This window comes from Protopterus annectens, chromosome 3.part0, assembly GCF_019279795.1.
Source record: "Protopterus annectens isolate FY-2018-M chromosome 3.part0, PAN1.0, whole genome shotgun sequence".
NCBI classification, from domain to species: domain Eukaryota; kingdom Metazoa; phylum Chordata; order Ceratodontiformes; family Protopteridae; genus Protopterus; species Protopterus annectens.
In genome coordinates, this window is record NC_056731.1 from 1361802303 (window position 1) to 1362090660 (window position 288358).

Below are 288358 nucleotides of genomic sequence, written 5' to 3' on the forward strand. Positions count from 1 at the left end.
ATCCTTCAGCAAGTAAATTAAACATTATGCTGCGCAAAATATCTGGTTGGGCATTGTCACCATCTTAAAAAAAGAAAAAGAAAAAAAAAAGAGTAAAAGAAAACACTTACTTTGCTGACAATATAAAACGTCAGTCTCACTCCTTATACCATGCCCAGACCAAACACCCTTCACTTTACATTTGAGTATTGTGAGCTTTCTGCTCTGTCTCTCCCATGGAGCAGAAACCTGCAATGTTCATGTGTAATGTGACTTACGTGATATGATTTAACTGCAACTCTTCCCCTCTTAGTCATACCTCACAACTACAGAGATCAAAATTCTGGATAAAGGATCTTGAAAAGTAGGTACATCTGGAAAAAATCTAGGCAACATATCTAATAGTAAAACTCCTCCAACTAACTAAAAAGATTATGGGCAGCATCACTCAGAAGCACAACTGTAAAAATCAGGGTGACAAAATGATGCAGTAAACTGATAATGCATGGCTGACAAGTGTTCATACCTTGGCTTTGGACATGGCACCAATCAAAAAAAGTCTGAGTACTAATAAATAGAGCACTCCTACATCTTCACTGAAACACAGTGGAAATACAAGGAGCAATACCTGTAAAAACATTTGCATCCAGATACACCTGTGAGCCTGTGAGAGCCAGGCTACTTGAAATGCACAGCATTACCACTCTCCCATAAGTAGAATACAAGTTAGAGCCTTTCCCTGACAAAAAAAAAGAGGAAGAGAAAAATGAAAGCACAGAAAGAATATACGACTGCTGAAATGTATAAGTAGTCATTCAGCTCTGAACTTACCCCAGCAGAATTATTGCCACCAAAAGGCCTGACTAACTGTATCTGAACATCATTCAGGGAATATGTCTATACCCATCCTAAGGTAATGAAAACCACAGCTCTCAACCTGTTTATGCAAGAATCAAGAATAAAAATCCAAATTAGAGACACTAAACATTGGCTCTACTTATTTAGATACCTGACAAAATAAAGCAACATTTTTTAAACACTTTTTATTTATTCAGCACATTTTGTGAATAAGCAGAAGTACACAGCTGCTGTTATGGATAGCATTACTTGGTTTCTGCAGTCCTCACTGTTCTGAGACTCAGTCACACCTTTTATTAGCATCAGAAAAAAGTAAGACCAAATCAACCATGTCAGGGAAAATAGAGGTAGTGGAGAAACATCTTTTTACTATAATTAAATGTAGGATTGCACTTTACAAGTATGCAAGCATCATAACCCTGTGTGAAATGCTTTCTATCCACTACATTCAAATTCTAGCAAATAGCAGTCCAGTACCTTAACAGACACATTTTTCAGTCCATGTTCTGAGAGGTGACTACACATCAAACTCATTAGAGTGATGCTGATAATGCAACAGTTTGTGAGGATTTAGGTGCTTTAAATAGCCATTCTTTTTTGTTCAGTGTCTGACTTCTATACTCTGTTTAACATTCTTCTTGCAGTCATAGGAACATAGAAGTTACTAAGGCAAGCATGTCAAGAGACCATTTCTACCTTGCAGATACCAGCCTTCAAGATTTATACCTCCCACTTTCATGGGGGGCAGAACATGTCAATCTAGGGATGAATTTGTGGATACACATTTATTCATCCACCCGGTTCTTCTTGAAAGATGTAAGGGCATCAGTCTGCTAAGCATATAATGGCAATTTGTTCCAGAGAAGTGGTAGCCACTGGGTAACAAATCTTTCCATCCAATGTATTTTATTTATATGCTGGGGGAGATTTAAAACTTTTGTTTGAGTATTCGTGGAGCTGTTTGTCTTATGGAGGTATTAGAGATCCAGCAGAGCTTTGATGACAATGAATGCAAGTAATGATCTCTTTGTGGGAGCTTTTAAGAGATAGTATATGCATAGGGTTTCAAGCCTGTCTTTTTAGCTTACAGATTTTAACCTGATAATTTTTTTTAGCTGCAAATATGTCTGGTTAAGTACATGTCAAAAGAGGCATTATACTCTCTCTAACTGGTCAAATTAGGGCTAACTATAGAAGGGTAATGACATTTTTTGACTTGGATGAAATGGCCTTAAAAATCAGGTGGGCTAGACAGAAGGCTTAATTGAATACTGTTGCTATGTGTTGGTCAAAGTAGAGGGACTGGTCAACCCAGGTGTCAGGGTCCCTAAATATAATGTCCATTTTAAGTGGGACACTGGTTATATATAAGCTGCAGACATAAGCTTTATCTTTTAAACTTTCACTCGATACTTCTAACCACATTCTTTATTAGGGCACTCCAATTTCTCATGGGGCTACCACCATAAATACTCCCAATCAAGTAAACTGTAATGCACACATAGCTAATTACCTAATTACTAGCTATCTAAAGTGGAAAAAAAGACATTGGAAATGAATTATGAAGTCACAAAAATAGTTAGGAGCCCATCTACACTAATTTCATAACAAACCTTTAATGATAATAAGTGTGCAATAACAAATGCAGATGGGATTATCACTGCAATGAAAGGCACACATTTTATTCAGTAAATATGCCAAGGTGCAATAATAAATCACTTGTAAGCTGCTTTCAGAAAAAAAAAAGATCATTATCAAAGTAACCATATGCCATCATAATCATCAACCTTTAGACTTTAAAGAGGAAAAGGCCAAATTGGTCGAATATGGCCTCTCTCAAAATGCAATGGCTATCTTGCTAAATGGACTATTTTCACAACACTAGTACTATGCTCACTGAAGTAATTTATCACTTGAATATGAATAAAAAGTTTTGCAGTCATTACAACATTACACATATAATTAGTAAAGCGGTATGACTTGAGGCCAGCGGTCCCCTCCATACAGTTTTGCAAACAAAATGTGACATATAGTGCTAACACTTTAAAAAATATAAAGAAAAGTTATATGGTTTAATCTTCACAACATTAGTTCAGTTTACACTCCATAAAGATTTGTGTTGTAGCAACTAACAGTCATAGGGTGGGACAATGTCAGTCTAGGAAGATACATGGACATACTTGCAGAGAAATTTATTTGGGAAAATAAACTGAACTCATGCATTAAAAATACATAAATGTAAACAACTCTTAGTGAAAGATATATAACAAAAACTGCATATTGGAAAGCAGTAAGAATTAAAACACAAGTTATTCATTTTATTTATGGGAAATCACATTCAAATGTTGGTCTGCAGCTTCTCTGCAATGGTACATTTTCCTATTACACAGAAGCCCATTGTTCTCAATCATGTATCCGTGTGCAGCGAGCATAATTTAATGCAAGTGGTAGTTTTCCAACTCAGACTATAGTGCAATATATAACTACTCTGTTCATGATACCAAACATAGGTAACCTAAATTTGTTCAGCATTGTTACACATAAAATAACAATAAAAGAATGTTAGAAGCAACCTCTATGAAAAAATTGTATACTAATGTTATGGTAACCAAAGTACCTTACAAGGCTGTTATGCTTGTGACTACCTCTAATATTTAATGACAGCAAACCTATTTCCAAGTCTAAATAAAAAATAATAATAATAAAACGAGATGCACTTACACTGCATTTTAACTGTCCACTCTCTAAACTGATGCTTGATTTGTCACTTGCTAGCCAGATTATTGAGACTATTAAACGTTACTTTATTACCTCACTCATTCGTCTCTTAGTCTTCAGATGGTAAATGCTCATCTCCTGCACCATCAAAGCTTGTACTTCTTGCATTAGCTATGATTCCATTGTGAAGTACGACAGTTCTTGTTGAATGCTACAGAACTGAAGCTCTACAACCTACGCTTTTCACAAGCAGCACATCTTTTATGTGCAAACAGAATTTATCCGTGCAGCACTTCTTTCAAACCAAGCACTAGTCTCTTTGCATAGATGTGCAGATGCAGTTTTAGTGACATAATAATGTCAGTGAAAACTGCCCCTAAAAGAACGGCAACCTAGGCAGGCTGCCTAGTTGGCCTATCTGTAAGATCATCTCTACTTGCCTGTCTGTTTTTTTTTTTTTATTACAAACATCTAATAATGAATATAATACAGATGCAGAACTTGCTGTCATGTAACTTCCCTGCATTTTTTTCTCCAATATTCATGAAACTGAGCAGCATCAAAAGTTTTATTCATGCTATATTGTTTTAATACATTTATGCACAAAACATCATATACAACTCCTCACCTCTGAGTATGGAATTGCACTTATACAATGTGTCCCCAAAAAACTAATACATCTTTTTGATGCAGTTTAAAACAGTGGCACAGTACAGTTCATTTCAGTACAATAACACGTTTTAATGAAAGTCTTTCAAACCTTTAAGCTTCTCATGGCTTTTTATAGATGTCACAGGATCTGCTTCTGTTCTTTTGTGTTGTTGTTATCTTCTTCTAAAGCTATCTCTACAGAGAATGCATGGACTACTAGTTGGAGACTGTTTACCTTTCAATGAAGCCATGGTGAGTTCTTATTTAGAATGTTTAGTGTCTCAGCATTCTGCTAACAAACTGCAGCAAAGGCTACTGTGAGTCCATGGGAAAGTACAGTTGTGTAAGCAAATTTACCATGTCAGTAGATGCTCAAATGATCACTGCTTCAGTAACCTTAGTTATATGAGTTATACCCTACATAGGATATAACAGTTGTCCCACTTCCAAAGATTCAGGGCATCTTCCACTCGCCCAAACCTCAGTCAGCTTGAGCTGAGCTGACTAAAAAGACAGGTTTGGGTACCAAGCCCTTCAGAGCTTTCCTGCTAACAGAGAGAGGGAGAGTGGGCAATGAAAGGACAATGCCAGGAACAACAAAAAATAAATGTCCACACCCTGGCATAAACAACACACCAAAACAAGGGAGATGGAGGAAGGGAGCAGCTACTACAGCAGTGATCATCTTAACATCTACTGTTATGGTAAGTTTACTTACACAACTGTACTATGTTCATCATATTGATTACTTCTTCAGTAACCTTAACTATATGGGTAATTTACCCTACCTTACTACATTTGAGAGGAGGAAGGAGAAGAGTCCAGGAGGCCCTAGAGACTGGTCCTAGCAAAGCCTGATCTAAACCTAGAGAAGGAATCAAACTTACAGTGCTTTGTAAAAGTATGTACAAAGGAGCATCCTTTTTATATTTATGTGCTTGTATCTATCCTACAGTCCCACATATCATGCACTTTTATCTCTCCTGAAACTGTTCCCCAAGCAAAGTCTGAGGAGTCTTTGATGACTAACTGCCTTGGAACAGGGAGGGAGAAGGAGAGACCCAGATTTAAGGATATATGTTGTCTCCATCAAGTGATTCCTCTTCTGACAAACCCCAGCATTGAGATTTGAAAAGACAAATGGTATTTGTGCTGGGACCAAAGAGACTTCTTTCTCATGTTGAGTCTTGCCAGGGGTATCATGAGAATCATAGAATCCATGAGACTCAAATTCCTAGATATTCTCTCACAGTGACCAAAGTCTGAGTTGAAAGTCTTAGAAAGAGATCTAGATACATATCTATTTTTCCTGTGAAAGAAAAGCTCTTTGAACCCACGTGTCTAGGTGACATCCCAGGAACACAATCTTGTGTGATAGAGTCAAAAAAGACTTTTCAATGCCCTCATGAAATCCCAGATTGTGTAAGAGATCTCTCACTCAAATGAAAAATTACTGGCACTTTGAAAAAGACTCTACAAAAATAAGCAAGTCATCCAAATATGGAAAAAATGTGAAAACCCTGTACCCTACAATGAGCTATAACTGGAAAAGTGCTCAGACGTTCATCCATGCAGCTCTCATCCTCATACATTTCCACTTCAAAATCAGATCATCTTCATCTCCAAAAAAAGCATTTTCCATTATCACATTCTTTAACACACACCAGGTTTCTTGCTTTTCCCTTTCCTTCCATGTTCCCAATGTCTCAACTGATCTGTCTACAGATTCTTTGGGTGCTTTCCCTAGACATCAGTGAACATGATGTGTTTCTACTCACTTCTCTCACCTAATCTATCTTACTCCAAACGTACTGCCTTAAACCTGCCCATTTCTTTCGCCTGCTTCCATCTCTTTGCTGGAATGCCAAGCTGCTCCAAAGTGACTGGCTACCAATAACAGTCTACAGGTTCTGACATTCATCATGACCTTCTATTAAATAATGGGTAGAGTGGTAATGACAGATTAGGTAGGTGAACCAAGGAGGTTGAGTAATCATTTTAGGCAACATTAGTACTCATATCAAGTTGATATTATATAGTGCTTTACTCAATACAATTTACAAATATTATCTCATGAAACTTCCAAACAAACCAATAAAACAGCCGTAAAAAAGCAAAATAATAAAAAACGAATTGCTAAAAACACAAATTGACTTTATTACTCAAAAATCCAACTGGTAAGCACTTTCATTCCCTTCATGGAACAACTTTAGACCAAGTTGTATAATGAACACAATTATTTAAATACTTAATAACAATAATATGTGACCCAAAGCACTTAATGCCTTAACCCTTTCCTTCTAAGAACAATGTTAAAGTTTTCCCTGTCATTTAAACCAGAGTATGCACATGCATTCAGCCTGATTTGCCAGCAATATTCTTTCCAGTCCAGTTCATCTTCTGCATCAAACCTATGATCAAAACCATTAACTTCATCAATTATTACAAATTTGAAGCATGCCTTATTTTTTTCTAACAAATGTTTTTGCTTAACATGTTTTGCCAATGCATTGCTTATATCAGTCTTGTCTTCTGCTTTTATATGTTCATTCACTCGCATGTAGAATTATCTAATGGTTCTCCTTATATAGAATGCTGGACATAATTCACACAGAGCCCTGTATACCACATATTTGGACCTGCAATTATACAAATGATTTAACCTAATTTCTAAACTTCTTGCTGTCACTACAAAATTCTTAACTTCTTTCATATATTGACATAACTTACAACTGTTACATCTTTTCATCCCCACTTCCAACACATCAGGCATACTTGAGCATAAATTAATTTTCTTAAAAAAGTATTTTAGACTCCTTCCTCTTTTAAAGACAAAGACAGGGTCTCCCCCTATAACATTTTTAATTTCTTGAAAATTTATTAAGAAACTCCAATTATTCTTGATTTTATTTTCATCTACTGAATTGTCTAAAACACATGCTAGGGAAAAATCCTTTTCATCTTCTTTTGACTTGCTATTCACATTTGCTACCTTATGTTCCCTTACATTTTGTACTTCCATCCAAGAATTGTTAATAATGTCCTTGGGGTACCCTCTTTCTTAAAATTTCCTTTTAAGTTCTTTACATTCTTTTTCAAAAAATACTGCCTCTGTTAACCTGCTTATTCTAGTGAATTGCCCCTTCACTATGTTTTTTTTTTTTCAGGCTAAACTTATGCATACTATTGTAGTGAAGATAGCTGTTACTTTGCACTTTCTTTTTATAAATCTTAACTTTTAAGTATACATATTCAGGTCCAAAAAATTAATGTTGTCCTTCCTATAATTAAATGTCAACTGTGGATTCATTCACATGTTTAATAAAATCTATTTGTTCTTTTTCTGAACCCTCCCAAATAAAAAACAAATCATCAATAAAACGTCTGTATATGATGATATGTTTTGCAAAAACTGATTCTAAAATAACTTTTTTTCCAGTTCATCAGGAGTATATTTGCATAGCTGGGGGCCATAGCAGCCCCATTAGCGACATCATTTTCCTGGCTGTATGTATGGGAACATAAGGTAGCAAATGTAAATAGCAAGTCAAAAAAAGATGAAAAGGATTTTTTCCTAGCATGTGTTTTAGACAATTCAGTAGATAAAAGTAAAACCAAAGGAATAATCAAGAATAATTAGAGATTCTTAATGAATTTTCAAGAAATTAAAAATGTTATAGGGGGAGACCCTGTCTTTGTCGCTAAAAGACTTTTTTAAGAAATAGTTTAGTTTTTAGGTAACAGAAAGTTCACACCGGGGATCACACCAACAGCACTACTAGATAGGGGCCAAGGGTACTAGCTGCTAGTACAGGGGTCTAGGGAACTACCAAAGGGGCGGTGAATACCGCACAACATGGCTGGGCTAATATATGCCTTCGGGCAGATAGCCCAGTACCGACCTATGAACCTAAAAGGAATTTATGCTCAAGTATGCCTGATGTGTTGGAAGTGGGGATGAAAAGATGCAACAGTTGTAAGTTATGTCAATATATGAAAGAAGTTAAGAATTTTGGAGTGAGAGCAAGACATTTTGAAATTAGGTTGAATAATTTGTAGAATTGCAGGTCCAAATTTGGGGTATACATGCCTCTGTGTGAACTATGTTCAGCATTCTATATAGGAAGAACCATTAGAGAATTCTACATGTGAATGAATGAACATATAAGAGCAGTAGACAAGATTGATGTAGGCAAAACATGTTAAGCAAAAACATTTGTTGGAAAAAAATAGGGCATGTTTCAAATTTGTAATAATTGATGAAGTTAATGGTTTTGATCATAGGTTTGCTGCAGAAGATGAACTGGACTGGAGAGAATATTGCTGGCAAATCAGGCTGAATGCATGGGGTCTATATGACGCTATCAAATGGACTAAATAGCGAATGCTATTTAGTAGATCCGATACTGTTGAAATGGCAAAATAGCAAAGTCACGGAACACTGATTTTTTTTCCCAGGAAATAAAATTTGGTGGGCTGTCTTCAGGACTTTGCCATTTCCTCCACTATGGTGCGATCTCGGAGTTTGTATATTTAAGTAGGGGGGGTGTGGGGGCGAAGGCCCCCACTTAAATTTGTTTTTAAGTTTATTTATTTATTTTTTTTACGGAACAATGAATTTTTTTCCCTGGGGAAAAAAGTCACTGTTCCATTTGTTCGATATTTTGTTGTTTCAATATCAGTGCGATGAAATAGCATTCGCTATTTACATCATACAATAATATGATATAGACGCAAATGCATGTGTATACCCTGGTTTAAATGAGAGGGAAAACTTTTAAGTTGTTCTTAGAAGGAAATGGTTAAGGCATTAAGTGCTCTAGGTCACATGTTATTGTTATTAAGTATTTAAATGTGTGTTCATTATACAACTTGGTCTGAAGAAGTTCCACGAAGGGAATGAAAGTGCTTACTAGTTGGATTTTTGAGTAATAAAGTCAATTTAAGTGTTTAGCCATTCATTTTTTATTATCAATTTACAAATTTACAAATATGTAGGACCATTTTAAAAAAAAATCACCCTACAAAAAATGACAATAGTAAGGATAACTGAATAAAAATGGAATCTAGCTTTCCAAGAATAATATAACATTAAAGTCAATTTACAACCAACAAATCTATAAGTTTCATGTGAAAGCATTATAACTGGCTCAGTTTAAAATATAATAGAGCTAGAAATTAAAAGAATAAATAAATAGAAAGAAAAGAAAATTTAAAAAGTATTGATGAAGTTTGAAATCTAAAATCCATTAACTTAAACAAGATTTTCAGGCATAAATATTGCAGAAATCCAGTGTACTAACATCATTAAAACCTGATAATGTTTAAAATATAAACAAATGTGGGAAATATGTTTAAATGCATATGTTTAAATGAAAACTACTATCTTTTAAAAACCCAAACCCTAAAGTGAATTAACTGTCATTAAATGTCTCAGCTAAGGCAGAAGGCATACTCTGTCTAAAGAAATGACAGAAGCATCCTGCTTAAATCTAGGCCTATACAAACTTATAGGTTTTCCTCAGCTTCCCATCCTTTGACCAAATGAAAATTGCATGACATGTCAACTCATCAAGTACACTTCTCCAGTCTACAACTCCCCACTGTTATTCACATGAAACCACTGTTTTGGGGATCAGCAGTGGCTCAAATTATTTTCGGATTTCTATGTTTGCCCATGGTTGTTCAACAATGAAATTGATATATTTAAGTCAGGGTGAATCTCAGCCCTGAAAAAAAACAGTTTTTTAATCCAGTTAGGATTCCATCTGGTTTGCTTCATCTAGTTGTATATTTTACAAGTGTTAACTCAACATGTCATAGTATAACTTATTTATTTCCCTCTTTATACTACTTGTAGAATTGTAGAATTCTTGCAGTAAAAAATATCTGAATGAAAACTATCATGTCTTAATAAGAAACAAATACCCCTACATCCCTCAGACCAGATGTTGATATAGATATGGAAATGCACTAAATGCAGTCCAGAAACATGAACTGAAAGTACAAATTAATTTATTCTCAGAGTGTCCTGGATACAGACATAATGAGTGGATGCAAAACAGATGCATGGGGTACAAGTGTCTTTTGTTGTATAGAATGAGCTTGTAGCAAATTCCAAACCATCATTTCCATACAAAAGAAAGAAAGCATCTCTTAGTAATTTACATTAGTAAAAAATATACTCAGAAACAGTGTGTATTGTTTACAGACTCAAAATGATATGTAAATGTATATAAGGTAAGCAGGGCAAACAAATGTAAGTCATAAACATTCATCACCACTTTAAATGATAAAAAATATATAAAACATAAAACGCCTCTCACAGTCTTCTCAAGATAAAAACCTGCTTTAATGTAATACTATTAGAGTATGTCATCCAAGTACAAGAAATCACAGTTGCATTTTATTCAGCCCTTATCAGACCCATCACTGAGTATAATTTCCCAGGCATGACATATGCAACAGCTGGAATGCCCACAAAGGTCCTTTAAAAGGAGAATTCAAGGTATAAACACACTGTCCTATATGGATCACCTTAAAACCCTTTCTCTATACTCTGTCTCCTACAGGTTATTGAAAGGCTATCTATACCTGGCATATAAGGCATCCTAAGATCTATGTCTGATGGACTATTTGCATGTCCTCAAAATAAACAGCATCAGAACCAACAGGTCCAAGGATTTAAATTTTGCTAGTGGCATAAATAAGACATGTTGGTGAAACAGATATGTGTCTCAGAGGTCCCCCATGCTCTTGAACAGGCTCACCATCAATGCGAAGCAGAGTCCATCCCTTACTTTATTTAAGCATAACCTTGACCAATGGATGGGAAATCAGAAATTCACCCTGGGTTTGCTTCCACCCACCCCCATGTCTCTGATAGAGGCAGACAGTAATGCCAAAAATAAAATCCCCCCACATAACTTCTAGAAACTTTCCTAACTAGCATACCCCTCTCCTAATAAATACCCATGATACACAGGGACACAATTGGGATGGATTGTATGGCTCTTATAAAGGCCATGATGGCCATTAACCTAGTATATAACTATGAACCTATGAAGAGCTAAGTTATAGCATACAGCATTTAGTAAGAGATTATCAACATTACTTATTTGTATCAAATTATTTGTATTTTATATTTGTATTTATTCTGAGTATAGGGAATGTAATCTATGTAACAACGTTTGAACACTTAATACTTGATTATTATTTTTATTTTTAATTCTTGTATTTTTAACATTTGATTTTTATCTATTACTATTTATTACTCACATAATTTATTCGTGGTACCCCATTGTAATATATATTGCACACTAAACAGTGTTATAAGAATCAATCACTAAAAATGTGGTTTCATGGGACATTAACATATAACAATATTTATTTATTTATACACGAATGCTTTGTGATTTTCAAATGACATATCTTTTAAATAACATATTTTTCAACTACAACATATTTAACAAAAGGTATTTTATTTAGGATTTTATGTATTTCATACAACATCTTGCTCTTTAATTTTAAATTGGTCACCAATTAATTTTAATTGTAACTTGACTGGTTTTAATTTATGAAGCACATGATCTCATTAAGAGACTTACAAATAAGGTTGTTCTGCCCTGCATTTTCATCTTGATAAAGCTCAGTATTGCACTGAGCGATAGCGCTTGAGAGAAGGATTTGGAGAAATTTATGTCGTGTGTTTGAGAGAAGGACTTGGAGAAATTTATGTCATGTGTTTGAATAAACTTTTTGTGGAGATTACCTTTGGCTTCATCACTGTTTCATGCTGCTCTTCGCTGCCTTGGATTATACTTTTCACTTGGTCTTGGTTTCAAGCTTTTTGCTGTGTTCTCATTAACCTAGTATATAACTATGAACCTATGAGCTTAGTAAGGCCTTAGTATGTCTAGGCAATTCAAATTCTATATCCCATTTCAAAAGAAAAAATCCTTAATTACAATCATTTGCTCTCCCAACATTTCTCACAAAGTACTCTGATGGAAATTTTTTAAATCTGCCATTATTCACAAAAACATGCTCCCATTTACCTCTGACTCTATCTCCTTCCAATCAAACCTCCAGTATTTGCTGCCTTCCAGAGGAGAAGCTCCCCGAAGTCTACATGGGGTATAAAAATACCTATGTCACAATATGGGTTGCCAAATGGCTCACTGACAGAACCCACACAGTAAAAGTTGTAGACTCTAAATCTGACTTCAAACCAGTGACAAGTGGAGTACCACAGGGTTCAGTCCTGGGACCTCTCCTGTTTGGTATCTACTTCTCTGAAGTACAGGCTAACACAGAAGGTCTCTGGCTAATGAAGTTTGCAGATGACTGTAAACTAGGAGCCATAGCCGAGTCCCCAGATGATGTGGACATCCTACAGAAAGGCCTCACTGAGACAGATGCCTGGTGTAAGAGGCATGGTCTCGAGCTCAGTGCCAAGAAGTGCATTGTCATCCCCTTTTTTAAAAACTCTGTACCCATGAACTACCACATAAACGGCAGTCTACTTAACACCAAATGTGTGATTAGAGACGTTGGGACCCAGGTGGATAGTAGTCTCTCCTTTGATAATCACATTGCCACAGTAGTGAGGAAATCCTTCTATGTGGCACACCTCATCACAAAAGGGTTGTCATCCAGGAAAAAAGAGGTCACTCTTCCCCTCTACTCGGCACTCATTAGACCCATTATAGAGTACAATGCCCCTTTTGGAATGTACCTCACAAGACATCTGCAGCAGCTGGAAAGGCCACAGAAGTACCTCACAAAGAGAATTACTGGCCTCAAAAAATGCCCTACAGTGACCACCTCAAAAAACTCCAGCTTTACTCCGTAGCATATCGCCTACTCCGAGGTGATCTCTGCCTAACATATAAAGTTATGTCAAACCCAGAGCTGTTGGACATGCTACAACTAAAGAAATCCCAATCCCTCTGAGCTACACACTCTAGGGACCTAAAACTTGTCACCACAATAAACAGGACATGCTGGAGGGACAGATTCCTGTCCCAAAGACTTCCCATACTCTGGAACAGGCTACCCATCTATGTCAAGCAAAGTTCTTCATTAGCACTCTTCAAGAAAAATCTTGATGAGTGGATGGAAAATAGGAAATACACCCCAGGGATCACTTTTGTGGCTCTGGTCAACAGGGGCACAGGAAATTAACTTTCTTTGGTGGCGTAAGCCAGGGAACCTTGTTGGCTAGGCTTACTTAGGCCCTTGGACCAATAGCCTAGTACCTACCTATGAACCTATGAACCTATGTAAACACTTTTGGACTTTGCTGTGTATTTGGGAGGCACATAGCTGTCCTCCCATTTGTTCATTTGGATATTGCCTTTCCATTCTCTCTTCCCAAACTTTTCTAACCACCTCTGTTTGATTTATATAGTTATCATGCAATATATTACATGCCATACTAACTATCCCTTTTTAACAGCAGTTTTTGTTCTAGATTCAACTAAACACCACTAAAGTGATTATGATAGAATGCCTTACATGCTGCAGATAATTTACTCTTAGCCACCTCCGTGACATAAGAGTGTAAAGCCCTGACAATGGTCCAGATGACCCAAGTCCGACTAGCAGCTTGGGTGCTGGAGGAGCTGAACAGAGACATGAGAGGAGTAACAGGGCAGTGTCTACTCAAGTTTCTCAGTGGGAAGGTATGGGCTCATGATGAGACATGCATATAACATGTCATACTTCGGTGGAGACCAAGGATCATGTTCAAGAGTGGTGCAATCATAAGTGTAGTAGGGAAGTGTGGCACTGAGTAACCCAGCATTTTCTCTTGTAGGAATGTCCATTGCATGCCCACTCCATTTGACCTACCCACTATGCTGATGCAGGTTAGAGTGTAATACACACTGCCAGCCACCATCTTTTGTGAAGCAGCATCAGTAGTAAAAGTGTCCATCCCCTCAATGCATCCCTACCTTGCATACAAGCCCCACCCCCCAACTATTGCCAAATTAGCCGAGATGTCTGGCACTCTCATCATGTTTCTGCAGTTGACTACAAGTGCAGATACGTAGCTGCCGCAAATGATTGTTATTGCTTGCTGCATCTCTCATATAACATTATACTGTTTTGCTGACTCTGGAAAGCTACCATTTTAATGCATACTAGAAAACCTAAAATGTTATAATTACAATAACTTTTTAACTTGCAAGTGTATTTTTTTCATATTATTCTATCACACTGATATTATACAATGTGCACGCTGTTTACCTGTTACGCAGTCTACAAGTGTATATACTTTGTTTTAAAGTACTGCATTGCTTTTGCTCAGTGGCCATAATGTTGCTCTCCTATACCTCATTTTTTTCTTTGTCCAATAAGCATCTTAAATAAAGAAGTAACTAAAATATCGGCAACTATCTGCTGTATTACTTACTTTATTATTATTATTATTTTTTTTTTGCCTGGTTTAGTCCCACTAAACCTGTAGGGTGTTTTCAGGGGAACCTGGGATTATACGTATTTATATTTGTGTTTTCTGCTGCATGTTTTTGTAGCTACGGGTAATAGAGTTGTTACTTACATATATTTCTGAGTTTGTATTTCCAGATAACAAGTCTGGACTTCAGATCATAGAGGACACTAGATAGAATGTCTCATTTCTTCCATCACTTGGTAGACAGAAATTAGTTGACAAGACATTTGAAAACTAGGTTTTTGTGATGTCAGTGTGTGCAGTTATTGATTCTGTTGAAACATTGCTCTAATCTGTATGGATGTCAGTGGGGAAGACTTGAAAAAAATAAATAAATGAAGCAATGTGGTTACTCAGTGCAGAATCAACAAGCAATAAAGCTCTCTATAGACAGCGTCCGGCAGCTCTGTAGTGGCAGTTTCAGAGACTTCATTAGTATTACAAGGTTCTGATCAGACAACTTTACAGCAAGTGATCCTTAACCTAGATAAGATAGAGGGAAATTTGATTTGACAAATACTTAAAGAATACCTCAACAGAGTTTAAAGATATTGAAACCTCTTTCAGTCTATTCTAATGTAATTGTGGGTATCCAAAAGGACCAAAAAGAACTGAAACATATATGGTGAATATTCAAGTAAAAATCAATGAAGTGTAAGCATAGGGCAAAGTTAGCCAACCCAAAGGACAGACAGCCAAAGAAATGTGTGCTTGGTTGGGATTCCAGAGAGGGTGGGAAAATTATGTTAGTACATTTGTGAAGAATTTACCTGAACTGATGGGTAAGGGTGATGGAATCTAAGTGCAGAGGGTTTACAAACCAGGGCCACAAGAGACTGTGACACATGATTTTCTTGTTTGCAAACTTTGTACTGAGACAGAAGATTTTATTGTGAAAACTAGGTACCAGATTGTTGTATAACAACTGAAAAGTATTCATGGGAAGTTTGTTCACAAAATACAAATCTGCAGAGTTAAAATAAGTAATGTTTCTGCTGGTATGTCCTTCCTTTTTCAAGCATTTCTTCCCAGGAAGTACCAGTACCTTATCTGATTCTCAGGACGAGCTTGAGATGATTTTACAAATGGATGACATGAGAGAGAATGGATCAATTACAGTCTTCCAGAGATTACTTAGACAGAAAACAGACAAGAAGCATTTGAGAAAACACCCTTTCCATTACCAGGAGAAGGAGCTAATATGTTCTGTTGTTTGCTAGACATTTGGACTGATGTAAAAGGTGATGAGAAATTATCCTTTTCAAGGCTATAGTTCTCTGGATGACATGCACTTATGAAACATGTCAAGGGAACCACCATAAATATTGTTAATTGGTCTACAAAGTTTTGTATTATGTGTGCTGCAGGTATGTAGCCAATTACTTAACAGTGATGTCTGGTTGACAAGTTTTTTTACGGGTAATCAACTTAAAGGCCTTTGATGGATCATGGCAAGAAAGGATGCATAGAAAACGCCCAATAACATATTTATGTCTTGCTGATCTAGTATGCAGCCTTGACACAATATAATATTCAGCACACACACACACACACACATATATATATATATATATATATATATACATATATATATATATATATATATATATATATATATATATATATATACTGGTGTTAAAAGTACTGACTAGTTAATATCTGGCAAATCAGACAGGTTTCTGTGGGGCATAGTTACTATAATTGATCTAATAAATAGTATTTAAGTTATGCCTATTATGGGAACAGTCATTAACTGTTATGAATCAAGGATATCTTTGTCCTGTAGATATCCCATGAGACAATGGCTATCTAATGGAAAAGGTCTCTCCCATCTGTGTGATGAGGATGGGGGGATGAGGTGTCAGTAGGAAGGACCATGGTTTTTCAATACTTGTGAATTAAATGCATATTGGTTTTCATACATTTGGATAGAAATTTGATTTTTTTATGCTGAGACTGACTGAGAGGGACAATACTAATGGATACATGAGAGGCATGTGCCAGTTTATGTTTCCAGGAAGACTAAGAATCACATCTGCATTGAGGAGGTAAGGTGAGTACCTAACTGACAGCCCAAGATATTGCTAAAGCTCTGGCCATACCCACACTGGGCAACGTCACTGGAGTAATTATATTAGTATTCCAGAGTGCAAATGAGACAATATGGCAGGTGAGGTTTAATGCCACTGACAAATTGGGTATAAATTATTATTGTTCCATTATTGGTATCCTTAAAATTAGAGCAGTATCAGTTCAGGACATACTGTTTATTTAATATAGGTTTGATGTTGACATTTATTTATTTATATACACATTACACATTATTTATTTATTCAATTAAATATGTATTACAGATAGATTCATATAAATATACAACTTACTTATAAACATATACAACTTACATATAAACATATACATATGCATATATACAACCTTTAAATAAAATATATGGTTGCACATGGATTTTTTTATATATAGAGAAAGATTATGGGGAAATGTTGGCAGAGTGATGTTATTTATTTACAACATTTTTGCTTACATTTTTATTTGAATAATATTTTTGAATAATTGATGTTCAATGTATCTAGACCACACTCAGTTTGGTTTTGTGAAGGGCAGATGCTGTCTCCTGAGCCTGGCAAACTTCTTTGAAAATATTACAGAGGTTGTGGATATTGGTCTTTCAGTGATGCTTATCTTGACCTGACCAAGGCTTTGGACACTATGGCCCCATGTGGTATTGTTGAAAAGTTAGACAAATTTAATGCAAACCTCTAAGTTGCCTGCTTGATTGCAAACCAGCTATCCAACAGATCCTAAGTAATAAAACTTGCTAGTACTATCTCTGAATGTAAACTTGAAACTAGTGTGGTAAGACAGGGATCAGGTCTGAGTCCTCTCCTATCTGCCATTTATTTTGCAACCATCCAAGCCAATATCCTTAAAGTGTGGTTGACCAAGTTTGCTGATGACTGCAAGCTTGGCACTGTTATCTGCTGATACTAAACTGCTCCAACAAAGGCTGGAATATGCAAATTCCCAGTGTTCTGAAAACAGTCTCAAGCTAACTGTAAAAATGTGCTTAATACTAGTGTTCAGCAAAAAGCTGCTCCCACCACATACTTTATAGGTGGTACTTCTCAGATAATGCTGTCTTTCATTCGATCATCATATTTCCACCATAGTCAGGAAATACATGACCCACTTAATTGTCAATTACTTTGCAATGCAAGAAGCCTGAGTAACAAAATTGATGAACTTACTGGCCTAATAGCGTGAGACGGTTTTCAGATCTTTGCTATCACTGAATCATGGAACTCAACTTATTATCATTTGAAAGGCTTCATCAAATATGAATGCTTAAGGGTAAATTTTAATGGTGCAGGAGTGACTTTATGGGTCCACAAAAGTTTGCCTTCATGTCTTGTAAAAACTGTAATGTTTTATGAACAAGTGTTTTCAAAATACTGGCTCCTAATCACAATAATAGCATTTTCATAGTTTTAAGCTATAGTACTCTAAATATGTCTACTATGGAGATTTGGATTACTTGACAAATTTAGCAAACACCTTTGAGAATAAGAAAATATTTTACTTTTTGGTGATTGTAATTACCCTGACATAAAGTAGAATTCCATGTCAAATAACTGATGTTTTGAGAAAGAACTGCTTACTAGTAATATACAAGGTAACAATATTTTAAATCTAACTGTGACTAATATTCCAAATAAAATACAGGATTTAAGAGTGACATGTCCCCTAGGTTGTTCTGACTATAATTTAATTACATTTCAGATGGAACTAAATATATGGAAACCGTTTCATGGTAAAACTTATACTATACATCGGCCAGATTATTGTAAAAGTTTACTGAAATTTCTAACACAGGCTGAATTTATCCATTAAATCTCTTGGACTATCAATATGGGTATTCTGCCTTGGAGAAACTGCTGAGCAGCTGTGTTAATGAGTCCGTTCATTTGGGAAATGTTAATTAATTTCTGACATGGTGGAATAAGTCCATCATAAGGTTATATAGGAATAAAAAAGACACTACAAAATCCTAAAAAAACTTTCCTACTAATGTAAATAAGAACATTTTAACTCAACTTGTAAAAAAATAAAATCAGAAATAAAGTCAGCTAAGATTAACTATGAAATTATTATAACTGGTAAATCCACAAATAAAAACATTTTACAAATATATTAACTCAGATACAAGGTCATCATCTATCGAAGTTATTTTGACTAATGATGTAGTATTAACTGATGCTTGTACTAGAGCATTTCAGTTTAATAAATATTATTCTATTGTAAGTCAGGATCTTGGTTCTTCTGGTCACATTTACAGATCAGATAACTGTCTCAAGACCTCATCCTCTTTTTCAGATTCTATTATTAGGAATGCCTTCTCCAAACTTAAAAAAAATCATCTACAGGTCCAGATAAAATATGTAGTTTTTCTTCACTATGCCCATTTTATGATTTATTTTTAATAAGTTACTAAAAATGTCATTTCACTATATAATTGGAAGGTATCTTGCATTATCCATGTCCACAAAAAGGACAGTAAATATATCATTAGCAATTATAAGCCCATAAGTTTGACATCTCTGGTCAGTAAGTACTTTTAAAGATGTCTACTAAAACTAATACATAACTCAGGCTTCAGATTAACAGTTAAAGATATTGGCCAACACAGCTTCATAAAGCAAAGTTCTACCATGAGTCACTCAGTATGCTTTTGCTATCAAATAACAATGGCTTTGGATATGGGTTAGTCTCCAGATATGATCTTTTCGGACCTTGCCAAAGCATTTGACTGTCTGCCACTGTGTTCCATTCACAAACAACTTACTTGAGTCTAACATTAATTGTTATATTGTTAGATGGATCATGAACTGGTCAACTGACATCATTGTGTGAAGATAAGTAAAGTTCATTCAGATATTCTGCCTGTAACATCTGGGCCCAGTGCTGTTTAATCTTGTTTTTTTTTCCCATGTATTCCAAGGAACACCAAATTTTGGGTCCAAAAACATGCCAATTATTATAAAACTGGTTTTATAATACAAAATAAAGCTGATGCCAATGATCTTATTGTATATTTTTGTCCAATTTGTAAGTGCCCAAAAGATATTAGAATAAAATTTATCCTGGATAAGTACAAAATTGTGTATTTCTCAAATAAATTAAAAAATTCCCTTCTATTTGACAAGTTTATTACTAGAAGAGGCCAAGGAATATTAAGATATTGGCATTACTATTGCATCTGATTTAGCTTTTAACCATCATAACAGGGTTTATCATTACTATAGCAACTAAATATATGGGTTACTTATTTAGAAATCTTTCAACCAGAGATGAAAAATGTTTTTGTTATGGTATATATAACTTTCAGGAGACTCATTATTGAGAATAATAACATATTTTGCATGTACACTAAAACTATATTAAAAAATTAGAAGTTGTCCAGAGGAAATATACTAAGAGAATTCTATCATTAAGTCACTCAGATTGTGGGGCTAGATGTAAGTATGTAAAACTGTTTTCTTTCTGCTACATGCACATTTGGAGTAAACCGATACTGGCATATAATATTATTTAATGACCTGTTTTCCAGATAATGTACAACATAGTATTCTTTAACTGTACAAAGATGTTTAGACACTATAATATGGCATTTGTATCAAAAGTAGGATGATTTAGTGCTAGGAAGTCACGTGTTAAAGGCAAAATCAACAGTTTATAGAACAAGATTCCCTTCTGTATAAACAGGTCCAACAATCTAGAGAATTTAAATCAGCCTTAGACACCTAGGCCAGTGAAACAGCCTTTGAACCATTTCTTGAGGAATCAGTGTTTCTTGATTGTCTTTAGGCCTGAATGTGGTAGTTGAACTTATGAACTAAAGGAATATCTTCAAGATCCAAATAAGTCATCTTTCTACTGTACTCTTCCCTTATCTGACTCATCATTGAATATAATTCCTCCTTTGGGATGTACAAAGCCAAGCAAATCACTGAACTTGAAAGACCTCAGTGATTTTTAACCAAAAAATTAAAAGACTTAAATCCTTCAGCAATCCTGGTAAGGTAGACACAACTATCTTTATACTCAGTAGTCTCCAAGGTGATATGTGTCTTGCTTTTAGAGCCATGAAAGCCCCAATCCTATTTGACTGACTGTTTCTTCACAAAGCCGGTGACTCTAATAACATCTATATCAGGTATCTAAATTTACATCAACAAATAAAAAGACTTGCTAGAGGACAGGTTCCGAAATCAATGTATACCCAGTCTATGGGATAAGTCACCACTACAGGTTAAGCTATGTACCACCTTGTCTACCTTTAAGAATAGTCTTGATGATTGGATGGTAGACACAAAGTTTACCAGGGTCATCATGAACAGCTCCACTTGATTTGAGAGGTGAGCACTATTAAGTGTTCATAAAGTGAGGGAAGAAACTTTTAAGTGTGTCATTTTAAAGGTGTATATGGCTAGGTATCATATTGTCCCTGTGATTGTTTTCCTAGTATTGTTCCTATGTTCTTTTAATCCGTTTCTCATTTGTTTTCTTCACTTCTGTGGTGTACTTTACTACTCACAGCTGGCTACAGCTGGAATAGCTGACATGGTCTTCCTGATCTTACTTAATTTTCCTTTTGCTTTGACCCAACGTCTGCCTTAAGCTCTGTGGTGGTACACATATTGTATTCATGTGTAAGAATAAGACTTGGGTCTCTTTCATCACAGAATATTTGAACCTATTTCACACTGCACAAAGCCTGGAAGAAAATGACTGCTTAGACTCATGTAGTCTGTTTTGTAGGAAGTAAATCGTGTCATATAGGACACACACAACCTGACATTTTGGTTTTCACTCTCCCTTTGACCCATCCAACCCATGATTTACCTTTCATGTATACTCTAGACAGTAACAATTTGTAATACTGGGATTCAGAATGCCAATTTTTGCAACGTGAAGACCGAGTGGCCGAAAATACAGACCTATATATATTAAGTCTGCTATTGTCATTCCTCATAATATTCCATTTTCTCAACATTATGGCAATATTGGAGTTGCTATACAAACATTTGGAGAGTGTGGGGGTGGGGGCTTGCTTCCCTGAAACAAACAATTTTACAGGAGATGAGTGGTGATCAATATTCACTCTTCTCCTGAATATTCAGTCTTTTTTTTATCTTGTCAATACTTGCATTGTGAGTCTCTACATTTCAAAATGGAGGTCTTTAGACAGTCTACTAGTTTTATCATCTTAATAAAGAGATCATACCTGCATATCTCTCAACTGTCCCCATGTTTGTAAAATGCCCCTAATTTTGCCTCTTATTTTTGTCCTGTCACTAGTAAAAATTTTTCTGATTTTTTGGTAAATCACTGAGTATTAGATTTGATCAATAATGCAGGCATTTGAGTTTAATTTTTCTTATTGTTCAGAAATGCATGTTGATGCAAAAATGTTTGTTGTTTTAATGTAATAAGTAAATTGGGTTAAAATGTAAAATTTGTCCCTGTTTTGTGCCTTTGTCCCCCTCACATTATTTTTGGCTTTGTCTCTGATTTTTCATCAAAGAAATTGAGAGCTTTGCATGTCTGTTATCTTGACCGGCTTGGTCCTCCTTATTGAAGTCCTTACATTAATTCCAGATGTCATACTTAATCAGTTGAACATATCCGAATGCCTCATCTCAGCAAACTAATGCCAAGACTAGTCATTACACATAAGTGGAAATCTCCATCTAGAACTTCAAAACTGGATCAGAAGACAAAAAATATACTGTAGATTTCAACCAATGATCTCTCTCTTATACAACATGGAAACATTTAACCTTACTATGGGCCCATCATCACATCTGATACTTACTGACATTTTCTAATGCTCTGAAAAATATCACTTAAATATGATGAATATTAACAACATTCATATCTCGATACTTCAGTCCAAGCCATGAATAAATTCTCATTCAAATGTGACTGAAAAGATCCATTAATACAGAGTTCTTCCCACCTGGTTACTTATATCTTACTGCTGGCTTTACCTATAAGCATACTGGGGGAATACTGTCTGTCATTGCCATTCATCAAATAAATGACACCATACATATTAAATCATTACTAGTAAATAAAACCAAGTAAAGTCACTGTGGCAAAAATGTGGGTTGTTCTACCCTGGTCATGTATAAAACACATGAGGTTTCAGTTGGATGACTCTTCCACTTTCCGTTCTGCAGCCATTTGATCTATGTTTTGCATAGCAAATCACTGTCAACATGGTTTCTATTTCTACACTAACAACCATTTTCATTTTGTCATGGTTGGGCAACTACACAGTCCCCGGGATTCATGAAGCTCGGCACAAGGCCGGCATTAGGTTTGCGCCGGCCATGTGGTGTGAAGATGGTGCAGTAGCGCCAAATGCATATTAATGAAGGCGCGCTGCCGCCACAGCCACGTGCACAGGAAAGGAGCGCGAGTGCATAGGGCGTGTCAAAGTGCCGCACGGAGGTGTGGAAATGTCAGCTGTCAACGTGCAACCTAAAATGCTTGCATATAACAATTTGCAAGCAATAGTAATCACATCTGTCAGTGTCCGTGGATACTGAAACGTATGCAAAGCATGCAAGACAGTTCCTGCAAACACAAAATGAAGAAGCAAACACAAATGCATGGTAGGGAATAACGGGTCCCTATCCCGCGAACAAATGACATTGAAAACCATGTGCCCATAGTCCAATGCAGTGTAGATAGTTATACCAAGTGGAAGTGAAACGCATCATATGTTAGCGCGCCGCCAATAGGTACGTCCAGCCCAATGGTCAGGGTCACCAGCTGACCCATATTGTGAGGGAGGGTACACAGCTGGGCAGATGTGTCCATAACAAAAAACACGATAAATGTACATATCTAGCGACCGTATGACTGAATTATATCCCACAATGCATGTAATAGTCACATACAATAGGTATGTCCGTATTTCACATACCAAATGTGACAGGAAATAGAATAAGCATGTAAACGAAACAGAAGGAGCATATAAACTGCTACAACAATAAGGCAACATGTAGGCTGAAAGGAACAGTATTATCTGTACCGTTGACTGTGGGTATGTGTTGTCCAGTACATTCGGATATGTGTCCGGAATATATCCCATCCTGGACATAGGAAAAGGTGGCATCCTACCAATGATTAGAACAGTCGGCCAAAATCTGCACATCAGCGGTCCAAGCCGAACTTGTCAGGATGTGTCACAGTTGAACGGGTATTACCCGGGTATACCAACCATGTCATGAAAGTTAAGTATGGGCGTGTACCTATGTGCGTGAGGTATAGCATGTGGAAAGTCAAACATGGCAGGGTAGTCCACACAACCATACAGGTACCTGACATATGTAGGGTATGCAATGTGTTACCTTGACCATGTCATGAGCCATCAACCAAAGCAGTGATGATGGACTGTCAGGAATATGTGTGCGGGGGGGTGGTAATGGTATAATCCTCCAAGGCGACACTGTGTCGTATGCAGAATAGGTGAACTGGAGGTGTATGAGGGAGCACCGGGTGAAGCAGAAAGAAACACAAAAACATGTATACACATCTGCAATACAACCAGACAGGCCATACTGTAGAACACAATCCCACAAACATATGAATATTAAAATGTGCGATACAAATGTATAGACATGTCACCGGCACATACCCACAGATTGGTCCTGATGGAACTGGCCATATCAAATGCAACACACCTGGATGCATAATGGACTACCCAGCATCCCTACACAGCACACAACCCGCTCCCATACCTGAACGTCCACCAAATCCAGCCATACTTGGCCTACTGGTTTGGTGCAGCCACATCTACACATAGTGACCACTACGCATATGTAGTAGGTAGTGTCACCCTAGGCAGTTTCAGGATTGCAAACTATGTATCCCTTGCATGTAAAACCCCCAGCACATTTTCGTAACGCCAGAAGAATGTTTGGTATTTGTCTTGTTTTGGTCTTGTTCAATTTTTGGGATATCCCTCATGGGATAAGTAACCTGTGTAAACATTAGAATGGGTATGAAGACATGAAGTCCAGTCCTGTAGATATCTGGACACAAGTTGGAATGTGCAGTAGTGGTGCACGAGACTGTCCAGCCCTAGATGGTCATGCAGAACCTACTACCCAGGATCAAACACCTGCCCGTGACGCATGTGTCCCGACACGAATAAGTGAGAGAATATATTGCACACATTCGCATAGTGGCACATGGTATAAGGGTGATGAAGGCACTGACATAAACAGGATACCCCCTGATCCACTGTGTGAGGGACAATTAATGTGTGTGTAGGTGTGACCTGACCAACAATGATACAATGCCAAATGTCCTGTGATTGTAGGAAATAACTATGTACCATACTGCATGTAACAGTTGCCTAAAGCGGTCACATCAGGATAGAATAAACATAATTCATAGAAGAAACAGGCAAACAACAAAAGTGCCAAAGGTATAAGGCTCACAGCTAGGAAACAAATGAATGTTCTAAACCTGCACTGACCATGGCTATGTGTTGGCCCAAACAATCTGGTGTCCGCAGTAGGGTTACCATCTGTCCTGCTTTGCGAGGGACAGTCCCTCTTTGGACAGTTGTGTCCTGACAAAATACATTACAAATGGCAAATGTCCTGGGATTGTAGGACATAATTATGTCCCATATGTTATGTAATAGTTGCAGAAAATAATTATTTCAGTATCTAAAATACCTAAATGTTACAAGAAACAGAATAAGCAACTAAACCGCTACAACAATAGGCTTTTATGTAGGCAAATAAGTAAAGTTCTATCCTTTGTACTGACCGTGGGTATGTGTCGGCTTGTAAAATCTGATGTGTGTTCCGAAAATGTCCCATCTTGGCCATTTGAAAAGGTGGCAACCCTAGTCCCCAGAATACATCCCAACCTGTACATATGACAATGTCAATGCTACCAATGGTCAGAGCATTCACACAATAACTGGCCAGCCTCTTAACCACTCACAAAGCCAGTGACCTTTGGGGGAAAGGTGTTGAATGAGAATGACTACTTACAACAATGAAGAGTAATAGATGCATTTAACTGCAGAAAATTAGTAGTATTACGAATCTGTCAACACGTTCCAAGTTAATAGTACTAATATGGTAGAAGTGTCCGTGATTGTCCCTGAGTTGTCATAGCCTTGTCCCTGTCACTGTAGAAATGAGTCCCCGAGTATCACAGAGGTCCATACACATAAGTACACCAACCAACTGTCACATCTGTTGACAGGACTATTGCATACCTGTAGTGAATTTATAACAGATGTCCAGAATAATATTCATTGTATCTATAAATGAATGAAATAGTCAAATGGGAAGGGAAACACATGGAAACCACCCCCCAACCTGCATTATGTAGTGGAACCACTCCCCACCCTAAATTATGTAGCGCCGACCCAATAATGTGGTCAGAGGTGCCCAAACACCTGCGTCTGTAAACACAGGTAGAATGTTAAAATCTGGACTAACTCTGTCCATGTGCTATGTCTGATCTTTGAACAGTGCCAGGGCAGTTCTAGTCACCAGTCGGCCGAGCCTAAACCCAGACCAGCACATGAACACCCTGACAATCAAACATGCGTATGTGCGAGGACTATAAGCGTAGGAGTTCTGAATATCCTTGGAGTGAGTAGACTTGCAGCACGGGTCCAGAGCAGTAGGAAACAGGGAATGTCCTAATTGTAGTACTGTGGTTTTCCCAGCAGGAGAATGGATGCCTGCTGTGTAAGGGAAGCAGTGAGGCATATGTCAGAGTAGCTATGAACCATGGGTATACATATAAATGAGCCAGAACACCAATAGTGTAGTGGTTACAGCATCCGCCCAACGTAAAGGCATTCCCGGTTCAAGTACGACTATAGCACATATTAATTGTGTAATGAATGCCTCTGTGCTGTAAAGCCAACATTTATACATGTAAAGGTGACCGCGTTCGCATGGGTCCATTAACCGGATTCCATCAAAGTGGTACTTTCATAAGGAATAAGGCACATGTAATCCCAAAGAAGTGCCTGTAAACATATGTAACTCAGAATAAGTAGATGCAAGTGCGCCTGCGCTGGTGTACGCAGCTATTAGCATAGCAAATGTATGTTGTCTTGTACAGCTGTAACTTTTATATATATAGATAGATAGATGTGTGTATAGATAAATATCCACAGACATAACAGAAATATGCAATTATATATCTACATATTTATCTATATATACACATATATATATATATATATATATATATATATATATATATATATATATATATATATATATACATATATATATATATCTCTATATGTATATTTATATATATCTATATATATATATATATATATATATATATATATATATATATGTAAGGAATGCCGAAAGATGAAAGCAAACATAAGGGTTGTGAAGGGAATCCAGAGCAAGTAAGGAATTATGAAGTGCTCGCAGCATATGTCACATAAAGCTGCACAAGTGTGAGTAGAGCACCGCTCTTCACACCAGAGGCAGGGTTATACCAGTGGCCATAACATCGTTGAAGTGCTACGTCAACATTGTAAACAGATGGAATGTAGTACATGTTGCGACCACCTACACTTGTAACCCGCAAATCGTTCGTAATCCATAACACCAGGAAAGGCACGTATGTGCAAATATGAATGGATGGTGAGCCTGTGAATACATGAGGTGGTACAAAATGTGTGTAGGGCCCCAACGCTCATGAGAGGGCAATGTGTAAAGGTGTGTCATGGCTGCGATATCAGGTGTATAATGGCTGTTATGCATGGAAACTCAACACGGGTGTGCAGGAGAAACTATGGATATGCGATTATGGACACAGGAGTGCTAGGGTATGTTGCGCCGGGTGCAATGGAGCAGCCCGTGGAGGTCAGCTAGTACGTAGGTGCGATTCCCAGATAGAGCATCATTTGCGTGGAGACATGCGTGAATGGGCGTATCGTTGTCGGACGTTGTGCGTCAGGGCTGGCAGCCCGGCACGTAAAACCTATATGCCACCCATGAGCAGAATGGAGTTCTGCTGTGACAACCCCAAACCGGGAAAAGCAGAAAGACACAACTACATGAAGACAACAATATGTTGACGTACAGTCACAGTAACACAAACACACATCCTATCAACAGTAATAATATGAATGTGCACAGAAACAAACACAGTAGCAGGAATAATAGGCTGCGCATATGAGTAATAGGTCGAATGACACTGTATCACATCCCAGTTAGCAGCGGCACCCCAGACATGAAAAACGTGCGACATCTGTCCGCTGTATAACGTGCAATATACTGAGCACAAGTTCACCGGAGTGAAGTGTCGGTGTCATAATGACTAAGGCAATAGTATGCTGTTGAAGCAGAGATAAAACCCAATACGCATGTGTAAGTGTCCATGTCCGGGAAATGTATAGGTTAACGGACACACAGATGTATATATAGATAAAAATGTATATATACATATATCTATATTAATTTACATACACATATATATTCATACGGATATATATATATATATATATATATATATATATATATATATATACACACACACACAAGGATATACTACGGATATATATAGATAGATATATATATACACAAACAACAGGTAGTGATATATACACATACACACAAAACAAAATATATATGTCAGTGTAGATATACACATGTACATAAATAGGTTACTTCACAGCAATTAGGGGTAACATATTTACAGCCCGGGCATATGTGACTGGGAGGTCCAATAAATAAACGTTGTACCCCCCACATTGCCCAGCTAGGCCGGACAGACATACAGACAGGCAATACAGATCAATACACTGCCGCTGTCCAAAACACCGGTAGGAAAGTACCAGTGGGAGAGTTCTGCAAGGTCTACACTTTAAACATGGATAACGGTGTCCCTTGCGGGACCCCAAAAATTCAGGGTACGTGTGAATCTGCTGACATTAATATGAGCAGGATGTAGGTGTACATGGAACAGTAGGTTGTGCAAGTGTGATAATACATGGGTTGACAAAACGTATGACATGTGTCCCGAGATGGCAGCAGTGGGCAATGTGTAGGGGTGTGCTCATACCCCAGCTGCGCTTGCAGTAAGTATTTGTCATGACTGCTGTAGAGGGGTGCCAGGTAGGTGGACCATGGGTATGCATTAATGGGCTTAAGTGTGCAGGTGCTGGTTGGCAGAGATGTAGTAGGCCCACCCAGTGGAAGTCATTAATATTCCTATGTGGGCATAGCATATGCCTACACCTCCCAAACCTGAAGAGCACATCTACCGGATAGTCTGTAAACCATCGGGGGAATACATAGAGACCAAATCAGTGCCGTGTACCCGATTAGCATGGACGTCCATAGTTATGTATCAGAATGTAACAAAGTCCAACTAAACACTTCCAGAACTAGTGATATTAGGTGAACAGGTGGCGGAATACAGGTAATGACAGATGACAACATGTATGAGTCATAAACAGCATGTACCTCGACAAACGTGAATGAATACATATGCTCTGTGACTGTGAATGTGTCTGGTTAATAGAACCAATCATCTAAATGTGTCCCACAGGGTGTTATGCATTGTCCCTGATACAGTGTTCATTCACACCCATTGGTATGTGAGTTCTGCTACTGACGGAAAGTGCATAATTTGCTGACCACCTTAGGTAGATGATAGCATAATAGAAGAGGTTCAACATCCACATGCCTGTGAGGGACACACCCGTCTGGGCAGTTGTGTCCTGCAAAATGACAGTTATGGCACATGGCCTGTGAGTTCGGGAATGGAGGCTATATAGTGTGTGTAGTGGTGTCAGACATCAATTTGTTGTATCAGTAACAGCTACATGTAATAGGAAACAGTATTATCAATTATAATGCTACATGAATAACCTTAACGTATGCAAACCGTGGAAGTCGTCCGTTTACTACTGGCTGTGGGTATGTGTTGCCTTGACACATGTGATAGCTCTACATATAGGGTCTATAGGGCCGCCACCATTCTGAATGGCCAAAGTGGAACCTGCTCTGTAGAAATGTCAGATGTACCAGGGCAGAACATACCTACAGCCATGCATAGTACAGAAATATACATATCGGAACAAATCAAAGCGTAGTCTAGCAGCAGTAAAGTTGCTTATGCTACTACATATGACATATCGACGTGTCAGGTATACAAGACCTGTAACAAGCAACCAGTACAGACATGTACAACATGAGAATGTCCCCTAATCAGGACAGTTGCAATGGCTAGAGTATTGTCCATACCACTCAACTGTCCCTGAATGTCAGGTACGTCCCTGAGTTTGACTGAAAGTTTAACTCTGTCCCTCTTAATCCCTCCTAAAATTAGTGGCTGTTGAAGGAAAGGTGGTGAATTACACTTACTGACTAATGACAATAAGTAAGAGTTATAAACAACTGTTACTTCAGAATATGTGTATTAAGTCATATGCTCTGATTCTGTCAATGTTTCAAGTTAATAGCACTACTTTTGTAAAAGTGTCCCTGATTTTTCTTGACCTGTCCCTGATTCTGTAGAAATGTGTCCCCGATTGGTGGAGAGTTCTGGTATTGTCACATGAGATATGCATGATGAGGGACTGTCCCATGCAAAGTGGGAAAGGTGTCACTCCTACAGTCTCCTGTCGTGCAATCTGAAAGGTGGACAACGTGCAGTAGGTATGCGGTAGCATGACTCGGCGGACAGCTGCGTTAACAAACTCAAGTCACATGTCAGCATTGCAGAGTATCGGTTCCCATGTATCAGGCAGATGGGAGCAGATCATATGAGGAACATGCATATAATATGATTACGTCACTGGACAGGCCGCCGAGTCCGTACAGTCGAACGCCTGCCATCGCAAAATGGTTACACATACCCGATACTGTAGTCATGTAGTCCGATGTAATACGCATCACAAGGGATCGCACACACCCAGCGTGAGTGACAAATGTAAGCGGAAATGTCGGTGAGCGAGCGGCTGTAAGCGTGTTTGTCTACCAGTATGCCAGTAGTGCACTGTCAAAGAAATGTGGAGTCTAAACGTGTATAAGGTGCTGTGACCAGAGGTCAGCAGTGCTTAACACTGTGCAAACCCACGCACAACTGCTCCCACCTGCTGGAATGTGCCTTACCCAGTCTGTATCCAAAGGCGTCGGCCTGTCCGCAAACAAAGAACCGCCCTATACACGTGATGGTAGAAGTACCCTGCGCACATAGCTCATGTGAATTAACAATAGACCATGGCATATGTACAGACAATAGACCACACACACACCATACAGCGCAGACATCCAACAGTATAGCAATGTACTGGCAGATATGTCCGGACCACTGGTGTATGCATGCCTGGCCGTCCTGTGTTTCAGTGTGTGAGCATGCCCAGTATGACTGTTACGCATGTTGTCGACCGACATTACCATCATACCGTCATGTGTGTGAGCATGCCAAGTATGGTCAACTGTATTGCATGTGTCACATGTCCAGATAGTTAGTACTGTGTTGCTGACCCCTCCGTTCTACACAGACAGGTGTCATGCTGTGTCTGCAGGGTAGCTAATGGTCATGTGGCATTGACAGTTGCTACATGTCTGCATAGCGTGGGGGACATCCAACCACAACCACAGTCCTACACAGCACCGTGGGTGGTGCACATGACTCTCACATGTGTAGGTTTGATGGGGGGCACAGCCAACAGTTGTACACATCTGCCGCTACTGTACTGGTATGCCGGGTACTCCATGTCAGTGTGTGGACCTACCTAAATTGCTGGTTGGAGGGATACCAGGGTACGTCAGTTCCCAGCTTTAATTACCAGCACAGTGGTGTTGGACGTCCTAGCTTACACAACCTACATCAAACTGCCTGGCCTGCTGTCATCTGTGTGTGTCTTAGGGGGTTGGGGTCATTCATTGGGCATATCCATAGGCCATCGTATATCATTTGTCTGTATTGGTCCACATCTGTCCAGCTGCATGGAATGTGTGTGGGCTGTATGGACACACATGATGGTCAGCCCATAATCTGCAGTGGGTTAGGACACCCTGTGTACTACAGGCTACCATTGTGACCCCTGTATGTGCTACAGAGGTCATGGTGCCACTATGGATGTGTACTGTCTGCTGCCCTAACATTTGGCCACCACAGTCACTTGTATGCTCACATACATACCATAGCAATGGGTAACTACACATTCTAATACAACTGCCACTTGTTAGGTCAATAGACATACCCTGGGTGTGTTCCGGACTTGAGGACGGTGCTGGAGTGCTGCCTATGTCGGATGCACACAGTGCACCTCCTATACATGGCCGAGCACAGGTACTGTCATGTTTGGCATCCATTGTACTGTGTGCAGGTCAGAGGGGAAATCTGTGGGTACCTACTGTGTCAGTGCATATGCCTTGTGTTGCCTCTTTGCCAAGGGCAGGTCATACTGTGCACGGGCTTTATCCGACTGTGCTCTGCTCAGGTAGTTCCTTCACCAAGTCACACTGTGCCTGTACAGGCCTTGGCAGTGGTGTTGGGCTGTGTGGCCCTGCCCCATGCTGTTCCTGCTGCAACTGTTACTGCAGGATAAGATTGTGTAGCATAGCAAATACCATAACAACTTGTATGCATGTAGCTTGTGAATACTGCAGAGCTCCAACGGATGTGTCCGGATACCAGAACTGTGAACTGAGCATCCCAAACACATGCACAAGTATATGTCTTGCCTGTGCATCCGCCTCAGTATGGTGTGAGTGTTCAGGTGTGTGTGCATTGCTGATGGGTGTCATCAGCCATGACACCAGTGTTTACCCAGCATCCCCCACTAGGAGACTGTAGGGGATGTCCATATTGGCATTGGTGTGCTACAGCTGTGTCAGAAGCCATATATCGGACACATCATAGCTTCCAGGGCAGACAGCACACACATTCAATCTCATGCCCTGGCCATCGCATATGGCCTAGCTGTTGGAGGGTATGCCCCTGCAGTGACTGTAGGCCCTACCCGCTCACCAGGTGGTGCTACGATGTGTATGTGTGTGCAGGCTATAGCACCCAGTACCCCAGGGTAGTCATCCATGTGGTTGAACAGATGCATATTGCTGGTCTACTAATCACGTGTGTTGAGGACATGTACGTGCTCACTAGCATGTGTTGACATGGTGTCTGTGAACTGGTGCAATACTCTGGATGCAGATGCCTGTGAGATACCCATGATATCCCCAGTTGTGCTGTGTGAGGTACCTGTGGCTAGTACACCTAGGCCAACACATACCATGGTATCCACTGTGATGTGTTTCCCTCGGCCTGTTTGATGTGTCAGGTGTGGCAGGCACAGGTCAACAAGCTGCTGTAGGAGGTCTCTGTCCACCCCATAGTGCTCCAACATCCCCAGCCCATGTAGCCCCTGGTAAGTCACCCTCGGTCTATAAAGTCTTATGTCACCCCAGTAAGGGTTGTTCGGCAGCATACACATCCTCACTGCCCCAGCCTCCTGCACATGTTGGTATATGTTGCCTGCTGCAGCCCGTGTCATTTGGTTGGACTGTGTCGTGAAATGTCCCTGCAGGTATACACCGGTGGTGTAGAGTGCGGACGAAACCTGTGTGTATGCTGCTTGCTCACATTAACGTACTGTTCATGTGCGGGCTGGCCATGTCATCTGCTGATTGTGCTGATCAACACCTGTTTGTGCAGCCTGTACACCCTGACTACCCCACCACTGCTGTCATCCCTCCCAATGTCACCAGGCAGGTATAGACACACCCCTAGCTTAGGTGTGCTAAGGCAGGAGCACTCCCGAGGCACAGTTCTGCAATGTACATACAGTATGCCTGACCCCCCTCCCATGCTGTCAACTATATTCGAGACCTGCACCCGGCTGACTACACACATACACTCCAGGGACCAGCAGCACACCCTGGTGATAAATGTGATACACTATAGTCAACCTCATCTGCATAGTATAGTCTTCTAATGAATAGTTATATGACCCATACCGAACCTCCAAATTAATAACCACTGCTCAGTGTCACTCAGATCCATACACAACTGGCAACAGGTGCCTTACTATCACCATATTCGATGTCCCATGGTCTTCCCAGCAACAAAATAACCGGTGTCTACACGACTACAACCCATGGCCCTGCACACTACAGATGATGTGCATTACCACCACGCCATGGCAGATATACATAGATCCCAGGTTATCACGTACAGATCATCCGGCACAAACATTCAATAGTGCTGATGTCCCCAGACATATATGTTCACATCTATGTCCACCTCTACATCTACATATATCATATATATTATTTGTATACATATATACATGGACATATATATATATATATATATATATATATATATATATATATATATATATATATATATATATATATATATATATATATATATATATATATATATATACATATACATACACACATATACATGTACACACATATGTAGATATGGCATTTATATCACAACAGCGGACCACATGACAGCAATGCATTAGACAGGAATGAAAAGGAAACTACATGTGCCACCTGCATCATGTAGTGTTGTTACTATCAAGGCACGTGTGTTATGTTGCGTCACATGGGTCAGACCGTATCAAGGGTAAGAGTAGGGCTGCTGACAGTTACTCACCAGACCTATTGGTGAATGTATGTGTTGACAACCCAGTGTCTTGGCAGAATATGCGGGCTGTGGACACTATATAGGTCAGCAACAAAACACACTGAACACATCCCGCAGCTAGCCACCCACAGATACCAACACATACGGTATAACTGCCAAACACACACACCTGCCATGCCTTGGAATCGAGCACCTACCTGTCTAGTCTACCACACTACAGCATTATGCAGTAACAGAACGCGCTACCGAGTTCCAGCATCACCGCACTCCCACAGGCATACATCTAGGTGGATGACATCATCCGCAAAGGCAAAGACGCCGATAGGGAATGTATGTGGAGTGAGCCATCTAAAAGCATTACTCTGTCCCCAGGCAGCTGGAAACACACACACACACACACTTGGCAGGGCTGGGAGTCGAACATACACCTAACTACCTTATCACACTACAGCATTACGCAGTTACAGAATGCGCTATCGAGATTACTGGTACACAGCACTCCCAGAGGCATATTTCTAGGTGGATGACATCATCCGCAAAGGCAAAGATGCCGATAGGGAATGTATGTGGAGTGAGACATCTAAAAGCATTACTCTGTCCCCAGGCAGCTGGAAACACACACACACACACACACACACACACACACACACACACACACACACTTGGCAGGGCTGGGAGTCGAACATACACCTAACTACCTTATCACACTACAGCATTACGCAGTTACAGAACCTGCTATCGAGATTACTGGTACACAGCACTCCCAGAGGCATACTTCTAGGTGGATGACATCATCCGCAAAGGCAAAGACGCCGATAGGGAATGTATGTGGAGTGAGCCATCTAAAAGCATTACTCTGTCCCCAGGCAGCTGGAAACACACACACACACACACACTTGGCAGGGCTGGGAGTCGAACATACACCTAACTACCTTATCACACTACAGCATTACGCAGTTACAGAATGTGCTATCGAGATTACTGGTACACAGCACTCCCAGAGGCATACTTCTAGGTGGATGACATCATCCGCAAAGGCAAAGACGCCGATAGGGAATGTATGTGGAGTGAGCCATCTAAAAGCATTACTCTGTCCCCAGGCAGCTGGAAACACACACACACACACACACACACACACACACACACACACACACTTGGCAGGGCTGGGAGTCGAACATACACCTAACTACCTTATCACACTACAGCATTATGCAGTTACAGAATGCGCTATCGAGATTACTGGTACACAGCACTCCCAGAGGCATACTTCTAGGTGGATGACATCATCCGCAAAGGCAAAGACGCCGATAGGGAATGTATGTGGAGTGAGCCATCTAAAAGCATTACTCTGTCCCCAGGCAGCTGGAAACACACACACACACACACTTGGCAGGGCTGGGAGTCGAACATACACCTAACTACCTTATCACACTACAGCATTACGCAGTTACAGAATGCTACCGAGATTACTGGAACACAGCACTCCCAGAGGCATACTTCTAGGTGGATGACATCATCCGCAAAGGCAAAGACGCCGATAGGGAATGTATAGAGTGAGCAGTCTAAAAGCATATTACTGTCCCAAGGTAGACGTAGACAAACACACGGCAGTGGTGTGAGCGGGACAACTGCCTATCTACGGAGCACTATTACAACACTACATAGATACGAGATGCGCCACAGACAGTACACCCTTCAAGACAGTCAACCAGTGTGTTCAATGTAGGCATCCATCCTGACGTGGGGTATGGACATCTGTTGCCTGGATGACCACCATCGCTATACAGGATGTCAATGGCCATGCCCATACACAGAGGCACATCACCGACACAAGGTGTCACTGGGCATGCTCACACACTTAGTATCACACGTCCGTTTGGAATGTACTGTGTGTCCATCTACACAACGGCGTACTGGGCATGCTCACACACTTAGTAGAAGTGAAGGGCTATCTTGCATGCACACGGATTCTAAACATGGAAGGGCACAGTTTGGAATGTACTGTGTGTCCATCTACACAATGGCGTACTGGGCATGCTCACACACTTAGCAGTAGCAAAGGGCTGTCTTGCATGCACATGGATTCTAAACATGGAAGGGCACAGTATGGTGTTACTGTCCCCATGTACATGAAGGCCACTCACATGTACTGACCAGTACACACTCAAGAGCCATCACAGATGTCTCAGGTGCAGATCACAGAGGTAAATGCCGCATTCTACTATGTAGCCCTCAGACATCACCATGTCCTTGGACCAGCAACACACATCCATACATTACCACAACACTGTGTGACTCATGACCAGTGGACTGTACATAGGTCTACAGCAACTGTGCAGACTACACATGTACTGACAGGGTTCCATCATGTGTTATGCAATGCAATGATACCACTGTACATAACCAGGTCGGCTCTACACATAACAGGGGCCCTGGGTCTTACACAGCTGTGACAGATGACTGTCGCTGTACACCAAAGAACACACATGTTTGGATATGACATACATGTAATCGCAGTGGATATGTGCATGGACCACACACACACACACACACACACACACACACACACACACACACACACACACACACAACACATATGTACATAGCATAGCTTTTGCTGTCCTCCGTGCAGACAAGTGGCTACAGCAATCACACGCATGCACATGGAAGGTAGGTCCATGGCTGTTGAATGCTAACAGTACATGAGGTAGCAATGTTGACCGAGGAAACATTCCCTCTGTACTAGTTACCCATGACACCCATCATATCATACAACAGTCCATGTGTTATGTATGTCATCACACATGTCCACCAATTGCAATGCATACAAACATGGCTACATGACAGGCATGTAGGACCAACACACATGTACATGTAGTGGTGTGCATGCAGCTACCATGCATGTGCAGTAGCTGATGTATGTAATTCATCTGTGCCTAACTACAACATGCAGTTGCAATGCAGCCCCATCATTGACACCTGTATATGGTGAAATACTGACAGTACGGTAGGATGTACATCAGGTATGGATGGATGTGTGTACATAAAGTGGTGATCCACCTTTGCAGATGGATGTTTGCCGGGGACGGCTCACAGGTGTGTCACAAGCCATCCTACCATTACATGTGCAAACAGTATGCTATGTTACTGTTACTTGATGGTGAAGACATAAAACCTACACAGCGGTCGGGTGTTACTGACTGTAAGTCACTTGACACCTGTAACACTTACATCCTCCCATGTGCATATAGCAGCACAATTGCTGAAGGTAGCGTTGGTACACATAATGCGGCCAATACTGCTGCATGTCTGTCAGACGTATCATCATATAGCAGGTGTATCATTCACAGTACTGCCATGTGTGTTTGCTTGTGTGACCATATATGCCACATATGGTGGGGAATACATCCCAATTGTTACACACCCCTGTACACTGTTGTAGAGATCTGTACATACTGCAGTGTGGAAAGCATGACGTAGGCAGGGGTGGTGTGTGTATCACACACATGTCAGCTATCTGTATGTGAATGACATTTGTGGACTCCACAGTGTGTGTGTGTGTGTGTGTGTGTGTGTGTGTGTGTGTGTGTGTGTGTGTGTGTGTGTGTGTGTGTGTATGTATGGCTGTCTGGTGCATGGAGTGAGGGTGTATGCTACCATACAGAACAGACAGGATCCCTAACCCCTCATGGTGATGCAGTCTACTACCCTGTTGATGCCATCGGTCTCAGCCTTACTGGCTACCTGTACATGTTCATTCTCTGTGTTGCATCGTGTGGGTGCACAGTACTGTGAGGGTGATTACCACATAGGCAGGGGTCCTCACCTCAACACTATCGAGTGTGTGTTATAGTGTTGTTGACCCTGTGAGTGTGGGCATGTTACTGTGTGTTTCTGTGTATGTCTGTGTGTGTTCTCATCCTGTAATGTGACAGGGTATTACTGCTACACAGTGAGGCCTCATGCTATCAAGTGGCCTCTAACGTTATCATCGGCCAGACCGCTGTGTAAACCCCCGCACCATGTCAACATACCTGTGATGTGACCTGGTATGGATGTCACGTCTCTAGCCACTGTAGCCTATTAAACAGCCCACATGCTTCTGGATCAGTAGATGTGTGGACATCTGTGGTATGGTAGCCTTTCTAACAGTCAGGTTGAGGCTACGTATAGCATGCTGGTATTGCCATACATGCCTGTGAGTACTCCACATTTACACATGGGAAACTGCAAACACTGCTACTTGTTGGCACATGCAAGTAGACCATAAGGAGGGAACCAGGGCATCATTACCAACATGCTGTTACTGTTGTTACCAAGACACATACTGTGAACATATAACAATGCATTATAAACCTGTACTACATGGTATGTCTGGTGCGTGTCAACAGTACACAACTAATGTAATATACACTTCTCTCACTATTCTGTTCACCCTGTGCATCAGACCATTTGAGCATGTCCCTGCACCGATGGTGTGGATGACAGGGATGCGCCACAGGCATCATCATATGCACAGGGTGATAATGTTTGCCAGGGGCATAGGCTGCACCAGTGGATGACATCATGTGTGTGGGTAAGGGCCGGTGATCTGATTGGACATGTGTGGTCATTATGCATGTGGGTGTTGCGGTGCCCTACAGATGTTTTTGCTGTGTGCGTGTATGAGTGCACACAGTTCTGCCTTTTGCCAGGCCTACACAGGGGTATTATTGACAGCTCCAGATTGTACAGACCAGGATGTACAGCTCACTGTGTCCGGCCATGGCCACGTGACCTGTGCCTGCCAGGGATTGCACGGGCACTACCAGGTGGAGGTACAGATTGGCTACTGTCCGATGACACATGTCCACTGGAACCGTGTCCCCACTGGGAACATCCAGGGCCACGTCCATGTGGCCTGCTGTGTCCTGGTGTGGACAGCGCAGCACCAGCTGCACTGCTACTGCTACTGGCACTATGGGAGCGGGCATGTGAGGTGGCTCATTCACGTTGACCTGCACTAGGTGGTGTAGCTGGCCTACGTCCACGTGGCCTATGCCTCACTCCTACCAGATGTTCCAGCACAGACAGCTCACGCTCGTGGATTGCCATGCCATGGTCAAGGATTCTGACCATGTCACCCAATCGCCTGTCCAGAACATCAGCAATCTGCTGTTGAGCATTTGCCAATGCCTGGATGTTGTCATTTAGAGTACGGATAGCAGCCCTCTGAAGCCTCTGCCCTTCTCTGTTCTGCCATTCAGCACGTGCCTGTGCTGCCATTACAGTCTGGAACATGCGTCTGGTGACACCAGCTGCTGCGCTCTGTCCTGCAGGTGCATGTCTGCCAGAGGTCCTCCTACGAGCAGCACTGGCCACATGCCTGTGTGGCACATCTGCAGTCATTACACTGACACCATGGTGTGGAGACACACCTTCTGTAGCCACCACACATTCCTGTTCCAAGCTAACACACGCTGACTGTCCTTCCTCTATGGCCACTGGTGATGGGGTATGTGTTGGCATGAGAACTGTGTGCGGGGAAGAGGGGACATAGCTGGGATGGCAACCATTGGCACAGATTCAGCCCCTGACAACCCTGCCTGTACCTCATGCATATGTTCATCACTGCTAGTATCTGTGGGGACACTAACATCAGATGGACCGCAGGAGGGTAACGCACCTACATCACCTGTGAATGCAAAGAAAGACTCTACATTACAATAGACACACACACACACACACACACACACACACACACACACACACACACACACACACACACAGACACACACACAGACACACCATGCATGTGATTTGACAGACGGCATGCAGCATGCATGTGATACAGCAGACGGCATGCAGCTCAGACATTAATAGTGGTAGTTAGCATACCTCCCTGGGTTGCACACAACAGCAAGCAGGTGTCATATCAGTAGCCATGCAGTTCACACAATCATGGTAGTAAGCATGCATCCCTGTGATACACCATGTGGACCAGCACAGGTTAACAGTACACATGGCTGAAGTGACCTTGACATGTAATCTGCTGACGTGTGCATTGACATGCATACATGTCTGACACAATGGTGTCCTGACACATGTACAGCATTGTAATGGGTATCACATTGCAGTGTTGTCTGTATGCCCTACAGATAGAATGCACGTTTAGCAAATGTGCATGAGCATGGAAGGGTAGTGTGAGGCATCTACATTGCTATACAGTGTGAAGTACAGACACTGTGCCATTGCATGGCATCATGAGGCATCTATATTGCTATACAGTGTGTAATATGCACACATTGCATAGCCATAACTGCGTGCATACACATGACATAACTGTGGATTGTGACCCACGTTGCTGAGGTGTATACACACCAAACCATGCTGTGTCATGTGACAGGTCACTGGAAGACCTACGGATGACACCCCTGCACAACTACTACAGAGTCTTAGCTGCCTGGCAACCATGTCCACACATGGCAGACTTGTCAATACACCATGTCCCACATGACATTGATGTACCACACACACGAGGTGCACGGCTGACGGTGATGTCCTACAGCAGCAAGGGAAATGTACGGTATCTGTGGCCTGATGTGGTGTCAATGTCTGTGGAAGCTGTACAGGTGACTACTGTCATGCTATGACACAGTCGTGATGTTCAACACATCTTATATGGTCGACTTACGTGACACCTCCACTAGCTGTGCACAGGCTTTTAGGATGTCCAGTGTACCACATCAACTGTATAATCAGTCAACTAAGGCTATAGTTGGACCATGTGTGGACAATGTGCAACAGGGTGTATACACATCACATCTACTGTGTGGCTACATGTCTCTGGCCATCCTCCATGGCCATGTGTGAACATGTGTTGGCCAAATGTTTGTGATGGCCATCTATCTCACATGTCTGTGTAGTCCCATATGACATACACCCATAGATGTCAGATATGTCACCATCCACAGGGCTATGCAGACAACGGGTTGTATGTTTGGTATGTGGGGTATGTATTATGGGATAGTGTGACAATATTGCAGCCAGAACACTACATGTCTGGGACATGTCAGATGGCACATCACAATGTGTGCACCCATTGCAGGGGCATATAACACAATGGTGACTCCTGTGGGCTGCCCATATCCCAGCTCACTGTGTGGTACTGTTTGCATACCACACATGTGTTGTTCCAATGTATAGTACATATGCCTACATTGAACAACACCTCCACCATTGTATGCACAGCTGTCCACACATGTAGCAATGACAGATACTGTGGTTTCATGTCGGTGTTTCATTTCATTTGTATATATTGCACATGGGTAGCCAGTGTGAATGATGGGAGATGCGACCTGTATATCGTGACTGGACCATACATCATGTGTACATGTGTTAACTGGCCACATGGTGAATAGATATATGCATTAACATGCCTGATACTGATGACAGTCTCACCTGCAATGGACTGATGTCTGTGCGGCATGCCAGAGGTACCTGTATAGGGGTGACACAGCAGTTTGAACATTATCCATGACTGTATGACAGCCACAGGGTGCACTGTGCATGTTAACACATTTGCCTGTACAATAGCATATAGTATGCACATGTGTGCATACACAGGGTAGCATACTGTAGTATGCAGCATGTGTGTAAACATACCTTGCATATGATGTTACATTACATATTGTACAGTGACACATGCAACTAAATGGGATATAATAGTCATATGTGCAGTAGTGACTTACCAGGCAACTCCAGGCTCATTGGTTGGGAGACACCCACCTCCACGATGGCAGCTAGTGTTTGTGGATGCTGTTCTGAGGGTGTCCCCAGGCTGGCCAGTAGCTCCTCGGTGTGTGAGTGGGGGCTGGGTTGGTGGCCCACCACCTGTTCCACCTTGTTCCCTGGCGATTGCAGTGGCACGCTGTTTTGCATGTCATATCAAGTCCATGCAGTGTCTGCGCACCTGCTGGTAGGTGCGGTTATGGCCACCCACATCATTAACCCTCCTGCGAAGGTCCTGCCACAGGTCATCACGCTGCTGGGCATGCTGTGGCACATGGCTGAACAACACCTCATAGTTCTCATGGAGGTACGGGATGAGGACATCATCCTCCTGGTGGCTGTATGCTGGCAGGCATGAATGAGGCATTATCTGGAAGACATAATGATGGTGACAGGTCACAGTATCACAGAGATGTACAGAGATACAGCTGCACATACATTTGTATTAAATCTAGTACATCTGCACAGTTATCTTTGCAAATCATCATGACACTGACACGACTGACATGTTTGTGTCACACATGTAACACCCGTTATGCATTGGATATCATCACCATATATGTGTGTCACCTCATTACATTGTTCATACTCCATGTGAATGCTGTCTTGATGTGGGCATGTCTGTTTGCCTGTACTGGTGTTCTTACCTATCAGCACATGCCTGGATGTGTCCACAGTGATGCTGTTGACCTTGATGCTGTGTATATGTCACATATCAACACATACACTGCCTTAATGGACATGAGCAGTGACAATGCACACATATGCATGGAACCTTTACATGCATGTGTTTTGCCATATACATCTACACGGCACTGTACAGCAGTTCAACATCCTGCCACGGATCGCCTGTGTTGCACATGTGATAGACATGGGACAATGGCTAGCCGGACGTCATTCGCAGGGATGGTTATCAACTATAGCATGTACGGGCAAGGTTTCCTAGCTGTATCCGACAGCCATTTTGCCACCGCGAGGTGCATCAGTGCCACATTACTGATCCAGACAGTTAATAATACATCTACCATGCGGTCATCACACCATGTATGACAGAGATGACATGTGCAGCTTTGATGGACAGGGTTGCATGGTATGGCGGGAGTATGTAACATGTATGGCACAGGGATCTGTCCAGCATGTGGCGATCCTTGTAGTAGGATGGTGGCTGTCCATGACGTATGTCTTTCAGATCAGGATATGTATGTGTAGCATGTCCAACATCACAGTGTAGCACATGTCTTTATGCAAGGTAGCCAGCATGCTGCATAGTGGAGGTGAGGATTGTGAAGGCTGGTATCGCCCATCCACGCATGGCCAATACCCTTAAAGGTGATATGTGATCCGATATTGGTCACCCGAGTGCTGAGTATGCCTGTCCAATGATCTCCATGCTCATGGATGGCACCCTGTCATGACATGGGTGCCTCGTATGACTACCTAATAGGCCTGGAGACGTCACCAACTCAGGGAGGTGAACTGCACAGCACCATCCCTTACACAGTGTCCATAATGTTGACCGCTGCCTAGGTGGTAGTTAATGGGTACAGGGTTATTCACCTAGCGGTGACAATGCTATTATCAGCTGTCAGATTGTGCACATATGTCACACACCTCACCCACAAAGCCCATTCTGTATGTTGTCCACAACACTGAGACAGCTATTGCTCCTAGGTCATGGCCATTCACATCCTTACATACACAGATGCCTCCCATTTGTCTGTGTGGTATGGGCTACAATGAGGATGGAGTACAAAACATTAACCCTGTTTTACTGTAGCTGCCACTGGTGTGATATGCACATGTCACTCTGACACCTTTTGTAGTGTTGATTCTGTCAACAGGCCACTGGTAGAACACTCCTGTGACATACAAAGGTACATCTAGTATACTCAGTGTAGCTGGAACACGGTATGGGTGATGATGTCCTATGACCTGTCACAGGTATGCTATGCAGTGTGAAATCATCCGTACTGTCATCTACTTCTGTACTGCTAACATCTACGTTGATAAAGGTTCATAGACTTGCAGACCATACTCAGCAGGGTAATAGTGCAGTGCCTCCAATTATGACTGTCGTCTCCACTTGTGGGTTGCAGTGGGTTGATATTATCCAACACCCTATCTGTATTGCATATTCATGCTCAGCACTTGTTCAGAACTTGTGAGCACTTCATGAGCTACTAATTACTATAGCACCCATTCCAACTCATTTCTTACAAGTACACTGTCTGTCCTTACATTTCCAGCTTGCTTACAGTACAACAGCTGTTGTACACACGTAACTCACATATCTTGTGAGACATGGTTGAATATACAGGCATGTCCAACTGTCACATACCAGTGCTATTGCCTGTCTATATGATGAATATGGTGAACATGTGGCAATAGAGCAATTGTCTCATGTACACAGTCAATGCTCACCTCCCAACATACGACACTACAGCCTGTGGGAGATGCACATATGTAGCCATGCTGGGGTAATGCTCTCACCAACCCAGACTGAACCTGACATTCATGTGGGGACATGTAACATTTGCAACACACCCCACTCATCACATAGTCTCACAAGATCTCCACCACCACAGGCCACACATAGTATGAGTACGACATTTGCAGAACCTCTCCATACTCTGTGTAGGCACCAGAGGCAGCCCCCATCACCAAACACAACAACAATTACTTATAGCCCACAGACTCATGTGTGCCCATCAAATACAGCCAATAGGGTGTTATAACATACCCAACACACCAGTCATAGGTGACTCTGTAGGCGGTCACACTGATGTCCCACTCAGCAGGCTACACAAGGCGATAGTCGCTTACATCTAGCTGTCGGGTAACTGGTTCTGCAACATAACCTATGCACCCATGCCACACCTCACCAGGTACAATTTGACTGTCATTCTCCATGTTAGTGTGACTGCCCTGAGATGTAACTTCCCAGACTACATGTGCAGGGACATGCAATAGCTCTCTGGTCTTGTAGCCCAGAAGGTATCGGCCAAGCCCTGGGGAGCATTCTGCATTCATCCAGACTAGATACCACTGTACAACAACTGACTGTTTCACTTCAACAGTTGCCTATGCTTCTGCTGTCATTCCACAGGCATCCAGTATCTGTCCGCTTTGAATGACATGGTCAACAAAACACGATGCTTTGGCACAGATGACCTGCACCTGTCAGCCCTGGGAGTACAGATAACATGTAAGGCTCTTGCTGCTCCTATACTGCCTGTCTTGCACAGTTTCCAATAACATTCACCACCAGAATGGGAACAGGCAAGCAAAACATGGGGTCATGTGACTCAATGCTTGACATCATCTCTGACGCACGCAGGCAAGGCACTCCTTATAATGGACCACTTCAATATCTCTGCAGTGACTGGGACCTGCCTCTAGCCTACTCACAGCACACCTGCACTGACAGGTTATACGCAGACCACACCTTTCAGTCATGTAACCTGGACCGGAACACCCACGGCTGAGGTGTGTCCATATTTCACTATGTTGTACACACCTCCTGGCTGGTTACTTAGCACAATGCATCAGAGGTGATCCACGTGCAACTAACTGTGGCCAGAACTGCTATACACATTGTAACATGCTACGGATTCAACAACATACCCCATGGTTACCAGCCCTCATTTCTTGGTGTACTGGACAGTAGGGTTCAGACAGGTACTACTGATGTGCGACTGACACTACCCCACACTTAACTGGGATAGCTACTCATGTACCGACACATTAGGCCAATGCTGTCCAGGATTCATAACCTCCACTTGGCTGGATCAACCCATACACACCACCACCAAGACCAACAATATCCTAGACATGGACATTACCAACATGTCACTGGTGTTCCACACCTGTGGTTATCCCCTCGTTGGTAGTTTCCGAACATATGCTAATCACCCTTGTTATCCACATCCCAGCACCACACCCTTCATGGCATACACAGTACAAGATTAGTACAATGCCTACTACAGACGTCTTATGACAGCAGTAGTAAACGTCATGACACCCGTGCAGATGGACAATGCACATACAAATGCTGAAACATACCCCAGTGCACTTCATTAGCACTTACACGACTGCATGGATCATGCTATTCCAAACAGAGCCATGATGGTACCCACCAGATAATGGACGCCACTCTGGGGGTCCAGTTCCATGGACATAATGTACAACAAAAGGTGGAGGCTGTTGCAAAGTGGAGTACAATCCCATGGGTGGGGTAGCTCACTGGTCAGCCTCAGTAGGGCTCCGGGATCCCTTATCACATCCTCCAAACCTAGCTACATAAACATTACTGCGACACATTCCAGGGTGTACCACAAAGCATTATGGAGGTATGTCAGTAGTCAATGGCAATACCCACATCTGCTCTGACATACGACGGTTACTCAGGAACATTACAGAACTGAGTGATGTTGGCAACATCCTGGTGGATGGGTTCAATGCTAACTTTACACCCTCTCACTCCCTACAGGGCCATAATCCATGCAGGAACATTGCGGGGTCCCTGCGGTCACAACTACACAGTTCCAACCTGCACTCTCTAAGGCCTGGAACACAGACTCCATGTGACCATCCAACATCCCAGGCTGTGATTTACACAAACCTCAGAACGACATGTCTCCCCACTTGGCCACCAGATTCACTAATAGCCTTGTATCAGACATTGTGGCCCCTGAATGGTGCACAGCAACAGTTATCACACTCCACACAGGTGGCGCCACAATGAACCAGAGGGACTATTGCCCTATATGCCTGACTGGACTGTTCTGCAAGGCTATGGGGCACATCATCATGGAAGTCATTCACAGAGACATTGGTGGGCTCCAGACCTTTGATGCCACCCAGGTTGGACTTGTTAGGGCCAGACCATGGCTCCTACACCTGGTGGACTCCTTTGATACAGTTACCAGGGTAGTTGATGATGGTAAGGGGTCCACACAGCCTACATTGTCCTCTCATTGGCTTTCAGCACCGTTCTCCATTCTGGTATTGACAACATACACATCCACCTGCACATCGACCCCTACGTCTCAGGATGTTATGCAAAGTGGCTCATGGACAGGACCCACACAATGAGGGTAGCATACCGTAGTACCTACTGTATTTCAGTTACACTTGGCATACCACAGTCCTCAGTCATAGGGCCCCTCATGTTTGGTATATGCTTCCCTGAGGTACAGGCTAGCACAGAGGGACTTTCCCTGACTAGGTTTCCAGACAACTGCATACAAGGCACCATGATTGATCCACCAGCTGATACAGACTCCTTCCATAAGGGTGTCACTGTGACGGATACCTGATGTCGATAACATGGCCTCAAGCTGCATGACACATGGTGCATGAACATCCCCTTTGGATTACACCAATCACCCACTGACTATCACATAGGTGGTAGTCCCCTACATACATGTGACATTATACAGGATCTTAGTACACACGTATGTAGCACCCACTCCTTTGATAACCATATTGCCAATGTGGCGTGGATATCCTTCTACGTGGCCACCCTTATCTGTACTGGGTTTGTAGCTGGAACAAAGGCACCCATTGTACCTCTAAACTCCTGACGTATACACACATTCAAGGGTACAACACCCCATTTAGGGTGTACCTTACAGAACAGCAACGGCTTTACATACCACAACATTAACACACCATGAGGATTATTGAGCTCCGAAGGTTGACGTATGTGGCAGAACTACGGACACCACGACTGTACACATTTGCATACTGCATACTCAGGGGTGACCTCTGCTGAACATACAGGGCCCATGTCCACAACAATATTCATGGATATACTCCACATAAGCGACATAAGCAAAAGCCACTGAGAGCAACATGCTCATGGATATGTGCACAAACGCAATGATGAGTGGGATGTTCTTGAGGGTTACATTCCCAAACCAGACACTCACCATGCTTTGGAACATGATTCCTATGTACATCACGCAGGGACACTCAGTAGCACTGTTTATGAGATACCTCACTTGGTGGATGGGAGACACACATGTATGCCAGGGATCACTGCAGTGGCTGTACTGTGCAGAGGTGCAGGTAACACATGGCTCTGCTGTTCACAGACAGGACACTACCCTAGAGAGGTGCCGCCAGTGTAAACACTGTAGTTGGGCTTACACATAGACTTGCCAGACAGCATAGTACCTCACTATGAACCTGTGAAGCTATTACATGTCCTTTGTGCATGGTTAATTGAGTAGCTCTTCCATTTCGATTAGCTATCATGCTGTTACAGTGTCCCGTGACTACAAGCCATATGTATCCTGTTATTGTGTATTGTACATGCCAATAGACGATACCTTTTGTTTGCATGATATAACTGTTATGCTGTGTAGAATATCTGACATATCTACCTACAATACTGTACATTACACATATTTTACATATTATCCCATAATGCAAAGCATACTTGCACAGCAGGACCACCTTAGGCATGTTATTGTCATTATATGCCCATACACATGCCTACTGTGACAGTATATCAACATATACTATCCCCTGCTATGGCACATACTTGTTGGACATACCCTACCACTGACGGCGGGTGGTGTGGAATTGTTCTGTTTAAAGCCCTCATGTAGCATCCCTTGTGGTGTCTGTGATGTTTACCTTGTGGCCCACAGCAGGACACACAATTTCTACAAGTGTTACTATGCTCAGCAAGACATCACTACATAATACCTTTTCCCACTTTATGCATTGCAGACACTTTTAATTAATCCAAAACAGGCTATACATACACTAACATACTGAGTGTTCTACATACCTTGTTAGCGTTCCGAACTTTCGTAAATATCTCTCTTACACCTTTACTGTTTAAATGGTTCTATGGTATGAGCATACGGTTTGAATGTCTGGCAAGTCATCCTTATATACGTCGATACCTGTAACATGTGGTTTCCTGCCGCCAATTGGTATTCCTGAGTAAATTATTACATGCAAATCAGCTGTGCAGCTACTCCATTTGCCAATTACGCGGCAACAGTGTATAATTGAATTCTTCACTTGGGCGTTGCCTTTTTTCCCTACCTTCGGGGAGACAGCCTGTATGTGTTTTGTTGTGTGGAATTACAACTGCTGTTTGTAGAGACACGGATATTTTGGATTCATGTCCCCCGTGGATTGTGTGTGATGGCTAGAGTATGTGGTTCTACATGTGAGTGTACCTGTCATCTCAACCGTCTGATAAGGGACTATTGCAAACAAAACCTGTAACATCGCCGTCTGTTCCATTATACAACAGCTACGATTTCACATGGCGCCTTTACAAATGTGTCTCTCACAAGGTATGTTAATGCTTCTGCAGATGTAATTGAGTGAGTGGATGTTTGTGATGTTATTACAGTCTGTATTGCTATTGTTTCATGTGTGGGAGATGTAGGTGGGTGTACATAGCATATACAGGTTTGTGGGGACTGCATTTCTACTTATTCCATATATGTGTGTGGGCTCCTTCCCTAATTGAAGACCTATCAGTTAGTAGACTGAAACTATGGTTGTTACGGGCTTATACATTGGGCCGTTGTTAATTGGTTTCTATATAGTATGCAGGTGAGGTTGATACTTCCATACCTCCGGAAATACAGCGATATGTAAAGGAATGTTACTAAATGACAGCTGTCCCGTGTATTTCTGTCACAGATATTTGCACTCATTGCAGTTGTGTTGGTGACTGAACCTCTTTGGCATGGGTTGCCACCTTTTCAAATGGCCATAGTGGGACATTTGCAGGGCACACATCAGTGTTTACAGGCTGACACATACCCACGGTCAGTACACAGGATAGCACATGCTTTTATCCTGAATACATACTTATTTTTGTAGCACTTTAGCTACTTATCATGTTTCATGTAACATTTACATTTTTTAGATACAGGCATAACTATTTAATGCAACTATTACATAATATATAGGACATAATTATGTCCTACAATCTCAGACATTTGCCCTTTTCAATATTTTTTGTCAGGACACAACTGCCCAGGGAGGGGCTGTCCCTCTTAAAGTGGGACAGGTGGTAACCGTATGCCTACGGCCAGCTATAACCACACCTACCATAATGATCTACCTCTGAGTTAGCACTAACAGACACACGATGCAAACACACACACACATATTACAGTCCCACGGAAATGCACATGGCACCCTCAACACACACATACACAGAATACAGCAATCACAAACACAGTTGAACACAGTACCTACGTGGACCGCAACACCAGCAGCGATAACTAAATGTCCCTTAATATCGTGATAATATTACATGCGGTTCTAGTGTTCCGGTACTGTGTTCTTTCGGTCTTTCAGCCTCGTGATTATGCGTGTCGGTATGTGACACATTCCATAGTTGGCAGTATCCTATTTATTTGTACCTCCACGGTTGTGTACATGTCGTTGACCTATCTACATATTTGCAGATATAGGTGAATCCATATATATCAACATATATTTCTCTGTCCCCCTTTCTATCTCTATTATGTATATGTATATCTATATATATATATATATATATATATATATATATATATATATATATATATATATATATATAGATATATATATAAAAAAAACAGAGCGAGTGACAGGCAGAATACACCTTTCATTGTGTACATGTTGGTGTATACTGTTACCTGGACTCTGCACGTTTGTGTTTGAACCTGTCACATTACACACCTGCCACTGGTACATCTTGGGTAGCTTAGTGTTAGGTGATTGTGTACATGATTGCATGTTCTACTCCTGGCAGTGGTCATTTTACCCTTCAGAGCAGGCACTATTAGTACAAGGGTGAATAATGCTGGTTTCACCTGTTCTGGACATCACTGACCGTGATCTGCGCGATATTCAGAGAAGCTTAGCCCTGTTTCATGCATATCCGTATAGTCATATTTAAACTACGCTTACCAGCACTGGGCAACGCATATTCCCGCTAACATGTGCTAAACATGATCTGATGACCTGCATCCAACATGCATTATTCATGCCTTCAGGATTACATTACATCCCTTGCAGGACGTGGGACCGGGAACATGCACAACAGTCACTGCATTTACCACTTGGGCATCTGGGATTTGTACACATGTTATGGCATTTTGTATGTGGACTGTACTACGGCTGTTACTCCATGCTGTGATCAAATGGGTAACTCAGTTAGTTTACATATGGATGAGACCTATTAATGGTATGTCCAAGTGATGTGTAATGGATGTGCGCCAGCATTGGGTATGTATGTCACAGTGAGCCACACACTATAATGTGCTACACCTTCACACAACTGTAGGTGGAGCATGCTGGAGTGACAGATACCTGTCATGGGTACACTCCATGCTTCACCACTGCATCCATGATTACATTATATGGAGCCCCTCAGTAACATACCAGGGAATCCATGCAGAGTGTGTGGGGAACAGTGATTACACACATGGATCCCGCAATTGGCTCTGCTCCACTGAGCGACAGTTGGTTACTCGATGTGGTGGTGACAGCAGACACTGTTTGCCTTGATTGATGAATGGCCTCTGACAATCGGGCATGTACGTACTGATGTACCTATGAACCTATACACACAGTACCAACACATGCTGATAGGTGCGTGTACTGTTCAGGTGTTGACATTCCTTGTTCCAATAGCTGTTGTGTGTACAATGGTTGAGGGCTGCCTATGTAGGATTCACACAGTAGGCCACCTATACATTACAATTTACAGGTGGTCGTGTGTGTGTGCCATCCATTTTACTGTGTGTGCAGGTGGAAAGGTGTGTCAGTCCATAGGGGCCTACACTGTCAGAGTATGTGCTATACATTCCCTGTTTGCCAAGGCATAGGCATATTGGGCATGTCTCCATCTGCCTACTGGGGCTGGCACAGGGTGTTCGTGGTCTGAATCCCTCTGTGCCTGTGATGGCGTTGGCAATTGCGGTGGTCTGTGAGGGCCTTCACCATTTTGTCCCTGCTGCAGCTGTTTCCGCAGGATCATATTATGTAGCATGGCACATACTATGAGGATGTGGGCACACGTGGCTGGAGAGGACTGCAAGGCTCCACCAGATATGTCCAAGCAAAGGAACCTTGATTTCAGCATCCCGAACACACGCTCTATGATGATTCTGATTTGTGCGTGTGCCTCATTATGGCGTTCTTGCATGGGTGTGTGTGCATTTCTGATGGGAGTCATCATCCATGGCTCCAGTGCATAGCCAGCATCCCCCACAAGGTGGCCATGCGGGATGTCCCCCCTGATAAATACCTGATACAGCTGTGAGGCATGCCAGATGTGAGAGTCATGGCAGCTTCCACGGCTGCCAGCACACACATCCATGATAATGCCCTGGGCATTGCACATGACCTGGCAGTTGATGGAGTGGTATCCCTTGTGGTTTATGTAATGCCTACCATGCTCACCGGGTGGTGACTTGATATGTATGTGCATGCAGTCTATCACACCCAGTACCTCTGGGTAGTGTGCCACATGGTGGAAGAGATGCATATTGCTGGCCAACTCCTGCTGAGTTTAGGGGAAGTATATATGCTCATTGGCATGTGGTAACATGGCATCCAGGAGCTGGTGTAGTACCCTGGATGCTGATGCCTGTGAGATCCCCATTATATCTCCAGTTGGCCTTTGAAAGGTACCTGTGGCTAGTATTCGCAAGCTTACACATACGTTTGTGTCCACTGGGATGGGTTCTCCTCTGTTGTTTCTGGATCTCAGGCATGGCCGGCACAGCTCAACTATTTGCTGTAAGATGTACCTGTCTACCCTGTAACGCTCTACTATCTCCAGATTATGTAGCCCCTGGTAGGTTACCCTTGGTCTGAACACTCTTCTCCTCCTCTGGGGCCTGTGGTGGTTGTCAGCATCATCCTCCACAACACTGTCAGTCTCTAACACCTGGTGATGAATCACAGCTATGGCAACTCCCAACATGTACATTGTAAAAGTTCCCCGTATGTTTACACTTATGGTGCAGTGTTTGGGAATACACAGGTGTGTGTGGGGTGCTTTCACGCTTTACACTATTGTGCTGTGAACACCGATGATGTCATAGGGTGTTTATGTACGATTGTAGCTACAGGGTATCTTATGTGTTTTACGACAGGAACTACTGTTATGGTGCCTTTGGCATTGAATTACATTTGGCTGCTGTGGATTATCTCTTGCCCTTCCCTTTACATTTCTTCAAGTTTCACCTCCCATTTTCTGGCATGCATCCAGCAGCCTGCTTTCATTTGTACTTTCCTACACCTGGCTTATCTTGCGTAATGTGTTCTATGGCCAGTTTACTGCAGGTTTGCTTTGTTCTACTATGACAGTTCTCTTTTCTTTGCAATCCAACCTCCCCTTATCCTGTTTTGCAGGTTTCTGCGAGCAGACTTGTCAGCTGCCGTCGATTGCCCGCTGTGAGTTAATAGGTGTTAATTGCTCAGTTGTACTCCAATTACCCTACTGCAGCATTTTCTTATTTTCTTCCCCTGACCTTCCTGTTTGAGCTATGGTGCATGGCTCATGCGTCTGATTACTGGGTTTGGGGCACGTTTTCCTCCCCGTACACATGCGCTTTTGGGCACCATATGTGCTCTCAGCTAAACGATGCTATACCTGCCTCCCCACCCCTGTCCTGCGGCTTTGCTTAGCAATGGCCAGGCTGGTTTTGCATTGCTCCAATGTGCTTACAGCTACGGTGGCACACCCCACTGCTGATCATAGCCGGCCTTAGGCATAGGCCAACTAGGGGGCCGCCTAGGGTGCCGCTGTAGTAGGGGCACTTTTCCAGTATTTATTTGGTGTAGGCAGACTAGGATGGGGGTACTGGGTGGTGTGGTGAGGGGCACCGTGGAGCCCTTTTGCCTAATGCACCAGTTGACCTAAGGCCGCTCCTGCTGCTGATGTCATGTATACCTCTAAGCCACTCCTCAGTGTTGTAGTGTTGCACCGTATGGCGGGACATTTGCGATTCACTATTACCTGCCTCATTTGCATGGCATTGACTACTAATTCCTAGTTACCATGCCGAACATTGTCACAGACCCTTAGCAACCCTTGCAGCTTGGTTGTGGTGTACCATGCATACCATTGAGTATTATGGTGAAATCATGATTTGTATTACATTGTGATTTTATGACATTTGTATATATTTTCTTTGTGTTCCCGTTTGCGCACACATGCCCTGCAGTTGTACTTTCCGTTACTGTGGACATGACATTAAATGTTGTTTTTTAGGTGTTGTGCATCTTGTCTTATGCCATTGGCTGTATATATTTAGCCATTGGCATATACATGAGTCTGGTCCACTTTCATAGCTCCGATGTTCTGTTTGGAAAAATGTAAACTGTGTTTTTTTGGTTTACATTTCTGTGGGCTTATGCTACGTCTGCACCACTTCATGAATCACTATGTACCTTCATTTGCATGGTGCGGCACTGCGCATAGGGTGATTAGCATACCTAAGCTGAGGGCTGCGCAGATCTGGCGTACGCCGGTAGTGCATGTGGAATTGGATCGTACCTGAATCGCTCAGTGGCCATGTTTGGCATTATACCGCCTACACTACGCCTGCGCCTGGTGCAAGCTTCATGAATCCCGGGGAGTTAGTATCTATAAGCAAGTAAGCAAGTACTATGCCACCCAGGTGGAAGATGTAAGCAGGCTTACTTCCCTGCATATAAAAAAAAAACATGTTTGTGATGGCCCACCACTGCCAACCAGTATTCAAGGAGCCTCAATCCTCACCACTGGCAACAGTGGGGGATGTTCACTGGGATGATAACAGGTGCACGCACAGTATTTATAGATGCAGCTCTCTACATAAAGTGAAATTTCCCTTAAGAACACACAGAGACAACAGTCAGTCCAGGGCTGCTGGTTTCTCCTTCTTCCTCCAGATCCCAGTAAGACTTCCCACTGGCACAGCTATAGTGTGGAGATCTCAGCTAAGTGACCAATCCAAGACCTCCAGCACTGTCTCTGGCCAACCAGTGCTTCATGTCCCTGCCCAAGTAACTGACACACACACTCTTTGAGGTTTGATTTACACACATGGACACACACACACACCTGCGAAAGGCTGGCACAGGTTACCTAGCTATGCCCCCCTTCTGCCCATATTATAAGGTAGTTGCCACTGCCACCAGTCACTCCTTATCAGCTGCTTTAGGGCCCGTAACAAAGAGTGTCCAGTCTTACTGTGTAATACTAATTCTAATACAAATGGTAGTTTGACCAAGAACAAGGCTGCTAGGAGCGGCCCACACAGTGTCACCAAATAAATATGCAAGTATTTAACCTTCTTTATCCCTCTCAGAATTTAAATATCTCTACCTGGAACAGTCACAATGAAAAGTTTCAATATATTTAATAATAAATAACAAAAGAACAAGACAATACTAAATATATCTTCACAGTGACATCAGAGTTCCAAATCAAAGAAAATATTAAAACAACATTGAAGGACAGTCTCAAATAAATAAATAAAAATAATATCTAAATAAGCTTCACTATATTCCTGACTGCATCTAAGAGAATTACTATACCCTAAAAACTTACTAATAGAGCAAGGCAGATGTGATGAATGGTTCTTATTGTTGTTGTCAGGTCCAAGACATAATCCAGAATGCTCTGCCTCACTAGGAGACTTCTCAAAATAATACCTAAAACATTACTGCTGGGATAGCTTGCAGAATGACATCATTTCTGGTCATATAAATTCTAGGTCCCAGGCAAAACCCCCATTGTTGAAGATGACAGTATTTAGCACCTACCTGTAAAAATACTCATACAAGGGCTTTTGCTCAGATCTTTGGCAGATGCTGAAAGTCATAAAACAATTTCATTCCTTCATGCTTTCAGAGTAGTAATTAGTTCACCCCAGAGACAATACATAAAGCTTCCTAGTACAAACTTTGTGTCTCTTGCTGCATTGAAGCATCTTTATGGCCTAGCCTATAAAGTAATTTAATTTCAGATATTTTTCTAATGTTTGCTGAATTGAAGTTAACCCTACAGTTTCCTCTGTTAAAACAGATACATTTAAACAGTTACAATAATGCATGTACATTTTTGTTCTCTTCCAGTAGGCACACCATGGATACATTTTAAGCACAAGCACTGTACAAATACCTTTTCAACACAAACGTCTGTACAAAGCAGTGTGATATACACATGACATACAGTTCTAATACCTCTGTAACAATGTTTTTTTTTTTTTTACTTTTTACATAATTGTCAAGGTTTGCCCAGTTTGTTTTGTCCTGCTTAAACCACAGCTCATTAAGACTATGCTTCTAATTATTAAAAGACTGATATGGAAAACATTCCATTTTGACACAAGTGTAAAATCAGTGATGACACCACCATAATGAGACATATAAATACTTTATAGTAATCCGATATTTTGAGAAGCTGTCAAAGTAGTCACAACCTATGCTACTTAAACCAGGTAATATCCCTCTGTACCCAGACTAGCAAAAACACAGTACATGTTCATACCACAACTGGCTACTGACCAAATAATTAAAAACTTTTGTATCATTAGTTATAATGCTACATAGGATGCACATCTTTGCTGCATGTGACGTCATCTGCATGCTGATGTCCCCATGACAGCAGTGGAAAGATAAAACAAATCTTTTGACATGGCAAAATGTATAGAAGAGTTAGCTAACACTTATTCTTCTCAGTATTGAAGGGGTTATATATTATTTTAATATGACCTTTTAGAAATCACTATATCCCTTACCCCCAGAGCATGCACATATTTGGGAATGCACTTGAGCTCATGCGTGTTCATACGCACATTCACACATACTCACATACACAGATATACATGCATGAATTTCAGAATAACTAAAGCAAGAAATCAATGACTATAGTAAACTGCAAGCCACCTGCTTGACCACCAGATCATGACCTAAATGCATACTAGACCTTATGCAATTTTTTTCAGGAAGATCTTTAGAGATGCAAAATGAAGATGTATCATAAATGTAATGAATCACCCCACGCTCAACAAAATGAACATCTTGGCTCACCAAAATTAATATCTTGGCAGGTTATATTTTCTGATATTCTTGCTTCACCACAAGAAACAGCAACACTAACAAGGATAGATGACTGCTAATGAAATGAACTCAGTATTTTTTTGTCAGCCGTATATACCAAAGCAGCCAGTCACTGCAGCAATCCCATGGGAATCTTTGCCGGGCACTGATGATCAACATTTAACCTTCTTTATCCCTGCAACTGTTCCATGATGTACAAATTGCTGTTCAGAATAAAGCCCACAGCTTCACTCAGGTTAGATAATTTTCTGCCTAAGTACCAACAGTTAGTAACACTTATCATCTGTAAAGTTATTATCAAGAAAATCATCAGCAGCGTAACTAAAATGTCTGTACCACTGTTTTGAAAATCTGGCAACATACTACTTATGCATAAAGGTGGCAGATTAGTCTACCAAAAAACTGCAGACTTATAAGTTTTACAAATCATCTGGTAAAAGTAGTTCAAATTGCACATAAGCAGTTACCATTTTTACATGAAATGTTACACCATACTGTCTGCTACACAACGTGGCTTCCAACAGCACATAGTTGGGGTTCTGCCTTGAATTGCCTTAATCAGCAGAGACATAGATAAAGGACATGTCTCATGCACACTCTGTTTATACCTATACAAAGCGCTGAGTATTGTTGATCATAATCAAAAGTCCTGCAGCTTTAGGTGTCAATGCAACAGACAGAATGTCATTCCAAGAGTACTTATATAATTGCACCTATGTAGTAGAACAGACAAGGAGCTACTCAGAGTTAAACAAAAATTAAGAAGATTCCAAAATGGTTTGAGGTTGGGACTCTTCTATTCAGACTTTTCATGAGCTAAATGTGTAAGAATTGCTGTGCAACACAACTAATCTGGAAGTGCGTCATCTCATCTAATGCAAAGAAATCGAAGACAGTTCACCGAAACCACTTTCGGCAACAGTGGAAATTGCCTTTTTCTCCACTGTTGAGCAACCTTGGAGGTGGTATAAATGAATCTAAGGGAAGTACAGGGGGGCTTTCTCCCCCTGCAAAAACAAATTATTTTAATGTTTGCTGAAGGTGGTTTCAGCAAACTGCTTTTAAGTTTTCTGCATTTACTGAAACTGCCTTTAACGAATCAACATGAATCCAACTAATCTGTGCTTTCAACAGTACTCATGTAAGGACTGTGACATTCCAACTCCTTATGCATAGCTGCTATAGGACTTCACAGAGTTACATTCCTGGCTGTCTTAGTCTGGCATTATTGGAAAGCCATCCATAACCACAGCAATGCTATTTTTCCTCAGTAAGGAAATAGCTGATCAGAACAGTTTGCTCCTCACTACAAATGCATATGGTTCTAAACATGAAGTGATTGTGGGGAACCCTAGCTTTGTGATGAATATTAAATGTGAGAATCCAAGTTTTGAAATCAAGGTGTGTCAGTGCCTGCATGTTTGTGACTTATTTGTGTTAATGTTGCTCAAGTGTGAACATGTTTTAAACTGAGCTGTTTACAGTGACTCATTTAGTGTTAATGTAGTGCATGGAATCAATAAAGATGAATGTATCTGAGGAAGTTTTGTGACTGTGGATAGGGTGGTGTGATTTGGATGATGTTCTAACCTTTATCCTCACACTCCCTATTATCTAGCCTACTTCTAGTGATTGACTCTTGCCTTAACAGTATCTATGTCATACCAACTTATTACCCCTGATATCATGTATTGTCTCATAACTGTCTGTTAATCTCATATTGCACCTCTGTGCATCAATAAAAGTGCATAGGTTCATAGGAGGTTACTAGGCTAACGGCCATAGACCCCTTACAAGCCTAGCCATGTTAATCCCAAATTTCCCCAATTAGGTGACATTTGCGAGTATATGATCAGCACCAACTATTCCTGTCCATGAGGGACATGGGCCCCATGCCTGGGGTGAATTTCCAGTCATCCAGCCATTTGTCTAGGTTGCATTTGAATAGGGTCAGAAAGAATCCCTGTTTCACGTGAATTGGAAGTTTATTCCAGAGGAGTGGCAATCTCTGGGAAATATATCTGTCTCTCCAGCATGTTCTGTTTATGTCACAGGCTTGGTTAAGATTCCTAGATTGAGTGACTCTTATGCCATTTGACTTGCGGATATGCAGCATTTCCATTAGGCCAGGATTGGACACTGCCCTGTAGGGCAGGCAAAAGTCACCTCTCAGCAACATATAAGATACAGAGTACAGTGACAGGGCTTTCAGTCTATCCACATAGGACATGGTTTGGAGGCTGTATATTTTCTTGGTGAGAAACCTCTGGGGTCTCTCCAGTTACCACAGGTGTCTGGTGAGATACATGCAAAAGGGAGCATTGTACTCTTTTAAAGTTCTGATGAGAGTTGAGTACAGTGGAGTTATAACATCCTTAGACCTGGATCCAGTGTCCTTACACATGAGATGCACAACTTAGAAGGTTTTCCTCACCACTTAGTCAAAGTTCAGATTGCTATCAACCTGTGTTCCTGTATGCATTAAAGTTTAGGTTTGATGGTGTGCACCATAAGGTAACTCTTCCTCTGTCTGACATCTTTTAGATTCTTCACAGACCTCTTTCAGACTATATACTGAACTAACACCTCTTCTATGCTTGAATTCTCTGAATTCTATAATCAGGGTGGACACTTCTTTTGTTTGTAATTTAGGTCTGCTGGCAAGACATACAAAGACATATACCATACCATAATGTTCCATCTGAGTTGTCCATCTTCATTTATCCTTGACCTATGGATTCAGTTCTGAACATCGGAACCAACTCAGCTGTTACTACAGCCTGTTAGCACCAAAAACTCTCGACCTTAAGTCCTACCCAATTACCTCAGATCTAGTTTCTATATAGAAAAGACAGAAATTATCTTTCTAATAATGCCTTCATGGAGACCATATCTGGCAACATGGGTGAAAAACTGGTACCTAGGACCATAAATCATTCCACAAAGAGATCTGAAAGGAAGGAGGATGGAGGGTGGGGAGGCAAGGGTAAATGAAGATGAACAACACAGATGGAATATTATGGTAAGTACATAACTTATTTATGTGATGTTGTTAATCTTCATTTATTCCTTGACCTGTGGGACAGGGTTCCCAGCTACCTTAGATCTTGGGGGGATTTATGGAAAGATATTCCTGAGCACCATAGAACCAAATGATGCTCTTCCCCTAGAGACCAAATCCAACTTGTAATGAGTAATAAAGGCATGAGAGGTAGCTCTCTGCCACACAGATCTCATTCATGGAAGCGTTAGATTGGAACATTGCTGAAGTAGCAACTACTCTGGTAGAGAGCACCTTAACAGGCCCAGGTAGTTCAACTTTCATCTTGTTGTATACAAAGGAAATACAATCTTTTGGCCATCTAGATAAAGTGGCTTTGGTAACTGGCTTGCCCATTTTAGTACTTGCAAAGGAAACAAACAGCCAAGGTTGGCACAATGATTAAGATATCTGCCTTACAGACACAAAGTGCATGGTTTGATTCTTACATGGGTTAATTGGCTAGGCTTAAAATGTCCCATAAGGCAGTTAGCCTAGTACTAATCTATGAACCTATGATCAGGCTTCCTTATGCCTTTTGTTTTATGAAGATAGAATCTTAATTGTCTATGAACGTCTAGTAAATGCAAACATTAATTACGATCCTTTGTTTGAGTAATTGGGAAAAATTCTGGTAGATTGATTGTCTGATTGATATTCATTTCTGATACTGCCTTTGGCAAAAAGGAGGGGTAAGTTCTCAAAGAAACCCTGTCTTTGTGAAATATCAAGTAAGGTGGTTTACAAGATAAAGCTTGAATTTCAGAAATTCATCTGGCAGAAGTTATAGCTACCAAAAGTATAGTTTTCCAATACAAGAATTTCAAGTTGCAGTCAGCAGCAAGCTCAAAAGGGGAATGAAATATTGTTTGCAATTCTAAGCTTAAATCCCAGGATGTACAATGATCCTTAAATGGGGGTTTTAACATCAAGGTCCCTTTTAAAAATGCTTTGCAAAGGTTATGAGAAATTGAAAAACATTCTTTAAACCCATATGAAAATTTGACATAGCCTCTAGTTGAACCCTAATGGCTGAGGAAGAGGCTCCTTCTTCAAACAGTAAAGAATTCTAAGAATGTATCAATAGGAGCAGAGAAAGGATCAGTGTTATTTTCATGAGCCCAGAACAAAAATCTCTTCCATTTACTACTGTACAGTTTTCTGGTGGAAGGCTTGTGGGAGGGCAGAAGAATTCTACGAACTGGTGAAGAAAGTTTATTATGCCTGGCAATCAATGGAACTGGGGAAGCCAAGCCATAAGGTTGAGGTTTTGAAGGTTCGGGTGAACTAATCCCTCTGGATAAGATAGAAGATGCAGATCTGGGTCCAGAGTCCATGGTCACTAAATCAGATAAGGCCAGAAGAAGGGGAACCAAATCTGTCAAGGCCAGAAGGGAGCAATGAGGATTACTTTGCTCTTCAACCAGATCTCTTTCTTTAGAAACTGAGGAATTAATGGGAAGGTGGAAAGGCGTACAGGAGTCTAAAGGGGCCAATAGTGCAGGAGACTGTGTCCCAGGGACTCTGCCTGAAGGGGAACAAGGGCAAAGTAGCTGCTACACTTGGTGCTCATGGGCAATGTAAAAAGATTGCAGCAAGGCCGGCCCCTGCGATGAAAGATCTTTTTCGCCATTCTGGAATTGAGACACCATTCATGAGGCAGAAGAATGCATCTCTGCTCAGTTTGTCTATCACATTGGATCTCCCCGGGATATGCATTGCTATCAGAAAGCAGTTGGAAGAGATCGCCCACTGCCAAACTCTGAGTGCTTCTTGACAAAGTGGGTATGACTTGGTTCCTCTCTGTTTGTTGATGTACCAAGCTACTGACATGTTGTCTGTTTGAATAGCAATCATCCCTAGATTGGGAGTAGTTTGAAAGGCCTGCAACACTAAAAGCACTGCTCTCAGCTCTAGAACATTCATATGCAAATTGGCATCCATGGAAACCAAGTGCCTTGAGCTGTCTTGCCCAGATAATGCCCCCACCCCATCTGGGAGGCATCTGTAGTTACTATGGCTTGGGGCTGACATGGAACAAAGGGGTGGCCCAGGAGAATTTCCTTTGATTGGATCCACCAAGCCAGGTCTTCTTTACAATGGTTGGTAATTAAAATCTGGTGTGACTTTGGTTGATACTGAATGGACCACTGGGATGCTAAAAGCCATTTAGTTGGCATTAGATGTGGTTTCTCATAATTTACCATAATCCCCAGCTTGGCACAGGTCTAGAGAACATAGTCTCCTACTTGTTCTAGAAGATACCTGGTGAGAGCAGTAATGAGCCAGTCGTTTAAGTATGGAAACACTCAGAATCCCTGCAGTCTCAAGTAACCTGCTACTACCACCATGCACTTGGTGAACACCCTGGGGGCTGTGGTGAGACCAAAGTTCAGAGCTCTGAATTAGTAATGACTGGCTGCCAGCCAAAAGTGGAGGAATCTCCTGGAATGTTTGACCATTTTGATGTGGTAATACATGTCCTGCAGATCTATAGAGTGCATCCAATTGTCTTTTCCTAGAAATGGGAAGATAGCCTGAACCATGACCATCCGGAGTTTTGTTTGTCGAACCAATTTGTTCAAAACACTTAGATTCAAAATTGGTCTCCAGTCCCCTGTCTTTTTTGGCACTAAAAAGAATCTTGAGTAAATTCTGAACTCTATCTGGTCTGGTGGGGCCTACTGGGTGACTCTTTTTTTTTTTTTTTTGTAGCAGCTTTTGAATTTCAAGCACTGCTAGTTCCCACTGACTGGGTGAAACATCTGGGATTTCTTGCAACTTTGGGGAGGTAAAATGAAGGGTGTGGAGTAGCCTCTGGTTATAATCCGTTGCACTCAAACATCAGGAGTAATCAGAAGCCAGGTGTGTCAGGGTAGGGATAAGCATTCCCCTGACTGCCTCCAGAGGAAGGCAATTGGGCCCCCTTTCAGGATCGCTGGTAGGGCTTACCAAGAAAGGTATCTCTGGAGCCCTGATTTTGTGGGCCACCTCTGCTGAGTGGATAGCATCTGCCATTAAAGTTCTCCCCTCTACCCCTTGGGGAGCCAATATGTGTGTCCTGGAAAGGCCCTGGGGACTTTCTGGACCACATTTTCCCGCTCCTCTGGTTCCTCAAAAAGGACTATTCAGGAGTAGAATAATGTACACCCACTGCAGAATGGGTCTTTCCATCCTTTTCACACCTGGACAATGTTTCTCGGACTTGAGGGCCAAAAAAGGATGATCCATCAAAGGGGGCATTGATGAATGAAAACTTGAATGGCTCTGCAAATTCGCACAAGTGCATCCAGGCAAGTCTCCATATGGCTGCACCAGATCCCACTGCTCTAGTCGTCCCTTTTGCTGCATGTGCTATGAGCTTCATGGACAAATTGGAAATGGACACTAGGGTGGCCAACTGAGAAGCAACCTTGTCTTGGACTTTATCAGATATGGCTCCTGCCAAGATATCTGATAACTCTTTAATCAGATCCCTCTGGAGTCTGCTGAAGTGTGCCATAAAATTCAAAGGCGGCAAAGCAAAGGTCGATGAAGCATACACCTGCTTTCCAAACCTATCCATTCCAAGAGACTCTCTGTTGGGAGGATGGATAGTAGAACTTTCCTCTGCTAGTTCCTTTTTTGTGGCTGCCACTACCACCATGGCATCTACCAGTAATCCCTTTGCCAAAACTGATAGTCCCCTGGTGCAGTTAATATTTTGTATGGCCTCTTGAGGATAGGTTCTATGGTGTCAGGAGCCTTCCACACCCGCTGGGAGATCAACTTAATGAGGTCATCAGCAGGTGGAGTAACCCAACAGGTAGATGGTTGAGCACCTAAGGCCTGCAGGTACACTGATTCCTCTGAAGAGGGCTTTTGGGAAGTCCAGCCACCCCTCTGTTTAAGGATTTCAAGGATGTTTCCAAAGGATACGTCTTCCAGGGATGACCATGGGAAACCCTCTCCTTTATTAAAATCAGCGTCCTCTGTTATGGATTCCTCCGGGGAATCTAAGTGTTTCCTCTTACACTTACACTTCTGAGGAACCTCCTCAGTTGGATGATCTGGAGAGGTATCAAAACAGGACAATACTTGAACAGGTGTCTCCAGAGGCTTAGGTGCTCGCTGTCCAAGTGTTGACACTGGAGGAAGCTCTGGATGAGATGAAGGATCAGGAAACTGCTCAAAGGGGCAAAGGAGCCTACTGAATGTCCACAGTGGACAGAGCCCTCTCCATGGCCTTTTAAGGCAGGCCCCTCAAAGAAGGAAGGGAGCCAGGAACCATGAAAGACTGCCTCGTAACTGTGGACAATCTCCTCTCCGAAGAAGCCACCCCCAAAGTAGAAGCCAGGGTAGAGCTGACATGTGCTGAAGCCCCAAGTTGCAGAGATGGCTCTGAAAACACTAGAGTTGAGTCATGCCTCTCAGAACTGACAACATAACCACGACCCTGAGAGATCTCTGTAGCCAACAGAACTGAAGAACTCAAGGTAGATCGGAACTGAGATAGTAGGCACTGGTAAACTCATAGCCAGAATGTCCAAGACCTCAGAGGAGGTAAGAGGAGGAAGAGTTGGAAGGGTCACAGAAGAAACGGTTCCAACATCCAAAATGGCTGGAACTGAGGACACACCTGCCAGCCTCTGCACCTCAAAGATGTGATCCACCAACCTCAACACATACATTTCTGTCAGGCTGTTTGTGGAATGAATTGACTAGGTAGAGGGGGATTTCTGTCTCTCCAAAAAGGGGCTGGGTAATTGACCAACAAAGGGATCTATAAACTGAGAGTACCTGGTCCTAGGTCTATTAAAGAATGAAAATTCAGTGTAATCAGTAGGAACTGAAGATATCAGTGCTGAAATGGAAGACAGTACTGAAGCTGACAGTTCCACAGGCTGATCTAATATTTAAGCAGATAACTTTGGCACAGATAGAGAAGTCACTTTTGGTGCCAAGCTCAGCACCGAAATATCCTTTGCAGGGACTGTCAGTTCTGCAGAGGCAGAGGGAACCGAAGTTCTAAGTTTTTTGGTTGTCATGCCAAGGGTGAAGCTGGCACCAAACGAATCATCTTTTTTCATTTGTCACCTTTAGATGAAGATGATGATGAGGAAGGAGCTACAACATCCATTTTACTTTTGCCAGAAAAAAGCAGATAAGGCCTCCTCAAAGGAAGATTTAATCATCTCCTTTAATAGCAATTTATTCTTCCTTTCTACCAGGGCCTGGTGACTAAAGGCATGACAGATTGAACAATCCTCTTGTAAGTGCACCAAATCCAGGCAATAGACACAAAGAGAGTGCCCATCAGAGTTGGGCATTTTACAAAGAGAATGCCCATCAAAGCTGGTCATTTTATGGTCATACTTCTGACATTTTTTGAAACAGGTGATGCCTTTACTTTTGTCAGCCATAATCTAGCAAGAAAGGACACAAACAGAACCAAAAATAAACCAATAAGAAAAAAAAGAAAGGCAAATATAGGATATCAACAATCGTAGAAGAAAGTACCAAAGATATAGAAGGCTACCAGCAATGGTAGATAGGCTACAATGAGTGTAGAAGAAAGTAACAAAAGACAGAACTATTTACTACTATTTTTTTTTTTTTTTTTTTTTTGAGTAAAAGGGGAAAAAATATGGGCTACTAACAATGGTAGTACAAAATACACCGAAGTGTAAAGGGAAGGATGAAGAGGAGATAAAAAAATGAACAAAGAGAAATGAGTAGGAAAAAACAAAAACTATATATATATATATATATATATATATATATATATCAAAAATTGAAATACAAGAAAAAAAGGAAACTTACCTCAAGAGCAAGTTGGTAACACTTCTGTCATAGGAAGTGGCAATCGAGATCTGAAGTATCTGGGAGAGGAGCATTCTGGGTAGGACTTAAGCTCAAGAGTTTTTGGTCCTTGTTGGCTGTAGTAATGACTGTGTCGGTTCTGATGTTTGGAACTGAACCCACGGGTCTAGGATAAATGAAGACTGACAACATCAAATGCCTATGTTTATTGTTACTTATGTTTCATATCTGTATGTTTGTAGTCTTTATGTAGATTTCCAGCACTTCCCAGTACACTAGTAAATGCCATATATTTGTACATTTAAGTTATGCATTTCAACCTTGTTATTCCGTTGCTGCCACTGCAATGTGTTTTTTATTTTATATTAGTTTATGCATGTATTAATATGTTTATTTATTTACTTATTTGGCAGTCCCAGACATAACCAAGAAGCCCTACCATTTCCTTCTAATTGTAAATTCCCCCATTAGCTGTTCATAGCCACATTGCCAGGTGGGACAAGAGCTGGCATAATACCAGCCATCCTCCTCAGGCAGTTTAGATTTTCTTTATATTGTTATCCTTATCAAAGTCCTGCTTGGAGTGAAGCATGCAGTGACACCTCATGTAGAATCCCATACTCACACATACACACACACATACACTTACATTCATGCCCTTTTCAAGACAAACTAGCACCCACTCCACCTCCCAATATTGTGAGCTGTGGTATCATCCTTCAGTGTGTGACAGAGGGTACCTGTCTTTGGCAAAAAAACTCCTCCTTCCACCCAAGGAAGGACAGCAGACATCAGTTACTCACTTCCTTTCTCCACCACTCTTCTCCAGTGTCAGGACCTGCTATTCAAACCCAGGAATCCTGCTCACTTTCAGGAATCCATGCTGCTGCAATTTTAACTTTCCATTATACTTCTATGACACACGTCCCCCACTGAAGTTTTCCTTTCTAGGCCTCTTCTGTAAATAAGTTTAAACTCAATGAGACATTCAAAGTCAACAAAAATAAAATAAATAATAGAATGAAATGCAGGTTTATATATATGAATTAGTTATTGTGTGAATTTAGGCTTTTCTGAAATTTCTTCATTGTCTTTCTCTGATAATGTTATTTTAATACATTTTATGCACAATGCCTTGATGAAAAATGTTGTATAAATAAAACTGAGCCTTTGTTGTTGGAAACTTTAAATCACAATTAAATACTTGGGTATCAGAGTAGATCTGGGCTCATTATTAATAGCCCAGACTGCAGTAATATCCAAGGCTTTAATCATGGTCATGTGACTCAATTCATTAGCTATTTGAAAGCATTATTTATACTTCATATTGTTATTGTGTAGAACTTTGAGTACTGCGAATTTCTGTGCTGTACTGATAAAGACACTCTCCTTACTTATTCACTCTCCAGTTCCACATCTGCTACTTCATTTCTCCTTCTTAGATCCTTCTTGTTTCTTTAATATCCCTTATTACTATTAGTTATTCATCATGTAATAATTATTTTTATTGCTAGCTCTAACAAGTACTTCCAGCGAAACAGCACAGTGTGTTATCATTACCCCCTCTCCATACACACACACACACACACACACACGCACACACACACACACACACACACACACACACACACACACACACACACACACACACACACACACACACACACACACACACACACACACACTTTGTTTTAGTCCAATGAGGTGTTTGTCTACAAAATTCACATTTCATTTTATTATTTTCTGACAAGCTTAATACAAAACATTCTTTATTTCCATCTGAAATGCTTCAATTTACAATCTAATTTAAGGCAATATTGTAATTATATATGTGCTTCTTTTCTTAAAAGCTGTATTACAACTACATGTAATAAGCTGTTGTGCATTTACCTGATGATGGCAACCAACTTGTGCTTGTGTATTTTGCTGAAACAAAATTAAACTACTTAATAATGCAGTTGTCTGTCTACCTTCTGGGAACCTTGCCATATGAAGGGGACAGAACAGCTCATTTGGGATGGTAACTTGTCATCTGCAGAGCTAAGGAACACCTTATTGTTTTATTGTGGTTAACACTATAAGTGGACTCTGTCCTGTGCTTAGAGGAATTGAAACACCAACATTTCTGTCAAAATTCTACAAAAATGTAAGCAGGAGGCCTGCTTTTACTTTTGGAATTTAGGACAATTTGTCGTAAAATCTTTACTTCACGATATTAAAGACATAGATCATAAAAATAAAAATGCTACAGAAACTTAGCTATGATCTCTTTTATTCACTTGCTCTGCGTTAGTACTTAAACTGCAGATACTGTCCTAATTACTAAGCATGACCAATGAAGCCTTCAGGTACAAGGCTGTCAAAAACAAATGTTATGCTTTATGCCAGCATTTTGGTACATAGGCAGAACACCCATCTGTCAGTGGCCTAGATACGGGATCAGATTCTGGCTGTGTGAAGGTCAGCAGGGAATGGGGGTATATGAACGTTGTCTGGTAAATTACCTTCTGACAGAAGACAATCACCATGTTAGTAGTCAGAGGATGCAGTGACCACCATATGGGAGTACAGTTTGGACTATGCACATAATTTCATATATCAGTTTAGGCTTATTCCTTCTTGAGTCAAATTTACCAAGAAGCATTGCACTATGATGTTTTATTAATGCAATTTTCTAATTTAATGTATTAATTTAGTAACCCTGTAACTAAACTGGTTATCATGGACCCTTTTAAGTCATAACTTTGGCTACAAGGGTAAGAGTTAATGCAGCATATATAGAGACTTTAGAGTAGCCAGTGAACCAGTAGGTTTTGCAGGGCAAATCTGAGGTACCCAGTGAAAACCCACACAGTTATTCAGAAAATATGCAAACTCAACACAAGCATTAATCAGATATCACTATTAGTCCATGTTTAATGTTGAGGTCCTGTTCCCAAAACATTATTACTTATTCTTTGAAATGGTGGTTGGATTGTATGTTTTGCTATTGGCAATCAGATAAACAAACTAAAAGGTTAATTACTTACACAAAACATAAACAAAGCTGTTATTAGTTAAGCAGCACAATCAGCTGTTAAATGTGTCAGCAATTTCTTCTTACTTTGGGCAGTCAGTTTTTTCATTTCAGTTATGTTTTGCTGTTGTGCCAACCAGGGGCAATGTTGGTTTACTGCATCCTGGTGTTCTGTTCAGTTTTAAGCCCTCTCCCATTCAGCTAATAGATGACAGCAATACTGTTTTAATGTGATATCCCCACAAAATGTCGCAGTATAGCAATGTAAACTCTTAGTTACCTCAGAAAGAGATCCAGACTACAAGAAATGTTTTTTTTTCATACAAATGTTTAATACGTAAAGTTTTTTTTTTTAGCTCAAGGTATAAACATCATTAAATTATTACTCAGCATTTTCAGTCTAACTTCACTGTGATTCTGTGGAGACATCGTACTTACTATGAACTGAAAATTAAGTTTTCTTCATGCTCATCCAAAGAGCAACATAAGTATCACATTTTTTTTTTTTTTTACATTTTCGTCTTCCCTGTAGTTGATTATTTGCACTGTGATCTTACTTTTCTCGAGCTTACATGCTTCTTTTGTTATTGCTTTCTTACTGCTAACAGCGTGAAATGTATGCTTTTTCTATTATGTAACAAGGTAGTGTCTGAAAAATGAGACCCGGTTCACCCACCTGCGTAAAACAATACATTTTCTGGCTGCATCTCCCTAATGTGCATGAAGCCCCAACTTAAAGGAATGTGAAGTGCCCACTCTAGTAACTAAACATAAAACACGTTCAGCTTTGTTTTACGCTGTTAATCATCATACTTTCATCTCTATGTTGTGCACAGGCATTTTTCATGGTTCCTACTGTGTTCAGTGATATATAGAAGCTCTCAGACTGCCTTATGCTACAAGCAGATTATTCATCCATTTTGCATTTGCAGATGATTATACATTTGCTTTGAATATCTATGTTGCACTAAAGGCTTCAACCCAAAAGGCTACCATCTGTTAGCTGCAGCAAGCAGGCCTGTTATGACTCAACTTATTGTCATATGGGATTGAATAAATAATTTCCTCTCATTATTCAGCTTAAGGGGGCAAAGATGAATTTATGCAAAGCAGATTGTGCAAGGCTAGTCGAAATATTTTTTGGCAGGGAGAAGTGGGGGGATATACAACAGAAACCCAACAGTTCCCATAAGCAGATGAGAAAGATTGGTTGTAATACTGACATTATTCAGGCTTCAATACAGTTTTTTTTTTCTTTTTCAGGAGTGGAATTTGTACTTTCCAGGTAAGGGGAAAATTTGATAGTGGATTACATGCACTGTTTTTTATCAGTCACAGGTTAACTACAAAACATATTTGCCATTCATAAAATCATAACAGCTTTAAGATGCATACAATAATTTTGGATAATCAAAAATTCTCTCCAGTTGCTCTGCGTCCATAAAGATAAGCAGTATGAGTTAAGGGCAGTAACAGATACAGATGAATGGTTATTTTTGTGCTCATCTACATGTAGAAATAAACAACTCCTTGTTTTTTATTTTTTTTTTTATTATTTATATTTGTTAACCAGGGTAGAACATTGATCTCCATGGACCTTTTTCAGACTTTACCCAGGGATACCAAGATGTAGCACTTATGTAATCATCTCATAACACTAGGCCTCTTTTAGACCCAATCCAAAACCTGCAGCTCTTCAGTCACAGGTTTAATTAAAGCACTGCTAATCAGTGTATGGGCATCTAATGGCAGTTGCTCTTCTGGATGCTGCAGTTACTCAAGCCACAAAGAAAAGCTGCTATCATTACTGAGGTACATAGCAGTCCTTTTGCTATTGGACTAATTGCAGTCATGTCACTAAGCATGTCAATTTTACTATCTACCATAAAGACATGTAATAAAACTGCTCTGCAGACTCAAAGTAACTCGGCTGTCTCTTCTGCTAGTCACTGTATTACTCTACCACTACCCAATACAGCAGACTCTGTGTGCTTCAAACTATAACTGTATATCTGAAATCAATGTAAACAGTACCCAGTACTGTTGCCCACAAACCAATACTGATACTGAGCCTCAATGGTGGTATAGATGGATAAAGCCCTAACTGTGACCCATGCAATCCCAGTTTGATTAACGGGTGTGGTGCTTTATGGCATAGGCAGTGGAGAATGGCCATGCCTATCACGGGGAGGGGGCAGGGTATTGTGATGATGGGCAAATCATTATTAATCCAAGTCGAGGCCAGGGCTTGAAATAATTGTGGGTTTGGCAATGGGGCAAGCATGGGGGATGCTTCTGTTCTATGGACTAGGGCTGAAAAACTCCCATAACACAGTGCTTCATAACTGATCCAACCTCCAAAGATTGATGCCATTGCATGGGTTAGGGCCACAGTCATACACCAAGTAGAGCTCATACCTCTATTGGCAGTAGGGGCAGCCCTGATGCTCACTTGCCACTGCTGTATATAAACCTTGCTGTTGTCAGTGATGAGAGAGACATCAGCAACCACAACCTGGGGAATTAATTACTCAGGTGAACCATACAAAGACTCTAAGATTTTTTTTCATTTAGTTATTTATTCATTTGTTTGCCTGCTTACTCGCTTGATTTTTTTTTTTTTTTATGTTTCTGAACTGTGAATGCTGACCACAATGGTTATGTTATAATAAAGTACAACACTTGCTATATAATCAGGATAGCTGAATAGTATATGTTGTTGTGTCTTACGGCTTTTCCCAGTTATGGGTTGCCACAGTGGAACTCCGGTCTGCTAATGATTGGCAGTAGATTTTTACGTGCCGAGTTGCCGGCCCTGACGCACAACCTTCAACGAACGTACGCCCATTCATGCATGTCTCCAAACAGAAGAAGCTCTAGCTGAGAATCGAACAGGACAATACCTTATTGTGAGGCAACAATGCTACCGCAGCACCACCACCGCAGTTCAGCTGAATAGTATATGCCATGTGTTAAAAAAAATCACCATTCAGCCAATGCAGTTGGCCACTTTTATTCACTATCTTGCCTTCCATAACAAGGGTGTCAAACATTCTATTACAAAATAGTGTGTGTTTGTGTGTACATGCATGCATGTTTTAGGTACAGCACATTGAAATCAAATGGGAGCAAAACTCATCACCTACTGAATATACATATATATATATATATATATATATATATATATATATATATATATATATATATCAATAATACACACACACACATACGCACACACACAAATACACAGACACATACATATATTAATATGTATTCACTAGTCATGTAACAAAGGAATTTACATTACAATTATGTGACATGAGGGCAAGAAAAGTGTGGATGACTGGAAAAGAAGCAATGTTAACATATGCAACAGCACTGAGTGGATCGGAGACAGTACAGCATTTATTCTAATAATGTGCATATAACATCACATATTTATTAATATGTTTTCGTGCAAGTCTGTAACGTGAATGTGTTTTACCTAAAATACTTACGCATTTCTGAGTAAAACAAATCTTGACAATGTTACAGTAGTTAATGCACATGAGGGGATCTGAACCCATGCATATTCCATTCATATGAGAGCAACATTAGCCAGCTGTGCTACTGCAGCTATAAGAACAGAAGTGTATCAAGATAATTAAGACATTGCAATATGCTACAACTGCAGAATGTCATATTATTTTTAAAATAAAGAGCATTTTATTGGATTTGTGCCCTGCACCTATAAACACCATAAATGGTGCTTTTACTTCATCAATATGTTTTGCTACAAAGGAATTTACAGGATCATCACAAACATGGGGACAAAATGCTCCACACCGGAAGTATACCCCTCACTAGTGAGATATGACCACAAACTAATCACCCTGGATATACATATCCCACCTCCACCCCCAGCACAAAAGACCACAGTGAAAAACTTCTCAAAAGCAGACTTCACTCTTCTTAAGACTGAGATGGTATCCTTTAAGCCCACTGTGCCAGTGGATACCACATCCCACAATGCCGAATCCTTCACAAATGCTTTCTATGAACAACTCCAAGAATGCATGGATCATGCAATCCCAAACAAATCCAAGTCCCTCTCCACCAAAGGTAAGCGTCCTGTCTGGTGGACCTCAGCCATAAACAAACTGTATAACAAAAGAAGGAAGCTACTGCACGTCAGAGCAAAATCCCATGAAGGGAAGACATCTCTGATCAACATTAGCAGAAAACTGCATTCTCTCATAAAAACATCCAAGGCCAACTTTGAGAGAAAAATCGCTAAGGACACTAAAGATAACCACAAAGCCTTCTTCAGCTATGTTAGAAACCTGGTGAAACCCTCAGATATGCTCAGAGTTGGTTCACAACAACAAAAAATACACTGAACCCACAGATATTGCCAACATTCTGGCTGACAGGTTCAGTACAAATTTCTCCCCTCCTTCACCCCCAAAAGAAGAAATACTTATCCCAGCTGAATGTAATCTCCCTGTCATCTCAGATGTCCAAGTGAGAACCGCCCTAAACAAAGCAAAAAACACAGCATCAATGGGACCTGACGGTATCCCAGGTTGCGTGTTACGTGAACTCCAAGAGGAGCTAAACCCACACATAAAAATGCTATTTAACCTTAGTCTTACTTCGGGATATGTACCTGAACACTGGCGTACAGCAACAGTGGTCCCACTCCACAAAGGGGGTGCCTCTACAGACCCTGGAAACTACCGCCCATAAGCTTAACCAGCCTGGTCTGCAAAGCTATGGAAAGAATCATTATGGAACTCATAAACAGAGACATAGGGGACCTACAGACACTTGACCCCACCCAGTTCGGCTTTGTAAAGGGCAGATCCTGCCTTTTAAACCTGGTTGACTTTTTTGAAACAGTCACTAGAGCCATTGATGAGGGCAAAGCAGTCCATACAGCATACCTGGACTTGGCTAAGGCCTTCGACACAATACCCCACTCAGGCATCCTAGATAAGCTCAACAGCTTAAAAGTAAACCCTTATGTCACTAGATGGGTTGCAAACTGGCTAAAGGACAGAACCCATAAAGTTAAAATTGCTGGAGCAATGTCAGACTCAAAGCCAGTCACAAGTGGTGTCCCACAGGGATCTGTCCTGGGACCCCTCTTGTTCGGCATTTATTTCTCAGATGTTAAAGCAAACATGGGAGGGCTGTGGCTGACAAAGTTCACAGATGACTGCAAACTAGGCGCCATAGTCGATACACCAGCAGACACACACATCCTACAAAAAGTCCTCACAGAAATGGACAACTGGTGCCGGAGTAATGGCCTTAAACTAAATGCCAAAAAATGTATAGTCATCCCCTTTGGGAAAAACAAAGTACCCACAAATTATCACATAGACAGCAACCCACTGAGTACGGAAAAAGTAATCAGAGACCTAGGGACCCAAGTCAACAGCGACCTCTCATTTGACACCCATGTTGCCAAAGTGGTTAGAAAAACATTCTACCTTGCACACCTCATCATGAAGGGATTCACATCCAGATCCAAGGATGTCATTGTACCCCTATATTTCCCCCTCATCAGACCCATGATTGAGTACAATGCCCCATTTGGTATGTACCTCACCCGGCATTTGCAACAGCTGGAGAGACCACAAAAGTGCCTCACCAAGAGGATCAAGGGTCTCCAACATATGTCTTACTCTGCCAGACTAAAGAAACTTCAGCTCTCTTCAGTAGCATACCACCTGCTCAGAGGTGATCTCTGCCTGACTTACAAGGCCATGTCCAATCAGGATCTGATGGACATGCTTCACCTCAAAAAATCCAAATCCATCAGGACCACGAGAGCTAAAGACTTAAACCTCGGCACAAGTATGAATAGGACATGCTGGAGGGATAGATTCATAACCCAGAGGCTTCCCATGCTTTGGAACAAGATCCCAGTTCGTATTAGGCAGAGCCCCTCACTGACTCTCTTCAAGAGAAATCTTGATGAGTGGATGGGAGATCGTAAGTTTACCCTAGGGGTCACATCTGTGTCACTGCTAGACAGGGGCACAGTAAACTAATTCTATTATATAAGGGGACCTTCATTGTGTCACTACTAGACAGAGGCACAGTATTCTAAATTTATTTTGTACATTTTTGTACCATTTCATGGGGTGGCAAAAGCCACATCACTATGGCTAGGCTTACAAATGCCCCAGGGCAGATAGCCTAGTACTATACTATGAAACTATGGATAAAGATACTCCTTGCATTAAATTTGTTTAGGTTCAAATAATTAATTGGCATGTGTTGATGCAATGCTCAGGTGTATGAAGAATGGCAACATTTTTGCAAATGCTTAGGGATTTTCTTATATTTTTGCCATGGAATGAGAGCTATTTCACACTGTTCATCTCCTGACCAGAGACACTACTCTGTGCCAACCACTGCACAATTATTACCCTGAAAAATGTCATTTTTAATTTATAAGACCTTTTTGATACATGTATGCAATGTGATTATGTTTTAAAGAACATCATTATCATTTTAAGAGAAGAAAAATAGAGGAAAGTGACATAGACAATACACATGAGGGAACTGAAACCATGCATATTCCAAGTATATTAAACAAAAAAAGAGCACTGACTATATGATTATTTTGGAGCTTATAAACAAAGATATAGGTAACCTCCAAACCCTGGACCCCACTCAGTTTGGGTTTTTAAAAGATATATCATGTCTACTAAACTTGATTGACTTCTTTGAAGCAGTCACTAGAGCCGTAGATGAGGGCAAGGTAGTGCACACAGCCTATCTTGACCTCACCAAGGCTTTCGATACCGTCCCCCACTCTGGAATTATAGATAAACTCACTAAACTGGGCATAAATCCCTATGTCACAAGATGGGTGGTCAACTGGCTCACTGACAGAACCCACACAGTAAACGTAGCTGACTCCAAGTCCGACTTCAGACCAGTGATGAGTGGAGTATCACAGGGTTCGGTCCTGGGTCCTCCCCTGTTCGGCATCTACTTCTCTGAAGTGCAGGCCAACACAGAAGGTCTTTGGCTAATAAAGTTCACAGATGACTGCAAACTGGGAGCCATAATAGAATCACCTAATGATGTAGACATTCTACAAAAGGGCCTCACAGAGAGAGATGCTTTGTGTAAAAGTCATGGCCTCAAGCTCAATGCCAAGAAATGCATTGTCATCCCCTTTGGGAAAAACTTGGTACCCATGAACTACCACATAGGCAGTAGCTCACTAAACACTGAAAGTGTGATAAGAGACCTCGGCACACAGGTGGACAGTAGTCTCTCCTTTGATAACCACATCACCACAGCAGTCAGGAAATCCTTCTACATGGCACACCTCATCACAAAAGGGTTCTCCTCTAGAAAAAAGGAGGTCATTGTTCCTCTCTACTCGTCCTTCATCAGACCCATTATAGAGTACAATGCCTTGTTTGGCACGTATCTCACACGACACCTACAACAATTGAAAAGGCCACAAAAATACCTCACTAAGAGGATTACCGGCCTCAAACAGATGCCATACGCAGACCATCTCAAAAAACTCCAGCTCTACTCCATCGCATATCACCTACTCAGAGGCGATCTCTGCCTAACATACAAAGCTATGTCAAGCCCAGAGCTGTTGGACATGCTACACTTAAAGAAATCCCAATCTCTCCGAACCACATGCTCCAGGGACCTAAACCTTGTCACCACAATAAACAGAACATGCTGGAGGGATAGATTCCTGTCCTAGAGACTTCCCATACTCTGGAAGAAACTACCCATTCAAGTCAAGCAAAGCTTCTCATTGGCCCTCTTTAAGAAAAATCTTGACGACTGGATGGGAAATAGAAAATTCACCCCGGGGATCACTTTTGCGGCACTGCTTGACAGGGGCACAGAAAAATAATTTTCTTGGCTGGCAAAAGCCAGGGAACCATTTTGGCTAGGCTTATATAGGCCCCAGGGCCAATAGCCTAGTACCTACCTATGAACCTATGATGGCACGTGATATATATATATATACACCGACATGGGCAACGTGTGAGCGCGAGTCGGTAAGTGTGCGATAGTGAAGGATTTAGCGTTAGGGAGCGGACAGGTAAGTGTGAGATAGTGAGGGATTTAGGGTTAGGGTGCGGGAAAGGTGTGAGTGTGCGGTAGTGTCGGACTTAGGGTGTGGGTAAGGTAAGTGTGCGATAGTGACGGACTTTAGGTTTAGTGGCGGGTTAAGTGAGTTAGGGTTAGGGTGCGGGTAGGGTAAGTGTGCGATAGTGACGGACTGTAGGTTTAGTGGCGGGTTAAGTGAGTTAGGGTTAGGGTGCGGGTAGAGTAAGTGTGCGGTAGTGTCGGACCTTAGGGTTAGGGTTTGGGTTACGGTTAGTGCATGTATAGTTGTGTGTAATGTGTAGTTTACGTTTTGTGTGTCGGTGTTTTGGGTGTCAGTGTTATGGTGTTCGGTTTTGTGAGTTGTCGGTTTTGTGCGTTTTCGGTCTTTTGGTGTCGGTGTTTTGGGTGTCACGTTTGTGGCGTGTCGATGTTGTGATAGGAATATATATATATATATATATATATATATATATATATATATATATATATTTTTTTTTTTTTTTTTTTTTTTTTTTAATGTACTTTATATTCCACAGCATGCACACAGACATGAGTTTTTTTCAAATTACTGAGGTAAGCAAAGTGACACTCATAGGTAACAATATTATGGGTACTAGTCACAGAACTGAATTATGTCTTTAACATCACATAATGAGTGAATGAAAGAACAGAAGTTGTTACAGTTTGAAGTCAGAATTGTATATTGTGTGTGAACTCCCAGTGTTGATATGCATCAATGTCTATGAACACTTTCTTTACTGTTAATACACATGTGAGTGTATTCAAGTGTTCAAAATAAAGTGCTCTTACTTTAAGCATTGCTGATAGACAAACTATATTTGCAATTCATTACGTAGTACAAATTGGACTCAAACTGCAAGCCAAAAATCAACCTCTTGAAATGTGTGTGTACCTGTAACATCCCAAATAAACTTATATCACAACTGTCATTAAGTGCTTACACAAAATGAAGGTAGGAAGAGTATGTAAGAATACAAAAACAAATATGTAAAATGTAATACAGCAACAAAGGGATCCAAATCAATCAAATAATAGCAATGAGCCAGGAAAAGACTTGTTTTGCAGACAAAGAAAGAATATCATATTTTTCCTGAAAGCATTTGCTTGGGGTAAAGTAAGAATATTATGAAATGATTACATGTTTAACTCCAATAAAACATTTAAATCATAGCATTCCTTATGTGGAGTCAGACACTGCACCTTATTGCATTGTAATGGAGTACACACATCGCTGACACACTGAGCCATTAAGAAAGTTACAAGGAAATTCATTTTCAGACATCACTTTTGTCTATGTCCAATATCCTTAATGATGTGCAGTGACACCATGCTTGTTTGTGCAAATGATGGCTAAATGTTTGCACATGCACGGGCATTTTATGAGTTTTTGTCATGGGACAAGAGCTATCATTTCCTTAGGGGAATCAATGAAGAGCAATGATGCGCTATACCAACCATCACACATTATTTGAACAAGAACACACATATTTTGTTCTCCATAACTCCTTTGGGGATATGGCATAATTTGCTTCTGAAAATTTTGATAATGGATCAGAGTTATGACTGTGAAAAAGTATGTGATGTGCGTGACGAACAGGCTTTAGTTTCAAGAACACGTATCAATGCCTATGTACTCAATACTGTAATTAATAGAGACTCACCACTATTGCAATGGCTGGTTGAGTCACTTAAGAAGGCACAGTGCACAAGACACATGATGCACAAGCAACAGATACATGTAAACATTTTTTCAGCTGTGAGATGTTATGCATTGGAAAGGAATACACAATTACACACTTAGAAAAAAAGAACACCCTGCCAGTATTAGAAGCCTGCATCAGTTGCAATGGCCAAGTAATCACTTACTAAGAGCTGAATCAATTACACTTGCAATTATTTATACTTCATAATAGGAATTTATGTTGCAATACACTATTTGGGTATGGGTGTGCATTTTTTGGAAGAGATTAACGTGATAATGGGAGGACAGGACAGAAATGAGACTGAAAAATCAAGCAAAGGTAACGACTACGTGCCAGATGGCATGCTCGTAAAATATATGCAAAGCATTAATTATCTTATCTATGTCCAGTGAAGCATGGCATACCTCCAAACCCACTGTTTTCTTCCATGAACATATACTTAAAAGTTAATCCAGCTTCAGATGGTTAGAGATGTCATTATCATTATTAGGAATCTCTACTCGGGTATGGAATTTTTGCACAGCCACTTCACATGAATTTTAGATGACATGGTCAATATCTAGATCAAACTTCAGTTATATTTCCTAATGTGTATTGCTTAAACGTATTTGTGACAGTAACCTATGTGATGCATCTTTTTAAAGTCTGAGTTTTATGAACATGGATCTTTAACTTTAACATGTCATTGTCTGACTATTACTCCTAATGAGGCACACTTGGAATGTATTAGCTTCCCACACTCTTTATCTGCACTCCTATACTGCTTAGATATGTGCTGAGCATCATGTAGATACCAATATCATGTTACCTTGTTTGCACATCATGCAAATTGTGTGATTCAGAAAGGATAATGAGTCAAGAACTAATTATTGTACTCAAAGTGCCCAAAGGGGGTTATCTACACCACATAAATGCAATGTGGAGTAGGTATCTTCCATTGCACTCATGTAGATGAATTTCTTCCTCTCGTTTTGAAGGAAAAGTGATTTGACAATTGCTCCTAAACTACAGAAGTCTTTCAGAATATTTAAAAGTATGTCCTAATTCATAGAAATCTTTCTTTGTATAGTGTTAACATTTATTTCTTTTGCACTGTCAAAACACATTGGTTAACATAACTGTAAAAGTGATGACATGTTTTTAATGAATATAGTGCAGGACACATCTACAACCTCAAGTAGCTAGGCAGCAGAGTTTAAAATTAGTAAAGTGAAATATTGTTTAGCATGAGCCACTGCAATGCTGGACAAATCAAAGTGTATGTACATTTTTTTTTCATTGCAAGGTTAGGTTTTATGTGTTCTATTTTATATTGTTGCTATGCTTAGGAGGAGCCTGAAAGCTTGATGCTTGTACACCTGTTAATTCTTTTTTATATGGGGGGAATTGGATGCATGCAATTGGACTTTAGACTGTTGGTTATATGTTTTTATGATGCATATATGTTTGTGTTAGGTCTAGTAAGATGTTACATAAGGGGCATTGCTATTTATATCATAATTGTCTATAACAACAGGGATAAACCTAAGACAAAGGCTGCTGATACTACATCTACATGCAAGCTTCATTTTCAGAGGCCGAGAATGAGGTGATACTATAGACTGTCCATTTCCTTGGTGGATGGCTCATTGCAGTGCAAGCCTCCAATAAGCCCTTTCATGACTTTGTCTAGCAGTAAGTTATCAACAGTGTAGATGCTGTCAGTGGCCGTGGCCACAATTCCAAAATGGTCCGGCATGGTGCCAGTGATATAATACATAAGGCCACTGTCAGAATGGACGCCTTGACATGGGAGCGGAGGATGACAGGTGGTGGATCTTGTACTGTATAACATTTACCAAGACAGAGGAGTTGCTGTCCTCACTCAGGGGCAATGACAGCTCCTCAGAGTTTCACAGTGTGGTGCCACATGTTGAGGCAGAAATGGACAGGCCTCAAAGGATTTCAACAGGTGATCCCAATGTATGTTGTCATACCTTTACCAATTCTCTCATTTGCAGTTGTTAGTCATATGAATGCTTCTAATAGCAATTTATTTTGCCTATTGCATATAGGTATGTCTGGCATCAAGGTACACTAACCACTTGCACATTCTATGGCCGCACTTACATGAGTAGTTATCTTTACCAGTACTTGAAATTATAGCACTTCATTGTATAGTTGTGGTGTTTGGGCATGCTTTCACTGTATATTTTTTGATGTATTCACAGATAAAACACTGCCTGGCATCAACATAATGGAACTACCCCAGTCTGATGTTGGGGGATCCTTAGCCTCGATGATGATAGTGGGAATGAGCAGGCATAATCCTGATCTGCAGAGGGTATGTCAGATACAGGGATTGTGGCCTCCACATCACCTCCCTATGTCTACTTACACATATCTATAATACAGAGCCCGCTGACAGAGAACAGGTGGATGGGGACATTGTAGATCAGGGTAGTGTGGTGACCCCAGGAACAAACATTTACAAATCTACCCCTAGTCATCATGGGCAGGAGGTACCAGACAGGAGAGTTGGCAGAGGTGATCAGAGGAGGTATGGTTACCACCTTCCTGCTGAGACTGGTGTGCCAGTAGCTACCACCCAAAGTATATGCAGGGCCATCATTGAGACACAGGCAACTTCCACCAGGGCCTCAGAAGAGGTTATGAGATGAATGCAGGTTGCACATCTGACTTACTGGGATGCATGAACTATGTCTGTGACTTATGGGACAGAAAGAATGACACTATGAACTGTGCAGTGTCTGGTCTGTTGTGGGAGAAGCAATATCCATAAGGCTGCTCAACTGGTACCTCCTCACATGTTAGCTGACATGGCCGTGTATATGCCAGGTGCCACTCCCAAAGTGGTAGCACTTCCACTGCTACATCTGTTGTGGAGGTGTGTACATCCTGGAGTGACTATCCACACGGTTGTGGCTGTGGTCCTGGTTTTCTTCAATGTATGGCTTGGACCTATCCTGCATGCCTGAGCATAGTGCTGGCACACTTGCTGAGGCTGTGGCCCTGCAGACCTGCATACACACACACACACACACACACACACACACACACACACACACACACACACACACACACAAAAACTCAAAATGCCCATGACACCTCACACACAGATACTGTTCATCAGGGCCTTCCACACATCCTGTTACACCTCAAATCTCATATTCACACACTTCTCTGTGAAAAATATGCATTTCTGTAACCCCGCACCTGTGCAGATGATGATAACTGTGCCCTGCCCTTTGCAAATTCTGTACGTTAGGCTGCCTATGTCTGATGCACATGGTGGCCAGGTACTGCATAAGTAGAAAAAGTTTGGTTTCCTATGCATGCATCATCATTTTCACAGTCTTTTTTTTTTCCTACTTAAGTATCATATTAGCTGTTGAGTAAATCATGGTCATCCACCTGTGTAAATGATAAGAATAGTTTCCTGGTCTCTGGAAGAGTGTCTGACTTTGGCTGCCTATGTCTGATGCATAAACTGGTCAATCTGCTGCCACTTAGGTACTTCAGTGGTGTACTGTGGCTGATGGATCCTCCTCTGACTTCTTGTCTGTGACACCTCACACTACCTATGATGTCAGAAACTGTGGGCCCTGGGCACTGCCAACCTGTTATAGGTGCTTTCTCAGCATTACATTATTTACAATGGTGCATACAGTTATGATGTTTGCACACATGGCAAGACTGTACTGCAAGATTCCTGCAGTTGTATCTAGGCAGTGGACCTTTATATGAGCAGCCCAAACACATACTCTGCAATGTTTCTAGTTTGTGAATGGGCACAGCTGTTACCTTTCTCTGTAGGGTTTTGTGGATTTCTCACTGGTGTCATGAGACAAAAATCTAGGACATATCCATCATCCCCATTAGATGCCCTGTGGAATGTTACCCCTTACAAACATTTGGTAATGTTCACAGGTATGCCATATGAGTGAGTCATGGAAACTGCCTGGATAGCCTGTAGACACCAACATTGTAGATGATATCTTGAGTATTACAGAGCACCTGGCAGTTGAAGGAGTGATACTATTTGCAGTTCATGTATTTCCTTCCCAGTTTACCAGGTGGAACTTTATTTCAATACACGTACAAACTATGGCCCCCAGTACCTCAGGGAAATGGGCTATAGCATGGAAGTCTTGCATAGTGCTAGCTTCTCCTCTGTTGTATGTGGAAACCACATATGCCTCCACAAATGCTGAAGCATGGCATTTAGGAACTGGTGGAGTATTTTTGGGGAAAAATCCTGTAAAACTCCACTGTGTCCCAAGTACATTGCTGCAAGGTTCTGGTAGCTAAAATATGCAAAGTCACACACTCAGTAGTAACCACTGAGATGGGTTTTCCACAATTTCCAAGAGGCTGCAGACAAGGGTAACACAGGTGCACTGTTTGTTGTATCATGTCCCTGTTCACTCTGCAGTGGTCCATTCTGTCAGTTTCAGGGAGGCCATGGAAAAGTAAGCATAGTTGGTAAACCTTGTAGCTCAGTAGGCACTATATTTTGTATTTTGGCAGCAGCAGCTGCTATTAGAGCCTTTTGCAGATGTAAGTTTACAATACGTGCAGCAAGTTTACATATTTTGAATGTGAATATATGGCCATGTTCATTCATGCCATCATGCTGTTTTACTTCATTATCAAACAACATGGCTTATTATACAGTCATTGGCATATATATATATGTTGTGCCCTGTTTTCAAGATGGCTATATCATGTAAGAGTTTTTCCTGAGTCATAACACCCTACCTGTTCCCATTTGTCATGCAAACACACACAACACGATGAAGTAGGGGTTTAAGAATCCCAGCCTAAGTGTTATTTATGCATATGTGACTATGAAAGAGAGGGAAAATGTTTGCAGAGGTAGAAAAAACAATTGTGATAATGAATATATCAATAATTATGATAGAAGACTATTACTATAATTTAAGAAAAGAAAAAGGAAAGATAACTCAATACATACAATTTATGAAAGAAGTTATTAAATGTGGTGCTTTAATATTGAGGAAAAAAGAAACTAGACTTACCAAATGAATATATTTGAAAGAGAAATAGATTATGGGCCATATTTATAGTTGCTTAAGCAAATATGATAGGGGTATTCATGATGCTTACAAATGAGTGTAGCAAAGGTGTGATTCACAGAGGCCATTTATGCTAATATACAAGGCCTAAAAAATAATGAGATGCAAATTACAAGTGTTGTAAAGCATAGTATGCTAACGAGGGAGTTTTGTAATTAATAGTACGACATCCCTGTGGTATGCATATCCATTGTTAAATGTGGTGCTTCGCAGAAATCACTTCATTACTTTGTTTTAAGTATGCACAAGCACTAAAATGACATAATAAATTATTTTGCCAAGTGATCACTTCAGCAGTCTGTCCATGAATGCACAAGCACTCCCCTGACACACAAATGAATTATTTCCTCCAGCAACCCCTTCAGTAACATTTCCTAGTATGCACAAGCACCAAAATGAAGCATTCACCCAAGCGACATCTTCAGTAACATGCCCCAGTATACACAAGTACTAAAATAAAATATTTTACCCCAGTGACCCCTTCAGTAATATCTCCAGGTTTGCACAAGTATCAAAATAAAACATTTACCCAAGTCCACCGTAAAAATATCCAGGTATGCCGAAGCACCAACTCAGCTCCACTCGCATCTCCATATTTGACTGAAAATGGCTGTTTTCTGTTGTAACTTCTCGGCAATTTACACACTTTGTATGCAAATTAATTAATTATAGATTCATGTCTATGAATCAAACACATGTGTATATGTGTAAACGGTTCCCTATCAGAAGCCTGAAACACTATAAGCCTGAAAATCAAAATCCTGAAAACTATAGACTAAAAGTTCAAAATCCTGAAAGACCAAAATCCTGAAAACACAAATAATGCTAATATGTCACTATAAAGACACTAATATCTACCAACTGACCCTGACCCTAACCCTAACCCTAAGGTCCGTCACTATCGCACACTCACCTGACCCGCGCCCTAACCCTAACTCACTTAAACCGCCCCTAACCCCAATATTTGTCACTATTGCATACATGCCTAACCTGCGCCCTAACCCTAACTCACTTAAACCGCCCCTAACCCTAACATAAAACCAACCGCACACTTACCTGAACCCAACGCATGACCCAACACCACAGGGCTAACAATAGCAAAGCCACAATGACGTCAGTATGTCATTTTGTGTTTTCAGGATTTTGAGTTTCAGGATTTTGGTCTTTCAGGATTTTTAACTTTCAGTCTATAGTTTTCAGGATTTTGATTTTCAGGCTTATAGTGTTTCAGGCTTCTGATAGGGAACCGTGTAAACTCCCTTAACAGAGTAGTAGCTGTCCTCTATTGATTATGCGTAAATCACATTATGCATTTCCAAAGGGGGGAGCGTGTTCACAAAAAAAGTCCTCTGCATTTCTGTAGTCATCCTAACAGTCTGGGATTTACATAATCTCAAAGTGTCGCTCTTTGAAGATCACCACTATAAATATGTGAATCGCTGGACTATAACAACTGCCCTGTGTTTTATACTCAAATGATATGAAGAAATAATTGGAAGTGTGAAGAGTACAGAATTCTCTGATCATAAAACAAAATGGGTTTTAGTTGGGTAACAATGAAAATGTTATAAAAGGAGAAAAATAAATAAAAAGGTTAGCAGCAGGCTTTGATATAGTAAAACAAGAAAAAGAGAAGTTGTGATTTGAACATAAGACCATTGAAGAATATTATGGTGGGATGAACATAAAAGAAATGTGAAAACATATATAAAAATACTGAAAGAAAAAGAAAAGAAAATTAGAAAAGTATGCAGAAATGTTGAATAAGCTCAAAGATTAAGTTGAAAAAAGGAAGTAAACAATTATTTAAAGAGAACATTATATGACAAATAGGGAAACGTTAAATTATTAATGTTTAGCAATTTTTATAGGATAAAAATATTTTCTGTGGTTATCAAAATAGGTTTAAGGAAGAGAAGGAAATAGATGCAATTTATGATGAAAGGGGATAATTATATATGCCCAAGAAAACAATTATGAAGACAGTTGAGAATTTTGTTTATGAGATGGATGAAAAGGAGGATGTGCAACATTAAGTGTGGAAAGTTATGAAAATAACAAATGCATCAGCAAAAAATAAAGGTGAAAGAATTACAATAAATTATAAGCGAAAGAAAAGTCAGCATCGGGTCCTGATGAACTAGAATATAATTTTATAATGATATGAAAAAATATGATTTTATTTTTAGCCATACACTAAATGAATGGCTAAGAGAGGGGGTAAAAGAATAAGAAATCTTTGATGGGGTGGTACTATTCATATGGAAAAAAGACAACAGAAAAGATATACATAACTGGAGACAAATGACCATAGGAAACAACCAAATGTTATGAGAATTTTGCAAAAAGGAATGCAGATGGTGCTGGACCACATATTAGATGATAGTATTTTTAGTGTTAAGGGTAGAGAAGTAAAAGAGATGTCCATAATGGTTAAATAAGTTATAAATTTGATACTGGAAGAAAAACAAGAATCAAGAACAGCAATGTGATAGTGCAAACACTTTTGACAGGGTTAGTCATGAGGCATTGTGGAAAATATTTGAAGCATATAGTATAGGCATAAAATACTTAAAATTATAAAAACAAGTTATGATAATTTTGAGGGTAAGGATGATGGCAAATGTCTGGCTTGGAAAAAGTTTAAAGTGGAAAGGGGAGCAAAGCAAGGTTGCCCCATAAGCATGAGTCTGTTTGCTTTGGTAGTGAATGCTATAAAGCAAATGAGAGTTGGATAGAGGGACTAAAATGCAAATATGCATGTCAAATGCAGATGACTTGGTTATAGTTGCAAGAAAAAAGGCATGAATGAAAGAAGTAGTAAAGTAAGATAAAATTAAACAAAGGATTGCAATTAAATAGAGCTAAAATTAAGGATTGGGTGATGTAAGAAAATTAAATGGAATGTCATAATAGAAAATAAATAAAAAGACTAGGTATAAGATCAGGTGAATATTAAAGAGTAACAGCACAATAAAAATAAAAATTTGAAGTAATGAAACTGACAGAATGGTGAAAAAGTTTTATTATCCTGGGAATTCATTAAAAGACCTTGGAAGCTGTACAACATGTACTAGAACAGCAGTGCAGCCAGGTTGGTGCAACAGGGGTAACTGCCCCATGCATATAGTGTTAAGGGGCACACTCTGGTAGCCAGCCATCATCCTGATCATTCTTTAATGTAATACCAGCTTTTAAAAGTTAGTATTGCATTTACAATCAAACCTGAGCACTGTGGCACTCTATGTGTGGTCTAAACTGTAGCTGCTACAGTTTAAAAGAAAAAGAACATCTTTTTTTAACTAAAAGCTGAGCACTGTAGCTCACTCTGCAGTCAGGGAATAAACTATATCAACTGTTTGGTACATTTATAGCAGAAAGAAGAAAGGAATTATTTTTACTAAACTCTGGAGAAGGAGGGTTGAAGGTAGGGCACAGAATTATGAATTTGGTGATGGAGCAGACTATTTTTTGTTTGTTTTTTTGCTCTTGGTGACCAGCTGGGTAGATTGCAAATTTTAGAAAAGTCTTTTTTTTTTTTTTTTTTTTGCTATTCACTCGAAGAGCTGGGAGGTTCACCCAGCTACTCTCCTGTGGTAGAAAGAACCTGCTCCCATGATGTGGTACTTTGCAATTCGTAATGAGGTAAGACCTCATTATCAGCTTCTTTACATGACTCTGAATTGCAGTTGCTATAGTGAAATGCAGACCATTGCAGATCTGCATATTGTGGTAGTAAACTATTACTTGTGTAGGCACTGGCCTCCCCACAGTCACTCTCCTACATACTTAAATACACAAAATGCAAACACACACACACACACACACACACACACACGCACACACACACACACACACACACCCACACACACCCACACACACACACACACACACACACACACACACACACACACACACACACACACACACATGTGCACATGCACACCACTGACTTGTTTTCCCTTCAATGGTTCCCTTACCTCAACCACTGTAATAGCTTATGTGCTGTTATGGCATATTTGTAGAATCCTTGGTGGCTAGTGTTTCCCCAACACCCAATCCCCGTATAGATGTTGGTGCTATTATGGCACTTGCATAATGTATCCCTGGTGTCTAGTGACTACCCTGTCCCCAATCCCTATAGTAAAGTTGGTTTCATGAAGACACACAAGTAAACAGTCATACCTGGTGTCTAGTTTCCCCCCACCCCTGATCCCCATAGTGATGTAGGTGTCATAAATGCACTTAAGTAAATAGTCATGCCTGGTGTCTAGTCCCCCCACCCCCACCCCTGATCCCCATAGTGATGCTGGTTTCATGAAGGCACTTAAGTAAATAGTTATCCCTGGTGACTACTTATTCCCCCGCCCCTGATCCCTGTAGTGATGCTGGTGTCATGAAGACACTTAAGTAAATAGTCATGCTTGGTGACTAGTGACCCTTAATCCCCATACCACAGTAGCAGTAGGTAGTTGAACATGGCCTTTTAGCCATGTTCAGTACTGCAGTATGATGGGAATGGCGTTCCTGATCTACACAGCCAAGTGACTTCTTGAATCAGTCAGTATGTGTATACCTTCCTGGTGGCAGTTCTATGAATGAGAGGGTATTCATGTCTTATTACCATATGCCTGTCCCCACACCATCAAATTAACATTCAGCATGGGCCCTTTGCCAGTCTACATGATGCTGTGCATCTTCATGCTAGCGCATCATGCAGCACCATGTTAAGGCAGGTGCTGAATAACAAAAGGGTACTGTGACATATACAAAGAGGTGTACTACATTGTGATATCTATGTGAAGTCCCCCAAGTCTTTCTTTAAAAAGACTATGCATTAAATACCAATATATTAGAAAAATTAGCACACTTGGGTAGAGTTTATAAGTTTCCAATTAATATGAAAAAAATGGTGGATATTTTTTTCAATTTTATTAGTGGTACAAAATAAATCCTTTGAGAAATTGTATAATTTATAATAGAAATGAATAATGAGGGTTACATTTGAGGAACCCTATTGTATACCTGGAATGTATACATCTGTTCTGGATAATTAAAAAAAAGGTCATCAAACAGAGAAAATATGGAGGAAAATGTGTTGACTTATATAAGTTGCAAAGTAATATGAAATACAGGGAGAAAAAAAGAAAAGATAGAAATAAAAGAATATATGAACAAAATAAGATTATTGAGAACAGAGATTGGACAATGTGATACTGAAAGTAAGGTATAGTATACAAATATAATGGAGGACTGTTATTTAATATACATATGGAATGAATTAGCAGAAGGTATTACAAAAGCTATATATGAAAGAAGGAAAATATTTTTTTAAGTACCAGGTGTTTCTTGTTGAGGTTATTGCTGAATAAGTTACCAGTAAAAGGGACGTAGATTATAAAGTGTTAGAAGAGAGAAAATGTAAAGAATGCAATGCAGAAGAAACTGCAGCACATTTTTACCTGAAATGTATAAATAATTTATAGGGAAATTTGTTAAAAATGAATACAAGTGGAATGGATATGGATAAATAAATATGGAGATGGTACTATATGGAGATGGTACTATATGGAACATATGGAAAGGAAAGCAAAAGTGAAATTGAAAAACGAGATAAGATTTTGATTACTTCTGTATGTGATGGATGTGGAAAATGAGATGTGGAAGCTTATTATATAACAAAAATACAGAAGATAAGGATACATTGAAGAAAACCAAGGAGTAGTAATGGAGAAAGGAAAGGGATGGATGTTTTTTTAATATGAAAATTGCATTAAGTATATTTTGGGTTACATTTCTTTGATATTTCAAAATTAGGTTATGTTAAATGGAAAAAAGAAGAATGTGACAATGGAGTTGCAAAGAATGCAGATAGTATAAGATGTGAAATGTAAATACTATAGATAATATGAATATCTGTATATAATATAATATATAAATAATGTAAATAATGTGAAAGATATAAATAAAACAATCCTGCTCTTTTTCAGAATTCCAAGATGGAGGAAAAAGTACACATTACTGCTGGAAAATTATTGTAGAGAGATTCACAGTGAGATGAAATCCAAGTTACTGAGCTGGAAAGAGGAGGTCTGGACACTGAAGTATTGTAGAATTTGAAGGAAGGAGACAAAAATGAAGAAGAGGAGGTAAGCAGGAGTGTGTGAGGGACTAAGTGTTACAGGAGCAGTTTGATAACAAAGCACATAATTTGGTATAAAAGAAGACTCCAGATGCTCAAGTTAAAGAGGCACATTCAGTTGATGGAGTAATCAGTTTTAAGAATATGCTTCTGCAACACTGTAGTGTGGATGACAGCAACAAACTAAAGAAAAGAAAAAAAAACATATCCCGATATTAAATGTCAAAGAACCAGGAGAAAGGCGGTGTTCAATGTGAAGAGTCAGACCAGTGCGAAGAATAAGAAGCAAAAAAGTGCTCCTATTGGCAGACATGATATGATAGACAATATTACACTGCCAATAGGATTTACTTTAAGAGATTGTTGTATTGGGGATTGTACAAACACTAGAATATAGAGGTAGCTGAGGAGCATTGGAAACATAAATCACTAAGCATTATTGACAATGATGAAGTTTCTCTCACTTGAGATCACCTATTGCCAACAGTTCAAAAACAGATGCAAGGAAAACAAGATATAGTAGTCCAAGAAAAAAGGCAGAAGCAGTGTTAATCACCGAAATTACTAGACCCAGTGAATATACCATCTTATGCACTGGGAGACACAAAGTCTTAAAATACTAGGATTTGCAAACAAAAGAGAGAACAATGCGGAATAAAGATACAAAGACAGTTCCAGTAGTAAAAGTACAAAAGTACTAATAAAAAGAAATTACCAATACATATAAACCCATATGAACTGCAAAAGCAGGCAATTCTGGGCACATTGTGGATGCCAAGAAGAGTACTCTTGGTTAACTTCAAAGACAGGAACAATACTAATTTCATAAACATTAGTTATGCCCCGACTTAGAAATGTGATCCAGTCCCATCAAGATATGTAAAAAATATGTATTTGGAGAACTTAAACCAGAAGAGAACATACTAGCATAAATATATTTGGAGTCAGAAGACTTTTCTGAAGTAACCTTTAAGGCCTTTGCAGGTACATACAAGTTTATGGTGAAATAGTAAAAATAAATAACATATTACCATGTAAAGACTTTAGTTTTCAGAACGTTGGTTTACAGTTAGAAAGAAAACTGATTGTGCAATTCAGAATTTCAGAACTTCATAAAGTGAGGAATTTGAATTTAAAACTTTTCTGGCAGCATGGGATAAAGGGCATGACATAAAGACAGTGTATAACAGTTATGTATGGAAAGGGGGATGGGAATATGGGTTACATTGGATACACATGATGGAAAATAATATACTTCTAATAATATGAAAGTGAATAGTAGAAGAGAAAACATTACCTATTTGGATCAACCAAAGCCTTGCATCTCTGGGGAAGAAAAACATTTAGTTCAGGAATGCACAAAGAGAAGATGTAGGCAATGTAGAAGCAAGGCCATACTGGTAGAAACTGTAGTCTATTTAGAAGGAAATGTAATAAGTATGGCCATCTTTGCTTTGAATATATGGTACTGAAAAAAAGAAAGGATGCATGAAAAAGAAATTGAGATGGAGGAAAGCTAAAATGCAGAAAACAATATTCAGGAAGAAAGCGAAATGGCTGATGCAAGTAAGTAAAAAAGTGAAAGAAATATAATTCAAAGTAAAGAAGACCAAGGGGAAAGACTAATTGGAGAAGAGATTCAGACACAAGCAGAAAATATAAGTATGATGGATTGGCAAGTGAAGAAGAAGATGGTGACTCAGGAAAAGGGGAAGAATTGAAGCAGAAAGTAAAATCTGTTGGAGGGAGGATACAAAGGAGGAACAGAAAAGAATAGTAGAAAAAAGATTCAGAAAGGGAAATAGATGATTTAGGCATTTGGAGAATAGATGTAAACAGTATAGGAAATGGAGTGAGGGGGATAATGGTTGTTGAATGATTTAAGAAGAAAAAAATGTCATGCTGGATACAAATGTGTTAAACAAGAAAATTAAGACAAAATTGACATTGCATAAGGAAAAAAGATTATATGGTCAGTAGAATATGAAATACATTATGGCAAAAGTGTTAATAAGAGAAGATGAAGTAAAAATATTGGATGCAGCAATTGTTATTCTTAGAAGTATGATGGTATCCAACCAAAATTGAGGTACAGTGCCCAGGAAAACCAAGAAACAACTTTAGAAAACAAAAACAGGCACCACTGGAGGTGAAATGAATAAATCTGAATACTGATAATGGAAACGACAGCTAGGTTTATTCAGTACATAAACGCACACATCACACGGCGTTTTCATCCACCAGACTTCATCAGATGTAACCTGATGAAAACGCTGTGTGATGTGTGCGTTTATGTACTGAATAAACCTAGCTGTCAATTCCATTATCAGTATTCAGATTTATTCATTTCACCTCCAGTGGTGTTTGTTTTTGTTTTCTAAAGTATGACGATATGTGACCTAAGAAAAAAAAATGGAAAAGGTAACTGTAATATATGCATATACAAAAATGGATAAAGAAAAAAATTCTTGAAGAATTAAAAAATGTGTGATAGAAAGCATCTAAATATGAATGATTTGGGGTATTTAATTGTAAGGTAAGAAAAAGAAAAGAAAAAGGAAAAGTAACACAAGAAATAAAGGTGAAAAAAGAAGTGAGACAGTGTGTAAATTTGAAAATAGGGAAAAGTATAGAGTGAATGTATATAAACCAAGGGATAGTATGTTATGTATTCAGATGACATGATGGAAGTGGGTGATGGGGAAGAAGAATTGATTTTTCAGATCAAAGAAGAATATAATTGTATTAAGTGAGGATGAAGAAATAAAAAAGGAATATGAATAAAATGGTCAACAGGAGATGTAAGAAAAAAGAAAGAAATGAAGGAAGAATGTCATATGTTATGTTAAGAGCACATGACAATGAGGGAATTCCATGAAAGTTGGACAAATTGTGCTAAATGTTTAAAAATAAATATAAAAAGACTTTCAGAAGTAAAGAGATGGGTATAAAAAAGAAATAAAGTAGAATATGGAAGTATGGCGAAAAATTTTCATAAAGGAATAGAAGAATGAGTTAATAAAATAAGAGAAATAAAAAAGAAATCATATGAGAAAAATAAAGACAAAATGAAGGAAATATTTTTTTTAAAGGGAAAGAAGGAAGAAGTGTCACCCTTTTTAGAAAAAGAGGTAATAAGAAGAGAAGGTAAGATATGAGTGAGGTAATAAAATGTAAAGAAGAAATTATATATATATATATATATATATATATATATATATATATATATATATATATATCAGATATTTTTGCAGAAACACTGCATAAGGTGGAAAAAGTTGAAAGGGGAAGGGAGAAAGTGAAGAAATATTTGGATATAGCAAAATGTAAAGCAGAAGAGAGAATTGAGTTGAATGAACTAGAAAAGGTTCTAAAAGAAGGAAAGAAGAAATCAGCACCATGCTTAGATGGGTTAAGTTATGGATATTATAAGGGAATGAGTATAAAGGAAAACAAAATATTTGTGGAAATATGGAATGAATGATTACAGGAAGGGACATACTGTAAGATAAAAAGATATGTGTTGGGATGATTTGATTTACATAGAAGAAAGATTATAAAAATATTAACAATTGGAGGCCAATAACACTGGGGAATATTGACTTTTTATGAAGTTAATGCAAAAAAAATGATGACTGTTTGGGAAGAAGTGATAGGGGAAGAGGTATATGGAGTAAAGGAAAACAAGTGAAGGAAATGTCAGTAATACTAAAATAAGTAATGCTATTTTAGGGAGAATGAAGATGTAAGATTTGTTGTATGTGACACAGGAAAATCTTTTGAGTCAATAAGTCATGAGGCAATGTTCGATAATTTAGGGGATCATGGGATTGGGTTTTACTGGAAAAGCTCACTCAGACTCTGCCACAGATTGTTATGAGGGAAAGGTTAGTTTGTTTTTTCCTTTCTTGCATTTTGTATTGCTTCATTGCCTTCTTCAATTTTGTATATTGCTCTTCATTTTCTTTAAACTGCATTTTACTTGTATTCTGCTTTTAATTACATATTTAAACTAGGAAAGAGACCACAGCTATGTCTCTTGTGAGTCACACAGAAATTAAAACAGGTCAATTAATGTTAATTACTTGTGAACTGATGGTAGCTCTAGGAACTTAACCTTCTAATTAAGAAGTAAAATAAAACTCTTCAAGGCTTTACTGGAAAAGCTCACTCAGACTCTCATAGATTGCTGTGAGGGATTGGTTAGTTTGCTTTTGCTTTCTCATATTTTGTATTGCTTCATTGCCTTCTTCTATTATGTATATTATGGTTTATTTTCTTTACACCGTGTTTTACTTGTATTCTGCTTTTAATTGCATATTTAAACTAGAAAAGAGACCACTCTCTTGTGAGACACACAGAAACTAATTTTTCCCCACCTTCCCACTCCAATGCTGTTGTTTTTCTAAACCTAACTGCCATTGTAGTTACCTGCCCCTTATGGTAATTTGACCACATTTCCTTTCTTCTCCTTTTTCATTGGCTATTGCAAGTAAGCACAAAAATATCAGTTTGGGAAATCAGTCCCTTTCAGCAATTTCAATTTATTGGCCATCATTGTATTCCAAAGTGACCACCCTTTCCAATCTATCTTGCTCTTTTAAAATTACTGTCTCCCCACTTAGATAGCTAAAGCTTAAGTTAACCCCTCTTTTATATCTACTGCACACTGCACACTGCAACTCTTAGGAGATTAACCCATTTATTCCATCTTACATTTAAAATCTGCAACACATACTCCAAGACCACCAATTATTGGAGAGCCCACATTCTGCATCTCAGTAGTCATCTTGTGATTAGAGTTTTTGTTTTGCTTCTGGTGAGAGAAAGAGCACACGGATATTATTTCCTGGAAACTGCTGATCATCAGAAAGCCTAATAACTGCTTTATAGGTGCCAGCTTGGAATGTGCACTTATATTTTATCCCTGGTGAGAAAAGGAGCAGAATGCATTTATTCATGACTGTTTCTGACTGGGCAGTGAAAGTCTGGGGTGGAACTTCCTGACTGGTCTGGTTGCTTTTTAAGGCATCTACCAGGAAAAGACTAGAACAAGCCTACAGACCATTCTTTCATATGGGGCAAGACTGTTGATCATCAAACAGTGTCTGGCCTGCTTCTCATCTTTTGATTTATGCTGCTGTTTTGATTCTGGAGAGAGAAGAAGCAAAGGAGCATTGTATCCCAGTTGTGTGAAGCTATGATGAGATAAGCACTAGTAGTAGACTGGCAGTAGCCATTCAGGTGAATCCCCTCTTTTCATCAGTCTTGACAAAGCTAATTCTTTCTTTTCAGTAAGTACTGCTTGATTTGCTGCTGCCTAACCTAACTTCAGAATATCTCCCTAAATATTTCATCCATAAATCATCAGGGTCTACTTAGTTTCCCTGCAACTGTCTGGTTGTGCCCTGTATAGACGCAAACACCTTGAGATGATATTTTTCCTGTAAAAGCACCCTTGAAATTTCATCAATACCTAGTGCGACAGAGTGCAACTAGTTTGCAGTGACAAGTGCTGCCCTCAGAGTTGCAAACCAGTTACTCCTTACATTGCTTTATATTCTCACTCCAACCTTCTAATCAATAAAAGGGCTTCTTGCTATGGATATGAACTTTTCCACTATCTCTGTTACCAGCTTTGTGGATATGGGCATTCTGAAGTAATGCAGAAATGGCCTCATGTTTACTGACATCCAGTTAACTGTCAAACTGATATGGTTTGTGAGAGATGCATTTAAACAATCTCACTAAAGGCAAAGCTCTGACATAAGAGAACTAATGGCAATCAGGTTGTCAATAGTACATACATTGCACCCATCACACACAATTCAAAGCAGATACATAGACTCTCATATGCTGAGGCACTTAAATGAAACCTTCCTAAATCCGAAAGACATCCTAGATGAAGCACACATAAAAAATATGCTCAGCAGCCCTGAATACAATCTTTCAAAACAGCACCCACATCAACATATACAGCCACATGTCATGAAACCTCTACTTCTAAGCCCATAAGGCAAGCCACCATATAATGCAACATTCTGGTCATTGGAGACTCCATTATGATCATGAGACACAATGATGTCCCTCTCACCAGTCTGAGTAAAGAGAAAGCCATGGCCAGTTGCTTATCATGGGCGAGGATCCACTGTATTATGCATGTCTGAGCATCCAAGTGCTTCGGATTATGTGGAACGCTTCACATTTAATGATGAGTGAAGCCACTATTCTGCTGTTCTGCACTGAACAGCAGTGGCTCCGCTACACCCATTCTGATTGGTTTGTGTACCGCAATTACTGCCAATCAGCATTGCAGCACACAAACCAAGGCATAGACCAATCACATTCTGGGAAGCCTTTTCGTAGGTTCATAGGTTCATAGGTTGGTACTGGGCTATCTGCCCAAAGGCATATATTAGCCCAGCCACGTTGTATGGTATTCACCGCCCCTTTAGTAGTTCCCTAGACCTTTGTACTAGCAGCTAGTACCCTTGGCCCCTATCTAGTACTGCTGTTTTTGTGCCAGAATAATGGCTTGAAAAAGGCTTCCAGGTAGCAGTGATCTTCCAACAACAACAGCGGAAGACCAGGAATAAGGAATAAGTACAGCTGGGGATTGAAGACATTGGGGGTCAGGACTCGAGTGCCAGAAGAAGAATCAGCAGCTGAAGGGACTTCAGGGACATAACCATTGCTTTGGTGGTTCTAGGAGGATCAAGAGTGTCAAGTGTGAGGTTTTGTTTTGCTGCCTGCCTGCTAGACAACTGGGGCTGATTTTCATGGGGTCTATATAATAACATCAAATTTTATAAAGTTCGAATGTTATAATATCAAACCAGTTTTGTCAAACGATGAAAACAGCGAAGGTGCAGGACTCAGCATTCTTTTCCAGGGAAAGAATTTGGTGGGCCATTGCTGTGGCTTTGCTGTTTTCAGCGTTCAACATGTTGGAACGTTACGGGTCAGGTACAGGTAAGTGTGCGATTGTGTGTAGGTTAGGGTTAGGGGGTGGGTTAGGTGAGTTAGGGTTAGGGCGCGGGTCAGGTAAGTGTGCGGTTGTGTGTAGGTTAGGGTTAGGAGGCAGGTTAGGTGAATTAGGGTTATGGCGTGGGTCAGGTAAGTGTGCGGTTGTGTGTAGGTTAGGGTTAGGGGGCAGGTTAGGTGAGTTAGGGTTAGGGCGCGGGTGAGGTGAGTGTGCGATAGTGATGGACCTTAGGGTTAGGGTTGGGTTAAGGTAAGTAGATAGCTAGTAGTGTATGTAAAGTTTAGTTTAGGTTTAGGTATAGAATTTAAGTGTATGTGTGTGGATTGCTGTTTTTTTGTGTGTGTTTGTGTTGTGTGTATGTTTCTCGGAATAGCGATTTTTTTCCCTGGGAAAAAAATCGCTATTCTGACTGTTCGATGTTTGCAGATTTCAGTGTTTAGGGTACGATATTATAACATTTGATGTTTACGAACTTTGATGTTATAATATAGACCCGATTTTCGTGTACTGTGTGGAGTCTGTGGATTGCATTGAGCTGCTGGGGACAAGTTGGGAGAGGTAAGTGTTTTTTATAAATTTTGCTGTGGCCAGGGCATTCAGAAAGGATTCAGTAGCTGTATTGTTTTGCAGATATTTAAATTAATTGTTTTTTAAAGAAGATTGCCTGCATACAACATGCATTGTATAATTTGAGGGGTTAAACTAAAGTTTTTTTTAACTGTTTCCACTAAATTTTTTTTATCACTGTTTCCATTAAAAGTCCAGAGCAAGAGTGAGCAAAAAGAAAAGTGAATACATTGAACTATTAAATGTAAAGATGGGTTAGCGAAAAGGCAGAATATTCAATACTATATACAATTTCAATGTTAAAGTATCACCAAATAAAAGAAAAAAATAACACTTCCAACAGGTTGAACAGTTCCCAGTTCCTCGTTCTGGTCAATAAATCCACTCGTATACACACGTATACAACGGCTTCCCAGCAGTTTTCACTTATATGCACTTATATGCAATGTCAATGTTAAAGTAGCACCAAATAAAGGAAAACAATGATACTTCCAACAAGTTAAACAATTCTTAGTTCCTCATTCCGGTCAATAAATCCACTCGTATACACATGTATACAACAGCTTTCCAGCAGTTTTCACTTCACCAGCTATTAACATAAATGAACGGATCGACCAAACGGCTATTTAAAACTTATATTTATTCAGAAATAAGAAAAACGGCAAGTGCTTTCACCCGTAGGCTTCATCAGGCCATTAATGATTATACATTTGAATTAATTAAATGCATTTATATACATTTATTAGTGATGACATCACTTCCTACTATTAATTAGTATCACATTAATCCATGCACTTTAACTGCATAACAACCAAAAAACATTTCATAAGGCTTTGCCGTAAAAACAAGAATCCTTTTCATATAAATACTTAAACATGTGCACACTATGTAAATGTTTAACTGTTGGATATTCCCTAACTATTATGTAAAAGAGAATATACAAAACATATTTATAAAATATATATATATATATATGTATATAAAAACAGTCTAAAATTCTATTGAGAACGATATACAAGATTAACAAACGCATAAGAATATATATAATCTATCCATCTAAGAATATAAAATGCAATTTAGCTTAAAAACTAAAAGTTCACCCCAATGTATAACCCTAAACAATAATTTAATAATACTGCTTCATATTAATTTCATTTAAAGCATAGTGTATAAAGAGTATATATAAATGTCCAGTTCCTAACATCATAATATATGGAAATAATGATCTAATATTTTAAGATATGTGTATATAAAATGTAGCTTAGAAATATGACAAAAATACATCACTAGATGTAGAACCCTATATCTAATTGAAGTTACTACTATAAATAACTCTATTTCCATACGTAAAATAATATATAAAATCTGATTCCTTGTATGGTAACGTATTAAGGATCATAATAATTTACTATAATCAGCTATACACCTGAGTTAACTTGGGAAAATTAAGACTGGTTTAATACATCTCTTTGAATAAGAAGGGTAGTGATAAATTATGTTATTATAGTTTCTTATGGGAGTCACTGTGAACTATATAAATATGTTTAATTGATAGACACAGTAAATATAAAGTAGTTATAGAACTGACTGAGCCTTATTATATTCGTGCATAGGTCATTAGCAATTGTTCATAGCTCTATGTTATGTTGTGTTTGATAACAGATTTATTCATTTGAACAAATGGGGTCCATGCCCATTGAGGTATTAGATTTGTGATCACTCCTAATTTAGTTCCCAAGTTAACTCAGGTGTATAGCTGATTATAGTAAATTATTATGATCCTTAAAACATTACCATACAAGGAATCAGATTTTATATATTATTTTACGTATGGAAATAGAGTTACTTATAGTAGTAACTTCAATTAGATATAGGGTTCTACATCTAGTGATGTATTTTTGTCATATTTTTAAGCTACATTTTATATACACATATCTTAAAAATATTAGATCATTTTTTCCATATATTATGATGTTAGGAACTGGACATTTATATATACTCTTTATACACTATGCTTTAAATGAAATTAATATGAAGCAGTATTATTAAATTATTGTTTAGGGTTATACATTGGGGCAAACTTTTAGTTTTTAAGCTAAATTGCATTTTATATTGTTAGATGGATAGATTATATATATTCTTATGCGTTTGTTCATCTTGTATATCGTTCTCAATAGAATTTTAGACTAAGTTTTTATATATATATATATATATATATATATATATATATATATATATATATATATATATTTTTTTTATAAATATGTTTTGTATATTCTCTTTTACATAATAGTTAGGCCCCGGGATTCATGAACCTTGCGCCAGGCGCCAGCATAGCGTCGGCGTTATAAAGCCAAATATGGCCACCGAGCGATTCAGGTATGAAGCAATCCCACGTGCACTACCGGCGCGGACCGCGCCCGCGAGGTATGCTAATCACACTGTGTGCGGTATTGCACCATGCAAATGAAGGCAAATAGCAATTCACGAAGTGGGGCATGCGTAGCATAAGGGCACGGCAATGTAAACCGAAAAAAACAGTTTACATTTACCCAAACATGACCAAGGAGTAACGGAAGGCTGTCAATGTCAGGTATCATACAGGTGCAATATGCCAAAGGCGAAAGGCACCGAGAATGTCCAAAGAAAACATGCACAAACTGTAAATAATGACAAAAATGTCATGTACGTAGAAACCACAGCAGAACCCCCGGATATGTGTACAGAAGGTGCAAAGCAATGAAATAATATGACAATGTCCTAAAAGAGCTGTATAATACACATCAGCTGTACAGCCACCACACACCATAGTATGTATGGAAAGCCCAACCCCAGCGCAAAGGTTGTCAAGGAGTGGTGGGAGTGTTCGGCACCGTAACCATGTATTAGCAGTCAATGCCATGCAAATGAGGCAGATAATAGTGAATCGCAAAGCTGGCGCCGGTGTAAGGATGGAGCAAACGGCGCAGCGGTACTACACCGAGGAGTGGCCTACACGAGATACATGTCAATCGCAGAGGGGTGTGCCACTGTAGGAGGAAGCATATTGGAGGCCAGCAAACCTGGGCTGTACAATGCACATCACAGCAGCAGGACCGGCGTGTGAGGAAATAGATGCGCTGAGAGTACATAATGCGCGTACAGATGCATGTGCACGAGGATGACTATGTTCCCCAACACAGTCATGTGACGGCCTCCCGTCAACAGCCACGGATATAGGAAGGTAATGCGGAGAATATGAGGAAATGCGGAAGCAGTGTAATTGGAGCCGTAATGAGCAATCAACACCAATCAATCCAGGAAGGGCAAACGGCGGCAGCCGACAACTCTGTATGCAGACTCCTGCATAACGGGAAAGGGAGGCATATGAATGCAAAGATAGTAGGGGATGTAGTAGAAATGCAAAGAACAAAGAACCGAAATAGCACAGCCAAGTACAGAGGTAGCATAACTGCGGCTGCAGATAAAATGCATCATATGCCATGTGCCTGCAGGATGCAGTAATGTAAGATGCAAAGCTAAGCCAATGCAGGCAACTGTAATGTAACACTAAAGGCAATACCGTTGCAGTTGCAACCATAAAACACCGAAAATAATCCATGGATACGGCTGCACAGACACACCCAATGACATCACCGGGTATACAGCACAACAGTATAAAGTGTGAATGCACACAACACACAGCGCGATTTCCCAAACGCCGCACCGTAGGGTGTAAACACACGGGGAACTTTTAATATGTATATGGTGGGTGCCGCCGTGGCCGTGATGCATAGTTATGTGGCAGAGACAGACGGAGTTGCGGAGGACAGTGCCGACAACTACCGTAGGCCTCACAGGAGAAGGAGAGTGTTCAGACCAAGGGTGACCTACCAGGGGCTGCAAGACCTGGAGATAGTAGAGCGCTACAGGGTGGACAGGGACACGTTACAGCAAATAGTGGAGCTGTGCCAGCCATGCCTGAGAACAAGAGACAACAGAGGGGAGCCCATCCCAGTGGACACAAAGGTATGTGTGAGCTTGCGAATACTGGCTACAGGTACCTTTCAAAGGCCAACCGGGGATATAATGGGTATCCCACAGGCATCAGCATCTAGGGTACTACACCAGTTCCTGGATGCTATGTTACGACATGCCCATGAGTATATAAACTTCCCCAGATCTCAGGAGGAGTTGGCTAGCAATATGCACCGCTTCCACCGTGTGGCACAATACCCGGAGGTACTGGGTGCGATCGACTGTACGCACATAGAAATCAAGTCACCGCCCGGGGAGCAGGGTACACGCTACATAAACCGCAAGGGATACCCCTCCATCAATTGCCAGGTCGTGTGCAATGCGCAGGGCATTATCATGGATGTGTGTGCTGGCAGCCCTGGAAGCTTCCACGACTCCCATATCTGGCATGCCTCACAGCTGTATCAGGTATTCGCCAGGGGGGACATCACACAAGGTCACCTTGTGGGGCATGCTGGCTATGCACTGGAGCCGTGGCTGATGACACCCATCAGAAATGCACACACACACATGCAAGAACGCCATAATGAGGCACACGCACAAACCAGAATAATCATAGAGCGTGTGTTTGGGATTTTGAAATCACGGTTCCGGTGCTTGGATACATCGGTGGAGCCTTGCAGTACTCTCCAGGCACATGTGCCCACATATTCATAGTATGTTGTATGCTACACAATATGATTCTGCGGAAACAGCTGCTGCAGGGACATAATGGTGTAGGGCCACCAAGCCCGCCACAACTGCCAAGGCAAGCACAGGCACAGGGCATTCAGCGCCATGAACACGCTGTGCCAGCCCCAGTAGGTAGACGGAGGCGTACCCAATATGCCTATGCCCTGGCAAAGAGGGAACGCATAGCACATACTTTGACAGTGTAGGCCCCATGGACTGACACCTCCTTACCTGCACACACAGTGAAATGGACGCCACACAAACATGTCCACCCGTAATGTGTACCGTATGGCCGGACCTATGTGTGACTCCAACAAAGGCACCGCCCAAACACTGCACACCCAATAGCCAGCAGAGCATGGAACGCCAACACCTCACCGCACGCCGTTTCTACAGCACACGGCGAGCAGATGCTGCCACTATCGCCACAAGTCGACCAGATATGTACTTATGTGCATACACAGATACGGAAATAGATATCAGTACACATGTAGAAATATATGTACGCATACACAGATATAAAGTACAACAGGGTAATATGGAACCCAGGGATGCAAGTTCAGATAAGTAAGACGCGAAATCTCCACATAGTAAACATAGTGACCGACAACCCGATCATCCGGGAGGGTGGGCAGAGCAGGTAACGCCAGCCATGGAAATGTCAACCTGCATCAATACATATCCGCTGTCGGGATGATCACCAGTCCACGGTACAGTAACGGGATATGTCGTGTCATATCCATAGGATATGAGTGGAGATACACGCCGCGCGGCGCGCCAATGTAGGTATTGTGTTCAACCGTCGGTGCGAAAGGCAAGCATACCAGTGAAGTGTACGTCATTATGAGGAACGCACCTCATTTGGGGTGTAAAACAGTTCATGTTCCTCGCAGTTCCTCAAAGTTCCACATTGAAAATGTCTGTCAAACATCCATTGTTAGGAATGTATTTAAATGACATCCTGGTAAATAGAAATTAATCATAGTAATTCATTAAAGGTTCTTCACTGTAAGTAAATCAGCATATTTTAATCATCCTATGACCTACTTAGCTGAAGTTGTTACTATGCCATTACTATGTGTTCCACATTATGCCCATTTGTTCCACATTACTAATGTGTGTGTTCCTCATTTTGGAAATAGAAGGTTGAGAGCCATGGCGCAATATGTGTATGTGTGAGGTGAGGTTGTCGGTGTTCCGCTGTGTGTGTGTGTGTAATGTGTGCCACTGTAAAATGTGTATGTAGATGACATGTCACAGGCGGAGTGTAATAACATGCGAGGCATACAGTACAGGAACCATAGGCGATGTACAGCAGTACCCACAGTAGTACTGACATCTCCTCAGTGGCTATGCACGGGCGGCGTAAACGATGCAAAGTGGAAATGTCCCAGAATGTACCACAGGGCCATAGCCAACAGGAGATGCAAAGGACGATGTACAAACCATGACCGTATGTATGGCGGCCATAAGGTAGACTCAACACGATACGCCGGCAACGTTACACAGCATCAGGCATGTACGGCGAAAATACGAATGTGCTATCCCGCACCGATCGTGAACACTTACGGTCCCGTAAATACCGCTGTGTGTTCCACGACTAAGTAAGCAAGCGGCACACGAATAGGAGGCTACCGGTAGCATACAGGCCGTCCCAAGTATAGGACCACAATCACCGTAACTATCAGTGACAAAATGCCAATGGATAGTAGGCACGGATGAACATCCGCAGATATATAACCGATGTGAAGGAGGAATACGCAGAAAGCACACATGCAGGCGATACCGACACCACACGACATCAACAAAACAAACATTCCCAGAACAACAGACAGGTAACCTGCAGCTCCCCAAGCAGGGATGGAGCACACACACAAGCATATCTTGTATGTATAAATGCAAGACCCACACCCCGTACCGCCACCCACATCCGCAGATATACCCCATCGCACATATCAAAGGGATAACAGCTAAAACCGTAGCGAAAACATACAGGCAGTCAATGACAGCGGCATACCCACAACAAGCCGCGTGGGAAACACTAGCAGCAGCTGATGCATCCTTGCATCCGTTGTGTACAGGAATATAACAGCTATGTTACACATCTGAATGCACAACGCCATCGACAGACGCCGCCAGGACACGGAGACCCACATGTCGAACAGAATACCATACCCAACACACACAATCCACGGCTAACACCACAGCGAAATGTACCTGACACCACACATAGCGGATGCAGTCACACAAACATGATACAATACATACCATCCTCACGAAGGTATTGCAAATAACCAATGGCCACACGAGGAATGAACCATGGCCTAGTGCCGACGCCAGTAACGCATTTAATGGAGGGGATCACCGGTGTTATGCGCAAAAGTACACCCCGGGGAACACCTATTGGGGTGTTGAACCCACTTGCCTCAGGTGACGATTTAATATAAGGAAGACTCCTGGATATTCAAACCGTATGTTCATACCGAACAAATACCGAATACAAAAGAAGGAGTAGCAAGCAAGTACTGACGAATACAGAACCAAAGGCCAGAAAGGTATGTCGAACCCACGAGATGTACTGTTGTGTAACGCATGATACGTATGACGAATCTGTACAGTATGTGAACGGTGTGTGTAGGTAAAGATACCTGTCCATCAGGCAGAGAGTGGTGAAAGTTGGTTATGTAATGCTAAGCCGCGCAGCATGCCAACGACTGTGGACAACGTGTGCACAGCAGTGGGACAACATGTACACACCCGGGATAACCCCAGGTTAGGCTTGCCACCTTTTCAAATGGCCAAAGTGGGACATTTTCGGGACACACATCAGATGTTACAGGTGGACACATACCCATGGTCAGTACAAAGGGTAGAACTTTACTCTTTTGCCTAAATAAAAGCGTAGTCTTGTAGCAGTTTAGTTGCTTATTGTGTGTCTTGTAACATTTAGGAATTTACATACATAAATAACTATGTTATGCAACTCTTACATAAAAATGGGACATAATTATGTCCTACAATCTCAGGACATTTGCCATTTGTAATATGTTTTGTCAGGACACAACTGCTCAAAGAGGGACTGTCCCTTGCAAAGTGGGACAGGTGGTAACCCTACCCCAGGTCTGCCATAGGGATTTCAAACACAGAACAATGCCACCACCCACGCTGATGCTGGCAGTGGATATCCAACAATGAAGTGCCACAGCAGGGGATAGGACATGTATGTATAGTGTCACAGCACACATGTGCATGGGCATATACCGTCGATGTCATACGGAATGTGCGCACGACGTGCACGTATCCCACGCAGTAGGGGTGACTATGTCAATTATGTGTAATGCAAAGCTGTCATGATGGATATGTTCAGAAATCATAGACAGTATCACAGGCATAGCATGCATGATGGAGGGATGGCCTAATGTTATGTACATAAACAAGATATGTATGGCCTGCACATATGGGACAATGTAGTAGCAGAATAGGTACCCAAAATGGAGGGAACAGCAAGTAACCATGTCCAAACGTTCCGTAGCAGGTGCAATGTGTGCCACAATGATGTCCAGCAGGGCCATGTGTAAACACATGTGCAATGTACACAGTAGTGACACCCCCCCCATGGTAGTGTCCACTGAACGGCAGAAGTGGATGTCAACTGTATGTCTATACAGTACGTCCGCTGTGGTGGTACCATGGGTCTGTGTCACCCTACCAGCAAGGGAGCTATCACATGACTAGTGACACAGTGTGCCCCTGTGGGATGTGCACAGGACCTATGTCCCACAGCACGGTGTATGTCCAGTCTGTGGATGTCACACAGATGCCCGGCCGAGCAATGTGGCATGTGTGCACACATGCAGGACTGCTCCTCCCACCCTGCCCACTGCAAACGCCATGTAGGAGTACTACATGCATCAGTACTGCGGAGAACATGGCCCATGGCAGAGTAGATTACACCCCTGTGTTAGTGGCATGCAGGTGAGTACAGATGTGTTACATGACTGTCATTTGCATATGTAAACTGTCTGAGCCGGGTAGAGATCACAGCATGACTATACTGAGACATGTAACGTTGTATCCATTGTGTAAGGTACACCACACATGTGTTATTGTAACACTGCCCGCGTACATGTGTGTATGGCACAGATACAAGGGCACCCAAGGTATCAGCTAGACATACGGTCCAGAAATGCGTGGTCCTGCACATGTGTACCCATGCCATGGTGGAATATGGCAACCACAGCACCATGTGGGGCATGTGTGTGTACATCAACCATGTACAACGTGATATGCCTGTATAGGGACAGTATCCATGTGATACACACCGCATGACTGTCAGTATGCAAAGGTGATGTGTATGCACTATGTGTGATGTAACTGATGCAATGATATCTACATGATATATCTGCCACACTGACACCTGTATGGTTGTTAGCAATATGAGTAGGATGAGCTAGAATGCTGCCAGGTATGTAGATGTGGTATATGTAGGCATGGACAATACTGTGTGACAGCAGGTAGTGTACGAATGCAAATACTGAGCATGAGGGCCACATGTCTGAGGACTGAACAATGACACCCGCCCCTGACTTGTTGTAGTTAGCATGATATGCCTGCACCACTGTGTGACCTGTACAGGAGGCACATGGCGTAACATCCCGAGACATAGGGTACGATGTGATGCTGGATGTGTACATTGGCAATAGCATAAAGTGGAATGGTGCTGAAGGGCAAAGAGCGGATCATGTCTGATGTGATACCCTCTGTACCACCCCAACCACCCATGCAATAGTATGACAGGTGGCCAGCATGGGATGTGGTGTGCTGTGGCGCACATAAGCCCAACAAGGGTGCCAGTAAAGGCATGCAGGTAGTCAATGAGTGTGTGAAGCATGTATGTCAAGATGTGGCCCAGTGCCATACTGAATGGCCCAGTCATGGGTGTACAAATGCAGCCCCATACGCAATGCAGTACCACCCATGTGTAGTGTGATAGATGTGGTAGTGTGGTGGTCAGGGTACACAACGTATATGAATGGGCTAGCAGTCAATGCAGTGTGCTGCTGCAGAGACATGTAACAGCCAGGTTGGCGGGATACAACAACCACGGCGATTGAGGTGACATTGGGACTGTGTTCCCGACATAACATGTGCATGGCAGTACTATGTATGTGTCCACAGGGTTAATACAATGTCCAGCCAAGGATTGGAACCCTGTAGTGAGTGAGAGTGTGTATTGTTGGTAGGTACCCCATTGGCAGGCACGATGCCAGCAACATCTGTGTTGGCAATGCCTGCATGACTGTGGTATGCTGCATTGAATGTGGATGTAGTCAAACAGCAGAGACATACCACCACACTGTGTGAGGGCCCACACTGCAATGTCTGGCAGTCATGTGCAGGTAGCTAGCTGTGGAGTATGTCATGCACCATGAGGACACACCATGACTGTCAAGTGACACACCACACACAGGTGAACATAACTACCGTGCAACAGCCTGCACATGTGCCCATACAGCACGTGTGCATGGAACAGGAATACCACTGTGGCGTCTGTGAAAAGGCCAGTACCACCATGTCTCTGTGTGGAATAGCATGGTCCCTACCAGTGTGTAAATGTAGCAGAAGTGCACTGTGATCAGTGTTGGCATAGGCACGTAGACTGTCCATCGTACGGGGTGCCATGCCATCAACTACCTCTGTCAGTGGATGTCAGTAATACCGGCTGTAGAGTGTATGTACCATGCATGCTGCTATGGTTGTGTGTTTAGGGTGTGGCTAGCAGGGATGAGAAGCATGGATGTTCAGCAAACAGAGGGGGGATGTGTGTAGGCCTAGCACACAGACACATGGAGGTTTGGTGCATGCCGAGGGTAGTGTAGGTATGGTATGTGTCATGTAATGTGTCACCCAGCTATGCGTACTGCATGGCCAAGCATGTGTGGGTACATGGGAGTCCATACTAGGGAAGGGCGTGTTGCTGTCAATACATAGCAGTAGCAACTGTCCTAGGTGCAATGTACAGTATGCCAACACAACCAGCATGTAACCTGTGGTGTACAGTGTATTCACTGTCACAATGTGCGTAGCGGTCACGAACATGGGTATCTGAACATGGATTACCTAAGATGCAATGTGTCTTGGGAATATACAGTATGTGTGTAAATCACTGTGTGGTGTGGGAACCACCTACCCGTGTGTGTTGCAGTCCAGGTATGTGCCTGGGAGGTATGATCTGTGTACAATCTGGACTGGCAGGTGTGCCGTGTAGGGCATGGAGGCAGGTCCCAGGCACTGCAGATAAATGACATGTGTGCTGTACTGTGTGTGCAGTGCTTGTATACAGTACAGTGGAGGGTGTAAACATTGTCACACATCACTGCATGCTGTGCCTACCTGTGACAGCCCTGCCGGAGACAGACATGTGACACTGCTGCACAGGCAGCATAGCATGTGAAGATGTACATGTGGGCTGCACACCTTAGGCAGATGTCCACAGGTCATGTGTGCCACGGTAGTGTGGTTGAACATGACTATCAGACTGGACAAACACCACATGCCTGCATAACTACAGTATGACCATAGTCAACAGTCCCAGTGACAGAGTAGGCCAATGTACACTATCCCTGCGTGCAGACCACTGGCTACTGGACACCTGGCTAGACACACACCTGGAGGGTTAATTCACCATTGAGCCATCACATGTCCCAGTCCATGTGGGCCGTACAATGTCATCACAGGGTGGTCACAATAGCAGGTGGCAAGGCAGACACGGTGTACCAGGTGATGTGTCATGTGTGCATATGTCGACTAGCACAGCCATTCACATGTCTGCAACATACTGGTGCATGATGTATACTGTTACATGATGTATGGAACTGCACTGTCACCCACTACAGGGCCATCTGACACAGGTGTGTTGTGACTGGTGTAACCCATGTTTGCACAGGATACACACTGCTGTTGTAGGCAGCCATGCTGGTGGCTACCAGTGATATATGCAGTGGTCATACAGACATACCGTACACAGTGTTCATGCAGGAATGTCCATTGTCGTGGACGATGTGCTGCTATGTGAATGTAGATGTGTGTTGTGAATGTTACACATCCAGAAGACACCATCTGGTACAGTCATGGTTGTCAACACCAGTACACACATCCACAGCAGTCAGAACCCAGTCCTGACAATGTGTGTCAGTCACCCTCGTACTGTGTGACATATGTGCACATGGCGGAACACCTCCCACTGTCATCTAAGCTGGCTACATGATGGCTGGAATGTGCTGTAGAAATGTACAATGCTGGTAGCCCAATGAAGTACCTGGAATCAGACACAGTACGCTATGTCAGCCATGTAAACCATGCACAACAATGACCGCCCAACAGACACAAACAATGCATTGACACATGGAACATGTGCACATGACAACCCCAATGAGGTATGTTGCACATATTGATGTACAATTGTCATCTATGGCCATAGCATGGATGCAGACACACATACTCCACAGGTAGTACCATGTGATGTAGGTAGGGGGCATTGCTCGTGTACATGTCACAGTAGCTGTACACACACATGTCCTGCATAGCCGTCATGTAGGGGTAGCTGTGGTATGTGACTACTGGACATGCCCATACAAATGACCATGTCCCACAGGAGATGTGTTATGTGTGTACCACATGTGACGTGCTGACAACAAGCTGTGATGTGTACGGCTGCCGGTGTACCTGTGTGACATTGTCTGTGATGGGTGCAAAGGCATATAGTATCGTATTGCATGCACACAAGCCCCACATAGGTCCATAGCCTGAACATACAATACAAGGAGTGTGTGGGATGATAGCAACCCACAGGAGGAGATGGGTAAGGCCGGCAGGCCACAACCACATGTGTGTGTACGGTGTTCACGTCCACCACACATGAGCATCTGAGAGGCTAGTGTTACAGCTGTACAGGGTTGCATGCATATATGTTCAGCAACATCCCTGTGTGTCCCACCACTGGCCCGTGGACCGATGGACACCAACCAAATGTGCAGATATGACATGTGCACAGCACATCACAGATGCCTACTGTAGAACAGGCTTACCGTGTAGACATGTGCACAGTAGGTCTGTGCCAGCTGCAGTCAAACATGTAATGTGCCGAACCACACCAATAGTCCAGGCCATGCCACAGATGGACGTGCATGCATCTGTGTATGTATGGCTGTGAATGTCTCCAGCATAGCAATATAGCTGTGTCACCGTTGTGAACAACAATATGAATGTGTCATATGTGTGAGGGGTGCATCATACGCATATGGTCTGATCGACGATACCATCAGTGACCCTGCTATGTGAACATCCCTGTCCCCATACATGGATACCTATGCTGTGCCCAACACCACATTCACAGAGGGAGGGATGGCGGTGTGTAGTGCAGCAGCAGACATGGGGGTGGCAGCAGGCACTGGATGTACACATATGTGGTACCCACATCAGTGCAGGCAACCATCCATGTGCACGGGATAGCGGTGTGTGTCCACATACAGCACTGTGTTGATCAATATCCCAGCACATAGCACCTGCCAGGGTTACAGTGTATGCATGGATGTGTGATACGTGCATGCACCAGACACACCCTCAGCAAGCAGCGTGCAGCATACCTCGCTTGAGGCCAGTGTCCACACCATGGCGATAGACATGTTGAATGTCCATATACACATAGCACTGACATATGGAATGGACAGCCACCCTGCCAATATCGTAAACCCCCAGGTGGATCACAACCCAGTGCCATGTATGTGGCATACCCTGCCATACCATGCAGACCTGCCCAGCAAGGCTGCATGAGCTATCACAGTCCTACATGGTGCAATGGACAAAAGGCACTCTCACTATCAACCATACACAGCAGTAATGTGGCGGTGATGCACCCTGTGGTGTCACAGGTGCTGTGTGATGCTTTGGACAATGTGTGTGTGTACATGCTATGCATGGCCTGTCCTGCTAATGTGTCATGGTTACACATTGCCCTATGTCTATCACATGTGCAACACAGGTGAGCTGTGGCAAGTTGTCCAACACCCGTACAGTGCTGTGTGGATGTACATGGCACGACACATGCATGTGCAGGTGTCCATGTGTATGTGTACAGTGCCACTGCTGACGTTCACAATGGCTACAGACGTGGTGTGTACTGACATATACACAGCGCCCAGGTGAACAGCAGCACCGACGTCACATGGGGACCTATGCCAGTGATATGGACACAGGTGCAGCCAGGTACACATGTCCACAGCTGGCTAACATCTACATGGTGCGTGTACAGTGTGATGGGGTGGCAAACAGATATGATGTGACACACACTGCTCAATGGTGTGAAGCCAACACATCGGCTGTGTCACTGCCACGATGCCTTCACAGATTACTGTGCAGATGTCGCACTTGTCATAGCAATGTATCTCCAACAGTATGCCAGCACAGCAGTGTAAATGTGACCTGCCACCATCATTATGTCTTACAGATAATGCCACGATCCCGGCTTCCTGCATTCAGTCGACAGGAGGAGGAGGTGATCATACCATACCTCCATAGTAATCATAACATGTTATTTAGTCATGTGCCACAGCAGGCACAGGAACGACAGGAGATGTGGGAGGAGATGTGCAGGAGGGTGAACAGCCTGGGCGGATACAACCGCACTTATCAGCAGATCCGCAGGCACTGCACAGACCTGATCGCTGATGCAAGACAGTGTGCCGCTGCAATCGCCAGACAACAATGTGGGACAGGTGGTGGGCCACCAACCCAGCCCCACTCACAGCCACGGAGGAGCTCCTGGCCAGTCTGGGGACACCCACGGAACAACACGCAGAAACCCATGTGTCCATCGTGGAGGTGGGTGTCTCCCGAACTATGAGCTTGGAGCTGCATGGTAAGTCAGGGTTGCATGTTTGTATGATAAGTGACGTGGGGGTGGGTGTCATAGTACAACACATAATATAGCCATACATGCCAGGTATATGGCCACACAAGACGCATACTACAGTATGCTATGTTGTGTTAGCAGACATGTGCATAGCACATGCTAACTCACAGACGCATGATGTGACATGCACACTGCTGACTGTGGCGATAGTAATGGATAATGTGTATACCTTTGTGTCATCCCTTTACAGGTACGTCTGGCATGTCGCAAACACAAGGGTCTGTTGCAGGTAAGTCTGTTGCTAGTCAAAGGTATGATATGGTGTATTGATATTCCCCATGTGTCCAGGCATGACATGCACACCTGTGTGTGCCCCAGTCACGGTATACAGGTTGCACTACCCGACACACACACCACCCATGTACAGTAGATACAACCGTTAGCGTACAGTGGCATGACACCACACGACCTATTGGTGTGTCACGTGCATTCAGCTATGCATACAATGGTGTAGGTGTTCCACAATGGCTGCATGTGTAGTATGCATCGGTATGCCTCTGCAGTATGCACACAGTACCACATAGTGAGCTGTGATCTTGCCAGAGCACAGGTGTTACCAATGTGACCTATGCCCCTGCATCAGGTGCACACGTTGTGACATGGCACATGCCATGTCCCATGCACGTGGATGTCTGGCTGCAACATTGTCACACCATGACATGACCTATGCACGACATAGCAGACATCCACACTGTCTGCATATCTGTAGGGAATGTGACACCTTACACTACTATGGTTGTATGTCACATGGGCCACCACAGGGCCATGTGCACGATGTCCACCACACACAATTGTCAATGACCCAGACAGACAAGGCCATGGTCGATACCTACAGGCATGTTGCCACACAGTACATCCACAGTGGGTAGTCACCGTTGCACCCTGTACACACATAGTGGGCTCATCACTGTAGTGGCCCAGTTGGACATCCGATGTAGTACACCACTGACATGGAATGCCTCTCCACAGCTACTACAGGTGCCTCCAATATCCACCACATACGTGCTGCTGAGCGGCTTAACTGACTGACAGACATGGCAATGTAATGCGTCCAGGTCACGCATCACACAGAAACATAACTGTGTCCTGCTACTGTGCAGTGGCACAGTGCCCGCACTCCACACTGTACAGCTATGTACACAGCTCACACCAACCGCACCTGCACAGACATCCCTGTTACCCATACATTGTATCTGTAGACTGTACACATAACACTGCACCATGACAGCCATTGTGATGTGGTGCATGCGGTGGGACACCATCGTCACATGTCCACATGATACCACACATGTTTGCGGTGTACATGACATAGTGTCGGCAGACATGTGTACTGTCAACTCGCCCGTGGCCACATGGTGTATCACGGTGATGCATGCAAACTACCATGAATGTGTGTACTGCATGCCTACTAAAAGACACCTGCCTGTTGTACTGTTCCCACCAGGGCAGTGTGCATACTGCCACTAGGAATGTGTGGTCTACATTCACTGGTCTGTGGTGTGTGAATGCTGCATGCCACCTGCAATATCACATGCATGATGTCTGTGTGTGTGTGTGTGTGTGTGTGTGTGTGTGTGTGTGTGTGTGTGTGTGTGTGTGTGTATTGTAACTGATGGTATGCCTTTGTATTGACAGGTGCTGTAGGTGAGTTCCCCTCCTGCGGTCCAGCTGATGCTAGTGTCCCCACAGATACTAGTGGTGATGACCATGTGCATGAGGCACAGGCAGGGTCATCACAGGCACACACTGTGCCATTGGATAACATCACACTTACGTCCCCTTCATCCCTGAACACGGTTCGGATCCCGACACATACCCCAACACCGTTGCCCATAGATGACGGTCAGTCAGCGCCTGTTGGCATCGAGCAGGAATGTGTGGTGGCTGCAGAAGGTGTGGGTACACACGATGTTGCCAGTGTAATGACTGGTGCAGTGCCACGCAGGCATGTGGCAGGTGCTGCTCATAGGGGAGCACCGCTAGACATACACCTGCCGCACAGGTGCAGCAGCTGGTATAACCAGACGCATGTTCCAGACTGTAATGGCGGCGCAGGCACGTGCCGAACGGCAGAACCAGGAAGGGCAGAGGCTGCAGAGGTCTGCAATCCGTTCCTTGAATGACAACATCCAGGCATTGGCGAATGCCCAACAGCATCTTGCCGATGTTCTGGATAGGAGATTGGGTGAGATGGCTGGTATCCTCGACCGAGGCATGGCCATCCTTGAGCGTGGGCTGTCCGTGCAGGAACACCAGGTAGGGGTGAGGCATAGGGCATGTGGGCATAGGCCAGCAACACCACTTGGTGCAGGTCAGCGTGTGCGTGCCACCTCCCATGCCCACCCACCCAGTGCTGGTAGCAGCAGCAGTGCAGCTGCTACTACACCGACCACACCAGGACAGAGCAGGCCACGTGGACGTGGCCCTGACGGCCCAGCGTGGGCACGCTTCCAGCGGACATGTGACATCGGAGAGTGGACTGTCTGTACCTACACCCGTCATGCCCGTGCGACCCCAGGCAGGCCGGGTCACGCCGGCAGGCGGACACAGTGAGCCGTAACACCTGCACTATACAGTCTGGGGCTGCCAAGCATACACCGTGTAGGCATCACAGATTACTGAACTGTGTACACACAAACCCACACACAGCAAACACGACTGTAGGGCTCCACTACACCCACATGCAATGTACACAGTCATGCCCAGTCAATGCACAGGCCCTTACACACACACATGATGTCATCCATTGGTACAGCCTATGCCTGTGGCACACATCACCCTGTGCATATGATGAAGTCTCTGCCACATAACTGTGAGCTACACCATCAGTGCATGGTTATGCAAACATATTCTGATGCACAGGGTGGACAAGATAGTGAGAGGTGTATGTGATACCTGTGTCCGCATAGTACGTGATGTGTATGTTGTGGTGTGTGTGTATGGCTGGTGACAGGTGTGTATGTGATGTGGGTTGTGCACTGACATCATGCAGCAGACATACCATGCAGGACAGGTGCAGCATTCATTGATCTGTGTACACAGTATGTGTGGTGGTTACATGTGTAGCACCATGTTGGTTCAGTTAACCCGTATGACAATGATGGTGTACTTGCATGTGCCTACTGGGAGCACTGTAATTAGTTCCCCACGCATAGTCGTGGGGTACCCACAGGCATGTCTGGCAACATCAGCATAGCACAGGTACCCGCACTCGGCATGGACCCCTACATAGGAACATAGGTGCACATGTACATAACAGGGTATGTGCCCTACGACATGTGTGGACCTAGCATGACCGTGTGTGGCTGCTAACACCCTCAGGATGGGGATGCCACATCCATCAGTCCCCAGTCCCTCGTCCAGCACTGACACACAGATGATGCCTGGCGCATAACTATATCCACACATCCACACCTCATTATTACTCCTGGACGAAGGCAATCAGTGCCTTTCCTTCACATGGGCTGGCACTCCTCTACGTGTTGTAGGGGGTCTCCGGCCATTGACCCTGTTCCCCCAGCACGTCACACTCATCTTTGTGGTGATGTGTGTGACAGTCGCTTCTGTGCCCATGTTTGCCTGGAGCCTAGGAAGTGGAATATGCCCATGTCACCCAGGTCAGACATGGCCGTGTATGCCAGGCACAGATCACCACAGAGCAGATGTGCTGTGAAGGTTTACAGCCAGAGTCCCCTTGGTCGTGCAGCTTGTGACACATGTCCTAGCACCATCATCCCCGCCTTGTGTAACGTTTGTGGTCCTTCCGAGTGCTGCAGGTGTCAGGTTAGCTACAGGCCAGATGTGCCAATGTACGCAGTCATTGCTCTGGTGTGTGATGTGTACAGGGGTACAATGAACACCCCTGATGTCGATGCGATTCCTTCCAGACCAGGAGGCCACAGTGGAATGTCTTCACACCCACATTGCCATTGTGTGTGTTGACAGATGTTAACGACAGGTGTCGTAGCCATTTCCATGAACATGTCCACCATCTGGAATGGCTTACCACCTACATGTGACATTGGACCGAACATGTCCTTCACACTGGGTAGGTCTGCACCTTCTCTGGCATGTAGTAGCAGGCCATGGCTCTGGCACCAGTTATCCATGTCTATGACGCCCTAGGTGGATGTCCGTGTCACATGGGGTGTTGGGTATGGTGGTCGGTGCGTAGTCATCTGCATACCTTGTCTGCCACAATCCCCTATGATTGCATGCACATTGGAAGGTCGAATGCCATATGGCAGGGGCCCAGGACTGAGCCCTGTGGGCCTCCACTGGAGACCAGATATGAGTGTGACAAGGCACTAGGAACACCAACCCTGTGTGGTGTGACCTCCAACCTTTCTGAGAAGCATCGGGTGACATATGTCCACACATGTATGCTGGCGAGCCTTTCCATGAGTCCCATGTGTAGTGTGCTCTGAACGCTCCCACCAGGTCATGGTACTGTGTGCAAACCCACGTATCCCCATCAATGGCCTTGGTGACCACTCCAGACAGGACGAGCAGGTTCGGGAGGCAGGATCCGCCCTTGACTATGTTGTTGTGGGTATGTTCCGGTATTGGCTGTACACTGCTGTCTGTATCCATGGGCACCTGTATGGACCTCCCCACAGCTTTGCAGACAAGGCTTGTCAAGCGGATAGGGTGTGGCTGTCTACAGTCCATAAGAGCACTACCCTGGCATAGTGGGACCACAGATGCCATATGACGTCCATTGGGGACATAGCCCATAGTAAGGCTGACATGACACAGTGGCCACATGTGTGGGCCGAGGCCCTCAATGAGGATGGGTAGCACACAGCCAGGGACACCATCGGTGCCCAGTGGTGCTGTGTCAACCACCATACAGATATGGGATCACTCCAGGCCATATGAGATGTTTGGGAGGCTACACTCTGGTGGGATGGATATGTCCCCCTTGGGGGGGGGGTGGGATGTATGCATGGAAGATGTCCGCTGGTTTGCAGACAATGTCTGTGGGTGCAGTGACCGTTGTACCATTCTGGACCATTTCCAGCCAAGTCTGTGTGCCCCCAACCATGTCCTTACCACAGTTAAGGAAGGCCCTATGCTTGTCTCATGTGCCCTCTGCAGTACCACTCCCACAAGCGGCCGTGGATGATTGTATGTGTGGCCGTATGGTGACGCCGGTATGAATGGGAGATGGTTTCCTGGTATTGACATTGCTCTGTCATGTATTAGCTCCAACTGTTGATGTACAGCTAGTCAGTGGCTGGGGTCCACCACACCATGTGCCTACCTGTGGTGGACAAGGTCCTGATGTTATCATGTTTGCCTGTTGCAGACATGCATGTGGGTGTTCAGAGAATGCATTCGTTAGGCGGTTGCCGGTCTGGCCTGGGTTCAACACTGGCATGGAGGACTTGTAGGGTACCACACCGGTCATATGATGTGTGTGGTTTGTTGTGGAGAGGTCATCACTTAGGTCCCGCATGCCGGTGTTGGTTACAGGATGTGGATGACCAGTGGATCCACTATACGGTCTGGCATCACCATTGAGGGCTGTACATCCTGTGTGGGGCATATCCTCACCATGTGTGATGGGCAGAACTGTCAGACATCCCCCCCTAGTATGTATGGTGCATGGCTGTTTAACAGTGGCCAGGTGTGAGAACACCTGTGACCAGTGGCATAGTGTGTTGTGCCATGGCTGATGTTCCCAGTCTATGTATGGGTGGTTCATGTCACCCAATACGGTGCTGTTGTGAGAGCATGCCCACTCACCAGTGTCCTCAGGACATCTGTGCAGGTAGCCTGTGTTTGGGAGGGTTGTCTGTAGCATGCAACAAACTGTAGGCCAGTCCTACACATGGTTAATTGCACCTAGATATTCCTCGATGCAACGGCCATGTCTGTGGCATGGCCGGGTTGCTGTTGTGTGGCTGGACACACACGGTCCACATTCCGCCACCCATGCCGACGCACCATGTGTATGCATGTCTGCTCTGTGCCGACTCTAAGTGTCTGAGCATGCCCAGTAGGCAGCTGTGTAGATAGACACACAGCACAGTGCAAACCGCGGCCGACTGCAGTTATACCCCGGGTGCATGCCTGTATCCCTTCGCAACGGCCACGTCTGTGGCATGGCCAGGTTTCTGTTGTGTGGCTGGACACACGACGGTCCACATTACGCCACCCATGCCGCCGCACCATGTGTATGCATGTCTGCTCTGTGCCGAGTCTAAGTGTCTGAGCATGCCCAGTAGGCAGTGATGTACTGATCAGTAGTTACTTGGTATTCCCGACTGCAGCACTAACGTGTTACTGTCGGGCGACCTTGGGATGGTAACAGGCTGCGTGACTGCGCACTCTGACCTAACTCCCGATCGGGCGCATTGCCTCTGCAAATGATACCACCCACGTAGGGGTATGCCTCCTGACAGCGCTCTGCTCAGTAAACTCGGTAGCGCATTCTGTAAATGCTTCGTACTGTAGTGTGTTCATGTAGATAGGCGTAGGTTCGTCCCCCGTCCCTTCCGTGTGTGTGTGTGTGTGTGTGTGTGTGTGTGTGTGTGTGTGTGTGTGTGTGTGTGTCTCTGTGTGTGTGTGTTTCCAGCTGCCTCTGCGAATGAACATGCTTTTAGGCGCTCCGCAACACAAATCTTGGCTATTGCCAACTATTGTCTTGCGGGTGACGTCACCAGCCTACAAGTATGCCTCTGACAGCGCTCACTTCAGTAAACTCGGTAGCGCGTTCTGTAAATGCTTCATACTGTAGTGAGTTCATGTAGATAGGCGTAAGTTCGTCTCCCGTCCCTTCCGTGTGTGTGTGTGTGTTTCCAGCTGCCTCTGCGAATGAACATGCTTTAAGACGCTCCGCAACACATACCTTGGCTATTGCCAACTATTGTTTTGCGGGTGACGTCACCAGCCTACAAGTATGCCTCTGACAGCTCACTTCAGTAAACTCGGTAGCGCGTTCTGTAAATGCTTCATACTGTAGTAAGGTCATGTAGATAGGCGTAGGTTCGTCTCCCGTCCCTTCCGTGTGTGTGTGTGTGTGTGTGTTCCCAGCTGCCTCTGCGAATGAACATGCTTTTAGATTCTCCGCAACACATACCTTGGCTATTGCCAACTATTGTCTTATGGGTGACGCCACCAGCCTACAAGTATGCCTCTGGCAGCGCTCTTCAGTACACCTGCAGCGTTCTGTAAATGCTTCATACTGTAGTAAGTTCATGTAGATAGGCGTAGGTTCGTCTCCCGTCCCTTCCGTGTGTGTGTGTGTGTGTGTGTGTGTTCCCAGCTGCCTCTGCGAATGAACATGCTTTTAGACTCTCCGCAACACATACCTTGGCTATTGCCAACTATTGTCTTGGGAGTGACGTCACCAGCCTACAAGTATGCCTCTGACAGCGCTCTCTTCAGTAAACTCGGTAGCTGCTCTGTAAATGCTTCATACTGTAGTAAGTTCATGTAGATAGGCGAGGTTCGCCTCCGTCCCTTCCGTGTGTGTGTGTGTGTGTGTTCCCAGCTGCCTCTGCGAATGAACATGCTTTTAGACTCTCCACAACACATACCTTGGCTATTGCCAACTATTGTCTTGCGGGTGACGTCACCAGCCTACAAGTATGCCTCTGACAGCGCTCTCTTCAGTAAACTCGGTAGCGCATTCTGTAAATGCTTCATACTGTAGTGAGTTCATGTAGATAGGTGTAGGTTCGTCTCCCGTCCCTTCCGTGTGTGTGTGTGTTTCCGTTCGAATTCTTCTGAAAAGCAAATTCTTAAACTGTTCACAATCAACAGTGTGATATTTAAAATCTTGTTAAGACTCACATTGTTGATTGTGAACATTCTTAGACTTTGCTTTTTTCTGCAGACGTTGTGGAAACAACGAAAACGTTGCATGTTTTAATAAACTGTTTAAATGTTATGAAGACTTGTGTTGTGTCGAACTACGGGGACTATTCTTGCTGCAGGTTGCTGGTTTGTTTGTGTTTCATAGTACAATATCATGTAATACGGTGTTCATAGTATGCTTTCTGTGATGTTGACATGTGTGTGTTTCGTTAGCAGTGCGTCTGTGCTTTCTATGCTGTGGCTACATGTTCATTGTTCGCATAGAAATTGACAAATGGAAGTGTAAGGGTGGACATTTAAAGCCTGGATACTTCCATGTTATGTGTAAGTCTCACGGGCCAACGGGTGATAGCATACATGTCTATGAAGTACCTTTGGATACCATATGCGACGTCGTGGGACGAAATGTTTAAGTTGACTGTTCCATCTACCTATGTGTGACATGGTTTGTGGCCATAGGGTGCCAGCAAGTCTTTCCTGTTCATTGGGTGTTTGCCATGGTCTATTGACATCAATCCTATTAATTCACGAAGGATGTCTTTCATTGGTGGCAACGCCATAGTTTGACCATCGTATGTCATTCCCAGCGGACGCTGAGATTGTGCCATTGGTATGTTTACACAGGTGACCCATCTGTTCCACTGTATGGAAGCGTGTGATCCCCATTGATGTGCTGGCAGATTGAGTGCTGTGTACGCGGTATCTGCCCAGCGGTCTGGCTTTGAATGGGGAGTGTCTACTGTAGTCCCTATCTGTATTTCCTGGGTTATGCCTTGCAACAGCTGTGGGATTCCCCCAGGTTTGCAGCTATGGGTGCCATCTTGGCGCACGCTTGTCCATCCATGGGAACTGCCTACTGGACACTAGTATCGGGCTGTAAACATTTCACAGCTGCATTCTCCATTTCCGTGGATGATCGGCATTATTATTGCGGAGTAACGATATGCCATGCCCCGCACACGGGCGGGACGAATCATCTGCCAATCCACACCGACACCCATTTTGCATACCCACGATCCCATGTCTGCAACCCTCGACAGTACCCTTGCACACCCTTCATGTGTGCGGAAATGGGATGTGAACGCGTGTATGGACGCAGCAGCCTGGGGAGTCCTATTCATATGTCCTGCATTTCATGGACGGTTGTCATCACCCTTGAAGACGCTTGTGGTGCATATATCTACCTGTGCCGTAGTCACGGCTGTCACCTCTTCCGGTTCACACTATGCTGCCCACACTTACTTAAGGAGTAATTTTGGGTCCTGCAATGGACACCGATGTGCATATGTAAAGTGTAGAACATGTTGGACTGTGTCCATTCGGCCAGTGGGTTTGACTGTCGCCGTATGTTCCCCAGTCCCGGATGTCTGTCTGCCTACCCATATTATGTAGTGCTACGGAACCCGTGTCCTTCCACAATTTACCCATATGGTGTTACTGTAGTACTGCAGGTTGGCAACTGCTTTAAGTAATCCTCAGAGGTACCATTGTGAACTATCCGCCACTGTATTGTCATTATAACACAGCCGGTACATGTAGAACCTATTTATTCATGACAGTATGTTATTTATGTGTGGGAACACCATATTTTAACCATAGTATGACCTTCCTAGTTGACGTTGTTGGTGTGCCATTAATATGTGTTCCACAGGTCGCCCGTATGTTCCGCCGAGTGGAAGCGGTGATCCCCACATACTTGCTAGCAGCTTGGCGGCTGTACGCCGGGATTCGCACGGCCGGATGGATGTCTACGGGGTGTGTCTACTGTTGTTTCCATCTGTATTTCCTGTGTTATGCCTTACTACGGCTGTGTGATTGCACCAGGCTTGCTATTATGGGTGCCATCTTGTCCGTACATTTGTCCATCCTTGGGAAATGCCTACTGGACACTGGTGTAGGGCTGTACCCATTTCACAGCTGCATGTAGCATTCTCCAGTGGATGATTGTCAGTATTGGTGGGTGGTAAGGCATGTTCTGTACCCACATCCTTCCCACGGGCGCGACAATGGATCATCTGCCAATCATCTCCAACACCCATTTCTGCATACCCACGATCCCATGGCTGCAACCCTCGACAGTACCCATAGCAAATCCTCCATGTGTGCTGGAATGGGATGTGGACGCACATCTGTGGACTCGACAATCTGTGGATTTCTGTGCATATGTCCCGCATTTCATGGACAGTTGTCATCAACCTTGAACACACTGGCGGTGCATATATAGCTGTGCCGTAGTCACGGCTGTAGTTCATCTTGGTCTTCCGCTTGCACCCAGTTGGCGTTGCAAAGGAGAAATTTTGGGTCCTACAATGGACACAAATGTGCATATGTAAAATGTAGAAAATGTTGGGCTGTGTCCATCTGGCCAGTGGTTGTGACCGCTGCTGTATGTTCCCACTCGTGGATGTCTGTTTGACTACACATATTATGTTGTGCTACGAAACCCATGTTCTACTACGATTAACCCAAATGGTATTGATGTAATGCTGCAGGTTGGCAGGTGCTTTAAGTAATCCTCAGAAGGCCCAGTAGGACATATACGCCACTGTAATGTCAATATAAAACAGACAGAACATGCATACCCTATTTATTCATTGAAGCATGTTCATTATATGCGGGAACGCTAGTGTTGAAACATCGTATGACCTTCGTAGTTGAGGTTGTTAGTATGCCATTAGTATGTGTTCCACAGGTCGCCCATTTGTTCCGCAGTATGGAAGCGAGTGATCCTCATGTTGTTGCTGGCAGATCGAGTGCTGTGTACGCCGGTATTCGCACGGCGGTCTGACTTTGTATGGGGAGTGTCTACTGTAGTCCCTAATGTATTTCCTGTGTTATGCCTTACCGCAGCTGTGTAATTCCACCAGGTGTCCAGTTATAGGTGCCATCTTGGTCATACACTTGTCCATCCATGGGAATTGCCTACTGGACACTGATGTAGGGCTGAACACATTTTACACCTGCTTTTAGCATTACCCAGTGGATACTTTGCATCCTTAGTGGGGAGTAAGGCATGCGTTATACCCACAGCCCTCCCACGGCGGACAACGGATTATCTGCCAAACAACACCGAGCCCCATTTTGCATACCCAGGATCCCATGGCTGCAAACCCCCATGGTACGCATTACACATCCTGCATGTGCGGGACTGGGATGTGGACGACTTCTATGGACACGACAATCTGGGGACTTCTGTTCATATGTCCTGCATTTCATGGACAGGTATCATCAACCTTAAATACGCTGGTGGTGCATGTCTAGCTGTGCCGTAGTCACGGCTGACACTCTGTCTGGCCGATCTCAGCGGATCGAAGGTGTAAACGCAACTATTTTTGGGTCCTACAATGGACACCGATGTGCATATGTAAAGTGTAGAACGTGTTGGACTGTCACCATCTGGCCAGTGGTTCTGACTGCCGCTGTATGTTCCCCAATCGTGGATGTCTGCTTGACTACCCATATTATGTATTACTTGGCCTATCTATATCCACGTGCCAGTAAGCGGAAATACAGCAAACCTTGCATCCTGCCCATCTTCATAAACGACATTATTGAACATATATCGGCCAAAACAGACAATGACAAAATGATAGACTCCACAGTCAAACGGTACGGAACTCTTTCACCTACTAACATGTGGCATCGTCGGAGCATGAAATGCATTACATAGTTGTCCCTTATACACTTCCTTCAGAGTCAGTTTAAAGTCAAATAATCAATAAACCTGCTCATAGTTAAGTGGACAGTGCTACAAGTCTTGATTATGACGTGACATATACAAATCAGTGTTGCATACATTACTTCATGGAAACAATAATACGACAACAATGTGTTAATATAAATACAATATTGGTCAATACAATCAGTATCTTGAAACATAGTTGATAATTGTTGTGAGTAAACCTTAGAATGTAGTGTGTTCATCAGGATATTTTATATCAATGTGTATAATTGTAGCATTACGATTCCAAAGCATGGAATCAGTAAGTACTATTTAAGCATATATTGTACAATTATGAATGTAAATGAGTGGAGGACACATCCTTAACCTTCCCTGCTTCCAGTGGATCACACACGCACACGCACACCGCATTTCTAATTGTGGGTTACGCGCAGCACATGCATATCCGTATTCTGTTTATAAATGTTTACTGGGTCTGTGTGGTTACGTGTTATGTGTTAGTTGTGACTATTCCGCAACATATGTCTGATCCGTTGACGGACGGTGCAGAACGCACTTACAACTTTATACATGTAACAGTCTTTGCAGCATGGACGCACGTACACGCTCACATCTATATGTTCCATAGTCGTAATTCAAACGTGTCTGCATTCACGTTTGCCATTTACTGTGACCACTACACGTTAGCTGTTCGGTGTCATTAATATGCATAGCCATGGTACTTAAGTACATTTACATATCCCCCGCAGTCATGCACGCCACAGGCATCCATTCTCCTGCTGGGAAAGGTGCGGTACTGCATGTTAAACATTCCTTATTCCCCTCATGGCCCAGGATGCATATGTCGTGACCGCAGGGATGTTCAGATGACAGGTGCTTATATCCCCACGCATACAGGCCTTTGATTGTCAGGGTGTTGCTGTGGTGCTTTGGGTTTGGTCTTGTCCGCCCAGTGTACGGAACTGCCCTGACCGTACGAATGTTAGATGAGTCACATGGGCACGTTTGTCCGTGTCTATGGTACCATGTCAACCCCCAATTATTCATAACCGTGTCGATTGGCCAGTGTACCCGTTGTAGATCTTGTTATACTAATTGCACACGGTCTGGTCGAACGGACCTATTTCCATTACTAACCCTCGGTATGTATGACCTGTGTCGCAATATTACATGGGTTTACCATTGCGTGACGGCTTTCACTGAGCCACAGACATGTCCGTTGCTTGGTTTGGGCCGGTTCCGCTGTGCTACACACATTTAACATGGCGGAACAGGTTGAACAGCTCAGCCACGGGGACATCGGGTTCTCCATCGCTGTTTAGTATTGAATCGCTATGTGGAGTTTGTTTCACAAAGCGAGACAATGTCGACATTGGTAACGGACATCTCGCGCAGTACGTCCGCCGCGGGTGACGTATGTCTGCGTTTGGGCAGCGGACAGGCATTATGCTGTGCCATTATGTCTGGGAATATATGGTTTCTTGCCATAGATGATATGCCATACTAGCAATGACCCGCGTCTGGGTGTGGGTACTGCTGTATTACCCACGGGAAGAGTGGCCTTAGGTTAAGTGGTGCCCTAGGCAGAAGTTGCCACCGCAACATCACCCGCTACCCCCCTCCTGGTCTACCTACACCAAACAAAGTCTGGAAAGGTGCCCCGAGTAGAGCAACGCCCTAGATGGCTGCCTACTTGGCCTATGCCTAAGGCCGGCTATGTGTGTGGTCCCTCGGGCATCGGACTCGGGAACGCGCCACGTCTGCCGTGGGTATGTCCAGCATTACCCACATCCAGCCGTGGTGTATTGCCATGATGTTCCATGTGTACAGTGGTGCCAGTTACCATACATATGCCTTTCTCAAAAGCCGATTTCACACTTCTGAACACTACTGTGGTCTCCTTTAAGGCCCCTGAGCCAGTGGTGAACATCACTCAAACCGCTGAATCACGTACATATGCCTTCCACCAGCACCTACAGGACTGCATGGATCAGGCAATCCCATACAAAACTGAGACTCTTTGTACCACAGACAAGCATGCAGTCTGGTGGACCCCAGCCATGAACTAGCTCTACAACGACAGGAGGTAGATAGTACAAGTTAAAGCGGAATACTTGTAAGGTAACACGTCACCCTTGCTCATTATATGTGAAGAACTACAAGCTGTCATGAAATCATCCAGGGGAAATTCAACAGAGAAATTAACAAGGACTCAACAGACATTCATAAGTCCTTCTTTAGCTATGTTGGACACCTGGGAGGACACTCCCAGATATGCTCAAACCGGGTTCGCAATGATGTGAAGATGACTGAACCTACACACATTGCCAGCATACTGGCTGACATGTTCAGTGCTAACATTTTCTTCCCCCACATGGAGAGTTATCTATACCTGAGACTTGTAGATCCTGGAACATCTGTAACACACAGGTGGGAAATGCTGTCTCCAAGGCAGTCAACACAGCATCCATGGGACCAGATGGTGTCCCAGCTGTGTACTCCATGAACTCTATGGGGAATTAAACCCACACTTAGGACAGCTGTTTAATCTTAGCCTCACCTCAGGATACGCACTGCCGAGTAGTAGCACAACGCCACTGTAGTCACACTTCACATAGATGGTGCCTCCACTGACCCTGGTTATTACCATCCCATTAGCTTGACAAGCCTTATCTGCAAAGCCATGGAGAGGGATCATAATGGAACTCATAGATAAAGACATGGGGTCTCGCATACTTTGGATACAACCCAGTTTAGCTTGGTCAAAGTCAGATCATGCCTTTTACACGTGTTTGACTTTGTAGGATCAGTCACCAAGGCCATTGATGAGGGTAAAGCAGTCCATACAGCCTACCTCAACCTGGCAAAGGCCTTCGACACAATACCCCCCTTGGGTATCAGTGATAAACCCGTCATCTTGAACGTATATCCATACATCGCCATATGGGTTGCAAACTGGCTAAGTCACAGAACACACATGGTCATAGTTGCTGGTGCCATGTCATACTCACAGCCAGTCACAAGCGGTGTCCCATGGGGCCCAGTCCTGGGTCCACTATTTTCAGCATCTACGTTTCTAAAGTACAAGCAAACCTAGGGGGGTTATGGGTGACAATGTTTGCAGATGACTGCAAACTGGGTGCCATAGTCAGACACACATCTGACACAGATATCCTTCAGGAGTGCCTCACAGATGTGGATAAGTGGTGCCCGAGACATGGCCTACAGCTACATGCCAGGAAATGCATAGTCATACCCTTCGGGAAGAACAAGGTTACCCCTAGCTACCATATAGGTGGCAATCCACTGAGCACAGAGGGAGTTACCAGGGATCTGGGGACCCGGTTGTTGTTAACCGCTCATAGACACACACGCTGCTAACGTAGTTAGGTAGACCTTCCACATTGCCCACATCATCATGAAGGGATTCACATCTAGATCAGGGAGGTCATTGTCCCCTTGTACTCATCACTCATTAGACCTATGAGTGGGGACAATGCACCACTCAGAATGTATGTGACCCGACACCTGCAGCAGCTGGAAAGGCACCAACAGTTCATCGACAAACAGATGCAGGGTCTCAGGAATATGTGTTATACTGACCAACTGAAAGAATTACAGATGTATACAGTTGCATACCACTTGCCCAGAGGTGACCTGTGCCTGGCATACAAGGCCATGTCGAACCCAGATCTGATGAGTATGCTTCACCTAAAGAAGTTAGATCCCTCAGAACCACAAGGGCAGGTGAGACACCTTGACACTGTCATTAATAGAACGTGTTGGTGGGACAGATTCATCACCCAGACACTCACTATGCTGTGGAACAACATCCCAGTACATGTGAGGGCAGGCACCTCGCTGGCCTTCTGTTAGTATTTTGACATGGATGTCTGAATTGATTTATTTAAGTAACCTTCTAAATGAATATTTACATTACCACATTGTGAATCTTTACATTTCGTTGGTCTATTTTACATTAGTCATAATCATACGGTTTATCTGTGTATATTATGGTTCATTTATATTACTAGGTGTCTGCAGTTCTTTTAATATATTGGCACAGTCCGTAGAACATATATATGTAGCTTACACAGTCAGACATTTGGAAAACATTATGTTGGTTCATCTTTCATATATATACATATATTTCTATTTCTCTATGAAGAATGTACCTTTCGAAGCAATGTCTGATGTCCTCACTGTGTGGAATCTGTAACCCAAGTACAGTTTGTTTGCTTGTTTGCCTTTAAGGCATGTAAGTAATACCTAGCACATCTAATTTACTGACCAATTAAGGGTTTTACATGCAGTAGGTTGCACTGCATTGTATGTATTCTGAATAAGTCTGCTTATGAAGCAGACGAAAAGAGCTTCAGTAAACTATGGTGACTGCATTTAATTACTGGTGTGCTCTGAGTGGTCACTGACGGTATCTACAGTATCTCGTCTTTGCTTTGGACTTCATCGGCTGGTTGTCTGTGTTTGTTGTATGGGGAATGTCAAGTGTAGTCCCTATGTGTATTACTTGTGTAATGCCTTACTACGGCAGTGTAATTCCACCGGGTTTGCAGTTATGGGTGCCATCTTAGTCATACGCTTGTCCATCCATGTGAATTGCCTACTGGACACTGGTATACGGCTGTACACATTTCACACCTGCATTTTGCAATCTCCGGTAGATGGTTTGCATTATTAGCGGAGAGTAAGGCAGGTGCTACGCACATCCCTCCCACGGGCGGGACAAAGGATTGCCTGCTAAACAACACCGAGGCCAGATTCTTCATTCCCAGACTCCCTTGACTGCAACAGTCGACAGTACCCATTACACATCCTTCATGTGCGGGACTGTGATGTGGACGCAGTTCTATGGACCGCGCACCCACGGTACTTCTGAGCATGTGTGCTGCATTTCATGGACAGCTATCATCAACATTGAACACGCTTGCGGTGCATATGTGTACCTGTGACGTGGTGACGACAATGAGATCACGTGAGTAATGCAGGAAGCTAGCAGGCATTCCATGAATGGAATTTTGGGTCCTACAATGGACACCGATGTGCATATGTCAAGTTAGATGTTGCTGGACTGTGTCCACCTGCCCAGTGCTTTTCACTGCTGGTGTATGTTTCCCAATCGCGGATGTCTGTTTCACTACCCAGTCTACATGGTGCTACATAACCAGGTGATTTAGTACTGTGAACAAATGACATACATCCAAAGATGCTGGTTAGCAACTGCTTCATATAAACCTCAGACATCCCAATGGGACATATCCGTCACCGTATTTCCAATATAACACCAGCCGAACATGTTGATTACCTATGTTTTCATTTAACCATGTTGTCTTCATAGGTGGGAATGCCATAGTTTACATATCCTACTTGACGTTGTGTGTGTGCCATTAGTATGTGTTCCACAGGTCGCACATCTGTTCCGCTGTACGGTAGCGGGTGCTCCTCATTCTGTTGCTGGCAGATTGAGTGCTGTGTACGCCGGTGTTGGCACGACGGTCCAGCTTTGTATGTGGAATGTCAACTGTAGTCCCTATGTGTATTTCCTGTGTTATGCCTTACCGCGGCTATGTAATTTACCTGGGTTTGCAGTTGTGGGTGCCATCTTGGCCATACGGGTGTCCATCCATGAGAATTGCCTACTGGACACTAGTATAGGGCTGTACACATTCCACACCTGCATTTAGCATTCTCCGGTGGATGGTTTGCATTATTAGCGGAGAGTAAGGCAGGTGCTACGCACACATCCCTCCCACGGGGCGGGACAAAGGATTGCCTGCGAAACAACACCGAGCCCAGAGTCTACATACCCAGAATCCCTTGACTGCAACAATTGACAGTACCCATTACACATCCGTCATGTGTGCAGGACTGTGATGTGGACGCAGTTCTATGGACCCGGTACCCTGGGTATTTCAGTGCATCTGCGCTGCATTACATGGACAGCTATCAGCAACATTAAACACGCTTGCGGTGCATATGTGTACCTGTGACGACAATGAGTTCAGGTACGCATTGAAATAAGACATTATTCTGTTCTTTCCACAATTTTTGGGTCCTACAATGGACACCACTGTGCATATGTAAAGTGTAGAGCTTGTCGGACTGTGTCCTTGTGAGCAGTGGGTTTCACTGATGCTGTGTGTTCAGCAATCGTGGATGTCTGCTTGTCTACCCATACTGTGTAGTGCTACAGGAACCATGTCTTCCGACACCAGAACCCAATGGTGTACATCCAATGTTGCAGGTTAGCAACCACTTTCATACCCAGCGGTCACGATTGGGTGGTATTGCCACTTTATTATCGGAACAACACCTCCAGACTGTGTACATCACGGGAACTTTAGGCCAGTCTTACCGGCCATTTGTAATTGTAATTAGCACACACGTGTCAATACATGTATGATAAGACATATTATCATGCAGAAGTTAATCTATGTTATTTGGACATTGGCTTCTGCTATTGGCATCCGTTGCTGCGAGTGTTGCCAGTTACCATACACATTGCTTGCTCAGAGGCAGACTACACAATTCTGCACACTACTGTGGTCTCCTTTAAGGACCCTGAGCCAGTGGTCGACAGTACTGCAGCCACTGCATCAATCACATTTGCCATCTACCAGTACCTACAGGACTGCATGAACCTGGCATTCACTTAACCAACTGTGGTTCATTGTACCAATGCCAAGCATCCAGTGTGGTGTACCCCAGCCATACACAGGATGTACAACATGAGGAGGTGGCTACTACAAGGTGGAGCAGACACCTTGTGAGGTATGACACCCTTGGTCATCATATGTGTAGAGTTACACACTGTCGTGCCATGGTCCAGGGCACATTCCACAGATATACCTACATGGACCTGGCTGACAATCATACCACCATCAGTTGCTATGCTCAACACCTGGGAGGTCACTCCCACATATGCTCTGACTGGGTTCACAAAGAGGTGGAGTTTACTCAACATACACACATTGCCAACAAACAGGCTGACAAGTCCAGTATGGACATCTCCACACCCTCCCAACACATGAGGAGATGTCTGTACCAGCGGTTTGTGGTCAACAAATGTTCTGTGACACACAGGTGGGACATGCTCTCTCCAGGGTAGTGGACATAGCATCCATGAGACCAGCTGGTGACCCCACTGTGTACTCCACTATCTCATTGAGGTATTAGACCCACAGTTAGGACAGCTATTTCTTTGTAGCCTCACCTCAGGTAAGGTACCCAGGTTGTGTCGCATGGCAACTGTAGTCCCACGTCACAGGGCCAATGCCTCCACTGAGCCTGGTTATTACTGTCCCATTACCATGAGGAGACCTATCTGCAAAGACATGGTAGGGATCATACTGCGGCTCGTATATGACTGCATAGGGGACATACATACTTTGCATCCAACACGGTTTGTCTTGTTCAGGGGCGATTCATGCCTTTAAAGCATGGGTGAAATTTTCGGGACAGTCACCGAGGCCATTGATGGGGGTGTTGCAGTCCATACAGCCTACCTCGACCTGGCAAAGGCCTTCATCACATTACCCCCCTCAAGTATCATTGATAAACCCATTGGCTGGGATGTGGACACGTACATCACAGAATGTGTTGGAAACTGTCTATGCGACACAACCCACACAGTCATAGTTGCTGGCAGCGTGTCAGACCTACTGCCTGTTGCAAGTGGTGTCCCATGGGGCCCTTCCGTGGGTCCACTCCTGTCATACATCTACATTTCCACGGTACAGGCACACACAGGGGTTTTGTGGGCAACATTGTTTGTAGATGACTGCAAAACAGATGCCATAGTGGGACGGACATCTGACACAGATATCCTTCGAAGGGGCCTCCCAGATATGCATATCTGCTGTCAGGGACATGTCCCACAGCTAAATGCTAAGTAATGCAACATCCTGTCCAGCATATAGGTGGCTGTCCACTCAGCACAGGGGTGATTACCAGGGATCAGGGGACAGAGTTTGTCGGTCACCATTCATTCAACACACACGTTGCTATCGTGGTTGTGTGGGACTTCTACATTGCCCACCTGTTTGTGCAGGGATTCACATCTACATCAGGCTAGGTCATTGTCTCCTTGTACCCATTACGTGTTACACCTATGATTTACTACATTGCCCCATTCAGACTGTATCTGACCATACACCTACAGCAGCTGGGAAGCCCTCATAGGTTAATTGTTGTACAGATGCAGAATGACATCATTTTGTGTAATGCTGCCCCACTTGTAGGACCCCTGCCACATTACGTCACATACCTGCTGTTTAGTGTTGACCTGTGCCTGACATACGAGGCCATGTCAACCCATATGTCATGTGTATGCTTCACCTACTGTATCTGCATCCACCAGAACCACTAGGGCAGGTGACATTTACCTTGTCACGGTCATTAATGGGATGTGTTTGAGTGACACATATATCACCCAGACACTCATAATGCTGTGGATCTACATCACAGTACATGTGAGACAGAGATCCTTCCTAGCCTTGTTCGTGGGTATGTTGTCCATTGGATGGAGAATTGCAGGTATATGCCAGGGATTACATCATTATCACTGCTTGACGGAGGTACAGCAAAATCATGAGTATTTTATCTGAAGCACAGAAGGTTGGCAAAGTCATCCTAACTATGGTGTAGTGTTATGGCTGAACCTGGGACGATGGCCTACCCTGTACCTATGGTCATATGAACCTATATTCATAGTTTGTCACATTTACAATTGTCTATCCCCTATACTCTTTCTCCAGTGTATATTTCTGTGGCACATGATTGTCCTCTGTATTACATGCAGGTATGCTGTGTACAGTGCACATACGTCACAGTTGATGACAGTGTATCTGTGTCCCTAACACTGTGATACTGAGGACTACCACACATCCTTCACAACATTACATGCATATGTCCATTCTATTCTTCTTTGGCCTATGGGGTGTTAAGGCAAACATTACACAAGTCCCTGTTTGTGCATGCTTCATGTTGGTGTTTGACCAGGCTCCGTTGCAGTCGTGTGTTGGACAGTAGTGTTTCTGTGTGTTTGCCATGTGTTATTGCCGGTACATCTGTGGGAGTTGTGGTTGGCACATGTTCCTCTTTGCAGGGACACCCATCCTGGGGTTTGTGTCATGCATCTGCACTTGGCACCTGCCATATGTCCTGTACTATTCCCACAGTCGTGTATGCCTTCATGCACTACTACTGCGTGTTACTGGCTGTTTGTATGTGGTACACATGGACATTGTGATGGTTGGCTTGACCTATTCCCATGCTAGAACGAACACATCTGTCAATTAAGTTGTTTAAATCAAACTGTAACACTCATTCATATTTTCAAAATGACAGTCAATAACACAGGAAGCTGAGATTAATAACGTTTTACTACTGTGCAGCAGGAGGCAAAGAACTATGCAGTAAAAGTGTAGACATTTGTTGTACTCTATACATGTTACATCTGTATGAGCATTGTGTATATTATCATCTTTTGCACACATTAATGATGTGGTCAGTCACAAGGCATTTACATTGCTAGAGTCCACAACATTGTATTCCTACAACAGTGCTCAGGTAATGCTTATTAAATGTTTTCCCATGAGGATAGCACAACCTTGCGAGCCACATATTCAATTAGACTGTACTTCGGTAAATTCTGCTCTGTCACGGTTCCAACACTGTTCAGATCCGGTCCTCACTCCATTTCCTACTAGGTTCCTTTGTCTCTTTGCTGAGCAGCTGTACTCTGTGTTACAGCTCACAAGCCTATCCTCCTCAGTGGAAGGATGACAGATATACCTGTACATACATGTATTATTCTCTAACCGAGCAGATGACTAATGCTGAATGACATACACCTGCTGCACTGGTTACTGCTAGGGTCAGGGTTCAATCACACTGCAGCTACACTGCAGGCAATTACATGCATGATAAGCTCTACTGCCATATTGTACGATAGAATAATATGCATTATACACTATTTGCTTCTAAAGTTGCACGTCATATATATGTTTAAATATGTATTTTGCTAACATTCTCCTCCTTTGATTGCTTCTATTCTATCCAGAAACATATACAACATTATTTCATTCCCTAGCCTCTTCCTCTCTGGAACGTTTAACTAGGCAAGTAATTTGTTGTACATTTCAAGAAGGATTGCATTTTCTATTGACAAATACCACTACAGGTCTTGATACATAGTCTCAGGTACAGATATGTCGCCAGAGTCCCTGACTAATACTTACATGCAAAGTATCCCGCAATAGACACATGCTCCCAATATGAGCAGAACAACACAAATGGCAATCATGATATTCAGTATGACTGACCCCATCCACCAAATGGTTTGTGGAAATGGTTCGTCAGTGGGTTTGGGCCTGGTTCCGCCATGGATGACACCTGCTGTATTACCTCTAGGTGGGCGTTGATTTTGGTCTTTTCATGTGGTAGTTGGACACAGCGATCTTCTTTAATAAGCGTGCACGTACCAATTCTCAGTGCCACGGTGCAGTCGTGTGCTATTACATTTTGTGACACAACAGTTCTCATTGCATCCAGTTCATCAGTCACAAGTTCAAGAGTGGAAAGTCACATTCATCATCCCTCCGACAGGTTTTGATAACTTCCTCTGTTCCCTGATTGATTTCACTACTCCACAAGCTGGGAGTGTTCCAGCCCAGGTTATGACGCTGTCACACAAGTCCATATGAATCGGTATTCCTTTATCTCTTGCAGAAGACTGGAATGTCAGAACAGCTTCCATTTCACCCACTGGATTACTAGGTTTCTCGACTGTGTTCCCAGTTCTTCGAGCTATATGTGTTATAGTACGTTTCGCACCCAGAGGCAATTGTGCAGTATGTCATGTGACTGGAGCCAGATAACCCAAATAACAACTGCCGGACCAATTCCCAGGTAACCATTGATATGCTTTTTCCCACAAACAACATAACAATATTCTACTTTACTACTGATGCGGGTTACCTCTGCATGTAACATTTTCCTGTCTCTAACAGAGGACTGTTTATACAATTCAGGATGTTTCTGCACATCCTTCCACATTGTTCTCATGATGTTTCAATACAAATAATGAATGGTGCTACAAGTAGTACTGTGATCTTTGGCTGTTATATGACATTCGTAAGACACAGTTATGTTACAAATACTCCCACAAACTGAAACTGTATCATGTTTATGATAACATACAATTCCTTTTTGTGTAACAGGTAAGTACAGTGCCACGTTGTCCTGTGATCTCACAGAACCTGTATCAAAGTGTAAATATTCACAAGTCTCAATCTATCCCCAAGGGGACAACATGCATCGGAAGTCCTCCATATGATGTACGTAGGGCAGTACAAACACAGCAATTTAAAGTGTTCATAGTCTGTATATGCACACACGTCATGCCTAGGTATTTGTTGAAGTGTGGAAGACACTCTGTGGCCAGTTCATCACGTATCAGTATTTGTATCCGTGTAGTTATGTGCAGGTAAGGTCCCAGCAAATGTAAAGTAAACACAAACATGGTTAATAGGTGTATAACCATTAGGACAGCAAACAAAAATGTCTTTGGGGTTGCTTTGTATTGTTATACAGTCTTGCCCGGGTGATTCAGGCTCTATGGTATATCAGCTACAAGATGTCAATCAGACTTGATATCCTTTACCAGTTTGAAAAATGTGAGGTGGACCCAGGATGACCTCTCTGCAAACTTTACTGCAGTAGGCGTTGGCAACAGGAGCTGGTACAGACCTTCACACTTTCCACTTGCCAATAATGTTCTTTGGATAACAGTGACATACACACAGGATACTGGTGTCAGCTATGCGTCCGTCTTCGTTTGCTCTTTATCTGTAAAAGACTTTAACTGAAGAACAGTGTTATTGGTTAACAATCCTCTCATGTCACCTGCTAATGAGCCATCGACCTCCGGCTCTGCAGGCATGACAGCTTTCCACTCTGGCACATGATATGCCATTCCACATACTACTTCGAAGTGCGTGCAGCACTTTACATTTGGAACTGTTGTCATGCTCAGCAATGCTAGAGGTAGACAGCACAGGTAAGTCGTCTGGATGTCACCCACCAACCTCCTCTACTTATTTCTCGGGATCCCACTTTACGGTGCCAGCAGTCATGCTGACTGTGGGTTGTACATGCAATTTACATTCATGTAAATACAAAATAATCCCCCAGGTTGCGTGATTGTCTGGTTCACTACATGTGTTCTATTGTCACTGTAGCTTCTTTACAGCATGCCAGATCTAGGGATACTTTATTTTACTGGCACCTTTGCCACTGCTGCTGCATCCGGATTCATGGTTGGGAATGCTTCTACCCATTATGATTATATATATGTGTAATCACTAAACAGTATTTGTTCCCTTCACATTTATTCAGATGTATGAACTCCATACAAATAGTACGGAACAGTTATGGTGGTGTAGGTAAACTCACTCCCTTCGGTTTAAATGCTCCCTATGCATGATATCTACTGCAAATGTGACACGCTGCTCATGATGTTTGTATGTGGTTCGTAATTCCGTATGTTAGGGGTATTCTGTTAACCAAATGTACCATCCCCCCTGTTGAGACATGTCTCTACCCATGGCTCCACAAAGCCGCATATCTGAATACATTAGACGTTAATATTGGCTTTATCACTGTGGATATGTGCAGTCCGTGTTCAGGGATTGCTCCTCGTCATACCCACGACGGCTTTTCTGCTTTCGTAGTTGATGTTTGCATTGTTTGTAAAATTTCTACATCTAAACTGTCTGAGGTTTGTCATTCCTCATTCACACAAACACTTTCCAACTGTGAGGCTGCTTGTTTTGCAGATGCATGAGCTCATGCCTTACCTTTCCTACTGTTATCCTGTTGCTTTCTATGACTTGCACATTTACAATTACCTACTTTAGTGGGTAACTGAATGGAGTCTAATGCATTCAAGATCAATTGCGCATGATTAATCGGTTTACCGGTGGATGTTATCATTCCCCTATTCTTCCACTGCTGCTCATAAACATGCACTGTACAGACAACATACTGACTATCGGGACATATGTCCACACATCAGTTTTCCACTACAGTACAAGCACGTGTTAAAGCTATCTATTCTGCTGCTTGAGCAGACACGTTATGCTGCAGGGTTTGGCCGTCTACAATCTCATTATCAATAACTACTGCATACCCTACTTGATTCGCTCCTGTTGGACTCTGTCTACATGATACGTAAAAATTAATTGTCACCTCTGCATCATCTAAAGGTATATCAGTGATATCATGTCTGTGTGTAGTTATTTAATCCATTTCGTATAGGCAACTGTGTGGTGTGCCATACACAGGTGTCGGACGTGACGCTGATAGGTTTCATGTTGTACAACGCTCAATCACCATATGAGGTTGACTCAGTGGTATGGTCAAACAAGACAAATGTCTAGCATGGGTCAGGAATGCTATCTTCTCTTGCAGCAGACTGATCGCAACTGCATGACACATTCTCACAGTGAGAGGGTGGTCTAGTAACATTAAGGCCGGGGCCTGTACTGCCATGGGTGCTACAACAACTGCCTGTACACAATGTGGCACTGACCATGCCACAGTGTCCAACTGCAATGAGTAGTGAGCTATGTAGCGTTGCTTACTTCCATGTTGTTGCATCAAGACTGACGTCATATATCTCCGCTTACAATCTACAGTCTGACAACATGTGTTATGATTATTCAGGAGACCTACTACAGATGTTGAAGCTATCAATCGTTCTAGTCTGCAGAAAGCTGTTTCTGCTACTGTAATCCAGTGTAGTATGTGTTGTGCTGCCATAGGTGTATTAAAGATTAAGGCAGACAATACAGCGGATTCCAAAGCATTGTTTGGTAACCAGCTTTGACAAATGTTAGTCGGCCCAGACAGGACTTCATTCCCTTCTTGGTAGTTGGCTTGTGTGCTTATGAAATTGCTACCGTCCTATCGTAATGTGATGTTCTACCCTACTTGGATACCACATATCCCAGGTACTTGACCTGTATTCTCTGTAGTTGCAATTTATGCTTGCTTACTTTATGTCCCTGTTCTGCTGAATATCTGAATAATGCTATTGTATCTTCCATACATTGCTGCTGGGTAGGGGCCGCAAGCAGAATATCATCCACATAAAGTAGAACTTGACTGGCCCCGGGTGGAGTTAACACCGGAATGTAGCTAGCCATCTCCTGTGGGAATATCATTGTACTTTCACAGTATCCCCGCGATAGCCGGGTATGGCTGTATCTGTTACCCTGAATGTACATACAAAGCAATACGGACTATCTGGATGTATAGGTATTGCAAAGGAAGCATAGCTTATATGTACCACGGTAAGATACTTCTGTGGCGTGTTCATAGCATTGAATATAGTGTGTGGGTCTGGCACCATCGCTACCCTAAGTATTATTACATGATTTACAGCTTGTACATACTGTACCATCCGCCATTCCCCCTTTGTTTTCCGATCAGAAGATACAGGGTATTGCATGGTGAATAGCGATTACTTTGTAGATGGGGAATTCCCTCTGTGACTTTACAGATATCTTCTGGTGTCCACGGTCTATACACTACGGGGGTTGGGTCCTGGCCTTCCTGTCCTGCATGAGGGTCCGGTACTTCAATTAATTGACAGATATCCTCACTCTGTTCTAGTGACTGTCTTCTTACTCGGGTGTTCCTAGGTATGTTACGAGTTCGGGATGTGGTTTCAATAGCTTTTGTTACATTTGGTCGTTGTGCTACCTCTGTTGCCACAGGATAACGTGTGGGGACTAGCCTGCCCTCCCGCTTCATATCCTGGATGTGGTATCGGAGGTGGTAGGGTGTTGTGGGGGGGGGGGCTATCGGTACTACTGTATTATGATCTTCTCTGTGTACGTATGATGCTTTGACATTTGTAGTGTTCTGTTCCCTTCAGTTCACTACCTCAATCCACCTATGTGCATGACGGATACCCAATTGTCGCTGTTTTGTCGCCTGCACATCTTAGGGCTGCCACCTTTTCAAATGCACAATGTGGGACATTAGTGTTCAGAACGTGTAATTTTCCAGGAAAAAGCATACCCACGGCCAGTACATAGGACAGGATTTCACTCTTTGCCAGGAGAGCGACCAATTGTTGTAGCATTTCAGTTGCTTATTCTGTTTATTATGATATTTTGTTGTTCCAGATACAAAATTACTGTTTTATGCTACCATTTTGAAATATATCTGGGAAATGTTTGTCCTGAGATATCAGGACATTTGCCATTTGTTCGGTTTGTTTGCAGGACACAACTGGCCAAAGAGGGACTGTCCCTCTCAGGGTGGAACAGGTGTTTACCGTAGAACATGTGCATCACATTTTCAGGGATTACAATGTTTCAGTAACGATATTTTGTGTAATATACCATCAATGTCGTATTTATTACCCCATTTTGCTGGATAACTCACATTATGTGCTCTCTGCGATTGCATATACTTCACGCCACCCGTCAAACGCGGATCACATGATCTGTTTCTTCAATAATCTCCCATATCCTCTACACGACTGCTACGCACCCTTCTCTCATACCACGTGGTGTCTCCTTCCCTGTATCCACTGTAGTGTCTACAATGACTATTTACTCTGCTGTGTGTTCCCCTGACCTATGTTCAGATTTAACAGTATTTGGATAGGTCTTCGACCGCTATCACAACTGTTAACAGAAACACAATGTAGTCTGGTCCCTGATCTACAATAGAGACAAAGAGGCAAACACTCCTTACCTGAGCCTCCTGTTTAAGGCTGCACGATTTCTTCTTGGGATCCAGTTTTCCGCTTTTCAGCCACAGATCAGACAGTAAACAGCCTCTTTACACACAACAATTCAGTCGGAGGTCTTTTCATTCAAGAAGAACCATTTAGGCAAATTCTCCTGCGTAGATGTCTAACCAGCCATGCACTCTGACCTGTAGCTTACCAAGGGAATTCGGATTACAAGGATCACAATGTCAAATAAGTTGTTAAAACCAGACTGTAGTTATCAGTAGGCTTTTCTAAGTGACAGTCAATAACACAGGAGGCTCGGGTTCAGAAAGTTTTAGTAGTGTACACAGGCAGGCTAAATCATATACAGTCCAAGTATGAGAGTTTTGTCTGACTCTATACAGTAAGCAGTTTCTTTATATAGTGTTTACAATCAGCTTTTGCCCACCTTACTGACGTGGTCGGTCACAGGGCATTTCCATCACTATGGTCCACAATAGTCTATACATACGTGGGTGCTGGGGTCGTGCTTTTAAAATGTTTTCCCATGAGAATAACACAGCCTTGCAAGGCACCTTGTCAATTACACTGTCCTTCTGTGATTGTAACTGTTTCAAGGACCCTAGACTGTTCCGATACAGTACTCAGTTAATTTCTTAATACGTTGCTTTGTCTCTCTGGTAAGGAGTTGTACTGTTATCTTCGATTGAGCTCACAAGGCCATCCTCCTCAGAGGAAGGGGTGATGTTATGCATGTACATACATTTATTGTTCTGTAACCCAGCAGATAATTAATGCTGACAGACATAAGCCTGCTGTACTGGTTACTGCCAGGATCAGAATTCCATCACACTACAGCTTAGCTTCACCAATTACATGCAGGCTTACTTCTACTGCCATATTGTACGGTACAATTCAATGCATTATATAGTATTTCGAGTCTAAACTGGCACTTCATATGTGTTTCTATATATATTTTTCGAACAACATCCATCCGCTCATATGCATGTTGTTCCGCCCTTTACCTTGACCGTGTGCATTTGGCCGTCCGCAACGCTACTCTCCACATGTGATGTCCCACCTTCCCCTTCTTTGCCTGTAGCACCCTGTTAGGACGTCCTGTTTGATAGGCACGTGTTCCGCTATATGTGATCGACTTCACTGCATAGCTAAACATCGATGCGGTGGTTCAACAACCCGACTTGTCCACATGTGTACAGTTATGTGCACCGTGTCGTATGCAAACCTATATGGTTTCGACGGGTACATACCACATGCGGGATGTACACATTCTGCAGACACATTCACATGCAGCCATTTACATATCTGTACCTGAGGTGGGTTGGTGACATGTGGGTAATGATTTGGTCGTGGCATTGCCTAACACAAACATCTTACCACATTTCAGGTATGCACATTGTGTGTGGGTGTATAGCTGCACACGGATGCTAGCAGGTTAGGGTGCACAGGTGTACATGGGTGGGACTGACATGTACAATGAGGCTATTGTGTATTACATCTGAATGCATCGGTTCTGCTTCTGGATATTACACTTCAACATACGCCATCCAGTGTATGCGACAGAGACGTTGCTGGGTGTGGGATATGTTGCTATGCACATGTTTGCCTGTGTTTAAGGTATCTTGATTCCTTACTGTTGTTATGTCGACACAGCTACCCGGCTATGTACTCTCACAACTGCTTGTGACCATTATGGTTGGCACCTTTTCCAATGCCCATAGTGGGGCATGTTATGTGGAAACTGAATTTGCAGGACTACACATACCCACGGCAAGTGCAGTTGACAGAACTTCACTTGTTTGCCATACTATAAGCTTATTCTGTAAGCATTTGGGTTCCTTATTCATTTTCTTATGCCATGTATGTGTTTCATATACAAATGTATATGTTTTATACTACTATTACATGTATATTGGGAATATTTTTGGCAGGGGATCTGAGGTCATTTTCCATTTTTCCGATTGTTGCAGGGACACAACTGTCCAATCAGGGACTGTCCATGGCACATTGGGACAGCTGGTAACCCTGGTGACCATGCCCATGTCGCTACTGGGGTTGCCACCTTTTCCAGTTTCCAAGCTGGGATATTTCCGGGACTCACATCTGACTTTACAGGCCGACACATACACACGGTCACTATATAGCATAGAACTTCACTTGTTTGCCTAAGTAAAAGCTTATTGTTGTGGCAATTTGCTTGCTTATTCTGTTTCTTGTGACATTTAGGTATTTCAGTTACAGAAATAACCAATTCATGCTACCATTACATTAAATACGGGATATCATTATGTCCTACAATCTTAGCACATTTGCCATTTTCGGGACACAACTGCCCATAGAGAGACTGCCCCACCCAAAGTGGGACAGGTGGTGACCTTAGTCGCTGCTCCTATGTCAGTGCGGCGCTGACATGCTGCTGTACACCTTCTCTGAGTGTAACCACTGACGGTGCATTGCGGGACAAATGCGGTCATATGCGTATCCTTTGCTCCTTGGATGGGTACACTTAAGCCTTCGTGGCTTGTATTTGCTTCTCCGTTTATTTGGGACGGGTACTATGCTGCATACTCTACGTGCGTTTCATTCTGCACGGGACCTGGCTGCTGCCATTACTATTATGGGCGGACCGTGGCTGTCAGCACATTAGGTTGCTCACCTCATGCCGGCTTAGACACGCCTCCAGACGCATCCTACCTGGGCTCGCTCACGTACACTACGCACGTGTCTGTGGTTGCGGTGCACTCTCATTAATATGCATATGGCGCTACTGCACCGGCTATTCACTGCACCGCCGGCGCAGACCTTACGCCGGCCTTGCGCCGAGCTTCTTGAATCCCGGGGAGGGAATATCCAAGAGTTAAACATTTACATAGTGTGCACATGTTTAAGTATTTATATGAAAAGGATTCTTGTTTTTACGGCAAAGCCTTATGAAATGTTTTTTGGTTGTTATGCAGTTAAAGTGCATGGATTAATGTGATACTAATTAATAGTAGGCAGTGATGTCATCACTAATAAATGTATATAAATGCATTTAATTAATTCAAATGTATAATCATTAATGGCCTGATGAAGCCTACGGGTGAAAGCACTTGCCGTTTTTCTTATTTCTGAATAAATATAAGTTTTAAATAGCCGTTTGGTCGATCCGTTCATTTATGTTAATAGCTGGTGAAGTGAAAACTGCTGGAAAGCTGTTGTATACGTGTGTATACGAGTGGATTTATTGACCGGAACGAGGAACTAGGAATTGTTTAACTTGTTGGAAGTATCATTGTTTTCCTTTATTTGGTGCTACTTTAACGTTGACATTGCATATAAATGCATATAAGTGAAAATTGCTGGGAAGCCGTTGTATACGCGTGTATACGAGTGGATTTATTGACCAGAACGAGGAACTGGGAACCGTTCAACTTGTTGGAAGTATTGTTTTTTTCTTTTATTTGGTGATACATTAACGTTGACATTGTATATAGTATTGAATATTCTGCCTTTTCGCTCACCCATCTTTACATTTGACATTTATTGAGCCTTATAAGGGGAAGCATTTCAAACAGCCAACATTTATTTTATATTCACATTGAAATATTAACTGATTGTGTTATGTACATAATCATTACAGCCTAGGTATCTCTGTAGTTAAAGCTTACTGATGCCACTGGACAAAAAACATTGCTTGGTCATATTTGTTTTAAAAATTCTAAAACCATGCTAAATACAGGGTAATTGGAGATTTTGTTTTAAAGCTGATGTGATATTTGACCTCTGTTTAGTGATGCTAAAAATATTTAATATTATTTGTACTATTTATATGTATTATAATACTGGTCATATTTCTGTAAATATCTCTAAAACCAAGTGACATTGATATAAGTACTTAGCCTCATATGAAACCTCACAGGTGTATGAAGAAAATGCTGCTGGAAGTATGTGTTGCATGAATGGTTACTGAGATCATAAACTGTGTTTATTTTGACTTATAAAATCTAGTTTAAGACCAGGAATAAAATGAATGCAACCTTTGCAAAGATTATTTTGTGTTGAATAGTTTTCCATTCCATTTACAGTTTTCAAGTAACACGTACGGTTCTAGAGATGAATACTTGTTTTGAACTGAGATTGCAACTTTATTTTTTTTTCAAGGCATAGGCTAAATATTATAAGACCAATATTTAGTGTCTCTATTTTTGTGCTGTTTGTCCCCCTAGTATGTCTCTGACAGTAATTGCCAACACAGATCATGTTCTAGCAACTTTCTCAGTTTATAAGACAATATTTAGTGTCTTTTTGTTGTACTGCTTACATTATGTTGGGCTTTGTCCAGATTTCTTGCACTAAAAGGTCGAGAGGTATGTGAATGGATGTCAAAAGTGAGCATCTTTGTAGTAATGGGATGCTTTAAAGTATCGAGTTTTGTTTTCTAATAGAACTTGTGTCTTTTCATAATGGCAAGATGCTGAACTGCTCAAGGAAAATACTGAAGTGACAGTATTGTGCTGCTGGTTGACATGTTAGAAAATGGGAAATTTTTTTCTAATTAAGTTCTAATTTTTTAATTCTAACTTCTAATTCAGAAGTATTTTTATTTTGAATTCTCTTGTCAATGCCTCAGGTTTATAGCAGTATTTTTGTCAAGTCTGGTTTTGTCCTTCACTCTGCTCTGCTTTCTTTACTCAGTGGTATTTTTGCAGTAGTATTTCCACAACTGGAAAGTAAGCACATTCATGCCAGTATCACTATAGCCTTTGTGTACTTTGGATCATATATTTTGCCATTAGCATGCTATTTGGATTTTAAGGTAGGGACCCTACATTAAAATCCAAATGGCACACTAATGGCAAAAAATCGGTTTCAAAGTACACAACGCTGCAGTGATACTGGCATGAATGTGAGGGTTTACAAATGTTGGGATATGTATATGTGCTTCTGCTTAGTGTGTTTTTATTTTTCATAAACCAAGGAACCAAAAATTATACTTGAAGAATAAATCACAGAGGCAGAAGCTCACCCAAAAGGTGCTTTAATCCAACAAAGACTCACAAACTTCACCACAGCTGACCTAGGTTTCGTCCAAATGATTTCATTTTTCATGTTTAAGGATATGAGATCTTGCATTCTTTTGGTCTTAACTGTTCCAAGACATGATGTCTTAAATGACACATTCTTGTCAAAGTAGAGGGTCCTGCTTTTAAGTACCCTTTTAGGTAACTTTGCCAAGCCTAGACCTGGCAGTAGGACAGGGGTAGAACACATCTAAAATGGTGAATGTGAAATGCAAGTCTCTACCATGATCCACGGCAATGGCACATTTCGAGCTGTGTGAAAATAGGGTGTTCCACATTTTGACCATTTGTCACACATTGTTAAGGTCTGTGTTCCACATTGGCCTCTTAAGAGGTTGAGACCTATGATGCAGGCACTCAGGTCATTGGACGCCAAGTGCTAGTATTACTCAGACAAGATAAAAAAGAACAGTCAAACTAAATGAAATCCAAAATAATGCTCAGGTTATGCTGGAGAACAACTAGAAAAATGAGACTTTTATTCTTAAAAATCACCAAAGGTTAAAACATATAGTCACATATGGTGAGCGCTTTCATCTACGTATTGGAAATTTCTTCAGACAATTGGTTCATGTTAATCACACCCCCTAAATAATCCAATCCTGGTTGTAAAGACAAGTCAGATGGCCGCCAGACCCCCAGATAATTAACATATTCAGGAAAAAGTATCAGCATTTTGATAAGTGGGTGCAATCTCATTTATAAAAATGATTAGTTCATAATTAACACATATTCATAAAAGATAATCAAAAGAACCTATCACCAAAAACAGACTGCCCTCAAGAAAAACATTAGCACTTCTAAGAGAGAATGCAGTCTCAAACACAATTGGCTTGTAACTAATATATATTCATAAAAAATGATTGAAAAGACCTATCATTGGATCAGAAGCCCTTCAGAAATTATCATATCCAGGAAGAATTATTAACAACATGATTAGTTGGTATAGTTCCAGTCTTCGGAAAGCAATTGGTTATTTCAGGAAAAAGATAATCTCGGAACCTATCACCAGTTCTAAGACAAGTTCAGCATTACAATACTATAGAAATCGGCATATGCGGACTTTTGTAAAAATAGCGTCATGGCAATTAAAATCTGAACCAGACTATTGTTCTAATCCTTTTAATTTTAATAAACATGCAATCGATAGATGTTCTTTTTGTCTGGGCCAATTTGTTGAATTCAACTTTAATTGCAACATAACTCACTTTTCACCAGATATAAAGTCTATGGCCCATTTCTTACACTAATTTCTATCTGTTCTAAGATAGAAAAATTGAAATTATGATCTGGATATTCTGAACTGGATTTTGAAAGGGCATTTGTTTTGTTTTTTTTTTCATTTTGATATCATATACGTGTTTGTAAATCCTATTTCGGAGCCTACGCTCCATCTTGCCCACATAAAAACTCAAGCAGGTGGAACATAGGGCACAATACACCACCCTATTGTAATAACAGAGGAATCTATCTCTTGGTCTGCAAATAATATTATTGATTTTGATATAAACGTACAGTATGAGCAACTACAACATTTCTTCATTCCTTGGTTAGATTTTATTGGGACTAATTTTTTCACAAGCATGTTTTTTTTTTAATTAATTCCTTTCCTAAACAAAAAAAAAAAATAGTCTGAATAAAATCTAACCAAGGGATGAAGAAATGTGGAAGTTGCCCATACAGTAAGTTTATATTGGAAGGATATGAGTCCAAAATCAGAAATATTATTTGCAGACCAAGAAATTGAGTCTTCTGTTATTCCAATAGAGTGGTGTATTGTGCCCTATTTTCCACCTGCTTGATTTTTTTATTTGGGCAAGACAGAATGTAGGCTCTGAGATAGGATTTACGAACACGTACACGACATCAAAATAAAAAAAAAAAAACAAGTGCCCTTTCAAAACACTGTTCAGAATATCTAGATCATAATTTCAAGTTTTTTTTTATCTTAGAACAGATAGAAATGGGTAAAAGAAATGGTCCATGGACTTTACATCTGGAGAAAAGTGAGTTAAGCTGGCAATTAAGGTTGAATGCAACAAATTGGCCTGGACTAAATGAATATCTATCAATTGCATGTTTATTAAAATTAAAAGTATTAGAAAGATAGTCTGGTTCGTATTTTAATTGCCATGATGCTGGTTTTACAAAAGTCCGCATTGCCAATTTCTATATCTTGTAATGCCAAACTTGTCATAGAACTGATGATAGGTTCCGAGATTATCTTTTTTCTGAAGTAACCAATTGCTTTCTGAAGACTGGAACTATACCAACCAATCATGTTGATAATGATTCCTCCTGGATATGATAATTTCTGGAGGGCTTTTGATCCGATGATAGTTTTTTTTTCGATCATTTTTTATGAATATGTATTAGTTACAAGCCAATTGTGTTTGAGACTACATTCTCTCTTAGAAGTATCAATGTTTTTCTTGAGGACTGTCTGTTTTTTGGTGATAGGTTCTTCTGATTATCTTTCATGAATATGTATTAGTTATGAACCAATTGTTTTTATAAATGAGATCATACCTCTCATCAAAATGCTGATACTTTTACCTGAATATGGCAATTATTTGGGGGCCTGGTGGCCATCTGACTGGTCTTTACAACCAGGATTGGATTATTTAAGGGGTGTGATTAACATGAACCAATTGCCTGAAGAAGTTTCCTGTATGGAGACAAAAGCACTTACTAGTATGACTCAGTTATAGTTCATGTGTATGTAAGTGACCGGAGACCTACTTCCCTAGCTATATGAACAGAGACATCACTGAGCTCTTGGAATGTGTGTCCCAGACTGTAGGAATCTAACAATGAGCAGTATTTTAAGTTCTCCAAGGATGATGCCACAGTATGAACAAAAGATGACTGACTTTAATAATTGAATTAGTTTCTGGTATCATTCTAAGGGGGAGCAATATTTGTCAGCATGGAAGGCAATGGTCAACAGACCATGCTGCTTTGCCAGGGATGGTCTGCATCTCTTCTCTCTAGGTTTTGAATGTTATCTAAAACACTGTCCTCCCCCATAGTGCCTTTTTTAGGCAATGCCACAATGAAAGTACTTCAGAAATAGCAAATCAAAACCAAGAAAATCTAAACGTGTTACTGCTCAATGCTAGGAGTCAAAACAAAAAAACTCCACTTCCTACAAGCTCTCCTCACTGTAGAGAATGCTGACATCTGTGCAGTCACAGAGACATGATTTAAAGCCACAGAGAGTACACCAGCAGTTCAAGGCTATAATGCCTTCTATACATTTAAACCAGCTACTACACATACAGGGACTAAAGGGGGAGTTGTCTCAGTTTGCATCAAAAATAAATATACCTCAAGGCTGGTCAAGACAGAACAATGCATTTGAGCTTCTCCATGTTCAATTCACCATAGGCAAAATCCAGTACCACTTCCTTCCACACTATAGGCCCCCCTCTATGATCTAGTAAACCCCTACTGTGTATTTAAACTTATTGGAAACACTCACCATCCAACCCAATATCATATTTATGGATGACTTTAATTATTCCACTAATAACTGGGAATCATATATGACACCAAACGTACAGGCACAGAGATTCCTTGATTTTGTAAACACAAACTCCCTGGGACAGATTGTCAATACAACAAAAAGGGGTACAACCATACTGGATCTAGTCCTCACTAATATGGGAGAGTGCTGCATATCCCCTAGTGTAATGTATTCTCTGGTAAGGTCAGACCACAAAATAGTTTCAATAAAAAACAAACAAAATACAGACGGTGTTGAAAATTTTATAGTACCAAACAAGCATCTGGCACCTCGGCTTTTCGCCTTCTAGGATAATTTACATGATGCACACAAACTTCACTATATACCAAGTGAACCATCCAAAAAGACAATTCCATCAATCAAATAATTATACAATTATTCAATAAATCAATTATGTTCTAAATAAAAAAACTTTAAAGCATTATTTTAAAGCATTGTTTTAAAATTGTCATTAAATACACCAGAAACCTGTGACAACATACAACCCTCTTATATAAAACATATATTTATATATATATATTTAATGAACAACATCATATGGTAATATTTGCCTCTAAATTTAATCCCCTGGGATGTAAATTACCATAGTTTAGAATTAATCTAAACTAATACTATTAAATTTTCAACACCATCTGTATTTTGTTTGTTTTTTATTTTTACTTTATTGTATAAGTTTTTTCACAAAATAGTTTCCTCTGAAGTAAAAGTAAACCTGGGACCCCAGCACACTCTGGAATATTCAGGAACCACTCTAAGGCTAACTTTCTACTATTGTGTGATAACTTGGCAAAATTTGAGATGCCCATAAACCCTGAGAATACAGCTGCCTATGCAGAACTGTTCACAGAATCTCTGTACAAGCATTCTAATAGCTGCATAGATGAAGCTGTATCTACCAGGAAGAAACATAGAACTAACACAAAAAACAAGCCACCCTGGTGGAATCACAACATCAATACTCTGCATAACAGAAGGAAGAAACACATGTAAAAGATTAGGAAGTGCAGCACCCAGCAGGATAAAAGCACTCTCATTAAACTAAACAAACAACTCAGAGGGCAAATAAAGTTTATCACAGAAAAATTTGTAGAAAATTTGGCTTCTCAAGCTAAGGACAATAATAAGATATTCTTTAGCTATGTCCACAACCTCAATGGCAATGCACAATTTTGTGTAAAGTTTATTGTTAATGGAACCACCTATATTGAGCCAAAAGATAAAGCAAACCTACTGGCCAACAAATTCAGCTCCACCTTTACCCCTCTCTTTTCCCTTAGGAAATACCATCAAATATAACTCCCCCTACTATCATTAGGGAAAAGGTCTTTAATGCTCTCTCTAAGGCCAAGAACACTGCATCAGTGGGCCCAGATAATATACTAGGATGCATTCTAAATAGCATGAAACATGACCTGTTTGATCCTTTGGAATTGCTATTTAACTGTAGCCTCCACACAGGCTTTGTGCCTCATAACTAGAGAACAGTAACAGTAATCCTGCTGCATAAGGGTGAGCCACCTACAGACCTTGGAACCATAAGTCTCACAAGTCTCATATCTAAAGCCATGGAAAGAATTATCATGGAAATGATCAGTAATGACATAGGAGACCTCCAGACACTGGAACCAACCCAATTTGTTTTTTTTCAAGGACAGGACATGCCTACTCAACCTGATGGACTTTTTTGAGAAGGTCACCAAAGTAATGGATGAGGGTGAAGTGGTTCACACTGCCTTCCTTGACCTGGCCAAGGCATTTGACACAATACCCCACTCAGGCATTGTTGACAAACTCATGAGGTTAAGTATAAACCCTTATATATTTGAGTGGATAGCCAGATGGATCACAGACAGGACCCAGGAAGTTAGAATTGTGGAGTCTGCCTCTCCAAAGTGGTCAGTCACAAGTGGAGGCCATCAGGGATTTGTCCTGGGACCGCTTCTTTTTGGCACTTACTTCTCTGAATTCAAGGCCAATGTCTACAGCCCCTGGGTGACTATATTTGCAGATGATTACAAATTAGTAGCAATAATCATATCTGTCACTGACACAAATGTTCTCCAGTAAGGGCCGAAGCAAACAAAAAGTGGTGTTACAGCCATGGAAAAAAAAAACTAAATTCCAAAAAATGCATAATAGTATCCTTTGGGAAGTCATCCATACCTGGTAACTATCATATTGACAACACACCCCTAAGAGATGACCCAGTAGTCAGGGACTGGAGACATACATAGACAGTAATCTAGCCTTTGACCATCATGTGTTTACAGTAGTGAGAAAATCATTCTATGTCATGCAACTTACAAACAAAAGTATGGTATCTAGGTCCAAGGAAGTCATTGTTCCACTGAATTCGGTATACATTAGACCTGTTATTAAGTATAGTGCTCCTTTTGGTATGTACCTTACCAGGCACATGCAACAACTGGAATATCCACAGCGATTCCTCAGCAAAAGAGTACAGGATGTAAGTAGCATGTCCTATGCAGACCCCCTTAAGGCCATATCCCTGTATTCTGTCTGTTACACGTTGTTGAGGGGCAGATCTATGGCTGGCATACAAGGCATTGTCAGATCCCACTCGGATGGACCTCCTGCATATCTGCACAACAAACAGCACCAGAATTACCCATTCTAAAGACTTAAAACCTTGTCTGTTTTAAATAGGACCTGTTGGAAAAACAGGCATGCATCCCAGAGACTACCCCTTCTCTGGAACAGGTTCCCCATCCATGTGAAGCAGAGTTCATGCTAACCCAATTCAACTGTAACTTCGAGAATGGGTTGAGGAATGGGAAATTCATCCCTGGTTTGGCACCTATGTCTATAATGGACACAGACAGCCTGTAAATAGTTCATCCAGGGCCCTGCTTGTAAATGTTTAATCTCCCAAGTCCTGCTTACACTTATCAAGGGTACAAGAACTTGTTAGAGATTTGGGATGCATGCTTAGGCTTAAAAAGGCCCTTGTGATCATTAGCTTTGTAAACACCTATGAACCTAGTAACTTCTATTTTGGTGCTGGGTTCTACCTTGAGTATCACTGTCATGGGTTGTCCATATCACAAAATCCCCAGATTTGTCACTAGGATGCAATAGTAAGTATAGTACCTTTTATCACTGTATAAGCACATTTTCTACATCTCCTTGTCAGATTGAGTTGTCAAGACAGACCATACCAAGAGTATGCTAGCTCCATTTTGCTTCTTCCCCTGTTAATCACTCAGTCACTTCCAAGCTGCAGGTCAAAAAGGAGTATTTACTACAAACTGGATTTTCCTCCACAAACAGTAGTGCTGAAAGACAGATACTATATAAGGGTAGGGTCTACCGAGAAGAATGGTTTACTTTATTGTTGCCAACCTAGTGATTTATATGCATTTCAAATCCAGGCTCAAACATTGCTTTTATGCTTGAAAATTAAAATTAAATTAAAATTTTTAACAGCTGTCTTCATAACGGAATTGTCCTGCCAATATGAAAAACTGCTTCCGTTGCCACAATACCTATTACCCAAATACTTAAAGTATCAGGCCCAGCATTCCTTAAACACTGCAATTCCAAAGAAATACTCTCTCCTCTAGCTACGATCTTTGAAAAATAGTCTACAAACATCAATCAACCAGTTCACTTTAGTGCTCTAAGCAAATCTCAGCATAGCTTTAAATCTTGCTTAAACACTAATAGAACCCTGTATGTGGCAAATGGCCTATGTAGTTAATGGGATGACATTTCTTAACTTAAACACAGCTTTGATCTTGTAGACCAGAATGTTTTATATACCTGAGTCACAAAGCTTGGTTTCTCTCTCATTTCAGTCAATTTGGTTCAAATATTATTTATCCAACTGGCTACCCTCAGTCTGTTTTTGCTTCATCAGAATATACTGCACCCCTCTTTAAATGGGCGTTTCAAGGGTTTTATTGTTTTCCTATGCTTTATCTTTTTTAATAGCATCATCTCATATACCTGCACTCAATAAATTATACTATACGATAATAGGCTTCTTTTCATTAAAGAAGGTATGGTTGTACTAATTTGAAGGAGGAAATTACCTTTGTTGCAGGTTATTTAAACCAGCCTGTAAGTAACTCTTACTGAATATAGCCTACCAGAATGCAAACATTTTCATTCAAATGTTGTCTTTGTGTCTTTGGCCTGGATCATGGCTGTAAACTGTTTTATAATCAGTCCACATACCCAGTTCATGACTGAGATGAAGAAAAGTTCATCTTAGCATTTCTGTTTAATTTCTGTTAGGATTTTTTTTATAAAATTTTCCCAGTTATTTTCTATCTTTTTGTGTCTTTTACTTGATTATGATTTTTTTTCTTGCAAATGCCCCAGATTATTTTCTTAAATAGTCATAATCCCAATGAACTCAGCAAAATATCCAATACTGTAGTACAGTATATGAACATATATCTCTGAGATTGTATATAATTTCTAAAAACTAAAAGGCATATTCTTAGATCTCTGATTACAAAACCAGAAAATGTATTGTTGCAGAAACATAATCCCTTACTTAATACCATTGTCTATATTGCAAGCATGAATGTAAAACTGTTAGTATTTCATCATATTCTATTGTATTGGCATTCCAAGTAACCACCCTAACTATGAACTATCATTGAATATCCACAAGATACTTCTATTTCATTGTCATATACTGAAATCTGAAAAGCTAGAACTGTTATTATGCTTGTATAATTCTAACCAATATTCAGAGACTGAAAGCGCATCTCATCTAAACATCATGTTCAAACGTCAACACTTTTAGATGCTTCTACTATTAGTTAGCAAAACTAAAATCCTTGAGGACCAGAATCCCAAAACTCTGATCCCTAAAAATAACTAGCCAAAATACATATTTTATATGTTTTTGCAGGGGAAGTAAGCCCTGCATACACCCCAAACTTATATATATATATATATATATATATATATATATATATATATATATGAACTACATGGTCATAGTAAATCACAAAAGGGAGAAATTACTCCAAAAAGGGCCTCATTGCTAACATATCTGACCAGCAATGACTTTCTATGGCGTCACTCTCATCCAGGGCATCTTGAGCCTTGGGTAATTGATGGTCAGTAAATCAAACTTTATCCACCAGCCAGGTGGCCCTTGGAGCCAAATCACAATTAATATTAATTGCATGCTGTCAACAGCACCACTGCTGCCATGACAGGAACAGCATGAGATGTTTCAGTACACCATTCTAAGTAGCTGCAATGCAAGCTAGATGAGGAGTTTTTCATAGTAAAGATAAGATACTGGTTCATTAAAATGGCCTCAGGTCCTTGAATCTATTTTGCCTTTATCGATACTGTCAGTTTTCAGCACTGTGAAGGTTTTATCTTTACATGATGCTAGCAAAACTAAATTATGTTTCTGTTGGACTAAACTATTGTAAATCATTGAAGATGCCATAATTTCTAAAATGCATTACCAGCTTAAAGCATTTTGCAAAATGTAAAAACATAAGGAGCAGTAGCCAAGAGAGGCATACATACTACTGACAGCTATGTAGCCCTTTATTAAGGATCACAGTATAGTTCCAAGTGAAATTTCTAATCCCTACACCTGTATTTCTTAGTTATATGACACAGCTGCCTTAATCTGTTCTGATATGGTGTATTGTATAAGCATTTATTAGCATTTCAGCAATTAAATTCCAACTGTCTCCTTTTTTTCATATGAGACATTAATAAGAGCTTGCCTTTATATTTTTATTTCCAGGCATTTCTGTTGACTTACCCTTGTATAAGTGTTTGTGGTCAGAGTAGATATAGTTTAGTAGTCTGCCTTGCTAAATTTATTCTGCACAAGTTATTTTCCCATATGTTGCTTCTCTCCCTCCTCCTGTTCTCTATACCCAACATATTTTTGCACATATCCCAGACTTCTTGTGAGACCTTTCTGAAATTTGGTGGGTAAGGATCATTAGGCCCATAATGTGCTTAGTGCTGAAGTGAATTTTGAACAGTTTCCGGATGCATACTGTTTTCTTCCAGATAATTTACTGGATTAAAATTAGCAGTGTGAAAAGCTGTAGAGAAATCTAAATGTCTGCCAAATCAAAGAAATAATCACATTTTATGAATATTTAACATCATTGTCATGGCAAATAGGGCAACTAATTAGTACTTACCATAAATTTGCAAAATATTACTTTATGTAAATGTTATATCCACTAAGTTGTTATGAATTATTCATTTTAGTACCAGCATTTGATTCAAACCAGTAAACATTGGAATTTGTTCATAATTAGTTTACTTACCTTTAGTGAGTTTCACGTCTGGTGCCAGAACTGTTTAAAAAATCTCATTTTGTGACTAAATGCAATGGAAAACTAGGAAAAGGTCATTGGAAGTCATTCAGTTCACATAATTAGGAAACATATTTTAATGCTAGTAAAACTTAAAAAAAAATTATTTTATTCAGAAAGTAAACTGATTTGCATACTTTAATGAGTAAATTCATGGACTGAATTCAATAAAAATGTCAAAATGGAATTACATCTGAAAAGTGAAATTTATACCTCTGGCTGCTTCAGTCCGGTCCAAGGTTCTTGAATTTCCTAAAAACTGAAGGGGTTCTGACAAATACTTAAACCTTAGCAAAGCCTGTAACACTTGTTGCTTTGTAAGGTGTGATGCACTCAAATACTTCATGTACCATCCACGTGCACACTCTACTGCTTCTACTATTAACAGCAATATTGTTTGATGCAGGTAATAACTACTATGTTTTATCAGGATGAACACTTTGGATTCCTTCTGCTCCTGCAATGTTTCAGACTTATTACACATTTGTGTCAATGATGATACTGTAAGTAATCTCACAGACTGTTTTTATTTTAGCTTAAATACACGCTGTTACCTGAGCATGTACTTACTCTTCTGTGAAAGACCATACAATGCTGCATAGCCGTATGAAAGTCAAAGAGCTGTATGGGACTTATATTGCCAAGCTACCTTTTCGGACTACAAATTACATATGTCCTTCCACATCTGGCGGCCTCTTCTCTTATCGGTTAGTACATTCAAATACACCTTTACTTACCTTCCTTCACCGTTACATAAGTTAATGGCTAGAGAAAACTGGTTAGTGCATTACGATATTCTGTTAATTAATTTCTTTGCTTCATAAAGTCTTTAGGATGGCAAATTTTGTTAGACTGCAAAAGGCACTAAAGGCCACTGACATTTCTTCTAAGTATGGAACCCAAGTGATGTAGCCCCTTAATGAACCAAATGTCTATGAGTCGGTCTATATAGTGAGTTATTTTAGATTGCATTCACCACTATCATACACTTTTTCTTTCACTGTCGGCCATCTCATTCTGTGTGTGCCATATATACACTGACACAAAACCTTCAATGACACTGTTAGTACTTACTCTCCATCAAAACTCCATCTTTTTAATGTATAAAAGCACTATATTTTTTACAAGTGAATACAATACCCTATAGAATTATCTGCATGGTTTCCTAACTGAGCGAAATGCAAACTCAGAATTGATTGATTACCTGGAAAACACAATAGTCACATAGCAGTAGATCGGATTTATTTCTGAACACTATTAGAAGTGCCTTTGTGCCATTTTGATTAGCACCCATTAACCATCAACCTACAGGAACATGCTACTGTCATATAAACATCAGTGGTAGCACACATGGTCTTCCATTGTCACACTTCTACACTGGTGAAACTTCAATTTATAAAAATTTTCTATCTTCTTCATCTGACCATACCTCAGTAAATAAAAATATCTACACTACATACCAGATGCATGTTTATGTAGCAGTTAGTCATTTGTATATGACTTGTGGCATTTGGATATTTGACCTTGAAAAAGGATATGGTATCCAAAGTGCTTGGGCTTGGTCAGATCATTTTTGTCATTTTTGTATGCTCTTACACTTCTACCTTACTTTTCCGTTCAAGAATCTAAGAATTTGTATAATGGGATACTAAAGTTTCTACAGAAATGCTTTTACTTATTCTTAAAACCACTTATGTTTTCTGTGCCCTTGAAAGCATTTTTAGTATGGTTTGCATTTCTTTTTATTCTTAAGCCATATATGTTCTTGCTCCTTTGAAAGCTTGAGCTTGTTTTTTAGTGTGTTTTGTGGAGACCACGAATGCTGCCAAATTGTTAAAGCTGGGCAATGAACATTATGTTAGGCTCATATAACTTTATATGAAATAATTTATTGTAAGAGTTGACTAAGCATACATCTGTGTTTCATATGTATAAAGTAGATAGTTCACTCATGTTTTGCTCCAGAAGATACTGTATTATGTTATCAGCTATTTTACTTCAAATGGTACCTAATGTTACTTGCGGACCAGCTGTAGTCAGATTAAACTAGTTCTGAAGTTGTACAAATACTTGAAAATATCCTATCCTGAACAGCTTTACCTCCATTCTGAGTTTCAGTGCTCATTTGTGACATCAGAAAATAGTGCTTACATAGCTAATAAAGGTAATCTCCTGAAAGTGCATTATGTTTACCCAGGTGCAGCATTAATGTATATTTTTACATGAATATTCTAATACTCTAACTGTTGTGAACTGATATCACCTTCATTCTATAGACTCATAATATCTGATTTACAAAACAGAGTTCTGTTAGGTTTGGCACAGGCTTATATATTTTGGAGCTGTCTGGTATTTCACAAGGGCTAATTTTATGTTTTCCACTGTAGTGTCAAAGAAGGTAGGTTGCAATGTTGCAACTTGCTTGTGTGTGTATTGCATGGGCAACAAACATTAAATATTTTCACTTTTAGTCCATGTATAAAGCACCATTCTAGATGTTTAGATTCACTAATACTCCCTGTGTTTGTTCCACTACTGTATAACCATCAGAACAGTTATGTGCCTTGACATTGCAGTGACATACACAAAATTCAAATCTCTTAGTGGTCTTTTTTGCATCCTATAGCTAGACTTTTAACAGTGCTAAGAAGCTGATAAACAATAATGCTCTTTGCTATAACGGTTCAGAATTCAAGGGCATGGATTTCTCGTGCAAGCATCTTTTTTTGAAAACAGTAAATCTTAGTGCAGCTGAGTACATGTCCAGACAGTATTCAATAGTCTCATTGCGTGGTCTCCATCTGGGCCCTTGGTTTTAATATAATGAACACTCAGTGATAACAATCAGGCATTTTAATGAAAAACTCAGATTGCACTGTCAAACCTGAAGATGAATGATCTTGACAATAGTCAAGTATTCACTAGGTTAACCTTTTTGGTTCTCATTAAATATGCAACAAAATCATCCAGAGCACTGAGCCTACAGCATTGCAAAACACAGCAACCTCTGATGCAGTGCATTGCCTTACTCTTGACTTGCCTATATTCCACAGTTCATGTTGTAGTCATTCAAGCCTTCTGCATCCAAACTTAAGGATGCCCCACAAAAGGTGGAAGGAGCACATTTTACACAGCTAACAATAATTTGTTTAGGTGGCATCATGTGTCAAAGAGGAAAAGACAGACCCTGCTTCACTGAAGATATCATGAAATTGTAATGCACTGCTTAAGGGTGTCATCACTCATTAAGGAATGAGTAGATTTAGAAGAAAAGTGGATTGGATATTTGTGTGTGTGTGTGTGTGTGTGTGTGTGTGTGTGTGTGTGTGTGTGTGTGTGTGTGTGTGTGTGTGTGTGTGTGGGTGTGTGTGGGTGTGTTTGGAAATGTATGTGCGTGTGTGTTTGGAAATGTGTATGAGTGCATGTGTGTGCCTGCGTGTATGTTTGGAAATGTGTGTATACATCCGTGTGCATCTGTGTCTGTGATGGGAAATGTGTGTGTGTGTGTGTGTGTGTGTGTGTGTGTGTGTGTGTGTGTGTGTGTGTGTGTGTGTGTGTGTGTGTTTATGTTTGTGTCTGTGTTTAGAAATGTATGTGCCCATGTGTTTTTTGAAATGTTTGTGATTGTGTGTATGTTTGGAAATGTGTGTGTACATCTGTGTGTGTGTGTGTGTGTGTGTGTGTGTGTGTGTGTGTGTGTGTGTGTGTGTGTGTGTGTGTGTGTGTGTGTGTGTGTGTGTGTGTGTGTGTGTGTGTGTGTGTGTGTGTGTGTGTGTGTGTGTGTGTACATGTGTGTGTATGTTTGTGTCCAAGTGTGTTTGTGTTTGGAAATGTGTGTGTATGTATGTGTGTGTGTGTGTGTGTGTGTGTGTGTGTGTGTGTGTGTGTGTGTGTGTGTGTGTGTGTGTGTGTGTGTGTGTGTGTGTGTGTGTATATATGTGTGTGTGTGTGTGTCTGTCTTTGGAAATCTGTTTGTATATGTGTGGGAGGTAGTGTTTGTGTGTGTACACTCTGTGGAATTATGATCAAAGACAGGAGGAGGTATTGCAGAAGGTGTAGATGACATTTAAAAGATGCTAGCATCACAACCAGAAGCAATGCTAGAGTACCCATGTGCTTGTTCAGACTGAAGATCATAATAAAGTAAAAACAGATCTTAATGTAAATGTATCCAAATGCTGAAAAAATCTCTTGTTGCAAATTAACCATTCCAACCCTAAATGATAATCAGCACAGCTGCTTTGTAATTAAGGTATTTTCTTCCAGTCTGTGCATGAAGTGTGCCATGTTTTATATATCAGTCCTTTGGCACCCAAAATATGCTGTTTTGCTCAGACAGCTCAAAGACCCATCAAGGCATAGCATTGCAACTGTAAATTATATATGTATTATCATGGAACTTATAAACAAAGACATTGGCAACCTTCCAACACTGGACCTCTCCCAGTTTGGTTTTGTAAAAGGCCGATCTTGTCTCCTCAACCTGATTGACTTCTTCGAATCAGTCTCTAGAGCTGTGGATGAGGGTAAGGCGGTCCACACAGCCTATCTGGACCTCACCAAGGCCTTTGACACCATCCCCCACTCTGGAATCATAGATAAACTTACCAAGCTGGGCATTAATCCCTATGTCACTCAATGGGTTGCCAACTGGCTTACTGACAGAACCCACACTGTAAAAGTAGCCGACTCCAAATCCAGCTCCAGACAAGTGACAAGCAGAGTACCTCAGGGTTCACTCCTGAGACCGCTCTTGTTTGGCATCTACTTCTCTGAAGTACAGGCCAGCACTAAGGGACACTGGCTAACAAAGTTCTCAGATGACTGCAAACTGGGAGCCATTATTGAATCCCAAAATGATGGGAATATTCTACCAAAGGACCTTACAAAAACAGATGCTTGGTGCCAGAGCCATGGGCTCAAGCTCAGTGCCAAGAAATGTATAGTTATCCCCTTTGGGAAAAAACATGTACCCATGAATTACCACATAAGTAACAGTACACTAAACACCGAAAGTGTGATAAGGGACTTAGGGACACAGGTGGACAGTGGTCTCACCTTCAATAACCACATAGCCACAACAGTCAGGAAATCCTTCTATGTGACACACCTCATCACTAAGGGCTTTTCATCCAGAGAAAAGAAGGCCAGTGTCCTACTGTACTCATCCCTCATTAGACCCATTATAGAGTACAACACGGGCGGTGCAGTGGTGCAGCAGTTAGTGCTGTCACCTCACAGCAAGAGGTTCTCCAGTTTGATTCTCTGCTGGGGTGCCTTCTGTGTGAAGTTTGCATGTTCTCCCTGCATTTGCGTGGGTTTCCACCAGGTACTCCAGTTTTCTCCCACATTCTAAAGATATGCTTCTGGAGCATTACTCCCCGGGCCTCTGCTGAAAACAGGATCTGTGGAACCTAGTCGGACTTTCACGGTCAACAATTGTTAAAATAAAAAATTTAAAAAAAACACCCCATTTGGTATGTACCTCACAAGACATCTGCAACAACTGGAAAGGCCACAGAAATACCTCACTAAAAGAATCACAGGCCAAAAGCAGTTGCCCTATGCTGACCATCTAAAAAAGCTCCAGCTGTACTCTGTCGCATATCACCCACTCAGAAGCGATCTCTGCTTAACATACAAGGCCATGTCAAACCCAGTGCTGTTGGACATGCTACACTTAAAGAAATCCCAATCCCTCAAATCCACGTGCTCCAGGGATCTAAACCTGTTCATCACAATGAACAAAACATGTTGGAGGGATAGTTTCCTGACCCAGAGACTCCCCATACTTTGGAATAGACTGCCCATACATGTCAAGCTGAGTGCCTCTTTGGCCCTCTTCAAAAGGAGCCTTGACAATTGAATGGGAGATAGGAAATTCACCCTGGGGATCATGTCAGTCATCCTGCTAGACAGGGGACCAGGGAAGTAAATATTCTGGGAAGAAATAGCCAGTGAATTGTTATGGCTAGGCTTGTACAGACCCTAGGCCAATAGCCTAGTACCCACATATAAACCTATAGGTTCATAGGTTCATAGGTAGGTACTAGGCTATCTGCCCAAGGGCATTTATAAGCCTAGCCAGAATGTGTTGGCTTTCGCCTCCCTTATGAATTAGTTTCCTGGGCCTCTGTCTAGCAGGGCGATTGAAGTGATCCCAGGGGTAAATTTATGATTTCCCATCCACTTGTCAAGATTTCTCTTGAAGAAAGTCAGTGAGGGGCTTTGCCTAACATAAACTGGGATTCTATTCCAGAGTGAGGGAAGTCTCTGGGACAGGAATTTATCCCTCCAGCATGTCCTGTTTATTGTTGTGCTGAGGTTTAATTCACTGGAGTGTATGACTCTAAGAGATTTGGTTTTCTTGAAGTGGAGCATGTCCATTAATTCCAGGTTGGACATGGCCTTATACATCAGGCAGAGATCACCTCTGAACAGGTGGTAAGCAACCAAGTTGAGCTGGAGTTTCTTCAGTCGAGCTGCATAGGGCATCTGTTTAAGGCCCATGATCCTCTTGGTGAGGTACTTCTGTGGTCTTTCCAGCTGTTGCAGGTGTTGAGTAAGGTACATTCCAAATGGGGCATTGTACTCTATTATGGGCCTAATGAGTGATGAGTAGAGGGGCACAATGACCTCTCTTGATCTAGATGTGAACCCTTTCGTGATTAGGTGGGCTACATAGAAGGAATTTCTAACCACTTTGGTAATGTGATTATCAAAGGAGAGGTTGCTATCTACCTGGGTCCCCAGGTCCCTAATTACATCTTCCGTACTTAGTGGATTACCACCTATGTAATAATTCATGGGCACTTTGTTTTTCCCAAAGGGGATGACTATGCATTTTTTGGCATTTAGCTTGAGGCCATGGTTCTGACACCAGGTATCTGCCTCTGTGAGACCCTTCTGGAGGATGTCTGTGTCAGCCGGAGAGTCGATTATGGCCCACAGTTTGCAGTCATCTGCGAACTTGTTCAGCCATAATCCTCCCGTGCTTACCTGTACCTCAGAGAAGTAAATACTGAACAGGAGGGGTCCTAGGACCGAGCCCTGTGGGATGCCACTTGTAATTGGTTTAGAGTTGGACATGGCACCTGCAACTCTGACCATGTGTGTTCTATCCGTGAGCCAGTTTGCAACCCATCTCGTGACATAGGGGTTAATGTTCAAGCTGGTGAGCTTATCTATGATGCCAGAGTGGGGAATGGTGTCGAAGGCCTTAGCGAGGTCCAGGTAGGCTGTGTGGACTACCTTTCCCTCATCTATGGCCTTTGTAACTGTTTCAAAGAAGTCAACTAGGTTTAGGAGGCAAGGATCTGCCTTTAACAAAGCCGAATTGGGTAGGGTCCAGTGTCTGGAGGTTCCCAATGTCTATGTTTATGAGTTCCATGATGATTCGCACCATAGCTTTGCAGACCAGGCTAGTCAGGCTTATAGGGCGATAGTTCTCAGGTTCTGTTGTGGCACCGCCTTTGTGGAGTGGGATGACTGTTGCTGTACACCATTCTTTGGGTACATAGCCTGTGGTAAGGCTGAGTTTGAACTTAGGTAAGGGTTTAATTCATTTTGGAGCTCGTGTAAGATGCAGCCTGGGATACCATCCAGTCCCATTGATGCTGTGCTTTTAGCTTTGGAGAGTGTTGTTTTTACCTGCATGTCTGTGATGTCTGGGGCTCTGCATTCTTCTGGGATGGACACAGGCCCTTTTGGGGGTGAGGGGGGATGAAGTTTGCACTGAACCTGTCTGCCAGGATGTTGGCAATGTCAGTTGGTTCAGTGTATTTTTTGCCATTTTGCACTAGCTCAGATAATGTACCTAACCACAGGACACCTAGCATTCTGCTCTGTGATGCAACTTTGGCTTGCTGTTTGCTCAAAAAAAGACTCATAAAACCTCTTGCAAACAGCTTTAGGGTAATATTTTATCACTTTCCCTACCCCCTCCACCTCCCACACATATAGTATTTACTAACTCAGGGGATATCAATAGCCAATGTGCTGGTATCAACCTTCCCTTGTGAAGATACCACTGCAGGTTCAGTTTGCTGTAAGATAATGTCCGAGATAAAAAAAAAACTGCAATCAGATTTCTCTTTTGGTAACTTTGTTCCCTTTTAGTCCCCCCATAATGGCCATTCAGAGTCTCACTTAAACCCAGTAACAAAAATAACAGTAGAAATGCCCCCACCCCACCAATGGTAATGCCCAAGTTCAGTATAGCTAAGAAGTGCAATCTACTAATGCCCCATAATTGAAAGAAAACGTTCTGGTAGGGAAACTGCAAATAAGGTTAACCTTTTACTTTTCTTTTCTTCTCTTTTTTCCCAACTATGCATTGCACTTATCAACTGTGTATCCTCAAATCTGCATTCAGAATGACACTGTAGTGTCCATTTCCACATAAAATTTCAGAACATCAAATATGATCCATTTGTCAGTGCCCAATTCCTGACATAACAAAATTAGTCTTTTTAGAAATTCTTTATTATTCCATCTTCATCCTCCCACAGCAGCTGATAGATTTATTGATAAAAAAATGACATTGTGATAGCCAGTCGTCATTGTCTGATTTCCTCAGTCAGGAGACTGACACACCTAACAATAGTTTTTCCTAAGTGCTTTTTTGCCTCTATGCCTGCTAACCAACAAGCTTACTCCGATCATACTGTCCTCGTTTGTTACTCCATAGTAGAGAATTACAGAAGTATAGTAAGAAGACAGCAGACATCCAAGAAGACCATCATACAGGCAGCCATGAGGGGGTCAAGTGATTTCCTCAACTCCAGGCAATGAGGACATTTTGTACTCTAACCCACCCCCTCAGTGGGAGGAAAAAGCTACTCATGTCACAACTAGGACCTACAATACTTTTCCCCAGGGACTGCACAATCCCATACACTCATTAGTGAAGGCTACCACCAAGTAGTGGCTTGGTGAGCTAAATGTGGAAAGGTCACACTGTGACAATACTGCACCTCCTCCTTCAAGGGATTGCAGCTGCAAGAGTCCTGCCCCACTCCATCCTCCTCCCTGAATGCGTACACCTATCATCCCCTGGGTGCATCTATCCTCCCCTGCTGACATACCCAACAGTACCTAAAATAAAATGATAACTGACTGGCCAATCAGCATTCCTGATGACTTTCTATCTTCAGTGCCACTGTCACATTTGGGGTCAGAAAAAATGTTTTAGTCACTGGAAGGCTACCCAGAGGGGAAAGAACAGACTCTCCAGTGATTGTTTTCCTTCTGGAGGGCCTGGAGATGAAACAGTGTAAATGAGATCTCTGGCTTTGGCTGTAAGATCCTCTCTGTAGCCATGACAATAAAGGTAAGAAATTATGCAAATTGTCAGTCAGTGCCCAGAGATGCTGTGTGTGTGTGTGTGTGTGTGTGTGTGTGTGTGTGTGTGTGTGTGTGTGTGTGTGTGTGTGTGTGTGTGTGTGTGTGTGTGTGTGTGTGTGTGTGTGTGTGTGTGTGTGTGTGTGTGTGTGTGTGTGTGTATTTGTGCCCACTCGTGAGTGCCAGTGGGTATTTGAATGTAAATTACTCCCTTCCAAAGCTACTATAGCTAGCAGTCCCTAGGCCATACCCACACACATATTAGCAACACTAGGACTTTTCACATGCATGAATTTAGGCAGCATGCATGTCTCTGAGTACAGGCTTGACCATATCTGTGTGCAGCCTTAAGTGGATGTATGAGAGTTGATAAGGAGCACCCCTGGTCTTCAGTAGAAATGAGTGCTACAGCATCTGTTACTTTCACCCTCACCTGACAAAAGGCAGCAGTAGAGATTTCCCTCATCCACATACCCAGAATTCAGACTGACATCAGTGCATGTAACATCCTTCCTCCACACCAGTGGGCTATTATGACATTGCCACTATTGCACAAGTGAAGTGACAATAGATCCAGTAGTATCAGCAACAACTTGGCTAATGAAAAGAATTTTCAGGGATACTTAAATGTGCTATCAATGCATGTAACTGTAGGAACTGCAAAAGGAGGCAATTCTTGGTATATTGCATGTGCTGAGAAGAACACTCTTGCCAAACAGCAAAGATTGAAGCAATACTAATTTCATGATCTTTAAAAATACCCTGACTCAGGAGTGGGTTCCATGCTTGTCACATTATTAGAAATGCAAAACATTTGGAGAAAATTAAAAAGTGAAATAATACTGATCACAGATACATTCTAGAATATAGTACAGTGGTGCAATGGTTAGCATTACATCCTCACAGTTTTTGGTTCACTGGTTTGGTTCTCAGCTGGGAGTTCACATTTACGAACATTATATAATATATAACAATATGTGTGATATATACTCTAAGCAACATTACATATATTATTCAATTCCTGCCTTCTCTTAAACCTCATTCCTCCTCCAAAACATTTTGTGCATGTATTGTTCCTACAATTTCCATTTTTCTATGCAATTTATTCCTACCCTTTTCTAAGAATCGACCTCCTCTTCTTTTGTGTCTATTACAATATTCATTGCTTCCAGTATAGTTGCTTTAGATTTTGATTTCCATTTTCTAGTAATTGCTTTTTTGGCAGCCACAGTAATTAAACTTAACAAGTTCTTACTGTGCCTAGGTAATCCAGATCCTGTATCCCATCTCAAAAAATAATTTCCTTAGTTACAAACATTTGATCTCCCAGTATTCCTGACAGAGAACTCTGCAGGGAATTGTTATAGTGTGCCAACTCATTACATGCTCAGGACATATGTTCCCAGTTACCTCTTTCTTCCCTATCACACTTCCATTTGCCATCTACTTGAGAAAAAATTCTTTGGAGTCTGCTTGGGGTATACAAGCATCTATGAAACAGTTCCATTAAAAAAACATAAATCTTCTAGACTTTGTTGCATATTTGAGAGCCACACATATATCCTCCCATTGTTTCTTTATGGATTGCAGATCTAATCTCTCTTCACAATCTTTTCTGGCCTCCTCTGATTGATTCCTATAGTTATCATGCAATATTCTATATGCCTTACTAATTATCTCTTTTAACAGCAGCTTGTGCTCTGTATTCAGTTAAAACCCCAACCAGTGCAGGCCTTTCATTTAGGATTCCCCTATCCCTTTCTCTTTGTCCATATTCTGATATCAATCCCTAATAGGGAAGGCAATCTCTAGCCTGCAGTTCCAATGTTTTCTTGGCCTCTCCCCATTCTATTACATTTCCTTCACTAATTATTTGTTCCCAGGACCTTGATTCCTTTGCCAGTTTCCTCCAGTAAATTCCAACCTGCTCTTACCTATTCTCTGCACCCCTAATTGCAGTCTTCCCTATCAGAAGATTCTCTTTTCTCCATTCCCATGTTGGCTTAGCTCTTAGTATACTTACTGCTACTTTACGAATATAATATTCTTGACTGTTGTTATTCTCCTTAAGGATCAGCATCCAAAGTCCCATTATTTCCTTATTTCTTGAATTACCCCTCTGCTTCATCATCATCCTTTTACACCCTCAAACTGCAACCCTCTACCCATGTTATGCACAACAGCCCTAATTGTGCAGCTCTGAAGCATTCCTTCAAATTAGGCAATCCCATACCTCTCTGCTCTGTTGGGAAGATCAGCTCATCCCACCCGACTCTTGCCCTCCTCTCCTCCCAGTCAAAACCCTCTGCTCTTCATCAACCACCATCCACAGGCTCTCCTCTAGTTAACAAAAACATGCCTGGCCTGTGTATAAAAGCAAAGGGACCAAAAACATTCCACTGCTTGTATCCTGCCATCCACGTCTATAGGCAAGACCCTCCAGTTTCTCAGTTTCTGTATTATTTTTTTTTAATTAGTTTCTTCCCATATATCCCTAGCTACCACAACTGAATCCTTTCCAATCCATGCTCCCAAATATTTCATTTTATCATGCCCCCATAAATATGGGTATTGCTGGACCAACTCATGCATGGGTACACAGCCCACAGCCATAGCCTTCACTTTATCTTCACTAACCTTATATCCTGAAAAAAACAGGAACTGTCCCAGAATATTCCACAACACTGAGATATCCTTTTCTGGTTCCATCAGGTGCAAAACAAAATCATCTACAAGTACCAACTTTTCTTGAATGCCGCAGCAAGTATATCCTTGAACTTCTGAGTCCCCATTCTCCCTGCCAGTGATTCTAAACATAACATAAATAATAAAGGTGAAAGAGGACACCCCTGTCCGGCGTCTCTGCCCAGACACAACCTATCAGAGAGGAACCCCCCCTCCCTGACTTCTGTTTCTAATTCCTCATACATCTTTCAAATTAACCTTATTATTGTATCAGGAAATGCAAATGCCTCCATTGCCCCACTCATAAAATCCTATCTTACTCCACTGAATGCTCTCTCTCTGCATCAAAACCCACCAATAATAGCAATATTTTCTTATGTTCTGCTTTCCTCTGGATCATCACTATTTTATTAATGCTGTCAAATGTTTGCCTCCCCTTGAAAAAAACACACTCGTCCACATCCATCAGCCTTGGCATCACATCTGCCACTCTCCCAGCTGCTATAGATGCAAACACTCTACAGTCATGGTTCAAAATTGAGATGGACCTATACGAAGCTGGATTAGATAGTTCTCCACTTTCCTCACATGTTATAGCCACCACAGCTTCCCTGCAGAATGCCAGTGCCTCCCCTCCCTTCAAAACACTGTCAAACAAAACCTTCCAGATTTTCATTACACTCTTTCCCCACAACGTTCAAACCTCCACCAGAATACCATCCAGTCCTGGAGACCTTCCTGTAAGACCAGTTATGCATCACCATTTTTATCTAATCTCCTCTTATCTTAACTGTTAATTGTGAATAGCAATATGTTTGTCTCACCCTGGTGCCACTACTCCCAGAGAGGAGGAAAGTAACAGAGGAAGGGGCTCTCCAAGTGGCACTATGATATTTAAATCCAGAAGCATCTCAGGCTTGTTGGCTGTTGGTGAAGCACCCACCAAGAGGAGAAAATGCTGAGAGAAGAAAGGAGCCACTTTTGAGACTTTAAGTATTTTTCCTCTGTTTATTTGCTAAGATTTTCTGCATAGCCACCTATTTTGAGCATTTTCTGGCTTGTTAAATTTGATTTCTGCACTAGTAACTGTATTTAGAGCACAACCAAGAGCTGTTTACTGAATTTCCTGTTTGCACTTATTTTTAAAATCGTTTTTTTCTCAAGATGTGCATTTTATCTGTTTTTGGCCTAGCACTCTTGTGTGGGGTCATTTACTGCACTGTTATAACTTGTTGATACTTGTTACCCTCTGCTATCTCTGAAAAAACAAAAAAACAAAAAAATCTTGCTTTTTTTCCCACTTTTCTGAGATTTAAAAAAGTTCAGTTACAGGCTTGCTGCTCTTGAACTGTTTGTAAGTTTCTGTGAGGCCATTTTTTGCTTGGGCTAAAGGAAAGTCTCTCTGTTGATCAGTGGCAGTGAAAAACATTGAGCAGCCTGCCTGCCCCTGTGGGAGTGGTTACTGACTTGAAACTGTAGTTTTATTGGCCATTTTGGGTCAATTCCAAAACTCCTTCATCTTCCTCTCTTAAAACCTGGTTGCCTCATGGTTTTGGCATCTTTTCAGGCTTGTTGGCTGTTGGTGAAGCACCCACCAAGAGAAGAAAACGCTGAGAGAAGAAAGGAGCCACTTTTGAGACTTTAAGTATTTTTCCTCTGTTTATTTGCTAAGTTTTTCTGCATAGCCGCCTATTTTGAGCATTTTCTGGCTTGTTAAATTTGATTTCTGCATTAGTAACTGTATTTAGAGCACAACCTAGAGCTGTTTACTGAATTTCCTGTTTGCACTTATTTTTAAAATCGTTTTTTTCTCAAAACTTGCATTTTATCTGTCTTTGGCCTAGAACTCTTGTGTGGGGTCATTTACTGCACTGTTATAACTTGTTGATACTTGTTAACCTCTGCTATCTCTGAAAAAACAAAAAAACAAAAAATCTTGCTTTTTTTCCCACTTTTCTGAGATTTAAAAAAGTTCAGTTACAGGCTTGCTGTTCTTGAACTGTAAGTTTCTGTGAGGCCATTTTTTGCTTGGGCTAAAGGAAAGTCTCTCTGTTGATCAGTGGCAGTGAAAAACATTGAGCAGCCTGCCTGCCCCTGTGGGAGTGGTTACTGACTTGAAACTGTAGTTTTATTGGCCATTTTGGGTCAATTCCAAAACTCCTTCATCTTCCTCTCTTAAAACCCTCTTTTGCGCAGTTTTGCGTGTTTTTGAGCATAGCGCATCAACGGGCAGCGCCGCCTAATTGGGTTTAAACTATTCCTGGCTCCACAAAGTCTGCTCTTCACTTTTTCCCTTAGAACTGCTCTATCTCTCAATTTAAACACCATATTCTCATTCTAAGGCCCTTCACTGGTCCAATTAAGTAATTCTACAAGTTAGCACTATTAAACCATAAGCACTACTTACTCTTATACTCTCTACGATTACCCTGTCCTCTATTGGTCCATCTTAAATTCAGTTTCCCTGTTACTCTAGCATGTCCAAAGGTCAGTCAATGGTTTCCTCTCCAGTCCAGCTGGTGAATCTGGGAATTTTGAGGCAATGTTACAACTATCTCATGTACACGGACAACCCTCTCCTCCTCCAAACAGGTTCAAATATATGTGAGAGATGCAACTATTTAGCCAAACTGGAGGCTGAGTTCTCTCATCTCAAAACTGGTGTAACCAGTCAGGAGGAGAAGGTAACCTCACACAACACAATTCCAGTATCACATAGTCCCACCACATCAGCGAACCAAACACATAAATACACAAAAACATACTGAGGCTCTAAATAAAAATCTACCTAAGCAACAGAGACCTCCAAAGCAGACATCCAAGCAAACGCTACCTCAAAACAAAACACACACAACACATAGCCCACAAAGTCAGTGTGCCAAGCAGCCACAGCCCTTAAGGCTGAATAACACACCTGATACTCTTGTTATAGGTGACTCTATTGTCAGACACACTGACGTCCCACTCACCAGGCTGAATAAAGAGAAGGTCACGGTGAGCTGCCTGTCGGGTGCTAGGATCTGACACATAACACAAGCACTCAGGTCACTCCAAAGCAAATACAAATATGACTCAGTCATTGTACATGCTGGTGTGAATGACCTGAGACGTACCTCCCTGGACTACATGAAAAGAGACATAGAGGAGCTCTCTGATCATGTAGCCCAGGCTGGTATGACCCTGACTTTGAGCAGCATCTTACCCTCACCTAGAATGATGCCACAGTACAAAGACAAAATGATCGATTTTAACAATTGGCTAAAATTTTGGTGTCATTCAAAGGGGATCCAGTGTCTGTCAGCCTGGGATGACATGCTCGACAAGCCACATTGCTTCGCTAGGGACGGCTTGCACTTGTCACCACTGGGCTTTCGGATATTGGCAAAGGCTCTTGCCACCCCCATAGTGCCTTTTTTAGGCAAGGCTCAAAAGTCAAACCCACCCCCATAGACAGCACAAGGAACAAGAAACTAAGGGTAATGCTGCTAAACGCCAGAAGTCTTAACTTCAAGATGCACGCACTCAAAGCTCTCCTCAGTATGGAGAACATCGATATCTGTGCAGTGACAGAAACCTGGTTCAAGGCTCCAGAGAGCACCCCAGCACTACCAGGCTATACCTCGTATCATGCTTTTCGGCCCCAAAACCCGGACCAAACCACAAAAGGAGGGGGAGTTTCCATATTTATCAAGGATATCCACACCTCCAGGTTAGTGGCATTGCACGAAGTATCGGAGACCATCCATGTGCAACTAACAGTGGGCAAGACTGCTTTTCAGTTTATAGCGTCCTACAGACCTCCCTCTCAAAGTCAGGAATCCCATTCGGCTTTCCTGAAAACATTGGAGAACATGAAGATCTCTCCGAACACCATTATATTGGGCGACTTCAACTACCCAAACATTGACTGGGAGCACTACTCAAGCCCCAGCACCTTAGCCCAAAGATTCCTGGAAATTATAAACTCAAATGCTATAGAACAACTAGTCACCACTCCCACAAGAGGGGACAACATACTAGACCTGATCATTACCAACATGGGGACCCTATGCTCCACACCAGAAGTATATCCCTCATTGGTAAGATCAGACCATAAATTAATTTCACTGGATGTCCACATCCCGACCCCACCCCAGCCCAGAAAACCACAGTGAAAAACTTCTCAAAAGCGAACTTCTCACTTCTCAAAACCGAAGTGGAATCCTTCAAGGCCCCAGGGCCAGTGGAAACTACAGTCCAAACTGCAGAATCCTATATAAATGCATTCTACGGACATCTCCAGGAATGCATGGATCATGCTATCCCAAACAAAACCAAGACCCAATCATCCAAAGGCAGGCATCCAGTCTGGTGGACCCTGCCATAAATAAACTGTACAACAGAAGGAGGAAGCTACTACATGATAGAGCAAAATCCTAATAGGGAAGGCATCTCTGATCAGTACTAGCAAAAATTACAATCCCTCATAAAATCCTCCAAGGCCAGCTTCGAGAGAAAAATTGCACAGGACACCAAAGACAATCATAAGGCTTTTTTCAGTTATGTTAGAAACCTGGGATGCAACTCCCAGACTTGTTCTGAGTTGATTCTAAACGACAAAAAATACACTGAACCCACAGACATCGCCAATATCCTGGCAGACAGGTTCAGTGCAAACTTCCCAAAAGAGCAAGTATCTATCCCGGCAGAGGGCTGCCTCCCAAACATCTCAGATGCTCAGGTGAAGGCTGCCCTCTCCAAAGCAAAAAACACTGCTTCCATGGGACCAGATGGCATCCCAGGTTGCATCCTACATGAACTACAAGAGGAACTAATCCCTCAAATAAAACGGCTATACAATCTCAGCCTCACTACAGGATATGTGCCCACAGAATGGCGTATAGCAACAGTGGTCCCACTCCACAAAGGTAGAGCCTCTACGGACCCTGGAAACTATCGCCCCATAAGCCTGACTAGCTTAGTCTGCAAGGCTATGGAGAGGATCATCATGGAGCTCATAAACAAAGACATTGGGGACCTACAGACACTAGATCCTACCCAGTTCGGCTTTGTCAAGGGCAGATCCTGCCTTTTGAACCTGGTTGACTTCTTTGAAACAGTCACCAAAGCCATAGATGAAGGGAAGGTAGTCCACACAGCCTATCTGGACCTTGCAAAGGTATTTGACACAATACCCCACTCGGGCATCATAGATAAACTATCCAGCTTAAATATAAACCCCTATGTCACAAGATGGGTCGCAAACTGGCTCAAAGACAGAACCCACAGAGTGAGAGTTGCTGGAGCCATGTCAGACTCGAAACCGGTCACAAGTGGCATCCCACAGGGTTCTGTCCTGGGACCACTCTTGTTCGGTATATACTTTTCCGAGGTACAGGCAAACGTGGGAGGACTATGGCTCACCAAGTTCGCAGACAACTGCAAACTGGGCGCCATAATCAACTCTCCAGCTGACACAAACATCCTTCAAAAAGGTCTCACAGAGACAGATAACTGGTGCCAGCCCCATGGTTTAAAGCTAAATGCCAAAAAATGTATAGTCATACCCTTTGGCAAAAACAATGTGCCCACAAATTACCACATAGGCGGAAACCCATTAAGTACAGAGAAAGTTATTAGGGACCTGGGGACCCACGTTGATAGCAATCTCTCCTTTGAAAACCACATTGCCAAAGTGGTTAGAAAGACCTTCTACATAGCCCACCTCATCACAAAGGGTTTCACATCTAGATCAAGAGAGGTAATCGTGCCCCTTTATTCATCTCTCATCAGGCCCATCATAGAATACAATGCCCCTTTTGGGATGTACCTTACCCGACACCTGCAGCAATTAGAAAGACCCCAAAAGTATCTCACCAAGAGGATCAAGGGTCTCAAACAGATGCCATATGCTGCTCGGTTAAAAAAACTCCAGCTCTAATCAGTTGCATACCGCCTACTTCGAGGCGATCTATGCCTGACATACAAAGCTATGTCAAATCCAGTATTAATGGACAAGCTCCACCTCAGTAAATCTAAATCCCTTAGAGCCACACGCTCGAGGGACTTGAACCTCAGCACAGAAATAAATAGAACTTGCTAGAGGGACAGGTTCATAACCCAGAGGCTCCCTTCGCCTTAGAATTCCAGTTCATGTGAGGCAGAGCACCTCACTGAATCTCTTCAAGAAGAATCTCGATAAGTGGATGGGGGATCATAGGTTTGTCCCAGGGATTACTCCCGTGTCACTATTAGACAGAGGCACAGTAAACTAAACCTTAAAAAGGGCACAGTATAATCAAATCAAGGGGTGGCGTAAGCCATACAGAATCGGGCTAGGCTTATAATTGCCCCAGGGCAGATAGCCTAGTATGAACCTATGAACCTATGACAATGTATTAGCCAGCTGCCAGAGAGTATTAGATGGATGCTACATTGAATGGGAGTAGTGAGTGCTCCTGTGAGCCTATCTAATGATTAGCTGAGGTAAGAAAGAGAAGATGGCTTTTCATGCAGGCTGAATCTGTAGAAGTGGTTGCTGCAAGGGAACAAAGTGTCCCTCATTGGGTGGGGGGCATTAAGAAGACAGAACATCGGGTATAAAGAAATCTTTGGGAAAGCATTTCCCCCAAAAGGTCTGTTTAGTCTGGGACTGTAATTGATCTGGCACTCAGTAGCATAGTGAGTGATACATAAAATGGGTGTCCATCATGGCCAGAATGTTCCTACTGTAGTATCATTATACTGCATTACAGGACAGGTGCTTTAGAGATAATTGATTTTCAGTGATGGGCTAGTATATAATGATATCAGATGTGATGGAGTAGGTGACAGAGTGCTTCTACTTATCTCCAGTGTTATCTCACACTATATCATCAAAACCTCAGAAAAGGTGTGGATATTGAAAAAGCTATAGAACTCAGAGTATAAATTTTCAGAGGCAATAGTTAAAAAAGTAAACAACTTTACTTTTGGGACATAGAAAAGGCGTCAAGTATTTGGGTGAGGCAGTCTGGGAAGTGGCACCATGCAGACCCAACATTAGAGTGGCATATTCTGTAACTGTAAAGATGATCTTGCAGGGCAAGGGATGGTCCTTCCAGGATACAGAAGAAACACTTCATACTCTCCTTTGAGGTCCTGTGAACATGCAAGGTCAGTGGATGAATTCACTTTACAGACTGCAATTGGATGTGAAGTCAGCTGTGGTGCACTATTGAAATCACTCACTCCATGCTAGTATCAGGATGCATGAAACACTGAAAATTCTCAATCCCACCCAGAAAAAACAGTAATGATTCTAGAAAGGGTAATTTGAGAATGGGGATTACTCATTTAGAGAACAGTCCCGATGAACAACTTAGAGAAGTAGAGAAGGGGTGGGGGCTGACTTAGATATGCTGGAATATTGATGTCCTTCCTCACTTCCATAATAGAATTGGTGAGGACTTGAAAGCTGAACATTAATGGGATTAGAGTGATAGTCACAAGGGAGCTTATTGATAGCTAATGCCTGCTTTTGTAAAGGCTGTGTGAGGAATAACATACTATTCTTTTAGATAACTCCAACTAGTGGGGCTGAGTGTTGGCTATTTTAATATAACCACTTCTTCTATATTTTCTTCTGCATAGTAGGTAGTGCTGTTCTTGACTATATGGTTTCTAGCATGTGGATGGCCTGTTGGAGTAGACCATTTGTTAGATGACCATTTACTAATGATCACAGTTGCCATTTAGAATGTTTCACTTCTGGTGCCATCCCAGGGGGACACATCAATTATCTCAGTTCCCTGAGGGGTGGTCCAGATGAAATTGCAAAGTCCCTTGTATTGACCACATTACTGGTCTTTCTTTTTGTTAAGAATGGGATCCTCTGTAGAAGCGGCATCACACTAGTTTCCCCAATGAATTAAATCCTTGACATTGTCATTGTGTGGTATTAACATATTAACATATGCCAGTAACCCAATACTCTGGAAATCTGACAATGACAAAGGCCCTTATCAGTGGTCTATCCATGATATTCTCCAGGCTACAGTGGTTGCAGAATGAATGACTTACTGTGAGCATCCATAAAACCACAAACCTGTCCTTCAAGTATACAAAATCCACAAGTATACCTATCCACAAGGGAGGTAACTCCCATGAAATCATTAATTTGAGGCCAATAGCCATTCTGTCACCTCTCTCTCTCTAAACTACTTGAAAAATGTACTACTTACAATCACTTAGCATGGTTTCCTTCCAAAACACAGTACAACCACTGCCCTTATCTCCTTTACTAACACTATTTCACTGGCTCATGATAATAACAAACTGGTGTCCTGCTTATTTCTAGACCTTTCTAAAGCCTTTGATACCATCTCTCACTCTCTACTTCTGGCTAAACTGACTAATCTCAACTTCTCCCCCACCACTGTCTCTTGGTTTTGTAGCTATCTTTCTGATCATTTACAATCGGTGAAATGGCTCTCTGTACTCTCTCCCCCTTCCCTGTAAAAATGGGAGTTCCCCAAGTATCCATATTGGGTCCTTTGCTATTTAATATCTTCACCAATTTACTCTATACCTCTTGCTCTCAGTCATCCCTTGTACAATATGCAGATGATTCTACTGTGATCACTATCTCTGACTCTCCCTCTGGTTTTAACTCTACTACTTAGGAAGCCTTTACATCAGTGAAAACCTGGCTCACCAACAACCAATTAATTATGAATCCCAAAAAATCTAAACTCTTACTTTTCCTTCCTAAATCCCTTAACCATCTAAAAACTAACTTCTCTATACTGTCTCTAAATAAGACTCCAATAATACCTGAAGCTAGCACCAAACTCCTAGGCGTCACCATAGATGATCAACTTAAATTCAGTTTGCACATAAATAACTGTATTAGGAAGATTCATCAAAAACTAGGCCTTTTATACAGAAACAGAAATGTTCTCACTTCCAAAGCCAAAGTAACTCTATCCCATACTTATCTCCTACCAAGTCTACTATATGGTTCGCAAATACTCACAAATCTAAACACTACTCTCCTAACAAAACTTAACTCAACATACAACAAGGTAGCCAGATTCTCTGCCCAACATACCTATAAAACCCTTCATTGTGTCTCACTTCAGCAACTAAACTGGCTGGAACTTTTTAACCTGCTTCTTCTTTCTCAGCTCCAGATTATACACTCTATATTATACCAGCCATACCATTGCCCTAACTTACCCTCCTATTTATCCCACTACTCTCCAACAAGATCACTTTGAAGCTCTGATCAAGACCTGCTACTTATCTATAAACCTAGGGCTAATATAGGATGCAACTTGTAAAACTATCATCCTACCATTGCATGGAACAAACTTCCTCTTCATATTAGATTATTAAATCAACCAAAACAATTCAAAGCAGCTGGTAAAGAACACTTAAAAACTCTCTGGTCCTGCCTCTGTTTAGACCCAACATAAAATAGTCCCACAACCCTAAATCTGCCTACTAATTAAATACTACTCCAATGTTTTATCCTCCTCTCTCCACCTCTTCCACTTTTCTACCTTCCCTAATTTGTCTATCAGTCCCATTTAACTCATGTGTATCATCCTTGTCAAACTCTTCTCTTTTCTAAATTATTCTTCCATACTGCCACTGGAAAACAAATAATGTTTTATATTGAGCTATTGCTTTTGGACTGTATATTTATATCTCTTCTTCATACACCCTGCATACTATTATGACATATAAATATATAATAATCTAATGTTGTTTATACCATGTATTAGATTCTATGAATATGTTTTCTGTAATTTGTTTTTGTAGATTTGCATCTGTAATTTTTCAGTTCTAACTGTACTGTATAATATGTTTCGGAGCATTTCTCTCTGAGCCTCCACTGAAAAAGGGCTATTTTTTTTAGTTCAGTCAGACTTTCCCAGTCAACAAATATAAAATAAAAAAATAAATAAACAAAATAACCCAGCTGTTATGAAAAGTGCTTACTATTCATACCTCTTATAACAACTACATACAATCTTTTTTTAATTTTTTAATATTCTGGGCTACAATTCAAACCATCTCTGTTTTTCACTGAGCATGTTAATTAATGTTTCAAAAAATCTGAAGAAAGCTCAAAGCACAGCAGACAGCATAAAAAATGTAAAAAAAAGAGAAAGAAGCTTTTTTGAAGCTTGCTAAACAAACCAAAGTATTATCCCCAGTCCAAAAAAAGAACAATTATTATACATGCTAAGAATCAAAGCAGAGAGGAATCTAGCAGGCAGCAAACTATGACTCTCACTTATAGACAGCATCGAGCAATAGCTAATAACTTGTATATTTTGACTACCCAACAAGAGGACACATTGTGTGAGTGTGTGTGTGTTTGTGGGGGGGGGGGTAGGAACCTTCCTTTATTTTTGAAAAAGGAGCTTTGATTTAAAACACGTTCTGATTTTTACATCTAATGTTCATATACCTCTTACCAATGAAACATATTAAAAAATCTATACACTCAGGTCAACATTCAGTCCACATTATCATTTTACATGTAACTCAACTAATTTATTACATGTAGGTAAAACGGTATCATGCTTTTTTATACACAGTCATTAACTAGAAAATTAGACAAAAGAATTTATGAGCATGTACATGCAATAAAAAAAAGAACTGAGAAAAAATGTATTACATATGTATATGAAAGGCACAACATTCATGAAAGTCATTGTTTATTCATTAGAAAAAGTTGTTTGGGGGGCCAAGGGGTAAGCATGCTGAAAAGGCATAGATTCTTTTAGATGTATTTAAAGAACATGAATTAAATGCAGCATGACTATTAAATGCAGATTACAAGACATAACAGTTATTTTTTTATTCCATTATTTTTTTTTATTCCAATAGATATGATTTTGTCTCATTGATGTGCTTTTGTTTGTTTCTGAAACATTTTTTGCATGTGTTTCTAGGCGTGAATTGGTTTGTACCTACCGTTTGCATTTTATACTCATTTACATTTTATTAGTTTACAATCTTATCTTTTCACCTTGAAAAATAATTCAAGGCACTTGCATGTATAAATGTTACTCATCAGATGAAGTTCAGGTGATAATGAATGAAAGCGGTAAATTATGTTTTATTTTAAATGTTTGTTGATTTATTTATTTATTAAATGAGTCTCAGGTTTAGGAAAACTTTGCTGTGATTTTTTTCCACAGCTTCAGAAGAGAAGAAGAGGGCTATCAGTCAGGAGAAACATGCCAGAACAGTTAATATGTGGTTCCACAGGATGAGACTGAGATATATGGTGCTCTCAAAGGAAACTACAGTGACAAATGCAGCCTGTAGTAGCATGCTGGAAAGAATATAAAGTGGGATGAGTGATGGTTTTACTGATGGTTGTTCAATTCCTGGATGGATTTTGAAAGAAATTTTTGGCTTCCTTCAACAGATGAAAAGTGTTTATAGACCATGGCATGATGATACTTGGTCAGTTTAATTCACATTGTGGACATTAAAACTTGTAGTGACCTAATGTGAATGTTGTCACTGGGTGAGAAATACAATTATTTTTCTTTCCCTCCTCTCTGCTTTTGTGTTAGTCTGTCAATTCACTAAAAGGGAAATGGTGCATACATGTTGTTACTTCTTCTTAAGAATTTGAGAAGGATAACTATGGACTGATTTGGGACATTCAAGAGTAGGTTTACATTGAATAATATTAAATAGTCATCTATACAGTGCGTGTAGATTCTACCTTTTGGTTTGTGGAAGGAAAACGGTCCAAGATGAGATTGGGGAACAGGGGTTTTAAGTGGTTTTGAAACAACTGTTGCACATAAGTAAATCAGTTTTATTTATTTTTTTATTTACTGAATTAATTAATTAATTAATTACTTTTTTATTTTATTTTATTTGTTGTGATTTTGTCCTGAGGAAACTTTTGTTTTATAAGTGGGTTGCAGCAGAACATTTTGTGCAGATAATATGCCGGGTCTTATATTCCCCATGAGGGTCCTGCCCATTCATTTTTTTTTCTTTTCCCCTCCCTTCTTCACTCCTCAGTTTTCTTCTTTCCCCACCCATTTTCTCTCCATTAAGTGAAACTCTTTAACTAGTATCCCTAGTGGGGAGGTGTGCTCTGATGAAAGGTTGGGGTTATCAGATGAACAAAACTTTAGATACTGTTCCCTTTCCTCGGTGTCTTTCTTTAGAAAGGCAGGCCAGTCACTCCAGTCTGGAGGTTTTGTTTCGTTTGATGATGAAGTCATGTTGGGATTGCATATATCATTTGCTGGGGATAGAGTATTGATATGCATTTGAGAAGATGTGCACAACGCACATTAACCTCCAGCCTTGTATACAGGTAAGTCTTGGGGCACATCATTAAAGACAGCTGTTCATTTAGTCATTAGGGTTCTATCTATAAAGGAGATGAGAGATTTGTGCTGTAACTGGATGTGAGAATCAGCGGGCCTTTCATCTTGTGTACAGTGATAAGATTGTATTTGTTAAACATTAATGGCAACAAACACATAAAAACAATGAGATTTTTCTAACATCTAAATGTTGGGAGCCCAGATGTTGTATTCTTACAAGAATTACCTCTCTCACTTGTGGGAAGCACTGCAATTTTGGCAGACATGGGAATATACTTAACGCTCTTCTTCTTTTCTTGGAAAGATGATGCCACCTGGCTAACTAGCTGCTATAATTTCTGTTTTAGTGGATTTGTTTTATCATAGTTATAGGTATCCAGTTTTAATTTTATTATTTACTGATATTAAACCTCTGTCATATCCCAATTTGCTTTGCTTTATTTAAAAAGAAAAACTAATAATAGCATTTGTTCTGCCCTAAAATTGCCATATGCTTCATATTTCAAGTTCAATGTCTGGTCTTGCTGCTTCTTTAACCACAAAAAGTAGCATGTGTCCATGCAGCAAAAATCACATAACAACCAAATAAATCAAAAATGCTCACATAATGTTCTCCCAGTCTTGGTACATCACTCATTTGATGTTAAGAAACAAACAACCATCAAAGAGCACAATAAAACAAAAATAATAGTTTTAATTTGCTCAAGAAACATATCTATCAAACTAAACAGTTAAAAAGTTAAGCATTTTGTCCTTTTTGATAGGACTTCATGAGAACTAGCTATCTATTATTTGATTTTACATTTGTTGACCGGGCTAGTCTAACTGGATAGATGTCCATTTTCAGTAGAGTCCCGGGGAGAAAAGCTCCAAGCATGAACAGTGACGGAGTTTACAATATATAAAAAGACACGTAAAATCACAGTACAGAGGCAACATTGGTTAAAAGAAAAATTATACTCAACACAATAGTAAGTTTGAGCAAGACCCAATTAGGAGAGAGAACCCTTTTATTTTATCCTCATTACATATTACATATTACATAATAAATTTGTTATATAACATTGTTCAGTTGTCACTTGACTTTAAGGAACCAATTAAAATTCAATTGCCATGGAAATCTGGTATAACCATAAGATGTAATGTGATCCCAATAGTCATTCAGTTGCCTAACAAAGAAATCAGTACCCAATATGCCAAAAAAATTGTATGTTAGTCATACCAGCAATGATTCCTCATACTGATGTCTTATAACAATCTTAAAAAATCTTATCTAAAGCTTAAGAAACAACTGTAAGAAAAGCTTGTAAAAAACTAATAAGAAACTTATAAAAAACTTATAAAGACTTATAAAGAATGTGACCATGTTTAAAGTATCACACTCTTCATTTCAATGCAGGTATTATAGAATTAACATTCAGTCCACTACTCTGGCCAAACTCCAACAAACTTACCACAAAATAGCAAGATTTGTCACAAATTCCCCTTATAACTCACACCATTGCCTTGCACTCAACTCTCTATAATGGCTTGAACTTCCACAACAACTCCTTCTATCACAATTTTAAGTCACTGACTCCATACTATAAAAACCATCCTCCTGCCCTGCACCATCCTCCTTAGTATCCACATATACTTCCACTCACACATGTCACACCTCTAACCAGCAACTCCTAGACATTTACCAACCAAAGAAAACTACTGGTAAACTGCTATATAAATCCTCTGTATCCCAAGCTTGAAATAAACTCCCAACACATATACACTCCATTACCCACCCTATACACTTTAAGAAAGAACTCAGACTTCACTTACTTAACACCAAAACTTGTACATGACATGACTCTACCTAACTCTACTACTATCCTTTATCCTAATCTTCTTCAATTTTTCCCTCATATTGCCTTATCATCTTAATCTACCTCCTGATACCTCTTCCACCTTATACATGTATTATCATCTCTCACTCCTCACAATTTGTACTGTTCCTAAAATACTACTTCCTTAACCTACACAGTACTCCACCACTTCAAAACTGTTATGGATTGCTCTGAAAGTAGTATTTGTTGAACATGTACCATAACAAAAAAAAGGGTTTTACTACTATTTTTGTATACATCTACTTATCTGATTTACCTTACTGATTTTCTTATCTAACATTGTGAATTTATATGTATTTGTATTGTAAACTGCAATTTTATGTATTATAAACTGAATTTTTATGTATTGTAAACCGAACATTTATGTATTGTATATTGTCTGTAACTGGAGCGTTTCTCCTCGGGTCTCCACTGAAAATGGGTCTCTGGCTCAACTGGATAAACCTGGTCAACAAATGTCAATAAATAAGTACATAAATAAAATATGTTTGTTGAATCCTGGGAAGCTGGCAGCATTTAACTTAAGCTGCCATTTTAACTATTTATATTCTAAAACATTTTCCCAGCTTCCTTGCCTTTCGTGAAATGGAGTGGTCTCTAGGATGCCAAATACAAATTTCTTAAAACCTTGGCATGCCACAGAATGTTTATTCAATGCACTGTTATTGTTTTTGTTTTTGATATCGTAGCTGTGTTCATGCATCCTTTTCTTTAAGGCCTGCTCAGTTTTTGTGATAGAAAAAGCGGGACAATTGGTGCACTTTGCTAGGTAAATCACCCCCTTGATGTGACAGTTCCTTTTAACTAAATTGATCTTAATGCTTGTGCAGCAACCCAATCTGATATTGTGGGTGTCCATAATATAGATGTATTGGTTACAGTCCCCACATTTTTGATGCCAATATCAGTATTATGTCTACCAGATTGATTGTGTTCTAAAAGTTTCTTAATGTTCATACCAGTTTTGTGTATGAAGTTGGGTTCTCTCCCAATTTGTGGTAAACATCATCATCTGTCTTAAATACACTCCTGTTGTTCGTAACGCATTCACTCCAATGGAGCTCAAAAAGTTTGCACTGTAACTCCCAATAGGCAGAGTCTAAGCCTTTTGACAAAATCAAATTTTGCTCTCACATTTCAAACCGATAAATGTTCATATCTCTGGAACCATAACAGTTGTTATACAAGAAATATAAATGGCAAACTCTTCAGCACAAACTATTTTACAGTGGTAGTATTGTTTAGGTTAGTAAACACAGTAACTATTACATTTGTAATAGTTTATAAACAACTTACAATATCTCTGCAAACCCTCAAGTTACACACATATTGTCAGCAACATTTTATTCATCTAGCTGGGAGCTTTCATATCAGGCTAAGGAGTTATGTCTGTGTTACTTAGTTGTCAAGATATTTAGAAAAATGTGAAAATTATATCTATATAAATTAATGTCATAAAAACATCAGTTAATATCTATTTACCTGCACTAGACAGAGGTCAAATATAAATGTAGTTGAGTTTGCCATTGTGTAAGATTTAAGATGAAACTTTTTAAAACCTTGTATATAGCATGGTTTTGGAATTATTCATGCAAATATGAACAAGTAATATTTGACGTCTAGAGGTGTCAGTAGGAGTTAACTGCAGAAGTACCTCGAGACGTCACTTGGATATAATGAGTTAATAATGTCTTTAATGTGTTTGCTTTGCTTGTTACATTGGAGTATCTGAGCCTGTGAAAATGTGTTTGTACAGTTAGTTTTTGATGCAGTGGGTTCAGTTGTCACTAAAGGTCCAGAGTGGATGATAGGTTTGTATTTGACCCCCCACCCCAGTCCTTCAGTATTTGTTTCTGAATGGTGGATAATAATTTCTCTGGGTAACCCCTGTTTAAAAACATGCTGTGAATACTCTCATGTTCTTGCTTAAAAAATCTCTAGGTCAGAGGACATTCTGGTGGCTCTGACTAACTGCCCCTTAAATGAGTTCTTTTTACTATGGTAGGTGATGACTACTGCCAAAGTGCAAATAGGTATTAGAAAATGTGGGTTTCCTATAAATCCTAGTTTCAAGTCTGTTCAGACTGCTATCCTTGTAAATGATCACATCTAGATAGTTTACACTGCTCTGACCAGTTTGGTAGGTAAACATTAAAAATCTGTTGTTTCATTCAGATATGAGATAAACTCCACAATTTTGTCAAGAGGGACATTCCAGAAAATAAAAATGTCATCCAGGAACCTAGAATAAAATTTCCAGTATAAATTGAAACGTGAGTTTAAAATATATTCAAGCTTCCAGATGTACATCATCAGGTTAGCATATACTGGGGCACATGCTGCACCCATAGCCACTCCCTTAGGTTGTTTAAAATATTCTCCTTTGAAAAAAAAATAAAATTATTGTGTAAAATAATTTCCATTAAACTCATAAGGAGATTTATAAGCATATTATCTGGACTTGTAAGGCTTAAAAGAACTGATTGAAAGTATTTTAAGTCCCTGCGTATGTGGTATGCAGCTGAATAAATCCATTACATCTATAGTTATAAAAGTAACAATGTCACTTAAAATTCTTGTTTAACCTTGTGTAAAAAATCCCAAGAATCTCTTAAAATATGCTTTACAGGTGAAAATATCTCTTTCAATGTCCTGTCCACAAAGAAGGATAAGGGGTACGTTTTGGACATCTGTGCTGCCACTGTTAATCTTAAAGGGAGATCTAAAATGTCTTTACATGTTTTTGAGATCCTAAAAATGGACAGCATAATGGGGTTCTTTATACTAAGAAACTGGTGTTCCTGGGGTGAAATCGTTCCTTGTGTCAAACAATAATCTAAAAAAAAACAGGTTAATCTTCCTGTACGCTATAAAAATGTCATTCTTAGATACTGTTTCATATTTGACATGGCCTAAAAACATATTAGAAACTCTAATGGAGTAGTCAATTGAGTCCATGAAAACCATGCTCCCTTCTTTCTCTGGTTTCATAACCCTTAGGTCCCCATTAAATCTGACAGAGTTCAAAATATTGCTCTCTTCCCTGGACAGGTTTTGTGTCTGAGTGTTTGAGTGCTTTTCCAACTCATATAGATCCCTTTCACAACACTTTTCAAATGTTGCTACTAGAGGGTTTAAGGGAAGATTAAAAATACTATTTTTCTTCCATGGTAAAATATTGTTCCCTTAGTACTAAGTCTGATTTATTAATGTTAATGAAAAAGTTTAATTTTCTCGTAAAGAGTTTTAAAGTATCTCTTATGTCCATACATTTGTGGTATACACATTTGATACCCCTATAAACAAAAAAGATGACTTTCCTGTATTTCTATTGAACTGTAATTAAAAATGTTAGAACCTTCAAAGGTGTGTAATATACTGTTGTTTGAGTTAACTATTCTGTTGTTTGGATTGATATCAATTTCTTTTGGTTCCTTTGTTTTTTTCAGTAGTTGCCCCCGGTTCTTGTTCTCCTTCCTTGTTTTGCCCTCCCCATGTTTAAAGTTTCCATCTGTTGAACCTCCTGAAAAAGGTGGGCTTTGTAGAGGGGGGTATAGATGGTTGCAAAAAAGTGCCCACTGGTGTGGTTAATTCTGAATTTTTGTTACTTTTTGGAGAGTGGAGGAAATTCATCCAAACCCATGTCTGTAGTTTGTGTCATGTTGGTATATACTCTATGTGGAGGGTTAAGTGGAGAATGCTCACAAGTTTCAAATCTACAGAGAATATAATTTTTGAAAACATTTTTATGTGCCTTAAGTAATGGATAAGCAATATTGTTGTGGTAATCATTGTAATCATGTATCAGTGTCTTCTGTTTTCTTTGTAAAACAATCTTACAATTCTGTCCAACCATTTTAAAAACATTTTTATAATTGGGTTTTAACATGTTAAACAATAAGTTATTTGTAATTCTCTGATTTAAAGTATTAATTTAATCAAATAAATCAAAAATAAAGTTTGTATTTCTCCTAATAATAGTCAATTAGTTTGCAGCTATGTCTATCAAACATATCAGTAATTTCTAACTAGTCTTTGGTTTCTGCAACTATTTCATTGGGGAATTTGTAAATTCTCAGCTCTTTGGGTATCATCTTAGTCGTAATACATTCCATAAGATAACAGTTATCTAATTGAAGGTTACGCACCTTAGTTAATTTTCGTTCAAATGTCTTTATAAGTTCAGCCAGTGCGTAGCCGTCTGTAGTAGAATATTTTGATAAGGCTGACATGTGGAATTGTTGATTTAACCAGAAGTTGAAGTCCTTGAGTGGTTGAAAGGAAAATCCATTGCTGAAATTTTATTTGTTGTTATCATTTTCTGCCAACACAGTAGCATTCTTTCTGCTGTCTGGTAGAGAAACTCATTCCTGTTGGTATCAGTTCCTTTTTGGGTCATACCACTATATCTCCATTCAAAGAGGCAGTGGAAATTTCTTCTATTTTGTTTGACATGTCCACCACTCATGTTAAAAATAGCATCAGTTGAGTAAGGTCATCTTGACTAGTGTCCAACCTGTCAATATTGTTTAGTGGAGCTCTTTACACTAGGGAAGCAAAAGGATTAGGTTGGGAAAAGGATTCCATACCAACAAAGGAGTGGTTCATTCTAAGGAAGAAACACTGCCAAGCTAAAAAAAGACCAATAACTACAAAAACGATATAACTGTGAATCATTTCTTTACTTTCAGAACTCTAGTATTTAAAAAACATTTAATATTGATAGAATCATTAATTCCTGGTAACATGTCTGCCCCTAACTTAAGGTGCCAAAGTGTTTCCTTTCTTTCAATGGAATTCTTATAGTTCACTCCTCTACAATCCTTTGGCACCTGTTCAAAGACAGAAAATAAAAACTTCTTAAAATCTTTGCATACTGATGTGTGTCTATGCAAAGTATTGTTCCAATCCTTTAATACAATAAATATGTTCCTTAATACATTTTCAAGACTCCTACTAGTCATTCCTATACAAAAACAATGACAGTCTGAACACACAGTAATATAAACTATCTCCTCAGTTTTGCAAGTAAACACCCCAGTACTATTAACATTCTATCCAGATGTTTCAGATCAACAAAAGGCCCTTCTAAAATACATCTACAAATAGGACATGACCCACATTTATACATTCCTTTATTCCTACTGGAACGCACACCAGGAGAGGCCACCTTAAAACTACCATTCTGTAAAAACCTTTTTTAATTATAGTTATTCTTATAAACAAATTTAGGGAAGTTTCCTATAACATTAATTAAATCAGAATACAAGCATAGGGAAGAGAGAAGTGCAGATGCAATGAAAAAATGCAGTTAAGACCTATCTTTCTCATGCACTATAATTAAATGAACAAAAGTGCCTATTCTATAATAACTAATGATGTGGCATTACAACTGAAGAATAGCTAGGTTAGGGCAAAGGCACCAGACACTCTTGGTGCAAGGTCTTAGGGGAAAGTAATGAATGCTGGTATTGCACTTGTGGAGTTTTAGTGTGCAGTGTGTAGCATAAACTATATTAGCTGCCTCCTGCAACTATAGCCAGAAGTTTGCTACAGTTTAAAGATAGGAGAGCTTTGCAGTCAGAACTAAAGTGCTTTACTGGTCTGTGAATGGCATAAACTTTAGCAGTTGCTTGCTTGTATTTAACTACACCTCTGCATTATACAACCTATAGGAGACCTGAATCCACACCAATCACCACATGCAATTCAGAAAGATATAACTAAATGTGAGTTACTACTTCTGCAAGTATGATAAAGACTGCAGTCATACACAGTAATGGTATTTATGGCACAAGTATACATGCACAAAGAAAAAAGGAGTTCATACTTACTGTTAAATCACAACAGTCCTTCAGCTGAAGCCCTACAGTTGAAAGAACAACCCCAAAGTAACCATGCTGGCATGACAAACAATCAAGGGGGGACTCAACCTCTATGGAAACTGAAACGGAATGCATGAATGTGTTGATCTACTTGTACAATTTAAGCAGAGCCTTTAGTGACACACACAGTAATAGTGTGTGTCAGACCAGTGAAGAGTTGAAGAGAAAACATGTATGGGACATAAAGGCTTGTATCACTTTGTTATGGGTACATTACCCAGAATGACAGTAAGCACCCACTGGGAAATGTGTGGCATGTCAGAAAACACAAGCCAGTGTTTGGAGCAGAACCTGTGGCCTTCAGCATATGCTGTTCATAAGTCAAAGATTATATGTCCTGAGCCAGTTGCACAATCTTTCTATAGGTTGCATTTAGCCATGCAATAATGTCATAAGACTAGGCATACTGATTCATAGATTTGTAAATTAATAAATATTCCAAGTCTGCTGAGTTTCATTACCATTCCTCCTTTGCCAGTAACTTCCATATGATAGTACTTCCTTTCTCCAGGAGGGCCATACCAGTCAATCCTGGAGTAAATATGTGGATACCCATCCAGCCATCTATTTTATGTTAAAAGGAAGATAGTGAGTCACATCACTTAACATGCTGATTTGGAAGGCACTGGGTTATAAACCTATTCCTCCACTATGTTTTATTTATTCATTGGTGAAGATTTAGGTCTCTGATTCTAGTATAGGTGAAGATCATGGACTTGAGGAGAAACAGGAGGTCCAGGACAATCACATCTCTACTCATAGTAAGCAAGGCACAGATCTCCCCTCAAAAGTATATAAGACACCAAATAAAAGCATAGAGCTTCCAGTTTCTCTTGGTAATGCAGGAAATTTAGGCATGTGATCTTTTTTGGTTAGGAACCTTTCCTGTGTTTCTAATTGTTTAATATGTTTAGTGAGATATATCCTAAAAGGAGAATTGTACTTAATAATTGGGCTTATCGACACTGTGTATAACAGTGAGATTACCTCTTTAGATCTTGATGATATTCATTTTACCATTAGTTGAGCTAAGTAAAAGGATTTCCTGACAGCCATTGTTGCATGATAGTCGATAAAGAAAGCACTATTAACACAAGTACTTAGATCTCTTAACTACATTTTTGTTTGGAAGAGTTGTGTTTTCTAGACAGAATGATGCTGTTGTCTACCAAAGGTGATGATAGTATACTTACTAGAATTTAGTTTGAGCCCATTTTTAGTACATCAGGAGTTTAATAGGGAGAGTTCATTTTGTAGAGCTTGGTTTTGGATCATAGGATGACTTCACAACAACTCCCACTTTGCAATCATCTACAAATTTTGCTAATCAGAGATCTTAGCTGTCTACAGAGCTCTGAGAAGTAAATGACAAAAATTGAGTGGTTCCAGCACTGAGCCATGAGGGACACCAATGGTCTGTTTCATGCTTTCTGATGAGGCACTTGCAACTCACACTGTGTGGGCTTTCTCTTTCAGCCAGTTTGATATCCATATTACCACATGTGGGCTGATTTTTAAAGCATTTCGCTTTTGTGTAATGCCAGCATGGGGAATAGTGTCAAAGATCCTACCCCAGTTAAGATGTGCCATGTGCACTGAATGGCCATCATTTGCAGCTTCTGTAACATTTTCAAAGAAATTTACCAGATTAAAATGACAGGCTCTACCGTTCACAAAACCAAACAATTGGTGTCAAGTCGAACAAGATTTTAGATATCACAGTTTATGAAGTCATTTATAATATGTTCATGACTTTGTAAATGAGGATTGTAAGGTCTGTAGTTACTTGGGTTGGTTGTAAGGCCTTTCTTATGGAAGGGTATCACCACTGCTGTACAGCACTCAGCAGGGACAAAGCTAGTGGCTATACTTGTTAAAAAGTTTTAGGAGTATGTCTGCAAAGGCATGTTTAATACAATTTCTGAGGCAACCAGGTACATTATTGGGTCTCATGGAGAAAGTATTTTTTGTCTTGGTTAACACCTTCAGTAAATTATCTTTAGAGATAACTGGTGGACTAAGCAATTCAGATATTTTGGAACTTTGAACAGAAGTCTCAGAAGTGAAGCAGGTGCTAAATGTGTTTTCAAGGATACTGGTAATGTCACTTGGATCAGAATAGGATGCCCCATTATAAATACATTCTGAGGAATGCATGGTGTTTTATTTTTTGGGGGGGTTCTAACATAATTAAATAGGGATTTATAATTATCTTTGGCATCAGAGGTCAGCCTTATTTCATGGGTTCTTTTAATGGACCTGATAGTGTTCTTCATTTTTTTCTAATGCTTTTGATTTTATCCTTTAGGAGATGTGGTTTGGATGTATTACACAATTTAAAGTTTCTTTCTTGCTTTTGTTGCATAGTTTATTTATGGTGATGGACCACCAAGGTGATTTGTTTTTAAATTTCACATGATGGTTGTTTCTGGTTGGGACTGCCAGCTCTATGCATTTTTATAACTAGGTATTGAATTCCTTAGTGATGCTTGTTGCTGTATTACATTCAGTGGGGTTTGCTTTAAGAGCTTTTGGGAATTTAAAGGTGAAGGTCACAAGTTTATGGTCAGACTTAACTGGGGAACGAGATGCCAGTCTATCTAGGCTATATTGCCCACTATCTCTGCACATACACACTCCTGCAGTCTTTCTCATATATCTCCTCTGCACTCATACATCTCCGTGTGAAAGGCATCCACACGTATACTCCCTCTCTGACAAGTACATATGATGATAATTGTGCCCTGCCCTTCGAACGTTGTTACTTAGGATTGCCTATGTCTGATGCACAATGTGATCAGCATATGCATGAGTGAGCACAGTACAATGTTTGATTTGTGTGAATCAGTTTTCATGTAATGCATCTGCTTTAGCAAGCCTTCCGAGGAGGTCGAAGTTGTATAGAAGCTACTGCATCTTTGCCAGTCCCACAGTATGCTGCACAAGCCTTCTGTGTAGCATAATCATCCCCTGCAGCTGGCTTCTCTATTGACTCCTCATATGTCTCTGCCTCAGCATCACTGTGTGCTGCATTATCCTTCTTCTACAACTGGCTTCTTTGTTGTATTTACCTCCTCTGTATTGCATTGTGTAGCACTGCACATACTATAAATATTTTTGCACATGTGCTGGGATCATGCTGGAGGGTAACACCTTATTAATCCAGACAGGTCTGCTTCATCTTGTGAATGTCTGATTGGTGTCATCAGCCAAGGTTCCAGGACATATCCATCATCATCAATAAGATGGCCCTGGACAAAATCACCCTTTGCAAACTGGTGACACAGGTCACAGGTGTGCTATATGTGGAAGTTGTGAGACTGTCTTGGTGGCCTACAGACACATTGTAGATAATATCCTCTACATTACAAAACACGTGGCAGTTGATGGAGTGAAACTCTTTGAGGTTCATATACCTGAATTCCAGTTTTCTAGGTGAGACCTTTATTTCAATGTGGATGCAATCTGTGGCTCCTAGAAGCTCAGGAAAGTGGACTGCATTGTAGAATTTCTGCATGGTGCTTCCTTTTTCTTCTGTGGTATAGGGAAATTCTATATTCCATCCAATGTACTGCAGCCTGTCATTGAAGTACTGATGTTGTATTATTGAGCCAGATTCCTGAGAGATCCCTACTGCTATTCTTGAGACAGATGCATGAGAGCTCCCAACTGTGTCCCTAGTAGGTCACTGCAAGGTCTCTATAGCTAGTGTACATAAAGCCACACGTCATGGTATCCACTGGAATAGGTAGTCTTTGACTCCCATGGGGCTGCAGTTGAGGCTGACATGTGCCCACTATGTATTACATGGTCACCCCATCCTCTCTGTAGCAGTCTGCACTGTCTATGTCATGGTGTGCATAATAAGTTAAGCACAGCTGGGTGATGCAGTGCCTCTGAGGTTGATAAAGTGCACTGCTGTGGTTCATGGCTGCAATTAGAGCATGGAAATACACATTAAATAATGTGGTGGCAACTTCTAACATTTTTCACAATTCCCTAAGCATAAAGACCGGGAATCAGTGGCATTCAATTCCATGGCATGCACAGTTCCACAGTGCACCATTTATACATTTCTGAATCACTTTACTATCTTGATTTCCCTCATTTGCACACACCAAGATGCTTATTTTAACAATATTCCTCATTACTATGTTACTATACAGCAGTTCCTATATACTGCTCCCAGCTTTTCTGCTCCACAGTTACCAGTAGTGGTGCGTGTGTCTCTGAATTGTGCACACCATGCATGATGCTACTCATCGTGCAAACTCACTTTCTACAATGCAGAAAAGTATTCCAAATCCCTGCCTAAATGTATGAACATTCTGACTTATTCCTAACAGAAGCAAATTATTAGTCAATCTGTATTAAACTGTTATGACCTGTTGTACATGTAACTGCTATGACCTGCATTATATATAATGTAAGTATAATATGACCTAATATTGCTTAATGTGTGTAGTCATTATGACCTGGATTAAGTACGTAAGCATTCTATGGCACAGTGCTCTACACAGATTTCCTTCTAAATGTATGGGAACATTCAGTGTATTCTATTTACTGTATATTATTCCTTTTGCATAAATAAAGTGTTCATTGTAAACATCTGCCATACCGCCTACTGCATGCCTGAAAAGAGTCCTTGAAGCAATGTACTTACCTGGTTAACAAATGTGAAGCAATTAAACAAACAAAAAAAAAAACAAATTAACTTCAGCATTTAAATCTAAAGCATTAAAAGAGGTATGTTTTCCAGTAAATTTTTATATATTCATAGATTCATAGACGGTTACTAGGCTAATGACATGAGGGTCTTTTCTAAGCCTAGACAAGTTTTCCCAAAAGAATAATGATGTCCTGTATCCAAATAGGACATTGATGGCCAGGCATTTATAAACTACCTCTGTCCATAAAGGACATGGGTGGCAGGCCCAGTGTAAATTTCCTATTTTCTGTCCTCTGGTCTAGGTTGCGCTTAAACTGGGTAATAGGAAAACTGAGCTTTACAAGGATCGCAATCCTGTTCCATAGGAGTGTCAGTTTCTGGGACACATATCTGTCTCTCCGGCATGTTCTATTTAAGTCACAGACAAAATTCAAGTCCCTAGACCTTGTACTTCTGGTACTCTTTGACTTACAAATATGTAGGAGATTCATAAGTGACAGGTTTGTGGATACCTTGTAAGCCATTCATAGATCATCCCTTAGCAATCTATAGGAGACTGAGTAGAGGGAAAGGGCTTTAAGGCACTCTGCATAAGGAAGGTTTGTTACTCCTTGTATTCTTTTGTAAGGAATGTCTAAAGTCACTCCAGCAGGTGCATATGCCTGGTTAGGTACATACCAAAGGAAGCATTGTATTCCATAACTGGTCTGATAAGGGCAGAGTACAGTGGGATAATGGCCACTTTGGACCTAGATGCTATGCCTTTACTTAAAAGTTGTAGAATATAAAAGGACTTCCTCACCACTCTGGCCACATGGTGGTCGAAGGTAAGGCTACTATCTACATGTGTACCCAGATCCCTGACCATTGGATTGACTCTTAGGGGTGTATTATCAACATGGTAATTAGCTAGTATGGTTGCCTTCATAATGGCTACAATTATGCATTTCTTAGCAGAGTTTAAAACCATGGCTTTGGCACCATTTGTTAGTCAGAGATAGACCATCCTGACAAATGCTAGTGTCTGTAGGGAAGTTGGAGATAACTCCCAGCTTGCAATCATCTGCAGACTTAGTCATAAACCTTCAGCATTTGCTTTCATTTCACAGAAGTAGATATTAATGCTTCTATGTTGGGAGGGTGGCCTAATAGTTAAGGTGTTTGCCTTACAAACACAAGGTGCAGGGTTTGAGTCTCACAAGGGACAATTGGCTAGGCTTAAAATGGCTCACAAGGGCAGTTAGCTTAGTACTAATCTATGAACCTATGTATGCCATTCAATATTATAGGTTCATAAGTGTGTACTAGGCTAACAGCCCTGGAGCCTATATAAGCCTAGCCCAAGAAGATTCCCTGGCATCACACCGCCCAAAGTTAGTTCTCAGTGCCCCTGTCAAGCAAGGCCACTGAAGCGATCCTCGGGGTGAACTTCCTATTGCCCATCCATTTGTCAAGATTTCTCTTAAAGAGGGTCAGTGAAGTGCTCTGCTTGATGTGAATGGGAGGTTTGTTCCAGAGCATGGGAAGCCTCTGGGTTAGGAGCCTGTCCCTCCAGCATGTTCTGTTTATTGTGGTAATGAGGTTTAGGTCCCTAGAGCATGTGGCATGGAGGGATTGGGATTTCTTTAGTTGTAGCAAATCTAGCATCTCTGGGTCAGACATGGCTTTGTAGATCAAGCAGAGATTGCTTCTAAGTAGTTGATAAGAGACAGACTATAGCTGGAGTTTTTTGAGTCTGTCCATATAGGGCATGTGTCTAAGGCCTAAGATCCTCTTAGTGAGGTATTTTTGTGGCCTTTCCAGTTGTTGTAGGTGTCTAGTGAGGTACATATCAAATGGGGCATTGTATTCTATAATAGGTCTAATGAGGGACGAGTAGAGAGGGAGTAGAGAGGGATTATGACCTCTTTTTTCCTGGATGAGAAACTTTTTGTAATGAGATATGCCACATAGAAGAACTCTCTGACTACAGTGGCAATGTGGTTATCAAAGGAGAGGTTGCTGTCAACCTGTGTCCCCAGGTCTCTTATCACACCTTCAGTGCTTAGTGGATTACCGGCTATGTGGTAGTTCATGGGCATCGAATTTTTCCCAAAGGGAATGACAATGCACTTTTGGCATTGAGCTTAAGGCCATGGTTCTGGCACCAGTCATTGGTGTCAGTGAGGCCTTTTTGTAGAATGTCTACATCAGTTGGAGAATTAATAATGGCTCCCATTTTGCAATCATCTGTGAACTTGGTCAGCCAGAGTCCCTTTGTGTTGGCTTGAACTTCAGAGAAGTAGATGCCAAACAGGAGAGGACCTAGGACTGATCCCTGTGGGCCACCACTTGTAACTGGTCGGTAGTCAGATTTGGAGTCCGCTACTTTCACAGTGTGGGTTCTATCAGTGAGCCAGTTGGCAACCCATCTTATGATATAGGAGTTTATGCCTAGTTTAGTGAGCCTATCTATGATTCCTGAGTGAGGGATGGTGTTGAAGGCCTTGGCAAGATCTAGGTAGGATGTCTGAACTACCTTGCCACAGCTCTGGTGACAGACTCGAAGAAGTCTATCAGGTTGAGCAGGCATGATCTACCTTTCACAAACCCAAACTGCGTGGGGTCCAGAGTTTGGAGATTCCCTATGTCCTTATTTATAAGGTCCATGATGATGTGCTCCATAACCTTGCATATCAGACTCATCAGACTAATGGGACAGTAGTTCCCAGGGTATGTAGTCGCTCCCCCTTTGTGGAGTGGGATGACCATAGCAGTGCGCCATTTGGTAGGAACAAAGCCTGAAATGAGGCTGTGATTCAACAGTGTACTCAGGTGCGGTGCCAGTTCACTTTGTAATTCATGTAGAACACAGCCATGGATATTATCAGGTCCCATGGAAACTGTATTCTTGGCTTTGGACAGTGCGTTTTTTACATGGGTAGCTGTGATAATAGGGGCTTGGCATTCCTCAGGTATTGTGATAGGCCCTTTAGGGGGTGAAAGGGGATAAAGTTCGCACTGAACCTGTCGGCCAATATGTTGGCAATATCAGTTGGTTCTGTATATGTACTGACATTGTGCTGTAACTCAGAGCAGATCTGAGTATTGCCATGTAGATTCTTGACATAACTATAGAATGTCTTGTGGTTGTCTTTAGAATCTGCAGCAATTTTGTTTTCATAGCTAGCTTTAGAGGATTTGATGATGGATCTCAGTTTTTTGCTGAGGCTAACAAGGGAGTTTTTCCAGTCTTGGGAATTAACCCTTTTCTGCAACAGTTTTTTCCTTCTGTTGTAGAGTTTGTTTATGGTGGGGGACCACCAGATTGGCCTCTTTTTTTGGAGGAGAGCATCTTAGTTCTGTTTGGTATGGCCCATCCCATGCACTTGTGTATGTGCTCATACAGTGCATTGGTGTATGATTCATCAGTCATGCACCTATTTTCCATTTGCATGGGTTTCATGAAGTTAGCCACCTCTGTTTTTAGATGCCCAAAATTGGCTTTTGAGAAGTTTTTTTACAGTGGTTTCCTTTGGGGGGGTGAGGGTGGGATGTGGATATCCATGGTGATTAGCTTGTGGTCAGATCTGATGAGGGAGGAGTTGATTACTGGGGTGTAGAGCAACAGTTGCCTATGTTAGTAATGACCAGGTCAAGAATGTTTCTACCCCTGGTGGGGGTAAGAATGAGTTGGTCCAGGGCATTTGAATTAATGAATTCCAGAAAACGTTGAGCAAGTGTGTTGGTACATGAGTAATTTTCCCAGTTAATGGAGGGGTAGTTAAAGTCTCCCAGTATAAGGGTATTGGGTTGTACCCTAATAATTTCCGGTGTGTTTAGACACTACTTTGTTCAGAATTCTGACATTTTAAATATTTCCCTCATGTCTTCAGCATCCTTTTTAAGATTACTGCATCATATATAATTGTATCACAGTTACAAATCATCATATATAATTGTATCACAGTTACAAATTAATTGGTTAATGGACATAGTGCCTGGGATTCACTAACACATAGGCTTCACATTAAGCCTACAAATTGTAAACTTGTTAATGCAATGAGCAGCAGAGCTAATTAAGTATGGAAGCTGCCCATTGTGCCTACGTTTGCAAGCATCGTTTTGTGGCCAGCACTATTGTTCTCTGCCATGGATATGTGCTTGCATACACAAGCACAGAATGTAAACAAATCAACTTGCTTATAGGCAAAGCAAAGATATGTGCATGCACTGTAGTTCTGAAACATTAAGGGCAAGTATAGTGAAAGAATTCTGAAGGAGGGAGGAAGTAAAATGGGGGAGTTGCACACAAAAAATAATGGTTTGCATTGCAGAATAATTAAGAGGGAATGGAAATAGATAAAGTGTAGTCAATTACCCCAGGCAAATGTGCTGAAATATGAAAGGAACAGTCCTAACATAAATCCTGCCATATTGATGTAATGAAAATTAAAATGCCAATGACAATACTGGTGTTAGGCACATAAATAAAAACAGACATGGTAGCAAAATATGTGATGGGGTTATGAAGCTACAGAGTAACAAAGGAGAGTTAAATGTGATATATATGTCAAGAAAATGATGGATCGAGATAACAGCAAGAACAGAAAATACATTATGGGATGAATGCATTGACTGTATTTCTTGCATATAAGATGTATATACAGGAAATGTATTTATGCAAGATTTTGGACATGCTCAACTTAAAGAAATCCCAATCCCTCTGAGCTACACACTCTAGGGACCTAAACCTTGTCACCACAATAAACAGAACATGCTGGAGGGATAGATTCCTGTCCCAGAGACTTCCCATACTCTGGAACAAACTACCTATCTATATCAAACAAAGCTCCTCATTAGCACTCTTCAAGAAAAATCTTGATGATTGGATGGGAGATAGGAAATTCACCCCGCGGATCACTTCTGTGGCTCTGCTCGACAGTGGCACAGAAAAATAATTTTCTTGGGTGGCAAAAGCCAGGGTACCTTTTGGTTAGGCTTATATAGGCACTAGGGCCAATAGCCTAGTACCTACCTGTGAGCCTATGAACCTATGATATCACAGCTGTATTCTCCACCTCAGCATTTTTACACAATAATAAATAGAGCTTACAGCTATAATGTCATGTATATCCCAAATGGACATGTTTTTTGCAAAGTGGAACCCATAGAAAAGGGGTTTATCATGTATAAACATAATAGACAATCAAGTGTTGTCTACTCATGTCAGTGCTAAACTGTATTATAACAACACACGAAATACATAACTGACAAATGACAACCCAGATCAGATGACATTTCATGATTTCAAATTTTACATTGTTAATTTGCAAACATATCAGACATTGTTATACCTGACATGCTCACATGGAATCACAAGGAAAAGTAACATAACAGCAATTCAACAGCACCGCCACCCAAGAAAGTGTTGTAACACAGGACCAATCACAGTTTCTGATGGTCTGGCTGCATGCCACCCAATGAGAAATGTTTATGGAAGCCCTCATCTGCTATTAAACTGTATAGTGTGATGAAAACAATAGCAGTAATAAAGAAATATCTAGATTAAGATGTGCAATACAGAGCATAATTCTTTTGGGAACAGGTAATGCCTCCGAGCAATGAATGACATTCGCAACATGTCATTTCTCAACACATGGCAGGAGAGATATCAGAGAGATGCATAACAATCATGGACAGAACTATGCATATCAGGTATGTCATGAAGAATACCCTTGAAGGGCTTACAGCACTTTACTACCATAGGGGGTATGGATGCCCTACCTTGCAGGACAAGGTCTGAAAAATGTGGCTGTATAACTGTGCCATAACTATTGTTTGTGTGCAAGTCACTGCTGTCTAACACAGATATAACCAGATTCAGACCCCTGCCTATTATACTAGGCCCTCTCCAGATCTCTGTATTGACTGCATGTACCACACCAGATAGCAGTGGAGGCTGTCACAAATAACTGAATTGGATGTGCATATTGAGAAAGAAGTTATGAATATAATACAAACAATGGACTTTAGTCAGAATGCTGGAAAGGAACTATGTGTTACTGTCCACGCAACAGTGAGCAGTACAGTATCAATGCTTCTTGGGCATATTGCAACTGTGGTGGATGTCATTCATGCATTACAGTATAGGGCCCAACAATGCTAACAGGCACCAACTATGAATGTTGTACACATGAGCATATGACAACAAAAAATACATGACATTTCACAGGATGAATGCCCCACAGTAGAAGTGTCACTGCAACTGTGAGATATGTCATTATGTCAAGGCATTACATCATGTTTTTGCTATATATAGGGATACATAGTGTGAAACTGTTTATTAGAACAAATGGAATATGAGCAATCATTCATTAATACTTTATTTAACATTCTGTTTTTAGTTCTTGAGAACGATGTTTTCTTGTTCCAACGACAACTCTATAAACAAGCAGGGGGTGTTGCTATGGGCACCACCATAGCTAACACATTTGCAAACATAGTAAAGTGTATGCAGGAACAGAAGCGCATTTTATCAGCTAACAATCCATTTCATTAGAATGTGATTTTTCAAATGATTTGTGGGTGACCTGTTTATTGTATGGGAATGGAACAAAACTACCATTGATCTGCTTTATGGTTATATATCTAATACATGTGATTTTTAAATTTAAGAAATGCTTCTCTTCCTCGAACATTGACTTTTTAGATATTACCTTCACTAAAGATGATAATGGTATTCTTAACACCTATTCATACAAGAAACCTGTTAAATGTAACAACACTTTACATAGAAACAGTATGCATCCCCATTTCTTTTTCAAGTATGTAGCGAATAACCAATTATTGAGAATAGCTGGATTAAATACTCAAGACAAAAATATGTTAGAACAGATGAAGTTTGCTGTTGAAGACTTGGCCCTTAGAGGTTACAACAAAGCAAGAAGTCCAGCAGATATGTAAGGACATTAAAAAGAAAAGAAATACAGTTGCTGTACCTATTTTCTCTAACCAAGTAGATAAGCACACAAAGCACGATACCCATAATACCTCTAAACCCAAACTTAGATGTACCTTGGCTTATAATACTAACTCCTTAGCCATTGAAAATATAATCTGTAAACAATGGCACATACTACAGGATGTTCCATCACTTAATAATTATATCACTTCACAACCGTGTTTCTCACATTAGAGACACAGGAACTTAAAAAGTATATTATGCTATAGAGAACAACCCAGATTATGGTTTACATCCAACTCAAGGAAAAAGGCACTTATAAATGTGGCAGTTATGTATTCTGTAAGTACATTGACACTAGGAAAATTATTACGCATCCTGTAACAGCCACAAATTTTGAAATTAGAGCCTATGGAAAGTGTAACACCGGGAATCTGGTATATCTAGCAAAATGCAGTCACAGCACTTCCTATTATATAGGTAAAACAAACCAGAGGCTTAAAGACTGTATATCTGGTCATCTCTCAAAAACTAATAGAGATGTAGTTACTAATGCCTTAAGCAAACATAAGACGGAGAAGTGATCTACTCACAGTTTTAAATTCCTGATTTTAGAAGTTGTGTATGAAAACATAAGAGGTGAAAATATTGTTCTCAGAACTGAGAGAACTGAATGGAACTCAATTTTGAGGTTTAAGGCTCGTATTATGCCAGAGCTTAAGGGTATTGCCCTTCTTAAACCTATACTTATAAGCAAGCATGAGTCTCTGTAAATATATTTGTTGCAGCAATATATGTATACTTCATATGTAAGCCAGCTGTCATTTTATAAACTTTATATAATTTTTCTATAACCATTTTTAGATTAGGTTTATACATTTTTTCAAGTCTTTAAGTTTTGCATACTTGTTATCACATATAATGTTTTTAAGAGTATACTGTTCCTTTAATTTTAACTGTCAACTGATTTGTGCATGTGATATTTTTATACTATTTAAAGCATTCACTATTCAATGTAAGTTGTTTTATATGTCAGAGGAAGCCCTCTGGGTGAAAGTTTTATGCTTGCATACCTGAAAGTTACTTGTGGATATTAAAAGGATTTTAAAGTACATTTAGTCCACCATGGTTTCCAGTGATTTCTTCTTATAGTTACACAATGTACAAAGCACACTATCAAAGTCACTCAACATGGGAGAAATTGCACTCCAACTGTGAGATACTGAAGTTATTGTAGCATTACATTATCATTGTGTGGCCTAAAGGTTTTTTTCCCTTGGGATGCTAGGATTTGCTAGTATAACATTGTGCCACTGTAAATCCATCTCATAAGTAAATGTGTACATAAAGGTGGTTGTAAGGTCACTAATAGTATATGGCAGTAATCACAGTCACATTATTTAAGCAGGGATGGACTAAAACCACCTACCATTTCTATTTGCACCATTTATATAGCACATTATCAGCAACCAGTGCTGTAGGAAAATACTGATGACAAATAAGGCATACAGCATCTATGAAGGGATGACATCAGCAGTGTATTCCCAAGGTGATCTACTTGGGAAAATGACTTTTACAACCATCTGGAGTTGTAACAGTTGCCACGGTAAATGTGTGTAAACCAATCCTGAATTCATTTACATTCATACACACACTTGTAGAAGCTAAGCACTGCTTTATTTGAACTTCCTACCTATCTATTTATACACGGTAGATAATAGTGTAAGAAAAGCAAATGCCACAGAAGAATTCTGATTGTTAAAGGAAGAAAGAGCACTTTTGTCAGGATGACCTCATCACTGTGTTGCAGAGAGGACGTTCCTGAAAAAGTGGAATAAGGGAGCTGTGTGCACATTTAAATGCCTTCTCCTCAAAAGAAGTGGATACAGCACAAAGCATTACACACACAAACACACACACACAAAAGTATCCCATCATAAGCATCAAGCCTGCTACCTATCTAGTTACACAGTCTAGAGAATACTATATTAGTCACAAGCACCACAGCAGAAGTCTGACTCTCAATGGTAGAGAGTGCAGTTTTGTCAGCATGACCTCATCGCTGTATTGTAGAGAGAATGTTTCAGTAGAAGGTGGGATAAGGGAGCTTTGTAAAGAGCTAAATACATTCTTCTCAGGGGAAGTGGATGCAATAGCAAGTTTTGCATGCACTCAGACAGACACACACATGTTTCCCATGTTGAGCATTGAACCGCATATATATCTAGTTACACAATCTAAAGAGCACTGTATTAGTATCAAGCACCACAAGAAAAGTCTTGCTCTTAAGGGGAGAGAGTGCACTTTTGTCAGGATAACCTCATCAGTGTGTTTCAGAGATAATGTTTCAGTAAAAAGTGGGATAGGAGAGCTGTGTGAAGAGATAAATGCATTCTTATCTGGGGAAGTACATTACATACATGCACAAAAACACAGAAGCTTCCCATGTTGAATATTGAACCTCTTGCCTATCTAGTTATATAATCTAGAGAGCACTGCATTAGTTGCAAAGGCCACAGGACAAGACTGACTTTAACACTACGAAATAACACATTATGGACGTCTTGAAAATCCATTCTTTGGAACAGATGATACTGTGCATCACAGACTGTGCAACAAATACATATGTGTACACAGGATGAAGTAATGTCACTATGATTGTCTCATGTAATTACATACTTATTCACTAAAAATTAGATACTGTCCTTCATGTACATTGCATTATTGCGAGGGACATTAACATGTTTCACATTATAGGATGCCATACACATTTGCTGTTGTAAACCAGTGGATTATCAATAAAACTATTGTGCAACTTCACGTCTGGATTATTGCACACTTGTATTGTCACATACTTGTACTATGTGCATTGGCAAGACAGTCATGCAAGTCATATATAAGACATTGCATTGCAGAATAACAGTGATGGATTATGTGAGAATGTGCTAAACAAACTTGTAACACAGTTACAATTGTAAACACTGTAGAGAAGACATACAGTAAATGACTGAATTAATTGAGTCAACATCATTCTGAAATCAGGATAACATATTGACAAAATTAATACAGACATACAAACATTGAACAACCTAAAACAATAACTATGTGACTTTCTTTGTTTTATGTTATTATTAGCATGCATCACTGCCAAACTGAATTGTGCTGCTGATTGCAAAGTATTAGCAAATATATAATCATATCTTGAAGTTCTGAATTTAGAAAGGGAATTAAAAGTACTCTGTGTTGCTGACGTTCATGCAAAGATCACTACAAGACAGGCTTCACAATAGGGAGCAGGCACATTAATATAACAGCTCGATGATGATGATGTGTTAAGGAATCCTGTAGTCAACATGTACAGCCACAGGAGGCAGATGAAACATTCTGAGACAGTTTTTCATCCATCTGGATATGAATCTTTAGAGCATGCATTCCCAAAGTGTGCACAGTGGCACCCTGGGGAGCCATGGCTTCCTCAAAGGGGCGCCGCAAACTAATAAGCTTAGCCACGAAATATAAACTGAAAAGTAATTCTAATGCCTAATGTTATTCTAATTACATGCTGACACTGTCAACACATGGTAGTTCTGGTGGCTCTGGGTTTATATTATAAACTACAAATTCAACTGTGTCCTATTCAATGCTGCTTATTTATTACCTATGACTAGAACATTATTGAAACCCTTTATGTTCATATAAAATAAATGCTGCCATGTACTTTGCAGTAGTAATGGACCAAGATGATATCATAGTGTCTGACCTGAAAGTTTATTACTACTACAAGATGGGGTAAATTACATGCAGTCATTTAAATTCTCGTCAATAATACCCTGTGATGCAAGCTAAAGACCACTGGCTAATCCTGATCCGAAGCACTGACACAGCCTGCCAGTTTTCATTAACACCGTTAGTGCAGGGATCCTTGGAGTCTCCTCCCATCGTCTTCACTTTCAACTTCTTCTCCTGCATCCTCAACATCTCCAAACCCTCGCTCAAGTAGAATGAGGTACAGCATGGCACAGAACCAGCATGAGATGGACCATATGTATTCGCCACCTCCATGCTCTTCTTGTGGGGAGCATTATCAAGAACCTTTAGCTTTCCTTGCAACTTCAAATGGATCAGTTTTATACCCCCTCCTTCCTATCCTTCACCCAAGACAACCCCAGACAGAAGTCTATTTCCAATGATCACAGACTACTCTTTGTTTCAGCCTCAGTGTCAGCAGGACCTCCACAGTGTCCCCATATGTAAACCATTCCAATATCCAATAGAATCCATCCAGGTGCCATCACCACTCTCCCCTCTTTCAACAATTCATAACTTCACCATGGGAGCCCCAAAGGGGGATGTGACCCAGCTTCCTGGTGTATACTGCCCACAGAACGTACCATTGAGACCTATTTTTTGACCCAGAAAGTATCCAGCCTAGCCCAGCAAGACTCCAGTGCACAAAAGACCTTACCCCTGTCCAGCTGAAGGGTGCAATCATCGATTTTCATGATCTGATGAACTGACATGGCACATCCAAATCCACACGGGCCACAAACCGTTCCAGTGCCATATCTGCATGAGGAACCTCAGCAGGAGTGACCACCTCACCACGCACATCCATACTCATACAGGGGAGAAGCTGTTTGCCTGTGATTACTGTGGAGGAAAGTTCACCCGGAGCGACAAGTGGAAGCGACATACCAAAATCCACCTGCGGCAGAAAGAGAGAAAACCTCTCTCACCTCGGCCACTACCTCATCAACAGCTGCAGCCTCAGAGCAGTGTGCTGCTGGAACCCTTAACTTAGTTCATCTGCTGCAGGACCAGTGGGGACAATGTGCCTGCAGCAGCAGCAAAGCGCCGGACAGTTCTCAGTGGTACATCCAGGACAGCATGAGACAGAGCCACCACAAACACTACTGCACACTTCTTATCCCACCTAACAGAATGTAATGCTTTTATGACATTTAGATAAGAACTCAATGACTGAAAGGAAACCACACAAGCAGCAGATAACTTCTACAGTATTTGTAAACCACACTATGCGTAATACTGTGCTGTCAGTTATTAACAGGACGGTGTTGACTTGCTCAGTAATGTAGAGAGACTCAGAATGCTAATACACACAAACACACACACACACACACACACAGACACACTGCACACTTTTTTTTTGGGGTCTGCAGTAAGGCATGTATTAGCAACAGTAGTAGGTGGGGTAACAGGAAGAAAACTTGCTGTTTAGGGCTGGGGCTAGAGAAAGTGGGAGTGGTTTAGTGAGTCCTAATCACGAAAGCTGTTTTTATGCTACTAGGAGGGTTCTTTATTTAATGTTCATGGTTGAACGTTTAACAAGATGTCTGATAATAGGAAGTTTATTTTCTAAAAAAAATAGAAAATCAAAAACAAGAAAGAACAGGTTACTACGTCCAGTGCAGTTAATGATGAGGTACCAAAGCAATACAGTTGGGACAAACGGGAGAAGATAATGAGATTTATTCCTTTTAGGCTGTCTTAAACACACTTCATATATAAATAGCTGTGGGTATCACATGATCTCAGTGCTGAATTCGTTTTCAGAAATTGGATCAACTGAATAGTGTTGTTATATTAAGGCAAGTGAAGTTTTTGAAGTATTTCTTCTCCTATGTATGTTTAAAAATGGATCTTTTTTTACTAAACAGTAATAAGCTTTGTGAGAGTGAAAATAAAGGGGACACACCATCAACCAGTGGCAACAGTGTGAAGAAGCACAAATATAGAAAATATGATGACAGTTATTTCAACTTTGGTTTTACATCGACAGAAGTCAATGATGAAGAGAGGCTGCAGTGTGTACTGTATATGAAAGTTTTGTCACCAGAGTGCATGATACCAAGTAACCTGAAACGCCATTTAGAAACCATTCATCCCAGTATGGTTAGTAAATCTCATGACTACTTTACCAGAAAGTTAAAAGAGTTAAAGCAACAAACAGGTAGTTTTTATAAGTAGGCATCAATACCAAGCAATGCTTTCCTAGCATCTTACAAGGTGGCACATAGAATCGCAAAATGTAAGATGTACCATCGCAGAAGAACTTATTCTACCAGCTGCTGTAGATATGGTGAACATTATGATCGGTGAGTCTGCTGGGAAGCTGCTTTCAAAAGTGCATTTTTCCAATAACACCATCAGTCGCTGAATACAGCACATAGTGGAGGACCTCAATGATCAATTAATTAAAAAAATAAAAGGGAAGGAATTTGGGTTGCAGCTGGATGAGGCCACAGATAATAGTGATGCTCACTTGATTTCCTATGTATGGTTTACAGATGGTGATAACATTGTAGAAGACCACCTTTTTTGTAAAGGTATCACTGCTGGTGTTAAGGCTCAAGACTTGTTCGAGATCATTGATACTTTTATATCCGAAAATAATTTGGAGTGGACTAAGTGCGTTGGTGTCTGTACTGATGATGCTCGTTCTATGTCCGACTGTTATAGAGGATTGCAGGCACTTATCTGAAGTAAAGCCCCTGCTGCACTTTGGACCCATTGTGTTATTCACAGGAAAGCACTTGCATCAAAATATCCGAGTCCTACATTGAACCAGGTCTTAGAATATGTAGTGAATGTCGTAAACTTTATAAAAACTCAGCCGTTGAAGGCAAGGTTTTTCAAAAAACTATGGGAGGATATAGGATCTGAGCACACATCTTTGTTATACTACAGCTCTCTCATGGCAACGTTTTGTCTCATACGTTTGAAATGCGACAGGAAATTCATATTTTTCGTAAAAAGGAATACCGAAAAGTTTGTGAATGAAGTTTTTTTGGTAATACTAGCATACTTAAGTGATATTTTTGAAGAATGCTCTGAATGTCTCCCTGCAGGGAAGCAACATACACCTTTTAAAGTCAATTGAGAAAATTTTAGCTTTTATAAAAAAACAAACTATGGAAAAGGAAAATGAATGAAGATGGAGACAAAGAATGTTTCCCCTTGTTGCAACAGTTTTTAACCTCCAATGGACCTGATTTTTCTCGAGGTATGAAATCCATTTTTGAAGAACACTTATCACAGCTTATCACCCGGTTTGAGAAATATTTTCAAAATGATAATAATGATAAATTTTCATGGGTTCAAGATCCATTTAATGCCAGTGCTCCATCTGAATTTACTGCTGCAGAAGAAGAAAATCTTATTGAGTTGTCTTGTGACAATACGTTGAAAACAAAATTTAGCAGCATGGAATTAAATGAATTTTGGATATCTGTAAAAGATGAATATCCCCTTCTGAATGGTAAAGCTCAGAGAATTTCAATTCCATTTGGGACTTCTTATTTGTACGAAGCTGGGTTTTCGGCATTCACTGTGATAAAAACTAAGTATAAAGCAAAAATCACTGTGGAGAAGGAAATGAGGGTGGCTGTGTCCAGTTTGATTTCAAGATTTGAGAAAAAATGTGTAGTGATCAACAGGCTCATCCATCCCACTAATTATAATTAGTTGAATTTGTTCAATTACATTTTTTGTGATCTTAAATACTTGTGTTATTTTGTTCAATTACAATTACATTTTTTGTGATCTTAAATACGTGTTGTTTATTTTTACCTAACTAACCCTTTTAATTAAAAAAAAAAAATGATTAGCTATTTCGCAAAGTATACTTGTTAGAATTTGACGGGGGGGGGGGGGCACCTTGAGAAAACCTGGATTCAACAAGGGAGCCGAGAATTGAAAAAGTTTGGGAACCACTACTTTAGAGCATTGCAAGAAAAACATTTATACCCGAATATTATCTAAGCACACCATGCAGGAAGTCATATTTCTGATAGTTTATGTCTGACAGCAGATTTCAGCAAACATGAATGTATGTATTCTTCTTCATTACTCTATTGACCTCTGTAATATGTACATCCAGTGCTTCAGCTTGTTCAAAATACATTTAACGTAATATACCTAGGTAAGCACAGTGGCATGAAGTGCAACAAAGTATTGAGGGTGAAGGCAATAAAATCACAAAATATTCTTATAAGCTCTGTACTTGCATTTAGCCTTATTTGCATTTGTTGCCTGGTGCCAAATATTGCACAAATGGAGAGGTGGAAGAATAATGATAATACAGAAGGGAGAAAATACATTGATGGGGTGAGATGGAGGCAGGGACAAAGTAGGTTATCACAGAAGAAGGATAATGATGGATCATAACAATATTTAGCCAGCAGATATACATCAAACAGTGTAGAAAAACAGTCAGTAACACTTATATAATGGTTGGATTAGAACCTTTGAAAGTAGTCAAAAAGAGTTTATTGATACATGTGAGTATTATTTCATCTTACCACAAAGGGATTACTACTTCATGACATTTAAATAACACAACTGAAGCACAGAGACAACTTCCTGAAGCAGAAATGGTGACCAGAGAGAAAAAGAGACAAATGCAGACAGGAATGGCAACCGTATGTTTTAGGGGACAGTAGGAACATCTGTAAGCTGTGCTACTTACTCTTACTTATTAAATTATTAATCTGTCATGCTCTGTCCAATAAAGTGCATGTTGTAGGGAGAAATAAGGAGTAGGAGGGTACTGAAAACATGAAGACATAAGCAGGATAAGGTCGACTTAATAACATTCCCTCTTGGTGCTGCAAAGCTTTGGAAGCTGCACTATTCAAACTGTATGTTAATGAATGTTGTATAAGGAGAGAAACACAGATGTTTGCAGTTAAATATTGGAAAGTAATATGAAATGTCATGAACTAATATGTATGTTTTAGGGGACAGTAGGAACATCTGTAAGCTGTGCTACTTACTCTTACTTATTAAATTATTAATCTGTCATGCTCTGTCCAATAAAGTGCATGTTGTAAGGAGAAATAAGGAGTAGGAGGGTACTGAAAACATGAAGACATAAGCAGGATAAGGTTGACTTAATAACGTTCCCTCTTGGTGCTGCAAAGTTTTGGAAGCTGCACTATTCAAACTGTATGTTAATGAATGTTGTATAAGGAGAGAAACACAGATGTTTGCAGTTAAATATTGGAAAGTAATATGAAATGTCATGAACTAATACACTGACCTACAGCTGTAATCAAACCCATGATGCTATGTAAAAACATCAGTCTACTAACAGAGTAATTATCACAGCAACCTATATAAGAACTCCTACTTCATTACAGCAAGCAACCTAGGAACTGTTGCATTAACTGTTTCACAGTACTACTTTTATTCTGCCTTTACTCTGTATTCTCACAGCACTATAGATTAAGCAAATTTGTACAAAAGTATCTAGACCACTGCAGATTAAATTGAAATCTCCAGCTTTTGCAATATGAAGTTAAACACGCTGTATTTTTTTCTCTCCCCTCTTTCTGATAGTTTTCACCCTTCAGCTGTGATCTCCCCTCTTCCTTTGGGTTCAGCCTGTAAAACCAACTCTGTGATCTAGCATATGGGACCTACTGATAAAAATTAACAAGGGACTCATTACTCGAGATAATCTGTGTAGGTTTCACCTATACATATACATCGTTGCTACTCAGTATTTCTCTTAACTGTATCTGAGTAGCTAGTGGTGAACACACTAACAGGGAGGTTAGATGCTTTTTGTTTGTTTTATCTCTCCCCATATGGCCCCACAAAGTCTCTGCGTCACCTATGCAGACTTGTGTTTCTGGCCCTTTGTTTTAGGTGGTTATCTACCTACATTACCCAACCCTATTTTCCCCCTCAATTGGACTTAGAAAACTAATCTGTTATAGCTCATTTTCTTTTTGCTTCTCAGCCACAACATACTGTACTGGAATACAGCTATTAGTTGAGTGCAAACTACCCCCACCTATTGCTGCTTTTACTGTATAGCTCCCCAGGCAAAGCATAATGATTTGCTTCTCTCCAATATTCCAGACTAGTTGGTCAACCCTAAAGAGTAGCTGTGTCCCCTGACCCTTACCTTCCAGTCATTGCTTGTATTGATAGTTTTTTTCTGTTTCTTGGCGCAAAGCTTTGCCCTGGTTCTACCTGCTCCGTTTGCCCTCGCTACACTCGGGCTCACTCTGCTCCCCTACCCTACTCCCATTCCCACCAACCCCTACACAACCTAAACATATACTCTGACCATCTTGTTAAGCCCCTCCCAACCCCCACTCCAATTATCAAATCACATTCACCCCTTCATTGGTCACCTAACCCACCCCTTCTCAGTTCATCTTCCCCCTTCCTCCCACTACTCACTGTAAGCTCTCAGCTCTATAGTAAAAATCCATCACTCCCTCCCCACATCTACAAGATCCTCCTCCTTTCCTCTCTTTTCATCTCCCTTCCCCTTCATATTATCTAGTGCTCCTCCCTACACATTCTTTACACCCTTTTCATACCACCTTATTATCCCATAACTCTCATCTGCTCATATTCATATATATGCCCATACAATAAAACAACATGCTTTTGCAGCTCCTCTCACCTATCATTTTGCTTCTCCTCTCCATCTTAACATCTTATCATTCTAACCTACCATACACTCAACCCTCACCAACAATTCCCCTAATACTATTCTCCCTCAGTAATAACCACAGCATCCCTATATCACACTCTCTTTATTGTAACTCCTACATTCACTATTACAAACCAAAATACTTTAATTTCTCTTCCACTCCCACTAAACATAAACTCATACCTACCAACTTCTATTTCTATATCCCCAAACCTAACTTAGCACATGTTAGTCTCCTTCCAGACACGGACATCCACTCCAACCCTGGTCCAACCTCCTCCTCCATCTCCACATCCACTTCAACCAACAAGCCCTTTCTCCCATCCACTCCAACAAAATACATATCTACTCCATAAACATTCAAAGTCTCACTAATAAAACCACAGACTTGCACGCTTGGATAGCTAAACACTCTCCCCATATCTTAACTCTCTCAGGAACATGGCTTAAACTCCATATCTCTAGCTCTGAAATACTTCCCCCAGGCTATAACATATTCCGGCAAGACAGACTGCTCAAAAAAGGGGGGTGGTGTTGCTGTTATGTGCTCTGAACAGCTTAGCCTCTTCCCCCTCTCCCAACCTCTCCCAGATTTCTCACCTGTTGAATTGATTATTCTTAATTGCCCCCTCAACCCATGCAACAAAATTGCATCTATCTATATACCCCCTGGTAACAATATCCCAGTTCTTGAATCCATCGTATCCTGGGCCTCTCAACGTATACCCTATGAGACAATTCTACTAAGTGATGTCAACATCATTTGGAATAAACTCTCTCCCAGCTCCCCCAACCTTAGTATAAACATCTTTGCATTTACTCAGCTTATTACTACTGCCACCCATATCCACAAAACTCTAGCTCCATTCTTGATTGGATTTTAACTTCCAACCAATATCTGTACTATAATCTATGTACACTATCAGACTCCTTAAGTGGCCACCTCCCCATCTATATACAAAGACTCCATTCTCATACTTCTAAAACCCACCTATATAGAGACTGTCGAAACTTGTCCAACTTCAATACAGTTACCTTCAACTACCAACTCCCCCTTATTAACTGGTCTCACCTATTCAACCTTCCACTAAATGATGCAGTTCAGGAATTTAACAATACTTTCCTTAACATTCTAAACTCTCTAGCACCCATCAGGAAAATCAGGTTCAAATCTAACCATGCAACCTGGCTCTTTAAAGACAGCCTTTCTACCATGAAATTCAGGGATGCCACCTGGAAACAATGGACCAAGTCAAAATTTTCCTCTCTTCTTCTTAAATTTAAACACCTAAGAAACCTTATAAAAAAATTTATTGTACAAGACAAAAATAAATTCTATCAGGAAGCTCAATCTACTCACACCTCAAACTCCAAAACTTTTTGGCATACCTTGAACAACATTCTCCAGCCAGGAAAACCTTCCACTCCCAACCCTTTCCCCAGAAAAAGATGACTAGAAATAGTCACCCTTCTAAACAATTACTTTATAGATACTATCCATAAGCTAACCTCTCCCAACAATAACAATTCACATCCTCCCACTACCACTAACCTTCATTCCCCCCTTCTCCTTAAAACCGATTTCTATTGCTTACATAAAATTTCTCCTGCTGAAACTAAAACCTTGCTCCCCTTCTTCCAACAACCTACCCACCCATTTCTCAAACTAGCAGCCAGCTCTGTATCTTACCCCATTTCTATCTGTATTAACCATTCTATCAAAAAATCCACTTTCCCTGACATTTGGAAATCCTTTTACACAATTCCTTATCATAAAGGAGGTAACTCTACAGACCCTTCCAATTTCCAACCTATAGCCATCCTCTCTCCTCTGTCAAAAATCATAGAAAAATGCATCCACAGACAACTTCTTAATTATCTTCTCCAGGAAAACCTCCTCACCCCCTCTCAACATGGTTTTAGACCCCACCACAGCACTGCCACAGCCCTTCTAGCCTTCACCCAGACCATAGCAGAGGCAAGATATAACCATAAACTGGTATCATGTTTATTCCTAGACCTCTCCAAGGCTATCAACACCATCTCCCACCCTAAGCCTCTCTAAACTTATCAAAGTTAACCTCTCTCCATCAACTACCAACTGTTAGATGGCTAAACTCCTGTTCTCCATTCCTACCCATCAACACAGATGTGCCCCCAAGGATCTATTCCAGGTCCCCTTCTCTTCAATATCTTTACTAACATCCTACACTCTGCCTGGAAAACCTAATCTCTGATCCAATACTCTGATGACTCTACTCTTATTACCCTCTCTGACAACCCTACTGACCTTCTATCTCTTACTCAATCCTCTTTTAACTCCACCGAACAATGGCTAATTAACAACCAACTCATCCTTAATCCAAAGAAAACCAAAATTCTTATTTTCCTGCCCAAATCTATGACTAATCTAAAAATGTCCTTCACCCTCACCTCCCTGGATAACACCATCATAGATGCAGACACCCATACTAAACTTTTGGGAATCACGATCGATGATCAACTAAAATTCAACCATCACATCCATTTGTCCATCAAAAAGTCAAAACAGAAACTTGGCCTTCTATATAGAAACAAAAAAATTCTTATCCATCATCTCAAGGACTACTCTTGCCCAATCCCATCTCCTCCCCTGCCTACTCTGTGCTTCTCCTGTATTTACCCACCTCCAAGCAAATCTATTAAATAAACTTGAACAAACCTATAGCCAGATTGCCAGATTTGCCTGTAACTTTCCATATAAGACCTATCACTGCCTTGCACTTAAACAACTACACTGGCTTAAATTCCCTCAGCTTCTACAACTTTCTCAGCTACAGATGGCCACTTTTTAATATACAAACCTACAGTCTGTCCCTCCCTGTCCTCCCTTCTATCCCTATATAAACCATCTCGATCTCTCCACAGCACTGACCAACAGCTACTTGTCTCCTATAGACCTAATAAAACAATAAGTAAATTACTCTACAAAAGCTCTATATCTCAAACATAGAACAAGCTCCCTACCTATATACATCCATTCAATGTTCTTCTCTTTTCAAAAAAGAATTAAATAATTATCTGGCTAACTCACCCTCCTGTACCTGCCACTACTCTACTTAACGTCCACCCACCAAATCTCTTCTGTGCTTTGCCTTGAACTCCTATCCCACCTCTAACATTACTCATTATGTACTTGTACTTTGTTTTCCTCCCTCTATCTCTCTTCCACCGATCTTTGAGTTACTACTACCTCCTCTCCATCTCTACCAGTTACACACTGTTGATACCTTTTAATTAGCATATTTATTTGCTTTCTGATGATATTCTGCAAACCTACAATTTTTGTATACCCTTTTGATAATTATGTCCTTTTGATTTACTGTAAACTGACTATTGCTCAACTTTGGAATTGATAAGAATTGTTAAATAAATGCTTTTCTTTTTTTTAATTATTTTCCTTTTGCATTAATATTTTTGCTACCTTTACTATTTTTATGTATACATGCATATGTAAACTATGTTTATTATTTGTTTTGCATGTTGGAGCTTTTCTCCTCAGGTCTCCACTGAAAATGGACCGCCAGCCCAGTGGACTAACCTGGTTACCAAAAGACAAACAAATAAATAAATAAACATTGTTACCTATCATTCGGCATTGCTGTGCTATGGCAACCACCACACAAATGCCGAGGACATCAAGTGAAGGCTTTTCCGTGAGCTATTTCGGGCCATGTGTATTTTGTGTGACTCTATTTTTTGACCAGATTAAACACGTGAAAAGAGGTGGATCTGGCAATGTTGAAAATGGGGTTGGGAAGCAGAGGGTAGGACACAGGGAAAAGAATACAGGAATGTGCATACAGTCATGGGAGAGCATCACAGCTATCCACTTCTTCACAACATAAATGTAGAATTGCACACACAATTTCTTGACTTTGGAGCATCACCACACCAGTAATGGTCAACAGAATAATGTTGTATGGTCAATTGGACCAAATCAAGTGTGTCTAGATGACACATAGGCAAAGTAGAGAGCTTTGTATGGGACATATTTATTAATTTTTCTGTGGGAGATGTGCCTATTTTTTATCATTTTTTTGGGAGAGAGATGAATGTTTAGAAATGTGCTTAGGAACAAGAGGGTCAGGTAAGTAGGGTAGGTTAGAAAGCATGCACAAGCATATCGGATATACAGGATAGATATGTATGGTGATGGAGACAAAAAGTTAAGGGGAATCATGATTGGGGATAGCTAAGGGGCATTGGAGGTGCACCCGCATTCTTCTTGAGAATATTGAGAATCTAGTCCTCACCTTCTGAACCATCATCACTGTCTCTAGTAGCAGCTCCCTGGACATGGCATCATCTTTGCAATCTGATGCAGGACATTTTAACCCTGCCAATAAGTGCACAGCGGCCCCCTCCATCATATCCTCTACTAGCTCTGTAAGCTCCTACTGGGTGATAATATCACCACATCCACTGGCACTGCTTCCAGTGGATCCCTCTGCACAAGCACCAGGGGCAGAGCTACCTGATGCAGATGGAACAGGTAGGGCAGGAGTGATGAAGGCAACACTGACAGGTTGTGAACTTGAAGAGCTGCACTTGTTTCTTGTCATCTGTGGAGATATTATGGCCTGAGCAACAGTGGTTGGTCTACCTTTGTATGCTGTTGGTCATTTATTTTTCAGCTGCAAGGTATGTAAACAACAGAATGTTAATAAATTGTACCACCCCCAAAAAATACATGAAAATAAGAGATAGGGTGGGGGAAGATAAAAAACAGATAATTAGATAATTGGCATGTCACATTACTGTATTTTTAATAAACTTTGGAAATACGTAAACAATTATGAAACTTTATTATTGTACACCTTTGCTACATCTATATATATATGATGGAAAGGTATTAATGTGTCATAAAATAAACAACTCTTACTGCTATGATATAACAAAGTGCAGACTTTATTTACCATGATGGATATGATATATGAATTCAAATGTAATAATTGCAATTAAAATAATTGAATTGTTCCTGACATATTATTATTAGTGTTTTATAAATACTTATCCGGTAATAAAAAGTGATTCCTGTTTCTGAGTATTGAACCTAGGCACATTTAATTTGGTGTTCTCATTGCCTAATGCAAGCAGCAAGAGTTACTGGGGAAGGCATGCATAATTGAGATGAAGGTGAGGTATGCTTGCTCAGGCTGATAGTGAATGACGGAATGAAAATAAGTTTCTGGCTTGAATTTGGACACAGGGACTCTCTGAGGTGAGTTAATTTCTCCTGGTGGGCCTTGTGGCTTGCAGCTATTTCCTCTTCAGCTATATGGTAGAATAAGAAAAGATATATATATATATATATATATATATATATAAGAAATCATAATGAGTACCTGCATTCATTGGCCAGATCATTAATGCCATATCAAAGATAGGTTATGAGTCAGTATACTTAGACAGCTGAGGTGTGCTCACAGTCCCAAATTCAGCCTCCCATTAGCTTAGGATGTCCTGCTTGCTCTTTTTAAGGTCACTACAATGGTGATGATATTGTTCCCCCAGTGCATGGAATGACAATTGCACTGGAGACAGCCTTGGTTATGCTATTCCATGCTTCAGTCTTATACTGAGAACCGATATAATCTCCCTGTAACAGCCTCAACACTCCACCTTTGTGCTCCAAATTTAGCACCATTTTCTACGTCGCCAGCTGTGTCTGCAAGAGTCAGGCTAACAAAATCTGTCTGAATTGGCACCTAGTTTAGATCTTATAGGTATCTGGTTGTGAGCAAAGATGCACAATCTTGCTAACTACATTTGCACAATTGAAAGCATATGTATTCCTTGGCAGATAGATTTGCACTACTTATATCTCACAGCAATAAAGGTGTGAAACATTGAGCTTTCCCATGTGTGATGATCAACCTACAGGTTCCAGTGTTCAACAATGGAATGCTTAATGGCATGGCGTTTAATCCTTGCAGTTTGGAAGGAAAATGAGGGTGTCTTGTGACAAACTGTGATGTTGGGCTTTCACAACATTAAAATGTTGTACCAGCTGGGAATTGAACCCATGGTATAAAGCTTGTAAAAAAATTGAAGCTTAGCTTATTAATTGACATTACCTTTGACACATGGAAATTAGACATATACTAATTTCAGAATTTCAGAGTTGCCTATATGTATGCTATTTTAATTAGCCCTGGGAATGCATTCCTATGTAAAAATCAGTATTTCTATTTGCAAACATATTTCAGATGGATGCAGTTTAATGAGTTGAGTACTACAGGTAGGGTATGTTACGTACATGCTTCACAAGACATAACTCTCCTAAGCACATTGTTGGGATATGTGATGAGTCAGGATGATTATAACAAACGTATTGTGCCCTTCATGCATATGCAAGTGAATTTTACATTAAATATCATCATCATCATCATGTCTAGGAAAGTGGACACACATTAGCTTGTGGTTATATGTGAAACATTAATGATATATGTTAAATAGAAAAGTTTACTTATGCAAGCATTACTGATATTGCTTGTAGGAAACATGTTTAATCATTATCATTCTTCTTTAGTGTTGCAGTCCTAATCAAAATCTTGTGAGAAATTGGATTCTTATACCATTTTTAAAAATATATTTTAGCTAAATTCAAAACCTTAATAAGAAAAGACATCATGATAAAAAATGTTTTTGAGTTGCCGGTGCAATTCACCTTTTAATGTTACACTAAAAGCATTATGTAAGAAATATCAACATACCTTTAACGAACTCGTAGCACTTACACTTTGTGCCACAGCAATAACTATGTGATAGGTGAAGTTTCTCCACTCAGTACTGTCCAGAGTGCTGATGAAAGCACATCATTACCAGGCATGGTTGTGCTATAGAAGGCATACTAAACTAAATGTTTCACTTTTTCCTTAGGCAGGAAACTGTGTTTGTGCACTGCCAAGTGGAGAGTGAATGCAAATTAAAGTAAAAAAAAAAAACATTAGCTATGTGAATAATGACACTGTGATCTCTAAACAGAATTTGGACAATTTATCATGTGCCTTATTTCTCTCAATTCACTTCAGTTACACTTTGTACTACAGAGAAAGCTACATGAAACATGTACTTTCTTCACTGAGTGCTATCCAGTGTGCTGGCAGGCACACAATGCTGCCAGTCATGTATACACTACATAAGGCATCCTAAACTAAAATTTTCACTTGTTTCCTTAGGTAGTTAACTGTGTTTGCATGCTGCCAAGTAGAGATCAAATACAGATTAAAAAAAATAAAAATGCATTACATATATAAAGAGAATAAGTGCAATGTAATCTTGCTACAGGATTTGAGCAATGGCCTTTGTGACTTACTTCATTCAATTTAGTTCATACATATCTTGTGCCACAGAACTGGACATCTGTCAGGTACATTCTATGCAGTAAGTACCATCCATGGTGCAGAGGGCCACACAATGATGCCAAACATATTTGCTCTATGTAAGGCAACCTAAACTAATTTTTTTATTTTGTTTTCTTAGGCGGTAAACCATTTTTCTGTGCTGCTGAGTGGAGACCAAATGGAAAAGGCACTATAAGAAAATACATGATAGATAAAAATGATGACAGTAATTTAAATACAATCAATGGGTATATGCAGCAATGACCAGAGCAAGAAGTGCATTCAAGTGACGTGGTCATCCTTCTCGCATCTCATTGCAAAATCAGAAATTTACTTTGTGGAACACATTATCATACTTGTAGTTAATGACAAATAACATAAAAGTGGACACACAACAGCTCCCATGTTGTTAACAATACTGACAATATTTGATTTTTAAACAACACAGTGGTATCACAAAATGTAATTAAATATGTACTTAGACCACCCTCTGTAAAATTGTCATGTAAGTGCATTCAAACCATGCATTAGCTGCCCTTTTTCTCCAGGGTCACTGCACTTGCAACTTATGCCAAAGACAGAGTTACCTGACAGGTGTGTTTTCTTCATAAAGTACTATTCAGAGTGCTGATGGCTGTACAAGGCCACTGGGCTGATTTGCACTACATAAGGCAGACTAAACTAAAGTTTTCACTTTTTTTTCCTAAAACCACGAAAGTCCATTTCACAATACCAAGTGATCCGCAAATGCAGCCAGCAATATTTATCAGAAGCATTCACACAACTTTTTTGGAATAACAACTTGAAGAAACATGAAATTAATCACAGTGTATGTCTAGTAATGAGTAGAGTTGCTACTGCATTACACTGATAAATTCAACCTTTTTACATCTACTTGCCACATCAGAACTATCACGTATGAATCACAATATCAGGACATTAGCTAATGACATGTGAATGGAGCAGGGCACAGTGGACATTAGAAATGCTTTCACTATTCACACAGCACACACAATTAATACTGACATAATTTCAAATGACTTACCTGTCGGTCAGTTTTGGTCAATACTGACCTTACTTGAGTTTCCTACAGGAACACATTTAAACACCAAAATGATTGTCAAGATTTAGCATGATCTCCCTCAGTAAAATGACCTGCGAACAATTTTCAAACCCTGCATCACCCATACTGTTTTACTAAGCTCAATATGTTTACACATTATGCCAGAGATATGAGTGTGACAACTTGAATTTCTTCATTCAGTACTGTCTAGACTGCTGAGGAAAGTGCAACATTGCTAGTCTTAATTGCACTACTGATGTTAGTCAGTATAAAATTTGTCAGTTTTTACCTTGGGCAGTGAACTGACATTTACTGCTAATAACTGTTACCAGTCAATGAAGAGCAATTTCGAATGGCATGCAAATGATAAAGGAGAAAGAAAACAAAATGGAATCAAGTACTTTAAATATACATTTCCAATGTTTAATCAATCTTTTTATTGTGTCTATATCATTTTATCAAACTTTTTTGTTGAAATAACTAATCATTGAACACTATCCATCAAAGTCACTATTTAACAAACTACCTAAACACTGAATGAAAATTTATCAAATTGTTTTCATTGGCCATCTTTAAAAAAATGTCACGCATGACATCAGTTAGTATACCATGACTGCATGCATTTTAAGATGATGTGTATAATATTATAAATGGAAAACTTAAAGGTAAATAAAGTAAATATTTATTAAATTGACATAAAAACTAGATAATTATTTGTACACTACATGTACTTTTTGTATAGGAAAGGTAAACTTTTTTTTACATTTTTGCAGGGGGCTGTACCCCCCCCCCCACATCCCCTGCAAATTAACCATACCAACTCCAAGATTGCACTACAATGTGGTAATGGGTAAATCACAGCCAGTCAGCATGTTCATAGGTTCATACTAGGCTATCTGCCCTAGGGCATTTATAAGCCTAATCACACATTTATTTCAGAATGGCTGAGTAAAATATTTTGGTGATTTCCAGTTCAATGATTAGGTCATTCTGTGAATAGGTAGTTCAGCGGTTAGGGTTCGACAATTAGGTGGTGGATAAATTAAGCGTTCGACAATATGATATAGACCCCTTGTTATCTTGCAATAGGAACCTGTATGGATTTAAACCCTCAAACAAGCTTAGTAAGAACACTCATTGAAGAGTATTTCCTATATTTTCCAAGAAAAAGGCAAATATTTGCAAGGAGAAAATATGTTTACATGTACTGATAATGTGACTGCATCAAGTGGCATTGAAAGGGCAACAGAAACAATTTATGAAAGTTGTCTTTCTCATTTGACAGTAAATGTCTGGATGATTGTGATACTGCCAGCAGTTAGGATACCTATGTACTTAATATTAAACAAAGACTGCAAGCACTGCAGGTGTATTCCTCTCTTTCTTAATGGTACCTCTTTCTATTATCTATGCTTTCTTCATAGCAGTTCTGTATCTGTTTTATTGCACTTGTTATCAATGGTTTAAGTATTCCCTTGAATATGAACAGGATTTCTTACTAAGGTGCAATAAATGTGGTCATTAAAGCCATCATATGGATGTTAAGAATGTTGCTCTCCTTAATCAGTCAATGTACTTTCAGACTTTTGGTAAGTCTCTTCTCCCTGACACACCCCCAGTAAGTGTACATCAATGTGGGGATACTGTGAAACCCTTATTGTTCCTGTAGTCACAGTAATCATAGACACCTACAAGTCATTATCAGGGAACACTTCTCAAAGCTCATCCTTGCATTGTTAGGGCATGTGCATATAATCATGTAGAGCATTACACCACGTTTACTTTCCCACAATTTAGTGCAAATTGTGGTAGTTAAGAATGCTAATGATTTCACACCTTATTTGCATTCTCACAGAGCTCACGGGGCTGATAAAGGCAATTGCATAGCTAATGTCCTTATATCATACTGGCTAGACTATTTGGAGCCAGACAATTTGATACTGCTAAATGAACACAACTTTTGGACAGTTATCTACTTTCCACACTACACTATTGTCAAGGTATGTTGATATTTCTTACATAATGCTTTTAGTGTAACATTAAAAGGTGAATTGCATTGGTCACTTAAAAACATTTTTATCTTACTCTTTTTTCTTTATCCCTTGTCTAGATTACAAAAAGTATGCTACAGAATGATGCATGAAACATTTTAGTTTGTATTTAATAGTTGTTTGCACAGTTATTGCATATGAATGTATTATAACTTTATAGGAAGGTCTGGCATTTTTGCCTGTGTTAGCAGAAAGAAAAATTAGTCACATTCATAGAGTTCTAACTGAATGCCTTCCAGAGCAGTAGTGATGGTACTTATAACAGTTGTGTTACATTTCTAATCCTATATTGTCATTTTTTTGTTGCTATTTGATTTAGAATTTTCTCTTCTTTTGGTGGGGAGGGCTGTCCTAACTTATGTGTAGTCACATTGAGCATTAACCTTTAAATTTTTCTGTGTGTGCGATGGATGCATACATTCACACATAACTGAGGTTATTGCCATCCTTTCTGTGTATTATATATATAATTAGGTGTCTGTTTTATGCTTCATCTCATACAGGGATATGGCACCCAAGAAGAAGAAGAAATATGTACCCTGCAAGCCACCATATACATGTATGCAGAAAATGAAGTCATTATCCCAGCCATACATCATCATGGAACTTTTCTGTTAGAAAGAGGTAGAGGTATCCAATCTGCCCAAAACAGGATATGGCAGGAGGTGATCAATTTTGGAGAGCATAAGAGAACTTACTCCCAGGTACGACATTTGGCAAGTGATATGGTAAGCTATGCCTGCCATAGGGTGGTTGCAATTGCCAAGAACAGGTGGCTACAGGAGGTGGTCCTACTACTGAACCACCACTAATTGAAACAGTTGAAACAGAACAGTTCTTTCCACTATCAGAGATCCAGATAGCTTGACTTCTCACAGAATCTTTGATGTTGGTGCTGATGTGGACAACAGACCCAGAGTGTCACAAGCATACCTTACAGTCATTGTTATATCTTTATATGCATATATCCGAGATGACTGATACATATACATATATATATATATATATATATATATATATATATATATATATATATATATGTATGTGCGTGTGTGTGTGTAGAGAGAGAGACAGTAATAAATGTCAGTCAGATGACACAGAAAAAGAGAAATAGAGGAGAGTGTTTGTTGAGGTGGATCCAACTGTTTACTACATTTTTGTATGAGAAAATATTTAATCTGCTCACATGAAGGGGATTATTCTCTATTTCTTGTTTCATTTGCATAGTGATACTTATCAGCCTTCTTTCCTTTCCCTTCCTCACATACAGGGACATCTTGGTTGCTGGCTGTCAGGCCACCTGCACATGGTAAATACAAATGTGGTTATTGGTATTACTGTTTATAATGTAGATTCAGGTCTATATATATGATTTAAAGTTTTGTTGCTTTAGCATCTGTTAGAGTTTAACATACTTTTCATATAAGGAAAATATGTGCACAATTTTTACTTTATTTTTCTGTTTGTTGCACTTATTGCTTGTTATCATAGGTGATCCTGACAATGGCACTGCAGAACTCCTATCACCTCATGTCAGAGTATTGGTAGCCAGTGATGACAGTGGTGGGGATAAACAGATGCAGTCTGGAGGTGCACAGGGTCAATCTGACACTAAGGTTATGGCTACCACATCCGCTGTCCATATCACGGGCACAGTAAGTATGGCTACTCATACCCATGTCATGGAAACTTATGATACAGGACAGATTGACATTGACACAGTTGATCAGGGTAGTGTGGTTACTCCAATTGCAGTGTTGGTAGCTTCTCTCCATAGTCATCGTGAAGGTGTGCTGCCACACAGGAGGGTGCTTGGATGGGGCCTGTTCTCCACCCTTCTCCTAATGCTGGTGTGTGTCAGTAGGTGTTGCTAGACATGTCTGTAGGGTCATACTGGAGGCACAGGTACATTTCACCAGAGCTTAGGAAAAGAGATTGTGACTAATAAATGTCAGGCATTCTAATGTGTGTGCCTTCCTGAACCATGTGATCCACTCCTTGGACAAGATGAATGACACACTGGATTGGGCAGTGTCTGTGATGGAATGTCTGTTGGGGGAGGTGGGCATCTACATGGACAGACAGCTGCCACATCTTCTGGTATTAACAGACATAATCATACAAGATCCTACTCCTGTAGTGATAGTACATCTACTACTCCATCAGTGATTGTGGTATCCACATTCAGACATGGTAGGCCAAGAGGTTGTGGTCCTGGATGTAGTTGTGAGGAGAGCTTATCCAGCAGACATTGCTCATACTTAGGCAGCACCCAAACTTCTAGCCAGGGCCATGGAAGTAGCGGTGCAACACCTGGCAGAGGTTGTTCTTATGGTTGAGGTCAATGATGCTGAACTAACTACTGCACCATGCATGGCTCACACCTGTCAGAGATGCCAGGATGTACTGCTAACACTGTGTTTGATTGTGTTCATGCATACACACACATTGAAAAAAATCCCTTGTCCGTACCACTTCACACACATGCAAGCTATCTAAACAGTACTGTTGAGTGTTGTACATCTGTTGTTACTGACCCTGACCACTGTATACGTTTATAACTACATGTGTTTCTTACTCACACACACTCACTTCTTTGGTGTCAGCCTTGAACTTCGGTGTATTTCATTTAATATTGTCATTAAAGCAGTGTTTCATTTAATATTGTCATTAAAGCAGTGGAAGTATTAGTTACGTCAGTATTGCTTCCTGGTACAGTTGAGTAAATGAAGGTATAACTGAACTGTTCCAGGTTTTATAGACAGTGGTCAACTGAAATGCTTGATGCACAGTATTAGTTCTACTACATAACTGTATATTGCAAAAATCTGAAATAGGAGATATTGCTGACATTAACTGTACATCTTAGACAAATGCTGTGCTTAGGGGCATATACATATTTCCATAAGAGAGTAATCAATTATATAACTTTTTTTTTCTTTACAAGTTCCGCACTTACCTTGTCATTACTGCAGGTACAAATTGTGTCCTTTAGGGCTGTCCCTGTCTGATGCTATCAGAAAACAGCCATTACATGGTTAAGTAAAGGTTGTCAAGTTTGACAGGCATCAATTTTCCTTTTTGTATGTGCTTGGGATCTTAGCCTTTAGCTTATGTAGTTATTGTGTGTGCTACCCTTTGCCTCTTAACAAGGCCCAGGGCATACTGTGCACACCTCAGTCTCCCAGCACCATCTGCATCTGGTAGTTCTCCCTCACACTCCTTATCTGTATCTGCTGCTGCTGCTGGCTCTGCCTGTGGTCCTTGAAAATGTGTTCCTGCCCATTGTTGTCCTTGTGGAAGCTGTTTATTGAAAATTATATTGTGTAACATGGCACAAACATTAACAATTTTGGCAGAGGTACCTGGGTCATACTGCAGTGCACCTCCTAATGTGTCTGGACACTGGAACCTTGATTTCTGTGATTCAAGTACACATTCTGTAATATTTCTAGTTTGGGTGTGAGACTCATATCCTTGCTCTATGGGATTTGTCATGGGTGTTATGAGTGATGTCTCCAGTGCATAACATTCATCCCCAACTAGATGCTCTTGAGAAATGTCACGCCTAGCAAACCTGCTGTACAGCTCACAAGTGTGCCATATGTGTGAGGAATGGAAACTGTCTGGGTTACCTGCACAGACATTGTAGATTATCCATTGGACATTACAGACACCCTGACAGTTTATAGAGTGGAAACCTTTTCTATTATGTACAGCCTTCTCTGTTCCCCAGGTGTGATTTTATTTCAATACAGTTCCAATCTATGGCCCTCAATACTTCAGGGAAGTGTGCTACTGCATAGAATTCCTGGACAGTTCTTGTTTTCTCCTGTGGAGTGCATGGGAAACAGCTGTGGACCCTCACATGTAGTAGCACTGCATTTAAAAACTGATGCAATATTCTTGAGGCTGACATATGTGACACTCCTAGTATGTCTCCTGTGGGTTTCTGAAAAGTACTAGTAGGCAGTATACGTAATGATAAACATACCTTTTTTTCCACTGGGATAGATTCTCCACAATTTCCCTGGGGACTGAGGTGGGGGCAGCAGAAGTTCTATATTTCCTCCAGTGTTTCCCTGTCCACCATGCATCTATCAGCAATTTATATGTCATGCAATCCATCATAATTCAAACATGGTCTAAACACCCTTCTTCTTCTTCTTGATCAAGATCTGGCAGCAGCAGCACCCTGATTTAAAGCCTGTTGCACATAAAGCATAATAATTGCAGAAACAGCCCATAACCTGCTTTTTTAAGTATAATCATGCTGTACAAGACAAAACCCTATGCTGAGTATTCACAATTGCTATATAGCTTCCTGAATATCTCTACTGCATTGGATTGGTTAAGTAACATGTACTTCAGCTCTTTATGATGTCATCAGCATAAAATACCATTTATCTGTGTTTGATGGCTCTATAGAACCATTTAATGAATAGCAAATATTGAGATAATGTGTTCGCAGTATTACACTCTGCCAACACAATAACTACACTTCATGAAGCTGCTAATGAATCCGGTCTACTATTTTTTTAATGGGTTGACAGGCTTAGCTCACCATGGGTTCTCCATTTTCAGATGAGTTTCTAGCTATCACTTTAAAGCAGGAAATGAAAAATGTAGCAAGTCTCAAAAAAGCAAGCCATTTATACAGCTAAATAATTATACACAGAGTATTTGGAAACATAGTGATAATAATACTGTATATTAGAAGCTGTACTTAAAATATATACAATGTGAGCATGACCATTAGGCACTAGTACAAGTTCAAAAGTATTATAGTACCAACATTCTGAGTACTTTACATAGAATAAAATGAGACAGTACACAAGTAAGCAATCAGAACAATAAATAATAAAATCAGGTCAAAGAATATACAAATGTGAGTAGCAGAATGATATGACAGAAACTTAGCCAAAGCCTGTTATAATATTCAGGTTTCATAAGCAATTTCAAATAGGTGCATTCAACAAAATTCATGTGATATAACAGAAGTAAATAGGATATATTACTGTACAGTTAAATTAATAACAAAGTCTTACCACAAAACACAGGGCAATATGGGAATGGAAGGGAAGAAATCAAATGCCATCATTGACATATTGACTACAGGGTCAATATTAGATACTTGAAGAGGCATTTCATCGAACGCCTCTTCATCAACCTGTAAACCATGAAAACACAAAACAGCAAACGAGCATATAAGCGATTTCTTTCCCTGGGAAAGAAATTGCTTACCCTAAACAAAAAAACACATCACTAAAAACAATACAAAGTGGGGGGCTTCGCCCCTCTACACCCGCCAATGTGGGGGGCTTTGCCCCCACACACCCCTAATTAAATATACCATCTCCGAGATCGCACTACAGTGGTGGGAAATGGCAAAGTAACAGAGGTGGCCAAGCGATTTCTTTCCCAGGGGAAAGAAATCGCTTATATGACCATTCGCTGTTTTGTGTTTTCGTTATGTAACGGTCGATGAAGAGGCATTCGAAGAAACGCCTCTTTGAGTATATAATAGGAAACTTGAATAGAGAATACTACAAAGCAGTTATGGCAAAAAGTGTCACTGCTAGAAGTGTACAGAAGAGGAAAGAGATCAAGAAAAATACTTAGAAACACAGATGTGATAAAAGCAATGCCCAGTATCAGAACAGATCAGGATCTATGATATACTATTGCAAATAATAAACTAAAGGTATCAGTACAGGTAGAAAAAACTTAAAAGATATGCAGATAAATGTAAAGGAAAAGTACAAAATAAGCAATGCATTGATGGCCCAAAAATATTTATATAGAATTGAGGAACAAGGCAAAAAATTATAGAAATACCACCAAAAAAGAAGAAATAAACATCTTTTGGAGAAATATCTATGAAGACCATGTGGAACATAATAAAAATGCTGATAGGATAGAAGAAGTAAAAGAAACAGTAAGAAGTTCAAATGTACAGAATATGAAATGGGATGAAATAACAGCCATAAAAAATTAAACAAATTAGAAATGCTCCTAATTGGAAAACCTCAGCCCAGAAGCAATACCTAACTTCTAGCTAAAAGTATTAACATCTTTACACAAAGATTTTAGCCCTAAGATTGAGCTATTTATATATACATCCCTAACAGACACCAACCTGGTTAACAACAGAAAAGTGATACTCCTCCTTAAGAGTAAACCTACAAGCTATCCTACAAACCATTGACCAATAACTTGCTTTTGATAATGTATAAACTATATACTAGAACTGATGCTGATAGAGGTTATAGTTATTTAGAAGAAAACTCAATTATGGCAATGGAACAAAAAGGTAATAAAGAAAGTCATGGAACAAATGATCATTTGTTGTTAAATAAAATCATAGTGGAGAATTGTAAAAAGGGGAAGAATCTAAGTATGGCATGGATAGACTACAAAAAAGCATTTGACAGCATCCCACATTTATGGATAAAGGAGTGTTTACAGATGTATAAGATACACCCTATATTGATCAATTACATTACAGTGACCATATAACTATGGCAAGCCACTCTGCAGCTAAGCCATAATAAGGGACAAATTATTATCCCAGGGATAAAAATTCAAATGGGGTTATTCCAGGGTGACTCTTTGTTACCGCTGCTCTTTTGTCTTGCCCTTAACCCATTAAGCTGTCTACTTAGCAAATTAGTTCCTGGTTACAATTTGGTTCCCAAAAAACAACAAAGTGAATAAAGAGTTATCATCTTTTTGTGGACAATTTAAAAATGTATAGTTCATCAGATGAGGAGCTGAAGCACAACTACAAGTGGTCAAAACCTTCTCAGATGATATAGGAATGTCACTTGATCTTGATAAATGAGCCAAACTAACATTTAAAGCAGGAAAGCTGCAGCACCAAAAAAATATCAGTTTGGGACAGGAATATGATATAAAGGAACTTGAGCAGGAGGGAGAGTATAAATACCTAGGAACTGATGAAAGATTGACAATAAAATATGAAAAAATATGAACAAAACTTAGGAATATTTTGGAAGAATAAAATGAATACTGAAAACAGCCCTGACATCTAGGAACAAAGTCCAAGCTATAAACCAATTTGCTCTTCCTGTTCTAACTTACAGTTTTGGGGTGACTGACTGGCCCCAAAAGGTACTGGATCATTTGGACAAGAAAAAAGAAAGTTTCTTCATGCTTGTCAAATGATTTATAAAAATTAGTGTATACCAAATTATACACATGCCTCACTCTGATGGAAGTCCTCCTCAAAACCGATTACATGTATAGATCTGCAATCATAGAGCTGCATACATATCTACTGACCTCACCAGATCCAAATATAGTAAAAGTTTTAAAACATGAGAAGAGCAAGTTTACTATGACTTTCCTGCTTTGTTTAGCAGAAGCGTGTTGGTGCATACCTCCCAACCATACCGAATTACTTAGTTTGTACAGCGTTTTGGGGTCCAAATGAAAGGGTTCCACGATTCCCGAGTGGCACCCCTTCATTTCCGATTTTTTCCTTTTGTTTTATTTACTTTTTCAATTTTCGCACTGTCGAAGCTGACATCATGACGTCAGCTCCATCAGGGATACTAGCCAGTCGGAATTGAGCTCAAGGAGCTCACGTCGTGCACACATCCTTTCCGGCTGGCTGCAAATGCGAGCGGGAACAATAACAGATAGATTATCGGCAGGCAGCAGTAAATGCGAGCGGGAACAAATGGATTTATCAGCAGCAGCACTGTTCGGGGGAATCAAGTAAGGAACGAATTGGTGAATGTGTGTGTGTGTGTGTGTGTGTGTGTGTGTGTGTGTGTAGTCTGAATTCAGTGGCTGTTTATGGAAGTTGGTCATGAGAACAACATCTTGTAGGTTTCAGCAGCACATGCATTTAGTGAAAGCTAGCTTACTTCACATTTTTATAGTTCAGAAATGCAAATCAATGTGTTAGTTAATTGAGTTAATGTGATTTGTAATAAGCGGTTGCATTCTTTGGAAGGCTCTTCTTTGTGTTACTCTTCTGTGAATTACTGGGTTTTTGGGATCCCATTTCTAACCATAATTATGTAGACACGATTATTACAGCTTTGCATCTTCTGGTGTAGGCTTGAAACAGAGAACTTAACTGCAATCTGCTTACTATGCTGCTATTGTTGCTGTAAAGTTTACTGTATCTTAAAGTTTATGCATCTTATGTTGACTAGAGGAGAGACATGTTAGTATAAAGTACTAGTGCAGTAATTAAGAAGTACCCCGGGATTCATGAAGCTCGGCGCAAGGCCGGCGTAAGGCCTGCGCCGGCGGTGCATGGAATAGCCGGCGCAGTAGCGCCATATACATATTAATGAGAGTGCACCGGAATCACAGACACGCGCGTCGCATACATACCATCATCCCACGGCCGCTTGTGGGAGTGGTACTCCAGAGGGCACATATGACAACCACAGGGCCTTCCCTAACTGTGGTAAGGACATGGTTGGGGGCACACAGACTTGCCTGGAAATGGTCCAGAATGGTACAACAGTCACTGCACCCACAGACATTGTCTGCAAACCACAGGACATGTTCCATGCATACATCCCAACAGGGAACATATCCATCCCACCAAGTGTATCCTCCCAAACATCTCATTATGGCCTGGGTGATCCCATATCTCTATGGCGGTTGACCGCGTCAGCAATGGGCACCGATGGTGTCCCTGGCTGTGTGCTACCATCCTCATTGAGGCCCTCGGCCCACATGCGACCACTGTGTCATGTTAGCCTTACTATGGGCTATGTCCCCAATGGATGCCATATGGCATCTGTGGTCCCACTATGCCAGGGTAGTGCTCTATGGACTGTCAACAGCCACACCCTATCGGCTTGACAAGCGTTGTCTGCAAAGCTGTGGGGAGGTCCATACAGGTGGCCATGGTTACAGATAGCGGTGTACAGCCAATGCGGAACATACCCACAACTACATAGTCAAGGGCGGATCCTGCCTCCGAACCTGCTCGTCCAGTCTGGAGTGGTCACCAAGGCCATTGATGGGGATACGTGGGTTTGCACACAGTACCATGACCTGGTGGGGCGTTCAGAGCACACTACATGGGACCCATGGAAGGCTCGCCAGCATACATGTGGGGACATATGTCACCGATGCTTCTCAGACAGGTTGGAGGTCACACCACACAGGGTTGGTGCTCAGGTGCCTTGTCACACTCATATCTGGACCCAGTGGAGGCCCACAGGGCTCACTCCTGGGCCCCTGCCATATGGCATCCGACCTTCCAATGTGCATGCAATCATAGGGGGATTGTAGCAGACAAGGTATGCAGATGACTACGCACCGGCCAACATACCCAACACCCCATGTTACACGGACATCCACCTAGGCGTCATAGACATGGATGACTGTTGCCAGAGCCATGGCCTGCTACTAAATGCCAGAGAAGGTGCAGCCCTACCCAGTGTGAAGGACATGTTCGTCCCAATGTCACATGAGGTTGGTACGCCATTAAAGATGGTGGACGTGTTCAGGGAAATGGCTACCACACCTGTCGGCAACCTCTGTCAACACACACAATGGCAATGTGGGTGTGAAGACATTCCATTGTGGCCTCCTGGTCTGGATGGAATCGCAACCACATCAGGGGTGTTCATTGTACCCCTGTACACATCACACACCAGAGCACTGACTGCGTACAATGGCACATGTGGCCTGTAGCTAACCTGACGCCTGCAGCACTTGGAAGGACATAAGCGTTCCACAAGGCGGGCATGGCGGTGCTGGGACATGTGTCAAGCTGCGGCCAAGGGGACACCGGCTGTGGATCTTCACAGCACAGCTGCTCCGTGGTGATCTGTGCCTGACATACACGGCCATGTCTGACCTGGGTGACATGGGCACATTCCACCTCAGGCTCCATGCAAACACGGGCACAGAAGCGACTGTCAAACACCTCAACACAAAGATGAGTGGGGCGTGCTGGGAACAGGGTTAGCGGCCAGACACCCCTACAACACGGGGAGGTGCCAGGCCATGTGAAGGAAAGGCCCTGACTGCCTTCGTCCAGGACTGCTAATGGCGTGTGGATGTGTGGCGATAGTTATCGCCAGGCAACATCTGTGTGTCACTGCTAGACCAGGGACTGGGGACTGATGGATATGGCATCCCCATCCTGAGGGGTGTTAGGCGCCACACACAGTCATGCTAGGTCCACACATGTCGTGGGGCACATATCCTGTTACGTTCGTAATGCGCCTATGTACCTATGTAGGGGTCCATGCGGATGCGGGTAACTGTGCTATGCTGATGTTGCCAGACATGCCTGTGGGTACCCACGACTACGTGGGGAACTAATTACAGTGCTCCCAGTAGGCGCGTGCAAGTACACCATCAGTATCATACGGGTTAACTGCACCGACATGGTGCTACACATGTAACCACCACACATACTGTGTACACATATCAATGAATGCTGCACCTGTCCTGCATGGTATGTCTGCTGCATGATGTCCGTGCACAACCCACATCACATACATACCTGTCACCAGCCATACACACACACCACAACATACATCACGTACTATGCGGACACAGGTATCACATACACCTCTCACTATCGTGTCCACCCTGTGCATCAGAATATGTTAGCTTAACCGTGCAGTGATGGTGTAGCTCACAGTTATGCGGCAGAGACTTCATCATATGCACAGGGTGATATGTGTGCCACAGGCATGGGCTGTACCAATGGATGACATCATGTGTGTGTGTAAGGGCCAGTGCATTGAGTGGGCATGACTATGTAGATTGCATGTGGGTGTGGTGGAGCCCTACAGTTGTGTCTGCTGTGTGTGGGTGTGTGTGTACACAGTTCAGTCATCTGTGATGCCTACACGGGGTATGCTTGGCAGCCCCTGACTGTACAGTGCAGGTGTTACGGCTCACTGTGTCTGCCGGCGACCTGACCAGCGCCTGCCTGGGGTCGCGCAGGCACGACCCGGGTGGAGTGCGGACTGTCCACTCTCCGATGTCACATGTCCGCTGGAAGCGTGCCCACGGCGGGGCCGTCAGGGCCACGTCCACGTGGCCTGCTCTGTCCTGGTGTGGATGGTGTAGTAGCAGCTGCACTGCTGCTGCTACCAGCACTGTCTGGGTGGGCATGGGAGGTGGCACGCACCGCTGACCTGCAGCAGGTGGTGTTGCTGGCACCGCCCAAGTGCCCTATGCCTCACCCTACCTGGTGTTCCTGCACGGACTGCGCACGCTCAAGGATGGCCATGCCTCGGTCGAGGATACCAGCCATGTCACCCAATCTCCTACCAGAACATCGGCAAGATGCTGTTGTGCATTCGCCAATGCCTGGATGTTGTCATTCAGGCTACGGATAGCGGACCTCTGCAGCCTCTGCCCTTCCTGGTTCTGCCGTTCGGCACGTGCCTGCGCCGCCATTACAGTCTGGAACATGCGTCTGGTTATACCAGCTGCTGCACCTGTACGGCAGGTGTATGTCTAGCGGTGCTCCCCCTACGAGCAGCACCTGCCACATGCCTGCGTGGCACTGCACCAGTCCTTACACTGGCAACATCGTGTGTACCCACACCTTCTGCAGCCACCACACATTCCTGCTCGGGGACAACAGGTGCTGACTGACCGTCATCTGTGGGCAGCGGTGTTGGGGTATGTGTCGGCATCTGAACCGTGTGCGGGGATGAAAGGGACGTATGTGTGATGTTCTCCAGTGGCACAGAGTCTGCCTGTGTCGACCCTGCCTGTGCCTCATGCACATCGTCATCACCACTAGTATCTGTGTGGTCACTAGCATCAGATTGACCGCGGGAGGGAACTCACCTACAGCACCTGTCAATACAAAGACATACCATCGGTTACAATACAGACACACACACACACACACACACACACACACACACACACACACACACACACACACACACACACAGACAGCATGCATGTGATAATGCAGGTGGCATGCAGCATTCACACAACACAGACCAGTGAATGCAGACCAGACATTCATAGTGGCAGTATGTACACTGCCCTGGTGGGGACAGTACAACAGGCAGGTGTCATTTAGTAGGCATGCAGTACACACATTCATGGTAGTTTGCATGCATCAGCGTGATACACCGTGTGGCGGCGGGCGAGTTGAGAGTACACATGGCTGCCGACAGTATGTAATGTACACCGCAAACATGTGCGGTATCATGTGGACATGTGACGATGGTGACCCGCATGCACCACATCACAATGGCTGTCACGGTGCAGTGTTATGTGTACAGTCTACAGATACAATGTATGGGTAACAGTGATGTCTGTGCAGGTACGTTTGCTGTGAGCTGTGTGCATAGCTGTGCGGTGTGTAGTGCGGGCTCTGTGCCACTGCACAGTAGCAGGACACAGCTATGTGTCTGTGCGATGCGTGACCTGGGCGCATTACATTGCCATGTCTGTAAGTCAGTTCAGATGCTCAGCAGCACGTATATGGTGGACATTGGAGGCACCTGTAGTAGCTGTGGAGGCATTCCATGTCACTGGTGTACTACATTGGATGTCCAGGGGTCCACTACAGTGATGAACCCACTATGTGTGTACAGGGTGCAGCGGTGAGTACCCACTGTGGATGTGCTGTGTGGCAACATGCCTGTAGGTATCAACCATGGCCTTGTCTGTCTGAGTCATTGACAATTGTGTGTGGTAGACATCGTGCACACGGCCCTGTGGTGGCCCATGTGACATACAACCATAGTAGTGTGAGGTGTGCCATGCTGTTCGGATATGCTGACAGTGTGGATGTCTGCTATGTTGTGCATAGGTCATGTCATGGTGTGACAATGCTGCAGCCAGACATCCACGTGCATGGGACATGGCATGTGCCATGTCTGGCGTGCACCGATGCAGGGGCATGGGTCACATTGGTAACACCTGTGCTCTGGCCAGATCACAGCTCACTATGTGGTACTGTGTGCATACTGCACTGGCATACCAATGCATACTACACATGCAGCCATTGTGTAACACCTACACCATTGTATGCATAGCTGCGTAACACACCAATAGGTTGTGTGGTGTCATACCACTCTACGCTAACGGGTGTATCTACTGTACATGGGTGGTGTGTGTGTCGGGTGGTGCGAGCTGTATACCGTGACTGGGGCACACACAGGTGAGCATGTCATGCCTAGACACATGGGGAATATCAATACAGCAGAACATGCCTTTGACTAGCAACAGACTTACCTGCAACAGACCCTTGTCCTTGCGACCGCCAGACGTACCTGTAAAGGCATTGCACAAAGGTATACACATTAGCCATTACTATCTCCACGGTCAGCACTGTGCATCTCACATCATGCATGTGTGTGGTAGCATGTGCTATGCACATGTCTGCTAACACAACATAGCATACTATGGTTTGCATCTTGTGTGGCCATATACCTGGCATGTATTGCTATATCATGTGTTGTACTATGACACCCACACCCACGTTGCCTATCATACAAACATGCAACACTGACTTACCATGCGGCTCCAGGCTCATAGCTCGGGAGACACCCACCTCCACGATGGACGCAAGTGTTTCTGCGTGTTCTTCCGTGGGTGTCCCCAGACTGGCCAGGAGCTCCTCCGTGGCTGTGAGTGGGGGCTGGGTTGGTGGCCCACCACCTGTCCCACGTTGTTGCCTGGCGATTGCAGCGGCACGCTGTCTTGCATGCTGATCAGGTCTGTGCAGTGCCTGCGGATTTGTTGATAGCTGCGGTTGTTTCCGCCCACGCTGTTCACCCTCCTGCACATCTCCTCCCACATCTCCTGCCGTTCCTGTGCCTGCTGTGGCACATGGCTAAATAGGGCGGCATGGTTGCCATGGAGGTATAGAATGATCACCTCCTCCTCCTGTCGGCTGAATGGTGGAAGCCGGGAACGTGGCATTATCTGGAAGACATAATGATGGTGGCAGGTCACATTCACACTGCTGTGCTGGCATACTGTTGGAAATACATTGCTATGACATGTGCGACATCTGCACAGTGATCTGTGAAGGGCATCGTGGCGGTGACACAGCCGATGTTGTGGCTTCACACCATTGAGCACTGGGTGTCACATCATATCTGTGTGCCACCCCATCACACTGTGCACGCACCATGTAGATGTTAGCCTGCCATGGACATGTGTACCTGGCTGCACCTATGTCCATATCAGTTGGCATAGGTCCCCATGTGACGTCTGTGCTACTGTTCACCTGGGCGCTGTGTATATGTCAGTACACATCACGTCTGTGTCCATTGTGAACGTCAGCAGCGGCACTGTACACATACACATGGACACCTGCACATGCATGTGTTGTGCCATGTACTTCCACACAGCACTGTTCGGGTGCTGGACAACTTGCCACAGCTCACCTGTGTTACATATGTGATAGACATGGAGCAATGTGTAACCATGACACATTAGCAGGAAAGGCCATGCATAGCATGTACACACACACATTGTGCAGAGCATCACACAGCACCTGTAACATGACAGGGTGCATCGCGCCACATTACTACTGTGTATGGTTGATAGTGAGAGTGCCTTTTGTCCATTGCACCATGTGGGACTGTGATAGCTCATGCAGCCTTGCTGGTCAGCTCTGCATGATATGGCAGGGTATGCCACATACATGGCACTGGGTGTGACCCACCCGGGGGCTGACGGTATTGGCAGGGTGGCTGTCCATTGCATATGTCATAGCTGTGTGAATATGGACATTCAACATGTTTATCACCATGGTGTGGACACTGTCCTCGGGCGAGGTATGCTGTCGCTGCTTGTTGAGGGTGTGTGTGGTGCATGCAGGTATCACACATCCATGCATACACTGTAGCCCTGGCAGGTGCTATGTGCTGGGATGTTGATCGACACAGTGCTGTATGTGTACACACACCGCTATCCCATGCACATGGATGGCTGCCTGAACTGATGTGGGTAACACATATGTGTACATCCAGTGCCCGCTGCCACCCACATGTCTGCTGCTGCACTACACACCGCCATCCCTCCCTCTGTGAATGTGGTGTTGTGCTCAGCAGAGGTATCCATGTATGGGGACAGGGATGTTCACATAGCAGGCCCACTGATGGTATCGTCGATCTGACCATACACATATGATGCACCCCTCACACATACAACCCATTCATATTGTTGTTCACAGCGGTGACACAGCTATATTGCTATGCGGAGGCATTCACAGACATACATACACAGAGGCATGCACGTCCATCTGTGTCATTGCCTGGACTATTGGTGTGGTTTGACTGCAGGTGGCGCAGACCTACTGTGCACATGTCTACATGGTAGGCCTGTTCTACGGTAGGCATCTGTGATGTGCTGTGCACATCTCATATCTGCACATTTGGTTGGTGTCCATCGGTCCACGGGCCAGTGGTGGGACATACAGGGATGTTGCTGAACATATATGCATGCGACCCTGTACAGCTGTGACGCTAGCCTCTCAGATGCTCATGTGTCGTGGACGTGAACACCGTACACACACATGTGGTTGTGGGCTGCCCTCCGTACCCATCTCCACCTGTGGGTTGCTATCATCCCACACACTCCTTGTACTGTATGTTCAGGCTATGCACCTATGTGGGGCTTGTGTGCATGCAATATGATACTATGTGCCTTTGCACCCATCACAGACATTGTCACACAGGTACACCGGCAGCCATACACATCGCAGCTTGTTGTCAGCACGTCACATGTGGTACACACCTAACACATCTCCTGTGGGACATGGTAATTTGTATGGGCATGTCCAGTAGTGACATACCACAGCTACCCTACATGACGGCTATGCAGGACATGTCTGTGTACATCTACTGTGACATGTACACGAGCAATGCCCCCCTACCTACATCACATGGTACTACCTGTGCGGTATGTGTGTCTGCATCCATGCTATGGCCATAGATGACAATTGTACATCAATATGTGCAACATACCTCAGTGGGGGTTGTCATGTGCACATGTTCCATGTGTCAATGCATTGTTTGTGTCTGTTGGGCGGTCATTGTTGTGCATGGTTTACATGGCTGACATAGTGTACTGTGTCTGATTCCAGGTACTTCATTGGGCTACCAGCATTGTACATTTCTACAGCACATTCCAGCCATCATGTAGCCAGCTTAGATGACAGTGGGAGGTGTTCCGCCATGTGCACATATGTCACCGCGATGCGAGGGTGACTGACACACATTGTCAGGACTGGGTTCTGACTGCTGTGGCTGTGTGTACGGTGTTGACAACCATGACTGCACCAGATGGTGTCTTCTGGATGTGTGACATTCACAACAAACACCCACATTCACATAGCAGCACATCGTCCACGACAATGGACATTCCTGCATGAACACTGTGTGCTGTATGTCTGTATGACCACTGCATATATCACTGGTGGCCACCAGCATGGCTGCCTACAACAGCAGTGTGTATCCTGTGCAAACATGGGTTACACCAGTCACAACACACCTGTGTCAGATGGCCCTGTAGTGGGTGACAGTGCAGTTCCATTCATCATGTAACAGTATACATCGTGCACCAGTATGTTGCAGACATGTGAGCGGCTGTGCTGGTCGACATATGCACACATGACACATCACCTGGTACACCGTGTCTGCCTTGCCACCTGCTATTGTGACCACCCTGTGATGACATTATGCGGCCCACATGGACTTGGACATGTGATGGCTCAATGGTGAATTAACCCTCCAGGTGTGTGTCTAGCCAGGTGTCCAGTAGCCAGTGGTCTGCATGCAGGGATAGTCTACGTTGGCCTACTCTGTCACTGGGACTGTTGACTATGGTCATACTGTTGTTATGCAGGCATGTGCTGTTTGTCCAGTCTGATAGTCGTGTTCAACCACACTACCGTGGCACACATGGCGTGTGGACATCTGCCTAAGGTGTGCAGCCCACATGTACATCTTCACATGCTATGCTGCCTGTGCAGCGGTGTCACATGTCTGTCTCCGGCAGGGCTGTCACAGGTAGGCACAGCATGCAGTGATGTGTGACAATGCTTACACCCTCCACTGTGCTGTACACTAGCACTGCACACACAGTACAGCACACATGTCATTTATCTGCAGTGCCTGGGACCTGCCTCCATGCCCTACGGCACACCTGCCAGTCCAGATTGTACACAGATCATACCTCACAGGCACATACCTGGACTGCAACACACACGGGTGGGTGGTTCCCACACCACACCGTGATTTACACACATACTGTATATTCCCATGACACATTGCATCATAGGTAGTCCATGTTCAGATACCCATGTTCGTGGCCGCTCGCACATTGTGACCGCGACAGTGAATACACTGTACACCACAGGTTACATGCCGGTCGGGTTGGCATACTGTACATTGCACCTAGGACAGTTGCTACTGCTATGTATTGCCAGCAACACGCCCTTCCCTAGTATGGACTCCCATGTACCCACACATGCTTGGCCATGCAGTACGCATAGCTGGGTGACACATTACACGACACATACCATACCTACACTACCCTCAGCATGCACCAAACCTCCATGTGTCTGTGTGCTAGGCCTACACACCTCCCCTCTGTTTGCTGAACATCCATGCTTACCATCCCTGCTAGCCACACCCTAAACACACAACCATAGCAGCATGCATGGTACATACACACTACAGCGGTATTACTGACATCCACTGACAGAGGTAGTTGATGGCATGGCACCCGTCACGATGGACAGTCACGTGCCTATGCCAACACTGATCACAGTGCACTTCTGCTACATTTACACACTGGTAGGGACCATGCTATTCCACACTGAGACATGGTGGTACTGGCCTTTTCACAGGCGCCACAGTGGTATTCCTGTTCCATGCTCACGTGCTGTATGGGCACATGTGCAGGCTGTTGCCGGTAGTTATGTTCACCTGTGTGTTGTGTGTCACTTGACAGTCATGGTGGGTCCTGATGGTGCATGACATACTCCACAGCTAGCTACCTACACATGACTGCCAGACATTGCAGTGTGGGCCCTCACGCAGTGTGGTGGTATGTCTCTGCTGTTTGACTACATCCACATTCAATGCAGCATACCACGGTCATGCAGGCATTGGCGACACAGATGTTGCTGGCATCGTGCCTGCCAATGGGGTACCTACCAACAATACACACTCTCACTCACTACAGGGTTCCAATCCTTGGCTGGACATTGTATTAACCCTGTGGACACATACATAGTACTGCCATGCACATGTTATGTCCGGGAACACAGTCCCAATGTCACCTCAAACCGCCGAGGTTGTTGTATCCGCCAACCTGGCTGTTACATGTCTCTGCAGCAGCACCGTCAGTGACTGCTAGCCCATTCATGTACGTTGTGCACCCTGACCACCACACTACCACATCTATCACACTACACATGGATGGTACTGCATTGCACGTATGGGGCTGCATCTCTACACCCATGACTGGGCCATTCAGTATGGCACTGGGCCACATCTTGACATACATGCTTCACACACTCATTGACTACCTGCATGCCTTTCCTGGCACCCTTGTTGGGCTTCTGTGCGCCACAGCACACCACATCCCATGCTGGCCACCTGTCATATTATTGCATGGGTGGTTGGGGTGGTATCACATCAGACATGATCCGCTCTTTGCCCTTCAGCACCATTCCACTTTATGCTATTGCCAGTGTACACTTCCAGCTTCACTCAATACCCTAGGTATCGGGATGCTACACCATGTGCCTTCTGTACAGTGCCCACAGTGGTGCAGGCATATCATGCTAACTACAACATGTCAGGGGCGTGTGACATTGCACAGTCCTCAGACATGTGGCCCCTCATGCTCAGTATTTGCATACGTACACTACCTGCTGTCACACAGTACTGTACATGCCTACATATACCACTTCTACATACCTGGCAGCATTCTAGCTCATCCTACTCATGTTGCTGACACCCATACAGGTGTCAGTGTGGCAGATATATCATGTAGATATCATTGCATCAGTTACATCACACATAGTGCATACACATCACCTTTGCATACTGACGGTCATGCGGTGTGTATCACATGGATACTGTCCCTATACAGGCATATCACGTTGTACATGGTTGATGTACACACACATAGCCCACATGGTGCTGTGGTTGCCATATTACACCATGGCGTGGGTACACATGTGCAGGACCACGCATTTCTGGACCGTATGTCTAGCTGATACCTTGGGTGCCCTTGTACCTGTGCCATACACACATGTACCGCGGGCCGTGTTACAATAACACATGTGTGCTGTACCTTACACATTGGAGACAAGGTTACATGTCTCAGTATAGTCATGCTGTGCTCTCTACCGGCTCAGACAGTTTACATATGCAAATGACAGTCATGTAACACATCTGTACTCACCTGCATGCCACTAACACAGGGGTGTAATCTACTCTGCCATGGGCCATGTTCTCCGCAGTACTGATGCATGTAGTACTCCTACATGGCGTTTGCAGTGGGCAGGGTGGGAGGAGCAGTCCTGCATGTGTGCACACATGCCACATTGCTCGGCCCGGGCGTCTGTGTGACATCCACAGACTGGACACACACCGTGCTGTGGGACATAGGTCCTGTGCACATCCCACAGGGGCACACTGTGTCACTAGTCATGTGATAGCTCCCTTGCTGGTAGGGTGACACAGACCCATGGTACCACCACAGCGGACGTACTGTATAGACATGACAGTTGACATCCACTTCTGCCATTCAGTGGACACTACCATGGGGGGGGTGTCAGTACTGTGTACATTGCACATGTGTTTACACACGGCCCTGCTGGACATCATTGTGGCACACATTGCACCTGCTATGGAACGTTTGGACATGGTTACTTGCTGTTCCCTCCATTTGGTACCTATTCTGCTACTACATTGTCCCATATGTGCAGGCCATACATATCTTGTGTATGTACATAACATTAGGCCATCCCTCCATCATGCATGCTATGCCTGTGATACTGTCTATGATTTGTGAACATATCCATCATGACAGCTTTGCATTACACATAATTGACATAGTCGCCCTACTGCGTGGGATACCTGCCCGTCGTGCGCACATTCCGGATGACATCGGCGGTATATGCCCATGCACATGTGTCCTGTGACACTATACATACATGTCCTATCCTGCTGTGGCACTTCATTGTTGGATATCCACTGCCAGCATCAGCGTGGGTGGTGGCATTGTTCTGTGTTTGCAACCCCTATGGCAGACCTGGGGTAGGGTTACCACCTGTGCCACTTTGCAAGGGACAGTCCCTCTTTGGGCAGTTGTGTCCTGACAAAATATATTACAAATGGCAAATGTCCTGAGATTGTAGGACATCACTATATCCCATTTTTATGTATGAGTTGCATAACATAGTTATTTATGTATGTACATTCCTAAATGTTACAAGACACACAATAAGCAACTTAACTGCTACAAGACTACACTTTTCTTTATGCAAAAGAGTACAGTTCTAACCTTTGTACTGACCATGGGTATGTGTCCACCTGTAACATCTGATGTGTGTCCAGAAGATTTCCCACTTTGGCCATTTGAAAAGGTGGCAAGCCGAACCTGGGGTTATCCTGGGTGTGTACATGTTGTCCCACTGCTGTGCACACGTTGTCCACAGTCGTTGGTATGCTGCGCGTTTTAGCATTACATATCCAACCTTCGCCTCTCTGCCTGATGGACAGGTATCTTTACCTACACACACCGTTCACATACTGTACAGATTCGTCATACGTATCGTGCGTTACACACCAGTACATGTCGTGTGTTCGACATACCTTTCCGGCCTTTGGTTCTGCGTTCGTCTCTATTTCCTTGTTTCTCCTTCTGTATTCGTGTTTGTTCGGTATGAACATACGGTTTGAATATCCAGGGAGTCTTCCTTATATTCGTCGTCACCTGAGGCATGTGGGTTAATCAGGCCAATAGCTGTTCCTCGGTGTGTACTTATGCGCATATCACCGGTGATCCCCCTCCTTTCGTTCGTTACGCGTCGGCACTAGGCCATGGTTCTTTCCTCGTGTGGCCGTTGGTTATGTGCAATACCTTCGTGAGGATGGTATGTATTGTATCATGTTTGTGTGACTGCATCCGCTATGTGTGGTGTCGGGTACATTTCGCTGTGGTGTTAGCCGTGGATTGTGTGTGTTGGGTATGGTATTGTGTTCGACATGTGGGTCTCCGTGTCCTGGCGGCGTCTGTCGATGGCGTTGTGCATTCAGATGTGTAACATAGCTGTTATTTTCCTGTACACAGCGGATGCAAGGATGCATCAGCCGCTGCTAGTGTTTCCCACGAGCTTGTTGTGGGTATGCGCTGTCATTGACTGCCTGTATGTGTTTGCTACGGTTTTAGCTGTTATCCCTTTGATATGTGCAATGGGGTATATCTGCGGATGTGGGTGACAGGTACGGGGTGTGAGTCTTGCATTTATACATACCAGATATGCTTGTGTGTGTGCTCCATCCCTGCTTGGGGAGCTGCAGGTTACCTGTCTGTTGTTCGGGAATGTTTGTTTTGTTGATGTCGTGTGCTGTCGGTATCGCCTGCATGTGTGCTTCCTGCACGTATTCCTCCTTCACATCGGTTATATATCTGCGGATGTTCGTCCGTGCCTACTATCCATTGGCATTTTGTCGCTGATAGTTACGGTGAATGTGGTCCTATACTTGGGGCCTGTATGCTACCGGTAGCCTCCTATTCGTGTGCAGCGCTTGCTTACTTCACGGTCGTGGAACACACCGCGGTATTCTGGACCGTAAGTGTTCACGATCGGTGCGGGATAGCACATTCGTATTTTCGCCGTACATGCCTGATGCTGTGTAACGTTGCCGACCGGACCGTGTGGAGTCTACCTTATGGCCGCCATACATACGGTCATGGTTTGTACATCGTCCTTTGCATCTCCTGATGGCTATGGCCCTGTGGTACACTTTGGGACATTTCCGCTTTGCATCGTTTTACGCCATGCGTGCATAGCCACTGAGGAGATGTCAGTACTACTTTGTGGGTACTGCTGTACATACGCCTATGGTTCCTGTACTGTATGCCTCGCCTGTTATTACACTCCGCCTGTGACATGTCATCTACATACACATTTTACACTGGCACACACATTACACACACACAGCGGAACACACGACAACCTCACCTCACACATACACATATTGCCGCCATGGCTGTCAACCTTCTATTTCCAGAGTGAGGAACACACACAGTAGTAATGTGAAACAAATGGGCATAATGTGGAACACATAGTAATGGCATAGTGACAACTTCAGCTAAGTAGGTCATAGGTTGATTATAATATGCTGATTTACTTACAGTGAAGAACCTTTAATGAATTACTATGAGTACATTCTATTTACCAGGATGTCATTTATATACATTCCTAACAATGGATGTTTGACAGACATTTTCAATGTGGAACTTGGAGGAACTGCGAGGAACATGAACTGTTTTACACCCCAAATGAGGTCGTTCCTCATAATGTCGTACACTTCACTGGTATGCTTTCCGCTTCGCACCGACGGTTGAACACAATACCTCGTTGGCGCATCGCGGTGGCGGCGTGTATCTCCGCACTCATATCCTATGGATATGACACGCTTTATATCTAGGGTTGCCACCTTTTCAAATGCCCAAAGTGGGACATTTTTTGTAGAAACGTCAGATTTTGCATGCCAACACATACCCACGGCCAGTACAAAGAACAGCAATTCACTTTTTTGCCAGAATACAAACTTGTAGCATTACAGTTGCTTATTCTGTTTATTATAATATTTAGATGTTTCTTCTACAAAATAACTGTTTTATGCAACTAATAAAGAAAATATAGGAAATAGTTTTGTCCTACAATCTCAAGACATTTGCCATTTTGTCAATGTTTTTGCAGGACACAACTGCCCAAAGGGGACTGTCCCTCACAGCGTGGGACAGGTGGCAACCCTACACATATTCCGTTACTGTACCGTGGACTGGTGACCATCCCGACACGCGGATATGTATTGATGCAGGTTAACATTTCCATGGCTGGCGTTACCTGCTCTGCCCACCCTCCAGGATGATCGGGTTGTCGGTCACTATGTTTACTATGTGGTGATTACGTGTCTTACTTATCTGTGAACTTGCATCCCTGGGTTCCATATTACCCTGTTGTACTTTATATCTGTGTATGCGTACATATATTTCTACATGTGTACTGATATGTATTTCCGTATCTGTGTATGCACATGAGTACATATGTGGTCGACTTGCGGCGATAGTGGCAGCATACGGCTACGCCGTGTGCTGTAGAACCGGCGTGCGTTGAGGTGTTGGCGTTCCATGCTCTGCTGGCTATTGGGTGTGCAGTGTTTGGGCGGTGCCTTTGTTGGAGTCACACATACGTCCGCACATACGGTACACATTACGGGCGGACATGTTTGTGTGGCGTCCATTTTACTGTGTGTGCAGGTCAGGAGGTGTCAGTCCATGGGGCCTACACTGTCAGTGTATGTGCTATCGTTCCCTCTTTGCCAGGGCGTAGGCATATTGGGTGCGCCTCTGTCTACCTACTGGGGCTGGCTCAGTGTGTCCATGGCGCTGAGCGCCCTGTGCCTGTGCTTGTCCTGGCAGTTGTGGCGGGCTTGGTGGCCCTCCGGCATTATGTCCCTGCAGCAGCTGTTTCCGCAGAATCATATTGTGTAGCATACAACATACTATGAATATGTGGGCACTTGTGCCTGGAGAGTACTGCAAGGCTCCACGGATGTATCCAAGCACGGAACCGTGATTTCAACATCGAACACACGCTCTATGATTATTCTCGTTTGTGCGTGTGCCTCATTATGGCGTTCTTGCATGTGTGTGTGTGCATTTCTGATGGGTGTCATCAACCACGGCTCCAGTGCGTAGCCAGCATCCCCACAAGGTGACCTTGTGTGATGTCCCCTGGCGAATACCTGATACAGCTGTGAGGCATGCCAGATATGGGAGTCGTGGTAGCTTCCAGGGCTGCCAGCACACACATCCATAATAATGCCCTGCGCATTGCACGACCTGGCAATTGATGGAGGGTATCCCTTGCGGTTTATGTAGCGTCTACCCTGCTCCCGGGTGGTGACTTAATTTCTATGTGCGTACAGTCTATCGCACCCAGGACCTCCGGTATTGTGCCACACGGTGGAAGCGGCGCATATTGCTAGCCAACTCCTCCTGAGATGTGGGGAAATTTATGTGCTCATGGGCATGTGGTAACATGGCATCCAGGAACTGGTGTAGTACCCTGGATGCTGATGCCTGTGAGATGCCCATTATGTCCCGGTGGGCCTTTGAAAGGTACCTGTAGCCAGTATTCGCAAGCTCACACATACCTTTGTGTCCACTGGGATGGGCTCCCCTCTGTTGTCTCTTGTTCTCAGGCGCGGCCGGCACAGCTCCACTATTTGCTGTAACGTGTCCCTGTCCACCCTGTAGCTCTACTATCTCCAGGTCTCGCAGCCCCTGGTAGGTCACCCTTGGTCTGAACACTCTCCCTCTCCTGTGAGGCCTACGGTGGTTGTCGGCACCACCCTCCGCAACTCCGTCCGTCTCTGCCACATACCTATGCATCACGCCACGGCGGCACCCAGCATATACATATTAAAAGTTCCCGTCTGTTTACACCCTACGGTGCGGCGTTTGGGAAATCGCTGTGTGTTGTGTGCATTCACATTTAATACTGTTGTGCTGTATACCGGTGATGTCATTGGGTGTGTCTGTGCAGCCGTATCCATGGCTTATTTCCGTGGTTTTACGGTTGCAACTGCAACGGTACTGCCTGTAGTGTTACATTACAGTTGCCTGCATTGCCTTCGCCTTGCATCTTACATTACTGCATCCTGCAGGCACATGGCATATGATGCATTTTATCTGCAGCCGCGGTTATGCTACCTCTGTACTTGGCTGTGCTATTTCGGTTCTTTGCTCTTTGCATTTCTACTACATCCCCTACTATCTTTGCACTCATATGCCTCCCTTTCCCGTTATGCAGGAGTCTGCATGCAGAGTTATCAGCTGCGGCGTTTGCCCTTCCTGCATTGATTGGTGTTGATTGCTCATTACGGCTCCATTTACACTGCTTCCGCATTTCCTCGTATTCTCCGCATTACCTTCCTATATCCGTGGTTGTTGGCGGTGAGGCCGTCACATGACTGGTTTAGGGAACGTAGTCATCCTCGTGCACATGCATCTGTCGCGCATTCTGTACTCTCAGCGCATCTATTTCCTAACACGCCAGTCCTGATGCTGTGATGTGCATTGTACAGCCCAGATTTGCTGACCTCCAATATCCTTCCTCCTACAGTGGCACACCCCTCTGTGGTTGACATGTATCTCGTGTAGGCCACTCCTCGGTGTAGTACCGCTACGCCGTTTGCTCCATCCTTACGCGGCGCCGTTTTTGCGATTCACTATTATCTGCCTCATTTGCATGGAATTGACTACTAATACATGGTTACGGCGCCGAACACCGCCACCACTCCTTGACAACCATTGCGCTGGGGTTGAAGCTTTACATACATACTATGGTGTGTGGTGGCTGTGCAGCTGATGTGCGTTATACTGCTCTTTTAGGACATTGTCATATTATTTCATTGCTTTGCAACTTCTGTGCACATATCCCGGGGGTCTGCTGTTCTTTCTACGTACGTGCCATTTATGTCATTTTTACATTTTGTGCATATTTTCTTTGGACATTCTCGGTGCCTTTCCACATTGGCATATTGCACCTATATGATACCTGACTTTGACAGCCTTCCGTTACTCCTCCGGTATGTTTGGGTAAATGTAAACCGTTTTTTTTTGGTTTACATTGCCGTGCCCTTACCTTCGCCTGCGCCACCGTGGATCGCTATTTGCCCTCATTTGCATGGTGCAATACCGCACACAGTGTGTTTTGCATACCTACGCCGGGGGCAGAGACGGTCCGGCGCACGCCGGTAGTGCACGTGGAATTCATTCATACCTGAATCGCTCAGCAGCCATATTTGGCGTTATAACGCCGACGCTATGCTGGCGCCTGGCGCAAGGTTCATGAATCCCGGGGGTAGTCTTTTACATTTTCAGTTAGACTGCTGTGGGCTTTGAGGACTTGTTAAGAATGGGGTTTTGCATCATGCAAATTTATATTGCAGGCTTCTTAGAAGAATTGTCTGAAATATTTTTTTTTCTGAAACAAGGATTGCATTTTTAAATCAAGTGCTTAACTGGTCTGTCGCCAACCATTGTTTTCTCTTTCATTATTACACAAATTAGTAATTGAGGGGGAAGTGGCACAAGTGAATGAAGGACTTGAAAGTAGGGAAAGTTTTGAAAATGCTGCCTCGTTAAAAGACAGTGGGGTGTACTACTGACAAATGTGAGAGAGGCATGTTTTGTCTAACTGCTTCAGCTTACTGTGAGTCACTCAAAAGACAACACTTTGTAAAGCCATTCTTAATGGATACCAGTGCTTAGCATTTAAGACTGTGCAAGAATTTACCCGTGGCTACCAAGCAGAGGACATTCACTTTGGAGTGAAGTTATCGCTATACATTTTGGTCAATAAACTGCAAAATAGGGGCTTTTAGACCCTCTTTTTGAAGACATAGGAAGAATGAAGCAGCAAAAGTGTTTACATTGTACCTCCTTTAAAATGTAAAGGTGCTGCATGATTTGGCACTAGAAATTGCCTTTTTGATGTATCTTATATGTTATATTCATTGCCGCTTTTTAAATGTTACTTAAAGAAGTTGCTGTTATGGTCCACATCTAAGGACAACATAATTTTGTTTTGTTTTCTTCCCCATGCTATATCATATACTTGATGTGCTTTCCATGATATTATTTGTACATAGGCCTTTGTATTTTTAATACATGTTTATGAAAGTTTGATATATTGTTCATTTTAGTTCTCTGAGATGAGTTGCAGCTCGCTGAAAATTTTGGTAATTAATTTAATCAGCCTGGATGTTAAATAGTAATTCTCTTTAACAAAAGATTTTGTGGAACAAAATTTTTTTCATTGTTGGTTTGTTTGTAATCCAGGTAATTGGAATTTGTTTCAACTTGGCTATCACCTTTCTGTATCTTGATGGTATTTGTAAGTTGTGTTGCTTTTAGGTATGTGTATTCACACATTTAAAATCAATGAGAAAATTAATAAACTCAAACATAAAAAAAAACAACATTAAAGTTGAATTTTGCATTTTAGTACCTGCGGCATTCGTTTAGAAGGTACACAGAGCTGTGATCAGGCATCCAAGTTGAAAATATGCAATACACCCCATGTGCCAGGGATGGGTTGTGGCACCATGTTTCATCACTGCTGTATGCACACATTAATGTTTATGGTAAATGGGGCGGAATAGCCAGGTAATGGGACATTGGAATGACTGCAGGGGAACTCTGGTGCCATATTTTGGTTGTTTGTTCTTCAGTTTGCATTTGAAAGCTGGTATTCCACAATTCCATTGGAGTGGGTGGGGTTACTTAATTATGTATGCAAATTAGATGTTAATCAGAGTACAGATTTGTACCTATTTTTCATGGGCCTTGTCCAAATTTTTCATGTTTCCAGGTTGAGAGGTATGTGTTGGTGTCAAGTGAAAATGAAAATCAAACCAGAAGTAGAGAAAAACCAGGCAACCACTGAATGTGCCATTTAAACAAAATAAAGAATGTAAGGTGAAGGATGAGATGAGAAGGCAAAAAATGTGGAAAAGACATAAATATAGTTACAAATACAGAAATCTCCTGGATCAACCATATGTTGAGCAGAATCTGATGCAGGAATGGTTAAAGAGAGATGAATTTAAACCAAAAGATAGAAGGTTAATATTGGTGACCCAGGATAGTGGACCATGTACACATTGGTTTACAAACTCCATTGAAGATGTGGGAGAAATAGACAAATACATGTTATGTAAAACAGAATTGGAAACAGTTGCGCACCTTGTTGCTAGTTATGATACACTAATGGCGCCAGGCCTGTATACTGAAAGGCACAATAACATGGGAAGACTTCTGCATTGGGGATTATGCAAATATTACAATATTGATGTGGCTATTAGACACTGGAAACATGAGCCACAAAGCATTAATGACATTGATAAAGTTTATACCACATGGGATCACCAATTACCAACATTCAAATAATAGATGTGAAAACCCAAATATAAAAAGAAGAAAAAGTAGCATAGATCATTGAAATTGCTGCACTCTGTGATTACAGGGCTTATGTACAGAGAGACACAAAGTCATAAAATACCAGGATTGGATTTACACGCAGAAATGAGGGCAATGGGGAAGAAGAATACTCAGACAGTTCCAATAGTAGTAGGAGCAATGGGGCTCATAAAAAAGAATTTACAGCCATATTTAGATATGCTACTGATACATGTAACACCATATGAATTGCAGAAGGAGTTTATTCTGAGCACATTGTGGTTGCTGCAAAGAGTACTTTTGGCTAACATCGAGGATTGAAACAATGTTAATTTCATGAACTTTAATCATACTTTGACTTAGAAATGTGGTCTACTCCAATCATGGTATTAGAAACCCAAAAGATTTGGAGTAATTAAGCCAAATACAACTTAAGATACCACTTAAGGAACTCAACATCAGGGGCTCTCTCAGCTAGCCTGGCAGTAAGTTCCAAAGATGCAGTTCCTGAAAAGGAAAAGTCATTCATTTGGAATTGCCAGCAATCCTGTGGTGGATGAATGAAAAGGATGGGAGGGCCAATAAACAGATCAGCAGCTCTCAGTGATGGGAGGGCACAATCAATGCAAGGCCAAATAAACTGTCTCTAGAAAAGTAAATATAATGTGAGGTCTGATTTTCAGTCAATGTAGACTATGCAGTACTGGACACTGGTATAGAACACTCCAAGGCACTTAAGACAGTGATGCTGGGCTCAAGCCCCCCTCCCCTGTTTAAAGTGAAGTTACTATTGACCTAAGGCAAGGTTCCAAAGCAGGGTTGGGACACCCAGTTAATTTATTATACAGAATATTTAAGAGAGATGTCAGAAAGAAATACCTTAAGGACAGTGATACTAGGCTCCAGAACCACCACCCCCCATGCTGAGTGATGTTAATAGTGACATCAGGCAAGGCTCAGAAGCAGGGTCACATCACCCAGTTCACTTAGCTGTAGAAGGCATTCAGTAGAGTGAGAGAGGGCACAAAGAACTACCTTAAGAAAGGACCTTCCCTATATTGTAAACGTTTAGTTTGATACTTCTTGGATTAGTGTGGTAAAATTTCATTTTGCCCAGTATCTACTGCATTAGAGTCAGTGTGGCTGCCTCCTTTCAATTTATTGTATGAATACTGAGGAATCTTAGAATGCTTTCCATACCTTGTTTGCTTCCTACTGGAGTCCCATTATTTACTCTGCAACTGTACCCCTAGACACTTTCATATTTGTCTGTCAGTTGTAAGGCACAGTGACCTTCCATTGTTCCTTTGATTGCTGTCTGTCTTCTGTCTGCTACTTATATCTCACTCCTAACTCCTTGTCTAATTTTCTAGTCAGTATTGGTCTTTTTCCACCTCCTTTAGTACCCTAATACTGCTATTTGTTACACTGTACTGTTCTGTTTCCTACTGATACTATCTTCCCCTTTTTTCATGTTAATATTATCCATATTTTTCCTGTTAGCATTTAACACTGGCACTACTAACACAGTTTTCTAGTCTATTATGACATTTTATTTACCTCTTGCTAATCCTGACTGATTGTCTTCATAGAGGAACTGGTTTGATCCCACTCCACATCACCTTGCTGTGCTGAGATTCATTTCATTCCTAAGCCTTCCCCCATTTCCACCCACCCCTGGCATCACTTTCTTTATACTAGCCATAATACCCCCAACTGTAGAAGTTTTGCAGAGTATCCAGATTTTTAATCTGATACTCATAAAATGTGTGGTTTACTGGATTTTTGCAGAAAATCAGTGAGGAGTAAATAATGACAGGCATTTGAGTTTCAGGCAATATATCCTATAGAAAATGCATTGTAACACAATAAATGTAATTCTAGCAACTGTATAAATATTTAAGAGCAATATTTAAAATGTGTCCCTATTTTTGGAACTTTGTCCCCCCATTATTTTTGGCTTTGTTCAGATTTGTTGTGCTAAGAGGTTGAGAGCTATGCCCCAATCCAAATTCTAACCTGTTATCAGGACCCATACCTCCTCTCACCTGCAGCAATTTAACTCCTACCCTAGTAATAACTACTTACAAGATCTCATCCCCACGACCACAGGAACATTATATCAGCTTCATCTACCCTTTATACCATCACATGCACGTAACTTTCATTATCAGTGCTTTTACTTATATTTTGCTCCTTATACTTCTGATTGACTTCAGATATCATTAGCACTCCTCCATTGCCTTTCACATTACATGATTAGAGCCATCTAATTAAAAATTCCCTTCAATACATGCATACATATAAATATTTGGGTATGGGCAATAATGCCCTTCTAGCCTGCCAATATACCAAAATAGTTATTCCCATAAGTGACAGGTTGTTCTTAAAAATAACTAAACTAGTGCTTGCATTAATGTAATTTGGTAATCTCTTCCATGCATCAGTTACTCTCTCAGATAACCAGTTAATACACTCTTCATTCCTATAGAATCTCCTACATAGGTTGTATGATGATTCTCTACTACGTTTTCATAACCCCAAACATTCCCAGAAATAGTTGTCTCTAAATGCTGTATATACCTGAATAAGGTCTCCTATTAAATATCTGAATCAGACACTGCAGGCTCCCTACTGAAATGTTAGTACTTGTAATGCTGAGTGCCAAAAATCTGAAAACAAAGACCAAAAACCAGGAGAAGAGCGAATCTTGAAAATCGCTCTTCTCTTTAAAATTTCTTTTTGCTGGGGAGCTTGCCCCTATGCCCAATCCCTAACTTATATATATATCAACTCCAAGACTGACATACCTTGGAGAAAAGTGAATATTCTGAGAAATAGTATCTCTGACTTAGTATATGGAAGTCTGATCTTTCAGCCATTCATTCTTTATATGGCAGGAACTTGCTCCAGCAGGTCCCAATATTTCAAATGGTTGTAAACACTGTAGAATTTCAAATATTTTAGTCTTTCAGAATAACTTAAATTTTCACATCCATGGATGCCCTTGGTATATTTCTGCTGTACTCTTTCCAGTTTACTCATGCTTTTTTCTCATGAGGTTTCCATATTGCTATACCATACTCAAGTTTGGGTCTAATGTAGCTAACAATGATTTCATCACTTCTGATATCCTAGACTTTAATCTTTGTGTGCAACCTATAGTTTTATAACTATCATTAACCAAATGGTTGATATGATTAGAAAAACTCAAAGCTGGATCTACCCATATACCCAGGTCCTTAAATGAATCTACATTTTCAGTTACTGACTGATGTACTAAATTCATTAACTTGACCTCTGCTTCCCTCCACTTCATGCTTCCTCTCCCTCTTTCCTCTATCCATACCTGCTGAAATTTCAGACATGTTTCTGCTACTGTCATGTCTCTTGATATTGCTACTAACATCTTATTAAACTATCACTGTGTACTTTCACCTCTATATAACTCTCCTACTGCAATTTACTCACCATGCTATGAAATCAGTGGTAGCTATACCAATATATCTCCATGCCTTTTTAACCTCTCACATTGCCTTTATTTTAAGTACAAAACTCTTCACTAGCACTCCTCTACTCAACAAATAAAACTCCTACAAGCTCTCTCTAAAGAGATACACTACTTTTCAAAATCACCCAGTGTGGTGATATCCACCCCAATCCAAGCCCCTTAAGCCCAATAATAAATCCAAATAGTAAAAATCCAGATCTCTAAAATTGCAGTGTAACTAACTCTCATTCAGCCACATTTTCACATTGTACCTCTACCTAGCTCTACTGTCTTAGCATTAAACCACCACCTTTCCATACGCCTTAAACCAGAACATCAAACCACTTACCCCATCATTCTCCCACTGGTTTACAAAAGAATGGAATATTGTCATTAATTACTCATTTGTAACAAAACTACAGAACTAGATTATTGGATATCACAGTACACCCTTGATATTTTTGCCATCACAGTAACCTGGCTTAAGCCTAGCATTAAAGATTCTGAACTTATCCTGACAGGTTATAGTATCATCAGAGTTCATAGGCCCCACAAAAAAAATGCTTTTGGGTAGCCTTACTTTATTCAGGTTTGTACACAATCTCTCTCCTATTTCTTACAGCATCCCCAACTTCCAAAATTCCAAAATACTTATATCACTGCAAAAGCTTAACAACAACAACAAAGAATAAAACTCAATGTATTGTTACAGTCTGTATTCCACTTAGAAATAATATACCAATTTTAGAAGAAATCCTTTCCTGGGTAACTAAGAAAATATCATAACATGAAACGTAAATACTCACTGGCAAAACCTTATGTTAGACTTTCCCTTAGGTAGTGTAAAGCTTTATGGTTACATACAACTTATCAAAACACCCACTACATTTAATAATACCAACAGTAAAGGTACAATTCAAGACTGGATATTGGTCTCTGACCCTAGTAAATTTACAAATTCTGAAACCTATCCAAACTCACTTAGCAACCACCTCCCAGCCTATACTCAGAGAAACACCACACACCAACTTAACAATCACCAACTTAAACATCCCAAAGCCTTTATAAATTTAATAAAGGCTCCATAATTAATGCATTAAAAGCCTTTAACTGGTCCGGGGAGAAAAGCTCCATATTACAAACACATTGCACACTTAAAGCTCCATATTCCTAAACACATTGCACACTTAAACAATTTACAAACAAGTAAAAATAGCATTTTTTATACACTTGTATTGTTAGCATAGAAGAAAAAATATACATAGATATGAAATGCAAATGAAGTAAATCAGAGGAGAAGTGTAGGAAAAAGGAGGTGCAAAGAATTAAAGGAGAAGAGATGCCAGGAGGAGGATAAAAAAGAACAGTTAAACAAAGATTCATTTTATGTTTGTGGTGAAAGCTACATCTTATGGAAATGGTAAAAGATACAGTTGCAAGAATAGTCATATAGGCAGTGGGGAGGTAAAGATATAAAAGGAATTTACATAGAGTTTATACAGGGGGAAAAGAAGATAAAGAAGTAGAGGGTGGGGAGCAGAAGAAAGAGTTGGAAGAAGAGGGGCAGGAGGAGAATATTGAAACCAGGATGTAATAGGCTCTAGGTAGGAAGTATATCTGGATCAGATTTAATGTTGCTGCCTATTTAAACACCTAGTAATTTAGTATGGGTTACTAGTTCTGTTCTAGTTTTTTTTTTAACAGCTGTGATTATAAAAGATTGAATTTGGTTGAGATATTGCTTTAAAATGAAAAGCATTAACTTTGTTTTGTGAGGACTGAGAAGCAGCTTTGATTTGCTTAACCACGTCTCAGTATAAGAAAGGAAATTTGAGTGATTTCTTGGAGTTCAAGTAATGTTGGGGCTGTACATATTAAGGATGACTCATCTACATATTGCACAGTGCTTGCCTTACCTATAGAAGTATGGAGCTTTTTACTGGACACATTAAAGAGAAGAGGCCCTAGTATGGGGCCCTGTGAAATTCCTATTGTGACTGGGAGAGAAGATGAGAATTCCTGTTTACATTTAACTGCTTGCTGTTTATCTAATAAATAACTAAGGAACCATGTAAGGGAGGGTTATGACAGATCTATGAATGTGAGTTTGTGAAGTTGCTAGGGAGATACTACGTCAAAAGCTTTAGGGAGATCTAGGAACATGGTTGACACAAATTTATTGTTATTTCTGTGTTGATTTATCATATCAGTAAAATGAAGGATGGCAGTGGTTGTGATCTGTTGGGATCTAAAGCCATGCTTTGTTCCATAGAGGAGGTTGTTTGTGTTTAGGTGTTTTATGAGTTGTGTGAAGGCTCTTTTCTAGGATTTTTGGTAGGGAGTAGAGGATTGTTGTGTGCGTTTAATTATTGAGGTCTGTGGATGTACTGCTTTTATGTAGTAGTGTGGTGAATGATTTCTTCCAGATGGATGGGATGCTATAGCTGGATATACAACTGTTTAGTATACTGCATAGAGATAGGGTAAGCAATAATATCAGCAGCCATTTTCAAGTAATCAGAGAGGACTTTGACAACAGCAAGGGTAGTTGGCATTAGATTAGATAAAATATTTCTGATAGTGGAAATAGGAACTGGACTAAAGTTAAGTTGTTGTGAGTAGTTTGAAAAGAGTGCAGCTATTTAGGGATAGCTGAGGGATTTATGTTAGTCAGGAAATTATTGTTTGTATGAAGTAGGAATTGAACTGTGTTGGGATTAAGTCAATGGTGGTGTTGGTTGTGGGGCTGGGGGTGGTAGTTTGGCCTGGGTGTAGCAGTTTATTTACTGATAACCAGAAGAGTTTGTGGTTATTTTGTGTCTATTTTGGAGTGAGTTATATTTTTTGTCTTGTTTGATGTCTTTTGTGTATTGTTTCTTAGATGTTTAAAAAGTGACCTTTGTTTTGTGTTCTATTTTGTGCTAATCTTTCCAGGCTTTTTCAAATTGTAAAATATGTTTTTTGGTTTCTCTTTGTTAACTATGGTGTTGGGTTATTTTTAATTCTTTTGGCACATACTGATGGCAAAATGATATGGTATTTTTAGGAATATATTATTGGAATCTGCTATGGCAGTGTGAAGGGACAGGGACTTGAGTACATTCCAGTTACACTGTGCCAGTGGATGAGGGTCTCTTCATTAAATCTGATTGTATTGCAGACTTGGCTGCAACTAAGTTGATTATCCTGAGTATTGTAACATCTTACCTCATAAGATGGAAGGTGATCACTTATGCTGTCTGGTAGACAGCCATATATGTTTATTATGCTAAATATTAGTTAGTATGCAGCCCAAGATAGATTGTCTATTTTTACATTTGTGGACTCTTGTAGTAGGTGTGACTAGCTGAGTAAAGACATAAGGGCAAAGAAAAAACACTTCTGGATCACGAAGTATCCAAATAGAAGCTCCAACAAAAAACATGAAAAAAGAAGCAGCCAAACTGGATTGAATTTTTCTTTTTACTGAATTCTGGTACCTCGGCCTTCGCCTTCACATGGAACAACATTACTATGCTTAAACCAGTATAAATACACACCTCAATTAATCACACCAATTAAACAATTAATCAATTGTGTAAAATGTAATACATTTTAAAGAAATAGAGAATTTAATTAATACAAAAGCAATAAATACAATGTATAATGTTTCTACACTACATAACAATAATTATACATCTAAATTCATGCCAGTGAGAAATAGAGTTCCATAATTAATAATAAATTTAGATTCCATATTTAATAATTTAGTATGAAAATTTTTATTATTTTCCCCTAATCCCCATGGTCTTGCCAAAACACTGAACTCAAAACCAGTTTGATCCCCATTATGAAATTGATGAAAATGACTAGCAACTGGACTGTCCAATCTGCTATTTCTAATGTCTCCTAAGTGTTCCAAAATTCTTAACTTAACCCTACATTTCGTTTGTCCTATATACCATTTTTGTTCTTCACAGCTACACCCAATAATGTATACCACCCCAGAAGAATTACAGTCAAAGTGATCTAGTGCATGATATAAAATCCCATTAATTTTATGGCCATCTAAATTGATGATTTTATCACAAACCTTGCATTTGCTGCAAGCAAAAGAACCTGCATCCATAGCTTTCTCTTTCTTGCCCTTACTTCTAACTAATTCCTTCAGATTTTTACATCTTGTATAATTATTGTTATGTAGTGTAGAAACATTATATATTGTATTTATTGCTTTTGTATTAATTAAATTCTCTATTTCTTTAAAATGTATTACATTTTACACAATTGATTAATTGTTTAATTGGTGTGATTAATTGAGGTGTGTATTTATACTGGTTTAAGCATAGTAATGTTATTCCATGTGGAGGCGGCTGAGGTACCAGAATTCAGTAAAAAGAAAAATTCAATCCAGTTTGGCTGCTTCTTTTTTCATGTTTTTTGTTGGAGCTTCTATTTGGATACTTCGTGATCCAGAAGTGGTTTTTCTTTGTCTACAATGAGTATTAATGGAGCAGCTAGAACACCTGGGACAGTTCACAGGACCTCAACCAGTTTGGATTTTTCCTCAGTTTGGAAAGACAGGGAAAGCAAGTTGGCTTCCTCTGATCCATGGCTTCAACATCCCAATGAGGTATTTGTTCATTTTGAGGAGTTGGAGAAGTTAATGGTTAAAGAAGCGACTGTCTTTTATGATATTAGATTATTAGAAAAATATATTGAATCTAATATCACTCCCAGGGGTCTCAAGGTGGATCGTTTACCTGCTTATGATTTTTCTGAAGAGGACACTGACTTATTTGAGGAATGGAAAGATGTTTCTTTAAAATGTACCCTGGGTTGGTTGAAAATATTAGTTAAGCGCAATGAGAGAGCGCTTGGCAAAATACGTTCTGAAATCATCGAAATGCAGGGAGAACTTTTTTCCAAACACACTGAATCAGATTGTGAACAAAACATCGTGGATATCAAAACAAAGGTATCCAAAATTGAACAGCAGGTTATTTTGCGTAAAAAGAACAAGTTTGCCAGAGATAAAAATGACTACAGTACTGGCAAGATGTTCTCGTGGCAATATAACTTTAAGAGGGGGCGGGGAAGAGCCCCTTGGAATAGTAGCAGGTTCAGAGCGCAAGACACTAGGGACACTTCCGCTTCCTCCGTGGAAGCAAGTTCTTCAAACAAAAAAAGCGTTTCGTTCGAAAATCTAAGCACAGAGGAAACTTCGAATGGGACTATAAATTCAGGTGCCTCTTCTAATGAGGGATCCAACCAACACAAAGGTCGCAATCGGCATTTTCAACCGAGAGGGAATAAGAGACATTAATGGACTGCCTTTAAAAAGGTCTGTGTTTACGAGACCAAGTTCTCCTATTGTAATTTGTGATTCTAATAATGCATATAACACTGTTTGCACCTATGGCAATTTAAATATTATTAATTTGTCTGATTGTTTAATTACCAAACATATGAAAAATGTCTTATACAGGGGTACGAAGTTTATACCTACATACATTCCTTCATTAGCGGAGATTCTGTTGGAGGTTAAAACCTTTTGCAGAAAATTGTATCTAAGGTTTACTTTCATAGACAAAAAATGTTTAATACCAGTGTAAGTGATAACGCTTGTGAGGATGTTTGTAATGATTCAGTTTTGCAGAGTTCACTCATGGATATTTCCATTTATGAGAATGAAGTGGTTGACATTTATGAACCAGTCGACAATGTTAGTGGGATGATGTTTGAATTTAATATTGGATATGGTAAATTTAATATTCCAAAAGTCCCATTTGTTAGTGAATTCATGCCTGTTAAGAACAACTCTTGTATAGGCTTTTTTGAGAAAGCATTAAACAAACAGATTACTGAAGAATATTTTTGTTCAAAAAACAAAGGAAAAGTTTCAATTTATGTAGGGATGAGTGGCAAGCTTTGTGTGATTTAAGAAGGATGAGTGACAAATATGTTTTCTTGGAATCAGATAAAGGAGGCAACTGGGTCATTTTTGACAAGGATAGATATAATTCCATAGCCCTTAATTTGCTTTCAGACAACAGGGTGTATGTTTCATTACCTGCCAATCCTATTATTGAGTTTAATGATGCACTACTTGAGCTATTGGAGAAGGTGAGAGGCTAGGTTTTTTCTCTCATGGTGATTTAAGGAAATTGTTTATCAAAAATCCAAATGATGCCAGGTTCTTTATTTTGCCAAAAATACACAAAGACTTGGTAAATCCACCCGGACGTCCGATAGACTCAGGTAGGGGGGCTTTTTTACAGAATGTTGGCATTTTTTTGGATTCTGTACTTAAACAATACTTAAACAGAATTCCATCACATGTCAAGAATACAAAAGAGGTTTGTGACAGTTTTAGAGGAAGGATTTGGCAGGAAAATTATTATTGGGCTTGTGTGGATGTTGTTTCATTGTATACATCCATTTCTACACAATGGGGCTTGGAAGCTATTTATACTTTCTTGGGGGAAGGACCTAGACCTCACTTCATTATTTCACTGTTGGAATTTTGCCTTACCCATAATGTTTTTGAATTTAACAAAAAATATTTTTTGCAAAAGAGGGATGGCCATGGGTGCTAGCTGCACCATCCTATGCTATTATTTTCATGGGGCACTTTGAAAACTTATTTTTGTACACTAAAAAGTTTTTTCAGAACAATGTATTGATCTATAAGAGATTTATAGACGACCTCATATTTTTATGCAGAGGTAACCCCAAAGATTTTGATGAGTTTATTTCAAGTTTAAAAACAAATTCATGTGGTCTAGATTTTACATATGAAGTGAATGTTAAAAGCATTGATTTTTTGGATGTGCATTTTTATATTGGTTCCAATGGGACAATAGAACACAAGCCCTTTCACAAAAAAACAGCTGTAAACAATTTTTTACACGCCACCAGTATGCATAGTATTCATCTACTTGATTCTTTGCCCTTAGGTGAATTTAAACGAATTGCTGTAAACACATCAGAGAATATTAATAATCAAAGAGAATTTGATATTATCTGTCAGAAATTAATTGACAGAGGTTATTCTAGGGACAATGTTTATTTCCATAGGGCCAGTGTTGAAGGAACACTGAATTTGAATAAGCAAGGGGTTGTTAGTAGGAGTAGAGAGAGGATTATGAATAAATCTTTTTATTCCAAGAAAAACAACTTTATGGAAATGGATAAAATATTTTTTTGTGGATAAATTTTCTTCTTTTTCTTCTATTTTGAAAAGAATTGTGTTAAACATGTGGCCAATAATAACTAGTGATGATTTTTTGAAAAATATAATTCCAAAAAATATTATTTTTTCTTATACAAGATGTAAAAATCTGAAGGAATTAGTTAGAAGTAAGGGCAAGAAAGAGAAAGCTATGGATGCAGGTTCTTTTGCTTGCAGCAAATGCAAGGTTTGTGATAAAATCATCAATTTAGATGGCCATAAAATTAATGGGATTTTATATCATGCACTAGATCACTTTGATTGTAATTCTTCTGGGGTGGTATACATTATTGGGTGTAGCTGTGAAGAACGAAAATGGTATATAGGACAAACGAAACATAGGGTTAAGTTAAGAATTTTGGAACACTTAGGAGACATTAGAAATAGCAGATTGGACAGTCCAGTTGCTAGTCATTTTCATCAATTTCATAATGGGGATCAAACTGGTTTTGAATTCAGTGTTTTGGCAAGACCATGGAGATTAGGGGAAAATAATAAAAATTTTCAAACTAAATTATTAAATATGGAATCTAAATTTATTATTAATTATGGAACTCTATTTCCCAATGGCATGAATTTAGATGTATAATTATTGTTATGTAGTGTAGAAACATTATATATTGTATTTATTGCTTTTGTATTAATTAAATTATCTATTTCTTTAAAATGTATTACATTTTACACAATTGATTAATTGTTTAATTGGTGTGATTAATTGAGGTGTGTATTTATACTGGTTTAAGCATAGTAATGTTATTCCATGTGAAGGCGAAGGCCGAGGTACCAGAATTCAGTAAAAAGAAAAATTCAATCCAGTTTGGCTGCTTCTTTTTTCATGTTTTTTGTTGGAGCTTCTATTTGGATACTTCATGATCCAGAAGTGGTTTTTCTTTGTTTAAAGACATAAGGGCTCATGGAATCTGTTAGGGTGCTACTACTGATAATATTCAAGTTCATATTTAGGTCTCCTAAAATTATTATTTCATTATGGATATAATGAGATATCCAGCATAAAATGTTTTTAGCAGTGGTGATGTTATTTCCTGATGGAATATAAATGGCTGATAAGTGCAGGGTGTTTCTATTTATTTTATTTATTTATTCATTTATTTAGTTATACTTGTTTACCAGGGTAGTGCACTGATCTCAGTGGACCATTTGCAGGCACAGCTGGGGTGAATAGGATCACATAAGAAATGAACAAAACATATTTGCAGACACAAGGGTATGCTAAAATAGATGCAGGAATATACTATAGGATTTAGTTCAGGAAGCAGTTAACAATGTCAAAATATGGATGGAAAACTGGAATTATGCTTAGCAGAGCTTTATGGATAAGAGATAGCTATAATGACTCAGATAGTTTATGTTCTAGGGATGGCAGCATATAATTATATGGAGAGCTACAAAGACATTAGAAGAGGCTGTTGAGAATAGTTGTAAGAAAGGATAGCACAGGGAGAAAACAGTGAGAGACATGCAGAGGGAACAGGAGTAGAAAGGAGAAGAAATGTGAGAGAGATGCAAAGAGAAGTGCGAAGTAGGATGAATAAGAAGCAGTTAGTTACGTGGATGATAAGATGAGATAAGGATGGCCTAAGTGAGTTTAGCTGCACTTTGGGTGAAGAGGTGTTCCTTGGGTTGTCTGAAGTCTGGAGTTGGCTACTTTTACAGTCTGGGTTCTGTCAGTAAGCCAGTTGGCAACCTATCAAGTGACGTAGGGATTTATGTCCAGCTTAGTAAGTTTATCTATGATTCCAGAGTGGGGGGTGGTGTCAAAGGCCTTGGTTCAGATAGGCTGTGTAAACCGCCTTACCCTCATCCAGAGCTCTATAGACTGATTCAAAGAAGTCAATCAGGTTCAGGGGACAAGATCGACCCTTCACAAACATAAACTGGGTGGGGTCCAGTGTTTGAAGGTTGCCAATGTCTTTGTTTATAAGTTCCATGATAATGCCTTCCATGCCCTTGGAAATTAGGCTCTTCAGACTGATGGGGACGGCAGTTCCCGGCATCCAAGGTGGATCCCCCCTTGTGGAGTGGGATAACTGTAGCTGTGTGCCACTGAGTGGGCATGAAGCCTGATGTGAGGCTATGATTAAACATGAGACTTAGGTGAGGTGCCAGTTCATTTTGTAGTTCATGTAGTACACAACCCAGGATGTCATCTGGTCCCATGGATGCTGTATTCTTAGCTTTGGAGAATGGGGGTTTCTACCTGTGTAGCCATGATTACCAGAATTTGGCAATCTTTTGGTATTGAGATGGGCCTTTTAGGGGGTGAGAGGGGGGTTAAGTTGGCACTAAATCGATCTGCCAGGATATTGGCAACCTTGGGATCAGTATATTTAATGCCATTATGTTTGTAGCTCAGAGCATTGCCATTTAGATTCTTGACATAACTATAGAATGCCTTGTGGATGTCTTTGGAATCTTTGGCAATTTTATTTTCGTAACTAGCTTTGGAGGATTTTTATGAGGGATCTCAGCTTCTTGGAGGCTGGTAAGGAGTTTTTGCATCCTGGGATTTTCCTCTTTCCTGCAACAGTTTCTTTCTTCTGTTGTACAGTTTGTTTTATGGCAGGGGACCACCAGATTAAAGCTGCTTTTTGGAGAAGAGCATCTTGGTTCTATCCGGGATAGCACAATTCATGTACCAGTGGATGTGCTCATTACAGTGCCTTATTGTACTACTGACAAATGTGAGAGAGGCATGTTTTGTCTAACTGCTTCAGCTTACTGTGAGTCACTCAAAAGACAACACTTTGTAAAGCCATTCTTAATGGATACCAGTGCTTAGCATTTAAGACTGTGCAAGAATTTACCCGTGGCTACCAAGCAGAGGACATTCACTTTGGAGTGAAGTTATCGCTATACATTTTGGTCAATAAACTGCAAAATAGGGGCTTTTAGACCCTCTTTTTGAAGACATAGGAAGAATGAAGCAGCAAAAGTGTTTACATTGTACCTCCTTTAAAATGTAAAGGTGCTGCATGATTTGGCACTAGAAATTGCCTTTTTGATGTATCTTATATGTTATATTCATTGCCGCTTTTTAAATGTTACTTAAAGAAGTTGCTGTTATGGTCCACATCTAAGGACAACATAATTTTGTTTTGTTTTCTTCCCCATGCTATATCATATACTTGATGTGCTTTCCATGATATTATTTGTACATAGGCCTTTGTATTTTTAATACATGTTTATGAAAGTTTGATATATTGTTCATTTTAGTTCTCTGAGATGAGTTGCAGCTCGCTGAAAATTTTGGTAATTAATTTAATCAGCCTGGATGTTAAATAGTAATTCTCTTTAACAAAAGATTTTGTGGAACAAAATTTTTTTCATTGTTGGTTTGTTTGTAATCCAGGTAATTGGAATTTGTTTCAACTTGGCTATCACCTTTCTGTATCTTGATGGTATTTGTAAGTTGTGTTGCTTTTAGGTATGTGTATTCACACATTTAAAATCAATGAGAAAATTAATAAACTCAAACATAAAAAAAAACAACATTAAAGTTGAATTTTGCATTTTAGTACCTGCGGCATTCGTTTAGAAGGTACACAGAGCTGTGATCAGGCATCCAAGTTGAAAATATGCAATACACCCCATGTGCCAGGGATGGGTTGTGGCACCATGTTTCATCACTGCTGTATGCACACATTAATGTTTATGGTAAATGGGGCGGAATAGCCAGGTAATGGGACATTGGAATGACTGCAGGGGAACTCTGGTGCCATATTTTGGTTGTTTGTTCTTCAGTTTGCATTTGAAAGCTGGTATTCCACAATTCCATTGGAGTGGGTGGGGTTACTTAATTATGTATGCAAATTAGATGTTAATCAGAGTACAGATTTGTACCTATTTTCATGGGCCTTGTCCAAATTTTTCATGTTTCCAGGTTGAGAGGTATGTGTTGGTGTCAAGTGAAAATGAAAATCAAACCAGAAGTAGAGAAAAACCAGGCAACCACTGAATGTGCCATTTAAACAAAATAAAGAATGTAAGGTGAAGGATGAGATGAGAAGGCAAAAAATGTGGAAAAGACATAAATATAGTTACAAATACAGAAATCTCCTGGATCAACCATATGTTGAGCAGAATCTGATGCAGGAATGGTTAAAGAGAGATGAATTTAAACCAAAAGATAGAAGGTTAATATTGGTGACCCAGGATAGTGGACCATGTACACATTGGTTTACAAACTCCATTGAAGATGTGGGAGAAATAGACAAATACATGTTATGTAAAACAGAATTGGAAACAGTTGCGCACCTTGTTGCTAGTTATGATACACTAATGGCGCCAGGCCTGTATACTGAAAGGCACAATAACATGGGAAGACTTCTGCATTGGGGATTATGCAAATATTACAATATTGATGTGGCTATTAGACACTGGAAACATGAGCCACAAAGCATTAATGACATTGATAAAGTTTATACCACATGGGATCACCAATTACCAACATTCAAATAATAGATGTGAAAAACCCAAATATAAAAAAGAAGAAAAAGTAGCATAGATCATTGAAATTGCTGCACTCTGTGATTACAGGGGCTTATGTACAGAGAGACACAAAGTCATAAAATACCAGGATTGGATTTACACGCAGAAATGAGGGCAATGGGGAAGAAGAATACTCAGACAGTTCCAATAGTAGTAGGAGCAATGGGGCTCATAAAAAAGAATTTACAGCCATATTTAGATATGCTACTGATACATGTAACACCATATGAATTGCAGAAGGAGTTTATTCTGAGCACATTGTGGTTGCTGCAAAGAGTACTTTTGGCTAACATCGAGGATTGAAACAATGTTAATTTCATGAACTTTAATCATACTTTGACTTAGAAATGTGGTCTACTCCAATCATGGTATTAGAAACCCAAAAGATTTGGAGTAATTAAGCCAAATACAACTTAAGATACCACTTAAGGAACTCAACATCAGGGGCTCTCTCAGCTAGCCTGGCAGTAAGTTCCAAAGATGCAGTTCCTGAAAAGGAAAAGTCATTCATTTGGAATTGCCAGCAATCCTGTGGTGGATGAATGAAAAGGATGGGAGGGCCAATAAACAGATCAGCAGCTCTCAGTGATGGGAGGGCACAATCAATGCAAGGCCAAATAAACTGTCTCTAGAAAAGTAAATATAATGTGAGGTCTGATTTTCAGTCAATGTAGACTATGCAGTACTGGACACTGGTATAGAACACTCCAAGGCACTTAAGACAGTGATGCTGGGCTCAAGCCCCTCCCCTGTTTAAAGTGAAGTTACTATTGACCTAAGGCAAGGTTCCAAAGCAGGGTTGGGACACCCAGTTAATTTATTATACAGAATATTTAAGAGAGATGTCAGAAAGAAATACCTTAAGGACAGTGATACTAGGCTCCAGAACCACCACCCCCCATGCTGAGTGATGTTAATAGTGACATCAGGCAAGGCTCAGAAGCAGGGTCACATCACCCAGTTCACTTAGCTGTAGAAGGCATTCAGTAGAGTGAGAGAGGGCACAAAGAACTACCTTAAGAAAGGACCTTCCCTATATTGTAAACGTTTAGTTTGATACTTCTTGGATTAGTGTGGTAAAATTTCATTTTGCCCAGTATCTACTGCATTAGAGTCAGTGTGGCTGCCTCCTTTCAATTTATTGTATGAATACTGAGGAATCTTAGAATGCTTTCCATACCTTGTTTGCTTCCTACTGGAGTCCCATTATTTACTCTGCAACTGTACCCCTAGACACTTTCATATTTGTCTGTCAGTTGTAAGGCACAGTGACCTTCCATTGTTCCTTTGATTGCTGTCTGTCTTCTGTCTGCTACTTATATCTCACTCCTAACTCCTTGTCTAATTTTCTAGTCAGTATTGGTCTTTTTCCACCTCCTTTAGTACCCTAATACTGCTATTTGTTACACTGTACTGTTCTGTTTCCTACTGATACTATCTTCCCCTTTTTTCATGTTAATATTATCCATATTTTTCCTGTTAGCATTTAACACTGGCACTACTAACACAGTTTTCTAGTCTATTATGACATTTTATTTACCTCTTGCTAATCCTGACTGATTGTCTTCATAGAGGAACTGGTTTGATCCCACTCCACATCACCTTGCTGTGCTGAGATTCATTTCATTCCTAAGCCTTCCCCCATTTCCACCCACCCCTGGCATCACTTTCTTTATACTAGCCATAATACCCCCAACTGTAGAAGTTTTGCAGAGTATCCAGATTTTTAATCTGATACTCATAAAATGTGTGGTTTACTGGATTTTTGCAGAAAATCAGTGAGGAGTAAATAATGACAGGCATTTGAGTTTCAGGCAATATATCCTATAGAAAATGCATTGTAACACAATAAATGTAATTCTAGCAACTGTATAAATATTTAAGAGCAATATTTAAAATGTGTCCCTATTTTTGGAACTTTGTCCCCCCATTATTTTTGGCTTTGTTCAGATTTGTTGTGCTAAGAGGTTGAGAGCTATGCCCCCAATCCAAATTCTAACCTGTTATCAGGACCCATACCTCCTCTCACCTGCAGCAATTTAACTCCTACCCTAGTAATAACTACTTACAAGATCTCATCCCCACGACCACAGGAACATTATATCAGCTTCATCTACCCTTTATACCATCACATGCACGTAACTTTCATTATCAGTGCTTTTACTTATATTTTGCTCCTTATACTTCTGATTGACTTCAGATATCATTAGCACTCCTCCATTGCCTTTCACATTACATGATTAGAGCCATCTAATTAAAAATTCCCTTCAATACATGCATACATATAAATATTTGGGTATGGGCAATAATGCCCTTCTAGCCTGCCAATATACCAAAATAGTTATTCCCATAAGTGACAGGTTGTTCTTAAAAATAACTAAACTAGTGCTTGCATTAATGTAATTTGGTAATCTCTTCCATGCATCAGTTACTCTCTCAGATAACCAGTTAATACACTCTTCATTCCTATAGAATCTCCTACATAGGTTGTATGATGATTCTCTACTACGTTTTCATAACCCCAAACATTCCCAGAAATAGTTGTCTCTAAATGCTGTATATACCTGAATAAGGTCTCCTATTAAATATCTGAATCAGACACTGCAGGCTCCCTACTGAAATGTTAGTACTTGTAATGCTGAGTGCCAAAAATCTGAAAACAAAGACCAAAAACCAGGAGAAGAGCGAATCTTGAAAATCGCTCTTCTCTTTAAAATTTCTTTTTGCTGGGGAGCTTGCCCCTATGCCCAATCCCTAACTTATATATATATCAACTCCAAGACTGACATACCTTGGAGAAAAGTGAATATTCTGAGAAATAGTATCTCTGACTTAGTATATGGAAGTCTGATCTTTCAGCCATTCATTCTTTATATGGCAGGAACTTGCTCCAGCAGGTCCCAATATTTCAAATGGTTGTAAACACTGTAGAATTTCAAATATTTTAGTCTTTCAGAATAACTTAAATTTTCACATCCATGGATGCCCTTGGTATATTTCTGCTGTACTCTTTCCAGTTTACTCATGCTTTTTCTCATGAGGTTTCCATATTGCTATACCATACTCAAGTTTGGGTCTAATGTAGCTAACAATGATTTCATCACTTCTGATATCCTAGACTTTAATCTTTGTGTGCAACCTATAGTTTTATAACTATCATTAACCAAATGGTTGATATGATTAGAAAAACTCAAAGCTGGATCTACCCATATACCCAGGTCCTTAAATGAATCTACATTTTCAGTTACTGACTGATGTACTAAATTCATTAACTTGACCTCTGCTTCCCTCCACTTCATGCTTCCTCTCCCTCTTTCCTCTATCCATACCTGCTGAAATTTCAGACATGTTTCTGCTACTGTCATGTCTCTTGATATTGCTACTAACATCTTATTAAACTATCACTGTGTACTTTCACCTCTATATAACTCTCCTACTGCAATTTACTCACCATGCTATGAAATCAGTGGTAGCTATACCAATATATCTCCATGCCTTTTTAACCTCTCACATTGCCTTTATTTTAAGTACAAAACTCTTCACTAGCACTCCTCTACTCAACAAATAAAACTCCTACAAGCTCTCTCTAAAGAGATACACTACTTTTCAAAAATCACCCAGTGTGGTGATATCCACCCCAATCCAAGCCCCTTAAGCCCAATAATAAATCCAAATAGTAAAAATCCAGATCTCTAAAATTGCAGTGTAACTAACTCTCATTCAGCCACATTTTCACATTGTACCTCTACCTAGCTCTACTGTCTTAGCATTAAACCACCACCTTTCCATACGCCTTAAACCAGAACATCAAACCACTTACCCCATCATTCTCCCACTGGTTTACAAAAGAATGGAATATTGTCATTAATTACTCATTTGTAACAAAACTACAGAACTAGATTATTGGATATCACAGTACACCCTTGATATTTTTGCCATCACAGTAACCTGGCTTAAGCCTAGCATTAAAGATTCTGAACTTATCCTGACAGGTTATAGTATCATCAGAGTTCATAGGCCCCACAAAAAATGCTTTTGGGTAGCCTTACTTTATTCAGGTTTGTACACAATCTCTCTCCTATTTCTTACAGCATCCCCAACTTCCAAAATTCCAAAATACTTATATCACTGCAAAAGCTTAACAACAACAACAAAGAATAAAACTCAATGTATTGTTACAGTCTGTATTCCACTTAGAAATAATATACCAATTTTAGAAGAAATCCTTTCCTGGGTAACTAAGAAAATATCATAACATGAAACGTAAATACTCACTGGCAAAACCTTATGTTAGACTTTCCTTAGGTAGTGTAAAGCTTTATGGTTACATACAACTTATCAAAACACCCACTACATTTAATAATACCAACAGTAAAGGTACAATTCAAGACTGGATATTGGTCTCTGACCCTAGTAAATTTACAAATTCTGAAACCTATCCAAACTCACTTAGCAACCACCTCCCAGCCTATACTCAGAGAAACACCACACACCAACTTAACAATCACCAACTTAAACATCCCAAAGCCTTTATAAATTTAATAAAGGCTCCATAATTAATGCATTAAAAGCCTTTAACTGGTCCGGGGAGAAAAGCTCCATATTACAAACACATTGCACACTTAAAGCTCCATATTCCTAAACACATTGCACACTTAAACAATTTACAAACAAGTAAAAATAGCATTTTTTATACACTTGTATTGTTAGCATAGAAGAAAAAATATACATAGATATGAAATGCAAATGAAGTAAATCAGAGGAGAAGTGTAGGAAAAAGGAGGTGCAAAGAATTAAAGGAGAAGAGATGCCAGGAGGAGGATAAAAAAGAACAGTTAAACAAAGATTCATTTTATGTTTGTGGTGAAAGCTACATCTTATGGAAATGGTAAAAGATACAGTTGCAAGAATAGTCATATAGGCAGTGGGGAGGTAAAGATATAAAAGGAATTTACATAGAGTTTATACAGGGGGAAAAGAAGATAAAGAAGTAGAGGGTGGGGAGCAGAAGAAAGAGTTGGAAGAAGAGGGGCAGGAGGGAGAATATTGAAACCAGGATGTAATAGGCTCTAGGTAGGAAGTATATCTGGATCAGATTTAATGTTGCTGCCTATTTAAACACCTAGTAATTTAGTATGGGTTACTAGTTCTGTTCTAGTTTTTTTTTTAACAGCTGTGATTATAAAAGATTGAATTTGGTTGAGATATTGCTTTAAAATGAAAAGCATTAACTTTGTTTTGTGAGGACTGAGAAGCAGCTTTGATTTGCTTAACCACGTCTCAGTATAAGAAAGGAAATTTGAGTGATTTCTTGGAGTTCAAGTAATGTTGGGGCTGTACATATTAAGGATGACTCATCTACATATTGCACAGTGCTTGCCTTACCTATAGAAGTATGGAGCTTTTTACTGGACACATTAAAGAGAAGAGGCCCTAGTATGGGGCCCTGTGAAATTCCTATTGTGACTGGGAGAGAAGATGAGAATTCCTGTTTACATTTAACTGCTTGCTGTTTATCTAATAAATAACTAAGGAACCATGTAAGGGAGGGTTATGACAGATCTATGAATGTGAGTTTGTGAAGTTGCTAGGGAGATACTACGTCAAAAGCTTTAGGGAGATCTAGGAACATGGTTGACACAAATTTATTGTTATTTCTGTGTTGATTTATCATATCAGTAAAATGAAGGATGGCAGTGGTTGTGATCTGTTGGGATCTAAAGCCATGCTTTGTTCCATAGAGGAGGTTGTTTGTGTTTAGGTGTTTTATGAGTTGTGTGAAGGCTCTTTTCTAGGATTTTTGGTAGGGAGTAGAGGATTGTTGTGTGCGTTTAATTATTGAGGTCTGTGGATGTACTGCTTTTATGTAGTAGTGTGGTGAATGATTTCTTCCAGATGGATGGGATGCTATAGCTGGATATACAACTGTTTAGTATACTGCATAGAGATAGGGTAAGCAATAATATCAGCAGCCATTTTCAAGTAATCAGAGAGGACTTTGACAACAGCAAGGGTAGTTGGCATTAGATTAGATAAAATATTTCTGATAGTGGAAATAGGAACTGGACTAAAGTTAAGTTGTTGTGAGTAGTTTGAAAAGAGTGCAGCTATTTAGGGGATAGCTGAGGGATTTATGTTAGTCAGGGAAATTATTGTTTGTATGAAGTAGGAATTGAACTGTGTTGGGATTAAGTCAATGGTGGTGTTGGTTGTGGGGCTGGGGGTGGTAGTTTGGCCTGGGTGTAGCAGTTTATTTACTGATAACCAGAAGAGTTTGTGGTTATTTTTGTGTCTATTTTGGAGTGAGTTATATTTTTTTGTCTTGTTTGATGTCTTTTGTGTATTGTTTCTTAGATGTTTAAAAAAGTGACCTTTGTTTTGTGTTCTATTTTTGTGCTAATCTTTCCAGGCTTTTTCAAATTGTAAAATATGTTTTTTGGTTTCTCTTTGTTAACTATGGTGTTGGGTTATTTTTAATTCTTTTGGCACATACTGATGGCAAAATGATATGGTATTTTTAGGAATATATTATTGGAATCTGCTATGGCAGTGTGAAGGGACAGGGACTTGAGTACATTCCAGTTACACTGTGCCAGTGGATGAGGGTCTCTTCATTAAATCTGATTGTATTGCAGACTTGGCTGCAACTAAGTTGATTATCCTGAGTATTGTAACATCTTACCTCATAAGATGGAAGGTGATCACTTATGCTGTCTGGTAGACAGCCATATATGTTTATTATGCTAAATATTAGTTAGTATGCAGCCCAAGATAGATTGTCTATTTTTACATTTGTGGACTCTTGTAGTAGGTGTGACTAGCTGAGTAAAGACATAAGGGCAAAGAAAAAACACTTCTGGATCACGAAGTATCCAAATAGAAGCTCCAACAAAAAACATGAAAAAAGAAGCAGCCAAACTGGATTGAATTTTTCTTTTTACTGAATTCTGGTACCTCGGCCTTCGCCTTCACATGGAACAACATTACTATGCTTAAACCAGTATAAATACACACCTCAATTAATCACACCAATTAAACAATTAATCAATTGTGTAAAATGTAATACATTTTAAAGAAATAGAGAATTTAATTAATACAAAAGCAATAAATACAATGTATAATGTTTCTACACTACATAACAATAATTATACATCTAAATTCATGCCAGTGAGAAATAGAGTTCCATAATTAATAATAAATTTAGATTCCATATTTAATAATTTAGTATGAAAATTTTATTATTTTCCCTAATCCCCATGGTCTTGCCAAAACACTGAACTCAAAACCAGTTTGATCCCCATTATGAAATTGATGAAAATGACTAGCAACTGGACTGTCCAATCTGCTATTTCTAATGTCTCCTAAGTGTTCCAAAATTCTTAACTTAACCCTACATTTCGTTTGTCCTATATACCATTTTTGTTCTTCACAGCTACACCCAATAATGTATACCACCCCAGAAGAATTACAGTCAAAGTGATCTAGTGCATGATATAAAATCCCATTAATTTTATGGCCATCTAAATTGATGATTTTATCACAAACCTTGCATTTGCTGCAAGCAAAAGAACCTGCATCCATAGCTTTCTCTTTCTTGCCCTTACTTCTAACTAATTCCTTCAGATTTTTACATCTTGTATAATTATTGTTATGTAGTGTAGAAACATTATATATTGTATTTATTGCTTTTGTATTAATTAAATTCTCTATTTCTTTAAAATGTATTACATTTTACACAATTGATTAATTGTTTAATTGGTGTGATTAATTGAGGTGTGTATTTATACTGGTTTAAGCATAGTAATGTTATTCCATGTGAAGGCGAAGGCTGAGGTACCAGAATTCAGTAAAAAGAAAAATTCAATCCAGTTTGGCTGCTTCTTTTTTCATGTTTTTTGTTGGAGCTTCTATTTGGATACTTCGTGATCCAGAAGTGGTTTTTCTTTGTCTACAATGAGTATTAATGGAGCAGCTAGAACACCTGGGACAGTTCACAGGACCTCAACCAGTTTGGATTTTTCCTCAGTTTGGAAAGACAGGGAAAGCAAGTTGGCTTCCTCTGATCCATGGCTTCAACATCCCAATGAGGTATTTGTTCATTTTGAGGAGTTGGAGAAGTTAATGGTTAAAGAAGCGACTGTCTTTTATGATATTAGATTATTAGAAAAATATATTGAATCTAATATCACTCCCAGGGGTCTCAAGGTGGATCGTTTACCTGCTTATGATTTTTCTGAAGAGGACACTGACTTATTTGAGGAATGGAAAGATGTTTCTTTAAAATGTACCCTGGGTTGGTTGAAAATATTAGTTAAAGCGCAATGAGAGAGCGCTTGGCAAAATACGTTCTGAAATCATCGAAATGCAGGGAGAACTTTTTTCCAAACACACTGAATCAGATTGTGAACAAAACATCGTGGATATCAAAACAAAGGTATCCAAAATTGAACAGCAGGTTATTTTGCGTAAAAAGAACAAGTTTGCCAGAGATAAAATGACTACAGTACTGGCAAGATGTTCTCGTGGCAATATAACTTTAAGAGGGGGCGGGGAAGAGCCCCTTGGAATAGTAGCAGGTTCAGAGCGCAAGACACTAGGGACACTTCCGCTTCCTCCGTGGAAGCAAGTTCTTCAAACAAAAAAAGCGTTTCGTTCGAAAATCTAAGCACAGAGGAAACTTCGAATGGGACTATAAATTCAGGTGCCTCTTCTAATGAGGGATCCAACCAACACAAAGGTCGCAATCGGCATTTTCAACCGAGAGGGAATAAGAGACATTAATGGACTGCCTTTAAAAAGGTCTGTGTTTACGAGACCAAGTTCTCCTATTGTAATTTGTGATTCTAATAATGCATATAACACTGTTTGCACCTATGGCAATTTAAATATTATTAATTTGTCTGATTGTTTAATTACCAAACATATGAAAAATGTCTTATACAGGGGTACGAAGTTTATACCTACATACATTCCTTCATTAGCGGAGATTCTGTTGGAGGTTAAAACCTTTTGCAGAAAATTGTATCTAAAGGTTTACTTTCATAGACAAAAAATGTTTAATACCAGTGTAAGTGATAACGCTTGTGAGGATGTTTGTAATGATTCAGTTTTGCAGAGTTCACTCATGGATATTTCCATTTATGAGAATGAAGTGGTTGACATTTATGAACCAGTCGACAATGTTAGTGGGATGATGTTTGAATTTAATATTGGATATGGTAAATTTAATATTCCAAAAGTCCCATTTGTTAGTGAATTCATGCCTGTTAAGAACAACTCTTGTATAGGCTTTTTTGAGAAAGCATTAAACAAACAGATTACTGAAGAATATTTTTTGTTCAAAAAACAAAGGAAAAGTTTCAATTTATGTAGGGATGAGTGGCAAGCTTTGTGTGATTTAAGAAGGATGAGTGACAAATATGTTTTCTTGGAATCAGATAAAGGAGGCAACTGGGTCATTTTTGACAAGGATAGATATAATTCCATAGCCCTTAATTTGCTTTCAGACAACAGGGTGTATGTTTCATTACCTGCCAATCCTATTATTGAGTTTAATGATGCACTACTTGAGCTATTGGAAAAAGGTGAGAGGCTAGGTTTTTTCTCTCATGGTGATTTAAGGAAATTGTTTATCAAAAATCCAAATGATGCCAGGTTCTTTATTTTGCCAAAAATACACAAAGACTTGGTAAATCCACCCGGACGTCCGATAGACTCAGGTAGGGGGGCTTTTTTACAGAATGTTGGCATTTTTTTGGATTCTGTACTTAAACAATACTTAAACAGAATTCCATCACATGTCAAGAATACAAAAGAGGTTTGTGACAGTTTTAGAGGAAGGATTTGGCAGGAAAATTATTATTGGGCTTGTGTGGATGTTGTTTCATTGTATACATCCATTTCTACACAATGGGGCTTGGAAGCTATTTATACTTTCTTGGGGGAAGGACCTAGACCTCACTTCATTATTTCACTGTTGGAATTTTGCCTTACCCATAATGTTTTTGAATTTAACAAAAAATATTTTTTGCAAAAAGAGGGGATGGCCATGGGTGCTAGCTTTGCACCATCCTATGCTATTATTTTCATGGGGCACTTTGAAAACTTATTTTTGTACACTAAAAAGTTTTTTCAGAACAATGTATTGATCTATAAGAGATTTATAGACGACCTCATATTTTTATGCAGAGGTAACCCCAAAGATTTTGATGAGTTTATTTCAAGTTTAAAAACAAATTCATGTGGTCTAGATTTTACATATGAAGTGAATGTTAAAAGCATTGATTTTTTGGATGTGCATTTTTATATTGGTTCCAATGGGACAATAGAACACAAGCCCTTTCACAAAAAAACAGCTGTAAACAATTTTTTACACGCCACCAGTATGCATAGTATTCATCTACTTGATTCTTTGCCCTTAGGTGAATTTAAACGAATTGCTGTAAACACATCAGAGAATATTAATAATCAAAGAGAATTTGATATTATCTGTCAGAAATTAATTGACAGAGGTTATTCTAGGGACAATGTTTATTTCCATAGGGCCAGTGTTGAAGGAACACTGAATTTGAATAAGCAAGGGGTTGTTAGTAGGAGTAGAGAGAGGATTATGAATAAATCTTTTATTCCAAGAAAAACAACTTTATGGAAATGGATAAAATATTTTTTTGTGGATAAATTTTCTTCTTTTTCTTCTATTTTGAAAAGAATTGTGTTAAACATGTGGCCAATAATAACTAGTGATGATTTTTTGAAAAATATAATTCCAAAAAATATTATTTTTTCTTATACAAGATGTAAAAATCTGAAGGAATTAGTTAGAAGTAAGGGCAAGAAAGAGAAAGCTATGGATGCAGGTTCTTTTGCTTGCAGCAAATGCAAGGTTTGTGATAAAATCATCAATTTAGATGGCCATAAAATTAATGGGATTTTATATCATGCACTAGATCACTTTGATTGTAATTCTTCTGGGGTGGTATACATTATTGGGTGTAGCTGTGAAGAACGAAAATGGTATATAGGACAAACGAAACATAGGGTTAAGTTAAGAATTTTGGAACACTTAGGAGACATTAGAAATAGCAGATTGGACAGTCCAGTTGCTAGTCATTTTCATCAATTTCATAATGGGGATCAAACTGGTTTTGAATTCAGTGTTTTGGCAAGACCATGGAGATTAGGGGAAATAATAAAAATTTTCAAACTAAATTATTAAATATGGAATCTAAATTTATTATTAATTATGGAACTCTATTTCCCAATGGCATGAATTTAGATGTATAATTATTGTTATGTAGTGTAGAAACATTATATATTGTATTTATTGCTTTTGTATTAATTAAATTATCTATTTCTTTAAAATGTATTACATTTTACACAATTGATTAATTGTTTAATTGGTGTGATTAATTGAGGTGTGTATTTATACTGGTTTAAGCATAGTAATGTTATTCCATGTGAAGGCGAAGGCCGAGGTACCAGAATTCAGTAAAAAGAAAAATTCAATCCAGTTTGGCTGCTTCTTTTTCATGTTTTTGTTGGAGCTTCTATTTGGATACTTCATGATCCAGAAGTGGTTTTTCTTTGTTTAAAGACATAAGGGCTCATGGAATCTGTTAGGGTGCTACTACTGATAATATTCAAGTTCATATTTAGGTCTCCTAAAATTATTATTTCATTATGGATATAATGAGATATCCAGCATAAAATGTTTTAGCAGTGGTGATGTTATTTCCTGATGGAATATAAATGGCTGATAAGTGCAGGGTGTTTCTATTTATTTTATTTATTTATTCATTTATTTAGTTATACTTGTTTACCAGGGTAGTGCACTGATCTCAGTGGACCATTTGCAGGCACAGCTGGGGTGAATAGGATCACATAAGAAATGAACAAAACATATTTGCAGACACAAGGGTATGCTAAAATAGATGCAGGAATATACTATAGGATTTAGTTCAGGAAGCAGTTAACAATGTCAAAATATGGATGGAAAACTGGAATTATGCTTAGCAGAGCTTTATGGATAAGAGATAGCTATAATGACTCAGATAGTTTATGTTCTAGGGATGGCAGCATATAATTATATGGAGAGCTACAAAGACATTAGAAGAGGCTGTTGAGAATAGTTGTAAGAAAGGATAGCACAGGGAGAAAACAGTGAGAGACATGCAGAGGGAACAGGAGTAGAAAGGAGAAGAAATGTGAGAGAGATGCAAAGAGAAGTGCGAAGTAGGATGAATAAGAAGCAGTTAGTTACGTGGATGATAAGATGAGATAAGGATGGCCTAAGTGAGTTTAGCTGCACTTTGGGTGAAGAGGTGTTCCTTGGGTTGTCTGAAGTCTGGAGTTGGCTACTTTTACAGTCTGGGTTCTGTCAGTAAGCCAGTTGGCAACCTATCAAGTGACGTAGGGATTTATGTCCAGCTTAGTAAGTTTATCTATGATTCCAGAGTGGGGGGTGGTGTCAAAGGCCTTGGCAAGGTTCAGATAGGCTGTGTAAACCGCCTTACCCTCATCCAGAGCTCTATAGACTGATTCAAAGAAGTCAATCAGGTTCAGGGGACAAGATCGACCCTTCACAAACATAAACTGGGTGGGGTCCAGTGTTTGAAGGTTGCCAATGTCTTTGTTTATAAGTTCCATGATAATGCCTTCCATGCCCTTGGAAATTAGGCTCTTCAGACTGATGGGGACGGCAGTTCCCGGCATCCAAGGTGGATCCCCCCTTGTGGAGTGGGATAACTGTAGCTGTGTGCCACTGAGTGGGCATGAAGCCTGATGTGAGGCTATGATTAAACATGAGACTTAGGTGAGGTGCCAGTTCATTTTGTAGTTCATGTAGTACACAACCCAGGATGTCATCTGGTCCCATGGATGCTGTATTCTTAGCTTTGGAGAATGGGGTTTCTACCTGTGTAGCCATGATTACCAGAATTTGGCAATCTTTTGGTATTGAGATGGGCCTTTTAGGGGGTGAGAGGGGGGTTAAGTTGGCACTAAATCGATCTGCCAGGATATTGGCAATATCCTTGGGATCAGTATATTTAATGCCATTATGTTGTAGCTCAGAGCATTGCCATTTAGATTCTTGACATAACTATAGAATGCCTTGTGGATGTCTTTGGAATCTTTGGCAATTTTATTTTCGTAACTAGCTTTGGAGGATTTTATGAGGGATCTCAGCTTCTTACGGAGGCTGGTAAGGGAGTTTTTTGCATCCTGGGATTTTCCTCTTTCCTGCAACAGTTTCTTTCTTCTGTTGTACAGTTTGTTTATGGCAGGGGACCACCAGATTGGCTTCTTTTTTTTGGAGAAGAGCATCTTGGTTCTATCTGGGATGGCACAATTCATGTACCAGTGGATGTGCTCGTACAGTGCCTTATTGTAGGATTCAGCAGTCGAACTTTCAGGTCCCTTCTGCATGGGTGTCATGAAGTTTGTCACTTCTGACTTGAGTAACATGAAGTTGGCTTTGGAGAAGTTTTTTACGGAGGTTTCCTTACTGGGGGGTGGGGGTGGGATGTGGATGTCAAGGGTGATTTGCTTATGGTCATACCTGACCAATGAGGGGGTCACCACTGGTGTGGAGCATCTATCTCCCATGTTGGTAATGACCAGGTCTAGGATATTGGAGCCCCTGGTGGGACAATGGATTAGTTGATCCAAGGCACTGGAATTTATGAATTCCAAGAACCATTGGGAAAAAGTGTTGGTACCCGAGTAGTTTTCCCAGTTAATGGCAGGGTAGTTGAAATCACCCAGTATTAGGGTGTTTGGCTGTATCTTAATATTTTCCAGTATGTTTAGAAAGGTGTAGTGAGAATCTTGGGGCATGGTGGGGTATCGGTAGCAAGCTAAAATTTGGATTGCAGTCTTACCTAGTGTTAGTTGCACACGGAGAATAATTGCTGTGAGGGATGAGAAATGTGAAAGTGTTAAGCAAGCACTAATAAGAGAAGATAAAATACTTGAATAAAGGGTAGAGAAAATATGTTTAGAGGGTGATGTGAGGAGGATGGAAGACAGAGTTATCCGGCAATAACAGAATTAGCAGAGGGGAGAAAGGTAAAGAGAGTACTGACAACAGAATTACTGTGTCTCCAGTGAAAGTAATAGGTGGAACAAGTTCAGGACGTAAAAGCTAATCTGAAATATAATACAGGAGGGGGAAAGAAAGAGTGTTTTAGAAGTTACATAGATGAAAGAAAAACAAAGATAAATCATTTCTACTTGGCAGGATGTCCACCATAGTAAAATTAAGCCATAGAATTGATCCTTATATAGACATCCAGATGGATATTTCTTGTCCTGAGTCTGCAGAATCTACAGGCCCGCAAAGTATTTATTGAGGGAAAAGATCCACAGGTATTGTATTTAATTCTGCAGCAGTTCAATGCCAAAGTTGGGGGGGGGGTTCCTCAGCTGTTTACAATCATAGGCACCCAGATGTATATATAATGCTTGTCTCTAAGTCTGCATCATCAATGGGCCTGTAAAATGTTTACTGCAGAAAGAGGTCCTTAGGAATTGTGTTCAATACTGCAGCAGTAGGATGCCAAAGCTGGAGGGACAGGCTCTTCAGATGTGTAGAATCATAGACACCCAGATAGATAATTCTTGTCCCCGGGTCTGCAGACTCCATGGGCCTGCAAAATGTTTATTGAGGGAAGAGGTAACACTGGTATTATGATTAATACTGCAGCTGTAGAATGCCAAAGCTGGAGGGGCAGACTCCTCAAATGTTAAGAATCTTAGATACCCAAATGTTTGAGTGGCACACTGAGTTTGTGGGCTATGTGTCATTTGGGTTGTGTTAGGGGGTGGCAGTTACTTGTGTTTCTGCTTTGGCGGTCCCTGTTGCTTGGGCAGATTTTTATTGAGAGCCTCTGCATATGTAGGTGTGTGTTTTGTGTTTTGGTGGTGTAGGTTTTGCGGGACTATATGATGAGTGTGGTGCAAGTGTTTACCCTCTCCTCTTGACTGTCTAGTCCAGTCTTGGGTAAAGAGAGCTTTGCTTCTAGTTTGGCTATATAATTGCATCTCTCACAGGTTGTAGTGTTGGGTGGCAGGAAGAGAGGGTTGTCTGTGTACATGAGGCAATTTCTGCATTGCCCTAAATTGCCCAGATTCATCAGGTAGATAGGAGAAAAGACCAGGAGCTGACCCTTAGACATGCCTGGATAGGTGCTTTACTCCATCGCATATCGCCTACTCACAGGTGATCTCTGTCTAACATATAAAGCTATGTCAAACCCAGAGCTGTTGGACATGCTCCACTTAAAGAAATCTCAATCCCGCTGAGCTACATGCTCTAAGGACCTAAACCTTGTCACCACAATAAACAGAACATGCTGGAGGGATAGATTCCTGTCTCAGAGACTTCCCATACTCTGGAACAAACTACTTAGCTATATCAAACAAAGCTCCTCATTAGCACTCTTCAAGAAAAATCTTGATGATTGGATGGGAGATAGGAAATTCACCCCAGGGATCACTTCTGTGGCTCTGCTCGACAGGGGCACAGGAAAATAATTTTCTTGGGTGCCGAAAGCCAGGGTACCTTTTTGGCTAAGCTTATATAGGCCATAGGGCCAATAGCCTAATACCTACCTATGAACCTATGAACCTATGAGATGTCAGAAAAATGGCAGAATGTACTCACACACCCACTCTCTCTCTCTCTTTCCCTACCTGCACATCTCCACTTTTGCATCTATTTTTGGTCTTCTCCTCTTTAATATCTTTATCAGTGACCTCTATACCTCAGCAGGCCTAGTCTCTCTAATACAATATGCTAGTAATTCCACATTTCTATGTGCATTTAATAACCTGCCTCAGCTTCTCCATATAACTCAAGAAACTTTCTTCTCAGTTGAGAAATGGATCTATATTGCCTAACTACTACTCATCCATAAAAAACAAAGTTACTGCTATTTTTCCCCAAATCACACATGCCTGGCAAAAAGAATTTCAAAATATTTTCAGTAAACAAAACTGAAATTGAAGTAGTCTCCCATACAAAACATCTCTAAGTGGTTATAGATGCTGAACTTAAGTCTGACCTGCATGTTCAAAGTAACGTAAAAATGCTTGCCAACAATTAGGAGTGCTCTACAAATAACACTTCTTTAGCAATACTACCAAATTCACTCTGGCCACTACCTACCTTCTCCCATCTTTCTTATATGCTGCACCCATCCAAACCAGACTTCAGAATATCATTAAAAATAAGCTGAAGGCATGCTATAATAAGGTTACAAAATGTGTCATCAGCAAACAATACCTTATTCACCACTGTATTGCCCTTGAGGCATTGAATTGACTCGAACTGCCTGACCACTTAGATTACACACAGTTTATCTCCACTCATAACATTATTCACAAAGCCAATGACTGCCCTGCTTTAAATCCTATTCTCCATTCCTACTACCCTAATAGATCACTTTGATCTAAAGAACAACAGCTTCTTAGCATATATAAACCCCAAAAATCCTCTATCTGAAGCCTCTACTCATGGTCAGTCTCTAAAAAATGGAATGCTATCCCCTCTGCAAATTAGATCTACCTCTAAACTCTCCAACATCAAATACCTTCTAAAAGACTACCTAGGTAAGACTTGACTGTCCTCCACTATCCCAAGATGAACTAGTCCTTCCCTTCTTCAACTCTCAGGAAACTTCTTGCTAATTCCTTCTCTCTAGACATAGTCAATCTAATTATTATATAAAGGACAAATAAAATGTTGCCTAGGCTATTTTATCTCATCATCTTTGTTACAAAGTGTGTACTCATTTTGTAAAGTGTCATCTCTATGAACTGTAACTGAATTTGTGAATTATTCAGCTATTGACAATGTTGTTTTTTTTTCAGATTGTTATCTCCATCCAAATAATCTGCACTCTGTATGTATGTAATGAGCTCATGACCTGCTTATATAGTAGGATGTTATATTATTAACTGTATCAACATGCTTTTGCTGCATTTTACACTTACCACTAAGATGTGATATTTGTTTTGTAAAATTTACTGTAAATTTCTGCTTCAGTTTGTTGCATTATTATAGTTTTTGCTTTCTCTGTCTCTCAGTGCAACTTATTTGCTGTTAGTTACTTGCCATTCTTAACTGCTGTGTTTAGACACATCTTACTTCTATGAATATTCATTAGCTACTGACATGTTGCAATAACACAGGTCATGAATATTTATTAAATATATGTAACATGGCAATATGGGCATGTGTAAATTTATCTGTGCATGGAGTCCAGGTGGGGTTTGCTACTGCATGGTGAGAGATAGTATTCTACAGTCTACAGTATTGCCCAGAATTGGCATAACCAACCAACCACTCAATTCTTACAGTCTCAAAACAACCTACCTGTCTAGTCTGTCTCCTATACTCTACCTCCCCTACATCTCCTACTAGCCATTCTTATACAACTAGATCCTACCCACTTTAAATAAGCATCTGTCTAACTATTAACTAATTTTGCACTAAGCAGCTTAAATAATATTGTAACTAGTCACATTTTCTTCTGCTAATTGTTTAAAACCTTGTTTGTAACAACTCACATACTTGTCTGCCAATTGTTAATACTCTGTATAATTGAATTACCTGAGGAGCTTTTTTTCTCTCCACGTCTCTGCTTGTAAGACCCAATAGCTGATTGTTACTACTATGTTACTAAAATTTAATAATTTTTTTTCTAGTCCTGAGGAGCTTTTCTCCTCGGGTCTCTGTAAAAAACTGGAAAGTAAAAGGTATGTAAAAAAGTCATTAAAGACTCTGATCAGGGCTGTTTTCATACTGTGTTTAGTTTTAAAACTAGATTGAAATGGATCATAAAAAGTTATTACTGTTAAGATGTAAATCCAGTTTTTACAAACACCACCTTCTCTAAAATCTTACAAGCAAATAGTAGGTTAGAGATAGCTCTCTAATGGCCCTGATCATCAGATTCTAAACCTGCCCCTTAGTGATATCAGTAATGGCTGCTTCTTCTAAAATAGGGGAAAAACTTCACTAAATGAGAATTAGGTAATCTAATAAATGACTGGCTCTAGCACCTCTAGGCAGGACACCACCAGTCTACAAGGGTAATGATCAAGGCCATAGGTAGAAGTAAAATAGATGGAAAAAACTTTGCTAAGTGAGAATAAGGTGATCTGGTAGAAGACTGGAGCCAGCAGCTCCAGGCAGAACATCACCAGTCTACTACGATAAGGATCAAGGCCATAGGTATTAGAGCATAGACTAAAAACAAGACGAACAATAACAAACTGCAAGACTAAAGTGAAAAGCACACATCCTGACAGCTCAACATTCCTAGACACATACCATATGAATCAGTCAATCTGACTGAGGCATACTTTATAGCAAAATACTGAGTTGCAAGCTGACATTTGTCAGTTGACAATGCCTTCTTGCTGGTGAGACAGGCTGGGCTGCACAACCTGCCCATTACCATGAAGGGATCAGTTGGTTTATTTGATGCAGCTGAATGTCTTCCATGAAAAGTAGAAAGACTTCTAGCTGATCTCTTCCCAATAAATAGTAGCAATTATTTTAAAAAATGCCTATCCTCAAGCATGTCAGTGCACATCCAGTCCATCTAAGTTCATGGAACTCAAAGTTTTACCATTGTTCAGGTGGAAGAGAGTGTGCCAGGTATACATAACTAGAGGCTAAAAGGTCAGGAGATATATTTAAGGCCTTGTTATAGGTCTCTGTGAGTCTATCTGGATCATTAGCAATATTCAATTGAAGCTGCTGGTGCAGAAGAGGAACCAAATAGATTTACTGGAAGTCCTCTTGGAATATGTTAACAGCAAAGCTCACATTTTGTATCATATATTGGTTATCTATTGAATGTCCATTAACATAATACTGTTAGGGAATATAAATCAGCAGGAGCATCAAGCAGCAGTAAATCCACATGGATGTTTCCAGGTAAATTCTAACAGAAATCTGAAGCTGTGCTACTCATAATCCAATAGTCCTATTGCACTGTTCCATTAACAGGTTTAAAAGTGCTGTATGCACATGACCACATGAGCAGATAATTTGGAATTTTGAGGAATATGCAAAAATAAAAAAAAAATAGCAATGTACAAATGCAGCCAATACCCCCTAAAAATACACAAGTAAAATGAACACAGGGATATGGCAAAGAGTACTGGACAGATATTTTACCAACATGCTCAGGAGCACAAGCAGGTGAGGGTTCAGGAGAATCAACTGGTTGCCTGGGTTTTGCAGTGGTGATAGCATATTATTCTTAAGGTGGCATGCATTGATGTACATTTTGAAGGAGGGGAAAGATATGTGGTTTAAAAGGAGATGGAGCTTACTCTGCAGTCTTGTAGGGCTGTTGTATGACTGAAAGCTGTTGGGTCTGCTTTGGTTCTGGGAAATCCTAGAAACATGAAACTGAGCAGTAAAACTGGGAATGCCATACCTGCCACTACTGGCATGCTTAGGGACTAAGCAAACTTGCCCATAAGAAACCTCTGTAAATATGAGGAGTAAGTTTAAGAACCTGCAAGAAATGCAATAATGTTCCATACTCAAGCCACCTGTGGCAAATTTGGTCATGTTATATTACAGGGTCCCACAAGTATTAAGCATAGTTTGCTATTTCCAGTAATTCTGCAGGGGCCCCCCTCTATTCTAACTATATTGCTTCAAAATGGAACTCTCTGCCCACTAACACAACAGCTGCAACATCCTTATCTCAGTTCAAGAAATCTCTAAAAACACACCTACAAACTAACTGGGTGTGCCACTGTGATAACCCAGGCTAACCCTACTCCATCTTATTCTGGCTCACCCCTAGTCAAAGCTCCTCTCTCATTTTCTGACTGTAGACTTCTCTTATCCTTCTTAGTCTCACTTTTCTCTTCTCCCTCATCTCCTCTCCTACTTCCAAATGATGATAATTAATGTATACTCTATAATATTATATAATTCTGAATATTTTATTGATGTACATTTCACTGAATAATCATAGCTTAATTTTTGTTATGCTTTGTTCTTATGCAAATATATGTAATCCTTGTCATACGATGAATCATTAACCTGTGCTGAAACTGGAGCTTTTCTCCCTGGGCCTCCGCTAAAAAAGGACTCGTGTCCAGTTGGACTTTTCTGGTTACCAAATGTAAAATAATAAATAAATAGTTTTGATTACAGATTCTACTTGTTATTACTACAGCTCTACTCACTTTTGGAAAACCATTCTGGTGGACATAAAGACTTGCAGGGACTTCACATTATTTTATGGAACCTAATGATCAGGATGAGTTTTAGTCAGTCTTTCTGAACTGTAAGGACAATAACTGGTAAGAGATGTTTGATATTTAGTTGTATAGTGCATTAACAGTTTCTTCTATTATTTCCTATGGTGTCTGGTTATAATTGTTGCAAGTCCTGAATAAGGTTGCTTAAAAATAATATGCCTAATATTGGTGATGAGTAGGAGGAAGGGACTCTCATGAATTAGAATTTGCAGTAGAACTAGTCTCACATTTAGAGCAGCAATGCTGAGTGCCTAAAGTTTCGACTTAACAAGCTTTTCCAGATTCCTAGCAAACTGTTTAGCCCAGCCTGACTTATTGTTTAATTCTTTTGAACGTTGTTTCAATGTCTGAATGTGAGGTGGATTTACTTTTTTATTTTCATTTGTTTACAGGGTAGGTGATATAGTCTACTGACAATTTTCAATCATGACCAAGGTACTGATAACAGTACAAAAAACATAAAATCGATTATTTTCATTAGATATGATGCTGTAAATCTGAAAGTGTACAGGTGAAACAGAGATGAGCTTTGTGAATAAGAAGTCATTTAAAATATTTACAGTGAAACAGAGATGAAGTTTGCACAAGACGTCATGTTAGAATAACTTTGAATAGGTACATCACACACTGAATAAGTAAAGGATCCAGAGAGTTTCCTGATGTTTTTCCAGGGAAAGAAAAGTTTGACTATATCAGCTGTGAGGAAAATATATACTGTTTTAGCTCTATGTCTAACTTACTACAACCTGGATCCTGAACCTAATAGTATTGCATCTCTGGTTGGATCTTTAGATGCAGTCATTTTCCTGAGATCCTGATGTCAACTTCATGCATGCTACTGTGAAATTATCACAAGGTCCATGACTTTACCCTTATTTTATTAAGGAGGAGTCGGTTGGAGTTTCCATCTAACGTACATGATGTGGGAGTGTTTCTGGACAGCAACCTGTCAGGACCAAGTGGCAGCTGTTGTAAAGTGTTTTTATTTTCATCTTAAGAACATTTATTTTATTTATTTTGTCATTTGTTAACCTGGTAGGTGGGTTGATTCAGTCAATGATTGTTTTCATCCATGAGCCAAGCAAAAGGCATCAACAGATGTAATATAATATTGTATAACACTGCTCATAGCCAGAGAAGTAGACATCAATGTAAATTATATAAGAATAACATACCAAAATGTATGAGTTTAATAGCAGCTAGTGTATGATATTGAAGATGTTAACAGCAACAGAAATTGATGGTTTTACAACATTTGTAACAGAAGTGTAAGAGTGAAGTTGGACCACATTTTCAGAAAGATGTTCACTTTTTGCTTTTTAGTTTTAATGTTCAAATAATTTACAGTCAGTTATAACTATAGTCAATAACACATCCAAGCTTTATCCCACACTCTATTAGCATAATTACATAAAACTCTCCCTGGATTCATTAACCATCATGGAGGCTTCATATGAAGCCTACACGATTAGAGCGTTTTAGTGAGATAAGCAGCAGCGGTCATTGAATATGTATGCTGCTCATCGCACTTACACATTTCCAGGCACTGTTTCATGGCCAGCAGCAGTGTTGGTGGCAATGAAACGGCACCGGAAAGCATGAGCACACAAAGTAAACAAAACTGCTTGTCTGTAGGCAAACTTATAATGCGTGGAGGTAGAACAGGCCGAACGTCAGTGGTCAGTCTAGCTCCCTGTGGTGATAGTGATTTTGTTTTCATCAGCAAACAAAAGTAGTTGTCTGTAGGGAAACCTGTTGTGCATGGAGGTAGGATGGGCTGAACCTCAGTGGTCAATCTAGCTCCTTGTGCTGATAGTGATTTTGTTTTCAGCAGCAATGGCAATGTATTAAAAAAAAAAAAAAAAAAATATATATATATATATATATATATATATATATATATATATATATGGGTTCACTATAGAATCTCGAAATACTGAAATCCCAAATTTCAGCATTTTGAAATTCTATAGCCGAAAGCTTTAAATCGAGAAACCCCAGAAGTGTGAAATTCAAAATCTCGAAGTTCAGAGATTTTGAAATAGCGCTTCTAGTGTTGTGGTGTGTGAATGGATAGGTGTAAGTTCAGGTAAGTATGTATGTGTAAGTGTTGGTTAGGGGCTTTAGTGTATGTTAGTGTGTGTTGTGGCTGTGATGTGTGTGTGCAAGGGGCTGTGAAATGTGTGGGTGTGAGTTACCTTTGTATGTGTGATTGTGCGATCTCGGAGTTAGTATATATAAGTAGGGGGGTTTGGGGGGGCACAGCCCCCGTGCTTGTCTGTAGTGTAGGATTGTATGTTTGATTGTGGGGGGACATCGTGTGTATGTGTATGTGTGTGGTGTATTTGTAGTGTAGGTTCGCAATTTTAAATTTCTCGGTTCTGGGGTTTCGGGATATCTGGTTTCAAAGGCAATACTTGCATTTGCCAAAAGTTAATTGCTAATGTCATGCAGTATTACAGTTAACATCTATATAATATCCTGAAAAAAATGTAATGTATGTGTCTGGGTAGTGAACCCAAATACAGTTAAGCTGATGTACTCATAACCTAATATAATCATTAAGAGCTGTTGGAGCAGGTATGCATGCTTGATATCAGAGTTAAGGTATGCCTGCTCAAGATGATATATAGTGGACTGAAAATACTTTTCTGCCTTACATTCTTACCTAATGCATACTTACCCTGTGCCTCCCTGAGGTGAGTTCATCTTTCCTGATGTGCCTCACAGTTTTCTTATATATCTGCTGCAGCTGTACAGTACAGAAAAGAAAAAAAATCGATATTTAAAAGCATGAGGAATAACTGAGTTGGCTGAATAATTAAAGCCATATAATAGTCATATGATGGGTCAGTATACTTACACAAATGAGAGGTGTTTGCAGTCCTAAATTCCTCCTCCCATTCACTCAGAAGGTCCCATTTGCTATTTTTCATGTCATTGCAGTGGTAACAACATTGCTTCCCAGTGCATGGAGAGCCAGCTGCACTGGAGACAGCCTTGGCCAAGTTATTCCAAGTCTCAGCCTTATATTACTACCCTGTATAATCCCCCTCAGCAGCCTCTGGCTGTAGCGCTTCACAAGAAGTGCTACAAAAATCCTAGACTGCTCAACACTCCATCTTTGTGCTCTAAATGGTACACCATCCCTACCATTGCCAACCATGTCTTCAGCAGTCAAGCTAGGAATATGGATCTGAATTGATGCCCAATTCAGATCTGACATGTTCCAGCTTGTGCACAAAGATGCACAGCTTTGCCAGCTGCATTTGTTTCACTGGAAGCACAGCAATGTCTTGACAGACAAATTGGAATTGATTACATCAAAAAGCAATGAAGATGTGAAATATGGCAGTGAGATCTGGCCATGTGTGGTGCTAAAATTATTGGTACATGTTCCAGTGTTACGCAGTTACATGCTTTATTGTGTTTGTTATAACAGTAGTTGGTTGGAGGAAAAATAGTATGACTTGTGACATACTGGCCTGCTTGGAGTTACATACTGGTAAGATTAAGTAGTACTACCTGGGAAATGAACCCATGAGAAACAAAAGGATAAACTGCTTGAACATGGTAATTGGAGGTACAGTAATGTGACAAGGACTAGCGATATACTTCAGAGATGCCTGTATGTCTGTGAATTTAATTAGTCATGGGACTGCATTTCTGTGTAAAAGGCAATATTTGTGTCTGTTAATAAATTTCAGGTGCATGTAGTCACATAACCTGAGTAACACATGGTTGCTTAAGTTACATAGACAAACACACACTTATGATATGTGATAACTCATAATAATTATAACAAAAATATTGTGCACATCATACCTTATGCACATGCATTCTAAATTAAATATCATTGTCATGTTTAACATAGTTTGCACACATTGTATTGGGCTTCAATAGCAAGCAGTGATAATACATTGTTGCAATAAACATGGTTATGATAACTATTTACGTTTATTGTTATATTCATAATCAAAATGTTGTGACAAATGGCAGTCTGTCCCCCTTGGTAAAATTATCTATAAACTGAATTCAAACTCTGCATCACCAGTCTTCATTTTCTATCACTGCACTTACATCCTGTGCCACAGGAAAAATTACCTAATGTCTGGAATATATTCATTGAGTACTACCCAGAGGGCTGATGAGTTTGCACCACTGCCAAGCTAGTTTGCTGTACAGAAGGCAGCTCAATTAAATGTTTCTCTTTTTTCCTTAGGCAGTGAACCACATTTGTACACTGCAGAGTGGAGGGCAAATACAGAAGGCATTACAGAAAGAAAGAAAAATAAAAACAATTACACTGAATTGCAAAATAGCACACAGAATAGATATATGTAGCAAGGAACAAACATATTATAACATTAGCATCACACAGTCATCCTTTTCATATCTGCTTACAAAATCAGAAGTAGCATTTAGGTTACACATCAAGATTTCATTGATCTGAAAGGGGGCACACAGAGAATAGCAGGAGGTAATTCTTAGCACAGTACATACAATTATTTAGACACCAAAGTTTACAATACATTGTATAACTCTCATGATGAATACTTGTGAGATATGGAAACTTCTCCAGCAAATATGACACATATGTCCACATAAGTCATGTTACTGCTTTTGTGTTAGAACACTCAACAAAATGTTGCATGCCACAACGTTCATACCACATATTGTGAACTCATTTTGGTCTATAGAGCCTTTTTTGTATACTTCCAGTTAACACCCATAGCTCCTTATGGCATCTGGATCTTTCTGGGGTCTGAATTTTTTAAATGTGTGACTTACCAGCTAATAATAGGCAGGATTAGAAAGGGTGAGGAGTTATTAATAACATCATACTATGATTGTTAATCTAGGATGTGCTACAGTAGAACAATGTTAATTATTTTATGCTTTTTAAGTTGATTTTTCATAAAATGCTCTGGAATGCAAGGATGTATATAGGCTGTAGATGCATGACATTCCATATCACATGGGTGTTAAAAGAGTCATTAATAATGAGAAGAGGTGAGTTTATAACACCTTTGTAACATCAATTTATAGGGACTACAGGTAAGATTTTTATCATGTATCACATACACTTCAGCCTGTTCATTTCATATACAGCACTGAATGTCAATATTTACCCTGAATCTAGTCATAAAAATATCTGTAAACTAAATCTGAACCTTGCATTGTGTGCCCTGTTTCTGGAAGATCAATTCATTTACACTTTGTGCCACAGAGATAGTTTGTTGACAGGTGGAATTTTTTCATTCAGTACTGTCCAGAGTGCTGATGAAAGTGCACAAGT

The 288358-nt window shown here is 40.9% G+C and overlaps 1 pseudogene; it reads left to right on the forward strand.

Annotated features, from left to right (window-relative positions):
* Positions 1 to 91711: 91711 nt before the first annotated feature.
* On the forward strand, positions 91712 to 203147 carry LOC122797072 (annotated as a pseudogene).
* The last annotated feature ends 85211 nt before the right edge of the window (positions 203148 to 288358 follow it).